This window comes from Equus caballus, chromosome 24, assembly GCF_041296265.1.
Source record: "Equus caballus isolate H_3958 breed thoroughbred chromosome 24, TB-T2T, whole genome shotgun sequence".
Classification (NCBI taxonomy): Eukaryota; Metazoa; Chordata; class Mammalia; order Perissodactyla; family Equidae; genus Equus; species Equus caballus.
Window position 1 is genome coordinate 17,038,822 of NC_091707.1, and position 288,358 is coordinate 17,327,179.

General features: G+C 42.2%; 2 protein-coding genes across 3 annotated transcripts; one reads left to right on the forward strand and one right to left on the reverse strand.

The window, feature by feature from the left end:
* Positions 1–34,850: 34,850 nt before the first annotated feature.
* Positions 34,851–215,264, forward strand: PELI2 (pellino E3 ubiquitin protein ligase family member 2). The gene is made up of 6 exons (XM_023627785.2): positions 34,851–35,250; positions 88,070–88,199; positions 193,440–193,541; positions 202,558–202,755; positions 204,292–204,480; positions 210,502–215,264. Exons 1-6 carry the CDS (start codon positions 35,174–35,176, stop codon positions 211,066–211,068), a joined length of 1,263 nt encoding a protein of 420 aa, XP_023483553.1. The 5' UTR covers positions 34,851–35,173; the 3' UTR covers positions 211,069–215,264.
* Positions 49,804–50,768, reverse strand: LOC100050599 (microtubule-associated protein RP/EB family member 3). Of its 2 annotated transcripts, XM_070249450.1 has the most exons (2): positions 50,288–50,768; positions 49,804–50,242 (listed from the first exon to the last, which is right to left on the reverse strand). In XM_070249450.1, the coding sequence occupies exons 1-2, from the start codon at positions 50,709–50,711 to the stop codon at positions 49,866–49,868; spliced, it is 801 nt and encodes a 266-aa protein (XP_070105551.1). In that variant the 5' UTR covers positions 50,712–50,768; the 3' UTR covers positions 49,804–49,865. The 2 variants fall into 2 exon arrangements, with proteins under 2 accessions (XP_070105551.1, XP_003364127.1); XM_003364079.5 differs by having other exon boundaries at positions 49,804–50,767.
* Positions 215,265–288,358: the final 73,094 nt, after the last annotated feature.

Sequence of the window (288,358 nt, forward strand, 5' to 3'; positions counted from 1 at the left end):
GTAAGTTAAGTCTGGAAGACTTCCTGAAGGAAGTGGCATTGAAGAGGGGCCTCCACCAGAGGAGAGGAGTGGGAGGACCTCCAGCCAATCAGAACAGTCATGGTTGGGGGGAGAGACGCGTCTGGAGCCAGAAGCGAGGGAGGCTGTGGGAGAGAGTCAGATCTCTGAGGGAAAGAGCACAGGTGGGAAAAGGACAACTTGAAGCAGAAGCTTGGAGACTGCCTGTGTTTAAGGAAGAGAGGGGGAAGAGAGGCCAGGGAGACTAGGGGACAGCAGAGAGTTCAGTGGCAGGGACGAAGAAATTTCCAAAAGAAGGGATGGCTAATAATAGTTACGAGGAGAATAACAACCAACATTGTGGACTATTTAGTACATGCCAAGCATTATATTAAAGCTCCACACACAGCTGAGAAGTGACAGAGTTAGGACTTGCACCCAGGGCTGACTTTTAGCTCTGCAGACGCTAAACAGAAGGAAGACCTAGACCACGCCATCTACCGTGGTGGTCAGGAGCCCACTGCCGACATCCCAAGGGAGAGATTTCTGTAGTGTGGTCAGTTCAGATTGCAATACAAGGAAGTAAAGGTATCCAGTTTGATATCTCTTCCAAAAAGTTTGGCAGGGAAACTTAAGAAATGGGACAGTAACTTAAGAAAACAAGAAGAAATTTTTTTTGGTGAGGAAGATTGGCCCTGAGCTAACATCTGCTGCCAATCTTCCTCCTTTTGCTTGCGGAAGATTGTGGCTGAGCTAACGTCTGTGCCAATCTTCCTCTACTTTATGTGGGACGCCGCCCCAGCACGGCTTCATGAGCGGTGTGCAGGCCCACACTGGGATCCGAACCTGTGAACCCTGGGCTGCCAAAGTGGAGCGCGTGAACTTAACCACTCTGCCACCCACAGCTGCAGGAAGAAGTCTTTTTAAAAAGGAGCTTCTTAGACATTAGGTTGAATTTGAGCTTGAAAACGTGAGAGGAGATTCCCAAGGAGACAGGAGGAAGTGGGACCAAGGACACACATAAAAAGGCGATCGTGGGAACAATGAGGGACACTGTTTCCTGCCTCTGATAAGAGAAAGGAGGACGGGATGAGCATTAAGCTAGTCTGCTGCAGAGGGTAGAGGAGCTGAGGGTTTGCCTAGAATGGCCTCCATCTTCCCACTAAACATGGCTAAGAGAGGGGCTGGACTCTGAAAATAGAAAATAGGGTGGTCACTGTAGCTCGTGTGCTCAGAAAAGCCGGTCTGTAAACAGTCATGAATGTCCGCTTGGAATGCCTACAAAGTATATTTAGGACAGAGAATGCAGGGCAGGGAAATGACACTGCCATGGGGTAAGATGGAGGTTGTTTTTGAAAGCGAGGAATCCCAAAGACCAAAAAAGCAGACCCACATTCCAGATGGATGTCCAGACTTCTTCTTACTGATTTTTTGGCTAAGAAAACAGTAACCAAACAGTTTGGGCATCTATCTACCAGAGACCTCTGATAATTAAAAGCCACCTTGGCAGAAAGCAATGTTCTGAATGCCTGTGCTATAACAAAGGTTCTTTGTAGCATAAACGCTGTGGAACAAGGCGTGAAGTAGGGGTTTCTGGATCACCTGGAGAGCCAGCGTAGGGCCCGGGCAGGAAACTCCGCTCTCATGTCCAGACACAGCACTTGCCTTTCCTGGGTGACCAGACAGCACAGTCCAGGGAGAGGAGCGTGGCGCCGAGCTCTGAGAGCCGGGTGCATGCCCGGGCCCCCATGTCCTCCACAGGGCGCTGGGCGAGGTTCTCTCGCTCTCTGAACCTCCCCTTAACATGGACGCAGCGCCTACAGCACAGAGCCATCAGAGGGTGTGGGAACCATCAGAGGGTGTGGGAACACATCTCGCCTCCTCTCCTTCCGCACCTGCCTGGACACCAAAAATCTCAGATTCCAAGTTGAGGAAAAGAGTGCATTTGTTGCATCCAAGAGAGTTCCAAAGAGTCCTCTCGCAGAGATTTAAGCGGGTCTTTTTAAAGACGTGACAGAAATTGCTTTTGTTAAGCAGAGCAAGAAATGATCAGAGACAAGTCCAGCATAAATCTGGGGAAACCACTAAGGTGCAGGCCCCTGCCTGGAATTCCCCTGGGGTCTCCTCGGTGAGCTGGTCTCCACTGCCGCCCCCATAGCAGGCTCTCCTGAGCGTCTGCGGGGAGGTTTGACAGAGGGGGAGCCTGTGGAAGAGAGGAAAGGGAGGACCCGTGAAACTGAGATCATGGAAGGTGCGGCGTCTCTTCCTTTCAGGAGTGAGGAATCAGGTATGTGACACTTCCTCAGAACCATTTCATCTGCTCGTCAGGAATTTGTTGCTAGAAAGACAGGCCTGGTCCTAGGGTAGTAGAGCCCTCTACTCTTCAGAGTATGAGAAGTTAGGCACAAAACTAATGATAGCAGCACAGCTCTTGTGAGGTTTCCCAGTCACAAAGTTCTCGACACTGACATCTCTTCGCTTGGCAAACACGTTGAGGAAGGCCTCTTTGTGAGAAGTGCACACCACTTCATCAGGAAAACGGAGCCATCGGGGAGGACTGCCACAGGGCTCCAGCTGCTATCTACCAACCGCTTGGATCTTACAGCTACCGCTTACATCTACCAACTCGCTGCTTTCTCTCCTGTCGCTGCCGAGAGCTGGCCTTGCCCCTGCCTGTGACCAATGACTCCATCCGGGCACTGTGTCGTCCCTCCGTCCTACTCGAGGAAGCTTGCTCCAGCATCTCTCTCCTCTGCTGCAGCTGCAAGTGTCCCCTCTCCACAGGATCCTTCCGTCAATATACAAACATACTGTTATGTTTGTCATCTTAAAAATAATCCTCTCTGACTCCACCTCCTCTTCTAGTTTTAGGCCATTTTCCTCCTTCTTCTTACAGAAAAGCCTCTGAAAGAGTCATCTGTTCTTTCAACCTCCAGTTGCTTCTCTCTCCCTCTCCCCTGAACCCACTTAAGGCAGGTTGGAGACCTCCACTGACATTACTCAAGGTCACCAATGAGTTACAGTATTGCTGAATCTTATACAACTTTTCAGATTTCATCTTAATTGACCTACACACAGCATTGGACCAAGTCAATGCTCCTTTCCTCCATGAAACACTTTCTTCTCTTGGCTTCCAGGTTCTCCTGGTATTCTTCCAGCCTCACCGGCCAGGGCCATCTTCATCTCTCCAAGCTCTCAGTGTGGGACTTCCCCAGAGCTCATCCCTCAGGTGTTTCACTTTTCTAATCACATTTTCTCTCTTGGTAAATGTTTCCAGTCTTATGGCTTTAAGTACCATCTGTGTGCTGATGACTCCCAAAATTATATCTTTAGAGCAAAGTTTCCCTAAACCTCATAAAATCATCTGCCCACTTGACATCTCCAATTGGTTGTTTAATTGGCACCTCAAACTTAATATGCCCAAAACTGAGAGCCCAGCATTCTCCCTGAAACCAGCTTCTCCTGTCGTCAGTTTAAGGCTACTCCATTCTTCTGATTGTTTCAGCCAAAAGATCTTAACAGCATCCTCTACTCTTTCCTCTTTCTCACACCCTATATCTGATTTTGCAGCAAATGCTTTTGGCTCCACCTTCAAAATACATACAGCGTTCACATCTTCATATCACTTTTCTGCTACTGTCCTGTGCCAACTCTCCATCACCTCTCACTACTGCAATGGTCTCCCTGCTTCTACTCCTGCCCCCCTGCAGTTTCTTCTTAGTCCAGAAGCCAGAGATATCCTGTTAGAACAGAAAGTCCAATCATAACACTCCCTGCTCAACATCTTCCAAGGGCTTCCTATCTCCTCCAGAATAAAGGCCAAGTCTACACAATGATACCCTGTTATCTCTTGGTCCCCTTTCCTACTGACCTTCTCAATCACCCCAGTGAAGCCATGCTGGCCTCCTTGCTGTTCCTCAAGCACACTGAGGCATGGTTCTGCCCCAGGGCCTTGCATTTGCTTTTCTTTCTGCCTGGTTTGCCCCTCTCCCAGGTATCCTATGGCCAGATCCCTCACTTCTTTAGTCACTCAAATATCACCATCTCAGGAAAACCTATCCTACTTTTCTGCTTCATATTTTTTCTCTCCATAATACTTATTGCTACGTAACTATATATTTTACTTGACTTGTTTCTTGTCTTCTCCACTAGAATGTGTGTCCCATAGGATCAGAGATTTTTCTCGATTTTGTTCACAACTTTATTCCAGCACCCCAAACAGTGCCTGGCACATAGTATTTGTGGAAAGATTCAATGAATAGATTGTATTAATTGAATATATTTGAATAGCCAGAGATCATCATCAAATTTTTAAAAATGTATTAGGAGGGAAAGGTGGCAGAAATCCAGTGATCTGGAGTATTTAAATCCGTGCCAGACCTGGGTAAGCTGTCGCCTAGTCATAACCTTACCCCTGGTAATCAAGAATGAGATAGTCAGCCTTAAAAGGATCTTCACAAATATGATGTCCACTCAAACAAGGGAAACAAAAGAAAAAATAAACAAGTGGGACTTTGTGAGACTAAAGAGCTTCTGGAAGGCAAAGGAAACCAAGATCAAAATGAAAAAACAACCCACCAACTGGAGAAAATATTTGCAAATCATATATCCAATAGGGATTAATCTCCACAATATATAAAGAAGGAACTCAACAGAACTTCAAAAGAAAGAAACAACCCGATCAAAAAGTGGGCAGAGGATATGAACACTCAATTTTCCAAAGAAGATATAGAGATGGCCAACAGGAACATGAAAAGATGTTCAACATTACTAATCACCAGGGAAATGCAAATCAAAACTACACTTAGATAGCACCTTACATCCATTAGAATGGCTATAATCACCAAGGAAAAAATAATAAATGTTGGAGAGGTTGTGGAGAAAAGGGAATCCTCATCCACTGCTGGTGGGAATGCAAACTGGTGCAGTCACTGTGGAAAACAATATGGAGATTTCTCAAAAAATTAAAAATAGAATTATCATATGACCCAGCTATCCCACTACTGGGTATTTATCCAAAGAACTTGAAATCAACAATACAAAGAGGTTTATGCACCCCTATGTTCATTGCAGCATTGTTCACTATAGCCAAGAAGTGGAAGCAACCCAAGTGCCCATCAACCGATGATTGGATAAAGAAGATGTGGTATAGATACAATGGAATACTACTCAGCCACTAAAAAGACGTAATCACAGCCACATGGATGGACCTTGAGGGCATCATGTTAAGTGAAATAAGCTAGACAGAGAAAGACAAACACCATACAATTTCACACACATCATGTGGAAGATAAACAAACTTACAGACAAAGAGAACAATTTAGTGATTACGGGGGGAGGGGCAGGGGAGGGTGGGCACAAGGGTTGGAGGGGCACATTTATCTGGTGTTTGACAAATAATAATGTACAACTGAAATTTCACAGTGTTATAAACTATTTAGACCACAAATAAAAAATTTTTTTAAAAAAAGAATGAGATGGTCAGGGATTGCTTTTTCTTGGTTGCATGCTCATGTCAGGCCTCCAGCCAGAGAGCTTCCTGTTGCCAATGAAGAGCCAACTTTGTGGCTCTAACATTAAGAATAAAACTAAGGGGGCCAGCCCCATGGCCAAGTGGTTAAGTTTGCGCAGTCTGCTTCAGTGGCCTGGGGTTCACTGGTTCGGATCCTAGGTGTGGACCTAGCAGCGCTCATCAAGCCATGCTGTGGCAGCGTCCCACATAGAAGAACTGGAATGACCTACAACTAGGATACACAACTATATCAAAATACATATATAACGAAACTATGATGTCACACACACCCAGCAGGGAGGCATCGCTTCTTAGTGCCTTTTGATATCAGCGAGCTGGGGTAACATCTCTGGGCCGTGAGGGAAGGCACCGCGTTACCGTCTTGGTTTCAGTTATGGATCTGGACGGGAAAATTTGTTCTGCTGAGTTTGTGATCCAGCCACATTGCCAGGGCTCAGAAACGTGAACTGAATTAGATTCAATGTTTCTTTTTTTGAGTGAAACGTGGCCTCTTTTTTTGAGGAAGGAAGCTATACTTTAAGCACTCAGGTAGAAGAGATTTATGGATAATAAGTATGACGTAGCAGCTGAACTGACAAAGAAATTCACAAAGTTTTTTCCTCAAAATATTAATTAAATGACCAACTGTGTGACATTAGATAAGTCCCTTGGCCTTTTGGAACTACAGTATCTGTACCTGTAATACTGTAGGGCGGCCATGTGCTCTCTAAGGTCAGTTTCTGTTCTTTTACTCTTTGACGTGACCTCATTGAACCCTTTTCCTGTAAAATAAGATCATAGTCTTTGCCCTATGTAGCGCATATTTTGTTTATGAGGAGCAAATAAGATAATGATTCTGAAGCTCTTGGTAAACTAAAACACTTCGCCAGTGCAAAACATTTATTATTGCTATTCTCTCTCAGGTTGATAAGATATGTTTATAATACTATTGTCCCCAAAATATTCTTAGGAAAATAGAAGACTCTAGTGAAGAGAAATTGGACTATGCTAATAATGAAGTACTTGGGTAATTGTCCTTTGAATTTTTTTTGAAGCAACACTTCTCTAAAAAGCTGTATCAGTTACGATCGTTTTGGTTGTATGTGACAGATAACAAAACTAAAATCAGCCCATGTAAAAACTGGAATAAAGACTAGAGAGTCCAAGGGAAATCCGTTTCCAGTTTGGCTTGATCAGGCTCACACGATGTCACCATAAACTGATTAATCTCCTTTCGTCACGTCAGTTTCCTCCACACCAGGTCTCATCTTGAGCCTGACGTGGTCATAAAGTGTCTTCCAGCAGCTCCCAGGGCTACACCCTCCCAAGTCTGAATACAGCAAGAAATAGCAAAGCCTTCATATGTTCAGTATTAGCAGACATCCATCAGTTCACATACAGACTTCCTGAACCAATCTGTGGCCAGAAGAAATACAACACGTTGATTGGTTTAGGCCCAGGTATAAGCTCTAGCCTAAAGCCAGGGGTGGAGCCCTGTCTAGCTGTCCCGGACTAAGAGTGAGTAAGAAACGGATCCCCCAAGCGAAATTGGTGCATTGACTCAAGCTGAGAGTTACTGCTGAGCAGGCGGGCCACATGTGTACATTTCAGAAGAAAACATATAGGCATCAGCTCTTGTCATTGCTGCCGTACACGCTCTCCGGTTTCCAAGAAAGCAGTACCTCCTCCTACTGTGCCAACGAGCATGCCATTGGGAGACCATATTGGCTCTTGTTAATAGAAAGCTCTGAGTTTGCAGAGATAAGCCGGATCTCCCTCAAGAGCCTGTGTAGTCAGCTCTGTTTATCTTGTCCCTGCTTTCAGGTGAAGCTGCCTGGAACAGCTCAGCCATGCCAGGCACAGCCGTGAAAAGTGCTGCCTCGCTCTCCAGCTCCGGCGTGGATGCTCTGGGCTCGCACAGTTCAACGGGAGAACTCAGTCTACTCTCCAAGAGCCAATCAAACACAACTTTGTGGGTTTGGTGGTTAGCAGCCAGCAGGAAGACTGATCTCTGAATTAATCGTTCATGACAGGATGACTCTGGAGTTCTTGGCAGAAAGCTGCATTTCCAATACTAATGTTCCTTATGGCAAGAAAAGGCTCTTTGCTGAGTGGCCCATAGTCACTGGCAGTATTTGCATGAAGGACCAGCTCTATTATCTCATTCAACACCGAGACATCCCAAGATGAAGGAGATGGTGGATATTCAGCATGAATATGGTAATGTAGCTGTGCCACTATGAACCCTGTAAACAGTTTAACTGTGGAGGCTGCACCATCAACGTGACAGGTTTTCACATGAGATTACACTCTCCTGTGAATGTGAATTTCCCTCTGTGGCATATGAAAACGGAATCTTATAATGGAATCCCTGCCACAAGGAGATTTGGTTAAGCTGTCAAACTGTTAAATAAATGGTCTCTTACAATTTGTTTATACCTCTACTGAGCACAACATTTCAATAAAGACAGAAAATTTTAACTGCCTGCAGGAAGCTGGGAAAGAGAGCACTGAGGCCATGTTGGTGGCTGACCTTTATCGCATTTCAGGGACTTTATTTTTCTGAGCATTGAGGAAAAAACAGTAAGAAAGTTGCTTCTAACGATTCTGGGGGAACCCCACATCTGTTAAAATAACTGAGTGAGCTCTTGTTGACCAGATCAGGGTCTTTCTCACAATCATTTCTACTGGGAGATAGGAATCAGAGTCTTCAGTGTCAAAGCAATCTCATCTTTTCCCTCCCTTCATTGTGACACCTTTTGATTTCATACGACACTAACCGATCCCTTCTGTGAAGGCAAGGATAAAGAGCAGGAAGGAATAAATAACCCTAAGCTGTGAGTTCACAATTCTTTCCTTGCAAACTGTTTGGCTGCCTAAAAATTTTGCTTTTTTTGGTTTGTGTGATCAGTAAATTTTATCCAAGGATATTTGTCTCCAGAACCAGTACAGGAAAGTTTGGCTAGCCATGAAGTCTCAAAGGCAACTACTCTGGCTAATTCCGATGTTTCTAGCAGCCAGAACCTGCTGCTCTCCATAAGAGACTCACGTCCGGCACGCCTGTACTGCTGTGTACAAAACATATGGGAAGGGATTGGCTGAAGCATGCCAGTGGAGCCCTTTATTTCTTTATAATGGGGTTGGTAAACACATCCAAAGCAAGCTTTTCCTCAAAAAGTTCTAGAGAGACAATTACTTGCCATTTGTCAAAGGCAGGCAGGCAAGTGTCATGGTTAAATGTTCAGATGCTGGGATCAGATGAACCTACCTAAGCTGTGTGGCTTTATGCAAGTTCCTAAATCTCTCTGACCTCCAGTGCTATCATCTCTAACATGAGGAGAACACTAGTATCCAACGCAGCGCTGCCTTAAGAATGAAATAAGGCAACAGGCGTAAAGTTCTCAGCATAGTTTCAGACCCATATTAAGTGCTCTCTAAATGTTAACTATTGTTACTATTACCTGACTTATCTTAAATAATTGCTGTTCTCCTATGAATTGAAAAGTATAAAGAAAGAAAAAAGCTAGAATAATGTTGAAAGATTCTTATCTTCACGTTTTCAGAGATGAAGATAACCAATCTATTGTTCTTAAAAATATAAAATATTAGAAACCCATGGTTTTAATCCCAAGAGGCAGTTAAGGTGATGAGGAATTTTAATTTCTGAAGAGACATAAGGCTTATTCTAGGACTACCCTAATGGAACATATCATTAGTCATTTCCCTTGACTTTGAATATGCTTAAAAGTGTGGACAGTGCTGTGAAGACAAAATCTAAGTGTAAAATCTTCCCAGTCATCACACACACACACACACACACACACACACACACACACACACTGTCTGAAGGAGAATTGAATTTTCTCTCTGACCAGAATCTCTGTGCTACTTCTGGATTTGCTGAAATGTCTTCTTAATGGCAGTGCATTTAAAAAAGAGATTTAAAAATACAAAAGTTTCGTCTTCATGGACTTGACAGAGCCAGTCATATCCTGGGGACCAAAGGGCCAGGCCAGGAGCCTCTGTGGCTGAGAGGCAAGGTGAGGGCCCAGCTGCTGCTGCTCCGCCTGTCCGTCCGTGCCAGCAGCCAGTGAGGGAGGCAAGGAGGCGCAGGGCGGCAGCTGCTGTGGGTCACACATCCATCTTGCCTGCAGGAGGGCTGGCCAGATATCCTCCCTCTCAAATGGGGTAAAGCAAATTATGAATACACACATGCCCACTGGAAAATTATCATGTGGGCACTGAAAAAAACCAAAAAATAAAATATTCTCCTTGCCTTTATTTTAAGAGGAAAACATCCTTTGCATTTCCTTTCTGTAAGAAAAAGACACAAGAAATATTAAGTAGAGAAAATAGGTGGTGAGATGAAAAAGTATTTTTATTTACTTGGCCAATGACCTTTGAGAAACTGGAATTTCCTTTGGAGAAATTAGAATGGAAAAATAAGTAAAAACTAAAGCCTCCTCTGGCTTCCTTTGTTACCCTCCACATGCAGAGCAGCTGATGGGGTGGCCACTGCGGGAAGATTTATAGGCGGCGACTGTCGAGTTGGGGTCTCAGGTGGTGCCTTGCAGGTCAGCGAGATTCTGGCCTGCAAATGAAGGAGAAGGCCATTTAGCAGTGATGTGCGCTGCTAATTCATGGCAAATTTGGCTGGTGCCTGCATGTGAGGAAGCTTGAGCTGCCTGTGGCCCCATCTGCTGTGAAAATAATGATGACCAAGTTTTAAGCAAAGGCTTTTTTTCCACAGGGAACTCCTATTCAGTTTTTCGCAGCAAAATGAACTATGAAAATTTTTATTCTCATCATGGCAGTTATTTTTTTTCGGTTTAATGTACAAGGGTTGTTCCTCCATGGTATTTCTGTCATGGGGCTGGTTAAAGAGGCCCCAACATTTGAGGAGGAGTTCTCTGGTTTCTTTGTAAAGCTGATTCCCCCTCCAGCCCTGGACCCTGTGGAAAATATTTTAGAAAACAGGATCTAAATTAGCTCTGCCGGGTAAAGTAGCTTCCCTTTATTCATCTACCTCTGTTCATCTTTGACTGCTATTCAGGAGCCAGGCCTCCAAACGCTGATTTATTGGGCACTGATTTTTCTTGGAGAAAATATCAGGAGAACCTCCCTGTTCTTAGACTGGTTTCTGAACAGGGAAACTCGTTGCTCCTTGTTTCCATGTGTGGTGGCTTGTTGATTTTTCAGTCAGACAGCAGTTGCTCACATTTTCCTATTTAATCATATTTACCTGAGATTAAAAACCAGAAAAAAGTAAATAAACAGAAAACAAATACACACACACACACAAAAACAAAGACAGCATGTGGCTTTTCTCAGATCCCGTGTAAGGATTCCAGTAGGTAAGCAAAAGTACAGACCAGCTTCATTTTTTCTCTTTTTTCCTAAAAGATTGAGCAAAGAACTATCCACTCCTCCCCCTTTTTTTTAGATTGTTTTTGTGTCTCCTAATCTCTCCCTGGCTTTTCTTGGAGCTTTCATGCATAACCCTCATTAGCTGGATGCTTCTAATAACTCCCAGGAACTCATTTTCAGCAACACTTTTTTTTAAGAAACCCAGTAAGAATGCAAGAGTCATGTACCACTCGCAGCAGATGATCATTTCTCTGTTAATGAAGTCGTTATGATCTTATTGCTATGAGAAAGATGCTGCCTCTTTATCCATCCACGCTGCAGCCCAGAATAATGAAAACTCGGCAAGAACCTTTGCTGATGGGTGCACCTTTGAGTTTACAAAGATTAACGATTTTAAAATTGACTCTACAGACCACTAGTAATGAAATTGACCATATCCAATTTTGAAAGCCCTAAGACCTGAGAGAAACTGCAAATTGGCAGTGAAAAGGTAGCGTGTTCCTGGTGATGTGAAGCCCAGGCTGATACTGGTCCAGCGAAGTGTTGCAGAATGCGGAAGTGAGGTTAATTTTGTAGCACTAGGTTAAAGATCAACCCAGACATGAAATGTGTAGGCTGCTTTAGGAGACATTCATTTGCAATTCCTGAAGAAGTTGAAGTAGTAACAGGACAGTGACTATATGATTATATTCGTTACAGTTATTAGTTATATCCTACTGTCATGAAATATGAATGAAAAGAAGAAGGAAGTCATTTAGGTTATTATCTTGCTTCTATTGAAGTAATAATCATGGTAGGAACAAAACTAGCTAACAATTATTGAATATTTGCTATGTTCCAGACATAAGGCTTAGCATTTACTACACAGTATCTCACTTAATTTTCACCAGAACCCTCGCAAATACACCCTGTAATTATTGCCCCGGTTTACATGGAAGAAACTAAAACTTAGCAAGGCTAAATAACTTGCTTGGCTTAATCAGCTGTCAAGTAGTGGATATGAGAGTTGAACCTCCATCTATTTGATTCCAAAGGAAAAGCACTTCGTCACTATCTCACCTGCCTCTGCGTAGAACATTGCTGCTCTACTTTATAGAATCCTGTGACAGTGAGGGGATGGCCAAGATGGCGGCTAGGGCCAAGGCTTTAGTCAGTCACTGAAGATCTTCCAAATAACCTCTCCAGCTTCTTGGGAGAAACTTTCTCTTAGTTTAACAACCAACTTAAATTCTTCATACTGTCCTTTCAAACTCTTAGCTGTCCTGTCCTTCCTCCTGTGCAATTAGAAGCACAATCAATGCGATCGTCTTCCTTCTTTAAAGAAAGTAGAAGCAAAGATAATTGTTACGGTCTCTACATCTCTTTAGTTAACATCTCCAAGCTCCCATCTAACTCTCAATGAAACCCTTCACATGGCACCATGCGGGCACCTTGCTGGTTGAGGTATGTCACTTGCGGTACTCAAAAACCTGGACTCGTCAACAAAGTGACTTTAAATGCTAAGGTGCAAATCACTGAGAAGTAATATGTGTAAGTCCTTTCTTACTGTTCTCATGCAGATCGGTTTCCCACTCAATTATTGCAACACGGAATTTGTAATTCAAGGAGGAAGGATTTGTTCAAGTGTTTTCTCAGGTTCAGGTTTTCCCATTCGTCATGGGCTAAAGGGAAAACGCTGTTTTAAAGACTTACTTTTATGATATCTAAAACTTTTTATGTTCTTCTGTTTCCTTTCTCTGCTAGTCCCACTCCCCATCCCATCTAGCATTTCTCAATGGCTTTATTCTCAGCAATACCGCTTTCAAATAGAAGGCACGCTTTACAGTACAGAAAGCTGAAGAGTGATGTGTGTTCTGGATTGATTTTAAATTTCTTTTCAAGAAAAACTAAGAAAGCTTGGCTCAAAAGAAGGGCAATCAGAAACAGAACATTCTTCCTATTTCTCTCTCAGCGCTCAGTGGTTGGTTTTGGGTCCTTATTATTTTCTTTGAATCTTAGTGCACACTCAGACTACAGCCTCAGCTGCACTACCCCTCCTTGCACTTAGCGGTCAGTCCCAGCCAGTCTCTAGGTGAATTCTATTTCTGTGATATAATATTAGAAAAACAAAAGGAGTTGGTCATCTCTAGCACCAGAAAAGTGTGCCGTGTCACTCTGTTGTAACTCTCTCTCTTCTGTCTCTCTCCCACTCCATTAAGTTTCAGAGCAGCTGGAATGCCCAAGACCAAGTTTTTACTACAAGTGAAGCTCCCTCATGTCCAGAGAAAATAAGATGGCACAGACAAATGACTTCTTCTGTCTTCATATGACGCCTTTATCACTTTAAAGAACCAAATGAAACTGCGGGCTTACATTTCTATCTCATGGAAGATGGCATAATTCTTTTGTAGTCACTTCACAGTTCATCTAAATTTGACGACGTGAGACATAAGAATCCAGAGTTAGATTTTCTGGCTTATTTCTATAGCAACTGGAGTATAGCGCTATATACAGGGGAGCCACTCCATAAAAATGTGCCAACTTCAATACCTCTCAGCCCCGCAGAGATGCTGGACACTGGAGCAGCTCCAAAGAGAGGGAGAAGAGAATGAGGAGCACAAGAAGGAAACAGTGGTGGGCGTGGCTGATAGCTCCCTAGAGCCTCTGTAAGTCAATGAGGGTGTGAGCTGATGGGCTTCTGATTGCTGTGGAAAATGTAAGAGGGACCCCAGCGAGTTCACCAGAAGGAAAACATTCCTGAAACACAATGAAATATATAACTGGAAGCATGATTGTTATGGAAACTCAGAGGATGGGCAACTGTAACCAAAATGTAATAGTATCATTTAATTAAAAAATACGCTTAAGCTCAGATGACAAATATGGAATTAAAAGCACTGCAACACGTTCATTAAAAAATTCGCGAAGGGCTAGGATGTGATATTGGTTGAGCCTGGACAAAGGGGCATGGAAAGGGAAGTGGAAAAACTGCAAAAAATCGATGTTTTTATATTCGATGCTACTTCAGGCAGCCTTGCCTCCTCCCCCCTTCTCTCTGAGTCAGCCAGCGTGAAAGCTGGGACTTAGGGCCTCCAGCTCTGCAGAGAAAGTGGCGGAGTGAGAGAAGTAGAAGGAACCAGGGAAAAGTTCTCACCAGTCAGATATGCATTTGGAACCACAGGCTCCTCTTTAAAACTCAAACCAACAGCAGTTGTTCTTGGGGAATCTGGCAGAACGGAAGGGCACGAAGAACTGTTTGAGCCCCAGCACTGTGACGGGGCAAGTTACAGAACTTCAGGCTCCTCAGCCATCAAGGCAAGATCCGGCATCTGTTTGTGCCGTCCTTGGGAAGATTCATGGAAATAACGTGTGGGAGAGTACTCCGTGCTCGGCAGGCCCCAAGGATTGCGGTGGTTGGGGTTACTAGGTATAGTCATTTCCTGGGGCTGCCATAAAAAATGATCACAAACTAGGTGGCTTTGAACAAGAGAAATTTATTCTCTCACAGTTCTGGAGGCCGGAAGTCCAAACTCAAGATGTCAGCGGGCCACATTCCTTCCTAAGGCTCGAGGGCCTCTTCCGGTTTCTGGCGGCTTCCGGCATTCTTTGGCTTGTGGATGCATTGCTGTAACCTCTGCCTCTGTCTCCACACATCATTCTCCTCCGTGTCCCTGTCTTCCCCACTTCTTATAAGGACCCTTATCATTTGATCTAGGGCCCACTCAATCCAGGGTGATCTCATCTCAAGATCCTTCACTTAATTGCATCTGCAAAGACCCTTTTTCCAAATAAGGTCACGTGCAGAGGTACTGGGGGTTAGGACTTGGACACATCTTTTTGGGGGACACAATTCAACCCATTGCACCGGATTTCCAAGTCGCAAGACAAGTTGGTCATTCATAGCTTACTGTGAATTAGTCTAACCAGATAACAAATTTATGTAAAGAATAATGAGAGTGTTGCTCCGCTGAGAACTGAAGGAGAGCCGTCTTGGAGCTTGGGACATTGTGGAGGAGGGAAGATGAGAGTAGAGTTCCACTGATGGTACACGAAGGCTCCTGATAGACACAGGGACACTCTGTCCTGGCATTGGGATGGGGAGAGGGGCAGCAAAGGGAATGGTAAGGTAAAGACAAACATCACCTTCCTCACCGTCATTCCCAGGGCCCTGGTGGTTGCTGCTGTGTGTGGCACAGAAAATCACTTTAGTGCTGCTGTGGCACACTTGTGCCACTTGGATCTTAGGTCTGGCCCGTTACATGAATGTGAAGTGAGATATACTGGTCCCCCTAAAGAACAAGTGTACATTTGAATTGGGTAGCCAACCCCTGTGGCAGATGGGAACATAGGTGCATGTAATTACCATACTATCAGGGGAATTCCTCACCACCACAAACAGAAAGCAAGGGTGCGTGTGGACTCCTGAGCCCGTGGGGAGATGCTCTCTGTAGCCCACCCTTTCCCACGGCCTATTCCTGCTGGATGCTGCAGTGAACACATAGAACCTCTTAAACCTGTCATGCCCCGTCCCGTGAGGGGCCCGACCTCGGCCAAGTCCGTCATCAGAGCCTATGGGGATCTCTAGGGGTATTTTTACTGGTTTTGACAGCTCTGCCTATTCCTAGCACTCCTGGAATGACTTTGAAATCCAAGGGCATCTTAGAAAAGGGGATCTAGATTCTAAAGCTCTTCCTTGTCCTAATATCTGTGAAATGCATTCATTTATTCTAAATAATAGCTAATAAGCAGCGAACATTCAGTTTTGCCTGAAGCACTGTTTTAGGTGCTTATGATGCATTATTTCTTGAATTCTCACAAGAATCTTGCAAGGTAGGTATATTATTGTCTCCACTTTCAAAGTTAGGAAACTAATGACCAGAGAATTTAAGTAACTTGACCACATGACAGGTCTAGTTGTGTCACTGCTCAGCACCCTGGCCGCCTGTGTCCTCCACTGTCAGCATACAGTCTCTCTCAAACACTGCTGGGACCGAACGGAGCTGCCCGCAGAAGCGGGTGGAAGCTGACAACACGGAAATGTTTCAGGTCAGCTCTTACGAGAACTTCTAGTTTGAAATCAGGATAGCCTGAAAAAAAGACAGATGGCTGTTCTCAGGAATGTTTCCTTTAAGAAATGGGATTCCGTGTCCTTATTTAACACAGAGCAAACCCTATCTTTGAGTGTCTTTTGTCTCTTCCTAGCTCCAAGCATTCCAACTTTTAAAATGTAAGACTGGCCTCTCCACAGAGGTGCCAAGATGAGAGCAGCCCAGGCAGCTAAAAGGAATTCAAATGGTTATGGAAATCCAGGTGACAGAGCCTTTGTCACCACTTAACAAGTTGCTGCGAATACTCTGAATCTGAGACCACTAGCTATTTCAAATGCTCAGTGATAATCGAATACAGCTGTTTTAACATTTCCAAATGATTTCTGTTTCAGAGCTGGGAAACACCAGGGAGACTTTTGTTGCTCCAGTTACAAAGAAGAATTTCTTGGGAACTCTAGTTCTAGAAAAATAAAATCGTACACGTGTTGGCGGAGGAAAACCATGCAAACCTTTTTGACATGTAATCCATAAACACCAGTTCCAGGCCCTGCCCATCCACTCATAAAAGAAAAATGTAATTTAAAATGTCTATTTTTCAAGTTACTCCCATGAACTATTATGAAAAGGGCCATATTTTCTGTTCATCAAAAAATAATTTTTTCACGTTAACTCCAGAAAAGTTTAAAATAATGGAAGTTTCTCCTTGAAAGAAAGCACTCCTGTTACTACTGCTACATAGCAAACTTTCTCAAAATATAGCAGCTTAAAATGACAAGTTTTTCCTATGCCTATGGATTCTGTGGGTCAGCAATTTGGACAGGGCACAAAAGGGACGCATTGATTCTGCCCCACGATGCCTGAGCTCTCAGCCAGCAATGCCTAAAAGCTGAGGAGGATTCAAAGGCTGGGGGCTGCTTCCCTCCCATCCCTGGCGCCTGGGCTGGGGTGATGTGAAGAGAGGCTGCTGACCAGAGCGCCTTCGTGTGGCCTCTCCACGTGGTTTGGCTGCCTCACAGCACGGTAGTCTCTGCGCTCCAAATGCAAGTGTTATAGCAAACAAGGCAGACACTGAATCACGAGTTGTGACCCATTGTGTCACTCCGCACACTCTATTCAAAGCAGTCAAAAGCCTACCCAGAGCCATGGGGAGGGGCCACCGCCTCTTGATGGAAGAAGAAGAGCCTGTGAGACAGGAGTTACTGTTGCAGTTGTCTTTGGAAAAATACAATCTGCTCTAAGATTAACAAACGCTGAAGCGGTTCAAAATGCACGGTATCTAAGACATGAGTGACAACTGGAGGGAAAAACTTCTTGGAACAAATTCCTTGAAGGGATATATATTTTATCAGGGTGCAGTTAACAACAACGGTGCAACTGAGAGTAACTCAATCTTAAAGTGCTCACTATGCGCCCCAGTGTTCCACGTGCCTGCACAAAGTCAGTTCGCCCTGTGGAAACTGGGTTACAGAGGGGTTAAGGAACTAGCCCAAAGTTACCCAGCTAGAAATCAATAAAACCAGGCTTTGAGCCCTGGCAATTCAACTCCACCTGCTGTGTGTTTTAACCACTCGGGGTAGTGGTTTCTCCTATCCAATGGTAGAAATAGGTAACGTATAGTGAAAAGCAAACTATAAATTGACATTTATTTCTAGGCCATCCTAGGGAACGCGGACTGATCTTTATTGATTGCCCACCACACGCCAGGTATTATGCTCCATGTGTTACTTCTCTTAATTCTCACAATATTATTACTGCCGTCTTACAGAAGACAGAAGGGAAGCTCAGAGGGGTTAAGCCACTTGCCCAAAGTCACAGAGCTGGCATTCAAAACCAGATTTATCAATTTATTTATTCAACTCATCTGCTCTTTCCATCTTCCCTAGCTCCAGTCTGTCTACTCTCAAGGGTTTTTGTGCCAGGGTCCTTTCAGAATAATTCACTGTGGAGTCTTTTGCTCCTCTATAGCATGGCGTTTGGGGATGTAGCTGAATGACTCCAAACAGCTAAAATCCCTTGGTTTGATTATGGCCTTTGGAGACTAATATTGCAACATTTGTGTTTGTCTTTGTAAATTCCAGCTGGACATGAACGATGACTTCTATCCTAGGTAATAAGCCTGAATTCTGGAAGGATTTCTTTCTCTCTCTCTGAGAATATGAATTATTGAATATCTGACATTTTCAAGAATTTATCCTTTGCCCTATCAGACCATTAAGTGAGCAGTAACTCTGAAAAGGTCTGTGTTTTGCTTGGTCTTCAGCTATAATTTGATAGGCACTCAACCGTAACATCATGATTATGAAGCACTTAGGGAGGACTGTGTATCTGCAAGATGCTTTCTAAACATTTTCTCATCTTGTACACCTCCCTCTAAGTCTCCAATTCCAACTGTGCTGGGGTCCTTAACTGATTGGAAGAGACTTCCTTGAGCTGCCATGCAAGAAAGAGGCAATTTGAGTTTGGATCCAAGGATATTTGTGTACTCTTCCTTATTCCATTAATGTGACTGGCAGCTTTAGCTCTTGTGCCAGAATTGCTCTCTTTTGACTTACTTCCTGTGCTGACAACTGATGTTTTAACTCTCCCGTGATCTGTAGATTCTGAGGGTGCTACTGTTTGTTCTTTTCTTCAACAACAAAAATGGTACCAAATATATCATTGCTTAAATACTGACACTATGCTTTCTAGGGCTAAGACTTGGTGGCCTTTCCTAAGCTTTATCTTCAAAGTAAGTTGAGGGTTTTCACTTATTAATGCTCTTATCAAGTTATAATGACATTAATTTGGAATCATATCTGTTCTTCATGGAATAGAATTTAAAATAATGACAGGAGATCAAGGGGAAGTCGCAAAGGTTATAAACAGTTACAGAATCCACCAAAATTCAGGCATCAATACCAACAGAAATCTAGTGAGAGAATGATATCCCTTATCAGGGTATAAAAGTCATTTGGATGTGTTTATCTTAGGTCATTTTCTAGTCATCTTAGTGTCCCTTTAGTGCCCAGCACATAGTACATTTTTTTTAATGCTTTTTGGTGAGGAAGATTGGCCCTGAGCTGACATCTGTTGCCAATCTTCCTCTTTTGTTTTTCCCTCCCTAAAGCCCTGGTACATAGTTGTATATCCTAGCTGTGAGTCCTTCAAGTTCTTCTATGTGGGATGCCACTACAGCATGTAGCCATGTGTAGGTCCATGCCCAGGATCTGAACCAGTGAACCCTGGCCCCCAAAGCGGAGTGCATGAACCCAACCACTATGCCACCAGGCCGGCCCCCTGTAGTACATTTTAAATAAATGTCTGTTGACTTGTTCAGAATTATCTCAGAAACTTGCTCACAAGCCTTTGTTTAAACTTGGAATCCCTTGTCAGAGAAACTCAAGCAAGAAAGGGCTGCAATTTTTATATGTGGCTCAAACTTTCTCCCGCCCAGTGCCCTCCATTAGAAATCATCCTTAGCATCCTACAGACTGAAGTGTGTTATATAGTAACTGTGATTTCCTCATAGTCCCACTGGAACCTTATTTATAGCTCACCTAATCTCCTTGAGGGCTCCGGAACTGTTCACAGTACTTAGCACATAGAGTGGACACGAGGTAATTTGCTGAATGATTGCAATGGCTGAATCATCTATCTTATTAGGAAAAGCTTTTCTGTTAAGTCCCATCTGGGTCACAGAAGTTACTCATCAAGTCCCATTCTGCATGAAACTGCTGTTCTCTGCAAATACTTGAGACACTCGTGCTTTGGTGTTTACCTTCAATTTTCTTCAGAGAGCCTTGGAAGGGGTGAAGGTCATCTCCTTCCTTCTTTTGAGTTGTACTAAATGTGTTCTTCATCTAGATTAAAAATAAGCACACAAGAAATGAAATTATCTTAATCTCGTTGCAAGAGAAAGAAACACACTCAAGCTAGTTGAAGTAAAGAGGAATTTATTTTAAAGGCTAAAGAAATCCGATGAATCCAATGATACAGCTGGGGATTTATGGGAACTCAAATTTCTACAGGTAAATAATTTCTGTTAGTCTCTCTCAGAATATTATCTTTACCTCTTTGCACAGCAACTCCATCTTCCCTGTGTAAATCAGCTTCATCTACAGGCCTTTTAGAGTCTGCTTCCCTCTAACGTCAGTGCATTTAACTTTTTATTTATCTACTTTTTTGAAGAAGAAGAAGATTAGCCCTGCGCTAACATCTGCTACCAATCCTCTTCTTTTTGCTGAGGAAAACTGGCCTTGAGCTAACATCTGTGCCCACCTTCCTCTACTTCATATGTGGGATGCCTGCTACAGCATGGCTTGATAAGGGGTGCATAGGTCCACACCCTGAATCCAAACCAGCAAACCCCTGGCCACTGAAGCAGAGCGTGTGAACTTAACTGCTATACCACTGGGTCAGTTCTTTACCTACGTTTTTAATTTGGCCATAAAGCCAATTCTATTACTAATTCTATATGACCTTATGGGTCTGAAGCCTAAAACGTCAATTGAGTCAGTCTCTATGTTTTCCAATTTCCAGAATTTCTGGGAGAGAGAATTTGAATGGCCTAGCTTGAGCCACATGCCCACTCTTTTTTTTAAAAAAAGATTTTATTTTTCCTTTTTCTCCCAATGTCCCCTGGTACACAGCTGCGTACTTTTAGTTGTGGGTCCTTCTAGTTGTGGCAGGGGGGTGCTGCCTCAGCATGGCTTGATGAGGGGTGCCATGTCCACACCTAGGATTCAAACTGGCGAAAACCTGGGCTGCCAAATCGGAGTGTGTGAACCTAACCATTCAGCCATGGGGCTGACCCCCCACATGCCCACTCTTGATCCAATTATCATGAGGATGAGTCATACCCCTTCAGGGCTGTTAGGAGGAAAAGCTCTCCAAAATTGGAGTATGAGGAAGAGAAAATGATGGATATATCTGAAGAAGTAGCTTCAAAAATTACCATGGAAATCTGTCTTTGGAAGAAGGAGATACTCTGATTAGGTTTATTGTTGTGAGAACATTTGAAATAAAAACGATGAAAATTCATTCTTACCCTTTGTACCTAATACTACTTCACTTTTTACTGCTAAAATACATCTTCACCTCTGATTGCTATTTCTTTCCCACAAATTATCTTTAGATGATAACTCTGCGAATTCTGACCTTGTAGGTCCTATGTTAGAAGCCAAATAACAAGGATAAATCCTTCAAACATTTATTGTTGCTTTTGGCACTTTCAGTTGTAATGATCATTTGGCCTAAATTAAAGTGAGGTTGGAGATAGTGGAAATCAAACTCCAGGGAAAAGATTGAAAAAGCTGGAGATACTTTTGAAGCTTAAGAAGAGGAAGAAGATTGTAAGTAGTCTTGAACCTTTCTTTGATAATTTACTCATTTGAAAATCTGCTTTCTTCAAAAATGATACATGAACTTATTGAAGAATTAACTTTGTAAAATACGGGTAATCTTACATCTTAAAGAATAAAATAAAGACTGACCTGAAATGACTGTAAATTTGAACATTAAAAAAATTTTTTTAAATGGTGCTATTTTAATTTCATTCAACTATATAAAATTTATAATGTTAATGTTAATTCTTTGTTACCAAGAGTTTGCTGCAATTCAGCCCCAAATATCCCATCTACATTAGACACGTTTCTGGTACCTGCCAGCCCATAGTAGCTTTTAGTAAGACAATCTCTACTTGAAAGAGAGAGAGAAAGAGCCATTGGCGGCCATGTTTCTGCCATCTGACTCTTCCTCTTCACCACAGCCGACTGATCAGGAGAGACCACCCAGGCTAAGGCTGACCTGCAACCTGTGAGCTGATGTTCAAAAAGCGTGTTGAGCCAACCATACGTCTTCTCTCAGGAATGTGAACTAAAAAACGCCAAAAGAAGGAATTCAGGAAGTATTATTAGGAGCAGAAGCTGAATCGTTATAACATAAAGAGATGATTTCCAATGTGCTCTGCAAAAGTTAAAGATGGAAGAAAACACGAGTCAGCAGAGGACACCTGCCCGGAGAGAGAAAGAGAAAAGCAGCAGACATTAGAAATCAGACGCTTTCGGAGAGACGGACGGCCCCCCGGCCCCTACAGCTGCCCCAGCTCCATTTTCAGTCCACGCGGAGACTTACAGACAAACCTCCTTTTTCTTAAAGAATCATGAGTGGCTCTCCGTTTCCTGTAAGCAAAAAGGCCTAATTTCAACACCATCTTATCCTGGGTTCATGTAAAAAGGCCAAGGGCTGCCAACTTGCATTAGATGATGAAACTTGATAATTTGATACTCATGATACTGACGTTGATCCTTTCCATAATGAAATTTGAGAAAATTTGGGGTTAGCAGCCATGCAAAGGATTTGCATGTTGGCCTGCTTTCCCAGAGCAGAGTGGACCTCTCCCTCACCCATGCTGAGGCAGGCAAACTTAGCAGCTAGCTAAGGACTCAGCTACGGAAGACACACCCACCAACAGAGGGATGACAAACTTGTGCTGCTCAAAGGTGACTGGACCATTCCATCCAGGTCTATCAAGAGCAGATCAAAGGATGATTGGGACGCCTTTCCAGTCCCTCTACAAGCAAGGTGGTTCCTCGGCAAAGCCAGGAACTCCTGTCCTAGGTGTCAGGAAGGCACCTGAAAAGTCAGAGGGCGCTGAAGTTGAAGTAAGCTTCTAGTCACCCTGAGCATAGTGGCCACTCTGGTAGCTGGGGTGGAGCTAATTAGGGGGAAGCTGGATGTGCCAGTCCCTCTGTAACAATGAGGGAACCGAATGGCTCACCCACTCGGAGTGAAGTGTGTGTGTGTGTGTGTGTGTGCGCGCGCGCGTAGTGCTGAGGCAGCAGAGCAGCAAGCAGGGAATGAGCCTCTAGTCTCCGGCCTCCACTACGAGAGAAACAGCTCTCTTGAGTGCGCAGAAAAACTGTTGGGTCCTCAAATGGCCCCACGAGCTTCAAGTTCTTACTGGAAGGTCGACCAGGACAGGTGATGATTCCCCCACACAGTATATTGCGAATAGGTGTCTTTGGCCCTGTGCTTCTTGTCATTCTGGGACAGGGGGTACATCCACTTAGCTAAATGGGCCTACATGTTAGAAGCGTATGTATGACAAAAACTGCTGACAATAACAGACATATAAAAGGACACTCAGCCAACATTGCTAATGGGTATAAATTAAAATTTTAAAAATATAAAAAGTAATTAAGGGGTACCATAGCATATTGTATTGATTCTGGAACCAGATATTTTGAGTCTAAAGCCCAGTTCTACTGCTTACTACCTGGATAAGCTTGGCTAAGACTCTTAAATTCTCTGTACCTCAATTTCTTTATCTATATTAGGGGGACTATGATCATAGTACCCACCTCATTTGGTTATTGTGAAGATTGCATGTGTTAATTTGTACACAGCCTGGACAACAGTGCCTGCCACATAATAAACATTGAATCAGTATGATTATTATCTACCACACTTTGAGAATAAGGCATAGAGAGAGAGAGACTTAGTGAAGGCCGTCTGATGATCAGCCACAAAGCTCCTGTTTCACACTAGTTCTTTTTTAACACTCTAAACTAAAACCAAACCGCACTTCTCATGCCACTGTGAAGGCAGTATAATGTTACCCATACTTGATCTTCAACTACATGTGGAGAAAACTAAAGAACAAAAAGTGAAATTTTAGACTAAAGGTGATGTCCCTCTCTAATTTGCCCTCTTTTGGTCACTGAGCTATTCTGACGTTGCTATCATTCTCTATGCAGTGACATGCAGGAGTAGAATCCCTTAGCAGCCCTCCTGGAGGTGGATACCCTTCAGATGCTCTGGAACCACACCATTAACACAAGCCCCAGCTGAGCACAGGATCTGGCACAGGGTAGACACTCACTGCCCATTCACTTATTTCAAGCGACTGAATGTCAATTTCTCTCCTGTCATGTTGACCTCATCACCTCCTTTCTCAGAATCTTCAACCGGACTTCTCTCTTTTGAGTTTAAACTATTCATGTTTTATTTCAAACCTTCCAGTGGTCTCACCTGGGGTGAACTTCTTTCACTCCTTTTATCTCGTTGGCCCCTTGTACCGTTCCTTGCCGGCGTCAGTTCACGCGTCCTTTTTGCTGTGCTCTTCTTACTCGTGTTTATCCCACACATGGTACTAAATATAACTCCTTCTATACTTGACCGTTTTGTTTGCACTCAAATCTTCCTGTTTTCTCTCCAGTGCAATTATAGTTGTAGTAGACAATTTGGGGGTGTTTTCCCAGCCCACAGCCTGTCTTCTCCAAAACTTGCTCCCATGGCAGCTATGTTTCAACTTCATGATCCTGACCCTTAACCCTAGCTGATGGGACCGAGGGTGGTTTTTAGTTTTTGATTTAAGCTACTAGGTTTTGGGGTGTTTTGTTTTGTGGTATTAGATAGCTAGTACAATCATTATCCTCAAAAGTTGCTTAATAAAATCTCTAATTGTGAATGAAAAAAATTTTCTTAGAGCTATAGACATTTCAACCTAACATCCATATGATTTTATTTTTAAAAAGATGTTAGAGTGCAAGAAACTTCTCCATTGAATATGATGTATAGTACCAAACATACGGCGAGCCTGTGACAAATGCTAGAAAGATTGTGAATTTTAAAATGCCTACAGCAGGGGGGAGAGGGTGAGAAACTTGACTTAAATGTTTTTATTTGCTTTCGGCATCTGTTGGTCTGGACACAGAAGAGGACATAGTTAGTAAAATACTTAAAATTTAATAAAATATTCATAATTTCATAGAAGAAATAAATTTGGTTCTAGTTAAGATTCTTCACTTCCCTATTGAGTATTTGTGGGCTGTTTTTGGTCAACTTCAGATCTTTCTGGTTTACTGACTTTAGCCAATCACAACGTAAGGACTGAGCACAAGAGAGGAAAGACCCCATGTGTAACTGACCAGTGACCACGCAAGGAGAACAGTTAAGAGGAACTCAAACTCACCAGGCAGGTGGATATTTACTGAATTAACAGTTTTGATTTTGTGGGTCTTAAAGTGTTTAATTCCCCCATTATTGTGATTAAGCTGCAACCTTGGTTTAAGTTCTTGTAAAAGGAATGAAAATGTCATTTTGTCTTATTATTTAGCTTAGGGGAGTAGTTATAACTTCTACCTGTTATCTATGCTTGTTCCTACTTTGTTGACGGTGGGAGTCAGCTCCGTCTGTGCCAAGCTGTGGGTATCAGTGTGCCCTTGGATTTTTCAAGTGAACTGGCATGCGTCATGGAGATTAAGTCGCTCTGCTTCGTGTTGATTTTGCTGCTAAACACACCCAGTGGCTTCACATGTGCAGTTGTAATGGCTGAATTTAAAATATTATGAAAAGGTAAGAGTAAAATGAGCACGCCCAGTGTAATGTGAGGTCAAATGGACATCCGAAAGCAAGTTGGAGATGCTCGAAACATTGGATCAGAAGTTTAGATCTGGCTTCCTGACATCAGCTGAGGTTTTAGCACTCCCTCCTAACCGTGCTATTGTGGAGCACCTTACAGTTTGGAAAGCATTCTCATTTGGGTTCATTTCTTATTTAGATTCCAAGACCTTGGTTGCTACAACTGGAACATTTCACAACTACCAGGAAGGCTACAGATCGTGCAGACTCTGCCAGCCAGAGTCCCACACCCTCCCTCTCTGTCCCTCACTCCAGGATCAGGATTTTACCTCCAAAGTGAGCCCCTGGGACTCCTGGCTTCCTGTTGTCCTACTTGGATCTTGCTACCAGCTGTAACTGTAACTGTGCCCTAACACAATTGGTCTTAAATATTTATCAAATTGACTTCTTAGTACAGAGTTGCACAAAACAAGTACAAGAAGCTTCCAACACATAGTTACTGATTCATTATTATTTAATATTTCCACATCCTCCCTCCCACAATATTTTCCCTGTAGTTTTGTTCAAAAAATGACAACACTGGGGCTGGCCCCGTGGCCTAGTGGTTAAGTTCGCGCGCTCCGCTGCAGGCGGCCCGGTGTTTCCTTAGTTCGAATCCTGGGCGCGGACATGGCACTGCTCGTCAGACCACGCTGAGGCAGCGTCCCACATGCCACAACTAGAAGAACCCACAACGAAGAATACACAACTATGTACCGGGGGGCTTTGGGGAGAAAAAGGAAAAAATAAAATCTTAAAAAAAAAAAAAAAAAAAAAAAAAAATGACAACACTATACTATGTGTTTTAATACTTTGCAGTACACAAATTACTGTCATCTGCGTTATTGCATTTGATTTTCTCAAAAACCTTGTGAGATATATAGGCAGGAAATTATTATTCCTATTTCACAGATGAGATAACTGAGGCAGGCATAAAGAGATTAAGTGACGTAGAACTGAGGTCTCTGTCTCCTAAGCTAGCCCTTTCCCCACTCTTCTTGGATACCTTTCTCCCACCTCACTGAACCCTCTTTCCCTGAGGCCTTGTCTCAGTGGTGAAGGAGAGTCAGGAGGCTCTCTTCCAGGACCATCTCCTTGTCACAAGTTTCCTTCGTTGCTTGCAGACACTCTGGCCTTGGGCTAAGAACATCAAAATGAATTCTTTTATTCAAAAATCATTTATCATGTAGCTTCTAAAATGTGTATCTTGATTTCAGCAAAGCATTTTATAGTCTCATGATATCTAGGTGAAATTGTTAGATGATTTTCTTTTTTATTGTTTTAACAAACATACTCAACTCTCTAGTGACTTCCAGTATTAAAGAGAAGCAATCAAACGTTCACCTCATCACCTTGATGTCCTGTATGATCTGGCTCCTACCTACCTCTCCAACTTTATTTTACATGCCTTTCCTGCTCATTCAGTAAGCACCAGCAACATGGAATTCTTTCTCTTCCTAATATGTGCCAAGCTCATCCCTATCTTAGGGCATTTGCACTTGCTGTTCCTTCTGGATGGAATATCGTCGATCTCTCAGATCTCACACAGATGACTCTGTCTTATCACGCAGTCATCTTTCCTGGTCTCCTTGCTAAGTGAAAAAAAACTAGGTATAGAATAGTATACATAGTGTGCTGCCATTTCTCTGTATTTTCTTAAAGATGACTTACACAAACATACACATACACAGAGAATAGCAATGAAAGATATACAAGAAATTGATAACACTGGTTTCCATTAGGGAAGAGAACTGTGAGGTGAAAGAGGGATTCAGACAATTTTCAGTCTTTTGTATGATTTGGATTACTTATCATCTGTATGGTAACCTACAGAAATAATTAAAGCCTCTTTAAAAGAATGAGAAAAAAAGAACTCATTGGATTGTCTAAACTTAACAAAGTGGAAATATAGAAGAAATAAATATTTAATATTTCACTTAAATTCAAAAATTCAATTGTACAGGTCCTAGTAAGGTGGATCCTGCTTAAAAGCAGTTCACCTGACAGAAGTCTAAGATTTTATTGACCTTGAGCTCAATATTACCCAACCACGTGGCTGTTAAAAAGCAAATACATCCACAAGCAGCAGCAGAATACACGTTCTCCTCAAGCACACACATAACATTCTTCAGGATAGATCAATGTCAGGTCACAAAACAAGTCTTCACAAATATAAGAAGGTTGAAATCACACCAAGTATCTTTTCTGACCACAACTGAATGAAACTAAAAATCAATCGTGAGAAAAATGGGAAGATTCACAAATACGTGGAAATTAAACAACACTCTTGAACAATCAATAGGTCAAAGAAGAAGTCAAAAGGGGAATTAGAATATATCTTGAGACAAATGAAAATGAAAATAAAATATACCAAAACTTATGGGATGCAGCAAAAGCAGTACTAAGAGGGAACTTTATAGTGATAAATGCCTACATTGAAAAAGATGTAGGGGGCTGACTCTGTGGCCTAGTGGTTAAGGTTGGTGCGCTTTGCTTTGGTGGCCTGGGTTCAGTTCCCAGGTGTGGACCTACACCACTGGTCCATGGCCATGCTGTAGCAGCGACCCACATACAAAATAGAGGAAGACTGGCACAGATGTTAGCTCAGGGCAAATCTTCCTCAGCAAAAAAAAAAAAAAAAAAAAGAAGAAGAAGAAGAAGAAGAAGAAAGAAAAAAAGAAGTATACTCTCAAATAAATAACCTAACTGTACATCTCTAGGAAATAGAAAAAGAAGAACAAATTAAGCCCAAAGCTAGCAGAAGGAAAGAAATAAAGATGAGAGCATAAATAAACAAAATGGAAAACAGAAAAAGACTAGAAAAAGTCAACAAAACTGAGTGTTGGTGTTTTGAAAAGAGGAACAAAATTGACAAGACTTCAGCTAGACTAACTAAGAAAAAAGAGAAAAACTCAAATAAAGAAATCAGAAATGAAAGCAGTACTATGAATAATTGCATGCCAACAAATTGGATGACTTAAAAGACATAGATAATTTCCTAGAAACACATAACCTAGCAAGAGTGAATCATGAAGAAATAGAAAATCTGAACAGATCTGTAACTAGTAAGGAAACAGAATCAGTAATCCAAAACCTCCCAAAAATAAAATTCCAGGACCAAATAGCTTCACTATGAATTTTACTAAACACTTAAAGAGGAATATCAATCCTTCTCAAACTCTTCCAAAAAGCTGAAGAGAGGATACATTTCCAAACTCAATTTATGAGGCCAGTATTATCCTGATACCTAAGCCAGAAAAGACATTACAAGAAAAGAAAACCACAGGCCAATATCCCTGATGAATATAGATGAAAAAATCCTCAACAAAATACTAGCAAAGCAAATCCAACAGCACATTAAAAGAAGCATACCCCATGACCAAGTGGGATTTATCCCTGGGATGCAAGGATGGTTCAATATATGAAAACCAAGCAACATAACACACCTTACTAACAGAATGAAGGATCAACATCTCACGATGATCTCAATAGACACAGAAAGACCACTTGACAAAATCCAACATCCTTTCTTGACAAAAAACACTCAACAAACTAGGAATAAAAGGAAATTATCTCAACATAATAAAAGCCATATATGAAAAGCCCACAGCTGACAGCATGCTCAATGGTGAAAAGCTGAAAGCTTTTCCTCTAAGATCAGGAGTAAGGCACAGGTGCCCACTCTTACCACTTGTATTCCACATAGAACAGGAAGTTCTTGTCAGAGCAATTAGGTAAGAAAAAGAAATAAAAGGCATCCAAATTGGAAAAGAAGAAGTAAAATGATCTCTGTTCACAGACGACATGATCTTACACGTAGAAAACCCTAAAGATTACACAAAAAATCTGTTAGAACTAATAAACAAATTCAGTAAAGTTGCAGGATTACAAAAATCAGTTGCATTTCTATAGGCTAACATTGAACTATCCAAAAAGGAGATTAAGAAAATAATACCATTTACAATAGTCCCCAAAAGAATAAAATATTTAGGAATAAACTTAACTGAGGAGGTGAAAGACACATACACTGAAAACTACAAAACATTGCTGAAAGAAATCAAAGACCCAAACAAACGGATAGCCAGCCTGTTTGCACGGATTGGAAGACTTAACATTGTTAAAACGTCCGCACTCTCCGAAGCAATTTAGAGATTCAATGCAACCTCTACCAAAATCCCAATGACATTTTTTACAGAAATAGAAAAACAACCTTAAAATTCATAGGGAACCACGAAGGACCCCAAATAGCCCAAACAATCTTGAGAAAGAAGAACAAAACTGGAGGTCTCACACTTCCTGATTTTGACCTATACTACAAATCTATAATAATGAAAACAGTATGGTACTGGCATAGAGATAGACATACAAACCAACGGAACAGAACAGAGAGCCCAGAAACAAACCCACACGTAAACTGTCAACTGATCTTTGACAAGAACACCAAGAATACACAATGCGGAAAGGATAGCCTCTTCAATAAATGATGCTGAGAAAACTGAATATCTTCACGCAAAAAAATGAAATTGGACCTTTATCTTACACTATACACAAAGATCAACTCAAAATGGATTAAAGACTTAAACATAAGACCTGAAACTGTTAGTCCTAGAAGAAAACAAAACAGAATAGCTTTAGAACATTGGTCCTGGAATGATTTCTTGGATATGACACCAAAAGCACAAGCAACAAAAGCAAAAATAGACATATGGAACTACATCAAACTAAAAAGCTCTGCACAGCAAAGGAAACAATCAACAGAGCGAAAAGGTGACCTACAGAATGGGAAAATATTTGCAAACCATATATCTGATAAGGAGTAAATATCCAAAACTTCTAAGGAACTCATGCCACTCGACAGCAAAAACCCTCAAATAACCCAATTAAAAATTAGGCAGAGGAATGGAATAGACATTTCCCAAAGAAGACATGTCCATACAACATGTACATGAAAAGATATTCAGCATCACTAATCATCAGGGAAATGCAGATCAAAAACACAATGAGGTACCATCTTACACCTGTGAGGATGTTCATGATCAAAAACCCAGAAAATAGCAAATGTTGGCAAGGATGTAGGGAAACTGGCACTCGTGTGCCCTATTGGTAGGAAGGTAAAATGGTGCTGCCATATGGGAAACAGAAGGTAGTTTCCTCAAAAAATTAAAAATAGAATTACCACATAATTCAAAAATCCCACTTCTGGTGATTTATTCAAAAGAATTGAAATCAGGATCTCGAAGAGATATTTGTACTCCTGTGTTCATTGCAGCATTGTTCACAAAAGCCAAGAGGTGAAAATAACCTAAGTGTCCATTGATGGAAGAATGGATAAAAAACTGTGGTATATACATATGATAGAACGTTATTCAGCCATAAAGAAAAAGAGATTCTGTCATATGCTGCAACATGGATGAATCCTGAAGACAAGTTACTAAAAACTTAGCCAGTCACGGGAGGACAAATACTGCAAGATTCCACTTATATGAGGTATCTAAAGTAGTCAAACTCTTGAAAGGAGAAAGTACAATGATGGTTGCTAGGGGCTGAGGGGAGGCAGAAATGGGGAGTTGCTGTTTACTGGGTATAAAATGTTAGTCATGTAAGATGAGAAAGTTCTAGAGATCGGCTGTACAACATTGTTCTTAAGCTAACAATATTGGACTGGCCTCTCAAAAGTTTGCTGAGGGTAGATCTCATGTTATGTGTTTTTTACTACAATAAAAAAAAAGTGAGCGTACTGCACAAGAGCAAAGAAATGCAAATAAAAAAGAATCACCTATCACATTAGTAAAGATTTAAAAATGCTGGTGAGAGTTCCCTGAGGCAGGCTCTCTCACTTCCTGCTGGTTATGGTATAAATGGGCAGGCACATCGTTTTGAAAAACTCTTTGGAAATATGCATCAAAGGGTCTTAAAAATGTTTATGCCCTTTGATGTAATAATTTTACTTGTAGGAATCTGTTCTCTTGCAGTAATAACAAACGTAAATATGTTTATTATTTATAAGACCCCAAATTAGAATCTTCCTAATGTTCCATAAGAAAGGAATGGTTAGTAGATGTCAATACTTATGATGAAACAACAAAAATGTTGATGAAGTTTCAGTGACAAGATTATGCTCACGATATAATATTAAGTGAAAAAAAGGCAGGATAACAAACTGGGTAAAGGGTGACTATATATTGTATTATCATCACTATGTCAAAAAAATTAAAAATGAAAAAGATGAAGGAAATACACAAAACTGTTATGTAGAGTTGTTTCCGGGTAATGAGACTATGGAGGATTTAAAGTAAGATTTTAAAAAAATTCCTTTTTTCACGTTTTCCAACTTCTGATAAAGAGCTCATGTTATCCTCCCAATCAGGAAAAGGTAAAAGGTATAATTTAAAAATGAAATGTGATCTAAGGTTTCATGAAAAATAATGATCAGTTTGTCCAAACATATATTTCTGAAAGTGTTTTCTTACTCTTTAGTCTTTGCAAACACAAACAGGCAACGTAGAACGTAGAGTGACCAAAAATTAGAGTATTCATTCTAGAAATACTAGAAGGTATTTGACTGATTTTATTTAAGGATGGTTAAGATAAACATTTCACTAAATCTTTTAATTCTAACTTAAAAGAGGTAGACATAACAGCAGGAGAAATCAAGAGAAAGCCTCACATTATTTATTTGCGTAGTAAACATATGGCTTCTGTTTGTCCAAGAAATAGCATCAAGTCCCTTTGGGATGCTGTGGGTGGGTCGTCCTCTTCAGGAGAGTAGATTAGGGGAGATGTAGATGGAATGGCAAGCAGAGAGGGGAGGAGAGGGTGTGCCCTGGCAGCCGGGTCAGCCAAACACACCCTGGCTTTCAGCGGGTTGGCAGATGGCACAGCCAGATCGTCCCACCAGCCTAGAGCTGCTAACTAAAACAATTACATTCATGAAGAGAGAAATTCCTGCTAAAATCAGATTCCTAATATTAGCTGGGAATAGTGGGGGTAATGTTCTAATTGGCTTAAGCTGGGAGCAGAAAACTCTAATAAGGGATGGGGGCAGAGAAAGGTGCAGGCTGGCTTCTGTAGGGATATAAGCCACCCACTCTGAGAAAATCAAGTTTATGCCCCACCACTGTGTTCCCTCCCAGCTCTGCCATTTGATCCCACTTGAGAAGTATTCTTTTACCTTTACTCACGTTTCCTTGAAATCAGAGAAAGTAAATTTGGGGATCTTGGGCCTAATCTAGAAAATAGACATGGTTTGTGGGCCCACTCTGTGTTAAAAACAAACAAAACAACAAACTCGAATGAGTTACTGACAGTTAAAAATTGGGAGGTTTGGCATAAAAACTAGGATTTGCGCTTTTTAAAAAAAGTTAAATTTAGCAACAATGAGCTGGTATCATCACATGGCAACAATTCGCTGCAGATGAGTGGCAGAGGCCCCTTTTAGGTAGCACAGACTCACCAAGTTGTCACAGTCCTCACTCAGCCCACTTGCTCATTTGGATTTCCATTCCTGGCCCCTGTATGCATTCCTGAGGCATTCAGGACTCTCAGAATGATTCACAAAAGTGGTCTGCTAGCCCTGAGCTACGTAGGATAAAAAGCCTCCCTTGATACAAAGACTCATTCAAAGCAACACTTCCTGTAAGTAACTCTGATAAAGACAGACCTGATTAAACACTATAAACATGTTTAAAGACATGCTGAGAGAGTAGAAAGAGAGAGATGCCCCTCTGGAAGTCAGGGGCACCATGGGCAGACAGTTAGAAGGGAGAGCCTTCAAAGATTGGGACATCCTAGGGGTAACTCTCAGCCTAGTGTTTGGAACTTAGTAGGAGGTTAATAAATATTTGTTTCCATCTTCCTAAGAGCAGATGCAGAGCACAGCAAGGAGGAAATGGAGCCACAACAGTGTAAAGCAATACACAAAAGCACAGCATGCCAAGAGAGAAGGAGGGAGGAGGTAATTGTAGCCTAGAGAGCAGTAGCAGCAACAGAACAAGCCCGGAGAAGTTAGAAGGACAGAGCCAGGGACTCTAATAACAGGCGACTGTGTGACTGCGCCATGCTTCTGATAGATCTTTGCTAGTCACACATCTAGACAGTAAGTAGGAGCATAGAGTAGCGGGATGAAGACAACCTTAGTCAAGCAGAAATTCAGACAGAAATTCACACCAAGACACTAGTGATGAGAAAGCATTTAACCATTTAGTGAAGGACTGTTGGTTAAAGCTATAACAGAATATATATATACAAAATACAGAGAATATGAAAATATGCAGAACAGCCATATTCAGTTGAAGCACAGAATTTCTATATTTAGCTTAGATAAGTTAACTGTTTAAAATTTTTCTGTGTGTTTGGCTTACCAATGGCGTAGCTTTAGCTACGTTGAAGTAATTGATTTTTAAAGCCTCAATTAAAAAAAAAATCAGTTACTAACTTAACTAAAATTTCCTGAAGCATCACGTTGACAGTAACCACCTGTCAGAGCATGTTAGACAAACGGTGTTGAACCGCGGAGTGGACGGTTACAGAAGCAATTATTCTCTTCCTAGCCCTTTCTTTAGGGTCATAGCCAACCAGTCACTGTTCCTACGTAGGGTAGCTTTTGCAGTATTTATTTCTTTAAATATTTAACAGCCTTGAGAGGCAGCGACTGGCAACAATACACAGAGTTTCTAGCATGTTACGAGTGCTTAATAAATGGTAAAACAATAAAATCCTGCGTGATGAAAAACAGCAGGCAGTAAATTACGTACTTTAAAGCCGTAGTAGTAACTATTTAGAAAAACAAACATAGTGCATTGAACACATTCTGGTAATAAAGGAATATTTACATTCACTATAAAGTTCATCCAGGTAATTTCCTCTCAAATTCCTCAGGGGATTGAGAGAGGGTATGGGACAAGTGGATACAGTGTGGACTTAAAAAGAAGCAGCTTCTCTTTCAAACCATGTAGAGCTCTGCTGACGACAACCGGGTAGCTGCGTCCTGTGCAATGGCGGGGCGCTGCAAGCGCCTTCCACACGCCTTCGAACCCAGCACGAATCAGCAAAGCCCTCCGCAATTCCAGACGCCTTCAAGCTTTGCAGGACTCGGTTTTGGAAGAGGAGGCACCCAGGTGCGTGTGGGCGACACCTCCAGATGTTTGCCGCGACACAGCGATACCGGGAAAGCAAGTGCTCTCAGACCCCGAGAGGAAGTTCTTTATTTACATCTACCAAACCGGGGAAGACTAGGAGGCTAGGCTTGGGACCTTGACGCGGCGCTTCCGGGACCCTGTGCAGCCTTCGGCGGCGGGAGCTCTCACCGGCCAGCGCCCAGGGCCCCGCGCCGTGAGTTTGGGGAAGGAAGCGAGAAAAAAAAAAATAGAGCTGCTCCTTTAAGAACTTCCTTTCCCTTTTACTCTCTGTTTACATAACAGCGGCGGGTCCGCCGCGGGGCCCGAGGGGGGCGAGCGCGCGGGCGGCCCCACGCGCCGGGGCGGCGGCGGGGGCGGGGGCGGGGCGGCTCCCACCTGCCCGCCCGCCCCCAGCGGCTCCGCCGGCCCGCCCGCCCCTCCCCCGCGCTGTCCGCCCCGCCCTCGCGCGCTCGCTCGCTCCCCCCTCCCGCGGGGCTCCGGCGGCGGCGCTCGGCGCGGGCAGGTCCCCCTGCTGCCCGGTCGCATTTGTTGCCGAGTCCGGCTCGGGGCGGCCGCGGCACGCGGAGCTCCGGGGAGCCCGGCGGGGCAGCCGCGCAGCCACGACGGAGCAGCCGCGGGACTGGCCGCCCCGCGCCCCCTTCGCCGCCGTGCCGTTCCCCGGCGCGCTCACCCCCTTCTCGGGATGGGATTGTAGCGGCGGCGCGGACTCGGCGGGGATCGCGGCGGAGGCGGCGGCGGCCGAGCGGGGCTCCATGTTTTCCCCCGGCCAGGAGGAGCACTGCGCCCCCAATAAGGAGCCTGTGAAATACGGAGAGCTGGTGGTCCTGGGGTGAGTCCGCGGGTCGGTTCCCGAGCGCGGGAGCTCGGCCGGGTGGGGGGGCGGCGAGCGCCCGCATCCCTGCGCGGGGCCAGTGGGGTGGCTCGGGCGCTCCTTGGGGACCGCCGGGGCGCTCGCGGCGCAGGGCTGCTCGCAGGGCCGGGGCGGCGGGCGCGGAGGCGGGATGCCCGCCGTCGGCGCGGGGCTGCGGCGGGCGCCCGGCTGCGCTCTCCGCGCGGGGGAAGTGGCGGCGCGGACTGGGCGACCCCGCGCCTCGCGGGCGCAGCGCGCTCGGGGACCGAGTCCTCGGCCGTAGCGCGGGGAGAGCGCGCGACTTCCCCGCGCGCCCCGGGCCGAGGCGCCGCCGTCGCACGCAGGCGCCCTGGTCGGAGGAGACCCCACGCGGCGAGCGGGGGCCCGCGGGACCCTCGCGCCTGGGCCCGGCCGCGGCGACGGTGGCGACTGCACGGCGGGCGGCGCTCGGCGCACGGTTTCGGGGCGGCCGCAGCCCGGGGCGGTGACCTGTCTGTGACCCGGCGGCCCGGCCGGCCCGGCTTTCCCCGGGAGCGGCCCGGAGGGGCAGGACGCCGGCGGGCTCCGGGGCGCGGGCCGCGGCCTCGTCGACGTCCTGCGGGCGGCGGGAGCTCTCCCGCCGCGGCTCCCCCTCCGCCTGTGAAACCGCATTTTGAAGATAGCAATTATGCACAATCGTTAAACGGCGGCGATTAGAGACTTCAGCGACTTCCTGAGTTTGCTGGTGGCATTTCTATTGTTTGCCCGCGATGAGCCCGGGAGGCTCCGCGCGTGAGCGCCGGGGAGCGGGCAGGGAGGGCGCGGCGCGCGGGGCCGGGACGCGGCGGCCTGGGGCTGGGCTGCGGGGAGGGCACGGCTTTTTCCTCCGGACGTGTCGCTCCTGGGAACCGCGCTTTTGTCCTCCTCTGTTGACAGACCTGTGTTCAGAACCTCGTCGGTGGTGCTGAGGGGCAGGCTTAGCACACTTACGAGGAGTCTCGGGTGTGGACGAACTCAGAGAACTCTGGAAAATGTGTTTGATAACTGAACACCTTGCAGTCAGTGCCGACTTGGAAATAATTTTGAAGAGAAGAGTTTTTAAAAGAAGCTTCTAGACGTAGCAGAGCCCGGTCTAGCCCTCCTCGCTCGGTGGCTGTAGTATTACGTGGAGTGTTGTTGTAAGTCTCTCTGTTGAAGCAGTTTGCAGATAGGCGTTCTTCTCACTTGTGTCTTAATTACAGATTACTTCGAAGACAGATGTCAGGGTTCACTGGAAGGAGGGAGGAAGGACAGGAAAAAAGCCAGAGTTAGCTCATCTTATGTAACCTAGCCCAACCTAATTTTGTGGAGTTTGGTTTTGTTTGTGTGGCTGGCTTCGGAGTATGTTTAACATTGTGAACCTGACACGAAAGATTAACTTGTGCCAGAACTTTATTTCGTGATTTCCTTTTGAGGAAATCATTGTTGAGACGTCTGGGAGAAGCAGTGTGTGAGTGGGCCTGGAGAGGCTTTGTGTTCGGCGCTGGCAGTGCAGGGCATTCCAAAGCCCCGAGGAGGATTTCTCCCCTGGGCTGTCCTGGGATCACAGGCTTCCTCTCAAGCAGGCTGTGTGAGTGCATTGCCAATTGCACGTGCTCTGTGCGTTGCTAATCTTTTCCAGGAGACAGAGGGCACGTAGCTGGCGCTTAAATTAGTACTTTGGGCCAGACGTGTTGCAGCTCTTTGTGCACCTACTGTGTGCCGGCCCTGTTTAGGCATTGAGGATCCAGCTGTGAACAGGGGGCGTTCGTGTTAGTGTGGAGCGGCAGGCACAAAGAGAAGGAAACATGTAAACAAGTGAATAATGAATGACAAGTTCAGGTGTTGCCAGGTTCTCGGCAGAAGTGGGTTAACGTAGGGAACGCCTGCTCCAGGCAGGTGTTGCTTTCTCAGCCAGGTGGTCAGGGACCGTCTCTCTGAGGAGGGGAATGTGCGTTGAGACCAGACTGCTGAGAAGATGCTGGCCTGGTTTTTGAATGCTTGAGAAGAATTGTCGTCTTTCCTTTTCTTGGAGAGTAGGTTTCTGACTCTCTAGTAATTTTAACACATTGGAGAAGGCGGAAAGAGTGAGAAGGTAGGTAGACTTTAAAGAGACCCTTATTAATTCATATCCCACCCTGAGGACTAGAGTCAGTGCCTTTTCTCTTAAAGCAACGAGAGTCAGAAAGTAATGTCAACTTTGCATGTCTGATCATTTAGGACATAAATATTGGTACCTAGAGAATTTCTAGTAGATTTTCTTGTTAATAAAATTCATCTTATGACCTAAAAATGCTTAATATCGATATTGATAGAAACTTTTGCTTAAAAAATACGATTTGTGTGTGTGTGAGGAAGATTGGCCCTGAGCTAACATCTGTGCCACTCTTCCTCTATTGTGTATGTGATTTGCCACCATAGTGTGGCTTGGTGAGCGGTGTGTATGTCCACGCCCTAGATCTGAACCTGCGAACCCCAGCTGCCGAAGTGCAGCCTGCACACTTAACCACTATGTCACTGGACTGGCCCCACAATACTTTTTTTTTTTTTAACTTTTATGCGATTGTCCTGTTTGTTCTCTTCTAAATTTTATAGTAAAATGCTACTGAGAAATCCTGTAGGGTAGACTGAGGAGCTATATAGGTATATGTGTGTGTGTGTATGTATATATGTCTGTATGTGTATATCTATGTGGAGCGGTATATGTATACATCCACGTACAAATGCTGTGTCTTTTCACGTGTTACACGACATTAAGGGAATTGCCAGGTAGTTAGGATTTTAATGGGTCATCACTTTCTTGACAGATCAGTGGAACTGAATGATTTCATGATTCCAAGCAGTGAATGTGCCACGACACAACTCTTTGCTGTGCCCATCGCATAATTGAAGACAGCAAAAATGACTAGTCTAACTGTTAGGTCTTTTTGCTATTTATTGTGAGCCTGGCTAAAATGTTAGAGTTGGGGAAGTGTGTGAGGATTTGAGAGGCAGTTCAGTGGTGGCAGGGACAGCCTGAAGGTAGAGTCAGGAGACTGCATTGAATTCCTGCTATCTTGCAGACTGGCTTTGTGATTTTGACTTAGTCCCTCACCCTGTCTGTTTCTTTAGCGATAATAAAATACGATTGGATTAGGTGGTTGTCAAGGGCCTTCCTGGTCTGTACCCTGTCGTAGTGTTCATTGGCTGAAATGTAGAAAATGTATAGTTAACATGTTCTAGGTAGCCCCACGTGGGTTGGTTTTGTATATTCTTGAGGTGATGGTGCTAGAATTTGAATGGGAACTGTGTTTTAAAAGCAGAAAAGACCCATGCTGTGATTGCTTTTTATGCAGTAGTTATGTGCAAAACTGGGCTGTTTAAAAAAAGTTGTAATTGTATACATATATTTGACTCATTGGTGTTAGGTTGTACATGAGGGCATTCAAATTTGGTAAAACTTTCTGTTCCAAGTTTAAGAAAGACAGTTTTGAAATTAAGCTAAGGAGGCTGAAATAGCCAGTGTTAGGAAGAGAGAATCTGATGGTAGAATTTTAGAACTGGAAGGAACCTAAGACGCCGCGGTACGTGGTCAGCTCTTGTATTTGATTGATGAAGAAGCTGAGGCTCCAGGGAGGAGGGAGAGCTATTCAGGCTCATAGTTGAGCCGGATCCCTCCCCTGCCCATCACTGTTTGCACAGGTCAGGGCGGAGCCCAGCAAGCTGTTGCTCCTTAGAGCTTCAGTGTTTTTGTCACTTGCGTAAGGGGAGCTGAGTCCTCTTCTGGATTCAATATGAAGCTTGCAGGTCTCTTGCTGACCAATGGCCCGTCATGGTTTTTGGAAAAATATTGCTTACTCTTAGTTCCCCTCATCTCACAGTGGAATGGAGTACACGTTTTGCAAGGCGCATTTGATGCTTCACAAAATGTACTTTTATTGGCTCTCTCAGCCAAGGGTTTTTAGCCTAGGGTCCACAGATGGAACCCAGGGAGGCCTTGAGCTTGGATAGGAAAAACAAACACATCTTTATTTTCGCTGTACTCAAACTGAAATTTAGCATTTCACTCAGTTTTGAGTATGGGTAACAAATAGACCTGCTGCTTTATTTATTTGATACATTAATACAGGAGCACATGTCTTATTGTATCACAATTTGTAAGTATCTTGATAACTAAATATAATTGATTTCACCTGTAATTGTTTGTGTTTTATGCATTAAAAACCTTTTCTGAGAAGGGCTCAGTAGACTTTATCAGACCACCAGAGGGATCCTTGGCACAGAAAAGGGTTAAGAACCTCTACAAACGAAGGTATATAGGTATGGCTGAAACATGAAGTATTTTAGTGGAAACTGACCAAGGTCTACAAAAGGCTAAAGGTCAGGGCTAGCTGCCTTCCTCCTTGGGTGGTGCAGCATTGTCTCAGTAAGACAAGGGGGACTGTTGCCTGAAGAGTTTATGGTCTTTATTTTTTAAACGAGCAACTCCCAGTTTCTGTGTGCTGTTTCTGTCTTAACCTTGGCACCTTGCCCTTGCCCTCCCCTTGGTAGGAATAAGAAACTTCAAAGACACCCTAATACTTTCCTTTTCTAAGCCCCCTCTCTAATTTGGGCCCAAAGACATCAAACACTAGTATCCTTTATAGACTAAAAGGTCTTTGAACTTTTTTTTTAATAAAATCTTTCCTGTCACTCAGTGTGTGGGGTGATCTGTTTGTGTGGACAGAGTGTCTGATTCTGTGGGCTGCTAAGGGTCGTGAGGTTTATGGCTTTGGGTTGCTATATTTTCCTTTACTAACTTTAGCCTTGCTTGGAGTTTGTGGCTGGCTGGGTGCTTTACTCGTCTGGCTCTCTCAAATTTGTTTCTCTCTTTAACATACCAAGACTGAGACCTTCATTCGGACTTTTCACTTTTGGTTGTATTTCATCATGTGATCAATATTTGGGGATGCTTTATATAAACAAAAACAAAACCAGGTTGATTCAGGTCCCAGCAACTTTACCAAGCATACTTTATCCACAAGATAAACCATGTGCACACAAAAGACCAAAAAACCAAAAACATACCTGTTGCTGTGTGTGAGGGAGACCAATATCGTCACCCTGGGGCAGCAGTTTTCTGTCTGCTGTGCGGAGATCAGCAGTGGCCCCTGAAGTAAGTTTGTGGGGCTGTGGTTTGACTTTTGAATAGAGACAACAGCATTTTCTCCTATTGGTATGGGAGAAAAATAACTGAAAAGGAATTTTTCACATCTTTTGATTTAATTAAAGGTTTCTCCTGGGGTGTACAGAATCTATTTTATAAAAAGAAAAGTCAGGATAAAAATGATTCAGTTACTAGTTTTTACTGAGCTTATTGTCATATTCATCTTCTGGAAAATAAAATAATGAGAGCAGAAAATGCTTCATATTTCTTAGTTTTGTCTCAATCAGCTATTCTCAACCACTGTCTCAACCATATCACGTGTGATGATCAGGTTTGAGGTACGTTGCCAGTAACTGATGACAAGTAATAAAGTGTGGCTCTTTCAAATGATTCTGAGATGGCCCTTTAATAATGTCATTTTTTACCCACTTGCATTCTGATACATTTTCTTGAGTGGGAGAGAAAGGGGTGGAGTTACATCAGGCAAGATAGGAATTGATTCATTCAGCAATATTTTTTGGGAGTCTGCTCTTCCAGGCCCGAGGGATACAGCTCGATGAGGCAGATATGTTCCCTGCCCTTGTGAGTTGCTCCCCTGTTCTTGCCCCATCTCCTCAGCGAACAGCCATTCCTGATATACAGTTAGTTTGTTTATTCTACAAATATTTAAGCACCTACTACATGTTGGATGCTGCACGCGCACTAAGGGATGCAGTGGCGAACAAGACATGTGTGGTCTCTGCCACTTCAGAGCCTACAGTCGGTTGGGGAGATAGGAAGCAATTTACAGAGATAAGCTATGATGGGGACACCTTAGCAGGGTCACCTAACCCTGTGTCGGGATGAGAATAGGATGGCCAGGTGGCAGCGAGAGGGAAAGAATGCTCCAGCAAGAGGATACACAGTATTCTGAGACCCAGAGGTGAGTGTGCATGCTCCTTTGAGGAATGGAAAGAAGCCTGATATGGCTAGAAAAGAGTGGTTAAATGAAGTAATGTTAGAAATGAGGATGGAGGGCAGGTGATGAAGGGCTTATAATTATTGGAAGGATTTTAGATTTTATCCTAAGGGCATGGGAGACTAGCAGAGTTTTCAGTCCTGAAATAAGTGTGGAGAAAGCACTTCTGCGAAGAGGGATGCAGCAGGGGGTAGAGGGAGAAGCTGAGGCTGGAGCCCATGAGACAGGAGGCGAGAAGCAACGGCATACGAGCCAGTGAGCAGCTAGCTGTCTTGGTCCCAGATTCTGGTTCTTGTCCCTCATGGGACCTAGTTGCATACTCTGCCCAGAGTTCTATGTGACTGGCTGTTCATTCCTTGATTTAAAAATATGGACTGAGGACTAGCACTGCTCTGGGCACTGTGCTACATGCATAGCAAATGAGACAGACAGGCACCCTGCCCACCTGGAGCTGACCTTCAGTGAGAGAGATGAGCAGTGTCAAATGAGCCAGCACACAGGAGATAGCACTCTCTGAAATTAAATTTTCTATGAGGAAAATAAAGCAGGAAAGGGGGAAGAGAGTGATTGGGTGGGCAAGGGTGCGGGCCTAGCAGGGTAAAGTGCTAGGGAGAAGCTAGTGGGAGCCCTTGTAGACAGAATATTCAGGAAGAGCTTTTCAGAGAAAATAATCCTGTGTCCTTTGAGAGCCCCCACCTTTTTCAATTTTTATTGACTTTTTTCTGTTTAACCACCCTGAGTGGGTTCTGCTGTTACAGCCAAAGTATTCTGAGTATTCTGTTAGTTAAGGAGGCAAAGTATATACGCAATTTACCAAAGGGAAAATAGAAGTGTAAACAAATGTAGGGACATATATTTAACATCCCTTGGCACAAACATGGTTCAGTCTGCTGTGCTGCCTGCCACGTGCCCAGAGTGGTAATTGCGTTCCACTAGAGTTCGTTGAAACTGTCTGGTCTTCCTTCCAAGTTTGCCCCTTAGGGCAAGGACCCTGGCTTCCACCTCCCTTGGAGTGCCAGGCACACCTTTTCAGGTACATAGCAGGTGCTCACTGAGTGTCTTGAAGGAATGGCTTTCTGTGTCTCACAGAGGTGTCTCAGGGGCTCAGTAATGTTTTTTGATTTGGGAGGCACATGCAGATTGTGTAGCAAGCTGCAGTTTTGTCAACGATCCTCCCAACCTGAAGGGCCCAAGGTAAAGGCTCCCTGCCATTCTAAACATGTACTTTACTGATGTCACATACTCCAGTTTCGAGTTTTGTTTGTTTTTCTTTTTGACAGTCACCTAACAGGCATTTTGTCACCTGCAGAAAGTTTTGCCTTGAAGGGAAGCAGGCCATCTGTTCTGATTCCACCAGCTGCTCTGAGCTGCATTGCAGTGCGCCACAGTGGCGTTGAAAGGCTGTGGTCATTAGTGCCTGTTAATGATGGCTGGAAATACTATGCCATAGAAGCCTCTTGGATGACAAACCTAATAAATATGCATCAGGGGTGTTTTCAATAGTGGGTTTAAGACTACTGCAAGTCGTTCTCAACTGAGGTTTTATTTCCAGCCATCCAGATAATGCTTCTCACTCTCAAACACTTTGCTCTGTTTATTCCCTGCTTTTCTGCTCATGCAGAATCTGTTTTTAGGATAAGAATCATTATTTCAAGCTTTGTCCTTCCATTCTAATTAGTGCTGGTTTAACAGAATCCAACCACAGCAGGCAGTGGCATGTTTGGCTTCTAGGCTGTTGGTATAAAAGGGCTGTTTACCACATTACCAGGCGCCTCCGAGGCCCCTCCTCCTCTCTGTCCGTCCGTCCCTGGCCTTCTCGCGCTTGCTGCTACACAGTTATGGAACGCTCCGATTCTAATCTGAACTAGTGGTGGGTGAGCAGTTAGGGTTTTCTGGAGCACTTGATTGATTGGTTACCTTGAGGAAAGGCCCTTTCTGTACAAGGATTGTAGATACAAAGGAGTATGCTTCATGCCAGATCCCAGAAAATTCTGCAGACCGGGTCCTCGCTGTAGTACATGGGATTGCATTACAGTTCGGGTGCTTTGTTGTTACACGCTCTTGGATGGCATTCAGAATGGGATCTGCGTTTTCGCTCTCTGGCCATGGGTAAGGCCTGCAGGAGAGTTACAGTTCAGATAACTGTACTGTGTCAGCAGTTGATGCTTCTCAACATAGCTTTTCACATACTTGAACAATTTTCCCTTCATAAGCAGTCAGTTGTTTGGCCTCGTGAGCCGTCCAGTGAAAGAACTGTGTCTAAAGGCCATGTTGTTGGTGTGGACATTACCCAACTTTCTCAGTTGGTCTTGCAGCCAGTTGGAGATCAGTTAAGAGAACTCAGGGTTTTGACTTCATCCCATCTCCTTCTCCTGTTGTCTTTAAATGTGGCTGACAACAATCCCCTGCATGTGCGCGCTGGACCTCCCATCAGAAGGTGAATCCGCTCCTCTGGAGTCTGGGCTAGTCTTGTGATTTGCTTTGACCAGTCCGTGGCCACTTTATGGAAGCGAACTTTGTGGCTTTTGGGTGTTGCCTTAAGGGGTGTGGTAGTTTCCATTTTCCCTCTGTATTAGTTTGCTGGGGCAGCCATAACAAAAATACCACAGGCTGCGTGGTTTAAACAACGCAAATTTATTCTCTCACAGTTCTGGAGGCTAGAAGTTCAAGATTGGGTGTCGGCGGTTTTGGTTTCTCCCGAAGTTCTCTGCTTGGCTTGCAGATGGCTGTCTTTTACTGTGTCGTCACGTGGCATTTTCTCTGTGTGTGCCCATCCCTGGTGGCCTTCCTTTTCTTATAAGGACCCCAGTCATATTGGATTAGGGCTCACTCAAATGACCTAATTTAACCTTAATTACCTCTTTAAAGACCCTCTTCAAAAATAGTCACATTTGGAGGTGTTCTGGGGGTTAGGACTTTATGATAGAAGTCCAGACCCTCTTAGAAGGCAGCTGCCGTATGAAGAAGTCTGACTACCTTGCTGCAGAGCGTGGCTCTGGTGGATGCAGGATTGCCACAGGAGAGGAGGTCCGGCCAGCGCCAGCCCCTCCTGCCACACGACTGAGGCCGGCGACCAGTGAGTGAAGCCAGCCGTCCTGGATCCGCAGGCCCATCATGTGGCCCGGGCCCCACCACACGGACGGAGCAGGGATGAGCCCCTTGCACCAGGCCCTGCCCCATTAGAGGATTGTGAGTGCCGGCTGTGGTTCTAAGCCAGTGTGTTTGGGGTGTTTGTACACAGCAGTAGAGAGCCCAGATGCCACAGTGCTACATTTGCATGTGGCTCAGTTATCGCATCTGACAGACATATGAAATAATTCACCAAGTTTTTGTTGAGTTGTTTTTTGTTTCCTCCAGGTTATTGTTTTAATAAGCACAATTTTAGCCTTTTAGATGTTACTCTAAACATTAAGTACTGGATGATCTGAACATCTTAGCTAACAAGAGCATTTGTGGAGTAACTTTATCATGTCTGAGTCATCTACAAGTCTCTGCATTCGTTAATCTCTGTAACCAGTGTCATCTCCTGAAATTCTTTGAGAGCATAGCAGTTGAAGAATGCTCTAGCTTAGCTGAGAACCGTGCTTCTGTAGACTCAAACATAAGCTGCTTTAACCCAGGATGGCTAAAGCGTGACCCAGATTTTCAGGCTTTTAAAGGCCACCTGACAGGCAGTAATAGAACTATCAGATTCGAGTAGGGGAGGTAATCTATACTAGCTTCCTGCAGGTCCAGGGCCGTGAATGGGCCAGAAGGATGTTTTAACACTGCACTCGGGTGGTGAAATGACAGGCTGGGAAGCTCGTTTATGTCGGTTGTACCTGTCTGTGACTGTCAGCAGTAAGAAGGGGGTACAGTTCCTGAAACACTTCACGGGTCTCATTCATACCATGGAGACCAGTTACGTGCTGGGTAGGAAGCAAGCACAGGCAGAACGTGCCTCCGGCCTGGAGAATATGGGGGCCAGTGTGCCCTCCACAGAGAGAGAGAAGGCGTGACAGCAGCCGAGCTGCCAGCTCCCTGCCCTGTACTCAGGTGGGGAGAAGGACCTACAGGCGTAGCATCCATCAGTTACTGCCTCCAGATTGACTGCATTGCTATGAAAAGAGAGAGAGAAGATTCCTTTAGTAGCTGAAGTGAATGTAACTTCTTAAGCTTCCTCAAATTCTGTTTGGGGAATTTTAGTATTTGCCGTTTTTAATCAGAGGGACTGAAACATTAAAATTAAAACTCTGCTTTGGGGCTATTCCTGTGGCCGAGTGGTTAGGTTCACGCGCTCTGCTTCGGCGGCCCAGGGTTTTCCCAGTTCGGATCCTGGGCGCAGACATGGCACTGCTCATCAGGCCATGCTGAGGCGGCGTCCCACATGCCACAACTAGGACCCACAACTAAAAAGGTATACAACTATGTACTGGGGGGATTTGGGGAGAAAAAGCAGGAAAAAATAAAAAAGATTGGCAGCAGTTGTTAGCTCAGGTGCCAGTCTTTAAGCAAAACGAAAAACTCTGCATTCAAAATTTATAAACTAAGTGTAAAATAAATTTAAATAGGGGCTGGCCCCGTGGCATAGTGGCTAAGTTTGTGCACTCTACTTTGGCGGCCCAGGGTTTGCTGGTTCAGATCCTGGGCGTGGACCTCGCACTGCTTGTCAAGCCATGCTGTGGTGATGTCCCACATAAAAGAGAGGAGGCCTGGCACAGATGTTAGCTCAGCAACAATCTTCCTCAAGCAAAAAGAGGAAGATTGGCAACAGATGTTAGCTCAGGGCCACTCTTCCTAAAAAACAAAAACCAACCTAGAAATGTAAATAAACTTCCAAATGAAGTATTTTTTAAGTTTGTAGGTTTTTATAATTCTGTAGTTTTTAAAACTTAAAACTACAAAAAGACTTTGGGGTACCAAATGTAGAGATAGATATATTTTATTTCATGTTTATTCTGGATGGATATGTTTAATTAAAAATGGGGTCCACTGTACATACTAGAAATTAAGTACTATCTATACACACTCAGTAAGCATTAATACACTCATTAAGTGTGAGATGCTGCTATTGTTACTGTCTTGATGAGGATGATTTCACATTGGGGAAGCACATAAGGCAGTGCCCTCAAGGGGTGTATCCTCTCAGGGTAAGACAGAGAACTTAGCAACAGACCACACCTGGCGCAGAGGAGGGTGGATGGAGGGAGCCGTCGTTGTAGGTGCACTGTGTGCCAGAGTCTGTTGGGTGTTTTACTTCATCAGTCCCAGGAGTTAGATTTTATTATTTGGGAAATGAGGCTCCATCCAGTTCAGGTCACTCACCTTGTCGGTGGCAGAGTGATTTAGAGGTAGGTCTGGATTGCTCTGAAGCTGGATTCTTTCCACCAGGTGAAGGTCAGAGGGATGTGTGCTGCTGGGAGGTGGGGAAAGCTATCCTGGAGGAGGTGGCCTGTGAGCAGTTTTTAGGGGTGACCTGGATTTTTATAGAGCAGTAGTGGTAAAGGGATGGGGTTTGGGGCATCTTGAGGGATTTGGCTGGAGGCTGAAGTGCTTGGAGAAGGAGGTGAAGTTGGAGTCTTCTCAGCTGGTCCAGCACGTCTCATGCTGGGGCTACAGTGGGTAACCCCAGAGCAGGCCCTGCCTTCACGGAGCTCAGAGCCTGTCAGGAAAGACGGACTTTCAACAGATTAAGCCTGGCAGGGTGCTGCCAGAAGTCCAGCGCTTTATGGGATGTACTGCAGGGGACAACGCCTGCTTTTGTGCAGAGGGAAGGGTTCCGCTCAAGCTGAGATGCAGAGGGTGGGTGGGCATTGGCTGAGGGTTGTGGGGAGAGAGCAGTGCGTGTGGAGGCGCGGTGACAGGTTGAGGAGCCGAGAGACACCCTGAGTGTGGAGATGGCGGCGCTGGAGGGCCGGTGTGGTGAGAGGCCCCGAGGGAGGGCGGCCTGGGCCCTTGCAAGAGTTAGGCCCCTGGGGTGGGGCCCCGGGAGGGCGTTTTGAGGAGTTACTCCGCGTGGAGGCGGCGAGCAGTTCCCGCTGTTAGAGTGGGTGAGGTAACGGAGGCCCAGGACCCGTCTTATTTGAACTCTCCAAGCATTTTCTCTTTTGTGCTTCGTTTCCCCCACCTTTGTCTCTTCCGCTGTCGAGGGACAGCGGCTCAGGCGGGCCCAGCCCTCTCCTGGGAGACGGCGGTGGTGGGCTGGAGCCATCACTCGTTCACTCAGTAGTGTGTTCTGGAAATTTGTGCTGGAACTAACGGATGCTTTTGAGCAGTCGGGGATCAGAGAACCTTGACGCCCTGCGCCCGCTGTCCTCCAGAGCCGTGCTGGCCCTGAGCGCCAGAGGCCCCGCGGCCCCGGCCCCGGCCCTGCCGCGCCCCCGAGGCGGCCGAGTGCGCGCACCCTCCGGGAATCGCTGTCGGGGGTGCTGGGTGCTCTTCCTCCAGGGCCTTGTTGCAGCCTAGGGTCTTGGCTGTCGCCGGCTGAGCTGTGTCAGCAGCAGAAGTGTGGGGACAGGTGGGACTGGCATTGCCTGTACGAGAGCCGCCCTGCTGGTGTCTGGGTCCTTGGGCATTGGCGTTGGCGTTCTCGCGGCGTCTGCAGTGGGCGCGGGCCCTCATCGCTGCCTGTTTGCGCGCCCTGCTCGCTCGCTGCTCCCGTCAGCCTCTACCTGGTCTTCAGGGCGCCTGGTTCACTTTTCTTTTCTTTTTTTAAAGATTTTATTTTTCCTTTTTCTCTCCAAAGCCCCCCTGCACATAGTTGTGTATTTTTGGTTGTGGGTCCTTCTAGTTGTGGCATGTGGGATGCCACCTCAGCGTGGCCTGATGAGCGGTGCCACGTCCGCGCCCAAGATCCGAACCGGCAAAACCCTGGGTCGCCTAAGCGGAGCGGGCGAACTTAACCACTCGGCCACGGGGCCGGCCCCTGGCTGGCTCCTTTTCAGTTGTGGTGGAGCTCCTGGTCAGAAGCCTACAGTTTAAAATCACCATTAAAGAGGGATCATCAGGATCTGAGCTTTTTTTTTTTCCCCTGCAAGGATGAGGAAATTCCAGCTAGGCTGTTGCTACTTAGCAGCTGGGTTCTTTCTCTCTTTCGAGGAGGTGCATAGAAAGCCAGTGCAGGGGTGGTGATTGATGGTGGATGTCTCGGTATCTCGTATTAAGTGCTTACTCTTAGGTCCTGTGCAAAGTGCCGCTCATGCATGACCTCTTAAGTTCTGAGCAAGGGGGCTGGGTCCCAGCACTCATCGTTTCATAAATGAGGCATGCGAGCCATGCTTGGTGGTTGAGAAACTTGTCCAGCATCGCTGGAGCACCTGTTATGTGACAGAGTTCTGAACTGAACCCAGGCCTTTCTGACACCAGCACCCTTGTTTGTAAATCTTGCCTCTACTCTGTGTGTGCAGTTTTGCACCTTATTTATTTATTTTTCAGTCAAACCCTTTCCATGCTGGAGATTCTCATTAAACATAGTGACGCAAAACTTCACTCACTTAGTGAAATTACCAGTAAGGTTAATTTTTTTTTTAAAAGATTTTATTTTTTCCTTTTTCTCCCCAAAGCCCCCCGGTACATAGTTGTGTATTCTTCGTTGTGGGTTCTTCTAGTTGTGGCATGTGGGACGCTGCCTCAGCGTGGCTTGAGGAGCAGTGCCATGTCTGCGCCCAGGATTCGAACTAACGAAACACTGGGCCGCCTGCAGCGGAGCGCGGGAACCCAACCACTCAGCCACGGGGCCAGCCCCAAGGTCAATTTTTTTTTTTTTTTTTGAGGATACTGGAGTGTCCAGGCGGAGTCTGTGTGGTATGAACCAAGCTGCAGAGGGAGTGGCTGGGGGTCTCGGGGCAGTGCTGGCTTCGGTGCTGGGGGTAAGGGGCCGAGGGTGGGTGAGCCTGGTGCCAGGAGGTCATTTTCATCCCTCACATGCTCCCCTCCCTCTCCCTGACCACCGGGGCCTAAGGCACCCCCTCCTCAGTCCCCTTCTCCCTCTCCTGACATCAGCTTTCCCCTCAACTACTGGGAAGTCAAAAGACAAAATAAATAAGAATCTGTGAGTCCTGCCACGGCCCCAGGCAACAGGGAGGGGAAGCCAAGCCAGGCACACTGCCCTGGAGCCGTGCTGTCAGCCCTCGGAAAAGAACAGGTAAAGTGCAAGGAAAATCCAGTAAGTAAAAATATACCAATGACTTTGTCAAATATACAGCTGCTGGCTGTCAGGGGAGCAGGCGGCTGGCTGGGGTGGGTGGCAGCAGCACCCTGGGAAGTGTTGGCCGACACAGCATAGAGACAACGGAAATAAATAGGGGTGGGGAGTGGGCAGGGGTCCTGCCCACTGGGCCAGTGCCACAGGAGGACGGGGCCTCTGCCTGCTCACCTGCCCTATCCCTCCAAGCCCTGCTCGCCAGGCTCCCCAGTGCTGCGGCACTGACACAAAGCACCCGGCCGACAGGCTGTAAGGAAAGGATTATAATGTGGGGGTGGGAGCGGGGTGGGGACGCACGGAAGCCGTGCAGTCAGCCAGGGCTGGAGCCGCCCTCAGTACTCGTCCTGGTCTTCTTGTTGGTGTTCCTCAATCTCATCGTCCTCAGGGGGTGCAAATCCTTCCTCAGTGGCATAGAGAATGCCAATGATGCCCGAGATGACAGGGCTGTTCTCACTTTCGTGTTCCTGGCAGATGAGCTCAATGTCTCGAAGTTTGCTGAAGTAGAAGTCACGTTCCTTCTCTAGTCCATCCACTGTCAGCTTCAAATCCAATAGCTGCTGGTTGAGTTCAAGAATTTGGGCATCAGTCTCATGGCCGCCATTTCGGGCTGATGGAGGATTCTTCCGGAGGATGCAGGGTGGGGCCACATTGCTCAGTCGGCCAGAGGTCTGCATATTTTTGGGGCCTGTGGGGGACGTCCTCTGTGGAACTGCTGTGCCAATGAGTTTCTTGGATTTGTTGAAGATCTGATCACCTGGGTTAGGAGGTGGCGCTATGTCCTGGCCCTGCCGCGCCAGCAGAGGGTTGTAATCCTTTCCATCATAGTTTGCGTCAAAGAATTTCTTAAACCACTGAATAAACTCAAAATTATCTTGGAATTTTCCTTTCACTAATTTCTCTACAGGAATTATTTTGTCAACACCCATCTTCTTGAAAGCTGCTTGCAGCACCTTGAAGTTGTGGATATATTCGTGCTCTAGCTTGGCCTGGAACTTTACCTTCCTCAAGTGCACACAGCCAGGGAAGAGCATGTCCATGAACTGGCAGTAGGCTGCCCCTGAACAGAGCTGTTCTATCTTGGTATAGTTGAGGTGCAGGGAGTCATTGACCCAAGCAAGCATATCATGGCGACTCAGATTCTCACTGGTCACAGATGTGGAGTACACATTGACGGCCATACCCCAGAGTGCGCGAGGCGGCTCCGGCGGCGGCGGGGGAGGGGGGACAGGCGGCAGGGGCGCTGCGGCTGCGGCTGCGGCTGCGGCTGCGGCTGCGGCTGGCGGCTCCGGGGCGGAGGGTCCTCCCAAGGTCACTTTTTTTTAATGTTTGCAATTTACGTAAACTTTTTTTGTGAAATTGCCTACATATATGCTTAGCCCACTTATGTATTGTGTTGCTAGTGTATTTTCAAGAAAATCAAATATGTGGTCTCTACGGAATGAAAACATGAATCTGCCTTCTGTCTCCATCTTCTTATTTCCCTGAATATGCTACAGTTAAATTAACGCTTCGGGGAAGACCTCTTTTGTAATCCAGAATAATCCAAAGCTCATTTCTCTAGTTTTGAAGCCGATTCATTGAGTTAGTCTTCCTTCCTGGAGAAGAGCTCTCCAGTCCCGTTGGTGGCAGCATGCACCCCTGAAATCCTTTTTCTGTTCTGTTGTTGGTGGGGATTTGTTTATAGCTTGGGAAAGGGGCTTCAGCTGCTTTTCTTCTCACGGGAAGGTCTGTCTTTGCCTGGATGCTAATGTCGCTGCACGTTGACTTTTCCTTTCCTGTCTCTTGTTCTTCCTGTGGGTATCGATTAAGGGAAAGACCTTCACAGTGTCTCTCCAGCTCCTCACTAACAGCACTTAGAGCAGCGTGTGCTGTAGCTGCACTCGGCTAGCTGATGCGAAGAGCAGAGGCAGCAGCAGTCCAGGAAAGGGGCCTTAGTTGCTTACTCTAAATGTTAACTTAGACCAGACGCCACCGTCAAGGCTTTGATGAAGCTGTTGACTTAGACCTTCTGGACGCTGGCGGAGCTTTGTGCTGTACAGCTTCAACACTCCCTTGAGGGGAGTTAGGCCTTCTCGGTTATATGCGTGGTGAGGGGCACACAACCCAGAGTTTCTGAAAAAACGCTCTTAACAAACAGGCACCCTCAGATGTCAGATGGTCAAAGGCCAAAGGACACAGACAGCATCTTGATAAGCAGTATTAGATGTTATGTGGGGGAGAGCAGAGGCTTGGCAGGGAAGTAATTCAATCCACAGGTTCTGATAATGTAATAAACTACACAAGGGTGAACTCTGAGTGTTCATGCATGCTAGAATGTCCTTCAATTGAATTATTGTCCTATAGTGGTTGTCTGCCCATATGCTACTGTTTCAAATATTAAAAAATAACACAACTCACTTTTTCCTTAGATGGGAGAGAAAAGACACAGATCATCCGCACCTTAATAATTTGCGTGCCTTCCTCTCCCCTCCGTGCCTGTCAGAGCTCATGTTTTGGATTTATTAGTTGGGAAATCCTGTCCTAGATAATTAAGCATACAGAGTCTGTGTTGTATGGGAAATAAAACTGCTCCTCCATTGTGCGCGTCCAGTTTAGTTGTGGTGGCAAGCCTGCAGGCTTCTTTAGCTCCAAGGGCCCCCGCCGGGAGAGAACCACCTAGTTCTTCAGGAGCAGCTGTGTGGAGTGCTTCCCCTGTGTAGGCAGTGATGGTGTCCCATTAGAGGGGCTCTCCCCTCACTGGGTTTCCCGGCTCCTGTCCAGTTTACTGACTGCAGGAAGAGCTTGGGATCCCTCGCATGGTGTGAGAGGCTCGCAAGGGGACCGAAGCCCCTGCCACGTACCAGGTGCTCTATTTCAGCAGGCGTCAGAGGACATGATGTCATCCCCATTGGAAAAATGGGGAAGTGGAGATGCCAGTGGATTGAGTGACTCCTGTGAGCCTGCAGTTAGTAAAGGATTTTGAAGTTCAGGAGTTTGAACCAGGTGTCAGATTCTAAAGTTTATGTATATTCTACTTCTCAAAGCCTATAAATCTTATAACATCCTCAGTAATAACTTTTGGTAACGATCTGAAGGGTGTTACTATTAGTGTTTGTCATTAGGTTCTGAAGTTGTGATTATAACAATAGAAATGCTGGTGATTTCCCCGCCAGACTAGCTGGGATGGGGTAGACAATGGTGTAGGCGACAGCCCTGTGGGGGGCCGGCCCCTCCTCCCCGTGTGATGGCTTTGCCTGCCTACACTTCCCTTTATGTTCCTTTCCTTCAGGCCCACGGAAAGGGTCGGGGATGCCTGCCCCTGTTTTTCTTGTTACTTCCTTCGGATCGAATTCAGACAATAGAGCTCCACGCCCTCAGGAGGAGGGCTCTCCCTGGCCCTTTAAGCTGGTTGAAATGACTCTTTCTCTGATCTAATTGGGTTTTTTATCCACTTGAGTACTCACAATATTAGTTACCATAAATCACAAACTCTTCGATTTGGCTTGTGTAATTATTTCACCCCAGTTTCTCCTAGAGTTAAACCATTTCAAGTTATGTGTCATAGATTCTTGTAACTTTTAGATGCTAGCACTAATCATTAACACTAATTATTTAGCTTTCCTCTACTGATAAATTTGTAAATGGAGATTTTTTTAAAGCAGACCATTTATATTCAGGTAATATGGAGTTAATTTAAAAGCTATATGCTAAAAAGATGATGTATAAAGAATATTAATGAAAATTTTGGAAGAAGGAAGAAACATCACTCATGATGCTAATATTATTTTCATGTTTTGTGCATTCACTTTGTTATTGTCCATATACAAAAGTATTTTGTATACTTCATTTCATACATAGCATATGTGCTGCTTTTTAAAGTAGTAGCTAGCTAACTTTCACTTTAAGAGAATTTGATTAATGCTAGAAAAACGTTTAAAGTAAGCCAAATGTATTTTTTCTTGATCAGGGCAGATATGTTAATAGGTTATCTAATACAAATTCTGCTTTTTCTTTTTTTTCTTTTGAGGGGCATTTGCAGCATCAGGAATTGCCATGTGGTTTCTAAGGTCTCTCTCTGTTCTAACAGGATATATGAGAGGAGGAGAAATATAGAAATATTATATCCACTGTTTGAGATCTTGAGGAGATCTCTGAAAGATTAGTATGTGTGCTAAGGGCATGGCTTCTGGAAATAAGTTTTTTAGGTACTTAGAGAAAAGGATGCTGAATTCTACACCTGAAACAGTCAAGCCCCAGATAACTCACTTCCTTGGCCTTGGGGCCTACGTTCCTGGCCCCTGGTACATGTCCGTAGAACTTGCTTGTCCTCTATTTTTCATCTGTGCTTCTGCAGATGCACTTCCCTCTGCCTGCTACTTCCTGCTTACCTCCTAGGACGGAGCTCAGGTGTCCTGTTCAGCGTGGTGCCTGTCCTGACTCCTCCTTTTCTCTCCAGCCAAGAGCAATTATTTCTAGCGAGCTCTCTGTGCTTTGTAAATATCTACTCCTTAAGGAGCCCTCTTGGCCAGGGCCTGGGTCTCACTCGCTTACACTCTGTCCCAGCACCTTGAGTAGTACCTGGCACTTGGTGGATGGTCAAGGATGTGGATGGAAAAATGCTGCCCTGGAAATATGAGCATTCTAGTGTGTATGGCCCTTGCCCACTTTTCTTTCCTCCCTACTCTAGTTTTTTTTAAAGATTGGCACCTGAGCTAACATCTGTTGCCAATCTTCTTCTTTTGTCTTTTCTTTCTCCCCGAAGCCCCCCAGTACATAGTTGTCTATTCTAGTTGTGGGTCCTTCTAGTTGTAGCATGTGGGACCCCGTCTCAGCATGGCCTGATGAGTGGTGCCAGGTCAGTGCCCAGGTTCCGAACCAGCAAAACCCTGGGCCCCCGAAATGGAGTGTGCACTTGGCCATGGGGCTGGCCCCCCTACTCTGGTTTTTAAGAATAGATTATTTACTTTTAAATAGGTGTTTAGTTTATTTATATATTTTTAATTAGCTTCCTAAAAATATTCTCCTGTCTGCCTATTCCAAGGTGAGTTGCAAAGTTCTTCAGCATAAACATGATGGACCCTCGTTGAGAGTGGACTCTTTGGCCCTGATATGGGATGGTTTTGAATTTAAAATTTTGCTTTTCAACTAGGAAAGAGAAGGGGTTCCAGTGAGTGAGCGCAGGGCTGTGTCCGAGGCTGCTGGTAATCCTAGCTGTAAATGATCTTAGCAGGTCGTGTTAAAACTCTCCCTAGAAAAGTCAACAAATGCAAACATTTTGACAGAGATAAATCTTTATTTTTACTCAGAATTACTTGCTCTGGCTTCTTATCTTTCCACTCTGAAGTCACAGATAAGTTTTCTTTCCATGATTTTTCCCCAGTGTTTATCACAGCTGGCTTTTGTGTTCATATGCCGGCTGGGTGTGCGAGCATTTTCACTCTGGGTCGTCTTCTCTCCAGAATCCTTCCGTTGATTTCTAGAGAGCTTTGTACTTATAATGTGTGTATCATGTTTGCTGTTCAGCCAATTTCCATGTGTTCTTTTTCATGTCCCTACAAACATACTTGCTGTGGGTTGACTTTTTTCCTCCATCATACCATCTTGAGTACAGCTTGTTATATATTTGAAGCAAGACAACAGGGGTACTCTGGAAGCCAATTTGAGTTTACTTTTTATTCCTTTTCTTTCTTTTGAAAATCATTATCATGAGGAACCAGAGGTCTTGTGGTTAAACTCTGTTCCTTTTGCTGGAGGGTGTTGTGTATAGCAGGGGGATAGCATCTTTCTTCTCTGGTTTTCTTTTCTTCTGCTTCACCCCCTGAATTCTCAAACTGAGAATTCAGTTTGTAGAATTCTCCAATGAATATTTGTCTCCTTTCTCCATTACCAGTCCAGTTTTTATAGGGATTATAATAGATAATGTCTAAAATGCAGGTTATTCGTGTGATTTATAATAAATAAAAAGGGAAATGTGCTACTAAAAAAATTATGTTCACATTGGAGAGCAGTGTGGTGGTATAAATGATACTGAATTAAGATTCTTGGTTTTTGTGGCGTCTCTGCAACCCCAAACTGTATTCTAAGTGTCAGACATACACAAATCTGGTTCTGTGAGCACATGTGCCGCCTCACGACTTGCCAACAAGTAGAAAGGAAATGGTCTGCTTCTCAGCGTGTGCACAGGTCTTTGGGAGTAAGCTATAGTTGTATGATTTATGAATTGTAGTTTTGTAAAGTGGCTTAATGAATTTGTTCACTTAGTTTTGATTGGATTATAATAAGAGACTGTCTTATGGTGAGTATTTGGCTGATTATTTTTGCCTTGTAGATTCTTTTTCTGGTGTGTTATGGGCACCTGCTCTCAATAAAAAATAATCCAGAAATTGCAGATATTTTCTCAATTTGAGAAATAATGTTTGGGGATGTAAGCCCAGAAATTTTAGTGGAACCTTGGTGGTTGATAAGTCAATTTATTGCTGAAAATCTGTCTAAAGTGAGATTTCTCCAAGAGCTGACATTTTGGATTTGCTGTTGTAAATGTATTAGCTACACATGGTGACCATTATTAAATTGAAAACAGCCTTTATTTGCTGATAGAATATCTTTCAAAAGCTGGAACTGTTGTCTCTTCTGGACCAGAAGTAACTGGGTAAAACCCCCCCAAAAAACTAACAATAGGCTGCATTTTCTGCTCACTGAGAAATTTAGCCAAGTAGTTACCAACCTCAGCTTTATACAGTGAAGATCTTGGTTAAACACAGTGCTTTGGGAGTGACATACTTATGGACCATCAAAGTTTTAGATTAACCGATGATTAAGCAGAAATCTCTGTGGAGAGTTTTTTTTGTGTAAATTACAGTTGATGATTCTGTTTTTCCAAATACAATGTGTGGAATCTGCTGAGTCTTTCTTTGATGGGTTAGGCTTGCCTTCTTGATGCTTCTCAACATTAATAATCATTGAATAACACTATGGACTTAAAAGGGAGAAAACTGGGACCCAAGGGAATCCTTGGAAATCCTTTTCAAATGTTTTGTTCCTGTAAATAAAATTTTAAAAGTAAAAGTCATGTTAAAGGTAACTTGGCTCTCTGCAAGGGCGACTGTAGGGAAAGTCTTGCTGTTTCGAAGGCTCTGTTGGTCCCTCAGGTTCTGCGTTGGGGGGTTCTTAGTGTCTCCCCAGGGGTGTGGTGGAGTGTTGAGGTCCACAGTGTCTTTGGCCATGCCCAGAGGCTCTGGATTTAGATAGTGTGGCGTAAATAAACATATTTGTTTCTGTGGAGTGTGTAATTTAGAAGCATCGCTGCTAACTACCAGGTTATATTTTTAACCTTTTAAACTGTTGGTTTCTCTTAATGCATTGGGCTGTTGAAAATGAGATCAAATCAGAGATTCAGCTGAGGAGAACTGGGACCAGAAAGCAAAGCTAGAGATGTCGTATTTGATAGATCATTCTGCAGGGTTGTTCAGTAAGAGGAATGCCTTTTGTTTAACTAAGAATAAAAATAATGATTGACTCCTTTAGCCCCCTGATCTTGGTAATTGTTACATCCTCTGATGTAATTTATTGAGTGCCAAGTGTTTTTAGTTGATGTGTAAAGCATGGAATTTATATGGGACGCCTGCCAGTGGTCCCACTCTGAGGTTGAATGTGTGTCTTTCTTCTTCTCTTCTCTTCTCCGCCTCTCCCTCCTTCTCCTCCTCCTCCTCCTCTTCGTGTAGTCTGTGCTCTGAGATCATTCCTTTCCAGGGAGGCCTTGGCGGTTTGCCTTTGGCATCTTCCTCTAGGAGTCTCATGTGTACCTGCCAGTGTGGAATTAGTCTGTGTTCCAGCTCCCCTTGAAAGTCGCTTCACGCTTCCTTGCCTTCTGGATAGATGTGATGGTGTCATGCCGCCTGCTGTCTGGTCCTACATCAGCTGGGAAGTGTGACTGGGTGTTAGCATCACAAGGTGATTTTCACCCACCCAGACCCAGTAGAAACTCGTTTTCATTTACTAACTGCACTAGGGGCGAGGGCATCAAGTTTACAGGGAAGTGTCTTAAGGTGGGGTCTGTAACCTCTTCCAAAAGTGGTTTATGGCTTCTCATTCACATAAGAATCCCACAGTAACTTCTCTTTCCTTGGGAGAGACTGTCCGATTTGCCCAATGAGATGATTTTCTCATGTGAAATTTGAGAAATTTCTTTTCAGCCATTGGAGTGGGTAATAAGAGAAAGAAGAGCTTTTTGGGCCACGTAACAAGTAATTGCTTGAATATCTGGATTAAAGTGGAGGAAAAAATGAAAACCTGAGCTGCTAGAGCTTAGTGGGCCGTTGGGTCCCTATCCTTGGGCAGGACAGTGGACTCTTTCCACGTTCCCTCCAGGGAACCTGACCCCGGTTCCTGGTCACTCCAGAGTGTCTCAGGGTTGAGTCTTCCGCCAGGCACGTGTGTAGAAAAGGTGGCTTTGTGCGTGCTTCCTCTTTGAGGAATGACTACTCGTATTCGTGTGTGAGCTCTAACTTTATCATCACTTGTTTAAAAAGCAAGATTGTGTGATCCAGTTTGAGGCTAATGGTTTGGATTTAAGATTTTAAGCTGTTCTGAGTGTAAGTTGCTAGTGTTCTGTATTTAGGGAGGTAAACGTGGGTTCATCTTTGCAGACAGTTGGGAAACCTGTAAGAGTGATGTTTGGATCATTCTCACAGAAGTGTTGCTTGATTCCAAACGTTTCAGTCTGAAGTGGGGACAGCCAGCTGCTCTGCTCCCGGCTGCCGTTAGTGGCCTCCAGCACTGCTTCACCTGTACATTTTCCAAGAGGCTCCAGGGGATGGGTTTCCCGCAGGCAGCCTTGTGGCTGCCGCCTTTGCTGCAGACGTCTGCTGGCGCAGGCTGCCCTCTGGCTCTCCAGTGTCAGGGTGCTGAGTGGCCAGGCCCGGGCCCCCCGCCCTCACTGTGCCAGCTCCCTACGGCAGTCTGCACCTCTTATGTGCTCTCGGAGCGTTACAATGCTCAGGAAATTGCCTTCTCCAAGACCTGGCTATTTTTCTTTAGAGCAGTCATTTTTCATGAGGAGGTAAAAGTACCTTCGGGAGTGTTCTTTGAAGATCATACATGTAGTTAGCAAAAAGTGTCGAGTCCCAAAAGAAAGTGTGTTTTTACGTAGATTTTGACACAAAGCACTTACATTTGGAGTTTTAGTCCTACTGTGGAATTTGCAAAGGCGTTTTGCAGGATTTGAGCATTTCCTGTCTTTGGAATCCCCTACGACTTTTTAATCAAATCAGAGGGCAAGTGGTTCTGTGATTCTTTCTGTCTTTCAAAGACTGAAAAATATTCATGAATTGTTTTCTATAATATCTGTACAGGAAAAGACTATGAAATGGCAGCTGCTTAACAGGAATATATAGTAGGGTATTTGCCAAATTTGAATTTGTAAAGCTCTGAAACTTTGTAAAATGATTTGTCACATTTAAGAAGAAAGGCAGGTCTTATTGTTAGAGAGACGTGAATAATGATGGCATACTAAAATTTTAAAGATTTGATCCACCAAGTTAATAATAGCATTTATTTTATTTCTGACTGTAATTGATTTGTGGCATAACTACAAGTTACACAGTGAGCAAATTGTTCTCAGTATACTGTCAGTCTAGTGAAGTCTGGTAAGTCTGTTGTTCGTTCATTCAGCTGGTTTGAAGTCTCCATAGCATAATTACGGATATACTTAGTTCATGTTGAAACAATTATTTCTCCTGTGTTGTTGATGTATGTGTTTTCTCAGGTGCCTTTTCCCAGCCTGGCTTTCACTTCTCCTGCTGACTAAGTTGATGAACATGTCGGGGAGGCGGTGGGAAAGAATGGGGGTTACAAGCGATTCAAGCTGGTCCGGCCAGCAGGGAGCTGGAGGCATTTTCAGAATGTTGGCGACACAGTCACAGGGACAGCTGGGTGGAGGGGAGCCCACTGGATAAGCCACAGCATCCTTAATTATCTAACTGCATGCCTGGCTTCTGGGACACCCTAAACGGCAGGGCATTTCATACCCAGTCATTTTCCTTGGTTGGTGCTGGGGAGGAGGGCGGGAGGGCGGCAGGGAAGGGAGACAGATGGGCCAGGGAGGGTGGGGTGGTAGGAGAGAGACGTGGGGCTGCTGGACAGAGTGGGACTGAAAAATAGTGGCTTTTCTTTGTATCTGGTACCTTCAAGATTTGTCTTAGACTAATGATTAAACTATATTGAAAATTGATGTGTGTTTTGTATTCACTTGCTTATTTTCTAAGCAGAGTATCCTGTGGCTTTTTTGTGTAGTGCTATTAAAGTTTATTTCTTATTGAACCTGACTCCTTTTCCCCTATCTGTTCATTATTTTGCCATTGTTTCCCTTTCCTTTTTTTCTCTCCTTTGGGTACGTTTCTGTTTTGGTTTATTTTTTAAATCTTAGGTTTACTTTGCCTCAGGTGCCTGAGGGCCTTTTTCTCTGTGTGCTCCCTGTTGTGTTTCAGCTTGCCTTTGCTACTGTCATTCCGTGTTGCAATTTTTTGTTTTTGTAATTAATTTTCTAAAAATTTAATTCTGGCAACCAGTGAGATTCCACTAGCACAGATGAAGAACAGAAACACCAGGGCCAGGGAAAGTCCTGACATCATCCTGTCGCACACCCCTCCCCTTTAGCCAGCTTTCTAGTTGGTAAAATCAGGCCCCTTTCTTTGGAAAGGGTGGTGCAAACCAACGTTGTCATTAAATGGGAGAGCTGGGATTTCAGTGTTTGAGGCTTGTTGCTAGGGCATTTCATTGCTGCTTAAATTGGCTTTCATTAGAAATGAATGGTTAGTTGCCTGAAAATGGGCCTGTCCTCCTCTCCCCTTCTCTGCTTCCTCCCTTGTTAACATCTTAGCATGCATCTGAATGAAATGAAGATGCAGCCTGCGTGTTTATGGCTGAGTTGTGCATCCTGCCTCAGACGTGGGTATTCAGAACAGGGTATCTCCGTTGAGTGTATTTTTATCTGAAAAATTTGTAATTGTACAGAACTGATGCATCTGTCCCATTAATGTCTTTAGGGCTTATAAAGAATAGTTGATAACAACTCTCTACCCTCAGAACACAAACAGACAAACTCCTTCCTCCAATTTCAGATAACCATTTAAAATGATTTAAGAGAGTACCAGTGGTTGCTTGGTCAAATGAATCCCATTTGAATATATTCTCGTTAGGTGCAAATTAATCTAATTTTCGAAAGTAGTAAAAGCAGCAGTAAGTACAATAATAGTGTATCCTATTTTGACCGTTAGAGTGAGGTCTAAAAGAAAAGTACATTAAGTTTAAGCAAATCTTGAAGATGACTCCTTCTTTGAAAAGGAGTTACTTTTGAAAGTTTCTAAGTAAAGACTGTTACGTTAAAGGGTTATGTGCACAGGCAGCACAGCCCTCAGCAAGATTACTAATCCTCTTCAAGAGGGTGGTGGTCAACCTCTCCTTTTGGAATGACAACAGGAAAAGAGACTTTTCAAGGCTTGAAATTACTTTTAGTTTTTAACTTGATAGCCAAGGACTCAGTAGTGTTTCCAGTTTGGAATTTTGGTGCAGCTACAAGACAGGGAAAATTTATGATGCAAGAAAATCCGACAGGGTACAGTGGACGAGTGAAAGGTGGACCTGTGATCAGGAGATGACAGTTCCATTTCTTCCCAAATATGAAAATGAAATCCTTTTCTGTTCTGTCATTTCCCTGAACTCTGTTCCTAGAAGAAAGGATTACAATAGGAAATCTCAAGGTTACTCGAAATCTACAGATACAGCAGTGGCAAATTGAGGTACTTCCCAATTTCTTTTTGCAAGTAATTGCCTTTTGTTAAGGAAGCTTTAACATGTACATTGTCGAAGATGTGGAAAATACAGAAGTGTATGAAGGGGGAAGTAAGGCACTCATGGTCCCACCACGCAGAGGGAAGAGCTGTCACCCGTGCAGTGTCCCCTGACCGTCCCTGTGTCCCCTCCTGCTCCTCTGCTGGGTGTACCCACACAGCAGTTGGAGGGCCAGTGTGAGTCGCATCGTGGCACGTGCCTGCCTGTGCTGTTCAGTGGCTTCCAAGGTCTGGCGCTCTAGTGTCTGCTTATGTGTTCTCCTCTCCTCGACCCCTTAGCTCTGTGTCAGCATCCTGTGTCCTTCATAGACCATATCCTAGTTTGCATTTATTTTTTTTTAAAGATTGACACCTGAGCTAACAGCTATTGCCAATCTTATTTTTTCCTCCTTCTTCTCCCCAAAGCTCCCCAGTACATAGTTGTATATTCTAGTTGTAGGTCCCTCTGGTTGTGCTATGTGGGATGCTGCCTCAGCATGGCCTGATGAGTGGCGCCATGTCTGTGCCCAGGATCTGAACTGGCGAAACCTTGGGCTGCCCAAGCAGAGCGTGCAAACTTAACACTCAGCCATGGGGCCAGCCCCTGCATTTATTTTATGTTTACTTGGGTTTTGTCTGTCTCTCACCCTACAATGTGAGCTCTGCGAAGCGTGAGGCCCAGGTCATCTTAGTATCCCCAGAGCTGGCAAGTGCTTGGAATATTGCAGGGCTTAGGAGAAGTTTACCAAGCAGTGAATGAACGGATGAGTGTTTCAGGCCTTTCTCTTTGCACGCTCATCTACACATAATGATATATACATGTATCCTTTACAGAATTCTTAGTTTGATTTCCTTTTTCCAGATGAGTATAGTTCCATTTAATTTTAAATGAAGAGGATGAGGTTATAATGGCACAGTTTTTAAAAAACTCTGAAGATTGATACTTATAATATTTATTTTTAGTAAAAATAGGAGTACACAGGCTTCTTATTTTAAATTAGAAAGATCCAGACTACTGCACTATATTTAAAACTTTTTAAAAATATAGGGCCAGATTTAGATCTCTTTTTTTGAACTGCAGCTCCTTTTTTTTTTTGGTTTTTATTTTGGATTATTTTAATCTTACATAAAAATTGTACAGCTAGTACAGAGAGTTCATGCATCCCCTTCACCCTGCTTCCTCTAATGTGATCAGCTTTCATAACCACAGAACAGTGATCAAAACCAGGAAATCAACACTGGTACACTGCTGGTACCTAACCACAGACCTGTGCATTCTACCAGACTTTCCCTAATGTCTTCTTTCTGTTCTAGGATCCAGTCCAGGATCTCACGTTGTATGAGTCATCGTGTCTCCTTAGACCTCCAGTCTCTGACTGTTCCTCAGTCTTTCACGATGGTGACTCTTTTGATGAGTACTGGTCAGTTAATTCGTAGGTTGTCTCTCAGTTTGGATTGGTCTAATATGTTCTCTACGCAGTTTTGTCGAGCAGTCCATAGATGTAACATGCTCTTCTCAGTGGAGCATGTCAGGAGAACATGAAGATGAAATGTCTGTCTTGATCACTTGGCTAAGGTGATGTCTGCCTAATTTCTCCTCTGTAAAGTTACTATTTTTTCCTTTGTAATTGATAAATATCTTGGGGAAGACACTTTGAGACTAATTTTTATGTTTCTCCTTAAACTTTACCCCATCGATTTTAGCATCCAGCGGTGGCTCTTGCCTGCAGCAGTTATTACTGTGATGTTTGCATAGTGGTGACTTTTGTATTTCCTTCATTTCTTTGACATTTATTCAGTGAAATTCTTCTGTAAGGAAGAGCTCTCCCTTCTCCATTTATGTATTTATTGTTCATATAAAAATGAAGTTATGGATATTTTATTTTAAGGGTCATAATCCAAAAGTATTGCTGTTTATTCTTTTGCTCATATTGTTCTGGCTTTGGCCATTAGGAGCTCCTTCAGGTTGGTTCCTGTGTCCTTGCGACATGGCCTATCCCTTGTCCATCACTTCTTGTTTTCTAACACCACAAGGTGTTTCAGGCTCATCTGTGTTTTTTCTGCCCCAACCCTGGAATCAAACACTTTTTCACAGAGACTTGGTTCCTTTTCTTGCATATTGATATTTATAAACCAATATCTGGGTGTTAAGTGAGCTATTGCTGCTGGGGTATCATTGCTTCTAGCCCGCTCAGTGGACACAGCTAGGAAAAACATGTATATGTACTAACGTACGCTTGCATATGTGTCTCTGTTTCTATATCTATCTGTATAAATATATATATTAAAAACCATCAGCTTGTACTGATACCTCTGGTTCCAGTCCAACAGTGCATGGTTCATTCTAGCCGACCCTCTTTCCTTATTTATAACTTCTTTCTTAGACAATGAGAAACCTAGTTCTCATCTATGGTATATTTAGTTATTTGTTCAATCTTGTATCATTGGGGGTTCAACTAGAGAAACAGAACGACCAGGAGATATATATTAGGAGGTTTACTGAAAGGAATTGTCTCATGTGATTGTGGGGACTGGCTAGGCAAGTCTGACATCCGGAGGACAGGTCGTCAGGAAGGGCAGGCTGGCACTCTTGGGTGGGGCGGGTGGGAGAGTGAAGCTGCCACCCATAGGCAGAATTTCTTCTCCCTCAGGGAAGCCTCAGTTCTGCTCTTAATGCCTTTCAACTGATTGGATCAGGCCCACCCAAATTATCTAGGATCATCTTCCTTCCTTAAAGTCACCTGATTATGGACTTCAGACACATCTACAACATACCTTCACAGTAACACCTAGATTATGCTTGATTAAATAACTGGGGACTGTAGTCTAGCCAAATTGACACATGAAACTGACCATCACACCTGTATGTGCCTGAAGCTGTTACAGAATTGCTAACCCATACCACTGTGAGAAACAGATGTGGTATCCCACTTTGGTTTTTGAACGCTCTGTTTTCTATGTAAAATTTATACACATAAGGGTGACTGTAGAAGAGCACTTGTCAGAATCTCCAGTTCTCCCTGTTATTTATAATCTTGTTCATTGTCCTCTTCGCTGGCCCCTGTTCAGTCTTTCCCTGTATCCCCAGGACTTGGTACCGAGCCTGGTACAGTTGTTGAATGAACAGAATGAATAAGGCCGTCCATCCTGATATTTCTTTATTACCAGCTTCCCTTTTGTCAGGGTTTCCATTGAGAGAAAAGAATGAAGTGGAGGACCCAGCTTGGAAGCAGGTAGAAAGAGACCAGAAGATGGGCTCTGGGTTAAATCCTGGATTCCAAGGAAATATTTTATAGATGTTCTCTTTACTTTGGGTTAATATTGAAATAGTTCCCCAGAAGACAGAAATCTCTTCCTTTCACAGCATGCCGGCCTTGCCTTCCTTTTCCCCCCACTCCTACTACAAGTTCTGCTAGGCAGTTTTTCTGTCTTTGAGAAGAGGCTAGCTTCCCATAGTTTAAAACTTGAAAACAGGTTAGTTGAGGGCATTACAGACAGTAGCAGTTCTCGTTTTTGTTGTTTTTGGAGTAGTAGAACAATGCAAACTGTCACTTATGTAACCCTATCTTACAAGTGTTTCTCCTATGCCGTGCATTTGGACTCCAGAGGGGGAAGATGTGGACTGCTAGTAAAGCATGTGTGTTCTAGTGCACTGCTTCTCTAACTTCAGTGATACGTGGTTCTGTTTGAAAGGAAAAAAAATCGTGTGGCATTTTAGTATTGACTTATATCACTTTTGTAATAACGAATGTTACTTAGATATGTACAACCACTTAACTAGGAATAAACGCCTTATGCTTATATCTCTTTTACCACTATAAACCAAAGCCAGTTTTCAATGAAATATAGTACTACAAAGTCACTGAAATCCAGATTAACTCGATTAATTTAATGTGTAGATGATACTGTTTTGCTAAAAGAAAAGCACCATTTCCTATACAAAATATTGCATTGCTTCATAGGGGCCAAGGTTTTTGAGTTTGGCTTGCTTCTCCTGCCGTGGGCTGACTCAGTCTTCCCACCAGCAGTTCCCTTTTGGAATTCCACTGCTGAAGTGTTTGTTCTTGTAGCATGCAATGTGATTTCATTTGGCCTTCTGTTGACCCGAATACATCATCTGCATAGTAGGTCTGCCTCTGTTGGTTTCTTGTTAGTGCCGGACAATTAAAGTGGTAATAGTTTGCCTCATTCTCATTCTAAGTGCAGAGCAAACTGGGATGCTGAAAAAGAAGACAGCAAATACGCTTCTTGATGTATTACGGACCCCCAAGAATGTCTGTGACTCCCCGTTGGAGAAACACTGGTTCGGTAAGGAGAGAGATGTGCAAACATACAGTTACCATATGATGACTCAGTGCTGTACTGGAGGCATGTGCAAGGTGCACTGGGATGGTAGGAGAGGGTGTTAGCATTTAGGGTGAAATTTGAAGGAGGAGGAGTTAGAGAACCAAGAGCATGCAGAGGTCATGGGGGCCTGGAGGCTTGGCTGGTTTTGTACTGTTGGAATATACTACAGAGGAGAACTTTTGAAGTTGGTGGTAGCATTCTAACACAGTCCTTATTGTGGAATTCCAGTGTTTACGTGGTGAGAGAGAAATTTTGCTTGTGTTGTAACGCTGTGAGATTAAAGTCTTCGTTTTTCTGTTGATGAGTAGTCTGTTCTTCTTTTACAGCTTTATTGAGATATAATTGATATACCGTTCCATTTACCTGTTTCAGTGTCAAGTTCAATGGTTCGGTAAATTTGTATATTCATTTATAAATTCATCACCACAATCCAGTTGTAGAACGCTTTCATCACCCCACAGTGTCCCCTCATGCCATTTTGTAGTGAATTCCTGCTCCCACCCCCAGCTCTGGGTAACTACTGGTCTGCTTTCTGTCCCTATAATTTTGCCTTTTCTAGAAATTTCATATAAATAGGATCATACAGTGTGTAATCTTTTGTGTCTGGCTTATTTCATTTAACAATGTTTTTGAGCTTTATCCATGTTGTAGCATGTATCATTACTTCATTCTTTTTTATGATCAAATGATGTTTCATTGTGTGGATGTACCATGTTTTGTTTATCCACTCACCAGTTGATGGACACTTGGATTGTTTCCGTTTTTTGTTATGAATAATGCCGTTGTGGACACTTGCTTGGGTGTCTTTGTGTGGACATATGTTTTAGTTTTTCTTTGGTAGATACTTAGTAGTGAAATTACAGGGTCTTATGATAAGTGTACGTTTAACTTTTTAAGAAACTGCCAAACTGTTTTCCAAAGATGCTGTACCATCCTGCTGAGTATATTGTCTCATTGGCAAGGGCATAACATTGTCACTTCCAGTTACGGTGTGCGGCAGCACAGTGTGTGGGGCAGAGGGAAGGAGAAGATGTGAGAGTCGCTGTGGTGCGATGGGTTGCTTCTATGTCTCCCACTGAGGTTCTGAATTCCTACACCAGCACCAAATTGTGTGGGATGGCATTCTGAGGGTATTGCTTTCTTTCTGTTTAATGTTAATATTATTTTCTCTTATGAACTCTGGTTTTATGTGAACTATTTGTCGGACACTGAAATCTGGAAAAATACCCCCCATAGTGATCTCCCGCTGGGCTAAAGCAATACCCCCATAACTGTTGGCCTTGTGATGGAACTCTCTGGCCCAGCTTTTAGAAAGGGAGGGAGAAGCCAGAAATGTGTAGGCGGATGAGTGGATCTATCTCAGTGCGTGATTTGGGTGTGTGTTGAAGGGAATACTAGAGTATTGTTATGTCATTACCCGGGGAATATTTTGACCACAGCATTATCAGTGTGACAGGTTGTCTTGGAATGGGATTTCGTGCAAGACTGAATGTTCGGTGTGTAAACAGCCTGGGGACAGGCAGGTTGAGGGTGAGTGTTTTCATAGCATTAGATGGGAAGTACGGATTGCTTCATACCTTTAGGTCACAGTATGAAGTTCAGCACCAAGGTCAGGCTCCCTCTTCCCCGTGCAGTCGGCTTCCTTCCCCTCGATTCCCTCTGTGTCGTGACTGGCATCACAAGCTACTGCACCCGAAGCTGGGAGTCAGCCTAGATCCTTCCCTCACCTCCTGCGTCGGATGGGTCACCAGGTTTATAAAACTTTTCTTCCTTACTTCTCATTTGGCTCCTCTTTCCTATCCCCGCCATGTCTGTGGCCTTCTAATTCCTTTTCATCTTTTCTCCTTCCAGTCCATCCTTCGCTCAGCTATGGAGAGATGTTAGCAATGAAGAGCAATTTATGTGACCCTGTTAGGATTTATGTAAAAATGTGTGTGTGTGACTCTAGGATAAAGCGTGAACTTTCTGGGTGTAAAGGCCTTCACAGTGCAGGCACCCCCCGCCCTGTCTAGCTCCAGACCCCACGGACAGCCTGCAGCCTCTTGGAACTACTCCTGGCTGCTTAGATGTCCTGCCTCTGGAGCTTCCAGCCTTTGCACATCCTGCTCTCTTTGCTGGGAGAGCCTGTCCTTCCCGCCCTCGTCCACTCTGAACACCTAAGTTCATCCTTCCAAGACTTAGTGTAGGTGCCCAGGCTACCTGAAGCCTTCCCAGACACCTGTCCCTCCCCGCCCCTCTCTTCCTGTGCCTCACAGCGCTTCTGTGAATGTCTTTGTTTGACTTTGTCCAGGAGGACCGTGACGGTGTGTCTGCTGTGCTGCCCCCCCGCTGGACCGTTTACTCCTTTTCTTACGTGTTTGTGGCCCTGGCATCCAGCACAGTGCGTGGCACCAAGTGTGCACTCAGTAAGGATTCGCAGATGAGAGAGCCAAGGAGTCAGGGCGGAGGGTGGGTGGGAGTGGCAGACACCGTGGGCAGTGAGAGCCGTCTGTGAGCATCGCAGAAGGTGTGTGGCGTCGCTGCGCATCCTTCGAGAGGTTTAGACCCAGCCCCGCCCGCTGATTGTAAGAGTTTCGTTAAGAGAGACCATCTCCGTGTATTACTCATTTCAGTAATCAGAAGTCCTCATGCTCAGAAAATGTTGACAGATATTTTACCCAAATCCTTACTAGAGTTTGTCTTTTTTTTTCATACTTAGTATATATGGATCTTTCTGTGAAGGTTAATAAAACATTTAAACCAGCGTTGTAATAAAATTGAAACAAGAATTGTGAAGTTAGATGCCAAAATGTACGAACCTCTTAGGTAAGCTTTAAACCACATAGCCGTGATTGTTGGAAAGTGAGGGCTTTGTGTACAGTGTGCTTCTTCCTGCTTTGCTTTCTTTCGTGCTTAGTTCTGCTGTATTCTGGTTGGGTATTCTGCACGGTGCAGCTCTTCCTTTTGTCCTTTCTTGTTTCTGCAACTTACCAAGTGTAGTCACATGGGGACTTATGCTCTATAAAATGATCCTGCCTGAAGGAGCATGGAGTCGTGAGCACAATGCTGTGAGGGGAGAGAGTAAGAAAATATCCCATCACCAACTGTTCTTCCATTAGGCTTCAATAGTTCCTGTTTCCTTAGAGATCGGAGCCCACTCTCTACTTTTTTTTTTTTAAAGAAACTTAAAAATATTAATTTATTGAAAACTAACAACTATAAACCCATTACATGTTAACATAAATGTCATATTTTTATCTTAAAATATCAGTGTTTTCCCCCACAAAAAAAGAAATTAGTGAAGGGGGTCTGGCAGTTTTGCCAGCCTCAACAGGTCTGGTTCTCTGGCTGCTGTGTCAGTCTGCTGCCACGTCCCACCGTGGGGCCACCCAGGGGCAAGCATGGAAAAGCACGCACGTCTCAGGATTGCTGTTAAGTCCTGTGGCCTCATGGGTCCCCTGAACAGGCCTTGGGGACCCCAAGGGTTCCTGGACCACACTCTGAGAACTGCTGGTTTACCATCAGGAGAGATTTCTCTGCACTGGTGAATGACGGTTCTCATTCTCATTTTTTGTTTTAGTAAAGCCTCCTTGTTTCTTTTATTTTAAAAATTTAATTAATTATTATTATTTTTTTTTGGCAAGGAACTAGATTTTCCCTGCAGGCCGTAGTTTACCAACCCTTCATCTATCCAATAAGTCTTTCTTTTCCTTTTTCTTTTCTTTTTTGTTTTTGGTGAGGAAGCCTGGCCCTGAGCTAAGAGCTGTTGCCAGACTTCCTCTGTCTTGTACGTGGGACGCCTGCGACAGCACGGCTGGATGAGTGGTGCTGTGTCCACACCCGGGATCCCAAGCAGCGCACTCCAGGCTGCCAAAGGGGAGCATGTGGGAGCATGTGAACTTAACCACGGCGCCACCAGGCTGCCACTGCGCCCCCCTCCACCCCCCGTAAGTCTTTCTTTTATTGTGTCCAATCACTGTTCAGTTTGAGCTTTTTTTAACCTTTTTTCTTTTTTAAACTACATCACAATGTGAAGAATCTTTTTGTTGTTCTGCTAGGTTAATTTTTACCTGACCTTCAGGAGTGTATTGCCTCAGTTCATCTCCAGATTATATCACTTTTCATACCTTTGTAGCATCTGTGAATAAAATCTTAAGACCTCTCTCTATTTTTTTTTTTAAGATCTCTAAAATATTGTGTACTTTATATTTTTGTTCTTGGTTTAAGAGCTCAAGTATCTTTCAGGGGATAATGCAAGTATTTTGTTTTACTTTTATTATTTTTAAAGGACATTTTAAAGTACATTTAATGTCTTTCCTCTTGTGTACAGAATGTACATTTTTCCTGGCTTCTTTCTTTTTTGGTGGTGGTGGGAGACTTCCCAGGTCCTGCTTGCCTGTCGCCCTCTGTGCTGGCTGTAGCTACATTGTGGACAAGATTGATGGCTTGTTTAGAAATCCGTGGGATACACATCACCAATATTGTTAAGAGGAAACTTTAGTAACTTAGACCTCTATAATTATACTTGCTACCTTCCTTCTCAAGGCAGGTGTAAGGATAAATAAGGTGAAGTGCTTTGATCTCTTCAAATGGAAAGCAGTTGGAGGAGGAAATAGTACAGGGATTATATCCCTGGCAGAAAGCGCTGTGTGACTGTCGAGGGTGTCTGGTGGTTGACGTTAGGATCCAGTGTTAGCTGCCAGCAGGCCAACTTGAAGGAAGCCATTTCCCTACCTATAGCCAAAGTAAAGAAGTTCCTTTAAGCAGAGGTGAAGAATGAAGATAGATTTTAATGAATGCCATGTATGTTGATTAATCCAATATAATCTCATAACTCATTCCATTATCTATTACTCCTATGTTGAGGTTTGTTTTAACCGTTTTTAAACACATTCAGTAGTCACTTTTAATTTTTTCAGGTTCGCCTATATCTGACACAATACTGAGTGGAGTATTTGTTTATTAATGAATTTTGGGGGTACATACTTTAAGTAAGAATGTTTAAATATCTGTTTACATTCTGAGGTGTTTATATTACGGTCATGTGCCACATAATGATGTTTCGGTCAGTGACAAACCACATACACGACGGTGGTCCCATAAGGTTAGTACTGTATAGCCCAGGTGTGTAGCAGGCTGTACCGTCTGGGTTTGTGTAAGTGCACTCTATATAAACGTTTGCACGATGGTGAAATCGCCTGACGATGCATTTCTCAGAATGAATCCCTGTCCTTAAGCCACACATGACTGTACTTGGAAAATATCTTACAACCTTTTATTTCTGTGATTCTAAATATTTGAAAGGCTGTCAGGTAGAAAAGGAGGCAGACTCATTTGTGTAGCTTGAAAAGACTTGATACGAACACTGGGTAAGCACGATAAAGAAGCCAAATTTAATCTAACATAAGGAAGACTTTTAACAGAGACATGGGTCCCACCATGAGCTGGCCTCCCATGTGGCCATGTTTTGGTAGTGAACGGCAGGTTGGCCCTCTGCCTCGGGCATGGCAGAGTGGACTCTTGGCAGCACTGGAGACGCTGGAACGGATGATGCCCAAGGTTCTTTCAACTCTAGATCCTGAGGAATCTGATAGACCTTTACAGAGAAGAAGACTGAAGTCGAAGGACATTAAATATTAAATGATTATGCCTTTTGGATGTTAAGAACTTAAGGAAATGAGAGGTTCAAGAACCTTTGTCATGGTTACAGCTGGAGCTTAGAAAGAAAAGGCGAAAAATGAGATTGAGGATAAATTGGGTGCTGCCGACCCGTTTCCGGCAGTGTTGTCTGCCACACCCATCCACAGAACCCTGTGAGGCTCTCTGGGAGCAGTTGTAGGGTTTACTGACACACAGCTTTTACATATAGAATCCTTTCTGTTTCTCCCTGCCCCCTTCCCCCATTTACCTGGTGAATTTTTACTTCTGATCCAATGCATTGCTGTCCAGTTGTCTCCTCTGTGAACTTTCTTTGACCCTGGTCTGTCTTGACTTCATACTGAACTGACCCCTGGTGCTCCATCCTTGGTGCTCCTTAGTACCTTACACGGACCTGTTTTAGAACCACACTCTGTATTGTAAGTGTTGTGCCTTTCTTGGGCGACTGCACCTGCTAAACATGTTGCGTGAACTTAATGATACCTCACCGATTGAGCGTACCCATTCAGCCTGGACTTAATGAGGGTGTTTGGGTTTTCACCCCAGCTCTGCCACCCCTTAACTCTATGATGGAGGACAGGTTACTTAACCAGTGCCTCGGTTTCTCATCTATTGGATGAAAATATTAACAGACCTCCCCACACATAGGTTTGTTAAGATTAAAAGAGTTAATGCATGTAAAGTGCTTAGGACAGTGTCAATAAGCATTTATTAAATCATAGTCATTATCTGGACCAAAGCTGAGAACCAAGTGATTAAGAAACGAATTACTAATGGAGTTTATTTAAGAAAACAAAGCAAGTTTTTGGCTAAAACAAAAGGAGATTACGTTCCTCTTAAGGATACTCTGAAATACACGTAAAGAATATATCTGAAATTTAATACAGTCCTGTGCTGCTTAACGACAGGGATACAGTCTGAGAACTGCGTCGTTAGGGGGTCTCGTCGTTGTGAGAACATCACAGAGCGCGCTCGCACAGACCTAGAGGGTGTAGCCTGCTGCACACCTGGGCTCTGTGGCATCAGTCTTACAGGACCACCGTCACACATGTGGTTTGTTGCTGACAGAAGCGTCATTACGTGGTGCGTGACTAGGCGTTTGTCTTCTCGTGAACAGCCCAGTGTTGAGCAGTCCACGGTTGCTGTAGTCCACAGGGTCATTCAGGAGCCCAGGTTTTTTACGTTGTGACTCTCAGGCAGTTGCTCTCACAAAGTCCAGGCCGTCCTGTATCCCATCTGTGTTCAGCCCTCAGGGAAGACAGGGTCAGGGAAAGTGGTTGCAACTTGAAGGAGAAAAGCGAGAAGTTGTGTACATCATTTGTGGCCCTATTCATTGTCCCAGATACTCACATGACACACCTAGCTGCAAGGGAAACTGAGGGGGCCTCCCTCAGACGGACTGGTCAGGGCCCCAGCTCTGCCACTGAATGGCTATGAGGTGTTGAGGAAGTTGCTTAATCTCTGTGTGCCAATTTTCTTGTCTTTAAAATGGGTAATACGAGTACCTACCTCGCAGAGTTATGGTGAGGGTTACTTTAAGTTAATACATGAAAGCATTCAGGACAGTGCCTGGCACAAAGGAAGCATTATATACATGTCAATGATTGTGATGTGTATTTCACTGAAAGGGAGAAGGGGGAACGAGTATTGGGGGACAATGAACACTCTCTTCTGTGGGAGAAAAACCAGAGATGGGGGCTCCCTGGCCTGCCTCATTACTTGGAGTTTCTGGGTGGCCACAGCTTTCTTATAATGCCTGTAGGTTCCAGGAACTTCTAGGCTCCTGTCTTACACGGGTCTTGTTTAGGCCTCCCTTGGGTCAGGATGAGAAAGGGTTGTGAGCTGTGTTTATGGTTTTGATCTCAGTTTTTCGCTTCGCTGTCCCTTGTCATTAATATACCAAGGAAGTAAATTAAAGGAAACATTCTATTTATAACTACATTAGTTTATAATTATAGCATTCATTCTTCCTCATAGTGGATCTCTTGGTCAGAGGATGGCTGCAAAGTGAAGTGTCATGTGTTGAAATCCCTTTCCAGTTGATGTCAATTAGAAAGACTGTGTATTAATGGGAAAGGCGGTATGCAGTCCAGTTACTTCTAACTCTTGCTTTTTCTTCAAGAGGTTACCCTGTATGTTTGTAGTGGCAGTTGGCCGCATGGTATGTACACAGACCTACCTTGGCAGTTACCAAACTTTGCTGCTTAGAGCACTGTCCCAGGAAACGGTTATGCATGTGCCGTGACAGTACGATATTAGGTCAAATAGATTTGGAAGATACTGCATGCTGTATGTTCCGCTTGGAGATTTATAGGTCATATTAGCATGTTAAGAGCTGTTTGTTTTGAGTAGTGCTGCTGTAACTATTCTGGAAAACAGAGTTCTGTATATAGTGGTTTTGGCGGCATGCAGAATTCTGATCTACTCAAAGTTTAATACGTATCAGGCTGCTAATTGTACGTGTTGCCTACAATTCCTGCTCTTACTTGTCATCAGTCAAGGTGTGAATATAGATGGTACCCTGTTCATCTGGAGAGAGAGTATCAGGAAGATGGGCACATGTGAGAGGACCGAAAGCTTGACATGGCCTCCTTAGTGTGCTGGGAATTCTCTTCCTTTAGGAATTAATCCAGTAACAGATTTTTCAGATTTAAGATTTTCAAAAGTGCATGTCTTTAAGCCCTAGAAACCATTTTTAGTAATGAAAAAGGGTTATGAGAACCAGAAAATATAAAATGTACATATAGTATCATCTCTAATGTGTTCAAAATATTTAAATTCACAGGAAAAATTGAAATAAATAGACCAAGACTAAGTGATTATTGCTAGACAGTATAACGTACTGACATTTTTCTACACTAATATAACTTACAAGTTAAAAGTTTGACTAAGATGCTACATAAAATAAGTGTATGTGTGTCAAGAGTATCTGTAGTAGAAGTGGAAAACTGAAGGATTTTTAACGTTTGAAAAGCACCAGAATGATAGGCGCGCAGTGTTCTGTAGAGTAGCAGCTTCTCCCCACTATGGCAAAGCGGAGCGAATCCACACGTAGGCGGCGTCTATGAGCGCAGCCGCGTCGGTCCAGCGCGTCGTGGCCTGTCGAGTGTCAGTCAGTCCTCTTGCCATCCTCAGGCCTGACATTATTTCTGGGTCTTGTTTCAGATGTAAATTGATCAATGCTATACCATTAAAGGTTAAAATAATGAAGCCACCTTATTTAATAAAATATATGCCTTTAAAAATATTTAATTCTGATTTAAAAAAACATACTCAACATAGGCATTTAGAAGTATAGAAAAATATAAGTAAGTATTAAATCATGTTGTACTGTCTAGCAATAATCACTTAGTATTTTGGTGTATTTATTTCAATTTTTCCTATGAATGTTAAATATTTTTGAACACGTTAGAGATGACAACATATATACATTTTGTATTTTATGGTTTTCATAATCTTTTTTTGTTACTATTAAGAATTTGTGGTAAATATATTTTCATCATGTGGAATTACATGATCTCCTTAATCTGTTACTATTGAACATTAAGGTTACTTGCAGTTTTTTGCCATTAAAAATAATGACATTGGGGCCGGCCCCAAGGCCAAGTGGTTAAGTTTGAGCACTCTGCTTCCGCGGCCCAGGGTTTCGCCAGTTCGGATCCTGGGTGCGGACATGGCACAGCTCATCAGGCCATGCTGAGGTGGCGTCCCACATAGCACAACGAGAGACACTCTCAGCTAGAGTATACAACTATGTACTGGGGGGATTTGGGGAGAAAAGGCAGGGGAAAAAAAAAGATTGGCAACAGTTGTTAGCTCAGGTGCAATCTTAAAAAAATAAGTTAAAAAAATGACATAATTAACATCTTTGTGTATACAGTTTGACTTGCATTTCAAAATTATGTGCTGAGGATAGATCCCTCAAATTAGAATTACTAGCTCAAAAAACATGAGTACGTTTAGAAGTGCGTTGATAGATATTGCTAAATTATCTTACAGAGAGATTGTACCAGTTAACCTTCTCACCAGAGATGTATTAGGGTGCTGTGTCATTTCAACAGCTTGGTAATTTTATTGGCAAATAATGAAATCTTGCCTTAATTTGCATTTTTTTTTTCTACCAATGAGATTGAACATTTAAAAAGTTCATTAGCCATTGTTATTTTTTCTCTGAATTTTCTGTTCATATTCTTTGCCAGTTTTTCTGTTATATATCTATGGGGATATCTGTGTTTTTTCCTTTACTTGTAAAAACATTTACCTATTAAAGATATTAAGCTTTTCTCATGTTATTCCCAATGCTTTTTCTAGTTTTGTTGGATATGTGATTTTATAATTTTTGATAGCAGAAGTTTCAGATGTTTACATATTTATGTGTACCGATCTTTGTCTTCATAATTTTTTCCATTGCATTTATCTTTTGGACATTATTACTGATTCAGGGACCTATGATAAATAATCAACTTTGTTTTCTTTTTTTGTTTTATGATTATTGTTCACATTTGTCTTTTGAGTATTTTAGGATTTCTTTTGTGGTGGATTGTAAGATGTGGCTCTAAACCATTTTTTTTCTTTCAAAGTGTAGGTGCTTCGTTTCTGTACACAGTTGATTGAAAGGTCCAGTTTCTTTCCTATTGACTGGTAGTCCTTTCTTCATCTTGTTACTTTCTTATATAGTCAAAGGTCTGTTGCAGGAGTATCTCTTCTGTTCCGTTGGTTCTGGTTTTTGTTCTCAAGTAATACATTGTTTTAATTATTATAGCAATAACACTAGTTTTGTATTTTCTTTTCCTACAGTTAAAGCCCCTTGTTTCTAATTTACTTTTTTGGGTTAGACTAGGACTTTTAGAACAGTGTCCAGTGGAAATGGTAATAAGAAATTGCCTGCTAAACACCTCAGAAAAGGAGCTGACTGCAGAACAGACTTTGGCTGTAATAAAATTCACATCCTTGTTTGTTCCAGATTTTTAATAACAAATGCTTTTACTATCTTACCTTTAAAAATTATAGGAAGGAAATATTCTTTTATTCTTGGCTGTTAAAACCATCAATCTGGAATGGATAAAGAATTTTATCAAATGCCTTTTTAGTATCTGTATTATTGTGAATTTAGAAGTTGTTTATAAAGTGAATTATTGTAAGTGCATCACACTTTGCCCGAACTTACATTGCAAATTCCAGAATGTGTCCCTAGAGAAAATGCTTCGGTCTCAAGCAAAATGTATTTTTTGAGGCCAGAATGTTTCCTTTCCCTGAAAAGGAATTAGGATATTTTCTTAATTACCAGATAGAAAAACATCTTCAGGCATAGAGATGGAATTTGAGAATGTCTTCTAGACTCTAGCATTGTTCTGAGAAACTCTTTTAGAAATAAAATGTCCATAAACTGTCAAATTCTAGAAATCCTGAGGACAGAATTGAACTAGGATTCAGGATCCTACTATCCGTTGACTGGGTAACCTCAAAGATGCCTCTGGCTTTGACTTGCTTGAACATATGTGGCAGTAGCATCCAGTTGGACCTTCGTGACCATGGACGGCTTCTGTAGCTCTGCCATCCAGTGTGGTAGCCACTGGCCACATGTGGCTGCTGGACACTTCACACGTGGCTGGTGTAAAGAACTGAATTTTTAATTTTATTTAATTTTAATTAAAATTTAAATAGCTGCATGTGGCTCGTGGTTACCATATTGGACAATGCAGATCTAAACAATGAATCAGTATATATCTAAGGTCATTTGTAGCTCTCAAACTGTGCCTCTCTGAATATGGCTAGAAATTTCTTACGAATCTCCTTATATTTCAAGAATTTGTAAATTGAGAGAGTTTGAGGGAAAACTTCTAACGTCCTGATTCTTGAATTCTTGATAAGATACTCCCCGTATTCAGATTATGTACGTGGCTGTTGACTGACTCCTGGTATCCATTAAAAACAATGTATTATTTGTGGTAGTTGATAATATATTTTCATGGTGAATATGAAGATTGTTTCTTTGTTTTTTCCTTTTGCAGGTGGTGGGTTAATGCCCCAAACCAAAATTAACTTCGAAATAATATGCACTAATAGTAATAATAATAGCACTGAAGAGTTGGTTGTTAGAAAAATCATTCACTACAGAGAGGCCTTTTGTGTAATTGACCTGATTCACCTACTACTTTGCTGTTATGAAATGAGATTTTAGAGAGTGCTTCCACATTTTTATTCCTAATATTTTCTATCCTTGTGTTTCAGCCATTAGTTATATTATGTAGGTATTCTAGCAACAGAAAAGTCTTCTTTAGAAAAGTTATATGAAAGGGATGAATCCATGTAGCATCAAAATGCATGATGGAAAGCTATGAATGGCTTTATGCTTTGTAGCTCATTGAAAAGTGTTTATATTTGGTATGAAATCACTCTTCCCCACCAAATTCTGTCATGGGTAATTGAATGAAGCTAATATACTCTATAAAAAATTGTCTTGAGAACTTAATTATTGCATACAATATCAATTATATATCTCTTTAGTAAGTAATTTGTCAGGGCATTGCCCAGTAATGTTCAAAAATTGGATTTGCTTGCTCTGGCATGTCCTTATTTCTAGGAATTTCTAAAAATTTACTATGCGTACTCTAAAAGTTTAAAGTAAACAAACAGTAGTGAAGTAAAGCATACATTAGTGTGCTTCTTTTTAGGAATAGGAAGAGGCATGCCACGAAATTTTAAAAAAGGAAAAGAGATTGAAAGTAATTGTTTTAGTAGTTAGAAATAATTATGATAAGTTATGATGCGGAAGAGATTCCAATGCTAGTTTTGATTTCTGGCTTACTCACACTTTGGACCAGTAATCAGATTTCTTTGTACCATCAAATTCTTTATTTGAAACGCCCATGCCTTAGCCCATGTGAGAGGATGAGCCCAATGCTGGTGTAAGATGCTTCCTTTTCAGGCAGCCTTTGAAATGCTCACTTTTTAGATGCCTCTTACTATAGTAGAAGTTGTGTATAAACAGATTTAAAAGAATCAGTGCTTTGCTAAATAATTAGTAATTTTGTCCTAATTCTTTTATGTCAATTAGATTTTTAGAGATTAAGACTTTTGTATACACACATTATGTAGCTTATTTGAAGGACCACAGATTTTAATTGATATAATGATTTATTGAAAAGAAAATAATAAGATGTATATTTCCATTTTTCATATCCCTCTTTGGTTAAGAAGTATGCATCTTTTTAAAAAAATCTCGTTTTCTTATAGCCAGTTTAAGGGGCACATTTGGAATTCTCTAATTTTAGACTTCTTCCTTCAGAGTGAAAGCATATTCTTTATATGTAAACTTCTGATGGGTGTATATTTGATATTTTATGTGTCTTTAGCGTAAAGTCTATAGATGCTGAGGAAGCTACTTCAGTTAATTTGCTTTTGAAATTTAGGGTATTGATTTTTGCCATATAATGCTGTGTAACAAATGCTGAGTCCCGAGACTCAGTGACTTCAAACAACCACCATTTATTCTCATGGGTTTGTGGGTTGGTTGAGGTGGCTTTGCTTCACGCTGCATTGATGTGGTTTGGATCTCCTTCAAGTGTCTCTCATCCTCCTTGGCAGGCTGACTGGGACATATTCTTCCTGTGGCCATGGCAGAGGTGCCAGAAGTTAATCCCAGCTGCTGGGCGCATTTCAATCCCCTTCTTGCAGTTAACATCCCATTGGCCAAAGCAAGTCACATGGCCCAACCCAAGGTCGAGGGCAGGGAAGTTAACTGCAGCTATAGTCATGGCAGGAGGACGTGTCTTCAAGGCAGCATGCAGAACGAGGACCACTATTTCAGTCTACTGCATACAATTTATGCACCTGCCATCTTAATTTAGGTGATAAGAGGTTAAAATGAGCAAATGTTAAAGTGATGAAAAAGGAATATGTAGGATTTAATGTGTTTTTTCAAAATTATTAATTGGTGAAATATGTAAGTGTAGAGTATAAGGGCGTACTAATTCAAGAATAAAATACAATGATAAATCTACCTGCTTGTTCTTCATTGTACAAATCTTGTACTGTATCAAATGCATTTCTTGCTACACTGATTTTTTTTCTGTTTGTGTGATAGTTTCTCTTCTTTTAGGAATAAAAAATTACTCCAGGGTAATATTTCAAAAATAATTTTTACTCGTAGAGCAAAAAACAGATTTTTTGACATAAAGCGCTAGTGTAATATTAATATGTATTTAATCAGAGATATTTTGCACTGTTGGAGCCAACAGCAGAATAGAAGAAGTCATCGTAAATGTTTTGAGAATAACGTTAGTAGCTTCCTTCTTCCCGACACTTGGCATACCTTCAAGTATTCAGTGAAAGATGCTCTGCTGTTTGCCCCCTAGCAAAGCTCAAAAATCAAATACTCGGTACAGTAAAAACTTTTTCTTGTGTGATTCGGTGACATTACCAATTTGAAAGGAAAAAGGGAAGAGAAAGCAAATGGCTAAATATTAGATAATAAGATATTCTTTTCCTAAAGTTTTTAGGTAGACTGGATTTGCTTTGTGCTTTTTCCCGCTATGGCTGCTTGGAGGAAGAAGCCGGTTGGGAAGTGTGACCCTCCAGAGTCAGTAGGAGTTGAGTGAGTGCGGGCAAGAACAGAGGGATAGCCCAGAGTCAGCGTGGGCGAGGCTGACGTCAGGGCCTCTCCTGAGAGGGAGAGCTTTGCCCTCACCTCCCAACACCAATCTGCACCAGAATCCACCCTGGAGATTGTCTTGCCTTCCTACTTAATGGGGAAGGAAGGTGAGGTTCTGGAAAGTTTGGGGGCTTGTGCAAAGTCAGGCATGGGGTTGCACGCAGAGCCGGGATAGGTCTCCTCTTGCCTGCCTTTTTCTGCAGGGGGCTGGACGGAGTGCAAGAAGGGCTGGAAACCTACTGCGTGTGGGGTGGTGCTGTGTTCCTCATATACAAACTTTCTCACATTTCGCCTTGGGGAATATTTTGGTGTGGGGAAGCTAGAAAATCTCAAGGTAAGAGGAGGCAGCCTGAAAGTATAATGGCCACGTCTCAGCTGCCGTAAAGACTTTGGAGTTTGGAACTGCAGCAGCACGTGAAAGCCAGTCGTTAAGTGACAGCCACAGCCTTCACCCTTCTTAAACAGGGTGCTGTATTTAGTGGGATGAAATACCTTCTGTGTCCATATTGAATTGAAATGTTTGAAAGAGGTTTGGGAATCTCTTTATAAAACTGAATTTGTAATTTTGTGTTGCTGTCTTCGTAGCTGAGGAAGCAGGCCCATCTTAGGTAAGTTCACAGCCAGGAAAAGAGTTGGAGCTAGAAGTCCTGCCTCTTGAGCCCTACTTTATTGTTAGTGCCGTCAAGTCGATTCTGACTACTAGCGACCCTATGGACAGCAGAGTGGACCCTGCCTGGTCTTTCTTTGCCATCCTCTGAGCTTCTGGTGCTCTATCAGACAATGCTCTGCTGCTGTTCATAGGGCACATTTTTCAGAAGTGGGCGGCAGCTCCTTCTTCCTGGTCTGTCTGGGTCTGGAAGCTCCGCTGAAACCTGTCCACCATGGGTGACCCTGCTGGTATTTGAAATACTGGTGGCATAGCTGTCAGCATCACAGCAACACACAGCTGCCACAGTACGGCAACTGAGCGATGGGTGGTATGGTTCCCTAACCTGGGCCATGGCGATCAGAGCGCCAAACCTTAACTGCTCGACCACCTGGGCTGGCTTGATCCCTACACCACTGTATTATTCTCACACTAATGTGGTGACGGTTTTATTGAGCCCCTCCTCAGTTTCAAGGTACTATGTAGAGGTGAGGGGGGTATGCAAAGAAATAGGGAACTTCTCAGAGCATCCAATCCAAATGGTGTAAGATAAATGGAAGAGTGGCTTGTGTTGTCACACAGGTCTGGTATAGAAGACTGTTATTAAGGTTCCATGACTCAAGTCACACGTGTAGGGCATGCCAAGATGTTGCCTTGTCCTAATTCAAAACTTACTCTTCTGATTTATTTTTTCCATTGTGTTTTCTAACTCACTTTCATTAGAATTTATCAGTGTGTTGTAGTTTTCTTACCTTGTCTGTCTTCTCCACCTGAGTCTGTCGAGACAAGATGTCTTTTTCCAGCCTTAGCCCTTAGCACCCAGCCCTGGGGCCTGACTCACCCTGTGTACTTCACTTGATGCGTTCTTGAATGGATACATATATTTTCATATTCTGTAGATCCGAAGTAGCTATTTGGAGCAGAGACCATTTCCAACCAGAAATGGGAAATTGAGAATTTTATTTTAAGGCCAAGCCCAGGAAGATTTTCTGAATGAATTGATGTTTGAAAAGCTGCAGCAGGTTGTCTCCAAAGGGGATAGACTGGATGGTGTTGCCATAATTAGTGCTCTGGCCAGAAATCAAAGTCTCCTGTCTATTTTATGAGACCTACAAGATGCAGCCCAGAGAAATAAACATTGTTGTGTCCCTGGGCTTTATATATAAAGATCATTCGGGCAGGGCAAGTCCAGGTCCATATGGTAGGCTAAATAATGAGGAGTTGGGACTGCAGTGGGAGAGAGCCATTGTCAGGCACTTGTTGGTGATGTGTGTGTTCTTGCACACATTGCAATAGTGCGTTCACTGTCATGGTGAGTTAGTGTGTGTTGTGTTGAGACACGTGCCGTGGTGCAGGGGTGTATCTGACGCTGTGCCCTGCCTTCATGTCTCTTGTCTCTGGTGTCACTGTCCTGGGCATCTGCACTGTAAAGTCTCCTTTGGTTGCAGTAGTTGCTTGTGATTTATCTGTACATGTTACAGAGATGTCGCTTTCAAGGGAGGGCAGAACTTTCAGTTTCTGGTGAGAAGCCAGGCTGCCTCTGGAATGTGATCATTTGATGCTGATGCCACCACTGCTTCTATAGCCCACATTCTCGCTTCCATCCATGTAGATGCTGCTCTGGGAGTTCAGGCTAGTTAAGATCAAATGTGATGCCTCCAGAATGGGACTGGGAGCCCCTGGCACCCCCTCCCTTGCTGTTGTTTCCTATAGAAAATTCTTTTTGACAAGTGCATTTTTAGGTGGCAGACATCTTCTCAAGAAGGTATCTGTGTTGTATGCCAAGAAATGCCTTGAATTTAAAGATTGTCAGGGTGGTCCACTGGAAAGAGTATGCCATTTGGAGTCAGACAAAACCAGGAGTGAATTTGGGTCCTGCCTGCCCTTTCCTAGCCATGCAAGTGTGTGTTTCAGCCATGCCAGGCTTTATCTGTCCACTGGAGTAATAACACGTCCCTCATAGGCTTTCTTGGCCCATAGTAAGTGCACAGCAGATGTTACTAAAAAAATATTAATATGTGAACTCTGAATTTTAAACCAAGAAAAACCCTTTTATTGTCTTGTGAGCTTTCTTACATAGGTTTTGTATTGTCCATTGCAGCTTCCAAATACCTTTACTATTAAGACCAACTATTTGTTTTGCATATATGAAAAATAAAATTTTCATCACATATTTACTAAATAAGTGGATGTTTTTAAGTCTTCCAAATTTTTTTTTTAATGTGAAGCTTGAAAGGCAACTTGTGGGTTTGAATCAAAATACCCCTGTTCAGCAGCTGGAACAGGTGTGTCAGCAGCTTTTGGAAATCTTATTTCTACTGAGTCACTAGCTGAAAAGCTTGCCAGACCAGGGAACAGGCTGACCTTTTATTGTGGAATGAGAGCTTTTTGCCCTTGTAAGCAGAATCTCATCTTTATGCCTGGTCTCTACTCCACTGTCCCAAAGACGGTCCTTCTGTCCGGTCACGTAGTTGGCCCAGAGGGTTTCAGTGCCTAAGTGTGTGCCCCGTGCCCTGCATCAGGTGCTCCAGATGGACTTCACATTCCCCAGCGAGAGGAAGGGTTAGATGGCAGGGGAAGGGGGATATTCGGCAACACTGTTAAAGAGGAGGTGACAGTGCTTAACTTGAATTAGATCAGGGGACGAAGGAGAGGCCGTGAGGCAGGGAGAGGGAGACTGTGCTGAAGGATTGGGGCTTGTTCCAGGCATCTCTTACTATGTAAGCAACTACCCCAAAACTTCATGGCTTAAAACAGCAACCATCTTATTTATTGCATGATTCTGTGGGCCAGGAATTTGGGCAGTGCTCAGCCAGACACTGTGCTTCTGTTCCACTTGATATCAACTGCGGTTACTTGTCAGCTGAATGATGGGCTGATCTGGAGGGTCCAAGACAGCTTCACCCACACAGCTGGTGCCTTAGTGGGTGGTTGGAAGGCTGGGCTCAGCTGGGACTGCCAACTGGACCACCTCTCTGTGGCCTCCCCTCATGGTGGGTCCCAGGTTTCTTACATGGCAGCTCAAGGCTCCCAGGAGACCCAGGTGGAAGCTGCAAGTCTTTTTACACCTGGCTTTGGAAGTCTCAGAATGTCACTTCTTCTACGTCGAAGCAGGTCACTAAGGCTAGCCCAGGTTTAGGGAGAGGAGAATTAGATTCACTTCTCGGTAGGAGAAGTAATGGGAATTTGTGGCCATCTTTAATCTACCACACTGTGGTCCTTGATAGGAGAGCCATTGGGAAGACTTTAAGGAGGAAAGGTTGGTTGGGGTGGTGGGTGCATGACATGTGACCAAATGTACTTTTAGATTCGGAGGCAAAGATCAAATGATAGTGGAGTGGTGAGTTGGCAGGTGTTGGAGGTGGGACAGTGGGTATGGAGTACTCTTTCAAGATTCTTGGCTGTGAGAAGATGGGAATGGAAGTGGAGGCTCAGAGTGAGGCTCAGGGTTGGAGGGGTTTGCTTGTTTTTGCTTTGCTTGTTTGTTTTGAAGATGGGTGAGGTCACCAATGACCCACTCTTTTCCAAATCATGGTTGTGCATTCTTGTTCTGCTAATGGCTTCTTAACACTGTTGAAATTCTCTCTTCTCTTGTCTTTGGTGATATAACCTTCTGCTGGCTTAGTTGCAACTAAGAAGGGTTATTTCATTGAATGATTATATTTCCCAGGGTCTGTCCTTCTTTCCTTTGTTATTCTGCATCTTTTTCTTGAGCAGTCTCATTTACTCGCATGATTGTAAGCGTTATACCTGTATGGTGAAGGCACTCAAGTCCATAACTTTCCTCACCTCCTCCATGTCTCCCCCTGTAATTCCTGTTCCTCTTTCTAATAGTGCCATCACCTTGGCCTAGGCCAGAAGCCTATGTGACATTCCCTTTCTCTGTCCCTCACTCTGTGCAGCCAGACAGGTCACCAAGTACTATTGCTTTTTTTCCTTTAAAATCAAGGTTCTCAACTGTGGCTACAAGCAAGCATCACCTGCACCTGTGGAACTTTTAAAACATGCACACCTGGAGCGCTGTCCCAGAACTGCTGAACCAGACTCTCTTGAGACTTAGGCATGCATATTTTTATAAAGCTTCCTTGGTAATTTTAATGTTCACCTGGCATTGAAAACAACTCTCTAAATCTTTTGTCTTAACCCTCCAACTCATTTCTGCCATTGCTGCTTTGGTTTAGGCTGTTATAGTTTTCTGTAGCTATCGTAACAAATTGCTGCAAACGTGGTTGGTGGATTAAAACAGCAGAATTTATTCTCGCACAGTTCTGGAGCCCTCCGCTCTGGAATCACGGTGTCAGCTGGGCTCCGGCGGCCCCAGGGGAGGAAGCTTCCTTGTCCGTTCCTGCTTCTGGTGGCTCCAGGCATTCCTCGGCTGTGATTGTCTGCTTCCTGTCTCGGCCTCCATCTTCACATGGTTGTCTCCTCTCTCTCCCTGTGTGTCTTTTATTATGAAGACACTTGTCATTGGGTTTAGGGCCCCCCAGGGATGCAGGATGATCTCATCTCCAGATCCCTAACTACATTTGCAAAGACCCTTTTTCCAAATAAGGTCACATTCAGAGGTTCTGAGACATGGACATATCTTTTGGGAGGCCACCATCCAACCTGCTACATTCCGCCTGTGGTTAGGGTAGTTCTCCCTTCTGATCATCCTGACTCTACCCTGTGGGTCCATCCTGCGCTGTGCTGCCCCTGCGATTACTTGATAGCCAGTCGCGTTAGTCCTTTGCTTAAATCTTACCAGCTCCTGATTCTCCTTAGAGGAAAAAGCCTCACCCCTTCCCGTGGAGTTCCAGGCTGTTGTTCTCTGGCCCCTCCTGCCTTTTACCCTTCCTGCCCACTGCTTCTCCTGAACTTTATGCTCTCACATACTGAACTGCCACGTTCCTCCTGGCCTTTGTGCATACTGTTGCCCTATATTCCCCATTTAGTATTGTTCAGATTTCAAGACAGTTCAAGCAGTGCCTCCTCCGTGAAGCCTTCTCTAATGCCTCTTTGCGTATGCTTTGTGGGACTAGTGCGTCTTGTTGCGTAGTGTTTTATCACACTTGTCTTTGTGCTTTTCCCTACTTTTAAGAGAGCGCCGAAGACAGGGACGCTGATCATCATCAGTGTAGCTCTAGTGCTTGGCATTATAAATGTTGAATGAATGACCATGTAGCTTAACCGCATTAGAACCGTGTCTCATCATGGCACTGGTTTTTCCACTGTTCCCTTAATTATTTCTGGTAGAATTTCCAATGATCATCATCTCGATTTACTAAGTAAGTAGGCAGTCTGTAAGTCTACTGGCATATTATTTGCTTAACATGCAATATCTGTGCATCTTTGCTCAGGCAATTTAAATTAAAATGTTTCTTCATATGTTAAGGCTCACATTCCTGGTTTTTGTGTTTTTCCCTTTATGTTAGGTATGACTTTGGGGTTAAGCAGCAGAAACTAACCTGACTTAGCTGAAACTAAAACAGATTTCATGAACAGGGGTCAGAGTACCTCTGGGCCAACAGAAGCCCTTAAGGATCCTCTTCCCATGGCTTCTTGTTGCTTGTCTCTGTTCACCTGCTTCATTCCTCACTCCTCTGCTGCTCTGTCACATAACAGACTGTGACATCCCCATAGCCCCTGCGCTTACATTTTACAGCTCCAGCCATCCGCAGAGACTGGCTGGTTGTCTCTCAGTCCCAGTTTCCTGTTTTCCGGGATGAGAATGTCATTGGCCATCTTGGCCAGATGTCCACCTCTGGCCATTCAGCTCCAGGGTGGTGGTGGGGACGCTGGCCTGGCCATTTCATTTGAATATGGTTCTGGGGCTCACTGAAGGGAGTTAGGGGATGGATTCCTGAGAAGGGAGGGTTGTTGTGGGCAGATCCCTAAAAAGCCTCTGCCACACTCTTACGAGGGTAGAGCCTGTTGACCAGCAGTGTACGGTTGAGAGAAAGGTGCAGCAGAGAGCAGGGAAACGTGGGGGAGGAAGCCTTGCTGGATCTTGTACCAGTTGCCTCCAGGCCACAGTGGTAAAAATGTTCCTCTGAATTGTTTAAAGTCCTGGCTTTAATTGAGGCACATATGTTTCTCTTAATGCAGAATGTTCATCTTGATTTAAGTGATATGGAAATATATTAAAACAAAGTGAGTTTGTAGTGATTGTTTACTCATGGATACCTTCATTATAGTACGATCACAAATACGTTTAAGAAAATAATGTATGTTCTTCTGATCTTGCCTCAGAAAAAGGAGAGGAATAGACTTGAAAGAAATTATCTCTGTATTCTAGAGACATTTTTATGTAGCTGAGGTTAAAAACACAGCAGGAATAACTTCTGGAGATAATTCAAATCCACTGTCATGTTGTATCTACCGAATTGTAAAACAAGCTCAGAAAGCCCTTTTATTCTGACTTTTGATGTCCTCGCTGGGCTCAGGTCCCCTTGCCATTCTGGCTACCGTGCTCTTCTGGGCGTGACTGGACAAGTGGCAAAGGCAAGATTTTAGGAGAGAGGCGGGCCCCCTGGTGTGCTGCCCCTGACTCCGAGTGACTTAAGTGATTCCTTCCCCTTCCTGGGTTCTCTTCTTGGAAAGAACTTCTGCCATGGGGGAGGAGGAGCATAGTCACGTCAGTGTGGCAATGTGAGACAGCGGGCAGAGCATCCAGAGTTAGAACGTGCAGTTGAAAACAGAAGCGCTACCTGTGATCCTGTGTTTCTTTTAAACACTCATATTAGCTTAAGGCATTCATGTAGGAAATCCACTTAAGGACGTTCTGTGTTTCTAGGTGAGTTTTTAAGTTATTTGACAGTTTGTGGACTAAAACTCATCTTTTTCAGTTTTGGGCCTTTTCATGAGAAATCTTCTTGTACAGTCATATTTTATGTTTAATTTTTGCAAGTTATTTTTTGCTAACCTGACAGTGTAGGGTTCAAATAGAAATGGGAATGAATGTAGAGAATTCAGAACTTTCAAGAATGCAAGTAACTTAATTTGGTCTTCTTACAAATAAAGATTTTACACTAACGTGATTTGAGAATGAGAGATGAGGTTTGATGAGCATACTGTTTTCTAACTAGTTCATTTAAAAATATTTCTCAAGTGTTTCTCTGGGGTCCATTAGAATGACGCCGGGTGAATTGAGCCAGCACTAAGACAGCCCCTGCCGAATTCTCATTTGCTTATTTATACTCTGTCTCTTTCTAAAAGATTGGAGTGGTCTGACTTTATGGAATAGGCAGCCTGTAATTACATTCTAGATCGCCCTTAAATTACGTTTCTGGGAGTGATTGGAATGTCATTACAGCAGAAGTCTGCTCTGCAGCCTGTTCCTTTTGTGGGGTGTCTATTTAGTGGGCAATTCTTTATGACCATTCCTGTCTCTTCTCTTATTCATCTCACTTTTACTCTTAAAACTTTTAAAATCTGCAAATAAATGAACTCTTTCATCTCCATGTATAGGTACAACGGTGCTTTACCTAATGGAGACAGAGGCCGGAGGAAAAGCAGATTCGCTCTCTATAAGCGGCCGAAGGCTAATGGAGTCAAACCCAGCACGGTCCACGTGATTTCCACACCGCAGGCCTCCAAGGTAGGCGGCTCCTGCGAGTTGGGAGGGGCTTGGCAGGTGCTGACTCGTGGCTGTTCGTTGTTATTCCTTGTCCTTTCAGTCTTATTTCTCTGTAGGACAGTTTCTCAGCCATTTGTGGTCAGATAATTCTTTGCTGTGAAGAGCTGTCCTATGCATCGTAATATGTTTAGAGCATTCCAGGCTTTGACCCGCTACATAGGAGTAGCACCCCCCTCAACTGCCAACTGAAAATGTCTCCAGACGTTTCACGTTTCCAAATGTCCCCTGGGGGTGAGGTGGGCAAACCGTCTCCTCCCCCTACCTGTGACGGATGTAGTGGAACCAGCATATGTCAATTTAGAATAGTTGTGGTTGAAAGAGAAATGATTTTCTTTATCCTAAGGATAGTTTTTATATTAAATCTTGCTGTAAACTTCATTAGGGTTTGTTATTTTCCTTCTATTAATTGAGTAGTAGGTGTTTTCACATAATCTACATGTACACGGAATTGAATTTGTGTCATTATTAGAAAGATTGGAAGTGAACAGAGCTAAGTGCTGTAAGAAGTCTACTATTCATATTTCCTCTCGTTTGAAGTGCATACAATGTTAATTTTTATGATTACTTCTTTCGTTTTCTGATATGTGAGGGGAAGACCTGAGTTTCCATTCTGGTTGATATATTCTACCTATTAGATTTATGACAGTTTTTCTTTTAATTAAATAAGTTCTTTAATGTGTAACATAGTTTCCTTTTCTATAAAATAATTGTATTTACCTGAAGTATTTCATGTGGGGCGCTGTCTGTGCATGTTTATTTATCATAATGGGTTCGGACCATCTGGAATAAATAAGAGACTTGATTCCCATTTTTACTGAAAAGCTGTGGTTCAAAGGGAAATGAATAGGTTCATTAAAGCCATATGGTATTTATATGTAGTCTTAGAAACAGATCACCTTTGTTAATGTTTTTATTAAAAAAGCTCCTGTGTTGTTTCTGAAGTAGTGCCATGAAAAACGTTTGCTAGAATGTACCAGTTAAGATTGTCTTGTTTTGGTGAGAGAATGGTTAGATCAGAAAATATCAAACACTAAGGAAACAGGAAAGATTAACATCTAGCGGCCAAGTTTTTGGCTAGAGAAAGGGAAATAAAGTGAAAGTTTTAGGAAGGGAAGGACACTTTGTGGGGAAAACAGAGGAAGTCCGCCTCACAAAGATTCTGAGAGGAGGAGGAAGTGGAATAGCGGCAGAATCTTGGAAGGTCAAGGAAGTGTGAGAAGCATTTCATAGCCCAAAAGTAGCTGGTGGAGAAGGAGACCAAGGCAAATGTTTTTCAGCTTCTGATGAGTGACAGAAATATTCTGATGTTATAGACGTGGTCTTTGTAATTTTGTCTCTGTGCTGGCATTTATGTTTCCTGCCTCTGGCTCTGCACCTTTTTACATTTACCTTTTTTTATCTTAGATTTTATGTTAATACAATGGCTTCAGCTATTTAAAAATTTTTTATAGAAATCTGTGACTACTCAGGCTTTACGTTATGATAGAATATGAAATATAACTAGAATATGAAATATATCTTCCAGTAGCTACTATTGGAAGATCAGTGACTCTTCCTTATTTATCACCCACCTCCGTCGGCTCCGCTTTTAGCTTTTTATGTTTTACCTTTATACCTAGATTTTACCTGAAGTTATTTAGATTGTAAATCTTTTGGTAGTTGTCTGTCTAAATCTGTTTAAAAATATCACCCGCTGTACTAGTAGTAGGGAAGATTGGGCTTTGGTCTTACAACCTGGGAAAAATACAGCCTCAGGGCCTCAGTTTCCTCATTGATAAAATGAATGAGTTGGCTGTGGGCAGGAGCCATGTGGAATGAGGTAAGATACTTTGGTTATAAGCAACAGAAATGATTCTGTCTTTAAAAGAAACCAAAATGGGGCTCAGCCTGGTGGTGTAGTGGCTGGGTTCCCATGCTCTGCTTCAGCGGCCTGGGGTTCATGGGTTCAGATCCTGGGCACACACCTACACACCCCTCATCAAGCCATGCTCTGGCAGCGTCACATATACACAGTAGAGGAGGGTTCACACAGATGTTGGCTCAGTGACGATCTGCCTCAAGCAAAAAGAGGAAGCTTGGCAACAGATGTTAGCTCAGGGCCAATCTTCTCCACTAAAAAAAAAAAAAAAAGCAAAAATGGAGAAACTGTTAAAGGTTTGGGTAGGAACAGCTCTCGGAATTAGGAGAAGTTGAGTAACCAGGTTTTGTGAGAGAGGAGAACTGGAGTATCAAAAGGCGTTAACATGGAAATTTTTTTAAGGGTGTTGTAAAGTGACTTGGCTCCAACTACCTTCTATAGGATTTTAAATTTTCAGGAAAGAGAATCGGACAGACCTAGCCTGGGTCAGTCAACCATGACCGAGAGAGATGAGTAGACCAGGCATATTTATTATGAGCTGATCAACTACCCCGTTGCCTTTCCCTTAGGCATCTTCCTCATCTTGGTACCTGTACACTGACGGCCTTGTACGTAGTATTCCGCCTACCTGAACCCAGCACCTTAGTCACAAATGCCTCACTCCTTCTTTTCTCTCTCAAACTCCCATCCCTGGTCTGCCTTGCCCTGCCATTCCTGCTTCAGCTGCTCTGTTGGCCCCTTAGACAGTCTCATATGTTTAACCTTTTCTTCAAATTTTCCTCCTACTGCATCACCTTGACTGAATCCTGGTTTTTTACTGATACGCTGTTTTTCCCATTTCTTCCAGTTCATAGAACAAGAAATTGTTTCGTTCCGTTTCCTTTTCAGTCTCTTCTTTTTAACCCTACATTAATTTAAGCTGCCTCTTCCCCTGCGTCTCTTGACCTCGCTCACCTACAGTTCTCCCTTCTGCGTATTTCAGTGACTCAGTATATAGCCCAGTCTCTCTCTCTCCCAACCCGTTAAACCATACGTTGGTGTCCATGGTTCTCAGTGCTGTAACACTTTCAATTTTGGAGACTCACTTCTGTTCCACTTTTCCCACTGATAATAGCCCACTGTCACTTCAAAGTGACCCTACTCTCCAGTTCTTTCTACTTGTGTATGCATGTACATACTTATCTCATCTAGACATCGAGCCCATTAGCCTGTCCCTATTTGCTGTGGTTTTTAGCCCACGTGGCTTTTCCAGTTGTGTGTTGACTTCACCCCAGATTCTCTTTTTCTGGTACCTTTTGACACCCTTCTTTGTGATCCCTGGCTTTGGGCCCTTTCCAGGCCCTGCTGGATTGTTTTTCTTGTCTTCCTTCTTGCTCACCCCATTTCCCATCAGAATACCAGAGTATGTGGTGGTTCTTGGCAAAAGTTGTTTGACCTGACTCAGCCGTGGTTTGTCTGCTCTGAAATTTCTGATTCTGCAGTATTGGTAATGAAAGGGTTATCTTTGATTGGAGTCGTAAAAACGAGACCTAGCTGGGTGGGTGTGGTTACCATTGTTAGAATTTGAGTGCTTGGCCTTTCGACTGTGTTATTTCTTCCCTCTGCCCCACAGTCTGGGGGCAGACCAAGGAGTACCCCTTTGCTGATGGTAGTGGCAGCTGGGAAATGGGACCCCTGGGTCTGCCATGCATGCCAGTGTCCAAGCTAAGTCAGATGAGGATTGCAAGTATGTGCTGCTGTTGTGTAATCTTTATTTGGGTACATATTTGCTCTTGGAATAGTAATACTCAAAGGTATTTCTCCTGTTATATAATGTTTAAACAAAATCTAAAGTCCTCTTGTACTTTTGGCAGTTCTGGTACCTAGACATAGGGCAGTTAGCAATTTATTCACCCATTCGTTTATTCAACAAGTATTTATCCAGCGCTTTTTTATGGCCAGGCATCATGCTAGGTATTAGATATACTGCAGCAAACAAAAGATGTCTGCATGGAGCTAATCATCTAGTGACTGGTTAAGTAATCGATAAGTAATCATGTGAGTACATATGTAACTGCGCATTGTGAAAAGCACAGTGAAGGAAAAGAATAAGGTGCTGTGGGAAAAGGGGCTGCAGAGTTTAGATTGGGTAGACAGAGAAGGATCTCTGGGGCAGTGGCTCGTGAGCTGCGAGCTGAAAGGTAAAGAGGAATTAGCCAGGAGAGCAGAGTTCGGGAGCTCCTGTGGTCCTGGTTGGAGAATTTGGATTTTTTTCTAAGGACAAACACTGAAGGGTGTTAAGCAGAGGGAGTGGCATAATATGACTGAGAATTTAAGTTGATTTATGTTTGTTCATTTACTTTTTAACTATGTAGCGCAACTATTTTACTATTACTTAACCAGTGAATAGTATGGTGGTGGTGATGGTGCCTGATAGGTGGATATTTTGCTGGTCACATGGTTTAACTTTAGCAACATTTCTGTGGAAAACTCATCATGATTTTTCCTTCTTAGATTGTGCTTCATTGAAATCTCCTTTTTTGGGTATTTTTACTTTTAAACAGTAACTGAAGATTACTTTGTCCCAGTTGGCATATTTCAGAATGGAAAATATCAGTGGTCTTAGAGTGACACTTTAGAGAAAAATTGGGACTATTTCATCTGATTGTTAGAACCAGGACTTGCTGTTGGTTCTACCGGTTGATGAGATATTGAAACTCTTCCTTATTGGTCAATTAATAATGTAATTGTAACTGTGAGAAGTGGTAAAACTAATATAGATTTCAGTGTAAACTCATTAGTTCAAGCTAATTTTGTAGGCTGTAGTGGGGTCTACTTTTAAAGCACTGAGTGTCTGCCTGTTTGTCCAGCGTGGTTCTTGGTAGCGATGGGTTGCATATCTCCACTGCACATTCATTATGAAGCTGCAGCCTCTGTGCTTTCAGAGAATCATCTGTTTATCATTATCCTCAGACTGTGTAATTGCTGCAGCTTTTAAACAGTTGAGTTTTGAATAGTTTTTACTTTGGTTTCTTTCATGTTGTTGTACTATAATTCTTGGGTTAGTAGTATCTGGTGTTTTGATATTTATTACTTCAAGAATTAATTTTATTGTTATAAATGAAGAGGCAACAAAGTTTGGATAAGTTTTGTCCTTTTAGATATCATAAACTTGAATATTCTGAATCTGTCAGAGAATTAAAAAAATGAAATATTAGTAATAAACTACAGCCCAGAATATACAAACCTAAAACAACATGTATTTCTAGAATGAAACACAACTTGATTATTTTAATAAAAAACGTGAACATGAACAACCTAAGTTTGCACCTCAAGGAACTAGAAAATGAAGAACAAACTTAAGCCCAAAATTAGTAGAAGGAAGAAAACAACAAAGATCAGAGCAGAAATAAACGCAATAGAGACAAAAAGACAAGAAAAAAAATCAATGAAACAGCTGGTTTTTTGAAAAGATAAATAAAATAAACAGATTTTTGCTGCATGCACTGGGAAAAAAAGAGAGAGAACTCAAAATTAGAAATGAAAGAGGAGGGGCCAGCCCAGTGGCACAGCGGTTAAGTGCACACGTCTGCTTCGGTGGCCTGGGGTTTGCCACTTCGTATCCCAGGTGCGGACATGGCATCTCTTGGTAAGCCATGTTGTGGTAGGCATCCCACATATAAAGTAGAGGAAGATGGGCACAGATGTTAGCTCAGGGCCAGTCTTTGTCAGCAAAAAGAGGAGGATTGGCAGCAGATGTTAGCTCAGGGCTGATCTTCCTCAAAAAAAAAAAAAAAAAAAAAAGAAATGAAAGAGGAGACGGTACAACAGATACCACAGAAATCCAGTGCATCATAAGAAACTACTATGAACAATTATATGCCAGCAAATTGGTCAGCCTATAAGAAATGGATAAATTCCTAGAAACATACAAGCTACCAAGACTGAATCATGAAGAAATAGAAAATCTGAACAGACCACTTACTAGTAAAGAGAGTAAATTAATCATCAAAAACCTCCTAACAAACAAAAGTGCAGGACCAGGTGACTTCACTGGTGAATTCTACCAAACACTTAAAGAAGAATTAATACTAATCCTTCTCAAATTCCAAAAAAGTGAAGAGGCAGGAGCACTTCCAGCTTATTTTATGAGCCCAGCATTACCCTGATACCAAAACCAGTGAAGGACACTACAAGAAAAGAAAATTACATGAGATTCTCCCTGATGAACATAGATGCAAAAATGCTCAACAAAATGTTAACAAACCAAATTCAACAGTACATTAAAAGGATCATACACCATGACCAAGTGGGATTAATTCCTGGCATACAGGATGGTTCACCATCTGCAAATCAATCAATTTGTACCACATTAACAATAAAAATCATAAGAGTGTCTCAATAGATGGAGAAAAAGCATTTGGCACAATTCAGCATCCATTTATGATAAAAACTCTCAACAAATTGGGACAGAGGGAATGTACCTCAACATAATAAAGGCCATATATGAAGAGCCCACAGCTAACATCATAATCAACAGTGAATCAGCTGTGAAAAACTGAAAGCTTTCCTCTAAGCTCAGGAACAAGACTCTGGCCACTTTTCTTTACTGTAGGAGTGGAAGTCCTAGTCAGAGCAGTTAGGCAAGAAAAGGAAATAAAAGGCATTCAGATTGGAAAGAAAGAAGTAAAACTGTCTCTGTTTGCATATGGCGTGATATTGTATATAGAAAACCATAAAGAGTCCATCAAAAAATTGTTAGAACTAATAAATGAATTCAGTAAAGTTGCAGGATACAAAGTCGGTAACAAACTATCAGAAAGAGAAATTAAGAAATCAATCCCATTTACAATTACATCCAAAAGAATAAAATACCTAGGAATAAATTTAACCAAGGAGGTGAAAGACCTATACACTGAAAACTGTAAGACATTGTTGAGAGAAGTTGAAGAAGACACAAATAAATTAAAAGATATTCTGTGCTCATGGATTGGAAGAATTAATACTGTTAAAATGTCTGTACTACCCAAACAATCTACAAATTCGATGCAATCCCTATCAAAATTCCATAGCATTTTTCGTGCAAATATAACAAACAATCCTAAAATTCGTGTGGAACTACACAAGACACCCCCCTCCCTGCAATATCCAAAGCAATCTTAAGAAAAAACAACAAAGCTAGAGGCATCATGCTTCTTGATTTCAAACTATATTACAAAGCTATAGTAATCGAAACGGTATAGTATTCACATAAAAACAGACACATGGATTAATGGAACAGATCAGAGAACCCAGAAATAAACCCATACACATATGGTCAATTATAAAGAAGCCAAGAATACTCAATGGGGGAAAAATAGTCTCTTCAATAAATGGTGTTAGAAAAACTGGACAGCTACCTGCAAATGAATGAAACTGAACCCCTATCTTATGCCATACACAGAAACCAACTCAAAATGCATTAAAGATTTGAATGTAAGACTTGAAACTGCAAAATTCCTAGGATAAAACATAGGGCATAAGTTCCTTCACATCGGTCATGGCAATAATTTCTTGGATTTCACACCAAAAGCAAAGTCATAAAAAGCAAAAATAAATAAGTGGGACTACATGAAACTAAAAGCCTTCTGCACAGCAAAGAAAACTATCAACAAAATGAAAAGGCAACGTACAGAATGGGAGAAATAGTTGCACATCATATATCTGATAAGGGGTTTCATATCCGAAATATATAAAGAACTCATACAACTCAATAGCAAAAAACAATCTGATTAAAAAATGGGCAAAGCATCTGAAATAGATGTTTTTCCAAAGGAGATATCCAAATGGCTAACAGGTACATAAGGTGTTCAGCATCACTAATCATCAGGAAAATGCAAATCAAAACCACAATGAGAGACCACCTCACGCCTGTTAGAATGGGTGTTATCATAAAGACCAGAGATAAGTGTGGATGAGGATGTGGAGAAAAGGGAACCTTGTGCACTGTTGGTAGGAATGTAAGTTGGTGCAGCCGCTATGGGAACAATATGCAGGTTCTTCAGAAATTAAAAATAGAACTAACATATGATCCAGCAATCCCATTTCGGGATATATATCCAAAGGAAATGAAAACATGGTCTGGAAGAGATATCTGCACCCACATGTTCATTGCCCCATTGTTCACAATGGGAACAACCTAAATGTCAGTCAGTGGTTGAATGAATAAAGATGTGGTGTTTATGTACATACAATAGAACATTGTTCAGCCATGAGAAAGAAGGACATCCTACCATTTAAGACAACGTGGATGGACCTTGAGGGCATTATGCTAAGTGAAATAAGTCAGATAGAAAAAGATAAATATTGTATATCACTTATGTGTAGAATCTAAAAAGCTGAACTCATAGAAACACAGACTGGAATGGATAGTTACCAAGGGCCAAGTGATGGGGGAAATGGGGAGACGTTGGTCAAAGTGTATAATCCTCCAGTTATAATTTGAATAAGTTCTGGGGATCTAATGTACAGCATGGTGATTATAGTTAATAATATTGTTTTATATAATTGAAAGTTGCTAAGAGAGTAGATTTTAAATGTTCTCACTACAATGAAGAAATGATAATTGTGATGTGATGAAAGTGTCAGCTAAGACTATGGTGGTAATCACTTTGCAATTCTAAGTGTATCAAATCATCATATTGTACTCCTTAAATTTACACGGTGTGATATGTCAAATGTATCTCAGTAAAGCTGGAAAAAGTATAAACATAAATCACTTTTCAAAAAAACTGAAATAATTACTTCCAGAAACATTTATCAAAGAGTATTACTAAAGCAAAAGGAAAGATATTTATGAAATACTAACACAATATATTGTATAGTTTAAAATAATTTTCTGACTTAAAGTGTTTATTAAGACTTCGAAAAATAGTTTTTATATTGTGTATCATGGCAGTTTAGAGTTATGGTCCTGATTGTTGCAAAACATATCTATTGAGATGAGAAGACAGCCTTTTGGAAAACTTAGAAATCAGGGGAGGAAAATTTCAGTCATTATTGACAAAGCTCCAGCCATGTCACATAGCAGTGGTTTAAGAATTTGCTTAAAATGCAATATTCAAGTCTTTGAAGATAGGTGATGGGTTTTGTTGATTTTGTGGAGCTGGAAGGAACAACATCTGAAATATATTAAACTTTATTGTCACACAGAAGAAAAATGGTTTCAGTGAAAAATATTGACATGAAAACCTTATGTATTTTGTGCAGATGGTGCAAGTATAGTGCTAGGGAAAAAAAGTCTCAGCTGAAATTCTAGAAAAACTTTTGGATATTTTCATTTGATGCTGTCTTTTTGTATTTAGTTATCTCTGGATGATGTCATAAAAGAGAAAAACCAAGTAAAGCACTTAATATTTTTTCCTGATATTTTTATACTTATATCAAATAAATACCGGAGAGTTAAATAACATATCTGAGAACTTGGAATTGAAGTAATGAAGGATGGGCAGTGTGTGGTATTATTGATGCAAACTCCATTTGGAAATCATATAAAAACTTGGATATTCACTTTAATACAAATTGTGAGGTAGCATTTGGACAATTAAATTTTTTAGTGATTTGACGTTATTACATGCTATTCTAACTATTCTTTTTTGGTTTTAGGAGAAAGAAAATTTTCAATTATTAAAATGGATAGATTTATTTGACAAATAATAGGTGATAGAACATATAAAACCAAATGCAGGAAACTGTGCTAGAGAAGCAGAGAATATTAGAGAAACAAACAAATTTGAAATAAAGCAAAATATTGCAAGAGAAAAACTGTTAAATTATTCAGCAACGTTATGTGAAAATACACTTATTTGATGACAAATCTGAAGAATCGATTAACTTTTAATAACACCCTTTTAATTTATTGACTCTTGGAATTAGGCCAGTTGATGTTTTCAAAGCACCATAGATTGAAGGTGAGCAAAATTTTACAAAATTAAGCTAGACAATTGAATATGACAGTCCCATAAGTGATTTTCATGGCATAGGTGGTAATGGAAATAGTGAATATAAAAATCTCAATGTTATTAGGGTTGGAAGAAAACTGAATTTAATTGATGTTAGTTCAGCAGAAGATAAAGATTTACCGTGAACAATATTATGTTACAGGAAAATCTCTGTATATCAAGACTGAATTCACCAGTTCTTTTCCATTCAGTGGGGGAAGTAAGTGAAAGAGTTTGGTTTGTTATATTAAATCATAGCTCAGACATTGCTTAGCTTGTGACAGATACATCAAATAAAGGATCACATCAGTAATTTCTAACAGTTAACACATGACTTTGAGATTACTAGTATGATTTGATGAATGATTGATGCTCTAACTTGCATCACTTGGATACAGTTTTATACTATCTGTAGTTCATATTATTTAGAGAATAAATGGAAATGTTTTAAAATTTTTGATTTATATACTTAATTCTTACCAGAATTAAGTATATAAATTGTTAAATATTATCACTCTTAATATGAATAATTTTTATAAATATATATGTGATTAGTTGATTATCTCATTTTATGTTTTATATAGTGTGAGTTTTAGCATCAAGAATTGATTATTTACTACATTTCTGTAAGTTTTATAAATCAATACTTTTATGATCTTCTAAAGTTTTTGATAGTTTTGCCATTGGAAATAGTGTAAGTTTAGTAATTTGTGAGCTGTTCTTTTCCTGTCTTATTTTTCGGTTTAGCTTTGACTTCTGTTCACAAGGTTAGCAACAGTAGGCTTTCCTGTTTAAGTACGTTTTCTTTTAAATCACCTAAATGAAACGTTGAGATTTTTGTGGCCACGGTTAAGCTCAGCAGCTTGACTTGTACTGGTTACAGATCTGAAACAGCCTAATTCCTTATACCATTTCTCTGTTCAGATGTGTGTGAGAGTCTGTAAGGTAGGTTTTAAGATATTTTATAGTATTTTTAAAATTAGCATTTGAAGTGTGATTCACAGTGCCTACTCTGAATTATTCCAGAAAGTTGAAGAATTGATTCAGAGTATCACGTCTTTCTTAGTTTCTGCAATTAACATAGTTTGACACTATTTTTTTTTTTTTAAGATTTTTTTTTTTTTAATCTTTTCCTTTTTCTCCCCAAAGCCCCCCTGGTACATAGTTGTATATTCTTGGTTGTGGGTCCTTCTAGTTGTGGTATGTGGGACGCCGCCTCAGCGTGGTTTGATGAGCAGTGTCATGTCCGCGCCCAGGATTCGAACCAACGAAACACTGGGCCGCCTGCAGCAGAGCGCGCGAACTTAACCACTCAGCCACGGGGCCAGCCCCTGACACTAACTATTTTTAGTTTCTCTTACTCTTTTTCTAGCATATATACTTTCATTGTTTCAAGCACTAACAGCAAATGGGTTTTTTCTGTACGGAATAATCACAAGGTCACTGCCACCATCTTTTCTATTCACTGATAGTTAATCTAAATCTCTGCCTTGTGGTGTGGGCAGAATTATTCATTGTTTTCTAGCAAAAGAGACATTTATGTCTTCTTTTCTGTATTTACGATGTGATTGGCAGAATAATGGACCCCCGGAGATGCCCACACCTTAATCTCTGGGACCTATGAGTATGTTACCTCACCTAGAAGAAGGGACTTGCAGATTGTATTAAGGTCATGGAACTTAAACTAGGGAGATTCCCTTGGACTGTTGGGGTGGGCCCAATGTAATCACGAGGGTCTATAAAAGCAGAAGAGGGAGGTAGAAGACTCAGAGATGTGAGGGAAGAGGGGGCAGGAGAGTTTGAAGCCTGAGCAGGACTCAACCTGCAGTCCTGTCTCTGAAGATGGAAGAAGGGGACTATGAGCCAAGGAATGTGAGCAGCCTGTGGAAGCTGAGCACAAGTCTGGCAGACAGCTACAAGGAAATAGGAACCTCCGTCCTATTGTCGCATGGAACTCTATTCTGCCAGCAGCCTGAATGTCCCTGGAGACAGATTCTTCTCTAGAGCCTCATAAAGGAACACAGCTCTGCAGTCCATTGATTTCGACCTTGTGAGACTTGGGCAGAGAACCAGCCAAGCCTAAGGATCAACAGATACATGAGAACCTAAATTTCTGTTGTTTGTAGCTGCTAAGTTTTATGGTAGCTTTTTACAGCAGCAAGAAAACTTATATATACTATTTTATGGGAAATTAAATACAAAGTGCCTTGTATTACTGAGCACTCTCGACCTTGTGTTAGGGGAAACCGAAGGATGGGAAGCCATCAAAGAACTGGGAGGCAAGGAAAGAGGTTTTTGTTTCTTTTCTTCTTTTAATTCTTTTGGATCTAGAGTGTTGGAGCAGGAAAACTTGACTCTAGCACTCAGTAACTTAATTATCAGTGTAATTATCTGCATTGTCAGCATATAATAATTATACTATTGACTTTGTGTATTAGTTGGAAAAATCATAATTAATTTGTGTTGTCCTTAAACCACAATTTTATTAAAGAGTTGCTTTTAACATGTCAGTGTGGGAGAATAATGACTCTGACTCTTAGATCTGTCCTGTGTTTTCGTGGAGGAAGAGAATCTTTTGCTGCAACTTATCTTTTTCAAAACATGAAACATGAAAGTTGGAAGGAACTTTGTTCAGATGGACTCCTCATTTTCACGTGAGGGAGTTGAAGAAGTTCGGAGAAGCCAGTGAGTAGTCTCAGGGCACAAAGCCAGGTGTGGCACCCAGGACCCGGGAAGATCGGTCCGTTGCTGCGGGGAGCAGGTGGAAAGTGCTCTAAGGGACAGGAACCAGGCTAGATTCTGCTCCTGATTCGCCCACCTCCCAGGAGTGTGACCTGGAAAAGTCCATCTCTTTCCAAACTCGGGTTGCTGTAATGATAAAATAAACGAATATGATATTTATTAGTAAAAATGGAAATTGCTTTGTCAACCTAAAGATTATTAGCACTGTTAGGATAAGCTCTCCAGTCTGAAATCAGGTACTGTGGAGAGAACCTTTTCTACAAGAGGAAGAGTGATGGAGGCTTGAAATTAAACAGCTGGTTTGTGTGCACTGGTAGTTATGACAGCAAGTAGAGAAAGGTACATCAGGGTAACTTCTGTGCGGCTGAGAAGAAGTCATAGCCATCAGGGAGAGTCATAGGCTTACCATTGACTGACTTGAATTGCTCTGGCCTGTTTTCTTACACCTTTGCCTTTCACATTAAAGTGCGTGATTGACCTTATCTTTCGTGAGAAAGTACTTCAGCCTCTGTGAAGTCCCGTGCTGCTGAGTGAGCCACAAGGATACCTACTTAGAAGCTCTTTATTGATCACGCTCATGTCACAGGTGAGGCACGAGTGAGTGGCCTCAGGAACCTTTGGTGTTGTCTTACTAAAGTTAGAGTTAATGGAGCTGAGGGGGGCCTGGGCGCAGGAGCTCTCAGGTGGATAGCTCAGCATCCTGCTTCTGCCGCCAGGGGAGCCCTGCAGGACCATCCCTCTCTTCTCTGCGGTCCGGCCCGACATTCAAGCGCAAGTTCCTCAGGTGGCCCTGTTTTCGCTCGCCTCCACACCTTAGGTGTTCTCATTTCTTAGCATGTGTTCCAGCCTCGTATACTACCCTGTCCTCCCTCCATCCTCTGAAACACAGCCCGCATGTCATTTCCCCTGGAAACTCCGCCCGAGACTCCTCACTTCCAGCCTCAGCGAGAAGTCCTTTTGTGAACTCCTGAAGTTCAGAGCATGTCTACATGTCTCCCCAGCGGTGCTGATGCTGCATTAGTTGTTGGCCTGCTGTCTTGTCATGCTGGGCTGCAAGCTCCTCAAAAGCAGGGGCTGCCTTTCATGTCTGCATTCCCCCTGCCCAGCACGGTTTGTCAAATGAGTAACCGGATGGAGTGACCTGCCTTGTTCATGTGCTGGGACAGCGGTGGTCCTAATGGGTCAATAACTACTGTGTTGGTAATCTGCAAACCCACAGGCACGTCTTATGTACATGTCTGCTTTTTTTTCTTTGTGATCTCAGGAGTCACTTATTTGTTATTGAGAGTTTTAAGAAAAAATAATTGTCTTCTAAATTATGAAAATGACAATTGAATGAAAGTATGGGCTTTGGAGTTTAGACTTCCTGAGTTCTTAATTTCCCCCATTTACTAGCTATAGACTCTTGGGCAAAATACTTTTCTCTGGCTCACTTCCCACTTTATGAAACAGCGATTTGTGTCAGTCAGTATGGGCCAGGTTATCCTGCAGTAACAAACAACTCCCCAATCTCAGTGGGTTTACAATAGCACAGCATATTCATTAGTCACATTTCATGTCCATCGTGGATTGGCATGGAGGTTGTGTTCATCATGGAAATTCAGGGACGCAGATGGATGGTGCATCTTGACCTGTATTTCAGAGATCATGGAGGGAGATAAGAGGGAGAGTACAACTCTTAAACCTTCTACTTGGAAGTGACGTGTTTGCATTTCAGTGGCTAAAGCAAGTCTCGTGGCTGAGTTCAAAGGTTGGGGATGCATAATCCCTTTGTAGGGAGGACCATCAAATATTTGTGAATAGAAGTACCATCTGCCTCCAGGTAGTGACTTATGAAGGGAAACGCTTGGAACATGTCGTATGCCTACTGCGTGCTAGTGATTGGTTAATGTTAGCTAATATTGTTAGTGATTAGTTTCTCTGGAAATTATTAATTATCTAAGAAGTTATAAAGAGGCTCAGGATATGATGAAACCTAGCATCCATACTTAATTATTGGCAGTTGGATTACATAAAAGACTTTTCTTTAAAATGCACTGAGAGATTAAAAATGAAAACTGCAGCTTGATTCAAATATACGTTTCCTCTGTAAACTTTACAATTTAAATGTATCATTTCCTTTAGATCATAGCAGTGACAGTTTAATAATGAATAGTTTCTGAATTATTGAACCCGCTGACTTTGAAAATCAGTGTATTTCCTCAGTGGAAAAGTACTTCCCAATTAGAACATTTTGATAATGCATTCTTGTGAAAATGCATCTGGCCTGAATCAGTTTTAGTTCCTTGCGCATTCCTCAGACTGCCAAGGTTAGTTTCATTCTTTGCTTTTTGAACAAAGGAGTAGTTTTATATTTACAACGTAGAGTTAAACCTTTGTTTTACATGAATAGTTAGATGAAAAACTTTAAAAAAGTTTTGTTTAGTAGTGCCTGCTTGAAATTGTTAATATGAATATTGGTGATTTTTCCCCTTGGCATTTAAAAAAATCATTTTTCTTATTTTACTCTGCAACCTAGTATCATAAATCCAAGAACACCATTTTTTAAACTTGTAAATACCATAACATCTGTTTTATGAGCTTAGTTGAACTTATGTTGTTAAGTTTGGTTCCTTTAAAATGCGAAAGAATGGGAATTCTGGTAAACAGATTTTACTTAACATTTTTTATTTTAAGACGACTTTCTTTAATGTACACAAATCGTAAGTGTAGAGTTTGATGGATTTTCCTGAAGTGAACACACCCATTTAAACACAGATCGAGAAATGGCATTGCCAGTAGCCCAAAGGCCCCCTTGCTCACCCTCCCAGTTACTGGCCCCCGCCGGCAGTAACCAGGTAACCACCATACATGAATTGTCTCTGTTTTTGTTCTTTATGTAAATTGGATCTCTAGTATGCACACTTTCATTTTTGATTTCTTTCATTTAGCACTATATTTGTGAGTGAAATACTCCACGTTGGATATAATAATAGTTCATTGCTTTGTAGTGTTCTGTTGTGTGAATATTCGTTCTATCATCTGATATGCTTTAAAGTTTTAATCACAGCGAAACCTCAGTTAGGGTTTTGTAAATTATCAAAGGTACTTTTAAAAGTTAGCCGTTTTTCTTTAGGATCTGAAATCAAAGTAAGTGGAAGTCGGTAATAGCTGCCAACATTCACATTTATAGCTTGCAGCAACTTAAAACCCAGCGACTTGTGCAACAAGTAAAAGGTGTATCCTCACTTAGAAAACTGGTTAGCCTGCTAAACAGTAATGATTTTACAGAATTGAGTCTTTGGGGGAAGAACTCTAATTTTATACTAAACTTTGAATTTTATGGTGTATTTTCTTGTCCTGAAAACCTTATACCTGTGTTACAGCTGTTACAACCTGCATACCAAATTTCCCTCAGTTTTCACGTATGTGAAACAGGGCTGCGGCCTGACAAAGAGGCAGGAAGAACTCAAACTCGAGGTCGGATGGACGAGCCTGACTGGATCGTGGCTGCTGTCTGTCGGCCCTGTGATAGGACAAGCCACAGAGCCCCTCTGGGTCCCGGCCGGCTCAAGAGTGCTGTGAGGGTCAGACAGTGGACAGGACACATGCCTCCCGGCCCGTGAGGCGCTCAGGAAGTCGTCACCGCTCCCTCGGTACCCAGCAGGGAAGTTAGAAAGATGGGGTGGAATCATATGGTCTTTTGAAAGCCGCTCTCTGCTCCTCCAGTGTGGCAGTTTTTGCTCAGCATAAACTGAACCACCTACGTAAACATAATCAGGGAATTGAAAAGACTTTAGAATGATTCCCTTTTCAAGTGCCATGGAGGTTCATTCTCATTGGCTGTGTAGTTGGAGTTGAGTATTTAAAAATGTAAGCACATCCTTCATATTTAATTCCTTAATTACACACCAAAAAAATAGCATCCTCAAAACTTTATTCTGGAAGTTGAGTGACTGTCCCCAGATGCCCCCTCCCTGTGAGATCTCTGTGTTCTGGTGTCACACCCTCTCCCTTGCATTAGGCTTGTCCCAGCGAGTCTCTGTTCCCTGCAGACTGTCAGCCCCTCGAGGGTAGACCCTGTGTCTGCTGGCAGGGCCCCTGAGGAGAGCACTCAGTGACTGATGGTGTGAACAACAGTCGGCTGGCATTTTCAGAATTGGTTGCTTCTCAGTTAATTTACATGATTTCATGAAAGCCCAAAGGAGTTTAATGACTTTTGCCCTGAGACAGATGAAAGCTTTTCTCAGAATATACGTATTTTTAGCATTGTCGATAGTCAAATTGTTGAAATGTTTTCTTCTTATTTGTGAAAATTAATGTTTAGCTGATACCTGAATGGAATCCTCAAGTGGGAAAATAAAGTGTGGCAGGCTGGTAGCAGTGAGGCACGTGAGGTGGGGGTGGGTGGAGGCGGGGTAGTGGGCTTCCAGCAACGGAGGCCTTAGCTCTGCTGTTGGAGTGTTGACTGGGGTGGGCGTGCCGGGAAGGAGAAGGCCGCAGAAGTTCAGTGGTAACATTAGGCTCAGGTTGTCTGCAGCCCCTGGAAGAAGGGCCCTTATTTGAGGGGTGTTGCTAGTACCCATGAGGAGCTGCTTTTGGTCCTTGTCCCCCTTCTGTGCCTGTGGGGTTAGGTGAGACAACATGAATTCCTCTAGTGCCGTCACCACCCCACTAGAATCTTCAAAATTTGGCAACCCAAACTAATTTTGAGGACTTTTCTACTTGAGGTATGATACAAAATCAATTTTGTAAAAAAGTTTTGACTCTGGTTGCTACCTTTGTTTTGTTTTCTTTGGAATATAACACTTTTATTTAATGGGAAGGTATTTTTGTTTGTCTTTGAAAAATTGAATAAAGCTTTTAGTGCCAATTTACTGAATTTCTTTCACTTGGTCTTTTATTACACGAGTGTGTTTCTATGTTGTATGTTTCTTGTTCTTCATTATTCCCTGCACTGAGTCACTGAACAGTGATGAGGGAAGGGAAGGTTGTTAAGATGTGTAGCAAGATTATCTTAGATCAGGGATTCTCAGCCTTGGCACTGCTGACAGTTTGGCCAGGTCATTCTTTGTTGGAGGCAGTGCTGTACGCTGTAGGATGTTTAGCAGCATCCATTAGTACCCCCGTCCCCAGTTATGACAACCAAAACTCTCTTCACACAAAGTTGAATGTCCTCTGGGGGTGGGGCAGGATGACCCTAGTCGAGGACCACTGATTTAGACTCGTCAGCTCCAGGCAGTGTGGAATCCGGTTCAGAGTGCAGGATCCCAAGCACTCCCAGCTCTTCGGCCAAGTGACAATCACTCTGTCCCTCAGTTTTCTTATCTCTCAAATGATGGAAAATAGTATTATTCAACTCATAGGTTGGAAGAAGTGAGTTAATGCATGTAAAGTTTTTAACTTTTAGAATGGTGCCTGGCACGTTGTAAATTCTCAGTGAATGTTACCCATGATGATTATTACTGCTTGCAAGAATATTGGGTATCATATTCCATGCCTACTGCATCTTACATGCTTACATATTACACTTACATATTATTACTGCTTGTAAGAATATTCAGTATCATATTACATCTCTCCTTCCTTCTGTTGCTGCTTCTTTTTTCACCATGTCACAGAATGGAGACCGAAGGGGAAATCATCATTGAGAGAGTTTTTCAGCAAATTAATCTTCATTTGTTGTTTATTTTTTCTAGTTTTACTGAGAAATAACTGACCTATCACTGTATAAACTTAAGGCGTACAACATGATAGTTTGATTTACATATATTGTGAAATGGTCACCATGGTAGGTTCAGCTAACATCCATCTTCTCATATAGATACAATAAAAAGAAAAGAAAGAAGATAAAAGAAAAAAAATTTTTTCCTTGTGATAACAACTTTTAGGGTGAACTCTCTTAATAGCTTTCCTATATATCCTACAGCAGCGTTGGCTATGGTCGTCACGCTGTGTGTTACACCCCTCGTACTTATTTATCTTGTAACTGGAAGTTTGTACCTTTTGACCACCTTCCTCCAGTTCCCTGACCCTCCTCCTCTGGTGACCACAAGTTTGATCTATCTTTCTATGAGGTTGTTTTTTGTTTTTTATTTTTTAGATTCCACATGTAAGTGAGATCATACAGTATTTATGTTTCTCTGTCTGACTTCACTTAACATAATGCCTTCAAGGTCTATCCATGTTGTTGCAAATGGAAGAATTTCCTTGTTTTTATGGCCGAATGATATTCCACTGTGTGTATATACCACATCTTCTTTATCCATTCATTTATCAGTGAACGTTTAGGTTGTTTCCATGTCTTCGCTGTTGTAAATGATGCTGCTCTGAACATGGGAGTGCAGATATCTTTTCAAGTTAGTGTTTTCATTTCCTTTGGCTGTATTCCCAGAAGTAGAATTGCTGGATCATATGGTAGTTCTATTTTTAATTTTTTGAGGAACCTCTGTTCTGTCACAGTGGCTATACCAATTTACATCCCCACCAGCAGTGCACAAGGGTTCCCTTTCTCCACATCCTCACCAGCATTTGTTATCTCTTGTAATTTTGATGATAGCCATTCTAACAGATTTGAAAGGATATCTCATTGTGGTTTTAATTTGCATTTCCCTAAGGACTAGTGATGTTAATTTTCATGTTTAAAAGCCGCATTGCTGCCTGCTCTGGCAGGCAGCATGAATTGATCTCAGACTCTTCTGACAAGTTCCCTTTCCTCTAGTGATTGGGAGCTGCTTAGCAGAAACCATTGCTTGAAGTCAGGCTTTGTGGAGATAGAGGGGGCATGCTTTACAAGTGGACTTTGGATATGGGGTTAATCTGTCTTTGCCCTGCATTAGGAAGGGCTGCTCTCAGCTCTGGTCGCAGTCTCGGAGCCTCTCTCTTTGCTGGGTTGGAGGCACATTTAAGACCTTCTGTCCCCAGCCCAGGACAGAGAATGGCGAGAGACTTCTGGATGGGAGTATGGCCTGGAAGGAATGCTGATTTTCTCTACTACCCTAGTCAGTTGAAGCTCCCTTTTTCTTAAATTTCTCCCATTATCTACTCTGACAGGGACAGATACATTTGCCAAAGCCTTGATTGTGGCAGGGGTTGCTAATTTCATAGAATAAAACAGCAGCGTTGGCAAGGGTGTCAGGTGTGGCTTGGGTTTAAGTAGGGGGAGAAGGAGAAGCAGTAGCAGAGATTTTGTGGAGGAGAAACAATTTCTCTAAAATCTGAGACTGGAAAGGGCGGAGGTGAAGCAGTTGCAGACAGGCATGTAGTCGTACATAGCAGAAGAGGCTGGAAATAATTTACGTCAGCAAAGTGTCTCTTCTGCTGATGTGTGCAGCTGGATTGCACTCAGTTTATAGGTTAAAAAAAATCCATATGAGTTAATCCCAATTATGTTAATGACACGTATTCTTTTAACATTTTATTGAGTTTCTGCCTCTTAAAACACTTTTGATACAGAATAGGAATTTTCAGTCTAGAAAAATATTTTAAGTTAATTTGAGATTTTAGAATGTAAGTCAGCTTCCTTTTTTATCAAGTAAAGGAGTGTATAATTTGCCCCCAGTTAGGACACCATTTTTCTATACTATTACATTAGGAAGATTCTAGTTCCATCTGGTCACTTTTTCCAGTACAAAACTGAGGCCTGGGGTCACAGGCTATTTTTAGGATTGCTTGGTTGCCTTGAGCCTAAGGCTCTTAATTCTGTAGTTTTGTTGTTGTTGAATTCTTAATTTGGTTTGAGGATTTGATGAAAGTCTTTTACCACCTTGTCCTTTTTTATTAAAATAGTCATTGTTGGTAGGAAGTGACATCAGCATTATGGCGGAGTGAGCTCTTCCCCGAACTCCCCCTTCTAAAGTAGAACCAGATCAGAGTGTGCCCCTCCTCCTGCCCGGCACTCCAGCCCTCTGATCGCCCAGAGCCCCAGGCAGAGAGAGAGGCAACATCTGGGAAAGGTGTGCAGGTCTCTGTGATTGCTCAGAGTGCCCCTCAGAGAGAGAGGCAGTGTCTGGGAAAGGCGTGCAAGTCTCTGTGATTGTTCAGAGCGCCCCTCAGAGAGAGAGGCGGTGTCTGGGAACGGCACGCAGGTCTCCATGATCACCCAGAGTGCACTGCGGAGAGGGAGGAAGGGGCTGGGAAAGATGTGCAGGTATGAGAAGGCACCGCTTACCCTGCCCGGCGCTCCAGCTCCTTGCTCACCCAGAGTGCAGTGAGGAGAGGGAGGTCGGGGTGGGAAAGGTGTGCAGGTGTAAGAAGGCATCCTTCCCCCACCCAGCACTCCCACCCTGCGATTGCCCAGAACTCTACACAGAGAGAAAAGCAGAGACTTGGGGAAGCTCAGGTGGAAGAAAGCACCCCTCTCCCTGCCTGGCACCCCAGATCAAACATTGGTTAGAGCGTCACACAGAAAAGAAGTCAGTGGCTAGAATGGGGGAGCTCTGGGTCATGCAGGGCCCAGAATACACAGTGCCTTATCCCTACCCAGTGAAGGCAGGTGGACACTGCAACCAGATAATAACTATGTGGAGGCAAAAATACATGCCATAAAGCAGTATGAAAAAGTATATTAAATCTCCAGACTAGAAGGAGAGTAACAAGTACCCAGAAACCAACCCTGAAGAGACAGAAATTCATAACCTGCATGACAAAGAATTAAAAATAGCTATCATAAAAAAACTCAAGTTACAGGAAAACACAGAGAGACAAATCAACAAATTCAGGAGCTTATTCACAGAAGAGATTGAAACTGTAAAGAAGAACCAGTCAGAATTGTGGGAGATGAAGAACACAATGGGTGACATAAACAAAAATCTGGACTCAGTGAACAGCAGAGCTGACAATATGGAGGACTGAATTAGCAGTTTAGAAGATAGTAATGTAGCAATACTTCAGATGGAGGAGAAGAGAGAACTAAGACTAAAAAGAAATGAAGAAACTCTCAGAGGAGTATCTGACTCAGTTAGGAAGTGCAACATAAGGATTATAGGTGTTCAAGAGGGGGAAGAGAAGGAGAATGGAGCAGAAAGCTTGTTCAAAGAAATAATAGTGGAGAACTTCCCAAACCTGGAGAAAGAGCCAGAAATACAAGTGAACGAAGCCAGTAGTTCCCTTGCAGCAAGGCATATAGTGGTAAAGCTGGCAAAAGTCAATGACAAAGAAAAAATACTAAGGGCAGCAAGGCAGAAGAAAATAACCTACAAAGGAACCCCTATCAGGCTTTCAGCAGATTTCTCAGCAGAAACCTTACAGGCTAGGAGAGAGTGGAATGATATATTCAAAATCCTGAAAGACAGAAACTTTCAGCCAAGAATACTCTATCCAGCAAAATTATCCTTCAGATATAGCGGAGAAATAAAAACTTTCACAGATAAACAAAAGCTGGAGGTTCATTGCCACAAGACCCCACCCTACAAGAAATCCTCAAGAATGCCCTCATACCTGAAAAAAAAAAAAAATAGGAAGAGGGCTACAAAGCCCTGAGCAAGGAGATGAATAGGTAGGCAGTAATCAGAAAATGGCAGCTCTTTGTCAGATCAGGTTGGTAAACACTTCACTTTAACATTAAAGATAAAGAGAAGGAAAACCCCAAAGTAACAAAAGTCTCATCATTTTAACCACAAACTCACAACACAAGATGGAATAAGATATGACATAAATAGAAGAGGAAGAGGAAAAGGATGGAATCAGCATCGTCTAAGGAAATAAGAGTCTATCAGAAAATGGACTATCTCATCTATGAGATTTTTTATACAAACCTAATGGTAACCACTAGACAAACAATTGGAACAGAGACATATATGATAAACAAAGGAGAAAATGAAGAAAAATCACCATAAAAAACTACCTAACCACATTGGTAGTCTGAAGTACATGGGATGAGAAACAAAGGAAATGCAGAAGAACCGGGAAACGAGCGATAAGATGGCAGTATTAAGCCCTCATATATCAATAATCACTTTAAATGTAAATGGACTGAGTTCTCCAATCAAAAGATGCAGAGTGGCAGGATGGATTAAAAAACAAGACCCAACAATATGCTGCCTCCAGGAAACACATCTCAGCTCCAAAGACAATCACAGGCTCAGAGTAAAGGGGTGGAAGACAATACTCCAAGCTAATAATGAACAAAAGAAAGCAGGTGTTGCCATACTTATATCAGACAAAGTAGACTTCAAGATCAAATAGGTAATGAGAAACAAAGATGGACAGTATATAATGTTAAAAGGGACACTCTACCAACAAGACGTAACACTTATAAACATATATGCACATAACACAGGAGCACCAAAGTAGATTAAGTAACTATTAACAAACCTAAAAGGAGATATTAACAATAACATGATAATAGTAGGGGACCTCAATACCCCACTTAGGTCAATGGGTAGATCATCCAGACAAAGTCAACAAGGAAATAGTGGAATTAAATGAAAAACTAGACTAGATGGATATGTAGAACATGCCATTAAAAAACAGCAGAAAATACATTCTTCTCAAGCGCACATGGAACATTCTCAAGGATAGACCATCTATTGGGAAACAAGGTAAACCTCAATAAATTTATGAAAATTGAAATCATATCTACTATCTTCTCTGACCATAATGCTATGAAACTAGAAATCAACTACAAGAAAAAAGCTGGGAAAGGAATGAAAATGTGGAGACTAAACAACATGCTACTGAACAACCAATGGATCATTGAAGAAATAAAGGGAGAAATCAAAAAATGTCTGGAGACAAATGAGAATGAGAACACACCATACCAACTCATATGGGAGGCAGCAAAAGCGGTGCTAACAAGGAAATTTATAGCAATACAGGCCTATGTTAACAAACAAGAAAAAGCTCAAATAAGCAATCTTAAACTACATCCAAGAGAATTAGAAAAAAAGAACAAACAGAACCCAAACTCAGCAGAAGGAGGGAAGTAATAAAAATTAGAGCAGAATTAAATGAAATTGAAACAAAAAAGACTGTAGAAAGGATCAATGAAACAAGGAGCTGGTTCTTTGCCAGGATAAACAAAATTGACAAACCCTTAGCCAGACTCAGTAAGAAAAAAAGAAGGATCAAATAAATAAACTTAGAAATGAGAGAGGAGAAATTATAACAGATACCACAGAAATATAAAAGCTTGTAGGAGAATACTATGAAAAACTATATAATATGCCAACAAACTGGACAATGTTGAAGAAATGGATAAATTCTTAGACTCTTACAACCTCCCAAAACTGAATCAAGAAGAAACAGAGAACCTGAATAGACCAATCACAAGTAAAGAGATTGAAACAGTAATAAGAAACCTCCCCAAAAAATAAAAGTCCAGGACCAGAGGGCTTCTCTGGACAATTCTACCAAACATTCAAAGAAGATTTATTACCTATCCTTCTCAAACTATTCCAAAAAGTTGAGTAAGATGGAAAAATTCGTAACACATTCCACAAAGCCAACATCACCATGATACCAAAGCCAGACAAGGACAAAACAAAGGCGTTATAGGCAATATCACTGATGAACATAGATGCAAAAATCCTCAACAGAATACTGGCAGATCAAATAACAGCAATATATTAAAAAGATCGTACACCATGATCAAGTGGGATTCATACCAGGGACACGGGGATAGTTCAACATCTACAAATCTATCAACATGATACACCACATTAACAAAATGAGGAACAAAAGTTATATCATAATCTCAATAGATGCAGAGAAAGCATTTGACAAGATCCAACATCCATTCATGGGAAAAACTCTCAATAAAATGGTTATAGAAGGAAAGTACCTAAACATAATAAAGGCCACATATGACAAACCCACAGCCAACGTCATACTCAAAGGGGAAAAACTGAATACCATCCCTCTGAGAACAGGAACAAGACAAGTGTACCCACTATCACCACTCTTATTCAACATAGTACTAGAGGTTTTAGCCAGAGAAATTAGGCAAGAGAAAGGAATAAAAGGAACCCAAATAGGCAATGAAGAAGTGACTCTCTTGCTGTTTGCAGATTAGATGATTTTATATATAGAAAACTCTAAAGAATCCATTGGAAAATTATTAGAAATAATCAACAACTACAGCAAAGTTGTAGGATACAAAAATCAACTTAAAAATCAGTGTATACTCCAGTAACAAACTAACAGAATGAGAACTCAAGAATACAATCCCATTTACAATCACAACAAAAAGAATAAAACATCTAGGAATAAATTTAACCAAGGAAGTAAAAGACCTATACAAGGAAAACTATAAGAGATTACTGAAAGAAATCGATAATGACATAAAGAAATGGAAAGATATTCCATGCATGTGGATTGGAAGAATAAACTTAGTTAAAATGTTCGTACTACCTAAACTATCTAGAGATTGAATGCAATCCCAATCAGAATCCCAATAACATTCTTCACAGAAATAGAACAGAGAATCTTAAAATTCATATGGGGCAACAAAACACCCTGAATAGCCAAAGCAATCCTGAGAAAAAAGAACAAAGCTGTTGGCATCGTGGTCCTGGACTTCAAAATATATTGCAAAGCCATAGTAATCAAAACAGCATGGTAATGGTACAAAAACAGGTGCACAGGGCAATGGAACAGAATTGAAAGCCCAGAAATAAAACCACACATCTACAGACAGCTGATCTTCAACAAAGGAGCCAAAAACATAGAATGGAGAAATGAAAGCCTCTTCAATAAATGGTACTGGGGAAACTGGACAGCCACATGCAAAAGAATGAAAGTAGACCACTATCTTTTTCCACACACAAAAATAGACTCAAAATGGACCAAAGACTTGAAGGTAAGACCCGAAACCATAAAACTTCCGAAAGAAAAAATAGGCAGTATATTCTTTGGCATCAGCCTTAGAAGGATCTTTTTGAATACATTGTCTACTCAGGCAAGGAAAACAAAAGAAAAGGTAAACAAGTGGGACTTCATCAGACTAAAGAGCTTCTGGAAGGCAAAAGAAACCAGTATCAAAAAGGAAAAACAACTCACCAACTGGGAGAAAATATTTGCAAATCATATATCTGACAAGGGGTTAATCTCCAGAATATATGAAGAACTCATAGAACTGAACTACAAAAAACAACCCAATAAAAAAATAGGCAGAGGATATGAATGGACATTTTTCCAGAGGTGGAATATAGATGACAAATAGGCACATGAAAAGGTGCTCAACATCTCTGATCATCAGGGAAGTGCAAATAAAACGACAGTTAGATATCACCTTACGTCCATTAGAACGGCTATAATAACGAAGACAAAAGATAACAAATGTTGGAGAGGTTGTGGAGAAAAGGGGACCCTCATTCACTGCTGGTGAGAATGTAAACTGGCGCAGCCACTATGGAAAATAGTATGGAGATTTCTCAAAAAATTAAAAATAGAAATACCATAATATCCTGCCATCCCACTATTGGGTATTTATCCAAAGAACTTGAAATCAACAATACAAAGAGATTTATGCACCCCTATGTCCATTGCAGTATTATTCACAATAGCCAAAAATGTGGAAGCAACCAAAGTGCCCATCAACTGATGAATGGATAAAGAAGATGTGGTATATATATACAGTGGAATACTACTCAGCCATAAAAAAAGGCAAAATCGTCCCATTTGCAACCACATGCATGGACCTTGAGGGTATTATGTTGAGCGAAATAAGCCAGACAGAGAAGGACAAACACTGCATGATTTCACTTACTTGTGGAACATGAACAAACTTACGGACAAAGAGAACAGTTTAGCGGTTACCAGGGGCATGGGGGGTGGGCACAAGGGGTGAAAGGGCACGCTTATATGGTGTCTGACAAGTAATAATGTACAACTGAAATTTCACAATGTTACAAACTATTATAACCACAATAAAAAAATAAATTGAAAAAATAAAAAAAAATAACAGTTTCTGAACTTTGTGGAGTCTTTTGTGGTAAAAAAAAACATTTACAATAACACAACTGAGTGTAAGATATTTTTATTGTGTGGAATGTGGAGCACCGACTGTGAGCGTTTTCCGGTGTCTCTGCCTCTCTCCCTGCCAGGACAGTACCTCTGCTCTGGTCCTAAGCAGATGCTTCCCGCCTTCCGACTCTCTGCTGAACTTTCTGTCTTTGCTTGTAGTACCATCACCACCTACTCCTAGTCTACATGAGAACCTTGGTATCATGCTTAACTTCTGCTTTCCCCTGATATCTGGGCACCACCCCGCATCGTGACCCCCAGATCCTGCAGAATCTGCGTCTACCCGACCCCTTACTCCCCTCCTCCCCATCTCCATTGGCGGTCCCTTCTGTCAGCATTTGTGGTAGTTCTTGAATGGAGGATGGATGAAGCCCAAATAGTTTTCCCTTCACTCCAGGCCATAGTCGCTTCATGCCTGTTGGATGCCACATAAGTGCTCAGATGCCTTTAAGGTAGCATGCAGCTGTCTCCTGCATCCTGCTGTTCTGCTCACTGCATCACTTCACCCACTTGGCACCTGGACTCCTTCTCCGTCATACACAAGATAAGGCCCCAGGCCCAGAGAACAGAACAGAATGAAGTCTTTCCCAGAGCGACCCCATACCTTTCCAGCAACCTTTTCTCCACCAGAGCTGCTTTCTCTCATTTAGAGCTCAGTCAGTGGGAATTGTATGGGATGAACACATTTAAGATCTTGTCTTTTACGTATGTGAAAATAAGGACGGAGAGTTGGTCCTGGGATTAGAATCCAAGGGCCAGCTGTGTGACATTCAGAAGTCTCTGCACTCACTGTATGCAGGGATGGCCCTGAAGAATGCGGGAGAGTTCATTTCTGCTGATGAGAATTAAATCTAAAGCTATAAACTGGATGCTCGTTAATGTAATGTTTTTCCTTGACACCTACAGCTATTTCTACAGCTTTCGGTAAAAATGTTCTCAGGCATCCATGCAGATGGAAAGATGCATGCAAGCCAGAAATAAATAGTCTAGAAAATGAACATTAGTTCCTTTTTGAGATTCCTGGTAACCTTGTAACTGTCCCTGTAAAAGGGACCTCCCCATTAAAAAAAAAAAAACACACCATATTTCTAAAAATCTTGGGGCTCACTCTTCGTGCTATTGACTTATAATGTTGTGTCTTTATGTTTGCTTCTTACCATTGCACATCGCCTCGTTTTCTAGTGAGGATCCTGGGGGTGGAGACACTGTACGGAGCTGTCCTTCCCTTCCTGCGTGGGGCACTCATGGGAGGTGCCGCCCCCTTGTGTCTTCGGTGCACCATGGCGCCATCCGTTTTCGCCTCACAGCTGCTTTGAGGTGGAAGCAGGTTTCAACAGCATCTGTTCATTAAGGCAGTTCTGAAGCTAGTTGGGCATTTTAGTGGCCATAAAACAGAATTATTGTGTGAAAGACCTTTTAGCAATTTAGCTAAAGGCTTAGAGGCAGTGGAGCTATTTTCACTTATGAGAATTGGCACTAATGTAACATGCGGGACACCTTTCCTCTAAATGCCACCACCTTCTGTATTAAAATACTGCAGACCACTCAGCAGAAGAAACTTCCCCATTTGGTTGTTCAACTGTAACTCAGACCCAAAGCCTAGCATAGATTCAGTGCAGTCTCTGTCAAAATTCCAATGGCATTTTTCACAGAAATAGAAAAAGCAATCCTAGAATTTGTATGGAACCACAGAAGACTTTAGATAGCCAAAGCAGTCATGAGAAAGAAGAACAAAGCTGGATGCATCATGCTTTCTGATTTCAAACTATATTACAAAGCTATGGTAATCAAAACAGTATAGTATTGGCATAAAAGCAGACACAGAAAACAGTGGAACAGAATAGAGAGCCCAGAAATAAACCCATACGTATATGGTCAGTTAATTTATAACAAGGGAGCCAAGAATATGCAGTGGAGAAAGGGTAGTCTCTTCAATAAATGGTATTGGGAAAACTGGACAGCCACACGCCAAAGCGTGAAACAGGGCCACGTAGTTCTTGTGCTTCATCTAGGCTGCAGTTGAATCCCTCTGGTGTATTTTTCAGTTCAGTTATTGCATTCTCACTGTGGTCATTCATTCTTCTCCCGAGTTCAGTGAGCATCTTTATGACCAGTACTTTGAATTCTTTATCACGTAGGTTGCTTGTCTATTTCATTGAAGTCTTTTTCTGAGATTTTTGTCTCGTTCTTTCATTTGGAACATATTCCTTTGTTTCCTCGTTTTGTTTGACTCTCTTTGTTTTTTCTATGTGTTAGGCAAAGCAGCCACCTCTCCCAGTCTTGAAGAAATGGCCTTGTGTATGAGATGAACCTTATCGTTCAACTTTGCCCTCGCTCTTGGTTCTCTCTTGAACCTCTGTGGTTGTCTGAGCAGCCTTATTTGTTCTTGATGAACCTTCCCGTTGTTGGGAGTGTGCCAAGACCTGTCAGGGCTCCAAGGGGAAGATCTCACTGGGCACCTAGTTTCAGGTTGACCAGAAGCCAGACCCTCAGGCAGCAGCTTTTACAAGTATGCAAATATGTACAGTCCTGTGGGGCTGCAGTCGTAAACCCTGCTGGAGATCTGGACGTGTCCCCTGGGCGACAGTTGCAACAATCAGGGTTCCAGACGAGTGTATAATAAGCTCCGTTCTGGGAGGTATCCTGGAGCTGTAGCGAGGCCAAGGGAGTGCGCAAGGGTTGTGTCTCCCTGTGTATGTTCTCTGAGTGCCTCTGCGGCCTCTAAATGCATGGCAGACCTGAAGCCTGTCCCTCAGGCTGAAGCTCCAGGCTAAGTAAATAGGCGTTTTTCACAGGCAGACTGGGGGTGTGTTTGCTGCTGTCTGTGCAGTCTCCTGGGGGTGGCAGCCTGCCAAGAACTGTGTTTCTGATTATTACAGTCCGTAGAACCCAAGAACAGAAGCGCTCTTGGCCACCAGGGCCAGGCTGGATCATAGGGCATTCCCTGTGTGGATTGTGCGGGGCAGCTGGAGAGTGTTGGGGCCAGGGCAAGGGAGGGGGAGAATGCCATAACCACATAACCTGCATGCTTGTCTGCTGCAGCCAGGGAGCAGAGGGCGCTGCGGCTGCCTGCCTCCAGCTTCAGCAAGGCCGCGGGATAGTGCTCCTGGACCGCGGTCCTCAGCTGGCCTTAGCGGGGGGGGGGGGGGGGGGGGGGGGGGCGGGCGGGCGGGTGGGTGATGGTGCCACACCCGCACTCCTGAGCTAGCAGGGCAGAGGGAGAGTGCACAGAAATGGAGTGCACCAGCGCCCAGCTATCTGCACCTCTTGCAGGTGGTTTAAGATTCGCAAATGACTATCCTTCACCTACAGGCTAGGCACTTTTCAAACTGCTGCTTTTGCGCTGGGTCCCAGGGTTTGTGAGACCGCCCTTGAGCCCTTTAAGGGGAGATTCTCAGTTCCCTCCAGCCCTTTGTGTCCTTTGGATATAAACCTGGTTGGTTTTCTAAGCTGGATGTTTTGGGGGCTCATCTCTGCAGTGCAGGGCCTAAGGGTTGGGGTGCCTGATGTGGGGCACAAACCTTTTGTTCCTCAGAGAGAAGCTTGGACGTGGGGTACCCTTCCCTATGGTGTGTCACCGTGGCCCAGGTGGAGTTTTTGGTGAGACTGTCTCTCTGCCTCTCCTACCTTCCTCGATGTGGTCCTTTTATCCTTTATTTCAGAGGAGTAGTTCAGCTAGTTTTCAGGGTTTCTTCTGAGGGAATTGTTCAGTATCTAGCTGTAGATTTGGTATGTCCATGGGAGGAGGTGAGTTCAGGTGAGTCCAGGTTCACCATCTTGGACTGCCCCTCAGATGGTCCCCTATCTTATACTGTACACAAAAATCAACTCAAAATGGATTTAAGATTTGAAACCCTAACACTCCTAGAAGAAATGATAGGCAGAAAGCCCCTTGACATTGGTCTTGGCAATGGTTTTTTGGGTTTGACACCAAAACCAAAGGCAACAAAAGCAAAACACAAGTGGGACTACATCAAACTAAAAATCTTTTGCACAGCAGAGAAACCATCAACAAAATGAAAAGGCAACCTACAGAATGGGAGAAAATATTCGCAAACCATATATCTGATAAGGGGCTAATGTCCAAAATATATAAAGATCTCATACAATTCAGTAGCAGAAAACCAAACAATCTGATTAAAAAATGAACAGAAGGTCTGGGCATTTTTCCAAAGAAGACATACAAATGGCCAACAGATACATGAAAAGGTGCTCAGTATCACTAATCATCAGGGTAGTGCAAATCAAAGCCACAGGGAGATACCACCTCACACCTGTTAGAATACATATTATCATAAAGACAAGAGGTAACAAGTGTTGGCAAGGATGTGGAGAAAAGGGAACCCTCGTGCACTGTTTGTGGGAATGTAAACTGGTATAGCCATTATGGAAAATAGTAAGGAGGATCCTCAAAAAATTAAAAATAGAACTACATTATGATCCAGCAATCCCACTTCTGGTATATAGCCAAAGAGTCTCTAAGAGGTATCTGCCATCCCACATTCACTGCAGCATCATTCACAGTAGGCAGGGTAGGGGAGCAACCTAAGTGTCCATCAGTGGACGAATGGTTAAAGATGTGGTGTGTTTATACAGTGGAATATTATTCACCCATAAGAAAGACGGGAATCCTGCTGTTTGCAACAACATGGATGGACCTTGAGGGCATTATGCCGAGTGAAATAAGTCAGAGAAAGACAAATGCTGTAAGATCTCACTTATATGTGGAATCTAAAAAAGCCAAACTCATAGAAACAGAGATTAGAATGGTGGTTACCAGGGCTGGAGAGTCGGGGGGAATGGGGAGATGTTTGTCAAAGCCTGCAAAGTTCCAGTTAGAACATGAAGTAGTTCTGGGAATCTCGTATATAGCATGGTGGTTATAGAAAGTTGCTAAGAGAGTAGATCTTAAATAGTCTCACCACAAAAAAGAAAGTGGTTATTATGTCACATGATGGTGACATAAGAGGTGACATGGTGACATGGAAGTGTTGGCTAATTATATGATGGTAATCATTTTGCAATATGTAAGTATTGAATCAAGATGTTGTACACCTTAAATTTAGACAATGTTATATGTCAATCATATGTCAATAAAGCTGGAGAAAAATGTGAATCAGATGTCAAAAAGCCTAATCTGTCCAGCTGACAGTTTTGGACACCATTCTTAGAGGCTGAGGACCGACACAAGCTGCGGTTTGCACATGCAGTCGTCAGACAGAATGCCAGTGACGCTCCTGCCGGCAGAGCACCATTTCCACAAGTATGTTCCCAGTTGGCAGAATATATCTTTTATTTGACTCCAAAATATCAATTTATGATTACTGGGGGCTAGGCGTGGGGGGGCAACTTTTGATAGAATTAGGCATTTACTTATTTGAATAGAAGAGTAGAATAGAACACAAGAATCCTTAAAATGTTAACTGTGGTTTAAGTACAGTTTCCAGGATTGTAGAGGTTATATTCTATAAATAGAATTAATACCAAGTGAATTTAAAAGCTAGAGAGAAGAAAGAGATTCCTTAGGAGTAATTTCTCTCCTTAAAATAACTGTCTCCTTCCAAAGCATTTTGTTTCTTTTGGTGCAAATTGTAAATCCTGAAACTAATGTGTTTGGCATTCATTTCTGAAGAAAGTGCTTCTGAGTCTATGTTTACTGAGAAATTTGAACCATAGAAAAATTTTAGTCCTTGATATCTTGCTGTCTGGTGATGAGACCATAATTATGTCACTGTCACTGGGCTGGTAATCTTTGCCTTGGAAAATGTATAATCTTCTGCTTCAAACGAACTGTGGATTCATTGCAGATGTGGCTGTCAGGAAAACATCTTCACTTTCCCGCACTCCTGTCTCTCACTGAAGCAGGCTGCCCGCTGCACTGTGATTGTCCACCTTTGCCTGTTTGACAAGGGACCAGTGGAACTACTTTTAAATTATTATTTTCAATCTTCAAAAATGTTTTTCATTTTTGTTTTTAACATTGTCAGTTAATTTTTTCTAATCTGATGGGCTAAAATTGGAATTCCTGTTAATTTCTTGGCATTTATTAAATATCTAATGTTTAAATTCATTGTCTATTTCTAATTGTATTGTTTGATCTTTTTAATTTGTAAGACCTCTGTTACATATATTGCATATATTTTCTCTCCTTTAACTTTGTTCAAGGTGTCTAGTCACGCATTTGAGGTTTTTTAACCTTGAGGTAATCATATCTGGAATTTTTTCACCTATGGTTTGTAAGTTTCCTGTTTGGTTTAAGAAATACTCATATATCTCGAGATTTATATATCTCCTCCTATCTTTTTGAATTCTTTTATGACTTTATGCTTTACGTTTAGATTTTTCTTCCATTTGAACTTTTTTGTTGTTTTTAAATATTGATTGAGCATCTCCCACATGCCAGGCACTGAGCCCTGCATTGGGGTAAGTAAAACAGATATGCTTCCTGCCCTAATGGAGATTACAGTGGCAGAGGCAGGCAATAAATAAGTAACCAAACACTAAATATATAATTTTCATCTGTGCTCAGTGCTGTCAAAGAAACAGTGATGGAGAATACTGTGCCGACCAGGGACACAAACTTAAGTTATGCTGAGTTACAGAGGGATACATAGCATTTAGCCTTGCAAAGAGAGAGGGGGAAAGTGCAGCATATTCGTCACCCTGAGGCAGACTTGAGGGCAGGTTAGCGAGAATTAGAGCCGGGGATAAGATGGGGTCCAGAAGTAACAGACCTTTCTAGTCTTGGAAAGGGGCCTTGGTTTTACTCTCAGTGCAGTAGGAAGCTGTTGGTAGGGTTAGGGAGAGATTTATGAATGAAGAGAGTTTTCTGGCTTTGATGTGGAGGGTAAGAATGGGAGCAGGGAGAAGCTTCTGCAGTACCAGGAGGCTACAGCAGTAGGTTAGACCAGAGATGAGGTAGCTTAGATGAATCTGATGGTTAACTTTACGTATCAGCTTGGCTGGGCTATGGGGCCTGGATATGTGGTCAGATATTATTCTGGATGTTTCTTTGAGAGTGTAATTGGATGAGATTGACATTTAAATTAGCAGACTCTGAGTGACAGATTGCCCTCCATAATGCTGATGGGCCTCGTCTAATCAATTGAAGGCCTGAATAGAACAAAAGTCTGACCTCCCTTAGCGACAGAGAATTCTCCAGCAGGCAGTCTTTAGACTCGAACTGCAGCTTTGCCTCTTCCCTGGTCTCCAGGCTGCTGGTCCACCCTGCAGATTTTGGACTTGCCAGTCTCCATTATCATGTGAGCCAGTTCCTCAAAAACAAAAAACAAAACCAAACAAAAAACCCAACTCTTTCTGTATATTTATGTTTACACATCCCATTGGTTCTGTTTGTTTGGAGAACCCTGACTAATACAACAGAGGTGGTGGCAGTGGAAATACAGGGAAGTGAACATATTTTCAAGGTAGAAACAACAGGACTTACTAAGAGGAATAAATTGTAATTGAATGGATGGCACTTCAGTGAAGTGAAGGCAGCAAAGAAGGGCCAGTGTAGGGAGAAGTTCAGAGTTTGCTTTGGGACCTGTTTAGTTCAAGGTGCCAATGCGGTATGAGTGGAAGGGTTGAGGACACAAGTTGGAGATAGAATTTTGGAATTCGTCAGTATAGAGAGGGAGAGAAGATTTAGGGCTGAGCACTGAAGAACCCAACCTTTAGAAAAAGACTGCCAAAAAGAGTGACCAGAAAACTAGGAGGAGAACCTAGAGAGCTTGGCATCCTGGAATACCAGAGAGGAGCATCTCGAGAGCAGGAGGAAGTAGCTGACAACGTCAGATGCTGCTGAGTGGTCCAAGCAGGTGGAGATTAAAAAGAAGCAACTATTAGATTTGACAACTTGCAGATTGGTGGTTACACTGGCTGAAGCAAAGTTGACAGAGTATAGGAGCAAAGTGGAGAAGGGAGTGGACTGAGTGAACGGGAGATGGAGAAGTGAAGAGCCCCGCTGTGGCAGCTCTTGCAAAGATTCGCAGTGACAGGGAACAGCAAAACTGAAGGAGGGTTAGTTCGAGGTGTCTTTTTTACCTTTTACTGATGGGTAATAGGAGGGCGTGTTCGTATGCTGAGGGAGGTGATCCAGTAAAGTGGAAGGTTGATGATGAGGAGAGAGAGTGTAAGGATCAGGTCCTTGGGAAAAGGAAACAGAGATGTGTCTCAGAGCACATATAACTGCCTGCATCATTGGCAGTCACAAGATAGGCAGCGAGGGAACAGGGCCCAGCTGCAGGTAGCTATGCATATTTGCGGCTGAGGATGAGGAGTTCCCATCTGTTGGATTTTTGCTCTCACTACCGCACAAGGGAATGGAGTAGGAGGAGGAAGTTTGAAGAAAGAGATTGGGGGCAGAGTGGGGAAGAAGATTGACTCGAGACACAGAAGGATTAGGATACTGTTGAGAGCCACTTGAGGGGTGAGACTGATTTAAAGGGACACTAGTCTGTCTGTGTTTCCAGTATAAATATTTTGCTGCTTGGCTGCAGCTGTGGACAAAGAAGGCAATTTGGTTAGAGTCTGACAAGCAGGATGGAGAGGGAAGGGTTTTTACAGGAGTGGTTCAAGTGATGGATAGAATTTCAGTTTGATGAAGAGGATACTGATGGATAATTAGAGACATCTAGGAACTGTGGTGAAGGGATTTGGGCATGTAATCTGTAGGGATGAGAGGTTATCTGTGTGGTGTGAGGTGAGGGGTCCCACTGTGTTATCTTCAGGGGAAGCAGTTGTGCCCCAACCCTTTATCAAACAGTCCCTCCTTTCTTCGCTGACTTGACTCGCCACTGTTCCCATATGTTAAATTTCCAGAGAATCCTTGGAGCTCTGGCTCTCTGTTCTGTTCCCCAGATCTCTTTGCTTCTTGCTCTGCGGGCACACACTGTTTTACTCTGGGGCAGAGCAGCATCCTTCGGGCACATGGTGGTTTCTCCAGACCTACCACTTAGAATGGATTTGCTTGGTAAGACATAATGTGTTCATCCTCGATGCCTTTAACTATTGCCAAATTGTCCTCCAGGATGTTCACAGCGTTTCACATCACTACCAGCAATATCTGGATTTCTGTTTCTCCACATTCTTACAAATACTGAATGTTGTCAGATTTGATAGTTGATTTAGGGAGAGGGTTTTGTTGACCTCACTCTATCATGCTGGAAGTCAAAAGTTTCAAGGTTTTAAATTTTATAGATAAAATAGATATAAATAAATCTGTCTCTCTGCCTCCCTTTTTTGTGGCTTGTTCTTTTATGTCTCTTATTTAAATAATCTTTCTTTAATCTAATGTCATAGACATTGTTTCTGATATTGCCTTTTAGTAAATTTTAAAGTTTTGCTTTTCATAATTAGAACTTTAAGCCATGTGGAATTTATTTTGTGTAGGAAATAAGCGAAGTAAAGATCCAGTTTTGTTTTTCTATGTCTGTAACCAATTTTCTCTGCACTTTCCCGATTAACTTTCTCAGTAATATACTAAATTCCTACATCAACACGTGGACCCACATTGATAGCTCTTTGTTCTCGTCCATTGGTCTATTTATCCTTGTACCAACACCACACTATTTTAATTACTACACCTTTATGATAAATCCTAATGTTTGGTAAGGTAAGGCCCGCTCACCTTGTTCATCAGTAGTGTCTGGACTATTCTTAGTCCTTTTCTCTTCCATATGAATTCTAGGATCAAATTGCTAGGTCCCATCAAAAGACATGTTAGAGTTTTGATGGGAATTGCATGTAATTTATAGATTAATTTGGGGTAAAAGTTGTACAGTATTGAATCTTCCCATCCATTAACATGATTTTTGTTTATTTGGGTCACTTTTTATGATTTTTAATAAAGTTTATCTCCATAGAGATGTTTTGTCTCTCTTAAAAATTTAGTCCTAGGTAACTTATGGTTATGATTCTGTCAGAAGATTTATGTTTTTTTTTTTTTAAAGATTTTATTTTTTCCTTTTTCTCCCCAAAGCCCCCCACTATATAGTTGTATATTTTTAGCTGTAGGTCCTTCTAGTTGTGGCATGTGGGACGCTGCCTCAGCATGGCCTGATGAGTGGTACCATGTCCACACCCAGGATGCGAACCGGTGAAACCATGGGCTTGCCAAAGTGGAGCATGTGAACTTAACCACTCGGCCATGGGGCTGGCCCCAAGATTTATCTATTTTTAAAGTTATGTTTTACAGTTCTTTGTTGTTCATAAAATGAAGTGCTATTGATTTTTATGTATCCATGCAGATAGTTCTTGGTTTTGGTTTTCTACCGAGTCCGTTGGTCAGGGTTAGTAATTTTGTATATTGTTTGAATATCTTCCCTTTGCTCTGGATTTACTGACAAAGTTATACATAGTACACACATATTTCTTTTAATCATTTATATTTATAATTGTATCCCCTTTTCTGTTCCCAGTATTGTATTTTTTTGGTTTTTTTCTTTCTTTTTGATTAGATGCTATCTTTTATTTTACTCCATTTTCAGAGAGCCAGATTTTGATTTCACTTATTTTTTCTGTTACTTAGTTCTTAATTTTCATTAATTTTAGCTCATATCTTTCTCTTCTCTTCTTTTACAGTAATTCTATAAACAAAAACAATTTTATTGCCATCATCTATGAGCCAAAAATTTTGCTGCTTAAGGCCTTTCTCATGAGGCTAATCACGTGATGTTTCTGAGTCATCTTTGGTGACTGTCCTGAATGTCTCCACGTTTCCATGTTTGGAAATTGAGTATCTTTGTTCTGTTTGGGCTCTAATAGAAGTCATTTCCTCTGTTCCATTTTTGTGTTTATACCAGAGACGGTTCAGTCTGGGCCATTTCTCATCTTCATTTGTTGCTGCTGAGGCGGAATCCAGTTAAAGAGCTTCGAGCTGTGAGCAGGAAAGGGTCCAGCTCATCACAGGTGGTAGATTCCTGAACTGAATTAAAAACCACTCTTTATTATCAGGAATATTAAAATGAAAGGTTTTACTTAAAATAAAACACTAATTAAATCCACTCAGTGCTTCATGGCTCTTCCTGTTGACTTCTCAGAGTGTGGTTAGCAACGAATCAAGACTTAGAACTGGGCAAGTATGAGTGAAAACCCCCTTAAAAACAATTACAATGAATGGCCAGTTTGACACATTTATTCTGATTAAACCCAAGCCCTACTGCTTGCATAGACAGATGAAAGCTGTTTTGGTAAATTAACATGTGAACCTACATGACAAACCAGTCTCTCAGCTGTTTCTCCAGTGTTTGTCTGTAATCTCACTCAGCTTACTGGGACCCAGGGATTCGCTCCTGCTCTGCTGCAGGGTCCGTTTGTGGTCGTCCCGTATACACAGCTGGCGCTCGAGAAGGCTTTGCAGACTTGATGTTGATTGAGTGTACCTGGGCGTACCTTCAGTATAGAAATCTGCCTTCCCTGTGTGGCCACACCTGGTGTGTTCACCTGGTAGATGACAGTCTGCATCAGAGCTTAGGTTTCCTGGCAGTCAGCAGTTTAAGTGACAAACGAAGAGTTCGTGTGAAACAGGGAGTGATGATTCAAAGCCAGAATTCAAGGCCTCAATATAAATGTTTATATTCTTTGTAATCTAGTTCATAATTGATTTTCCCAATAGTTGTTGTTATTGTTACTTGAGGACAATGACCATGCCACATAATAATAATGAGAGCTCAAATATTAGTGCTTACTGTCTGCCAGATATTATGCTAAGAGCTTTTCATATATTTCCTTATTCTCTCTCTCAACGAGGTAGGACTTTCATCATCTCCATTTCTCAAATTAGGCATCTGAGGTACAGAGTGACTAAGTAACCTCCCCAAGGTCACACAGCTGGTGAGGAGTAGTGTGGAGGCTCCAGCCTTTCCTCACAACCACACGGTACTGTTACCACGTAGGGTATAACCCGGAACCAGAAGTGATGACTAAGAAGGAAAGAAATCTTTAAAAGGTGGTGAAATAATCAATAAGACCACCATTCAACCAAAAACACATTTCCTGTGTGTTGAAATATAGGACTGTATATTTTTGGAATGCTGGTGATTGTAAGTGAACAGCCTACGGTTAAGGCAAAGATGATTCTTAAAAAGAGTAACTGAGTCCCTGACTCAGTTCTCTTCTCGTTAAAGGTGCTGTTTGACTAGTTTTTAATTTCATAGTGGGCTTTAGCAGAAGAACTTTTGGCATTTTTGTTAATCATCTTCTATTTGCATTTCAAACATTCTAATTGTCTGGCTCACAGATTTGGTCTGGTCCAGAGGCCTTTAGTGATTGTTATTAAATGAAACCGTCTAAGGATTTCACCAAGTATGTTTGGATTTCACAGGCCGCCTTTTTTCATCAAAAAGGTACACATAGTCATCTTTAATATTAAACTATGTCTGATCTAGGCATAGAACACTAAATAAAATAATGTTAAGCTCCAGTCTTTAAATGTGAACCCGAGGCGGAGCCCTGGCCTGTGAGTCTGGAGGGCTGGGGCTCGCTCCCTCCTCGGGACTTCAAAGGCCCCATTCGCTCTGTCTGAGCCCCAGTGGCGACGCTGTGAATCGAAACTCTCGGTAGTCCTGTTTCCATGCAGTTCTTCACACTGCGTTATTCTATCAAAGGATGATTCTAGATTTGCTGGTGGTTTTTCCATGAGAGTGTTACTTAGGAGAAAGGTGGAAAGTACAGAGAAAGATACGCCGCAACCTGTGACAGGTGTTTTCATTTTTCTTAAGTAGGCTTGCAAGGTGCCTTCTACTTAATGTAAGAGCGTCTTTCCTCCTGGAGTCTTGGACAAGAATGTACCCAGTTATTTGAAAAGGGTAGCTGTGGCACTCTGTTTTTAAGTTCATGTTCCTGTGTACAGCAAATTTTGCATGCATTCAACCAACATTTATTTTAAGGGCCTATCATACAGATGTTGTTTTTTAAGGGAAAGAATACTTCTCCCTGTATAATTTGGTTGCATTGTGTTGTCAGACTGCCCCTGAAACCTCAGTTCCCATTGGCGCTCATCTGTTTAAACGGCAGAGTACTGTGAAGTGGAGGGCTTTGTGAGCTGCTCACTGGCTCTTGGCTGTTTCAGTGCATGGCTCAGTTGCATTTGTCATTGACCAAGATGCAGTTAGGAACATTTAGCCAGGAATTTGGCTAGCTAATTATTTACAATAATCCCATGAACCTGTGGTCAGTCAATACATACTCTTTTACTACGAAAGCTGAATTCTTACTGCTGAGTCATTTTGAAGTTCAAACAGGTTTCTTAACCTTACAATACTAGTAATATTCACTATGATTGTCAAAACATGTTGAACGTTTACTACGGTCCTGAGTATTGTTCTAAGCGCTTGACGTGTGTTAACTCATTCTCTCAACTCAGTGAGAATAGATGAACACAACCCATTTTACAAATGAAGAAACTGAGGCACAGAGACATGTGAGGTAACCTGCCAATGTCACACGGCTAGTTGACAATGCCAGCTCTCCAAAGCCCACACTCTTACCCAACTTAAAATTATCCAACTGGGACCATGCAAGGTATTTTTATAAAGAAATAGTCTCTCATTGTCACTGAATGACAATGGGGATGATTGTAAAAATGGAAAGGAAAAGTAGAGTATCATCCTTTAGCAAAAAATTAGGAAATTTTTCCCGAAATGTAAAAATAGTCTTTTAGTTGGTAATTGGGTTCTTTTTCTTTTTGCTTAGTTTTCGTTTCTCTAGAATGGCCTTATACCTCCTGTCTGTCGTAGAAGTGTAAATCTCCCCTTCGCGTCCTCCGACTCACCAGGTACCTGTCAGTTCTGTTTTTGTTAGTGGAGACTGTCCTCCTGGAACCTCCACGTGTTCGCTTCGCTCAGAACTGGTCGCGCTCCAGTCTGCTCACCGCCCCCGGTCTCCTCGCTCTGTCTCTGCCTCTCTCCTTGGAGGCTTTGCTAAATGTCTGATGATCCATGATGTCTGTTCTCCTGTGACGCTGGTTGGAGCCTGGCCGTGGGGAAGGGGTGGGCCCCTGCAGTGTGGGCTTAACCGCAGGGTGATTACTCGAGTAGGGACACGGCGTGTCTTCTGGGGGATGTGTACCCTGACGCAATGCAGTGAGAAGTACACAATATATCATCTGAGACATACTCTTGACAACATCTTCAGCCTGAATCTGAACATTAAAAAACAGCCAGACAAATCCAGATCATGGGACATTTTACAAGTCATCTGGCCTGCGAGTCTTCAAAAATCTATGTCATGGAAGAGCAAAAAATTAAAAAAACAAAAAGGTGGGGAAGCTGTTCTTTGTTAAAGGAGTTTAAAGAGATGGGACAACCAAATGCAGTGTGTGAGCATTTCTTGGATCCTGGGTTTTTTTAAAATGCTGTTAAAGTCCAATTTTTAAATGCTTTTGGAAGTTTGACTATGGAATAAGGTAGAAAATTATTGTATGAAGGTTAACTTCTTGGGTGTGGTAATGGTATTATGAATGTGTAGGAAATTGCTAAAATATCTAGGAATGAAGTAACATACTGTCTGCAACTTACTCTGAAATAGTTCACCTGGAAAAAAGTATGTTTGCACACACATATCTCTATCTTTCCACACAAAACCTACACGCACACTGTATATATAGAGAGAGGAGAGCAAGCAAATGTGGCAAAAATATTAACAATTATGAATCAAGATGAAGAATATAATTATGACTCTAAACTTTCTGTGGGTTTGAATATTTCAAAATGAACAGTTGGGGTGGAGAATTGGCCTAGCCTTTTGTTAAGTTGAGTCATATGGCTTTTCCCCTAAAAGTCCATTCTGAGATTAAAACTTTCTCTAATTTTGGGGTGAAACACATTTATGAAGGAAATCAAAGCATACCTTGCTTTTAAAAATGTAGAAGAGTTTGAGATTAGAAGACCAGATTTCATTGATTCTACAAAATATTTCTTCACATTTTAAAAGCTCTGAAATTAAGAGTATGATTTTACAAAATTTGACATCTTGGTATTATAGTTTAATTAGCAGCATTTCTTTTTGTTTATTTGTATTTTAGTGGTACATTGAGTTGTGATGTGTCTTACAATACACAGTGTTAGTAAGATTTGGAAGACATTGTTTAATGGAAGACCCAATTTCTGTACATGACAAAACTTGAGGACGGGAACTGTGTATGTTTTGCTCATCTTTTAATGCTGAATCCTGATGGCAATACCTGGTGCACAGGAGATGCTCAGCAAAGTGTTGAATGAATAAGTAAGTGAATGGTGTATGAAGTCAGCTTCAAATGTGCTATTTAATTTTTTAAACTTTTTACTTTAATGAGTGACATTTGTTGGTTAATGATTTGATGATTATACTGTATCAGACTTAGTCCAGTTTTTGTTGCGACGTTATCACTAAGCTAAAAGTATGGTTTAAATTTCATTTCTTACATCCATTTGTTATTGAGGGAGTCCTGTTGTTAAATTGAAACCTTTGGTATCAGTTTTTGATGTGTGTTTCAGTACTTGTGTTGTGGCTTTCTAGAGTTGTGGATCATTCCAGTGAGTAAATAATCTGGTTTTCTGCATAATGAGATGGGGCTAAAGGAGACCCTGGCTTCAGGCTGAAGATCGAGGGAAGGATGAGAATGCTTTTTCTAATTGAGAGAAAACAGGGCTGCTGGGTGGGTTTCAGGTCTCTGATCTTTAATGTTTTGATATGTGTGTGTGTATAAAATAGACATATATTTATACGGTGTATGTATATATGTATGATGTATAACGTGTGTGAGTCATGTATGTATATATGAGAATGCCCTCTGTGTGTAGAGACTTTTTTCTGGGAATTATTTGATTTATTATAAGAACATTAATGTTTGTTTCTCAGAGTTGTACGATGAAGGACAAAGAAATGATTTAAAATGCAGTGAAACAGTTAAAACATGATGGTTAGGAGCCCACTTACTTTCTTTATAGTTTATTTAACAAGATCTGTTGGGCACCTGCGAAGGGAACCTGTACTTCATCCTAGGCGACCTTGCAGTCTGGTGTAAGATCATATGAGTAATTATGGGTGTTGTTTCTGAAAGAGATTATGGTCTATATAAAAGGAGCTCCCACCCTCCTCTGAAGAGTAGAGAGAATCAGCTTCTGTAGAAAGTGACTTTTCAGCTGAGTCTTCTGAAGAAAGATTAGGAGTTAACTATGTTAAATGGGGATCTGGATAGAAGGGTAGAGGAAGAAGAAAGAGCTCGTGTGAAGACTTTGTGGCCAGGGAGGATGAGGGCGATTCCAGCCTCTGGGAGGGGTTAGATAGAGAGGTTGGAGCTGTAAGCAGAACTGAGCTCTCGAAAGAACTTGTCAGCCCTGACTATCGGGCAGGCATTAGAGGACTTCCGAGGGGACCAATGGAATCAGACTTCCATTTTAACACAGTCACACTGGTGATTGCTTAGGTGTCGTACAAATGATCGGAGATTCAAAGATTGGTGAGTAGCTGGAGGGCAGTTAGGAGCTGTTGCAGCAAGCCAGGCAAGAGGATGTGATGTTCTAGCTTGAGTGACTGTGGAAATAGAAGTGGACAGATTGGAGCGATATGCACAGAGTAGATTAATTGGATGCTTGGATCAGCCCTCAGATAGGCTGGATGTGGTGCATGAGAGAAAGCGAGAAGGTTAGGTTGACTCCTGAGCTTCTGACTTGGGGACATGGATGGATGGTGTGAATCCTGGAGAAAGGTCAGGGTCTTTCTGTTTTGGGGGAGAAGAGGATAGGAGAAGATGATTTCAGTTTGGATATGCTGAATTTGAGTCATCTGTGAGACTTACAGGAACTGACATTCAGAAGGCTGTAAGATACATGGGTCTGGAGCTCAGAAGTGAGGTTTGGGCAAGATTGGGGAGTTGGTGCAAAGATAGTATTTAGAGAAAGAGAATATGCACCCCTCAGGAGAGCTTTTAGACTGATAAGAAGAGAAGACTGGGTGTATTTTGAAGGGCCTGGTAGAGAAGGGGAGGTATCCAGAGGTTGGGAGACAGCAGTTTGGGGCTGGGGTGCTTCAAGACCAGGAGACGGCAGCAGGCTCTGAGGCTACAAAGAGAGTACTGAAAAAGCCCCACAGGTGTACTTGTGTGAGGGTCATGGGGGACCCTAATGGATACTTTATCACTGGAACATGGAGAGCTGGGAATGGTGGTTGTACAGACTAGACCAAATGGACTGTGAAGTGGTGGGGAGGTGACAACAGAGAGCAAGCCTGGGAAATTCATGCCGTTTGCCTGTGAACAGGTGAAAGTGTGATATTGGTGAGGGAATGGAGTCAAGGAAGGGATTATTCGTATTTTTTTAATGTGCAGGTGTTTTGAACATGCTAAAAGTCATGAGCCTCTGGAGAAGAGGAGATTGAAAACCCAGCGGGGGAATAATTGGGCAAGATCCTAGAGAAGGCAGGAGGAGCAGCCTGAGCAAGCATAAAATCCTCTCCCACTGTAACAGGAGGAAGGAGGTATACTTGGAGGCGTGGATAAAGGTAACGACTCAATGGAAAATTAAAATGAATGTTTAAAAGTAAAACCATTCAGTGGTTTTGAAAGTAAATAAAATTTTCTGTCTTCAAATAGTATTCCTGTGGAGCTGAGGATGTGGCACATGCTCTTGTGGAGCATTGCACCATTTGGAGGAGGTGCTGCGAGGACCCCTGATGACTGTTGAAGGGCACCTGTGTCTGGGAACACTCCCAGGGCTGGGTGCTGAGTCTTGGGGTTAGGAAGCAGTTGAGAGAGGGAGGGGAGCAGTTAATTAAATGCTGTTGAAATAAAAGGCTATTGTAAGCCTCGTTGGTGTTTAAGGGGGTAATTAGAGAATTGGATTTTTTTTCCTGTGGACTAATCAGTAACCATTATTTTGATGCATGAAAAGACTACAGATAACAATAGCAGGTAGCTTGTGAGCAAATGGTTCCCCACTAGGAAGCGTACCAGCTGTTCAGGAGTTTGCTGTCTTTTGCAAAGGTTGAGTAGTGAAGTGACACACCTCATTTACTAGGGTATTTGCAGTAGGAAGGTGACCTAATTAGAATGAAACGGTAACTTCAGGAACTTTTGGTCTTCTGATTACAGTCAGTGCCTCAAATTACTTCCCTTTACTTGATGAAACGGAATAGTTGTGACTTGTTACCAGAATTTGGAAAAATCTCTTCTGTTTGTCCTCATCTTAAAACGTTCTTGTTCACCAAGTGGATTGTACTTTGTAAACCTTTGAAGAGCTTCCTTCCAGTTTAGCATCCCTGTGCTGCACATCGCAGATGCTCCAGTTAGTTGTCATGTCAGAGCTCTGCCCTGTGCTAGGCTGGATGTGGTGTCTCTAGTCCAGTATTCCATTAAAGACCACTTTGTGTTTCTAATGGCTCTGCATTCCTAGAATACACAGAGTGGTTTGCTTTCAGATGTTTTAAAATGACAAAAATCCTGGAATTTATCACCAGTCCGTGCAGTGTTCCATGCTCCTTGAACATTTTCTTTGTTCCCTGCTGTTTAGTGTTTTATCAGTCTAATACCAATTTCCCCCTCAGTGTTTGGCTCTCATACATTGGCTGTTAATCTTTGATGTGGAACTCTGTCAAGTGTTTTCTGAAATTCCAAGATCAGTGCCACTCCTTTTATTAAGCTTGTTGGTACTGTCCTCAGAGGGGTTTGCTGCATGTTTTGCAAGAGTGGCTTGCTGTGCCTGAGAGCTTGTTGGCTGTGCCTAATCAAAATGTGCTCCACGAGTTTTCAAATAAGGGCCCTTAGTTTTCAGGGATTACGTGGCTCTGGAATTGTGAGTCTTCAGTGAAATCCTGGGAAGATGGTGGAAATTAATAACAAAGAATACCACCCAGGAGCAGAGGGAACATAGGGTTTTGAGATTCCTGAACTGCATCGTCTCTTCATTGCCCTTAGACAAATGCTCAGATTGCTAGATTCTAATGCATAATGTTCTTTGTACATTGCCAACGAGGCCAGAGAGCAAAAACCTACTGTACAGTCTCTGTGTAAATCCTAATAGCGTTGTCATTGTCATCATGTTAAAGTCAGAGCAGCTTCCACTGTTGGCCCCTGACTGTGTCCCACTCACTGATAGGCATTATGCCATTTACTTGCCTCAGTAGATATTTTTTTAGTACCTACTGTATTCCAGGTACTATGATAAGTACTGGGGCTATTATGTCCACTACCCTCCAGGAACTGACAGTTTAATAGGAGATCCTGCAAGAAGATCAGACGCCCCACTAGGACATGACATTGCTGTGAGGCCTTGGGAACAAGACCTGATTTTATAGCAGGTTCCTTTTCCTTCAGCAGATTGTATTTTCACAGGAACACAGTGTTACCCAGTATGGATAAAGCAGGATTGCGCTTCAGTGTCACCTAGACTCAGTGGGGACAGGGGTGTTGTAACTGCTAGCAGCAGGGCTGATAAGGGCTCGAGTGCCGTCACTGCAGGGCTTCCGCGCCAGCCAGTGCTGGAGGGGGGCGGCTTGAAGACAACAGAGGCCCTTCTTGTCTGGCCAGAGGGTAGAGGGCGCATGCATGGTCAGGTCCACTAGTGTGGAGCAGTGGCCCCAACCAGGAGTGAACCCTCGTGCCTTCAGCCGTCCTGGGCAGATGGTGATCATGCCTTGTCTCTGGGTGGAGTCTGAACCCTTATCCAGATGACAGGCGCATTGGAGATGGTTAGGAATTCAGGACTGGGACTCACCAGGCAAACATAAAACTTTCATCTTTTTTGGACATAGAGACAATAAAAGCAAGACACTTCTTGGATGTCAGGCATGGCATTGGTGCCTACATTCAAAGTGCTGTGTTGTCAAGTTGCATCAACTAGCTTTATGGAGAGAGCTTTAACAGTTTAGGAGTCAGTCTGGTGAGCAATGAAAGTCATTCCTGAGTGCCTCCCCGGAGCGGGAGCTGTACAGGCGCCAGTGGGGAAGAGATGCTCAGGAGCCATAAGTAGAGCTCCCTTACCGCAGCAGCTCACGGTGCTGCGGAAGTGTGAGCTCTGCAACCTGAGCCCAGTTCAGGGAGGTGGAGAGGGCTTGCCAGAGGAGGTGACATCCAAGACTTGAAAAGTAAATGAGGGGGGGGCTGGAGAGGAGGGAGGAAGTGCCTGTTGAGAGGGGCACAGCAGAATCAGCTCCAGGAATCAGGGCTGTTGCTGTTTGACTGGAGGGCTTGGGTGAGGGAGGCTGTTGGGATTCTAGCGCATTTGCCTTTTCCCTCCGTGTTGACGTTTGCACTTATGGTGCAAAAACAGTGGGTGAAACTGCTGGCACCATAGCATGAATCAAGGCAGCGGCTCCGAACTGTGGTTATTTTTCCTTCATCGTCACATAGCACCTGCAGGTCAAAAAAGGCAGTTTCACTTCTTGAAGCAGTAAGCATGATTTTGATTAAATCTTGACCCTTGAGTACACAAGTCTTTTTCTGACGTGTGATGAAATGGGAAGAACATATAAAGGACATTTGTCACACACCACAGCACAGTCACCTCTGGGAAGAGCACCCTGGACATCTTTGCTTTGCAAGCTGAACTGGCCACTTTAACGAAAAAGCATTTTTACTTGAAAGAATGGCATATAAGCATGGTTATTCAGACTTGGGTATTTGGCACCCATTTTCTAAAGGAAAACTCGCAAGAGCTTTTGTTGCCTATGTTAAAATTCAAGCTTTCAAGCAAAAATTAAGATTTTGGAAAACTTGTATCTGTCATCAAGTCTTGCTAGTTCCCGATACTTAAGACTTTGCTGATGAGCTTAGTCGTGATGTTAATAAATGTGATTTTTTTCGATGTATATATAATGAAATATGTCAATATTTGGAAGACCCGTTACTCAGTAAACCGGTATTTCTCAATGACCGATGCATGATGTTGCATGTAACTCATGGTACATGTGTTACTCACACTTGGTTAAAAAGCTATTCAAAGTATAAGTTAGACTAATGGATTTGAAGGTAACAGAGTAAGAAAAGCTCATTGGTGTGATTTCAGATTCCACATTGCAGCTAACCTTTAAGACATGACCTGTTGTCGATTTTGGGTGTCGTATCACAGAAGAGTGTGATAATAGTATTGTGGTTATATAGGGTGCAAGTCCCTGTTCTTAAAAGCATTCTAAAGTAGGTAGGGGTGAAATGGCACATTCCAAAAGTTTGGCAAAAGAAAAAAAAAAGTATATGTAAAAAGAGAGGGCAGGTGTGGTAAAATGTTCACAATTGGTAAATCTATGTGAAGGGTATTCGTATATAGATATTCGTTGTACTGTTTTTTAAAACATTGCTTTAAACATTGTACTGGTTTTTTTTAACTTTTTTATGTAGTTTTGAAATTTTTTCAAAATAAAATGTTGAGGAAGAATCTAATAGCCAGATGAAAACAAATCAAAGGTTTGGAAAATAAAAATACCTCCGAGAATGTAGAACAGAAAAGTGAAAGTGATGGAAATTAAGGAAAACAAAGAAGTTAGAGGATCAGTCTAGGAAGTCTAAGGTTCAGTTAGTATGAATCTTAGAGAAAGCAAACTGGAAGCAAAGGCGTTATCGAAGGAATAATGGAATACAATGGGGTACAGTGTCCTGAAACTGATGAAATGAGTCTCCAGATTGAACTGTCACACCACGTGCCCAACACAGCAAGGGAAGGAAAGAGCCGCATCGTGGCACATCGTTGTGGATGTCAGAATACCGGAGAGAAAGAAAGAATCCTACCAGCTTCCAGAGAGAAAAATCATCACATATGCGAGCCCAGGACTTAGAAAGATAGTGCTCTTCGCATCGGGAACACAGTGAAGCAGTGTCTTCAAAACTGTGAATGAAAATGATTCTCAACCTAAAGTTCTGTTTCCTGTAAAACTATCAGTTAGATATGGGATATCTTCAGATATGAGAGGATGTAAAAATTTAACTGGTCTGCGCCCTTTCTTGTTAAGTTATGAGAGGATGTGCTTTGTCTAAAGGAAGGAGCAAATGAAGAGGAATGCATGGGATCCAGGTGACATCCAATGGACAAGAACGGAAAAGCAGTGACACAGGGGATCCCAGGATGGCATCTGTAGAGCAGACCCAGAGAACATTCTATGCAGATTGGAGCAGGAGGCTGAAGGTTTATGAGAGGGAATATCCCAGAAAAAAACTGGGACCAATGGATTATGCATATGATTGCCTTGTGAGAGATTTATACTTCTGTGGGAGAGTCTGGGGATTAATTAATGATAGAGACAAACAAAATCAACAAATCAAAAGATAAAGCTCCAGGGAAAACAAGTTGAACAAGAAAAGAAATTTAACTGTAGTTCACTACAGGGCTCAGCTTGGAACAATGTTAACATAGTCAGAATAACGCCAACAGTGAATATTTAACCAAAAATGGTAGTGGAACTGTATTGGAAGAATGAAAAGTATGTGTGTGTTGATGAGGGGAGGGGTGCGGAGGAGGAAGAAGAGGGAAAGAGATCCATCAGTAGATAAACTCTGAAAGTGGAAAGTGTGCTGTTTAGAATTACAGGAGAAGTTGAGAAGAAACAGCCACAGGGGTTGAAAGTGATTTTCTCTGGGATGGGGAAATCAGTTTCGAAGAAGGGGCAGGGCAGGGGCTTCTGTGTCTCATTTTAAGCCTTGTAGAATGATTGAATTTTTTAGACTATATACATGTATTTCTTAAGTTAAAGTAAAAAAAAAAAAAAAAGCTAGAGACCAATAGGAAGGGCTTGATGAATTGCAAAAACAAATGCTGTAGAATTACCAAGTGAAAGAGTTGAAACAGGAGTTTGTGATTAGATTGGTTCAAATTTAAGATTTCCAGACATAAAGGGGTGATGAAGCTCAGGGAATGGCCTTGCAAGTAGGTGAATAGAGTGAAAGTCTTTGCAATTAATGAGGTCAAAGAATTGAAAGGCTGAGGTATCAGCTGGCCACCGAATGTGTTGATGTTGCCCCAATATTGGCAGGATTTGGAGTGCAGGCAGGCAGTGCCTGGGGTTAAAGTCTTTAATCTGGAGCCCCGTGGTCAGTAAGTAGCGGGGCTAGGACTCAGCTATTTCTGTCTTACTTATGGCAGAACATCTTCAGAGTTTTCCCTCCAGGTAAGTGAAAAATGAACTGTTTTCTCTCTAGATAATTAGTAATAATTTGAATAATCTATTGATGCTTTTGTTGGTAAGTATTGCTCAGTTCCTTGGTCTTAAGTAACTACCAGGAGTGTTTGGGCGCAGCTCACACTTCCTGAGCATATTGTGTATGCAAGACTTTTGAGCCGTTCAGAAACTTTTCTAGCCTACCTATGATTCTTCATTCTGCAACCCAAACCAACTGGGAAGCCACAATAAGGGAAGACAAAAATCTCAGGTTTTTGGGCATGTGCTCCATCACCTCTGCTGAGTACTTTGCTCCTTCGTGCAAATGGAGAACGCAGCTCCCAACCCTGAAGCAAGTCCATTTGGTTACTGTGAGTGCCACCAATTGCCTAGTTGCTGGCTGGCTGGCTGGCTCTGGGCGCTGGGAAGGTCATCATGGGGTCATGAGGTGATTGGGTTTTTTTGGTTGGTAGGTAGACCTCTGAGTTGAGATGTTACAGCATTGTTGTGTCCTGTTACCTGTGAAGCCTACCCTCAAGTTGTCACCTCTTCTCTGTGCCATCCACAGGCCGGGTTAGTGTGCATCTCTTATAGAGCATCTTGTGTTTTGTATTGTACATATTTTCTGATAAGTTTTCCAACCTTCTTAGAGTACAGAACATATTCTATTGATGTCTAGATCTTCAGCTCTAATCGTAGTTCTTGGCATCTAGTGAGAAGTAAATTTATTTTGGGTGGATAGATGGTGAATATAAGTAAGATAGGCATTTGACTTACATCAAAGTTGTAGAGAAATTCTGTTATAAAAGTATTAAAGAAATGTGTTATTTTTGTATTTGTTATTTCCAGCTGGTAAGATTGCCAAATGGCTGAATGCCAAGTTGGAGGTGGGATGCGGATACTGTTAAAAAGGCTCTTTAGGGGTTGGCCTGGTGGCCTAGTGGTTGTTCGTACCCTCTACTTCGGTGGCCCAGGTCTCACAGGTTTGGATCCTGGGCTCGGATGTACATACTGCTTATCAAGCCATGCTGTGGTGGCATCCCACATACAAAATAGAGAAAGATTGGCATAGATGTTAGCTCAGGGACAATCTTCGTCACCAAAAAGCAAAACAAAAAAAAGGGCTCTTTAATTTATTTTTTACTGTAGATCTAGCTGAGTCACTTCCTTTTTTTGAGAGGAACAATCCATACTACCAAACCTCAGAATCCGTACAAATGCATGCGTGCTGGTGTTTCCCAGGAGTAGCAGTTTCATTCTGTGGAACATTGAAATCAAAGACCCAAGGTCGAATAGCTGACCAGGCACTGTTTGTCTTGGGCATCCCCTCCTCTCTTCCCTGGCAGACTGGGTCCCTGGTCCCTGGCCTGCTGGGAGAGGCTCTGTGCCTGAGACCCTGACCCTATACAGGTTTAGCTGAGCTCCCACAGGGGAGTTGGACAACATGATGGATGAAGAAGGGGTGGCACATGACAGGCTTTCTGAGGACAACTGGAGCTCCTTGAAGCTGCCTTGTTGATCTGCTTTTGGAAGAAGATTCTGACTTTGAAGTGTTGTCATAGGCCCACAGGTGGCAGCTCCACTGCCCAGCTCATGCAGTAAACATCTGCAGCTGTTGTGGAGAGCAATGAGACACCATAACTCTTAGTCTTACCTGCAGGTGTTCTGGAGCCTGGAACAGGACAGGAACGCACGTTCCAGTGGCCAGTCTGGACACGTTCCCTGGGGCTGAGCACATGCCTGCCCTGCAGGAGAGCATGGCTAAGAAATCAAGTAGAGGCCAATGGCCAGTGGTGCTGGGGGTGAAAGACAGGGTTTGGGAGACAGAGGCAGGAGGTTCTTGGTCTGTGCATGCTGTGTGCACCCTTTCTGGGAGCCCGGCTCGGAAGTGGATGGCAGGGCCTCTCCCCAGACCTGCAGTTTGCCAGTCACTGCTCTTCACTCTTATTGACTCTAGTCCATCTTCAGAATTATCCCTGAAACTAGAAGGTGACTATGTGGGCAGACTGCCTGGAGTATCAGATTGTGAAGAACATGAACTGTGGCCTTGGCAGACATCGTTTTCACTTCCTCAGGAATAGAGAAACGGCTTAGGTAGTGATATCTTTTCTCCTCCAACATGCATGGATGAAGTTACAGTTTCCATCATTATGAATTTCTTTTATTTGTGTTTTGCATCTTACCTTTTGGGCCCAGGCAAAGGTTTGTACAGTAGAGGCCGAAGGAGATCCAGAAAGGGATTAGCTTCCTACAGGTTCAGCCAGCAGCACACGTCACGGGCAGCGGGAGCAGGGTCAGGTTAGCGCGGGGCTGTGGGCAAGCCCACAGGGCAGTTTAGGGCTGTTCCCAGAAGGATAGGCAAAGGCCAGCTTACAGAGAGTAATTGGAAAAAGAGCTGGGATTGAAGCACAGGTCAACTATTGTCCCTAAGAGGTTTGGCAGTTTGATGATGAAGGGAAGAACTGTGGTGGTGGTTTTAGAGTGGAGGGGGCAAGCTGCGTTTGGAGGTGAAGTTAATAAGCCCGCGGTAGACTGGGGATTGAGGTAGCAACGGCAGGGTTCGGGGTGAGCATTACTGATAATGGGTAGGAAGATGCCAGAAAAAAGCTTAGGTTTATTGATTTAGTTATATCAGTTTTCCAAATGACAAATACATGCCTCATGCATGGGTAATTTTTAGGGACTCCTTTACAGGGCTTGTCCTAATGTCATTATGATGTAATTCAGTAAAACTCATAGATCCCAAGTTGGGACCCACAGGGAAGTATGTTCTTAAATTGGTTGGGATACAGAGCTAGAAAACTTGTCTTGCTTTCTCACCTTAGCTCAGGGACTAGGGAAGCCAGCAGAGATGGGAGTCTCCGCTGTGGGGCATGGAGCTCACGGTTCGGGGAAGGGGTGCAGGGTGCTTAGAAGGCATTGAGCCCTGTGCTGTGACTTTGACAGGTGCCAGGATGACTTTGGGATAGGAAATTATGCTCCTTTTTCTCTGAGTCGTTTCTGGATGTTGATGGCATTCACCAGTTGGATTGATTGGGTTTGGGGAATAACATGCCCATAGTCATTTCTTTTTAGAATATCCTTATTTTTAGTCTCTCTTCCTCTTCCCAGTCCTCCTCCTCAGTGTATCCAGTGGGATGAATTTTATCAAGTGGCTTCTCAGTTTGTTCTCTTAGTAGGAAGAGGGTTCAGACCCATGTGTCCTAGAGGGACCTGAACTTGGAGTCAGCTGCGGTTATGCATCGGGCAGCTTTGGAGGGGGATGGAGTTCAGAAGACAGATATCCAGCTTTTTCTAGTAGAATACTTTGTATTTTGCATCCTTAAGATATTCAGACGTTGAGGGACACAAAAACAGCATTTTGAAGTACTGTGTTTGATTAATGGGAGAAAAGTTCACTTGAAAGGGAAGTCTTGTTGAGAACGTGCTGAATGCCACACTGAGGGTGTCCTTTCAGGCTTGTGCTCCCACCTGTGGTGTGCCAGGCAGCTGGGCGGAATGCCAGGATGGGGAGGTTAAGCCAGGTCTCACCCTCAGGCTTCGCAGCCTGGGGAGAAGTGCCAAGGAGATGAACAGTGCAGGGCAGCGCTACCAGTGACTGCATGGAGTTAGTTCTCTACTTGAACATCTTTTTTCCTGATTTTTTTAAAATTTAGAGATGCTGGGAATTTTAGTAACTATTTCACTTAAACCTATATTTTGACCATTTTGGAGTTAATAGTGACACACACAGTTGGTCAGTGGTTTGAGAAGAGGAGGTGTCAGTAATTAACATCTGCTTTTTGCTTAGCTTCAAGATGCCAGCACATCTCATTGCTGAACTGCCCGATTGTGATTGTGTGTAATGGTCTCACTTGGTAATATAGATGATATCAAAATAGATCTTTATCAGTTGCATTTATTTTAAGGCTCAACAGTTGAATTTGTTCTCTTTCTTCTCCTCAAAGGTATATTTACTCACTAGGAAAGAGTTCTGTAGTAGTATCCTTTAATGTGTCTTGCAAGCTAAACCCTGTTCCTGGAGCACAAGGGGTTCCGGGAGAGGGCATTTGAGGACATAGGCCCTCTTGCACTGTTGCTGGAGCAAAACAGCCCACAGAGCTGCGGAGGGATCGCTGCTGACTGCATTGTTAGTGGGTATACTTGGGTGTTCTTCTCACACGATTTTGGGCTTCCTCAAGTAGGCGGGTAGAAGGAAACAGTACTTGTTTTCTAGATTTAAGACTTATTTATAGCTTTTTAAAAAATCATTAGTTTATGAACCAAGACTAAAAGAATTGATCAGAAATAAAATAACTTACATCTGTCCTTGAAAATTCTGTGGGTGTTAAACTGTAATAATATTTTAATTTAAGTCCACATTTGGTACCAGAACACGTGAGTTAGGGAGCGTTTTATTTTCAAAATTAACTGGGTCTTAAGAATCAAAGTCTTGAAATGTAGCCCAGTTTTGTAAATAAAATTCTTAATTGGACTCACGGTTGTTTAATTACACCTGTCAGGTCTTGTCACTGTCACCGGTGGTGTGGAGTTTAGGTACCCCATGTTTGTGAGCTTCCATCAATGGCTTAAAACATGCACAGTGTGACTGCAGGGTAGTGGCCCTGCAGTGATTTATAGAAGTCGTGCAGTTTTATTTCATAGTCACATTTCACATCGTTACGATGCTGTGGAGTGTATGTCACGTTTCACATTGTTATGATGCTGTGGAATGTATGTCACATTTCACATCGTTACGATGCTGTGGAGTGTATGTCACATTTCACATCGTTACGATGCTGTGGAGTGTATGTCACGTTTCACATCGTTACGATGCTGTGGAGTGTATGTCACGTTTCACATTGTTATGATGCTGTGAGTGCATGTCACGTTTCACGTTGTTATGATGCTGTGGAGTGTATGTCACATGTGTGCTAATGTTATAATTTTGTTTTTATATGGGAAATGTCATTGCTACTCAGGAACTTGTTTAATCTGGCTTGTATCTTGCAAAGATGTCATCTCTAAGCTTTCAAGCTAGCACTTTAGTTTTGCTTTGCTGTTTAATCAGCATCGTGGAAAAATAAAAACAAAAGCTTATACAGTCGCTGATGCTTCTGCTTTTTGTGTACTCATGAAATCATATTTTGTTTGGTTCGGATTACATGTACCAGTGTGGGTTCTTGACTGGGGTGGGGGAGGCTGTTGAGGGTCTTGGAGTCACTCTCGTTGCACCTGTTTGGTTTTGGTGTTATTTGTTAAGGTTCCTTTCTGTTTTGTTTTATTTTCTGCCTTATCAGCCAGTTCTGGAGTTACCCTGTGCTCAGTCTTGTTCTCTAGATTCATTTCCAAGTTTATTATAACAGGATATTAAACTACTTGTTCAGCAGAGTGTGAGTTGGATGTTCAAGCAGGACTGTTATTTTGTAATATACACATATTCATACTCAACATTCTGCAAAAACATAGTAGCTCCTCGAGGCAGATATTTCACGTAATTTGTGTCATTTTTTTTCAAATGGATAATTCTCTTAGTTGCATGTCTGAGTTTTCATACAGTTGATGGTAGTTTTTCAGTGAACACTGCTAGGCAGTTATAAATAACCAGTTGTAGTTGCATTCCTTTTAATTTAATTCAAATGGAAGAAAGGAACAAAACTCTGCAGGCAGGGGCCGTGCTTAGAGCTCCATTGCTATCGGGATTCATATCATCAGGGCTCAATTTTCTGGCTCCTGAAAAAGCTAATTCAGTTTCTTTAGGCATTTTCTTACCCAGAGGACAGTTGGCTCTTTGCCACGAGCTGTTGACAGTTCTTCTTCTCAGGCTGATTATCATGCAGTTACAATATCGCTATGAATAGTTTTGCTTGCCTATATAATAATTTAAGAATTTAATCATTTCCAAACATGTCCTAAGTTATTCAGTCGTTTGTCAGCATCTCAATTGAGTTCTAGAAGTGTTTTTTAAGCATTTGCTGTTGGCGTAATAGTGTGTTAAATACATTAAGAAGAGTGTTTCCAGATAGGTTGTTGTTTCTAATAATAGAATTCTCCACGTTCTTTTGCTGCTTTATAGTTTCACACGAGTCTCCCTTGATGGTCGTGATAGTCCTCTGAGGCAGGAATATTAACAGAGGAGGAAGCGGAGGGCTTGAGAGGGTGAAGGGTTTGCCCAGATGCACACAGCTTGTAAGTGTGGCAAGCGGGTCTCAGCCTGGCCAGCCCTTCCACCCCAGGGACCTCGCAGAAGGCTGAGTGCTGGGTGTGATGGTCCGGGGAGGCTCCCCGGGCTGCCTCGCCGGGGTCCACCGGCTGCCACTTTCTCAGTGACGTTCGAGGCAGGGGTTGTTCTTTCCCCTCCCTCGTGGCCTCAGGAAGCCTTTCACATGTGCCATTTGTGACATTGGTATTAAACAAAACCTTTGATACCCTTTTATTCTGCTCCACACTGAAAGGTAGCCACATATTTCATTACCAGAAAAACAAGAAACAAAAACACATGTAATAGAAAAAGGCTAATTATTTATTTTATCATTGTCTAACCTGGAGATTTTAATGTTGCCTCAGGCATCTCTTTGTTCTTTCTTGTTGGGTCCATGGTGCGGTTTTTCCTCGGTAGGTGTGCCGCTCCCTGTGCCTGCCCTTGACCAGTCGTTCCCATCGCCGTTGCGCATCTCCTTGAGCAAACACTGCGTGCTCAGCTCATGCGCAGCCGGCTAATAAAGACCACTGCTTATTAAGGGCCGTTGGTCAGGCAAGCACTTTGCTGAGCACGTTTTGCATGGTATCTCGTATAAGTCCTCCCAGCCGCCGTATCAGTTGGTATTCTAGCCATCCCTGTTTCCTAGACGAAAAAAGTGAGTGTAGAGAAGAAACCTGCTGCATAGCACACAGCTAAGAAGGGACAGAGCTGGGATTTGAGCCCTGTTTTGTCTGACTCCACCCCCAGTGGTCTAATAAATGAACGGACTGGATGTGCCCCTGCCTGTGGCGGTTTCCGGGGCCCTGCGCTCTCATTGTTTTCTGGGAAATCTCCTTTCATAGAGTGTAATTTTTTTTTTTTAATAGCTGGCTGCTTTTGTACTTAGATTTTTTTTTCCTGTTCTGATGTTAATCAGGCAAAATTAGTCTAATGTTTAAAATGCAAGCCAAGAATTTCATTTTCTTCTTATTTATACCTTCCTGGCTGTAGAGCAGAGAAGTTATTCCAGGTGGATCTTGTGATGATAAAAATGATTGGTGTTGAAACCAACTTTGTTACTTCTTTAATTGTTGCTAATTTGGACATATTTGAGTACTGTGTAGAAACCTTCTGTTGTATAAAAGTTAATGTTTTGTGCAAAATTTTAAGGCTAATTTATTGCTGCGTACTCTTCGACCTCTCAGAAGCTTTCCTTTGCTTTTTCCAAGAGATGGAAATTTTCATTCTGCTTTGTCTTCGTGGGCAATATGTTTAGAAAATCAGATCCAAGACAGCGTGTGTATATATGGGGAGGGTGGGTGAGGGGCAGAGGATTTGATTTGCCAAGAAGATTACAGACTAAGCTACAAAAAGCTGTTGATCTGAAACTGGTGTGTCTGTAGCATGCACTATGGTTCTTAATTTTGACCAAATTTTCTGTCTACAGACAGAAAATTTGGTCAAAATTAAATGTGATGAGAGTTTAGTTTTCAAAGGTGATAGTATGGTGTGGTGATCATGTGACGTGTGCACGGTTTAAAGCAGCGGGGGCTGTTCTTGTGCTGCTTTTGTCTGGACTTTTACCTTCTTTTCTAATTGTAAACAGAGAAGGTATCTTCAAATACAAGCTGTTTTGGGTATCCTTGTCTCTTAATTCTTCGTAGATTTCTTTTTCATTAATGTTGACTTGCCTAAAAGTAAAAACTTTCCATCTCTTAGCATTCTAGTTGTTTTTACCCTTCAGGTCTCTATTTTGCCATCCTTTCCTCTCCAGTAACTACAGGATGTTTTGTTTTACCCCTTAGCACTCAGCTCTTACGGTCATATCTCACCTTCTGCAGAGCCTCTCCGTCAAGCTGGAACAGACTGGAACAGTCAGGGTCAGCAAGAAAGTCGACTCAAGGTTCTCTGAGCTGCCAAGTGCTCATAAGAGACCCCTTGGCCCCACTCCAGGACTCATTTGCTGTTTATAGACAATTCTTAACTGACTGATTATTCCATTTTCATTTCTGCAGCCAATTTAAAGAAAATTAGATGAGGGAAATCACACTTAGGTTGGTAAACTAAAAAGTGACATGACATACATTCGTTTTATTCAGTTAGATTCATTTGTTTATTTCTACATGCTTACACCTTGCCCCATTTCACCATGGATTGGAGGCAGCTGACATCCTTACAGAAAGAGTCCCTTGTTGTGTCTTTAATGAATACAGTCTCCTTAAAGAAGCTCAAGTTGAAAAAACACCACAGAACAGATAACGTAAGTGTTCTGCTAACAGTTTTTATTGCTCTGTTAATGCCTGCCGTGGGAATTCTGTCACAGGCAGTCCAGGTGAACAGCAGCTGACAGCAGACACTGAGAACTTTCCTCTTTCCTCAAACATGTCTCTTATCTGCAGGCTGCAGCCATGTAGCTGTAGCTTGTTCCTTGCTCCTCTCTTCATATGGCACTGGCCAAGAGCACACCACAGACATGTCCCAGCTGCCAACTCCCTGTGACAGAGTATGGTCACCAGCGCCAGGGGACCGCAGCAGCCCATGCCATGGGAATAATGGTTTAACTCTCTGCGCTTTAAAAGCAGATTAATTTCATTTGTGCAAAGGCACACGGGCAGAGGAGTAGTTCACTGTTTAACACAGATGACAATCTGGCTGGAGGCTAGTATTTGGGGGAAAAATAAAACAAAATGATAGTTTGGAAGCAACATAGTTATAAGACACAGCGTGTATCTGTAGTTTTCTTCTGAAAAAAGTCTAAATTTTCACCCTGGAAAAAACACCCAGAAACCGAAGCAGTACCCTTCCTGTGTTTTGGCATTTATATAACAGTTTATATAAGAGGACAATTCTGTATAAAGTGATTCCAGTACTGCATGCTAATTTTGCCACCCGTGCAATGAACCAATCAGTGTTTTAGCTCTTTTGGTTTGAAATGTTTAAGAGTATGACAGGGCAAAGGAAAAAGGAGGGAGGGAAGGAGAAATGTGCCAAGTGATTGAAGAGGACAAGGTAGGAGCATGGCTTGAAAATCCAGGTCTCTACGTAAACAATTGGTAGAGAGAGAGCCACCACCAAGAGGAAGAGGAGCTAAAGGATGTGTGCATGAAAATGGTGAATAGGAAGGATGAAATGTCACCAAATGGTGCCAACCTTGGGGATAAAACCCAGGATCCTAAAAGGGTTTCTGGAACATATGTACAGATTCATAGTTCAAGTTATACAGATAGTACATTTGTGCAGAGTTTTCAGAAACACGTGATTGTGTCCTGATAGCAGCACTGTGAAGGAGATGAGGCATACATAATGTAGTTTATGAATCAGATGGGTAGTTAGGCCCTACGTGAGGCTGTGGCATGGACAGCAGAAACAGACCCCACACAAAGCCCACTCTCACAATGGCCATGCTTTCTAGGAAGCTGAAGTTGCATTTCATAGACTACACCTAAGACTTCTAATATCCGATCCTAAAAAGAACAAACCCCATGCAGAACACTTAATTGAAGTAACTGAGAGGGAGAGGGAGGGTCTACCCAGGGAGAATCTGGGCCCAGGGCCCGGCGCTCAGTCTCTGAGGTGTTGAAAGGAGCAGCTCAGGTGACCAGGTTAAGGTGAACTGGCTGGAGAAGATCACGCGGAGAATGTGCAGGAGCAGCGGCTTCTCCTCTTCAGCCTACCCTGAACCTGTGGTGTTGGCAACAGATGCTAAGGGTTTGCCTGCTAACTGTTGAAGCAAAAACCTGGGGATAGCACACATCTTTTCAATGCCCCAGTATCCACCTACCCACAGTGCTCAGGAATAATCATTTCATTTTATAAAACAAATTACAGGGGCCGGCCCCGTGGCCGAGTGGTTAAGTTCGCGTACTCTGCTTCAGCGGCTCAGGGTTTTGCTGGTTCGGATCCTGGGCACGGACATAGCGCTGCTCGTCAGGCCATGCTGAGACCGCATCCCACATGCCACAGCTAGAAGGATCCACAATTGAAATATGCAACTATGTACTGGGGGGATTTGGGGAGAAAAAGTAGGAAAAAAAAAAAAGAAGGTTGGCAACAGTTGTTAGCTCAGGTGCCAATCTTTTAAAAACAAAAAAAACAAATTACAGAAGACTTCGGTTTGCTAGATCCCAAATTGGGACAAAGCATCTTCTCTGAAATGCCTCTGACTGCCAAGATAACAAGACCTTTAATGACTGGAGGGTCAAGACTGAAACACACACCCAGGGGTGCCAGGGATACTGTTTTTAAGAATTCTTCCTCGTTTTTCATTTGTGTAGATGAGCAAAGGAAAATTGAAGGAAGCTTCCGCCATCCAAAACCGTCTGTGGATGAATGATTCTATATAGATGAGTTTTATAAATAGGTGATGGTGTCAGTATTCAAGTTTTTTTAACCTTCTTTTAAGTGGCTCTGTCCTCCCTTGAGACCAATCATTCTTGTTTCCTTTTTTACAAAAGAGGGGTAACCATGTTCAGCCAATAGAATTGTGATGAGCTTAACATGCATGTCTTGGTAACTGCGGCCTCCAAGGGAGGAACTCAGCAGAGGTTGGCTCCCTGCATCATCCCTCCACAGACACAACACAGAGCAAGCAGCTGCCGTCTGCGCTCACACTGACTGTGTGCTGTGTGTATGTCCTCTAGGCAAAGTGGCCCTAGGCTGCAATCCTTTTTTGGTTTTGGACTGCTTTTGAGTTTTTCTGCCTCCTTAACTTTTTAAAAAAGTTTACTGAGCTCCCATCGTATTATGCTAGAAGCTTTTATCTGTGTCGTCTGATTTAATCTTCATAACAAGATGTCCTTTTCACTGGCCTGCGTATGTGTAGCTTAATTAAATAGACTTTGCCACTGTGATAGATTTTTTTCAAATTCCAGCAGTTATTTTGTCGGATATGGATCAGAAGCAGCAAATACTGTTTTCTCCTAATTTGTCTAAGGTAGATTTCTGTCACATCACTATTAAGAGTATTTGAGGTGCTAGGTAAAGCCAGCATCAAAGGGCATTTTAAAAGGTAAGAGTAGTAACATGTAATACTTAGCTGGAGCTCTCCGTGTGACTATGTGCCAGGCACATTTATTCATTTATTTCAGTTAAAACAGCTCTATTTATGGAGTGATGTCATCAACGTGGCAGAGTGAGCAGTTTTCTTTGTCTGTCCCACTTCGAACTACAACTAATTGGACATTCATCGGTCAAAAAAGGATATCCACACAGCACTTCAGAACACCTGAGAGACCTGCACTGCTATACATCGGAAGGTGGACAGACTTCCCCCCAGGAGGAGATGGAGATAGGTGAAAACCCTCCGACCTGGAGACAGCCTAGTACCTGCAAGTGACTTTCTACTGGCTGACACGCCCATAGCATCACCACGGCACCAAGGGCGGGCATGCACATGCATCAGCAGCGTGACTGTGGAAACAGGTGACTACAGCCCTAATCCCCCTGCAATTGCTCCTTAGCCCAGTGGGAAAATCCACGGTCCCACAGCAGCCACAGGGAAAGCCTCTACTTGGCCTTAGCCGAGAGGCCCTTCCCAGCAATCAGACCACTGGGAGGCCCTGAGGCAAAAAGGGGCTCTGCTGGCTGAGCAACCCGTTGGCTGGATCTAACAAAGCCCTGCTGCGACCCCACGGGGGCATGGAAGACCCAGAGGGACCATGTGAATGGGCGGTGACAATTTGGAGCCCAAACTTGACTGCTCACTGGTCCAGGGGGAAAATCCACAGTCCCACAGCAGCTGCAGGGAAAGCCTCTGTGCAGCATTAGTGGAGAGGCCCTGCCCGGCAGTCACAAGGCTGGAAGGCCCTAGGGCAGAAGTAGCACAGCTGTGTGAGCTAACCACAGACTGCAGTAGATACCCATAGCTCTGCTGCGGCCCATAGTAGACAAGTGAGATCTTCTGGGACCTGATGGCAGCAGAGCTGCGAGTCTAGGTGAACCTGCTCCCAGCCACTGTGAAAACCTATAACACAATTGCAGACCCTGAGGAGGGAGCGTGTCTAGGCGGTCTGTGACAGTAGGCACCAGCAACCTGAGGCCCCCTTGCGATTGTCCCCACAGCTGACGAGAGACCCCACAGGGCCACTGCAATCACGAGGATGGCCTCAGGCTCAGTCAGGAACAGCTGCCAGGGATCCTGGTCAGTGCAGATTACACAGCTGCTTCCCCTTCCCACCAGTAGAAGCAAGGGGAATCAGTAACCAAATTCTATTTCTATGAGGTGGCACAAATCCACGCCATCAAGCAGTATGAAAAAATATATTAAATCTTCAGAACAGAAGGAAAATGACAAGTGCCCAGAAGACAATCCTGAAGACACTGAAATCTGTAACCTAAATGACAGTGAATTCAAAATAGCCATCGTTAAAAACTCAGCGAGTTAAAAGAGAGTACAGATAGCCAACTCAATGAGTTAAGGAACTATGTCACAAAAGAGCTTGATACTATAAAGAAGAACCAATCAGAAATGTTGGAGATGAAGAACACAATGGAGGAGATTAAGAAAAATCTGGACTCTCTGAACAGTAGGGTCAATAATATAGAAGACAGAATTAGCAATTTGGAGGATAGGAATATAGAAATGCTGCAGATAGAGGAGGAGAGAGAACTAAGACTAAAAAGAAATGAAGAAACTCTCTGAGAATTATCCGACTCAATTAGGAGATGCAACTCCTATTGAGATATAATCCTATCAAGGATTATAGGTATCCCAGGGGAAGAAGAGAAGGAGAAGGGGGCAGAAAACCTGTTCAAAGAAATAATGGCTGAGAACTTTCCAAACCTGGGGAGAGAGATGGAACTTCATGTGACAGAAGCCAATAGATCTCCAAACTTTATCAATGTAAAAAGACCAACCCCAAGGCGTATAGTAGTGAAGCTTGCGAAAGTCAACGACAAAGGGAAAATATTAAGGGCAGCAAGGCGGAAGAAAATAACCTACAAAGGATCCCCCGTAAGGCTGTCAGCTGATTTCTCAGCAGATAGTTAACAAGCTAGAAGAGAGTGGAATGATATATTTAAAACTCTGTAGGACAAAAACTTGCAGCCAAGAATACTCTACCCAGCAAAAATATCCTTCAAATACGATGGAGAAATAAAAACTTTCCCAGATAAAGAAAAGTTAAGGGAGTTCATTGCCACAAGACCTCCTCTTCAAGAAATGCTCAGGAAGAACCTCATACCTGAAAAATCAAAAAAAGGAACGGTGTTACAAAATCCAGAACAAAGGAGATAAGCAGAAGGACAATAACAGAAAGTAGTAGCTCTCCATCAGAACAGGTTAGCAAAAGTTAAATAAGACATTAAAGATAAATGGAACGGAAACACCAAGAATAAATATAACCTAGTCATTTTAACCACTAACTCACAACACAAAAAAGAAGAGGAAAAAAAATCTGACAATAACAACCTAGAAGGGGAAGAGAAAAGGGATGGAACATTTTAATTTAAGGAAATAAGAGGCTATCAGGAAAAGGACTATCTCATCTATGAGATGTGTTATACAAACCACCTGGTAACCACTAAACAAATAACAAGAATAAAGACACAAATTACAAATAAGAAGAAAGCCAATACAGAAATTTACCTACTTGAATTAGGAATCCAAAAATCATGGGACGAGAAACAAAGGAAATGCAAAAGAACAGGAAAACAAGTGATAAAATGGCAGCAGTAGGCCCCCATGTTTCAATAATCACTCTAAATGTAAATGGATTGAACTCTCCAATCAAAAGACACAGAGTGGCAGGATGGATTAAAGAACAAGACCCAACAATATGCTGCCTCTAGGAAACACACCTCAGCCCCAAAGACAAACACAGACTCAGAGTGAAGGGATGGAAGATGATACTCCAAGTTAATAATGAACAAAAGAAAGCAGGTGTTGCCATACTTATATCAAAGTAGACTTCAAAGCAAAACAGATAAAGAAAGACAAAGAGCGGCAGTATGTAATGATAAAAGGGACACTCCACCAAGTTGACATAACACTTATATACGCACCCAACATAGGAGCACCAAAATTTGTAAAGAAACTATTAACAAAACTAAAAGGAGACATCAACAATACAATAATAGTAGGGGACCTCAACCCCCCTTTAACACCAATGGATAGATCATCCAGACAGAAAATCAACAAGGAAATTATAGAATTAAATGAAAAATTAGACCAGATGGACTTAATATATATATATAGAACACTTCATCCAGAAACAGCAGGTTACACATTCTTCTGCAAGTGCACATGGAGCATTCTCAAGGATAGACCATATCTTGGGAAACGAAGCAAGCATCAGTAAGTTCAAGAGGGTTGAAATAATATCGAGCATCTTTTCGGATCATAATGCTATGAAACTAGAAATCAACTACAAGAATAAAGCTGGGAAAGAGGCAAAAATGTGGAGACTAAACAACATGCTACTGAACAAACAATGGATTATTGAAGAAATTAAAGAAGAAATCAAATATTATCTGGAGACAAATGAAAATGAAAACACACCATACCAACTTATTTGGGACGTAGCAAAGGCAGTCCTAAAAGGGAAATTCATTGCAATACAGGCTCAGCTCAATAAGCAAGAAAAATCTTACATGAACAACCTCAAATGACACCTAACAATTAGAAAAAGAACAAACAAAGCCCGAAGTCAGTAGAAGGAGGGAAATAATAAAAATTAGAGCAGAAATAAACGATATTGAAACAAAAAAGACAGTAGAAAGGATCAATGAAACAAAGAGTTGTTTCTTTGAAAAAATTAACAAAATCGATAACCCCTTAACCAGACTCACTAAGAAAAAAAGAGAGAAGTTTCAAATAAATAAAATTAGAAATGAGAGAGGAGAAATCACAACAGATACCAAAGAAATACAAAGGATCATAAGAGAATACTACAAAAACTATATGCCAACAAATTGAAAAACCTGGAAGAAATGGATAAATTCCTAGACTCATACAACCTCCCCAAACTGAATCAGGAAGAAATAGAGAATCTGAATAGACCAATCACAGGTAAAGAAATAGAAACAGTAATCAAAAACCTCCCCAAAAATAAAAATCCAGGACCAGACGGCTTCTCTGGAGAATTCTACCAAACATTCAAAGAAGATTTAATACTGTCCTTCTCAAACTATTCCAGAAAATTCAGGAAGATGGAGCACTGCCTAGCACATTCTATGAAGCCAGCATAACCCTGATCCCCAAACCTGACAAGGACAACACAAAGAAGGAAAACTACAGGCCAATATCACTGATGAACATAGATGCAAAAATCCTCAACAAAATTTTGGCAAACCAAATACAGCAATACATCAAAAAGATTATACACCATGATCAAGTGGGATTGATACCAGGGACACAGGAATGGTTCAACATCCGAAAGTCAATCAGTGTGATACACTACATTAACAAAATGAGAAACAAAAACCACATGATCATCTCAATAGATGCAGAGAAAGCATTTGACAAGATCCAACATCCATTTATGATAAAAACCCTCAATAAAATATATTTTTAGAAGTATGGAAGGAAAGTACCTCAACATAATAAAGGCCATATATGGCAAACCCACAGCCAACATCATACTCAACAGACAAAAACTGAAACCCATCCCTCTGAGAACAGGAAGAAGACAAGGGTGCCCACTTTCACCACTCTTATTCAACATAGTACTGGAGATGTTGGCCAGAATAATTCTGCAGGAAAAAGAAATAAAAGGAATCCAAATAGGCAACGAAGAAGTAAAACTCTTGCTGTTTGCGGACAACATGATCTTATATATAGAAAACCCCAAAGAATCCATAGGAGAACTATTAGAAACAATCAACAGCTACAGCAAAGTGGCAGGGTATAAAATCAACATACATAAATCAATAGCATTGCTATACGCTAACAATGAACTAACAGAAAATGATCTCAAGAACTCAATCCCATTCACGATCGCAACAAAACGAATAAAACACCTTGGGATACATTTAACCAAGGAAGTGAAAGATCTGTACAACGAAAACTACAAGATTTTCTTGAAAGAAATCGATGACAACATAAAGAGATGGAAAGGCATTCCATGCACATGGATTGGAAGAATAAACATAGTTAAAATATCCATACTACCTAAAGCAATCTACAGATTCAATGCTATCCCAATCAGAATTCTAATGACATTCTTTACAGAAATTGAACAAAGAATCCTAAAATTCAAATGGGGCAACAAAAGACCCTGAATTGCTCAAGCAATCCTGAGAAAGAAGAACAAAGCTGGAGGCATCACAATCCCTGACTTCAAAACATACTACAAAGCTACAGTAATCAAATTAGCATGGTACTGGTACAAAAACAGGTGCACAGATCACTGAAACAGAATTGAAAGCCTAGAAATAAAACCACACATCTGTGGACAGCTTATCTTCGACAAAGGAGCTGAGGGCCTACAATGGAGAAAAGAAAGTCTCTTCAACAAATGGTGCTTGGAAAACTGGACAGCCACATGTAAAAGAATGAAAATTGACCATTCTTTTTCACCATTCACTAATGTAAACTCAAAATGGATCAAAGACCTAAAGATTAGGCCTGAAACAATAAGTCTTCTAGAAGAGAATATAGGCGGTACACTCTTTGACATCAGTTTCAAAAGAATCTTTTCGGACACTGTAACCCGTCAGACGAGGGAAACAATAGAAAGAATAAACAAATGGGACTTCATCAGACTAAAGAGCTTCTTCAAGGCAAGGGGAAACAGGATTGAAACAAAAAAACAGCCCATTAATTGGGAAAAAATATTTACAAGTTATTTATCCGACAAAGGGTTAATCTCCATTATATAGAAAGAACTCACACAGCTCAACAACAAAAAAATCAAACAACCCAATCACAAAATGGGCAGGGGACATGAACAGACATTTCTCCAAAGAAGATATACGGATGGCCAATAGACACATGAAAAGATGCTCATCATCACTAATCATCGGGGAAATGCAACTCAAAACTACACTAAGATAGCACCTTACACCCGTTAGAATGGCAAAAATATCCAAAACCAAGAGTGACAAATGTTGGAGAAGTTGTGGAGAGAAAGGAGCCCTCATACACTGTTGGTGGGAATGCAAACTGGTGCAGCCACTATGGAAAACAGTATGGAGATTTCTCAAAAAGTTAAAAATAGAAATACCTTATGACCCAGCCATCCCACTACTGGGTATCTATCCTAAGAACCTGAAATCAGCAATTCCAAAAGTCCTATGCACCCCTATGTTCATCGCAGCATTATTCACAATAGCCAGGTCATGGAACCAATCTAAGTGCCCAGCAACTGATGATTGGATAAAGAAGATATGGTGTGTATATATATGTACAATGGAATGCTACTCAGCCATAAAAAAGGACAAAGTCGTCCCATTCACAACAACATGGATAGACCTTGAGGGTATTATGTTCAGTGAAATAAGCCAAACAGAGAAAGACGAACTTTGTATGACTCTACTCATAGGTGGTAGTTAACATATAGACAAAGAGAACTGATCGGTGGTTATCAGGGGAAAGGAGGGTGGGGGGAGGGCACTAAGGGTGAAGTGGTGTACCTACAACATGACTAATAATAATGTACAACTGTAACTTCACAAGGTTGTTAACTATCATAATCTTAATAAAAAAAATGATAATCTCCACCTCAAAGTTTGGTAGTTAATATTCCTTTTCTCTCACTTGCTGAAAGAAAGCTAATGTCGTGAATGACATGTTACCTGCTCCAGAAGTAGTAATATCAAGACTTAAGAAAAAATATTGTTATGGTAAATATAGTTGTCAGAGTGTATCCCTCAAGTATTTGTGGACTTTTGCAGAAATCTTTAAAAGTGCATATTCTTCTTAAGGGAGACTGAGAAACTTAATGTGATTTATCAATTTATTACGTGGTCGTCTCTCCTCAGTGGAGCTGTGGTAAGTGGCAAGACTTACTAAACTGCTTTTAGATTTTTTATACAATCATGTGTTCTAAGGGGCCTTTTCCCAAAATAAACTGTCCTGTCTTTGCTGAAAGAGAACATGAATATTTACTTTTGTTTCCCAGCAGTTGATAATTTCCTGCATCCATTGAATGGAATATTAGTGGGTCCTTTACAGTTTATTCTGAGCTTCTCTCTCCTCCCTTGAATAGAATACTCTGTGTATCATCAGTATGTCAGTTGATGATGATCCTGGCCTTTGTGATGGCTCTGGATCGAGATTCCTGGGATGGTTGCTGTGTTGTGGTTAGGATTCTTTTGATGCCAGGAGACACTCACTGGAGCTGGTCAGGTGAGGTTGGCAGGGCACAAGCAGTTGTTGTAAAGATATCCCTGAGGTCTTAGGAGGGAGAATTCAGGTGCAGCTGGGCCTCTCTAGTTCTTGCTGCTTCTCTTTTGACTCTTCTCAGGTCTCCTTTCTCTCTCTGTCTCTGCTTTTGTAGGTTCTCCACTCAGCCTGGATATGGCCCACCTAGGCTTCTGAAATCCCAGTTGACCTTGCCAACTTTCATCATCTTAAGTTTTTCATCTTTCATCTTAGCTTTTCATCAGCTAAGGGTGGGATGTCTTTATTTAGTTTTATTTTGAGGAAGATGAGCCCTGAGCTAACATCTGCTGCCAGTCCTCCCCTTTCTGCTGAGGAACACTGGCCCTGAGCTAACATCCATGCCCATCTTCCTCTGCTTTATATGTGGGGATGCCTACCACAGCATGGCTTGCCAAGTGGTGCCATGTCCATACCTGGGATCCGAACCGGCGAACCCCGGGCCGCCAAAGCAGAACGTGCACACTTAACCACTGCGCCACCGGGCCAGCCCCAAGGGTGCCATGACTTTTTAGAGCCAGGCTGGAGCCACTGGCGAGCCTGTAGACAAACTGTCCTCGACTCAGGCTGCCAGCCCTGCTGTGGTCACCTGTGTGCAGAGCCTGGCCCGCTGGGGTCACACAGTACAAGCCTTGCGGCTCTGGCAGTAGTGATGTGAGCAGTCCTTGTTCATGCTGCGTCGTATTCACGGCACATGTAAGTCCTGCAGTTTTATTAAAGGATAGACGACGAATGTTTTTGTTTCCTTATGGCATTTCTAATACGTAAGCATCTCCCCTGAAGAAGAGAGCTGTCTGCCCAGTTTTCTTGTTGGCTCATCCTTACCTGGTTGTAAACCATGGGGAGGACAGTGAAGGGAGAGGCGGTTCTGCGTACTTTCAGGCGCAAAGGCGTGCTCTGTGTCTGGGTGGTAGGGTTAGGTCTTCATTGTGCTTTTCTTTTACAAAATTTCATTAGCTTTATGATTACAAGGAGTCAAATTCAGTGGTTTAACTCTTAGTCCTTGGATTTTGCTTTTGCTTCTGTTTTGGTGCTAGTTAGATTTCACCCCCCCCCACCCCCCCCCCCCCATACCCCTTTCTCTGTGTCTTTCTAGATATTTAGTGGAATATTGGGAAGAGGTTACGTTAGGAGCTATATAGCTAGATAACCTTTTAAACTTGATTTACGTTTGAAAGGTTTGAAGCTCTGGTTGAACATTTGTTCCCGTGTGGATTGCATCAAACAGAGTCTAATAAACCTGCTTTTGTTCATCTCTCTGGTTCATCACCTCAACTTTGAGACTAATAGTAGTATTAGTAGTATTTGGACCATGACAAGCCGTTCTAGAGAAGGAAAGCTATGAGGCAATCCCAGGGTCCTGAATTTCTAGGAGCATCAGGTATCTTTTTTATGAGGTCATTGAAACCAGTGGAATGAGAATGATGCTGTCCTTGGATGATTTTGCTGATGTGTGTTAGATAAATGCACATTAGCACTAAAGTATGAAGCTAAGGAAAGAGCATTGGATAATGGAGAGTCAGAGAAACAGAATATAGATGCTAGTTTATTACTGTAAGCCTTGGTGAACATCTCCATTTTGTTAGTGAAATTTCCCAGTGTTTAATTATGACTTCAGTCCCACATTCAATTAACTGAAGACTCTCTAACTTGGAACCCATACCAGTAGGACCATTTTCCCCTTTTCCTCTATTGCTTTTTCAGTGAAAATGAGAAATGAGTTTACAGTAGAGCATTACAGGTTCAAGTGGCAGTATCTGCTGCACAGTTCATGTGTCACTTTAACAGATTCTGTGTTTGTTGTGATTTTTTTTAGTCAACTCTTTTGTGAAGTTGATTGAATTAAATTTTTAGAGCTTATAAATTTGACAACTATGCTAGTGTGCTTCAAAGTAAGCATACTTGATGTTGACTTCAAACACATGCGTAGGCATTTATGTACAAGGACTTACATGGCATTGTTTGAGCTACAGCTCTTCATACAGAGATAAGCTGTAGTCTAGTGAATACCAAGGAGAGACTTTTATTCTCACCTTTTAATTACACTTAATGTATTAACTTTTATAGCAGCTCTAATAGTAAGAGGCTTTTGATGAATGAATGAGATTTCAGCATATCCAGAGTCTTAGCTTTGAGTATTGAGTGTGTGAGATGCATGTTTGTACATAGCTTCCATCTCAATTCTGTTTTTGAATAAATGCCTTAGCTAAAGTTTTTATAGTTCTGATTCTATGTTGTTTTTGCTGGCTTTTGCTTTTATTTCAATTTTTTTTTTTAAAGATTGGCACCTGGGCTAAGAACTGTTGCCAGTCTTTTTTTTTTTTCCTGCTTTATTTCCCAAACCCCCCTAGTACATAGTTGTATATCTTAGTTGCATGTCCTTCTAGTTGTGGGATATGGGACGCCGCCTCAACGTGGCCTGACGAGTGGTGCCATGTCTGTGCCCAGGATCCGAACCCTGGGCCACTGCAGCGGAGCGCACGAACTTAACCACTCGGCCACGGAGCCGACCCCTGGCTTTTCTTTTGTGTGTATTTTTGTTAGTTCCCACTGTGAGTTCACATTTCTTAGAATTTGGGGATCTCTCTGATACCGTAGTTGACGGTAGGTTCTCCGAGGTGACTCGAGGCGCTCCTGACCCCCAACGCCACTGGAAACTCAACTCTCAACTAAAGGGTTCTTGAACCTGAAGTTATTTCTGGCCACAAACTTATATGAGAGCCGGCTTGGGGTTCTGAATTCTTGGAGATGCAGGGATCTCCCCCTTTCACTCAGCCCCAAGGTTTGAGACAGGCAGTTGTCTATATAGTCCTGAGGTGTCGTTCGATTCTAACTCTCTCCGACGCCGAGGGGGCAGTCCTTTGGAATGTCCTATGAGGAGCTCCACTATGGCAGGCCCTAGATGGGTTGTTTTGTTTTGTCTTTCTCTTGCCTCTAGCGCCACTGTGAGACTGTGAAGCACAATTGGAAGTCCACCTGGTCCAGCGGATGCCCCCGAGGCAGAAACCACTTTTAGCCCCTTGTTCACCTCTTGCAAGTCCTGCCTTCACTTAATCTTTGATGTCTAACATTCCTTACTAACCAGCCGGGTCATATCTAGTTATCTATTTTTAATGTTTTAGCCAACATTTTTCGTTCTTAATGTGAGGATCAGTCAGAGTACCTACTTGGACAGACTCCCGGGAACAAAGTCCTCGGTGGTTTCTTAAGATTGCTTTGGGCCTCTCTCCGCTCAGCCTGTCTACTTGCCACCCCAGGGCTGGTGTCCCTTTTACGGAAGTCACGTCAGAGAGGCATCCAGACCCCACGTTAATATTCAGTGCTCACACTTGTTCAGATCCCCTTCTAGTCAGACAGCTCTGATTTTTAGATCCTGGTTTCTTACACAGAACTAAATTCTAATTCCCTTTAATTTCTCCCAGATTTAATATTCTGCTCCTTGAAGCAACACAAGGTAAATCTCCCTTTTCTAGCTGTCATGGTGTGCGATATCCATCCCCACAACATCAGGATTGCTGATGGTTTCCCTCTGTTTGGTATCGAGTTTGTCAGCTCCGCAGACATTGCGTATTCATAGCTGCATCAGATACTCTAAATACGGCCGACCGTGTCCGTGTCTGGACTGCCTGGACCTCTGTTACCTGGCTCATTACGATTCACAGAGCTGATGAGCAGTACTTCCTCCCCGCCCCGCCTGTCCACACCTTGATCTTTGTCATGTGAACTGTTTTAAGACAGATCTTGTTCATCCTGAAATTATGGATAATATGCTTCTTAAAAAGGTAAAGGATGTGCTGGTATCTGGTTCCTTTTGGGATGGGCATATTAAACCCCTGTTATGCTTCCGTTTATCTTTGCTTAAGAATAATTTACTTGAATAGAAAATAATCTAAAATCTCAAAAGCTCCTAAGCTCTTGGTTTAAAAACCTAGCACGTGACTTGATGCATTGCCACCCGTCAGCAGAAGTTGATAGTTTTTCAGCTATAATTAATAATAACGAACTATTGAATTAATATGTCTCTTGCAGCTATAGTGACTCAAAAGATATTTTACAGAGGAGTTTCATTTGCTGTCTGTAATTTAAGGGAAGAGATTAAAGTTCTTGTAATCTCATTTCATCGAACATTTGATGTCAATTGCCGTTTTTTATTGACTGCATTAATTAGATGTTCTGCTGATTTTAGCCTTCTGGTACATAATCCATCAAACAAATCTATTCGTTATCATTTACATTCTTGTCAGAAATATTTGTAGAAGGCTGTTCCAACAGTGGTAGTAACAGGTAAAGGTGTCCAGTGTTCTGAATCTCTCTCTACAGTGATTTTGCTCTTCTCAACATAAAACCTTGGTCGCTCTATGCTCTTAAGTAATTTTTCCTGTTACGATTTCCTGACTTTTGCCTGGGGCTCTCTAGATTTGTGTAGACTCATTGTGATTACATTTATGACAGGATTTGTTCTAAATTTCAGACAATGAATTCGACATCTAATTAATCAGTGACTAAGATGATTCATGAAACTCATTGTATGGGGACATAAAGTCTGTGTTTAAAAGCCACGTGAGTGGCCGTTTCAGGACCTCTGAGCATACTTGACAAAGATGTTAACTGGGAGGATTTGTGGGTTAGTTATTTTAAGGTTCACATGAAAGGATTTGTTTAGCGAACTAGAAAAAAAATCTTTTCCGAGAGATAAAATAGGTTAGAAGAGTAACAAGTTAGGAAGGAGCTGAAGACTTCCTCCAAGTGATTGACAACTCAAGCAGTAAGTTAGGCGTGCTTTATTGTTAATGGCGAAAATTGTTCTTTCATTGATTTTGATTGGAAGCGTGAATTAACTCTCAATCTTACCACATATTTTTTGGAGAGGATTTTTTATGCTAGTATTTTTCAGTGACCTAGGGAGACTATTTTAAAGTATAAATTCATCTTAATAAAAGAATTAAAATAATTGAAAATTAGTTATTAAGCCATAAATGATATTTATTGTCTGCTGTGATCTGTCTAGTTTCAAAACAGCAAAAGAGTTGCCTTTATCAGTTTTAGGTAGTCTAGAAGGATAAAGAATATTTACGTGTTCTTTCTTTGAAATTGAGAATAGGGAAATAATCCTTAGGAAGAGAATATTTTAGACTCTCTGCTTTTGAAACTCTTGATGGGCTCTCCAGGAGAAAGCCGGGCTGTCTGACTACGTGTAAGTCGCTTGAGTTTGGTGGTCCCGCCTGTCAGACGAGCATGACAATGAGTGGGGGAGGAGACGGCAATGCTGTCATGCTCTCTGGTTCAGCAGACTCCAGACTTTCACTTTTGAACCTGCCTTTATTAGTACTAATAAGAACATATTTGTGGAGTACGTTCCTATTTTTCTTCTCATTTGATTTCCACAAGACCTGTGAGAGGCAAGCAGAGTATTTTGTGTATCATATATGTGTGTGTATGTACACACACGCACACGACTGTATTGTATCTCCATTTAACAAATGAAGAAACCAAGACTCAGCCGAGTGAAAGGACTTGAGTAAGTTTACACAGTAAGTAGAGGATCCAGACTAGAGCCCAGATCTTCTAATTCTGAGTTCAGCGCTCCATAGATGTCCCCCGCCCCCGCTGTGTACCTGTGGAGAGAAACCATCCCTCCTCAGCACCTGTGATTTGGGAAGGCCTCTGGAAAAGCCGTTAGAGCACAGAGCTCAGGTTGAGTCATAGCTAGACCACTGAGTGATAGGATGACCTTTAGCACATTCCCTAAGTCCACATTTCTTATCTATAATCACCTCTTGGTCCTCTTTCTTAATAGAAATGACAAGAAGGGTGGATCATGTAGAATAGACAGCAAGGGAAATAATTCATCCATGGCAGAAAGAGGTGGGATTTGGAGATGAGGACCTGGGTTTAAACTCTGCTCCCACTGCTGGTGAACCAGCAATGACAACAAGTCTCTTGACCCCTTTGAAGTTCCAATTCCTCATTCGTTAAGACATTTGGGCCAGATTGTGAAGGCCTTATAAGCTATATTAAGGATTTGAGAAGTTATTTCAAGGGCAATGGGATGCCACGGAAGTAGTTTAAGCAGAAATGTGACATGATCAGATTTATATTTTACGAAAGTCATTCTAGGTGCAATGTGGAGGGCAAGACTTGAGGTTGGGAGACCTGTTAGAGTAATCCAGTGGTAAGATTATGGGGCCTGGCAGTGCAGGTGGAGAGAAGTGGGTGGACTCCAGAGGTGTGTAGGAGGTAGAGTTGACCAGCTCAGTCAATGACCAGATGTGGGGAGATAAGGAGAGGGAAGAGACAAGGGTGATGCTGAGAGTGTAAGCAAACTTGGTAGCAGTGTTGGAAAGAACAGTTTCATTGGCATTATGGGGATGAATGCCATGTTTTAGAGAACTGAGGAGTGAGACGGGTAAAGCAGTGGAGACGGTGCAGGAAAGCTACTCTTTCAAGATATTTGGCTGTGTTAGACAGTACAGAATGACAGGTCAGGGGAGATATGAGGATCAAGAGATTTTTAAGACACGTGAGTCCTAAGCACATTTGCCCAAGAAGGCGGTAAAGAAGAAGGGGAGAAGCCCAGAAGAGGAGATGAGTGGACAAAGAGAGTTTGATAGTCAGGAAAGGGAGGGTCTAGAGCTGAGGTGGAATGGCTGGACTGGGGTGGATCTGCATCTCTGAGGCACTATAGTTGTGAGTAGGACCAAGTTCTAAAGTCCGGCTACTTGGATTTGATCCCTCCCCCTAATTAGACGTAGTTTCCTTCTCTGTAAAATGAGTCACTAAGAATAATAAGACATTCTTCTTATTATTATTTCTTCTTTATATTCTACTGTGTCACCTACAGTTTTGACTCAATACATATTTCTTAAAAACAACAGGAAAGCAGAAACCAATGAGGAGTTTTTCAGAGTCACTACTAAATTAAATGAATACTTTGACCTCTGCCTGTTGTCATGGTGCACTTGGGCGGTGCCCACAGCCCATTGCCAGGGTGTGTTTGGGCGGTGCCCACCGCCTGTTGCCAGGGTGCACTTGGGCGGTGCCCATGGCCTGTTGTCAGGGTGCGCTTGGGTGGTGCCCATGGCCTGTTGTCAGGATGCACTTGGGCAGGGGCCACAGCCCTTTATTAGGGTGCACTTGGGCAGTGCCCACAGCCCTTTGTCAGGGTGCGCTTGGGCAGGGACCATGGCCCGTTGTCAGGATGCACTTGGGCAGGGACCACGGCCCTTTGTTAGGGTGCACTTGGGCAGGGACCACGGCCCTTTGTTAGGGTGTGCTTGGGCAGGGACCACAGCCAGTTGTCAGCGTGTGCTTGGGAAGGGACCACAGCCCATTGTCAGGATGCACTTGGGCAGGGACCACGGCCCGTTGTCAGGATGCACTTGGGCAGGGACCACGGCCCGTTGTCAGGATGCACTTGGGCAGGGACCACGGCCCGTTGTCAGGATGCACTTGGCCAGGGACCACGGCCCGTTGTCAGGATGCACTTGGGCAGGGACCACGGCCCGTTGTCAGGGTGCACTTGGGCAGGGACCACGGCCCTTTGTCAGGGTGCACTTGGGCAGGGACCCTGGCCCGTTGTCAGGATGCACTTGGGCAGTGCCCATGGCCCGTTGTCAGGGTCCACTTTGGCGGTGCCCACGGCCCATTGTCAGGGTGCACTTGGGTAGGGACCCTAGCCTGGCAGGCAGGCCCATGTTGTCTTTTGGGAGTCTTTGCCAAGAGCAGGAAGATGGTACATCATTGAAAATAGGGGATCAAGTGAACCCTGATTTGCTGAATAGTGAGATCTTCAACTGTCTTCTCACACTTGGCTCCTGGAAGCTGGACCAATAGCATCAGCCAGAAGATTTGAGGATTCTTCTCTGTGGAAACTGATCAGATCTAGAGAAAAAGACCTTACAAATGCCAAAATTTTGTAATTCTGTCCCCTTTAGTGGAACAAGTGAAATTCTTGATTACTCAGAGTTAGGCCTGCAAGAAAGAATGAACTAAAAACTAAAATTTGTTAACCAAATGTTAAAGCAGCTTTCAGTGATGAGGAAGATAAAAGTGAAAGAAATCTCCCAGTAGGTAGAACAATGAGGAAAAAAAAAATGGGGAGTCAATCCAAGAATTCAATACCCAGCTAATGTGAGTTCCAGAAAAAGTAGACAGGGAGAAAGTTACAAAGAAGGAGCTCAGGAAGGTGTGTGCGCCTCCAGGTTAAAGGGCCAGCAAGTACGGGCAGGCCTTGTCCTTTCCTTCCGCCTGGATTTATGAGCACCTGCTCTGTGATGGCTGCTGTGAAATGCACTAGACGTACAGGGGTGGGGAGGCAGACAAGCAGCTTTGCCATCATGGAATTTATGTTCTGTTGGAATTACATTAAAAATAAAAAAAAACTCACACCAAGGCGCTTCATTATGAAATTTCAGAACACCAAGGATAAAGGGAAGATAGTAAAAATTTCCAAAGATGAGAAAATCAGGTTATATTTAAAAGATCAGAACTCACATAGCATTGAACGTCTCAATAATAAAGCGATATGCTATTGATGAGGGGAAACGAGTTCTAGCCTATGGTGCTATATCCAAACTAAACCATCAAGTGTGAGAGTAGCGCTAAGACATTTTTAGATATACAGGGACTAAAAAATTTACCTGCCGAGGATGTGGTCCACAAAAATGAGGGAGGAAAGTTAAGAGGCAGACATGTCATCCAGAAAACAAGAGCTCCAACACGGGAAGAAAGCAAAGGGTGTTCCCAGGCTGGTGAGAGGGCATGTGGCTGTGCAGCGCTCCTAGTGGTCAGCCAACCGAGAGAGAGGCATGACAGAGGCCTCTGCAGGGAATGGCTCTGTGTAAGCGCTGTGGAAGTCAGGAGGAACCACGGACAGGTTATCTGAGGGTTTCTGTAGAGGGGAGTTTTATTGTCACGCCAGGAGGTTTGCCAATGAATTAGTGATAGGAAAGTAGAAAACTAAGGGGACATAAACAAAGATATAATTAATTCCAGGAAAGACAGAGTTATTAAGAAAGGCAGTATACTCGTGGTATACTACAGACTCAGTTGTGAGCGTTACATACATAGTCATAACCATGAAAACAGTGAATAGCAGTTTAATAAAAATTATTTTATATTAGCAACACGGGGCAGGAGAGTCTGCCTGAGAAAGCTAAAGGCTTGCCTTGCAAAATAGGAAGTCAAAACTAACATGTAACTGAAAAATCAAGAAAGAATAACTTGGTAGGTCATGTAACACTGAACCAACCTGCCAAGGAAGTCTGTGTAATTTCCACTCTTGTGACTTAAGGCACAGGATGGAAAGCCGTCATTCAGGAGTGTGGTCTTCAACCCCGTGGCTACTGAGTTCTCTAAGTGGACCCGATGCCGTCTCGGAGGGAGTGGGATGGCTTATTGCAGTGAGGTCCCTGAAGGAGCTATCCAGCACTTCCTAGCTAACACACCCTTCTGAGGACTACCCTTGGATTACAGGGACTGCTTGAGCGCGTTCATTTTACCCATAGGCCCTGGTCTCTGCAAGTATGCTTTCTCCTGTTTGATGGGGAACATAGTGTGCGAAGAATACAGGCTCTTCAGCTGGACTGCCTGGTCCTAAATCGTGGCTCTTTGTGGCCTTGAGCAGGTGAAGTCACACCTCACTTTCCCATCTATAAAACAAGGATAATAATGTTACCTCCTTCCTATGGTGATTGTGAAGAGTAAACCGGTTAATAAATGTGAGATCTTTCAACTAGTACATGGCACATAGTAAGCACGCAGTGTACATTATTTCGTTATTTTCTATTTTGTTAATCTTTTCATTTTTTGCTATTACTATTGTGTTGTTTTCATTATCCAGTTCACAAAGATGGATCAGTAATTCAGAAGAGATTCACTGAAGTATAAGGAGTGACAAAAATAGGAATAAAATACTACAGCTCAAAATAACATTATAAACATAAAGTGAAAAGATACCCAGTGTAATTATGTGAATCTTAATGTCCAGGGACAAGTAAATCTGTCAGGTTGACAATTTCACTCAAGTAACAGAGAAAGAAAAATTGTAGATAGAAAGTACCACAGTGACTCTGAAAATTGGGTTTTACTTGGAGGTGATTCGTTTGTCCATGTCTCCAGCACGCTCTCTGTTGTGAAACTTTGTCACACGGTGATATGAAACCCTTAATACTTTCGAGTCATTTTTAGGCAATGTACATTGGCCTTTCTAGTAAACCAGTTGAGTCTTCCCAGATCAAGTACAAAACAATGTTTTCCAGGGTGAAGTGGATGAATTTTGTGGCTAAGGGCCCAGAATAGAACAAAACCTTAGAGGCATCAACTCAGAATTACACTTGTGGTAGTAAGAGCAGATGGGCTGAGAAGTTTGCGTCGTCACCCTTGAAGCTGGTGGCAAACATCCTCAAAGGGAAGGAGGAACAAGGTTTTGGCAAAGTCCTGTCATCAAACGCTACAGTAATACGTCAGGTAATCTCAGCGGTGTCCCCTGCAAGAGGGCACTCATGGGTGTGAATGAATGTCTTACTTTATAGGTTGTTGAAATCACTGATATGCAGAGTATGACTCAGCCCTTCGCACATGTCTGATAACACATATCAGCGAGAAGTGTAGAGTGACTTTTTGTTGAAAACCTTTGCTTTAGAAAGAGAGGGTTTTTTAGTTGCTCATTTTGTGACCTCTGATGTTGATTGGAAGGTCCCTTGACATTCCTAATGATAGAGCGGGAAGTTGTCACTCTGCAAATGCTTATCCGCGCTCCACTGTTTCTACCAAGAGAGTGATGAAAGAAAGCTCCATCACTGAATGTGTATTTTCCAGTGGGCTGTATGAGGAATATTCCGCAAGTAAATATCTCAGCTTTTCTACGTTGAATTTTGCTGGCTGTCGAGGAGATCCTTTTGAACCAAGATATGAAATAAAGTATTTGTTCATGGTCCTATTGTGAGTAAAAACCATTTCTCTGATATCACTTGGCTTAGTCAGGTGGTATATCGTGTAAGTATTTTTATCTTTTCTAATTTAATCTATCTCTTCCTGGTCAATGGCAGATATAAGATACTGAGAATTTTTAAAAAACTGGATGATGATGCTAACAAGTTAGTCACCAAGAATTTGACTCTTTCCAAGTATGTGCTGATTTTTATCAAAAGAGCAGTGATGTGTCTGGCATATGTAAAAATCTGAGGCAAGTGCACACAAAATGAATGCAGAATCCATTCACCGCTTCTTCCCAAGTTCAAACAGTCCATCTCCCAGCTTCTGAGGATGACTTAGGTTGTAATAGATGCCAGGAGAAAGCTTTAATGAGAAGTTTCTCCATAATACCTGGATGCATCATTAATGCAAATATCTGTACTACCTGCTGGAACACGACATTGCAGCCATGCCCAGCTGTCTGTAGAACACAGTCAGTTATGGTTTCCTAATTTATTTAGACTGAAATATATTAATCGGCTTAGATTTGGATCCAGGCTGTTGCTCACGTTAAATACATCACTGAACCCAGTTGTAAGAATGTGCTGATGTGGAATACTTACTATTAATTTTAAAATATTGTGTTTTATTGATACTCAAAAATTATGATGAGCATATAAAAATTTTTTATTACAATTAGTTGTCTGCATGTGTACCATATGCCCATTGAGTGAACTCATAGCTGGGAAAATTTGAGATATACTGCCTTAGAGGTTGGAGAGTTATTATTGTGGTCTGGTGTTCGATCTGTATTATTTGATCTATACAGGCAAATTTTCTTCCTTGGGGAACTGTTTCTTCATCTATAAAAATGGGAATAGCTAGACAGTTTCACTTATGGGTGCTTACTAAACTTACAGACTTTTTGAACTGATTAGCTCCTTTGAATGTCATAGATTCTGTAAATCTTAAAGTAACAGGAAACTTTAGGAGTGTCCAGTCCGTCCGTCCTCAATAGGCACGAATCTCTGCAGCACACCTGGCACGTTCTTTCTGGGAACTTTCCTTCTGGGGCAAGCAGAGGACGTGAAGCTTGCCATGACTTGGGAAGCATGGCAGGTCCAGTGCTGGGCAGCTCAGTTCCATTTTCAACATCTGTAACTCTTAGAAGGTTTATATATTTGTACCTGAATCCAATTCCTCTTTCTTGTAACTTTTGTATATTAGTTTTGGTTCTGTCTGTCAAAGCCAATCAGAAAAAAATCAAATTTTTCTTTTAAATTAATAGTCCTTGAATTATTTAAAGTTGGCTATTAATCCTCCACAAGACATCACTTCTAGGGCAGATGGCTCCAGTTTTTTCAGCCCTTCTTCCTGTCTGTTTCCCATCTCCTCCTCCGTTCTAGCCCTCTGTGTCTCTGCATTCAAGTGCTCTTCAGCACAATTGTGGTCTACCTGCATTGATTAGGATGATTTTTTTGTTATGTAATAAGTAGTGTTTACTGAGGCAGGAACTGTGTGCCAGGAAGTGTGGGCTTGGCACAGTCTTGTGTTATTTAGCCCAGATAACTTTGCAAGTAGGCTTGCTTATTGACAGCACACTGATAAGGAAACTAAGACTCAGATGTTGAGTAAATTGCCCAAGGTAACTTACCCAGGAAGGAACAGAGCTGTGTCTCCCCTTCCCCATTTTTATTTCATTGCAGCATGAACTCATATTGAACAACCTTTCTCACACTACCTCAGCCATGTTTCCTTTTTTAAATTAAAGAAGTATTATATGCTTTCTGAAAACCTTTAAACTGTCCAGAAGTATACGAAGAAAACCTTTCCCCACCCCAGTAACTTTCCTGGTGTGTGAAATGTGGTTGCCTTTTACGTTGCTGCTCCATCACTTAGCTTCTGTACCTAAATGAAATGGAGATGTGAATATGTACCTGTTTTATTGTAAGGACTAAATGAGTAAACATATTTAAAGGACATATGGAATAGTGTCTGGAACATTGTAAGTGCTCAAATGTTAGTTGCTCTTAACATATATGAAAATAAACATATATACAATCAACTAATATTTGACAAGGGGGCCGAGAAGAGAAGAGTTAACAGAGAAAGAACAGTGTTTTCAATAAGTTCTGTTGGGAATACTGGACACCCATGTGCAAAGAATAATTGGACCCCATCATACACCACTCATAAAAATTAACTCGAAGTGGATTAAAGACTTAAATATGAGACCTGAAACCATCAAACTCCTAAAAGAAAACATAGTAGAAGAGCTCCTTGACACTGGTCTTGGCAACAGTTTTTTGGATATGATGCCAAAAGCACAGCAACAAAAGCAAACAGATGAGACTATGTCAAACTGCTTCATGGCAAAAGAAACAGTCAACAAAGTGAAGAGGCAACCTGCAGAATGGTGGGAAGCATTTGCAAACCATATATGAGATGAGGGGTTAATCTCCAAAATATGTGAGGAACTCATACAACCAAACAGCACAAAACCTAATAATCCAATTAAAAATAGGCAAAGAATCTGAGTGGACATTTTTCTGGAGAAGACATACAAATAGCCAACAGATACATGAAAAGATGCGTAGCATCACTAATCATCAGGGAAATGCAAGTCAAAACCACAGTGAGATACCACCTCACACCTATTAGAATGGCTATTCTTATAAAGGCAAGAGATAACTAGTATTGGTGAGGATGTGAAGAAAAGGGAACCCATATGCACTGTTGATGGGAGTGTAAATTGGCATAGCCACTATGGAAAACAGTATGCAGGTTCCACAAAAGATTAAAAATAGAACAGTGATATGATCCAGCAATCCAACTTCTAGGTATATATCCAAAGAAAATGAAATTGCAGTCTTAAGAGATATCTGCACCCCTGTGTTCAGTGCAGCGTATTCACAACAGCCAAGACATGGAAACAACCTAAATGTCCATAGACAGATAAATGGATAAAGAATATATGGTATATATCTGCAAGGGAGTATTATTGAGCCATAAAAAAGGGAAATTCTGCAATAGGAAACAACATGGATGGACCTTGAGGGTGTTATGCAAAGTGAAATAAGGCAGAGAAAGACAAATACTGTATAATATCACTTACATGTGCAATCTAAAAAAAAGCCAAGCTCATAGAAACAGAATGGTGTTTTCTGGGGCGGGGGGGGGGGGGGGCGGAGCGGGGTGGGAATGGGGGGGGTGGGAATAGGGAGATATTGGTCAAAGGGTACAAACTTCCAGTTAGAAGATGAATAAGTTCTTGGGATCTAATATATACCTGGTGACTATAGTTAACAATAGTATATTATACACTTGAAAGTTGCTAAGAGAGTAGATCTTAAATGTTCTTGGTATAAAAAATAGGGTAGTTTTGTCAAGTGATGGATATATTAACTAACCTTGTAGTGGTAATTATTTCACAATATATATATGTATCAAATCAACATGTTGTACACTTTGAAATTACACAATGTTATATGTCAATTATATCTCAGTAAGACTGAGGGAAAAAATAGAAAGGTCTTCCCCACATCAGGCTAATAGAAGTTTTTCTTTCTTTTTTTTCACAAAACAAACAGAACTCCACAGATAAGTTTAACAGCAGTTTAGAGACAGATGAGAGAGAATCAATATGCTGAAAAATAGGTCAGAAGAAAATGTCCAGAATAAAAAGAAATCATAGAATAATAAACTGCTTAATCCAAAATAAAGCTTTAAAGTTACTTAAAACAGGAATGTATTACAGGTAGGACGAATAGAAAACAAAGAGTAAGAAGGTAAATAAAACACAATTATTATGTGTAAGTAATTATAATGAATTAAAAGCAATGGTCTAGATGTTCCAAATTAAAAAAAAAAAAGAAAGAATACGCACACACACACACACACGTGGAATTCTTTAAAAACAAAACAACAAGAATGGAGACAGTCTGTATATAATACCCTCAGTCTGCTTTTGTCACCCAAAATTTATCATAGACATTCTTCCATATCATTCTAATTGTCTACTGTAGTTTCTTTTTCTTTTTATAGCTGAAGTATACCGTATTCAGTTAATTTATTTAAGTATTCCTTGCCGATAGATATTTAGGTTGTCTTCATGCTGTAGGAAACAGGCTGTACACGGACATATCTTTATTTATGAGACTTGATTGTCTGAACCTACACACAGAAGTTGACATTTATCTCTTAAAAATATTTTATCTTGGTAGAGTTGTCTGTGTTTATAATGTATTGTCGTTGGATTGATTTTGACCCTGTCATCCAGTGGGTTTACTGTCCTTGGTTTTACTTCATTTTTTTATTGTGATCAACCTACTCTTCTTGATATCTTGAAAATCATGGATTAAAAAAGGTTGAATTCAGCAGAGTTTAGGAGAGAATTCTGTAGTTGCCACCAGAGGGCTCCTGTTAGGTTGAAACTGATCTTTTAGGCATAATCGTTCACCCAGGTATGAAGTATTTTCTAATTGTGTTTCTCCATTGTATATATGGAGATTCATGACAGACCTTGTCAGATGCCTTTATGGAATCTTGTTAAGAAAGTGAGTAGTCTTTGCTACCCAGTCTGGAAGGATAATACTTTTCTCTATATTTGGGGAAACTTAAAATATAAACAACAGATGTCTGTAGTTTTGGAAATGTCTGAAAAACGTCTAAAAGTGCCCTCAGTTTTATTGCGCGTGCATGTGCGCACGCGCACACACCCACACACACATACACACAGTATGAGTGCTATTTTGGTTCTCTTAGGCTAACTGACACATAACTGGCATCGGTGTTGATGCTCCATCTGGCAATTTTTTAGCAAAAGCAAATTTAATAGAATCAGTTAAAATATATTTTCAGAATATTGGGTTGATTTAACAGTTAAAAGTGGTTGCATGAATGTGAAATAGAGTACAAAAATAATTTTCAGTGTCTACTAGGCTGTTAGTATGCAGTGAACATGTCGTATGAGCCAACTAAATATATGGCTTCACTGACTATAGTAAACAATGAGAACATTGTTTTGTGCACATTTTTATTCATTCTTCAACTTTTTAAGATTTTAGAGACTAGAACCACATAGTATCATCTAATTTGAAGCTTTCAAGAACTCTGAAGTGACAGAATACAGATCATCGTTCCCATTTTCAGTCCAAGGAGTTGAGACACAGAGAAATAAAATAACTGCCCAGAAAAAGGGGTGATTGATTCTGATTGTCAGGAGAGTACTGGCACCTTCACACAAGAGGTGGCCTCTCACCAGGGCATACCGTCTTGTTAAGGGGTGGCTGTGGAGAGCGGCATCTGGGCCAAGCGGTGGCTGAGGCGGAGAGGCGTGGAAGAGCCAGGAGGCTTTGAAAGGTGCAGGAAGGCAGGTGGCTGGCACGTGTTGGGAGACTGGGCCGAAAGGGGCCATGTGAGGCCCCATCCCAGAGGGTCTCGAGTGCCAGGCTCAGGACTTTGGGCTTGCATCTGTGACAGCGGGAGGCCAGTTAGAGGATGAGAGGAGCGAGAATGACTCTCACTGGGCCAGGAACAGAGTGGAGACCTGAGGGGGTTGTTGCTGCTCATTATTATTCCAAAGCTTAGTTGTTTGAAACTCACAGAAGTTTCAGTGCCCGCGGGAGGGACGGTCGTGCACTGGTTGTCTGTGCTCACCACACCGCTGTGTAAGAGGCTTTCCCTCTGAGCGAATACCTCGTAAGTGTGGTTAATTGCCAATTCAAAAGTAAAATGCATAGTCTTCTCTCCCGATTGTTGCCTTGACATCTGTGTTTATGCTTGTGTCGGGCCTGTCCCAGGAGGGTCTGATGCTTTCATCATTCATTCCTGGAGAAGTTCTGTGACTGGGCCATGGCGGATGGAGTATTTGATGCTCAGAAATGTTTATGGGTTTTGAAAGATTCATATGGGTATCTTTTACCTTCCAGAAATTCACATAGGAGAATTCTAAGCTTCAGGAATTAACATCTACTGAATTCCAAACAGTACTGAGCATTTACTCCATTCTGGGCACCTGTGGAGGTGGGAGGAAAGGAAAGTAAGCCCAAGTCCCCCAGGCAGTTAATTCTCTTTGTTTGGCGTCATTTACTTACTTTTATACATTTTTTATTTATTTATTTATTTTTTATTTTATTTTTTTATACATTTGTCTGTCAGCCCTCATCACAGCGCTCAGTGGTTATTATTCACAAGTCTGATCTCCATCACTGTGAATGCCTTCCGCTTCCCCAAGACAACTTTTCCCTCATTCTATCTGAATCATCCTACCTCAGCATCCCTCTCAAAGACCACTTCCTCCCAGAATCGTCATCCCGCTCTTCCAAGACACAGTCTGTGTAATTCAACAAATCCTTCTGGAGCAGTCTCCTAGGTACAAGGACCTGTGTGAGTAACTTGGGGACAAGAACTGTGCCTAACTTAGTCTTTATAACCTCGGTCCTGAGCATGTGCTAGGCACACAGTAGGGGCTCCAGGTATGTCGTGTAAGGAAGTAAGGGTCTTATGTTCCCTGGAGGAGGCAATATGTACACACAGGCCAGAGACTTACTATCATTCGGAGCAGCATGTGCGGCCTGTGTGTTCAGTTCTGTGGCAGTGCAGAGAGGGTGGAGTCTGGAAGCACCAGCTGGGAGTGTGTCCTGTCCTGCCCTGTCCCGTTAGAATGTGTGCGTTGGCTCATTCACCCAAGGGTCGTGGCGTGCCTGCCAGGGTCAACAGTTGTTCTCGGCCCTGTAGATATGGGAATCTTGATGTCATTTAAATGCTTTTGAGGCAGGGAAAGCATTTCTGGGAGATTTGTTTGGCTTCTGTGAACAGACTAGATTCGAGAGGTGTTTCGCACAGGGAGTCAGGTAAGTGTTGTCTGGTATTCTCCAAGGGACAAAGTCTCCTTCACCTGCAGGTTTTGGAAAATCCTGTTTTCCTTCCTGAAGATGCTCTAAGCAGGGGTGTGTCCTCTCCCACCTGTAATACCGTGTGCTCTGCCCCACATTTGGCTTCTGGCTTGTTTCCAGTAACCACCAGCGTTGGCTGGACTTGTGGAGTGCTGACCTGAGGTACTGGTAGGTCCCAGTACATTTCCATTTGCTGATGGTTGTCAGACTTTACCCAGGTAAGCCAATACCAGGAGTTATTGGTGATTTCTTACATTAGGTTCTTTAGAAGCAAAGCCTGTGTAAGTGGTTTATTGAGAAATTGCTGTCAGAAGAAAAGAGTAAGGAAGTGAAGGGAGCAGAAGACAAGCAAGGAAGAAGCTGAGAAAAACGTGCTTTTAGCTGAAGTCTAGGTTCGGCCTGATCTCCTGGGGGCTCTGAAGCATGGGACCCTGCAGTTGCTCCACTTTGAGCCTGAGTCTTGTCCTCTTTTCGCTAGTTACGGAATGCAGGCTGCTCTTGGGGAAGAACATCATCTCCCAGCGTTTCTGAACTAGATGCTCCGAGGGACCTTTCCCAGAAAAGGATTCAGTGCGAAGCATCGGTAGCCAGCGCTCGGCTGCCCACAGTCCTCACAGTGGGGGGTCAGGTGCAGCGACCTGTGACGGTCGCCGACACAGGTGCTCTTCGTAAACAGGAGTTGACGTCTGTACTTCTTTAACCTTAGTGTACCTCTTTTCATTCACAAATGGAAGTACCCTCCTAGGAAGATAGTGGCATAAAATTTGTGTAGCGCTTTGATTAAAAATTGTTTATTTTCTAATTTTGCTTTATCCCAGGAAAAACTATGTAATTACGGTAAGTAGGTAGTTATTGTTGCTTTGCAGTTGAGAACATTGTAACATATGGAAGTTAAGTGACAGGGTCAAGGAGCAGTAGTTTCCACTGGGCACTCTGTTTAACGCTTTCAGCAGTTTTGTGAGGTGGGTAATGTCAGCCCAGAAGTTGTGGTGCAGGGAGGTCGAGTGACATGTCTGTGCTCTCAGAGCTGGTATGTAGTGGCCTTGCAGTTATGACCACCTGTTTGACTCCACGTCCTGCTTTAGTTCCACCTTCCCCTGCTGTCTTTGCAGTTGTTAGGCAAAGCCCAAGTTTTTGACAACTACAACTCTTGGAAAGAGACCTCTAAGCATAAATGATAGGGACCATTAGATGTAAAATTTTTAGTGTGTTACTTGTTTAAAGCTATCATAGCATATCAGATCAAGTTGTTCAAGCTCTGGAGGTTGCTACCTCAGGAGTAGCCTCATATGTGATATTTTGGTTGAATTTATATTCATCTTGTATTCCTGTCTAGATTGACATGATAGCTTGAGACCCCAACCATTGAGCACCATAATTCTCTTAGTTTTTTCATGGTGAGGCATAAATGAATTGTGAGGTAGAACTTTGAGAACTTTTAATTAACTTTATTTGAGAATCACACCAGGGTAGTAATGTCTCAGGCATCTAGCATGCTTGAGAAGATAGGGTACTCTAGTTCAATAATTTATTCATTTGGCAGACACTGACTGAGTGCTCTCTCTGCACCCCCCCCCCCCCCCATCTTACGGCCTAAGGGCAGTTTCCAGGCCCAAGCATAAGGATGAGGAACCAAACAGCTCTGTGATCTCACTGAGTTGAAGAGCTAGAGATTACAGTTGAGACAGCTAGAATTTGTGAAGGAGAGTACCAGAGATAAGAGGGCTTAAGAGGGAGAAAGAGCTCTAATAACTGCGGGGGCTGCCTCTCAAGCCCTTGGCTAAGGACTGCTTTGCTCACATGTGGGGTAAAACTCCAGGGTAGGAAAAGAACTGCTGGAAAGCTACTATTTCTGTAGCTCACAAAGGGCTGGGAGTTAGTTCATGTTCCCACCTGCAGAGTGGAAAGACCTCGTAATACAAGGGAAATAGGGTAAAGTCTGCAGAAGAGTATCACCTGAGTAATGAGGCTAAAGTGTCCCCAAATCAAAGTCTGCTCCAGACTTGTTCTGACAAAGCTTAAAAGCAAGCCTTGAGAGAGAAAACCGATCTGAAATAACTTGACTGCCTGCCAGAACAAGTCCAAAACCCTCCACAAAATCCAGCCCCCCAAACCACAACATTAACAGTGTCCAGCATCCAGTAAAAAATTACCAAAAATGCAAAAAGCAGTAAAATATGACCTATACTGAGGGGGAGAAAAATCAATCACATAGAAAGAAACCAAGAAATTGCAGATGGAATTAATAGACAAGAGGGTTAAAACAACTGCTACAAATATATCCCTTTGATCAAGAGTGTAGAGGAAAACATAAACATGTTGAGGAGAGAAATTAAAGTACAAAAAAGACCCAGATGAAACTTCCAAAGGTGAAAAGTGAAATGTCCGAAGTGAAAAAATACACTGGTTGAGGTAACAGCAGATTAGAAACTAAAGAAGAAAAGATGAGTGAACTTGAAGACAGGCAATAGACAGTATCCAGTTTAAGGCAGAGAGAGGAAAACAACGGAAAAAAATGAAGAGAGCCACCACAAATTGTGGAAAAATATCAAGTGGTCTCAAATATGTTTAATTGGTATCTTAGAAAAATGGGAGTAGGGAGAAAAGAGAAGAAATGGCCATATTTCTTCCAAATTTGATGAAAATGATAAATCTAAGACTCTCAATGAACCCCAAAGAGAAGAAACAGAAGGAATATCACAGTAAGACACATCACAAATTGCTGAAAAGCAATAATAAAAAGAAAATCTTGATCCATCCACAGAAAAGAGGCAATATGTACAGAGGAACAAAGATACAAATGAAAAAAACAGAATTGCTGCAAGCCAGACAGTGGATGAACATCTTTAACGAACTGAAAGGGAGGGACAGAAGGAGGGGGGAAAAAGGGAGACTATCAACCTGGAATTCTCTGCCTAGCATAAGTGTCTTTCAAAAATGAAAGGAAAATAAAGACCTCTTTCAAACAAAGCTGAAAACAGATATCCCAGCAAACCAGCACAACAAGAAATGTTGAAGTTTTTCAGGCAGAAGAGAAAAGATGCTAGATGGAAGTTCAGATTTATGCAAAGTACTCCAGACGTGGTAGAAATGAGAGCAAATATAAAAGGCATTTCTTTCTTATTCTTGATCTCTAAAAGAAAATTAACTGGTTAATGCAAAATTAATAATATGTGGGGTTTGTAACATATATGGAGACAAAATGTCTGACAGTAACATCAAGCGCCAGAGGGAGGAAATTGTAAAATTTTTGCATTGTTTATCCTGGGAATGCAAGGTTGGGTCATCATTGAAAAATCAGTCAATGTAATTCATCATACCTACTGACTAGAAGGAAAACCATATGATCATCTCAATAGATACACAAAAAGCATTTGGTAAATTAAACACTCATTCATGATGAAATCTCAGGAAACTGGGAGTAGAAGAAACTTCCCAACTTGATAAGGGGTGTCTGTGAAAAACTTACAGGTAACCATACTTAGTGGTGAAAGATTCCTCTTCTCCCTTAGACTGAGAACAAGGAGGGAATGTTTGCTTTCACTCGTTCTATTTAACATTATGATGGAGGTCCTGGCAGTATAGGATAGCAAGGAAAAGAAATAAAATGCATGTGATTTGGCGGGAGGTGGAGGGCGTGCAGTGGAAGAAGTAAAACTTTTTGTTCTCAGACAATATAATTATCCAATGGAATACCACTAATAAAGAAGGAACAACTTGCCTATACACACAACAACACAGATAAATCCCAGAAGATTTTGGTAATTTAAAGAAGCCAAATACAAAAGACTACACATTGTTTTCATTTATATGATGTTTTAGAAAGGACATAACTATAGTGACAGAAAGCAGATGAGTGGTTGCTGGGAAAGAGGAGAGGGAGATTGGCTGCACAAAGTCATGAGGGGATCATTTAGGTTGATTGATGAGATGGTTACATGCCTATATTCATTTGTTGAGTTGTGCACTTAAAATTGTTGGACTTTATTAAATGTAAATTATACTTGAATAGATCTGATTTTTTTTTTAAGATTTTTTTAGTTTTTCTCCCCAAAGCCCCCCGGTACATAATTGTGCATTTTTAGTTGTGAGTCCTTCTAGTTGTGGCATGTGGGACGCCTCCTCAGCATGGCCTGACGAGTGGCGCCGTGTCCATGCCCAGGATTCGAACTGGTGAAACCCCAGGCCACGGAAGCAGAGTGCGAACTTAACCACTTGGCCATGGGGCCGGCCCCTAGATCTGATTTTTAAAGTATGCAAAACAGATTTTCACAAGCTAAGTTTGAGGGTTTGATGATAATCCTTGTGTGAGTCAGCAGTATGATGGGTGCCTCAAGAAGCCAACACAGTCTTACACTGAAGTGACACAAGCAGAATGGTTTGCTTGTTCTTATCTGCCCATATGTAGATTGCAGGGTTCTGTTACGGAGACTTCAGAATGAATGTAGACGGACAGATCTGTGTTCAGACTAGGATACCCTAGAGAGTAAAGGAATTTGAAGCCAACTGTTTTGACAAAAATTGGAAGAAATGAGAGATGTTTCACTAAGAGAAGGAAATACTGGAGGTGAGGTGCAAACCAGCTGTCTTTAGATATTTGACGGTCTCTTGTACAAGCATTGGAATTTTATTTTTCCATGAATGTTCTGGCTACAGGGAAAACTTTCAAGGTTATTCAAGTTTGGCAGTTTTTTGGACTGGGTAGTATTGGCAAGGATGGTTATTCTGTCAAGGAGATTCTCGAAACTTCTGAATAATATACCTCAATTTCAACTTATGTTAATACTTTAAAGTGTGTACTGTGATTGCACAAATGACTTCAATTCATTGGCCTCCTGATTTCTCCTGCTTAATCACTCTGCCCCAGCTGACAGTTTTGATGACTTGTGACTCATTCTTACACATTTCGCTTCCCTGATACCATACTTGCCTGGCTCTCTGCTCACTTCTCTTACGGTTCTTCCTTTCAATGATGTAAAGAGGAAATGATAGGCGACTGAACTACATTGTTTTCCAGGTGATTCCCAAAACTGTGATCTCATACATTATAAATGATTGTGAAAGTTTATGTGAATACCCTCCCTGAAACTTGGAAATTCTTTTGTAAAAAGGCAATGAAGTATAATGAAGAGAGTATGAAATGCCGTGTAGACTCGCCCATTCACTAGGGACATCACTTACCCTCTCCAAGTCACTTTCCTTATTTTACAAAATGGGGATAATTCTATCCACAGCATGGTTGTTGTGTGCACCAAACGGTTAAGTAAAATAGTATATTTGAAAATGCTCTACCTTGAAAAAGCTCTATATATGCAGAAATCATTGCTAATTTGGTTATTAAGGTGCAGATGTATATCTTATTTTATAGATGTTTTGAGTTTCTTATTTTTAGAGTTATATCCAAGAAGACGATTTTATATAGGTAGATTACTAATCTAATGAATTTTAACACATAAATATGTGACTGAAACATGTTGGCTTTCCGGGTACCATAAATGAGCCTCGTCTCCTCTGGTCACGTACTTTTATTCTTGAGAGATTGGTTTGATAGGTGGCATCTTTAGGGTTTACCATTCAGCACAGGCTTCATCCACTAGATAGCAATGTATGTATTTTATTTGTCGAATTTATTTATATTTTCTTCCCCCAAAATATTAGAGGCAGGGCTGGTTTGTTTGAAGCAGCAATCCTCAGGCCGAGTCCTGACCACATGCGTCCTTCCCTTTGTCCTCCTTTAGCTAGGGAGCGAGAGTGATCACACACCATTGACCCTGGTCGTTTTTAGCTGCAGTTCTCAGTTTTGTTCCACAGCATCACCCCAGGAGTAAGCACTATGTTATCTCCTGCATGGACAGAGCATTTAATCAATAGTAACCATCTGACTGACTTAGTAACCAAAGCGGATCTAAACGCCAGTGTACTCAGTATCAAACCATTTTACTTTCTCATTGATTTTTTATTATCTGTAAATGGATTATCTACAGATTGTTCACATCAGACTATTTTCTCTGAGATGTTCCTTACCCCTCTTCTTGTCTTTCAGCCCTTAATTTTCAGAGTGCGTAAACTAAATTAATAATAGCTGAGGTTGGGTATGGAATGATAAAGATAATTCTTCCCCATACATAGAATGTATTCTTACAGTGGGAAATGGTTTTTAAAATCTGTGCCACTGCTTTCCTCTTTTACCACATTTGTGAAAACAAACTATATCTTTTATTACAAGCACTCGTGACTGTTCAGATAAATGTTCCATAATGTTTTTAAACACAAAAAGTAAAATCGTAAACGTGCCAGAGAAGAATGGAAAATTCTTAGCTTTATTAGGGAGGGAGGAAAGCCTTGCTAACTATGAGGTAAAATCTGAAAACCATAAAAAAAATACTAATGTTTCACTGTATAAACTTCTAAAAAAGTCTCCAGGACAAAAAAAGCCCTGGCTTAAATAAAGTTAAAATCCAGATGAGTGGGGGAATATGCAACTCATATCACAGATAATGGGTAATCTCTTTAATATATAAAGAGTACCTACACATCATTAAGAAAAAGACCAATAACCCAAAAGAGTAATGGGTAAAGGATATAAATAGTTCATAGAAAGAAAAAGAGACATCTTTTAAGCATTTTAAAACATATTCAGCTTCAGCTATGATAGTAGAAATGCTAATTAAAAGCACAGTGACATCATTTTTCACATATCAGGTGGGACAGACCATAACACTTAATAACTCCATGTTGGTAAGGATAGGGGAAACTCGCTCTCATATACATATATCTGTTGAGAATTTAAATTGATATAACTTCTGTGAAAAGTAGTTTGACAATAACTTTCAGTGTTAAAAGTACACATACCATTTGATTCAGCAATTTTATTTCTAGAAATTTATCCTATAGATATTTCCCCTTGCATGCATAATGAACACATGGATATTCATTGCAACGTTGCTTATAAAATAGAAACAAAAATTTAATTTTTATATTCAGTAAATTTAAAAAGAGATTTATTAGATAAATCAGGCTACATGCAAACATCGAAAAGAACAAGACAGCACTTATAGCCAGGTGATACAGACTGTTACACGAGTTCTCCTGTGAAGTGAGGGAGACAGGGTACAGAACTCTGTACAGGGTGCCATCATTTCTTACATATGTGCAGTGCTGGTACAGACAAAGTTTCTCCCTGAAACGATACATGCAAAACTGTTAATAGTGGCCCTCTCTGTTAAGAGGACCTGAACTGGAAGGGCACACTGCTCACTGGGAACATCTGGTACTTTGTACACATAATACCTAATTCAAAATATACTTTGCCTTACAGATCAGTCAGGAACCTGGAGGACCATACTAAATTAAGTATTAAATTATCTGATAGAGATTATGAATGTTTTAGTAATAAAAATAGCTGAATAGTAATTATTATGTGTTGGGCACTGTACTCTGGGTCCTTTACAAATATCATCAAGTTTTTCTAAAAACTTTTGAAGGTAGTTACAGTTAAGAAATAGATCAGAATATGGCCAAGGACACACAGATAATAAGGGCCCTCTTAAGAAGTGCAGTTGAATGAGGCTTGAGTAACATTCAAATATATATCCAAGCTTCTAAAAAAGCAGTGACGAACGGCTCGTCTGGTGGCAGGCACACGGGTTGGGTCCATGTGCGTTTCCTTGTACTTCCAGGGAAAGACAGCCATTGTCTTATTCAAAATGTTGTGTATTAGGATTGGAACTTGCGTGGTTCCAGCAGACTCAACATCTTAAAAATACCAACTACCAAGATAAATCTTGTCTTTTGAGAGTAAATATTTTTGTGTTTCTTTATAACTATGATGTGGCCTTATTAAACTGATTTTATTCCATAAAGAAAATGAGATTCTTCAGCAGATGGACAAATTTTAAATCAAGGCCAAATCTTAATAATAGAAATCCAAGTAAAATGAGGGAAAAAGTTGAAAACAGCCTCCCATATTTTTTGCATCTTTTAAGTGGGGGCTTTTGCTTTTATCACTATAAATAATCAATAAGGTTTTGTATTTTGTTTTTTTGAGCAAGGGTAAAATTTCAGTCTTCTTCAGTACTCAAGGGATCACTTTGATGGCTGATAAACTGGCCTGCATATTAAAATAATTATATGGTAGGTCTTTGGTTATCTTAGTATAAAATTGATTTATGTCAGATTCACTTTTTAGCATCTGGAAGTTTGCCTGGTTGTGACAACAAATCAGGGCTTGCATTTTACTATGGACTCGCTATAACATATAGTGTATAGTGGATACCTATGTATTTTTTATCCAGTGCTCTTTACAAACAAGATATACCTTGTTTTACCTAGCAAATGTGTTATTGAAAAAGAAGTATGCAAATAGAATTATTGAACAATGAATTTTACTTTTTCAACTTAGTCATTTTTCAAGATGCTCCATTTTTATTTACACTTCATATTTATTAGGGTTCATTCTTTCAGGTGGCTTTGTTTTCTGTGACAAGTAGCTCATATGTGTACAAATACTGGACTGTTTAGGTAAATAAACATTGATGTTGCAGCAGACAGATTCACACGCATCCTTGAAGCACTGTCCCTTGACTAATTAAACATCTCCCCACACAGTAAGAACTCCTGTTCTTATGTGAGACCGCAGGTGGGTTTCTCTTTCTCTCTTTCTTAGTCTTAAGGTGTACAACAAAGAGAGATCTCATCGTTGTTTTAATTTTCACTGGAGTATTTGGCATTTCACAAATATATTGTCGTCTTCATTTCTTCCCATGCCACATCCTGCTCTTGTCTAGAACCATAAAATGTTCACAAGTAAGTGTACTGCTGTTTTGAAGAAGCACTTGTTGGAGGTCCATTTCTCCACCCCTTCCCAGCCGAGTGTGGCCCCCACCCTTCTCCAGGTGACCACGGGGTGGTCCTTGCTGCAGGGTCAGGCCCTGGGCTAGCCGGTGCTTCTGACGTCTGCTGTGCGGGCCTGAGAGTGCCCGTCCTTTCAGCACCGTCCCCCTTCCTCCTCGTCTCCTGCCTTGTGGGAGCTGCCACGCAGAGTCAGTGTGGGGGGTGGCTCCAGGGTCTGCATTAAAGTGTGCGCTTTTAGAGTCACCATTAGAGGTAGATGGGCCATCATTTATGGTGTCTAGTGTACAGAATGTGACTGACAGTGTGAACATGTTTATACGTATAGACGTGTCTCCCACTCACAGCATTTCTGTGTGGGAAAACTGAACTTCACCTATATTTTCCAAAAGAAATGAGACAAATAGAGTAACTAAAAGAGGAGATTGCACTTTAAGTAAGCTTAATAAGCTTTAAAAGCACAATGAAATAATCTATACAAACTTGCATCTGAACCCTCACTTGTTCAGCCGTTTGGGCTACACTGGGTGCGTGTAGAAGTAGCTGAAGTATCTTTGCCCGTAGACAGCAATGACCTTCCTGGACACAGGACCAGCACTCATGAGATGACAACACTGAGGCACAGCGTGCTTATGTAACTTGCCCAGAGTCCCATAGGCATTCGTTGGTGGAATGGGAATTAGGCCTGATCTCTACTATTAACCACGAATATACTGCCTGAATTGAAGGCTAATTTAGAAAGACTGGAGCTCCTGCCCTCAAGGGGCTTTTCATCCGTTGCAAGTGGTAGAATTGCTGGGGACAGAGCTCCACAAGGCACGTGCACTTGCTCTTGCCCACTTCTCCAGCTACAGCCCTTGGTGTGTCACAGTTTTCCAAACCATGTCTGAGTCAGGTCGTCTCTTATGACTGGCACCACCAACCAAATCCAGCTTCAGTGTAATTAGGAGTCACTCCAAATTAGAAACAGGTTCTGCTCAGACCTCCTGACCCTCTCTGGCAGCTGTGCTTGCTGGATTGATTGGCTGCGTCTGCCTCAGCCCTGGCCAGCACTATGCTTACAGTAGGTTCTCTGCCGAGGTTTATCGAAGAATAGCTCAGTGAGCTGATCCCAGACGGGCGTGGCAGTGGCCCGATGCCAAGTTCAAAGCCATCGCCTCATCGCCTCTCACAAATAGGCTTATCATTTTGATTTATTTATTGTGTGAAACACTGTTGATTTTGATGAAATCCAAGTTAGCATTTTGTGACTTTCTAATCGCAGCCATGGTTCAGGAGCTTGCCTGAAATACGGCTCCTTGAAAAGATAGGATATTTTAAAGAGTATGTTCATGCAAAATAAATTATGGATTCCTCTAGCCACCTCCTGTCTTTAGAAATAATGCTCATACATATTTTACACATAAATTGACAAGGATGGCAGAGACCTCATCTTCCCTGTAGCAATTTGAACCAGACTGATTGAGGATTTATTGCCTAATTATACTTGTCAGCCTGACATAAAAGTCATTAGTTCTGGAAAAACATGTTTGTCATACTGGGATTATCTCTAATTAATACAGTCAATATCTACCCTATATTTAAAGCTAAACAGAACAGTAATTCCAAAGCGTATGTTATAGACTACGAGGAACTGATGCTAAACCCCTTTGGGTCGTGAGGCAGCGCTCTGAGTACCAGTCTGCATCTGAAGAGGGACACTGCCGTGCTCTACATTATTCCTTGCTTTGAATACAGTGAAAACAGTGCTGCTGATGTTGACTCTCTCTGGGTGAATTGTAAAGGGAATAACTGAAGACTCAGAGAACTTATGTGGTTTGGTTACAGTTGGTGTGACTGAGCTAGGATTCAGACCTGGAGTCCAGCGTGTGGTTTTCTCAGCATCAGAATTCACCAGCCAAGTTGATCTCTGCAGTGTCCGTGCATGGTCTTTTTCTCCTTTCCTAGAGTACATGTAAATTTGGAGCTCAGCAGGACAGACCAGGTAGTCACATTGAGACAACCATCTGCCATGCATGTGTCCTTTTGCCCGATGCTCAGGCGTGAGCTGGATTATCAGTGGATATCGCAGTGAGGAGATGCAATGCCAGTGGCCTCCTGGGGCGGCTATCACATGCCCGTATGTGCTGATACCCTCTAGTACCACTCCCCAACCCCACACACTGCCCCAGCGTCACAGTGTACACTGTGCTCCAGATGATACAATCACTCAGCAGTTATTTCCAAGCTGCTGCACAGCTCACAGCAGACTCATTCATTTGCTCGTAAATGTGCATGTTTCTACCATGAGCATAAACATCAGAAGTTGTTTTTGAACAGAAAAGGTTTGATTCATTGGCCTCATTCAGTCCTACCCCAAAACAGATTCCATTATTTTTTTACATGCCAATTAAAATGTTTCCATAGCAGTGCAGCCTGTCATGGAAGGCTTGTATTTAGTAACCAGAATGGCTGTGAGAGGTCAGTGTATTTATTTTTTCATTTTATCAGATCCTTTCTGCAATAATTTTCATAGCTATATATTTAAATTGTGTGATGGGCTGAAATATTAACTTACAAATTAGAATTAACAGTTAAAGTGGCTGAAAATAAACTTGCCTAAAACATGCAGAATTGATTACTATAGCCTTTGTAATACCTTGTATTACCTCCAGGTTTGTTCTTTTTCCTCAGAGTTGCTTTGGTTATTCAGGCTCTTTTGTTGTTCCATATAGATTTTAGGACTTTCTGTTCTGTTTCCATGAAGAATGTCATCAGGATGCTGATTGGGATTGCATTGAATCTGTAGATTGCTCTAGGTAATATGGACATTTTAGCTATGTTTATTCTTGTAATCCCTGAGCACAGAATATCTTTCCATTTTTTTATGTTTTTAAAAATTTCTTTCAATAATGTTGTATAGTTTTCAGTGTATAGGTCTTTTACCTCCTTGGTTAAATTTATTGCTAGATATTTTAATCTTTTTCTTGCTATTGTAATTATTATTGTATTCTTGACTTCTCTTTCTGCTAGCTCATTATTATTATATAGAAATACAACTGATTTTCGTATGTTGATTTTGTACCCTGCAACTTTGCTGTAGTTAATGATTATTTCTAATAACTTTCTGATAGAGTCTTTAGGGTTTTCTATATATAGACTCATGTCATCCACAAATAGTGAGAGTTTCACTTCTTCACTGCCTATTTGGATCCCTTCTATTTCTTTTTCTTGCCTAATTCCTCTGGCCAGAACTTGCAGTACTATGTTGTGTGGCGAGAGTGGGCATCCTTTTCTTGTTCCTGTTCTCAGAGGAATGGCTTTCAGTTTTTCACCATTAAATATGACGTTGGCTGTGGGTTTGTCATATATGGCCTTTATTATATTGAGGTACTTTCCTTCTATACACGTTTTATTGAGAGTTTTTATCATAAATAGATGTTAGCTCTTGTCAGATGCTTTCTCTGTGTCTATTGAAATGATCATGTGATTCTCATTCCTCATTTTGTTAATGTGATGTATCACATTGATTAATTTGCGGATGTTGAACCATCACTGCATCCCTGGAATTGTACTATCTTTTTAATGTATTGTTCTAGTCAATTTGCTAATATTTTGTTGAAGATTTTTGCATCTGTGTTCATCAGTTATTGGCCTGTAATTTTCTTTTTTTGTGATAGTTTTACTTCACAAGTAACCAGACAATTTGTCCTTGTCTGGTTTTGGTATCAAGGTAATGTTGGCCTCATAGAGTGAGTTAGGAAGTGTCCCATCTTCTTCAATATTTCAGAATAGTTTAAGAAGGATAGGTATTAAATCTTCTTGAAATGTTTGGTAGATTTCACCAGAGAAGCCATCTCGTCCTCTTTTGTTTTTTGGGAGGTTTTGAGTTATTGTTTCAATGTCTACCCCAGCAAGGGAAACAAAAGAAGAAATAAACAAATGGAACTACATCAGACTGAAAGCTTCTACGAGGCAAAGTAACCATGAACAAAATGAAAGACAACCCACCAACTGGGAGAAGATATTTGCAAGTCATATATCTAACAAGGGTTAGTTTCCAAAATATGTAAAGAACTCATACAACTCAACAACAAAAGACAAACAACCCAATCAAAAAATGGGCAGAGATGATTTGAAGAGACATTTTTCCAAGGAAGATATACGGATGACCAATAGGCACATGAAGACATGTTTGACAAACACTAATTATTCGGGAAATGCAAATCAAAACTACAATGAGATATCACCTGACACCCGTGAGAATGGCTATAATTAACAAGACAAGAAATAACAGATGTTGGAGACGTTGTAGAGGAGAGGGAACTGTTATGCACTGCTGGTGGGAATGTAAACTGGTGCAGCCTCTGTGGAAAACAGTATGGAGATTTCTCAAAAAATTAAAACTAGAGATACCATATGATCCAACTATTCCACTACTGGGTATTTATCCAAAGAACATGAAATCAACAATTCAAAGAGATTTATGCATCCCTGTATTCATCACAGCATTATTCGCAATAACCAAGACATGGAAGCAACCCAAGTGCCCATCAATGGATGAGTGGATAAAGAGGATGTGGTATATTTATATTTTTATATATATAAATTGTATGTGTATATATATATACACGCACACAATGGAATGCTACTCAGCCACTAAAAATAGACAAAATCATGCTGTTTTCAACAGCATGGATGGACCCTGATGGTATTATGCTAAGTGAAATAAGCCAGACAGAGAAAGACAAACACCTTATGATTTCACTCATATGTGGAAGATAAAGAAACACGTGGATAAGGAGAACAGATTAGTGGTTACCAAGAGGAAGCAGTAGGGGGGCGGCAAAAGAGGTAAAGTGTGCATATGTATGGTAACAGATAAAGTATAGACTACTGGTAGTGAACACCATACAGTCTGTATAGAAGTTGATATATACTAATGTACACCTGAAATTTACATGATGTTATAAGCCAATATGATGTCAATTAAAAAAATAAATAACAAAATTTTTTAAATTAGTGCCAAGTTGTGGACATCATTTAGAAAGCTGTTGAGAACACAAGTTCACATTATGTTTCTTGGTAGAATCCAAAAGACAAAGAGGTCACTGGCTCTCTGTGTAGAGTATCGGGGACATTTGTAGTGGAAAAATTAGGTTTGGATTTGAAGAAAAAGAACTTCGTTTCATTTGAAACTCAGATTCTTGTACACATACACACAAATATTGCATTCTCTTAAATGAGGCTGACACTGGTTTAGTAAGGCAGGCCCCACTGGTATACTTAATGCATGTGGTTTCCCAAAGTTTAGCTTTATAGCTTCTAACATAACTAATTATTTTCTTCTCCTGTCTTCCTAGTATTCCTTCTATTCCTACTCTAAATGTATAAGGACCTAAGTTTGTCCCTGTCATATGCTTGGTGGCTTTTGTCTCCTCTGAAAATGCTTTACAGATTCCTTTCAAATATTAATCTATAAATACTAATATAAAATTTTCTTCACGTCTCAGTCATCCAACAACAGGAGATTATCACAGTAAAAATATACATTTGCTCTAACCACAGATAGCCTCTGGACACGCACTCAGGCGCACATGAAACTTGCATTAGAAACCCAGCCCCTGCTCCGTGTGAAGGCACTGCACTGCCTCCACCGGTCCTGTGCCCTGGGCGCAGGTGAGTGAACACGCACGGCACCGTGATGTCTCATGTGACACATCACGTAGAACAGTAGTGGCACGAGAGGGCTCAAAGATGACATGAAGCTTTTAAGTTTAAGTGATTGGAACTCAAGAGGAGAAAAATGTTTGGGCCAAACAATATAATGGTGCTTTAGACTATAGGTAACAAAATATCCAACCAAAAGCAGCCTAAAACTCCCGTTTTTCTCACAGAAGTCTGGAGACAGATAGTTTCAGATTTGGTTCAACACAAAGATGTCAGGGCTTGGTCCGCTTCTCGGAGTTTTCTGACCCTGCTCTCATGTTGCAAGATGGCCACCTCAGCTCCAAACATCACATTAACATTTTATTGACGGAGAAAGGAAAGAGTCTCTCTTGACGGCTCTCATCCCGGGAGCTCCACACCAGATTTCTCCTGAGCGCCCCTGGTCAGGATTGTGTCAGACTTCCGTGCGCAGCGCCGGGAGACTGGGAGATCCAGGACCGGCATTTTCAGGCTGCTTCACGGAAGGCCAGCTCAGCTAGCAGGGAGAAGGGCATCGGGTGGGTAACCAACGACCTCTGTCACCGTGGTGAATTCCATTCTCTGTCCCTACACAGTTGATAAAGGCCCACTTAGCAGCCTTATAGAGCTTGAATTAAATGGGCTAAATCATGACTATAGTAAATTAATATTTTCTAGAAACCAGTTAGTTTCTCAGTGAGCTTTTTCCCTTTTACTTTTGAATTGAGAGCTAACCCCACTGCTTCTTAACAAATAAAAGATTTGATTATTTCCCTTATACTTTTAAAATTTGAGTGAAAGCTCTTTGGCTGCTATGAAGATATGTATCCATCCCCTTATGCATGTTTCCAGATTGCTTTTCTGGTATCATTAGCTATTATGTATCTTTAGGAGCACCTTTATGTGTGCGCCGTGCGCATTTATAAGAGGAAGACGATTCTATAGACGTTAAGAACCACGTTCATTTGAGAGTCAGGAGGCTCTGAGAACTCCCTGATGTTTAGTTTAAATTGAACCTGGACAGACACCCCTGAATAGCATAGGGTGGCTGAGCTGAGCCGAGCCCGTGACACAAGTCGAGTAAAACTAACAAAATACAGATCCTCTGCTGAGAAGAAACTGTCTTGGCTCAGGAAGGGCCTGGTTTGGGCCTCTGGAATTGCAGAGTAGTGCTTAGCTTCTTAAGCTGAATAAAGTCGGAATCCTTTATTCTCAGGATCTGTTGTTGTAATGGTCTAATCTGTAATTGTCTCATTGTGATATTTTTAGCCCGATAAAATTCACACGTAATAAATTTGAGCTGAGAGTGTCACTATTAATACCTCTGCTGGTGAACGGTAGAGGCGAGGAGGGGAAGAGCCGAGGAGAGCAGCTCTCAGCCTCATCATGTATCTTGACCGGACAGTCACTGAGTGCCTTCCACACCCTCGGTGCAGAGGGTGGAAGGGTAAGGCCAGGCATGCCTTTCAGGCTGGCACAGTGTTGTGGGAGGGAGTCCAAAGCCTGCCTTCCTGACCGGATGAGAAATCAGTAGTGTCTACCAGGAACTGGTTGGCTGCTTCTCCTTCCAATTGTAAAGGCTTTGTTTCCACAGTTGGGGAGTTACTGTAGTGAAATCACAGTACATTACAGTGACTGTTTGAACTAAATTACCGTGAGTGCCAAGAGAAGGCCTTTCCTACTTTCTTTTCCCATATTTCAGAGAGAGATTTCAGAACAACTCGGTGCCTTGGGGAAATTTTTATTTCCGAAATACCTGAAATGGTTGACTCAAGTTAGTGAATCTGTAATTTACTAGAAGCTGTATTCCTGAAAAGTCATATTTTAAATGTTAAAAAGTAATGTTGAAAAACCGATACTTCTAACCAAAAAAAAATAGAGCTTAATGCCTTGTATACTTGCCAGAAAGATAGCAAAAACTGATTTTAAGCTTAAGCTCTCTTTTTACTTCCCCCAGCCACCTAAACCTGGCCCCACTCTAGACGTTGATGTGCAGACAAGAGCATGTAATTCCTGTAAGCAAGGGAGGTAGGCACCTCTCCCCTTATTTCTAGGATCCCAACAGTGGCCTGGGCTGTCCTGGTTTTGACTGCCACCTTTTAATGCTCCAAATCACAGGCCTGGCTTAAATTTCAGGCTTCTGGGGCCAGCTTCTCCCTGTGGGCGCAGCCTGCTGGGCCCAGGCGCCAGCACTCAGGGCTCTTGACAGGCAGCCCTCCTCTCCTGGCTTAGCATTAAGAGAGAGAGAGACCACCGCCAGAACCGGAAGCTACTTAAAGTAGCTGGAACCGGAAGCGACTTAGAGTAGCTGTCACAGGAATGCTGACTGTCCTTCCTCAGTGAGCCTGCTGCAGAGGAGTGCATTGCCTGCTGGCGCAGAGCGCTCACCGCCTTCTGGGACTCATTTCTCCCCAAAGAACTCTTTCCCCACTTCCTCCTCTTCAAATCCAGAGGTATCCAAGACATGGCCCTCAGCTAGGACTTCCTTAATCAGAAAGTCTCAGAAAAAGTGTTTTCTTCACCCAAAAAGCATTCACCTTTCCCAACCCTGGCCATCCACGTTTAGGCACATAAAAAACTGGCGGAGGTTTGAAATTGTAAATTTACTTTTGTCTCGACATCCATGGTGTCCTGGATCAGGCATTCAAGGCCTTTCTTCCCTGTTGAGGGTGGGCAGGCAGGGGTCGGCCTGCGTCTGTGCTCCCCTTTCCTGCAGGCAGTTCCCAGCTTGGCACCACTTTCCCCATCACCAATGGCCTTTTTCATGTGTTGCGTAGACTTTTAACAGTTTGAGTCAGAAGAACAGTTTTAAATTAAACACCTTAGAAGAATTGGGTTGAGTAATGGCTGAGGACCCATAAAATGACTATTTCCGGTGCCTCCCAGAGTGGCAGGGAAGTGTCTGAGGCCTCCAGGGCTGTGTGGGGTCATGGGGTAAACACAGCAAGTCTTCCTGGGGCATCGACTTCCCAGCAAATTTGGAAATGTTCAAAGGTTAAAACTAGCCACTGTGTTATGGAATAGAATACAAAATTTATAATAATTTCAAGGTAAGAGGTTTTAAGCATGAGATAGCTCACTTTAGAGCCACTTTCCCTTCTGTCTCCAGGGGTTCAGGTAACTCTCCTATTTAAGACAACTTTGCCGGAAATTTGAGGAATACTGTATTTAAGAAGGTGTCATTGTACAAAAATGTATGACTTTTTCAAAGGTGTTCTATTATGACAGTTGTTAGCTCCTAATTTTGCAGATAATTGCCAAACTACAGACATTCTTATTTTATGTAATATGCATATGCCAGGAAAGTTTTGTTTGAGTGGATGTATTTGTAAATCGAATGCTTTTTAAATGCAATAGACACTTTCTAAGGAATCCTAAAATAAATTATTTTATAAATAATCACTCCCTGATTCTTAGTTTTGTAAGTTTGAGTTTAATAACATTATTTTTCTTAAAGTGGGTTTTTTCACTTACATGTGAAGATAAACATCCATTTATCTTAAATTGAAAATAGTTCTTTATTAATTTGTCTTTCAAAAAATGCCACATTCAATACCATTGAATTTATCTGACTCAGACCAATGAACATTTAAGATTATATTTGTTAATGGAGCTGAGTAATCTAAGAAGTGTTTTTTAGATTCCTAATCATATTAAATATCTAAATTATTATTTCTAATGCTTGTGTTGTCTCAATGAAGCACGTCCAGCAAAGCATCAGTCCGATCATGAAGTTCCTCAGGGCAGATTATTAAATAACCATGAGATTAACCAGGCGAACTTCAAAGTTGATTTGGAATGTTGTACTATTTATTGCTCTAAGCAATTGTATTAGTCAAATATAAATGTTCAGAGTACATTTTCATTAGCATGCTGTATACGTCCAGCTACTTCCAAAGGCTTTCTTGGTCTTCATACAGTGCCATTATTCAATAAATAGATAGGCTTGTTATTAGTTTTATTTATTATTCTTAATATAAAAGAGTGGAAATTAAGATGTTACATTAAAGTAGAATGGATAAAATGTAATTGAAATAATGTAGAGTAATTTAGGTAAACTTCTTTGTTAATTTGAAAATTTAAAACTATGTGACCACAACTTAAGATGTGTTCCAATACAGAGTCGTGGAGAAAATAAGAACAATATCGTATTACTGGTTTCTAGATTCTTTGGGAAAGATTATTAGCTTTAGTCTAGTCTAAAAATAGAAAACAAAACTAACTTAGCTACTTTATTTATTAATTCAGTAAATATCTGGGTTAAGCAACTCGTTATACAAGATATAAATGACATGTAAACAGAGTTTAGGTATCATCATCCTTGGTTAGGACAGTACATATTATATAGAAATCCTTTTAGAGCATCAGTGGTTTTTTTCAATGATTCTTCTACTATGATTATCATCTCTATCACTTAGAAAAAATATGATAGCAAAATGTTGAGGTACTGTTGTAGTGTGAAATAAATTTTAAAATTTTAAATAAATCAGTCTAAAAATTCTATCACTGAGTTAAGGTGACATGGAGAAAGTGTATTATTTTCTAGGAGTCTGATTAAATCAAGTCGTGCAGACTAGGAAATTAACTTTGATTTGACTTAAATAAAATATTGTTCATATGAAGGTAGGATATTTGGTTAAACCAGCATTGTGACTGTTGGCTCTGCTGTAATGCAGAGTGCAGCACAGGGACAGGCTCTGATCATTAGGAAAATACTGGCTTGCATTGGGTTTTGCTTGTAGCGTGATGTCTCTTAACTGCAAACAGAATTGTGGTTAAGTTGTTGAAATGAAGTTTTAATCAATTTTTATGTATTTTTATTTTATTATTAGGCTATCAGCTGCAAAGGTCAGCACAGTATATCGTACACCCTGTCAAGGAATCAAACTGTGGTGGTCGAGTACACACATGACAAAGACACGGATATGTTTCAGGTAATGTCTTTCTTCTTCAATAGAAATTTTAGCACATATTTCCTGCAATTCTGTATTTTGACGTGTAATCAGAACTTCTAGCACAGTAGTGCTTGTTGATGTCCAAGGGGAAAGAGGTGGAGTCATATAAAAATTATTTCTACTTTGTTTTTGAAAGACTAAGAAAAAACTTAATTCTAAAATTGCAAAAAGAAATTATAAAGCCTGCATTCTCAGATCCCAGTGCAATAAAAACAGACTTCAGTAACAAGAATAAAAATTCTTAAAGCCAGCCACTTTTAAAAACCAACATGTTTAAAATTTTCCTAAATAACACTTGAGTCAAAGAGGACATTAAAACTAAAATTATAGGCTTTTAAAAAAATAACTATGGGAACATTATATAGCAAAACTCATGAGATGTGACCAATGTCGTACTCAGAAGAAAATGTAAAGCCTTAAGTGCTTTCATTATTTAAAGGAAGAAAAGGAGGAAGGAAGTAAGGGAAATAAGCATTTAGCTCAAAAAATTCTTTTAACAAATGACAGTAATTAAGAAAGTACAGACAGATTCAGAAATAGTTTTAGTGGTGTACCATAGAAAGTCCAGAAATATGTCAAAAGAAAGCAGAAGGAAGGAAGTAATAAAGGGGGAAATATCAACTAATTTATAAAGAAGAGAATAATATAGCCAAGATTTGGTATTTAAAAACAATGTAAAATTAAGGCTAATAAAGGAAAAAAGCAAATGAATTGGGAGTGATGAGTCTTTGCATTTCTTTGTGGAGAGTTAAAGTATTAAATAAACGATGCTGAAACAAATGTCAAAAAGGTATCATAGAAACTGACATCAAATAGAGGATAGAAATGGCTCTTAAAAGTAAGAAATTAGGGTGAACTTTGCTTATAAAAAGAGAAATATGAATTGAAATCCCCCAGAGATACCTTTTTCACTTAGCACATGGGCAGAAATCCAAAAGGTTTTGTCAGAGATGTGGGGGAAGCAGACACTGCCCTACATCCCATGAATTGGTATGACCTCTGTGGGGCAGTGATTTGGAAATAAGTATGAAAAATACGAAATGCTTACCTTCTTTGACTCAGCTCTTCTCCCTTCAGAGATTTACCACAGAGATACCTACATACATGTAAAATGATGTTTGTACCAAGTTATTGCTTGAAGCATTGCTTAATGGCAAAAGATTGCAAACAACCTAAATGTCCTTTGGTGGGGGGACCAGTTCAGTAAATTCGAGTACAGCCGTACAGTGAAGGTGGCCAAGACTGTGAAATAACAGGAAAAAGCTCTATGTACAGACACGGAGAGAGCTCCAAACATATTTAATGAATTAAATATTAATATTATTAAATATATTGAGCCATTGATAGTATTATATTCAATTAAGATTACTTAATGTTAATTTTTAATAAATTAATGTTATTAAATATTTTAAACAAACAGTATATTATTATTAAATTAGTATTACTAAATGATTTAAGTCATGCTTATATGCATTAAAAATCTGCAAAAGGATAAATAAGACATGAATAAAGCAGGTGCCTTCGTGAGGAAGGGACTGAGCAGGTGGTGTACAGGGAGGTGTTTCACGCTTCATGATTTTTGAATCATGTGAGTGTTAACTACTTTTAGAAAACTAAACAACTCTAGATAAGAGTCATAGTCATACACATAGACATAGTTAAGTGCCAGTTTGAACTCAAAAGTAAGATTCATCACATTTAGACAAAATATTAACAGTGATTGTGCTCTCCATGACATTTCATTAGTCTTCTAAATGTCTTTTCTTCTCATTCTGCCAAAGAAAATCTCTTTTAAATAAATGTGAGCATATACTTTGTTGTCATTTTTTTTTTTCGCTTCAGGAAGATTTGCCCTGAACTAACATCTGTGCCCGTTTTCCTCTGTTTTATATGTGAGTCACCACGCCTGGGATCCAAACCTGCTAACGCAGGCTACCAAAGCAGAGCATGCCTAACTTAACCAATAGGCCATGGGGCCAGCCCCTCGTTGTCAATATTTTTATGGGACTTCATGATAATTTCTTTTTTTAATACTTTCCAAAATTATATACCTTCAATTTATAAGATTTTTTACTACTGTTTTACATTGAAAGAGAGAATTCTCCATATTAAAAAAGTGAATCAAGAATATCTTACAGTTGTCAGCGGTGCATTTTTTGCCACATAAAACCAATGAGTTACTGTGATGACCCATGTAATTTCACGTGGTGTTCTTTAGTCACAGATTGTGACATAGTGTACTCTTCACTACCGTACGGTCACATTCTACTCAGATTGTTCACTTTCTTCCTTCTCATCTCTGCAAATGTTGACTGAGTTCAAGATTTAGCTGGATTTTTTCAGCTACCTGTTATTTTATGTGTGTCTGTGATGGGAACACAACATGAGATCCACTCTCTTGACAGGTTAAGTGCACGATACAGAATTATAACTGTAGGCACAGTGTTGTACAGCAGATCTCTAGGCTTTGTTCATCTTGCATAACTGAAACTTGATACTGGTTGAACGATTCCTCATGCCCTCAGCCCTGCAGCCAGCGTTCTGCTCTGTTTCTGTGAGTTTGACTATTTTAGATGCCTCGGATAACTGGGACCATGCAGTATTTGTCCATGACTGGCTTATCTCACTTAGCATAATGTCCTCTAGGTTCATCCACCTTCTCGCATGTTGCAGGATTTCCTTCCTTTTTAGAGCTTAATAATGTTCCACTGTATGTAGAGGCCACATTTTCTTTTTCCATTCATCCCTTGATGGCCATTTAGGTAGTCTGCATGTCTTGGCTACTGTGAATAATGCTGTGATGAACATGGGGGGACAGGCAGATAGCTCTTCAAAATCCTGATTTCAGTTCTTTTGTTTAAATACCCAGAAATAGGATTGCTGGATCATGTGGTAGGTTTATTATTAATTTTTTGAGGAACCTTTATACTGTTAGGCACTTCTAAGGGGTTTATGCATACTTCCCATTTCATCACATAGAATATTAAAAGACTCAAGATTTAGTAAAATAAATGACTTTTTGTTGATTCATCAACAGCATACTTAAGTGAAATTGGCGTTTTTTTAGCTACAGGTGCAAGGCAGTGAAGAACACAGCGGCCATTGGTACGCTTGGTGCCCCTGCCTGGACTCCTGCTGAAGCATGTCATTGCTTTAGCACCATTGGAGCGAATGCCACAGAGTGGAGAAGGCACATGGCAGCTTCCTGTTATTGTGGAAGTGACTTTGGCTTCATGGACCTGGGCCCTGGAAAAGGCCTCAGGGACCCTCAGAAGTTCATAGACCACACTCTGAGAAATCCTGATTTATACTATATTAACCTCTTAATTTCATAGTTCAGAAATCTGGGTCTTTGAAAGGCAAAGTAGCTTTAAACTAAGGTCAGAGAAGGCATTTGTGGCAGATCTAAGATTTAGGTCTCCTAAATTCCCCATGCTCTGCATGCTGCCAACTCAGCCTCTAAATAAAATGTGATAGTGCAGCAAGAATTTATAGATTTATTAAGAAAACATAACACGTTTATCATTTTTACTAAAATAATCCGATTCCATTTGCAGACTAACTGGACACATTGGAGGATTAATTTCAGATCACTCTAACAGAGTAGTATTAAGCAACTGTTAGAGGCCCTGAGAAATCAAGCTTGTTGTAATTTTTTCCTCATTTTAACAAGTTTCGATGTCAAAAACCTACCACTGCGTAGAAAGTGCTGCCATGTTCCTATTTCTCAAGCATAGACCTTGGTTTTGAGGGCTATTCATTTTAGCCGTTACTCACTACAATTATTTCTAGGTTAATTGAGCATGTAAAAGCAGAACATCAGAAAGAACCAAAAAAAGGGCCTCATGCTGCGTGCTCCCGCAGGCTCAGAACTTGGGAATTTTATCATCTGAGGAAAAAAAATCAAAACTAGATCTGAATTTAAGGTATGGATTAAGTGTGAGAAAGTCTGAGTTAATGTTTTCAGAATAAGATTTTTGTAAGTATCTTCTAGAATGGGGTAAAGAAAGGAAAGAGACAGGAGTGTAGCTCTTGCGAAAGTAAAATAGAAAGATAAAATAGTTTAGGAAAGGAACCAAAGGAAGTGATGAAATGTGTTACAAGGTCCCTAAAGTGAAGCGTGATGTCAAATGCATTCCGATCATGGGGGTAGGAAGCTGGCCAGGTCCCGAAACCAGTGCTCAGGGGTCTTTTTTCCTCTGATTTCTCAGTTTCACAGTCTTCAAGCTTGGGCGCTGCAGTGCTTTCTGTTTTGGGGTTTTGTTTGGTTTTTAATAAAGTTGGTTCATAGTCATTTTAGATGGTAACATTTAATTAACATCTATTTAGTTAAGAGAAAAATGTTAAGGAATATCTACATTTTTTCCCACTAGTTATTCCTTAAAACAGTGTACATGTTTGTGTGTCTCACGGGGTTCAAGCTCACTGTCCTAATCCTCTATTCATCAGTTTCATTTCTTGAGCACCTACCTTGTGTCAGATGCTCAACTAGTTACTGAGGATGGACAGCCTGGCTCCCGTCTCATGGAGCCTGCATTCCAGAGGAGGCAGACAGGCCTCGAAGGAGCCGGCATTCCAGGCAGAGGAAGCAGTGAGTGCAAGGTCCCAGGCTGGAGCAGAAGCAGGAAGAGGGGAGTGAAGTGAGATGAGCCTGGAGAGGAGGCAGAGGCTGAGAGAGGCAGGGCCTGTAAGCCAAGTAAAGATTTGGGTTTTTCGCACGTGTTTGGGAAGCTGTTGGAGGATGTTAAGCAGGGCAGAGGTGTAATCTGATTTCTATTTCTGTTACTACCTGGAGAAGAATCCAGGTAGTAACTGTGAAATCAGAGACACCAGTTTGGAGACTACAGTGATAATGCAATCCCAGTAAGAGCTGATGGACTGGAACCAAGGCGGGGAAAGTGGGGGTCTGAAGATGGATTTGGAGGTAGAGTTGAAGGACTTATGTGAGGTTCGAGGTGAGTGTGGAAAGAAGTAAAGAATCAAAGATAATTCTTGATCATTGATTTTTTGCTTGAGCAAATTAGATGCCAGTCTGGGAGTTGAAGGGGGATCCAGGTTCTGTGTGGATTGTGTTACATTAGAGATGCTTATTAGACATCAAGTGGAGATTGGGTGTACCAGTCTGAAGCTTGGGGAGAGATCAGGGCTTTTGGCTAATAAATGGGACTTGATGAGATTACCTAGGGAGAGAACGGAAAGAGAAGGAAAAGGGAGTATTTACCAACTCACCTGGAAGGGTTCCGTCATTTTATACCGGATACAGAGGCACCAGGACGTGCTGGCTGACTGTAAGCCTGGAAACCTCCACCAGTGTGGCTCCAGTAGAGCATGGGAGAGCAGCTCAGCTGGAGTGGGTGGAGGGGGGAGGCTCGGGATGCATAAGGAGATGGTGGCAGTAACTAGTGACAGGCTTTTCAAGAAGAATTCCCTAAAGTGAGTCAGAGAAGCAGGCCTGTAGCTTGAGGACTGCTTGCAGGCAATGGAAAATGTTTTTCAAGATGAGGGACTAGTCTAGAACAGTGCTGCTCTCAGTGCTCAGCTGAGCAGTGGAGTGTCTGTTCACAGTACAGAACGAGAAGAGTGGGAATTAAGAGGAGGCGGTTGGAAAGCTTTTATGGCAGTTTGGCACTCCTGCGACATCCAAGCAGATGATCGTTTGTTTATTTGGGGTTTTTTTTGGTTTTTGGGGGTTTTTTTGGTCAGGAAGATGGCCCTGAGCTAACATCTGTTGCCAGTCTTCCTCTTTTTGCTTGAGGAAGATTGTCCCTGAGCTATCATCTGTACCAGTCTTCCCCTGTTTTGTATGTGGGATTCCACCACAGCATCGCTTGATGAGTGGTGTGTAGGTGCACGCCTGGGACCCGAACTGGCGAACCCCGGGCCACCAAAGCGGACTGCTCAAACTTAACCACTATGCCACCAGGCTGGGCCCAGACGATTGCTTTTATAATACTCATTTTTATTGTATTTTTTAAAAGGTGACAAGCTGAAATTTAAAAAACAAGCAAACAAAAAACTGGTCCTTTACCACAGTCGCAGAGTTTGAGAAGCTCAAGAATGTGTTTGGGAGCTGGTGGCATGACCTGGTCTTAAAAGAGAAATCAATGATTCAGGGAGAGAGGAGCAGTGGTGGGAGCAGAATCCTTGGGAAGGAGTGAAGACTGGAGAGACTGGGCCGGGGTAGGAGCAGCGGTCAGACATCCTTGGATGGGGGAAGCCAAAGAGTGAGTTACAGATGCAGGCACGCGGGTAGGATCGGCCCAGGAAAGATAAGGGAGGCCCTTCCAGGTGCTTCAGTACCATCTTACCTGTACTGACTTCTACTGACAGCCAGACAAACCCCAACTTTTCTCATATATACAAAATTTAAAGTGCCAGATGATGCTGTGTCTATGGGTGACAGTAGTAGGGAGTAAAATTCTCCCTGTGGCTTCTTTATGAATATCAGATGAAATTCAGAAACATCTTGGCATATCTGTATGACTGCCCTTAAAATCATGTAGAATTGATCTAATAGTTGAAAGAAAGAACAGGCTCCAAGTTTTCCACTTTGGGTAAGTTTTCAGTAGGAAAGTGGCTAGAATTTTTCCTGGCAAAAGCAACATGAGGTTTGTGTCCTAAAGTATGAAATTATATTGGCCCTCAACAGGTTAGATTTAAATGGAAGTGAATTGATAAACAAATCTTCTATGACCAGTCAGATAAGTATTATGGCTTGAAATAATTGATCCAGGCAGTATGTTCCAGTTGGAATAAAATGTCATGCTTTACAGTCAATTTCAGTTAATTCATCAAGACGTTAATTTAATATATTGGGGTGAACTCAGAATGCGGCCCTTCTAGAAGAGAGTAATCTCTCCAGACAGGGAGCAGTTAGGTGACATTCTGCCAGAGCATGGTTTTAGCTTTGAGCTTAGAACGGAGCTTGAAGTCTCTGCCTCTTCGATGGCGGTTGACAGAAATTAGGATGGAGACTGTGTCATTGTGAGCACACAGGGTTTTGTGTGGGTGACCAGGAAATTTTAGAACTTTTACATTTCACTTGTTGGCTTCATGGGAATACAGCTTCAGGACGGGTTTGTTCCTGACTGTGGAGTAGCCTTTATTTTCTCCTTCAAACCTTGCTATATTTGTGAAATATTTTTCAGTGAGTATTTGTTACTTTTCTAATCTTTTTTTTTAAAGCCTTTTAAAGTGAAATAAGTCAGAGAGAAAGACAAATATTGTATGATATCACTTCTATGTGGAATCTGAAAAAAAGTCAAAGTCATAGAAAGAGAAGAGAAAGGTGGTTGGGTTGTTGGGGCTGGGGGAAATGGGGAGATGTTGGTCTGAGGGTACAAACTTCCAGCTGTAAGATGACTAAGTTCCGGGGATGTACACCATGGTGATTGTAGTTAATAATACTATATTATATACTTGAAAGTAGCTAAGAGAGTCAGTCTTAAAAAAAAAGATTAAAAAAAAAATTAGAGCAGTCTAAATCAGTAGAGCTTCTGAATTATGCGCCAGCTTTTAAATAAATCTAGCAGAGGGAAGATTCTGCAACTTTAGAAAGATGAATTGTATGATATGATTTTATAATACCTCTAATTTAGATTTTGTGTTGCATTTTTAAGGTTACGTGTTTTCTAAACCTGAAATGCATTCATTCAGGCAATATGCAACTATTCAAGTTGATGAGCTTCAGTGAACCCAGCAGTTGAGTTTGTTCCAGGCGCATTTCATTAGTACAAGAAATTAAGGGTGTAAAAAACAAGAGAAAATAGATGTCTGCTGTCTGTTGGTTTCATGGAGAGTCTATGCATGAGAATGTGAGATTTACAAAAGAAATTTAATAATATTGTTCCAGGAAGCAAGCAGAGCTAAATGATACAAGATGGACAGATATATATTTTTTCTCACTTTTATTCACTTGGATAAAAAAAATGTATTACATTGCTTGTGTTTTAGATAAAATTTTGAGATCAGGTTAAAGGTACTGGGAAATTGACTCTTGGGGGCCTTATATCTACACATCTGGGGCCTCTGTGTGTTCCTCCCATTGGCAGCTTCAGAATCAAAGTCACTATTATTAGGAGAGAACATTAATACCGAATTTAGTGAGAAATGATTAGTTCGCATGTAAATGATTTTAGTGTAAGAAGTCTCTTTGGCATATATAATGTTTATCATTGTTTTCTAGTTAGAGATTCATAAAACATCACTACATAAACGTTTTACTGTTCTGTCTTGAGGAGCTCCTTATTTGTAAACAAATACTTCACTCCTCCCAGTTCACAGGACAGAACAGTCCTTGTCTTATTTGCATTTATTGAATATGAAAAGCTTTGTTAGAACTCTAAGATCTTCCTAATGAAATATATTCTTTCTGGCAGCATTTAAACTTACCAAAAAAAGTAAGCCAATATAATAGGCTTGGCAACTTTTTAAAGTTTTCCAAGAGAGTTTTTTAAAATCCACAGTTGAACCTTTCGTTGACTGCGTCGCACCCTTTGCCGCGGCCCCGCAGCCCTCTGCTGTGCGCTGGGGGACGCCCCGTCGGCCGGGGCTCCTCTCCTCTGCGCTCTGAACCCCTGGTGGAGTCGCTACTCGGGGAGACTGTCCCTGGAGCTGGCAGGAGTGGGGGCGAGAGCTCCTTTGTCTGTTGGCTTCCTTTAAAATCTTGCTTTTTTCCACCTGGAACTACCAAAAAAAAGAAAAAGATTTGCTGTGAAAGTAATCTTTGTACGTGGTCCAAGAGATGAAGTCTGTTTGGGGGGTAAGATCTGTTTTCCTCGAGTGTAGAAAACTGAGCTTTTCTCTGAGCATTTAAAATCTGATGGTTGGTTACTGTGATATCTCCCTGAGTTAGAAAAGGGGCAGAACTGAACATTTTTTCGTTAAATTCTGACCTTCAGAGCAGAGATAATAAACGTTGAAGAAATCCTGAGTGAACAGAATATGGTGGCATGGTGTTTTTCAAGTGACTCATGAGTGTATTTGGCTTATTTAGGTGGGCAGATCAACAGAAAGCCCTATTGACTTCGTGGTGACGGACACGATCTCGGGCAGTCAGAACAACGACGAGGCGCAGGTCACGCAGAGCACCATCTCCAGGTTTGCCTGCAGGATTGTCTGTGACAGGAGCGAGCCCTACACAGCGCGCATATTTGCAGCCGGATTCGACTCCTCCAAAAACATATTTCTTGGAGTAAGTACTATTAATAAGAACATTGTTTCAAGAAAAACATCCATTGTTCTCATATGTCATGTTTAATTGTGGCCAAAAAATTTGCTTCACACAATGCCTCTAGTTAGATTTTGAGATTTGACTTTTCAGATGGCCAGTTGGAAAAGCTGTTATCAAAAATCTAAAAAGTCGTTATTTGTTATATTTGCTACATTGATTATAATATGTACAGTAATTACTTTTTTGAAGTATTTATATTCACATTGTACATAATGTATTTATGGTAAATTTAAGGGGCTTTATTTCAGAGGAAAAAATGAATGGTCAAATCTAGATAAATTAGGGTTCAAAGGAAGATGTTACTTATTCATTCGTTCATTCAAGACATTTTTATTGGGTGTTCGCTGTATTTGGTGTTGGGTGTTACAGATGGCATATCACAGAGAACAGAACAGAGTAAAAGGCTCTGCCTTTGTAGGGTTTCCAGGTAAATGAAACCCAAAAGTTTTAGTGAATATTCGGTTTTAATATAGTTGCTTTTTGAGTCATGATATTTTTGCAGGAAAAAAACACTCAAAGTGTCCTAAAAAATAATAAAAATGTATTCTCTCATGGTATAAGAAGCACCAAGGAGGGCCAGCTGCAGCCATGGTTGATTCAGGGGTTCTGTGACATCCAGGGAACCAGGTTCCCTCTGTCTTGCCCTCTGCCTCTGCATGTCAGCATCCCCGGCGAGGTCTTCCCGTGGGTCAGAGACGGCTCCTGCATGGCCCCGTGTCCCCGTGGCGCGCAGCTGCTGGCTAAAGGAGGCAGCCAGGCCCCATTCTGCCTTGCTCTCTGCAGTCCAGAACGCCGCCCAGAAGACTCAACCCTGTCTCCTTGGCCAGCGCTCAGTCATGTGCCCCCACTAACCAGTCACTGGCCGAGGGTCTGAGTGTAAACCAGGATTTACCCCTGAGTCACATGAAAACATCTGGCTCTGTCCCCAAGAAAGAAGAGAGAAATCACTGTGGCGCAGGGGTGCAAGAATGTCTGTCCTGCGGCGAGCTTCCGCTTTTGAGGACAGAAACACTGATTTGTATGAAAAAAGAGGGGCCACAGCTTGTTGGCTGAACGTTTTTGGAAATTTTGTGTGTTTAATAAAAATTCTTGTTTTTTTCCTGTTTGTATGCTTCCCTGTAATGAGTTCATATAAAGCATTTTTAGATAGTCGGATGACAGCACTGCACAAACAGAACTGAAGAATACATGCCAGATTCCTGGAGTTGTGGGGGGAGGGTTGAAAAGACTCCCTGAGGGAGAGGCCCCCGGGCATTTAAGCTCCCGAGATAGATATCGTGTATCCAGTGATCAGTCATTCATCCATTTTAGCATTTCTTTCACAGTGTTGGACTAATTGCATATTTTATCCTTCTGATTATTAGCTTGAAACAGAAAATGAAAATTCATCACTTTCCTCTCCTCTGCCCCTCGTCAATACTTTGAAGAGATCCTAGAATCCGTTCATTTTGAACGTAATCTGAGCATGCTTTTTCCGTTCTGTGGTATCCTCTCCAGGAAAAAGCAGCAAAATGGAAAAACCCCGACGGCCACATGGATGGGCTCACTACCAACGGTGTGCTGGTGATGCATCCGCGAGGGGGCTTCACCGAGGAGTCCCAGCCCGGGGTCTGGCGCGAGATCTCCGTTTGCGGAGACGTGTACACCTTGCGAGAAACCAGGTCGGCCCAGCAAAGGGGAAAGCTGGTGAGTGGGCTTCACTCTGGAAAATGTACCAAACTACAAAACCCTAACTCCAGGACTGTCCTTCTCCTGCCCTGAAATTCAGAACCTTCCACAGGTACGGCGCTATGTACCCTGACCCAGAAGAGTGGGAATTCCACCCGCCCCTGAAAGTAAGCGGGACGTGGCCTCGTGTCCTTTAATGGTCAGACTCTTCCTAGAGTGGAAGAAAATGGTCTTTTGCTCCTTTACTACCTTAAGAGCATACATAATTTATTATATACTTCTCTACAAAATTCTGCTTAAGTTCACTTTAAGAAGAATAAACTTATTTTCAGTATAAAACTTTACTAATTTGGAAAAATCCTGAGTGATCCAAGACTAATTAGTGAAAATCATGAATTGCAGAATTATTTACTAGACTTCCTGGAACTAAAAGATAATTAAGTTAGCTTTGTTTCCCCTGAGTTCGTAGTAAGAAATTAATACATAATTCCCTATATAATTCACCAAAATTATATTTGCAGCTTTTTATTTGAAATAATTCACATAGTGCATTGATTTGGCATGTTAATATTTTCCTATAAATATTACTACTTATCTCAAAAGCCCCAAAGCAGCTGGTTTTTTAACCCTCTCTTCTGTGGAGAATAATTTTAATACCTTAAATGGGAAGCTTTGGGTTTCTGATCCTGCCATAGCTGTGTGGCCCAGTGCCAAAAGGTTCTTAGTAAACTTTCCTCTCCAGTACTTTTAATTAATTGTTGTTAGACAGAAGCTAGAACAAGAGAGGACAAATGTTTCCTTCGAAACCCCGCAGAAAAAATATAGGGAAGAGAGGCTGTGATCTAGCATCTTGCAGAGAGAAAGATGATAGGCAGAGGTTTCTAAGATGGAGGAAGATGGGAGACTGTTTTACTAACCTGGTTAGCTGTTCTTTATTGGATGTTTGTTTTTAGGGACTTATTTTTATTTCTATTTTACACCATTATCCAGCTGTAGGTACGGCTTCTGCGTTTTACGATAAAGCCCAGTTTTGGAGCATCATGGCTGAGTAAAAATGAGAAGCATCTTCTAAGAAAGGCCAAGCAATTTCTATAAACTTTGTTTAAACACTTTTCAAGAGATTTTAAATAGGGAAGAAAATGTGAAAGCAGTTTTTCCAAATAACTTTTCATTTTTGATCATTGGATAATTCTATACAAAACTGACCAGGTTGGCCGAACTGGTTATTAATCATTATAACAGCAACAGTAAGAAACCAGTAAATGGTCGGTGGCTGCAGGCCGTGCATTGACATTTCAGAGATGTCAGCTCATTTAATCTGCACAGCAGCCTGTCAGGGATGTGGAATGGTCCCCTCTTTATGGATGAGGAAGGGGAGGCGTAGAGAAGGCAAATATTGCCCAGTGTCGCAGAGTTAGAAGGTGGCAGCAGATGGGATTGGAACTCAGGTCCCCGGATTGAGAGTCTGGACTCCTGTCTGCCACTCAGTACCCTCTTGTGGGAGTCACACCTGGCTCTCACCCGGGATGGTTCACACCAGGGCCTTTGCCTCCCTGGATAATGATAAAGCATAGGCTGGAAGCCACCAAGGGCTCGTTTGTGCAGGAGGGCAACCCATGGGATGATTTTCTCCCCCCTCTGGTGACTGTGTAGTGACAAGCTCAGGCAGCTGTGTATGCCAGAGAAAATTGCAGTGCTCCTGAAAAGAAGCAATTCCAAAAATAGCTTGTATCAATGGGTTGTATTAAATCTAGACTAATTTGAAGTTATCCCTGTCAGCGCCCCTTAGATCGCCAACAAGCTGTGCTGTACTGTTTGATATTGTATGACTGACCTGCCCAATAATGACGGTCCCCAGGTTTCTATCAGTCTGATCTTGGGCTTGTGGGAGATGATGCTGTGGAGAACAAGGGACTGACCCTCCCTGCATGCCCTCTTGTTAACCTGAAGAATAGTCTGTCTCTGTCCAAGATGAAAACCTACTGATTGTCTGCGTTTCTGTTTCCATGTATGACTCTCTGGTCCTGTGCATGTTGCTAGTAGCATTTGATAGAAATTGTGTGTATCTGGAGATTAGATTTGGGGAACAGTCTCTGGCAGAAGACTTCATTTGCAGTTTAATATAAAAATATGGAGAAGAAAGTGATCTTCCAGAAGTCCAGAATCTTTGTTTCTTATGACAGGGGTAGATGCCACTGTTCTCAGTGTGAGGTCTTGTATTAATACCATACTCAGCATTTAACGTGGATCAATATACTAATGTGTTTTTAACAACAAATCACTGTGGTTTCTCGTCATTACAGCAAATGAGGAAACACTTTGTACTTGATCAACACAATTAAGTAAATGTGGGAGAAACATCTTTTCATCAGCTTAACCCCCTGAGTAAATAAATAGGTGAATGGACTTTGTGTCCTACTCATTGACCTAGTTGATGACAACATATAGTAACACTTATGATATTGCTCTAGTAGACTCTTGAGTATTTTATCAAATTATATTTGAGGTATTTTATTAAACTATCGTGGCTTTGTGTAAAATTAAGTACGTTCAGTTAAGTTGATTTGCTTACTTAATTTTAGGTCAAATTATAAAAGTAGCCCTAGTGTTACTGCGTGCGGGCTCTGGCAAGCGCTTTACGGTACTTTGCTCTCGGGCGACACTGGAGCAGCCCTGTGAGTCAGTGTTGACAGTGTTCCCGCTCACAGATCAGGATGGTGAAGTCACCTGTGTATAAGTGGTGGTTGGGGGTTTTAATTCTCTGCACTGAGCTCAGCTGTGTGACATGTAGGGGCCATTCTGTTTCAGCTGTCTCCTACTTACACAACACTGTCCATTCCTGGTACCTTCTCCTTGCCTTTTTCTTTTCGGTAGAGTTTAAAAAATATAATCCAAAGCCTTGCCTCTGCACAACTGTATCTTCACGGGGCTGCCTCCCACACACTGTACTCTGGAGAAACACTACACAGATAAAGGGAGCACACAAGAATAGCAGGTGAGAAGGGAACCGGGCTGCTGTTTGAGCAGCACTGGATATTAATGGTTCTAAAGTCAGGCCAGAGGCCCAAGGCCTGGTTCCACTACTTAGTAGCTCTGTGTTTTGAATCAATGACTTGCCCTCTCCGTGCCTGGCTTCACATCTGTTATATTGGAATAATGCTAGTGCATGTTTTGTAGGATTGTTGTGGGAACTAAGTAAGGATTGGAGCCGTGCTGTCCACAGTAACTGACCATAGTTGGTTAGTTCTTATGACTAAGCCGGGGCTGGGGGCTGGGAGCTGGGGCTCCAGCAGTGAACAGATGCCCAGCGTTCTGCCCTCAAACTGTCATCTGGAGAAGGTCAGAGACGGAGGCAGCAAACCATTAGGATATTGTGTGATGAGCACAGTCATAGAGAAAGTACCAGAAGGTACAGGAGTCCCTTGGAGGAACACCTATCTTAGACATGGGGGTCAAGAACATGTAAAAAATAAAAGACCATAGACTCAGAATTTGTGATGAGATCTTGTTGTTTACCAAGAACTTCCGTGCAAGAAGAAAGAAGGGGTGTTGACAGCGAGGCCACTACCAAACCCCAGTTTCTTGCCACGTCAGAATTATTGTCTTAGACACGGTCACGTGCTGTGCGCGAGCTCCTCTGAGCTTGCCCTGCGGTCAACGGGCAGGGAGCCTCCAGATGCCAGGGAGAGGGGAGGAGACGGGGGCGCGAGCGGCGGGGAGCCTTGGCCGCCGGGTTCTGCCTGTTCAGTATTAAGGTTTATCATTTAGTTGGGTCTTGAACTTTTTCCAGCTACTAATATTTGGTACTTTCTTGTGAGAGAGGGGCTGCCTTTTTCATCAGAGGAGAACTTCAGGGCAAAGTGACATCCAGTGAGACCTAGGTGGCGAGTGGAAGTTGGCCAGGCCGAGGGGCGGCCTTGGGGCAGGCTGGGCTGTGATGGAGAATTCGGGTGAGGGGGCTCTTACGCATGCCCGTGGGCGTCCGCCTGAGTGCACCTCAGACTCGGCCGCGAGCCCCTCGGTGCAGGGCAGCCTCGGTCACCCTAGAAAAGGCAGGAGCTGCACCGCGGGACTCAACGGGTGCCCGGCGAATGACACTTGAGCTTGTGAAGGAGTTTGGGCTTCGTCCTGAGGGCGGTGAACAGCCAGCAGTGCCTTTGGGTCAGAGAATGACAAAACTTCTATTCTTCCTGTACGTCTCTCCCCTTTATGTGGTTCTTTTCCTCTGCCCAGCCTTGGTGGGATGCCCTGGCTTTGTCCTTGAAGGAGCCTGGCAGGGCAGTATCATTCGCTTCACCCAGGTGCTGATAAATCCAGTGGCCTTCCGCAAGCCACCTGTCTCCCGCGCTGCAGTCCCACATGGCCCTCATGCATCCCCACTGCAGGCTGACCCTCAGACTAGTCACACCCAAACCAAACTTACCATGTTTTCCCCAAAGTCTGCGTCTCTCCTAGATTCCCCGTCTGGGGACAGCTCCATTGTGTCTGGACAGTAAGGCAGGTGTGTAAAGGTCTTCCTTCCCAAAGCTGGCGCTAAGGGCTGTTGCGTCTCATTCCTCAACGGTTAATACCCATGCCTCCTCTGTGGCGCTGACATTCCCTTTGTGCAGGTGCTCCTGCCCTCTTTGCCTGGAGAGGGAACTCCCACTGTCTCCCCACCTGTAGTCTTGTACCCGTCCAGTCCATTCTCCTCTCTTCTGGAAGTGACCTTTGGAAAGGCAGATCTGGTCTTTCATAGTTGCCTGGAAGTCCCCATTGACTCCCTTGGGGCACACGAGGCCAGCTGCCCTCTCCCATCTGGGTGTGGCATCCGCCCCAGCACGCCCTGCGCTCCATCCAGCTGTGTTCACATCTCCTTGTCACACACCTTGTTCCCTCAGTGCACATGCCGTTTGGCCTTTTCATGGCTCTTTGTGCTGTGCCTTATCTCCCATTCACTGACTCCTGACAGCATCTTTTTCAAATCTCTGTTTAAGAAAAACCCTTTTGAAAACCGTTTCTGACCTTCTCTTATCACCAGAGTAACAGTAACAAACGCTTCCATAGTTCTTACTGCCTGCCAGCCGTTGTTCTAAGAACTTTCTTTGTATTAACTTATTTAACCCTCACGATCTGCTTGTCTGCGTTTTATGGATGGGGACCCTGAGGCACAGGGAGCTTAGGTAACTGCGCAAGGTCACAGAGCTAGTACGTGACAGAGCCAAGATTCAAACCCAGCAGTCAGCTCCAGAGTCCGTGCTCCTGGCTGCGGGGGTGACGTGGCCTCGCACAGCACTTGATGACTGTCGCTGGCTGCTGCTTCTAGCGTGTCTGCCTCCCACTCTGAAGAACGAGGCTCCTCGGGTGGGGAGGAGGTTTCATTGGTCTTTGTGCCCCTGGGGCTCAAAGCACATGCTGCACATGGAGGCAGCGGTCAGATCCCTACTGACCATGTCCAGCTGCTTCTCATCAGCTGTTGATGGGTCTGTCAGTACTTGGTCATAGCACAGCCATCCTTAATCTGAAGGCTCAGAGTGAGCGCTATGCCTAGACCTTAGGAATGCAGGGTAAAAGGTAGATTGCCTGACAGTCAGGGTCCCCAGGAGTTGTTTGGACCACTGTAGTAATTACTGCAGGGCCCTACAGGGTCTGCTGGACGGGCTCTGGTCAGAAAGAGTATGAACCTTCACTGGATGGACTGGTACGCCTCTCCTGTCCCGTGTGAGATCAAAGAGTAATTGTGTTATTGACTTAGGAGGAAACAAACGTGCAAGGAGATTGTGTTCGTTAGAATAACCACTCCATCAATTGACCCTGTAAACCTCAGTATGTTGTTCATTAGGGCTTGTGCACATGGCCTGTGTGTATGTGTTATATCCCATGTTCAAATGAGGAAACCGAGGCTCAGGGAGGATGTTCCCCCAAGTCCTGTTTTTAGTAAATAAACCGCCACCCTGTGTTTTCTGCAAAGATGATTTTTGTTTGTTCTGAGAGGAAAGAATGTTAGAGTGATTTGATGAATTTTGCTGTTAAAAGGGATGTCTGTCAAACTTGTCGTAGGTGGAAAGTGAAACCAATGTCCTGCAGGACGGCTCCCTCATCGACCTGTGTGGGGCCACTCTTCTCTGGAGAACGGCAGATGGCCTCTTTCACGCTCCAACTCAGAAACACATAGAAGCGCTGCGGCAGGAGATCAACGCCGCGCGGCCGCAGTGCCCCGTGGGGCTCAACACCCTGGCCTTCCCCAGCATCAACAGGAAGGACGTGGTGGAGGAGAAGCAGCCCTGGGCATACCTCAGCTGCGGCCACGTGCACGGGTACCACAACTGGGGCCACCGGAGCGACACGGAGGCCAACGAGAGGGAGTGTCCCATGTGCAGGACTGTGGGCCCCTACGTCCCTCTCTGGCTCGGCTGCGAGGCTGGGTTTTATGTAGACGCAGGACCACCAACTCACGCTTTCACCCCTTGTGGACACGTGTGCTCAGAGAAGTCTGCAAAATACTGGTCTCAGATTCCGCTGCCTCATGGAACTCACGCCTTTCACGCTGCCTGCCCTTTCTGTGCCACGCAGCTGGTTGGGGAACAGAACTGCATCAAATTAATTTTCCAAGGTCCAGTTGACTGATGCCCTTGACAGCCATTTCTGACTTTATTAACAAGTTACTGTGAAAATTTTGCCACTAACTCTAGATTTTACCTTTTTATAATGCTGTTTATTAAGGGGAAGGGAACCTGAGGCTGGGAAAAAAGAGGGGACACATGATGAAACATGCCAGGAATTTGACAGATGCCAGTGGTGTGTTGCATGCACAAAACAGCAGCATTGTCATTGCAGTCTGCTTGATTAAACCATACTGTCTTTATAATAATCGGATTTAAGATGCCATGCTCTTATTTTAACCTTGGGTTTTAAACAAGTGTTTTCCTTTGTAGACTTGGACAGGACTTGAAATCATATTTTACAAACGTAGATGAAATTTATTCAACACTTGTTGGCTCTTAATGCGCAGCTTCCGTGCTGCGTGGTGTGGTGGTGTGGGTGTCGGCAGGAAGACGTGCAGTGTCTGGAGGTGCTTGAGCCAGGCTGGAATCTGACCAGTTCCGAGGGCGGCTCCACAACGTGTTGTTGGTGGATGGAGACCTTAGGTACAGGTGGTGGTTTTGAAATCTGGGCTTATTTTTGATTTTTTCTTTTTGGGGAGATAATATTCTTGTGTTGTCATGTTTTCTTTTTTTTAGCTTCGGTGCTTTATACACATATTCATTAAATACCTTGGCATTTCAAACAGAGAATTTTCCATAGCTTTTTAGTCTGCCTTTGTTATTTCTGTGTGCTATGGTCTGTCCCTGATGCTCACCTTGCATAGCCAGAACTGTGTGGTTGATTAAAAGATAGCAGCTTTTAAAAATTCACTGAGGGTGATTGTTGCAGCAGCAAACATGGCCTAGGTACATAATATCAAGTTTATTTGCTTACTGAATTGTTTAAGATTTGAGTGATTAAAAATAAGATTTTACTTTTTAAAACCACTTGTTGGGGTTCCTTAAGTTTTTTTTTTCTTCCTTAAGAAAGCCAAAATTCTGTGAGCCTAAAAGTAACATATCACAATGTTACAGTCGTTTTTGTTACTCCCTTTCCACCATCTGTCACCTTCCCTCGCAGCTTACGGAGCCCTGTTAAGTTTCGAAAATGTTTGCAAATCAAACTAAATTTTAATGTGATCCTTAGATGTACACAATGCCAAGTGGTACATCTGCAGAGATAATTTGAAATTCCTGATTTCGAGAGAGTAAATGAGTGTTTACTGAGGAATAATTAAATCAGAATTTCATATGAGCTTCACCATCCTTCTCTGTTAGTCTCATTTCATGTTGAATAATGGTTCTTGGATGCTCGTTCTCTGCTTGGTACCAGCAGTGTCACTGCTCCCAGAGCGTCAAGATCCTTTAGGACGGGAGGCTGCCAGAGCTGGCTGAGAGGACGTAGATCCCTGCCACGTGCAGCACATGTTTATTTAAACTAACATTCTCTTAAACTGACCATTGCAGGTTTGTGCTACGTTTTTTTAACCTTTGTAAAGATATATAATTTATATGATTTTAATATACTGTATCCATACTTGAATTGGTGTATCCATGTTTTGCCTACTGGCAAATATTTTGCCTTTTTGCAGTTGTTCCAACCCATTTTGAATGTCCTTTTTCTTAAAGTGGTAAGATGTATTACTCTTGATTACTGCTGCTTAATTTGACTTAATAGATAAAAAGTTCAGCCTCGTAGTTTTAAAATAGCTTTACTTTTCAATGGAGAGTGTTGTTTAGGATGAGGCGTTTTCGTTTTGGTAATTTTTAAGTGATGTGAAAATCCACCAGCAGTCCTCTTATCAGTAGCTTACTCTACTCTGTATAGCTTATTCTGCCTGCAGACAGAAAGTGAAAGAGAAAAGTGGAATTGCCTAGAGTGACATATTGAACGCCTTGTGATTTAGCCAGCGTCTCCAGTGACCAGCCTTCACTGATAGAGGGAGTCTTTTCAGTTGGGATTCTTTGGGCCCCACAGAATGAGAAAGGAGGTGCATGGTCCCTTTTCTTGCTATATGGCTATTTAAGGTGGTTTGAGGAGCCTTGATACCCTAAAAGCACCTTGTAAATAGTCTTGCATCCAGAAAGGCTGGATTTTACCCATCAAAAAAATTTTATGTTCTGCTATAATTTTCCACTTCAACAACTATCCATAAATCTAGTAATTCCGCATGCAACATATGCCCCAAAATAAAGCTATCTTCCAACCTGGAAAAATTTCTGATTTTTAGTAAGCTCAGATAGCTTGGTGGAAGTTGGAATTTGGGTAATAAATTCCAAGCTCTTGGAAGGGGTAAGAGTGAACCGCCCTCTGTCAGAGCCACATCTTGTCCTTTGACTCCCAGGCGAGGGCCCTCCCACACTGCCTCGGGAGCCGCAGAGAGGTGGCCAGTTTGCAAAAAGGAAACCGTGCTTACCTTGGCCACCTGTAGTAAGATCCCCTTATAATTTTGGCTAATGAGATTTTTTTTTTTTAAGAGTTGAGAGTAATTTAGTTTGTGAGAACCAAGAACTCTAGCTCACCAAAATAGAGTAATAAGTTCAGAAAAGGTCACTTCTAAAGGTCGCCTTCTGTGTTTATGTCTTGCTTGCCATCCAGTTACGGGGGCGGCCCGCTCCCCCTGGTGTGTGCACATGAGAATGCCCACCACGCCCTGATCTAGGCCTCACCAAAGGCCTTTTGTGAACAGGTTTCCAGCAGTAAGGCCCCAGTGATGTATTCCCATAGATATTACTTTTTCAGTTGTTTATGTCAGTTTACTACAGAAAAAAAATGATTCAGAGTAGATGGGATACAAGTCTGAATATTTTCCTAGTCTGGAATTATTTTGTTATTAATGATAGTGCTGCCGGGTCATGCGTGCTCCAACTCTTAACATTTCCCTTACTTGGTTCCGCCTTTTGCAAAAAGGGCTGCAGTTCACACTCCAGACTAAGTATTAGGCTTTCTGGTTTTTTTTTTTCCCCCAACTGTGGCCCAAAACAATTAAAGTCTTTTAATATAAATAGAGAGCATATTTATCATTCCTCGATAGTTAATTATAGAGTTTGGTACCTTTGTGCCTCAGGGAAGCCACATAATATAGCTGGTTATAGAATTTCAGGGTTAGGGTTTAAAGAAAGGAGAAAGCCATTGGAAAAGTGATGGGCTCCATTAAGGAGACTAATGAATCCGGATGCAGAAATATGCCAGAAACTGGCATACACGTGATTGTAGTAGAATTTATTTCCAGTATCAATAGGGAAATTATTTTAAGTTATTACATATTCTGTATTAGGAAAGTTGAGGAGAACTCTCTGCATAAAGCTTCATTGCTTTATTTTTGCTTACATAAACTCAAACTCCTGTTATTTGGGAGCTCAGTATTGTTATTTGGGCACTTTTGAGAGTTTAAAAGGAGCACGGTTTCTCCTTAATTTAAGTGTAACATAGGTTACAGAACTGTTACCTGCCGTTCTATGATTTTGATCAACTTCTTTTGTGTTTTAAAGCCATTCTGTTCTTTGGATTCACGTGAAAGGATGTATGATCACACCATTGTTAAAGCCGGCTAAAAACTAGTTATCCTCACGCAGTCCTGCCTGATAACAGTGGAATTTCTGGTGGACAAACCCCAGAACCTTGATTTTCAGGCAGATCCAGCTCCATTCCCGTGGCTGTTGATCTTCTCTCCCCATCGTTTCTCAGCCTTCCTGGGCTGCGAGAGGGAAGTTCCTCATTCAGTGCTGGGCACGGAGCACGGCCCCGTCACCGTTTGTGACCCGGGCAAAAGCCAGTGAGACAGTCCAGGATCTGTTCAAAGAATGTAAGCATTATTGAAGCAGTCAAACAAGAGAAAGGTTCAGTGTTTCTTTTTACTAAAACTGACTGACTTCCTCTCAAGTTGGTTTTCACCCTCGTGAAGGATCCCTAGAGGAAGATGGGGACAGACACTACTTTTCCAGTTCTGCTTCACTGTTTCTAAACAAACAAAAGTAAACTGAAAAGGGAAGTTGTTTTCTTTCTAACCGAGATGACAGATTGCTTCTCTGTGTTAAATAGTCTAGCAGTAAAGCGGGTGGTCCTATTTACCATGTATGGTGTTATGAGCAGTTAAATTTTATGGATATATTTGTAAGACTGTTCTTTTTATATTTCATGTCAAATTGAAAAGTTTATTTCTTCACTATTGTACCTGTGGAAATACAAGCCATTTTACAGGAAGAATCTTCAAAAACTATTAAACAGATCTCAGTATATTTGTGAGTCTTTGTCTTCAGACTGTGGTTGTGCTGTGTTCATCGGGACATTCAGTAGGGTGTCGATAGAAAAGTAGACTTGATTTTTGCATTTCTCCAACTTCCTAGTTCATCCCAAACAGTTGACTCTATTACTGTTTTATATTCTGCACAGTACAAATTTAAGTCTGGATTCTGAAAATCTCCTTAATTGTTTTGTTAAAGAAATTCCATTGGTGTTTATGTTACTACTTCTTGTAACATTACATCACTGTCAAATGTAACTGGAGAATTTAACCTGGCTTGTAGAGTTAATAGATGTTCTTCGTGATCATCATAGACATATTGCTACTTTTGTGACAATCTTCATTCACTTTTAACAACGTAAGTATTGTGTGTAAGCCTTCAAGCCTTAAACGAATCATAAGAAAATAGATGTATTTATGACAGCTCTTTTTCTCATGATGCTGATATTCAAGGATTCTTAATATTGTTGAGGGAAATCAAGTTTTTATTTCCAAAAAATGGAAATTCACATTTATATAGGCTTTTATTTCAGGAGTTAAGTGTTCCATACTTTATTGAATCTAAGATGCCATGAATTATAAGACATGTTATTATAGAAAAACATAACCAGTTACAATTATAAGAAAAATCCCATTCTACAAAGATGCAAAGACTGTTTAATAGGGAAAGAATAGTGTTTTCAACACATGGAACTGGAAACAGCTAGATACCCACATGCAAAACAATGAAGTGCAAAAATTAGCAAAAAATGGATCGGAGAGCTAAAACTATATGACTCTTAGAAAAAACACATAGTAAATGTTTGTGATCTTGAATTAGTCAATGATTTCTTAAATATAACACCAAAAAACAATAAAAGAAAAAGATAAATTCGACTCATCAAAATTAAAATGTTTTGTGCTTCAAAGGACACTGTCGAGAAAGTAAAAACCCACAAAATGGGAGAAAACATTTGGAGATCATGTATCTGATGAGGGATTTGTATCCAGAATATATGAAGAACTCTTATAGCTCATCAATAGACAACCCAGTTAAGAAATGGTCAAAAGATTTGAATACGTATTTTTCCGAAGAAAAAGTACAAATAAGCACAGAGAAAGATGCTCAACATCATTAACCATTAGAGGAATGCAAATTAAAGCCATAAGATATTACTTTATACCCACTAGGATGTCTAAAGTCAAAAACAAAGACAATCACAAGTGTTGACAATGTGTTGAAAAATTGGAAACCTTATACACTGTTGGTGGGATTGTAAATGGGGCAGCTGCTTTGGAACAAACAGTTTGACAGTTCCTCAAAAGGTAAAATAGACAGTTACCATGTGACCCAGCATTTCCACTCCTACGTATGTACCCAAAAGAATTGAAAGCATTTTCACACAAAAACTCATCCATGAATGTTCATAGCAGCATCACTCACAGTAGCCAAAAAAGTAGAAACAACCCAAAAGTCCATCAGCTGATGAATGTGTAAACAAAATGTGGTATATCCATACGATAGAATATTATTCAGCTATAAAAATGAAGTACTGATACATACTACGACAAGGATGAACTTTGAAAGCATGCTAAGTGAAAGACGCCAGACACAGTAGGTCACATGTATGTCAGAGGCAAATTCACAGAGACAGAAAGTAGATTAGTGGTTGCTAGACGTCGAGCAGAGAGAGGATATAAGGAGTGATTACTACATGATTACTTTCGTGATTGCACGAAAATGTTCTAAAGGCATATGGTCATGATGGTTGCACGAAAAGTCACTGAATTGTACACTTTAAAAGGGTGACTTATGGTATGTGAATTATGTCTCAAAACTTATTTTAAAAAAGATACATACTAAATTCAGAGATATTAGATTGTGAAAAAATTTGCATCTTAGAATTGAAATGGAGTGCCATAGTCTTTCAGATGAAAATATCCAGGATCCTCTAACTTTTGCCTACCTTGAGATGTTTTCCAGTCTTAGAACATTTTTGGCTTATTCCTTTCCATCATACTTCCAGTAGCCATTAGAGGAAGAAAACATACACATAAGACTGCTAAAAAGATTAGAAGACAACCTCATATTCAATTGACTGCCTTTTTTGCGTTATTAGGATGAAAAAGTAGAAATACAACGCTATTTCTGAAAGAATAGAATTGATACTGTGGAAGAATAGAATGCTATTCTGAGGCCTCAAAATCCACTCTTTAAAAAGGACTTTTGTAAATGAAAACTTTTATAATCAAAATAAAAACCAATAGAGGACCATTGTAAAAAATTTAAAACCTGGCAAGTATAAAGAATAAAAGTTATACCCATCACCGAGAGATAAACACTGTTAATACTTGGAAGTATATATTCCTAAACTTAAAGGAATTTTTAATTGTGACTTCAATTTTATTCTGGTCTTAGTTATTTAATTACAAAGACTGTTTTATATAAGTTTTGAAATGTGGCTTTGGGAACAGAGGGAAAAATTATGACTTGTGTGTCTTTAGTGGGTTTCTCAGTAAGCAGCTGCAGAGGAAGTTCTTTCTTCCAGGGCACAAAATGTGTCTGAGGCTGGCAGAATGACACCGTGGTGGTTATGGCTGCCAAAGCTAAGAAAACTGCTCTCAAACTGTTGAATTCCCCTGAACGCTCACTACCAGTAATGAGACGTGCATTGGAGTGTCCAATGGACGTTCCTTCTTTTGTCTTCTAAACAGGTTCGAGTTGAAGAATGTTAAGGTTATTCTTATTAGTTAAAAGAGGTATAATGGACTCTTCCTGGCCTAATTCCAGCTTCGAACTTGAGCTTACATCAGAGTGCCCTGAGGTGTTTGCTTAAAATGCAGATTCCTCAGCTACATCTGCAGAGGCTGACGATAATGCACTGGTTTTCTAGATCTCTCCAGGAATTTACACTGTGGACAATCTAGATGACCCTGCAGGTGATCCATATTCCATGCTTTGAGAAATTCTTCAACTCAACAATTCTATCGATTGTATGCCTCTGCAGTGCAAGTTAAGGGTTAAAGATGAGAGTTATACATAACTCTAGGAGCTTACTGAGTTCTTAAAATTGTTTAACATGATGGAAACTTGCCATGCATCAGCAAACTGGGTGTCATCACAGCACGTTTCACAGGCTTTGGGTTCCTACCATCTAGTGATGTATTTCTAATAAAACTTGGAAAGGGAAATGTTTTTAATTCCAGACGTTGATTTCTGAATACAGTCTGGAAATATACTGCTATTCAGATTCATTGGGTTAAATGGATGGGCAAGTATTTCCTCATCTATGAAATAGAAGTGAAAATGGTGCTTCTACTCCTTAGAGATGTGAAGGTAACATATATATCCTTGATGGTGCATAATAAGCACTTATTAAATGATAGGAGTTTATATTGTTCCCCTGCAGGACATTTCCCAGTATGTCATCTTCAGACCTTAAGTCCCAGAAACTATTCTGAAAAAAAAGCCATGTAACCTTAAACCTTTGGAAATAATCTAGTACATCCCAAATTTATTTGATGACAGACTCCCTTTTTTCCCATATAATGTATTTTAAATTCTTGGGGAGTGCTATAATTGATAGGCTTTAAACATTATGGACCTATTGCACACATTCTCAAAATTACTTTTATTTTAAATAAAACAAATGAGCTTGAGCCCAGTGTTGACCATTGCTATTCATATAGTTCTAAACCCTAATCTTTAAAGGAATATACTATTGTTGCTTATGCACAGCTCTGTACCACAGCCTCTATGACTTAAAACATTTTAATATGTTTTATGCTGATGATCATGTAATGATATTATTTTATGAAAAGAAATACACAGCAAATATACTTGTGACTATATTTGAGAATAAAATTGAATTACGCACCACCCTTTCAGTTGGTAGATGTTTCTCAATTTTAAATGCAGTTAATTTATTTTTGATAGTCACAAAGTTCTATTCCGTTTATTAGAATTAAGTTATTTGCTTGGAACAGTGCACCTCTCGGCTTGGGTGGATACCAAGCTGGACTATCACCTCCTGTGGCTGATGGAAAGCAAGGATGCTTGACTTGTTCTCCTGTTGGTTTCTTATATAGAGTGAGAGTAAGAGCTCATTTAAAATACTACAATCTATGCAATGAAATTCAACAAACTAGCCAAATTTCAAGTCCCTGCAGCCTACCAACATTTTCGTTGGACGAGAACTCCTTATTTACCTGGACCAATTGATTGTACTTAGAGCTTTTAATGTATTTGATTGTCTGCTTAAATTCCTAAATCTATAGAAATCTGCTTTAGAAAATGAAGGTTTCATGATGAATTGTGCCCGAATCAACATGGCTTAAATTAGAAAGCACAAAGCCAATGTGGACAGTGGGAAGAGCATTGAGTTAGGTGTCAATTTCTGGTAATTGTGTGACCTCTAATTAATTGTGTGATCTCAGGCAAGTTGCTTAATCTCTCTGCCTATTTTTTCCATGGGAGATGATGAAATTGAAGTAAATCAATCACATGTCAGGTCACAAAACAAGTCTCAAAAAATTTAAGAGATTGAAATTATGCTAAGTGTCTTTTCCTACCACAACGGAAGGAAACTAGAAAATAATAGCAGAAAGGAAACGAAACTTCACAAAAATGTGGAAATTAAACAGCACACTCTTGAATAACCATTGAGTCAAAGGGTAAATTAGAAAATACCTTGAGACAAATGAAAACAAAACAATAACATATCAAAACTTACATTCTAAGAGGGAAATTCATAGCCATAAGTGCATACATTAAAAAAGAAGAAAGATCTCAAACAACCTAATCACATACCTCAAGGAGCTAGACAAAGAAGAACAAACCAAGCCCAAAGTTAGGAGAAGGAAGGAAATAACAAAGAGCAGAAATAAACAAAATAGAAAATTTAAAAAAGAAAAAAAGACTGGGAATTGGGTTTTGTAAACGATAAACAAAATTGACAAACCCTTAGCTAGACTGAGAAAAAAAGAAACTCTAAATAATCAGAGATGAGAGAAGAGACATTACAACTGATGACAGAAATAAAAAGGATCATAAGATACTGCTATGAACAATTATCCACCAACAAACTGGGTAACCTAGAAGAAAGGGACAAATTCCTAGAAACATAGGATCTACTGAAACTAGGTAATAAAGAAATAGAGAACCTAAACAGACTCATCACTACTATGAGAATGAATCAGTAATCAAAAACTTCCCAACAAAGAAAAGCCCATCAACAGATAGCTTCACTGATGAATTCTACCAAACGTTTAAAAAAGAATTAATGCCAGTCCTTCTCACACTTTTCCCAAAAATTGATAAGGAGAGAATCTTTCCAAGTTCATTTTATGAGGTCAGCATTATTATACCAAAGCCAAACAAAGACACCACAAGAAAAGAAAACTGTAGGCCAATATCTCTGATGAATATAGTTGCAAAAATCCTCAACAAAATACTAGCAAACTGAATGCAACAGCACATTAAAAGGATCATATGTCACGACCAAGTGGGATTTATCCCTGGCATGCAAGGATGGTTCAATATATGAAAATCAATTAAGTGATATATCAAATCATAAGAATAAAGGATAAAAATCACATGATCATCTCAATAGATGCAGAAAAAACATTTGATCAAATTCAACATCCATTCACAATAAAAACTCTCAACAAACTAGGAATGGAAGGGGAATACCTCAACATAATAAGGGCCGTATGTGAAAAGCACACAGTTAACATACCCAATGGTGGAAAACTGAAAGCTTTTCCTCTAAAATCAGGAACAAGGCAAGGATGCCCACTCTCACCACTTCTATTTAACATAGTACTGGAAGTCTTAGCCAGAGCAATTAGACAAGCAAAAGAAATAAGTCATCCAAATTGGAAAGGAAGAAGTAAAATTATCCCTTTTTGCAGATGGCATGACCTTACACATAGAAAACCCCAAGACATCATTTAAAAAATTATTATAACTAATAAATTAATTCAGTAAAGTTGCAGAATACAAAATCAACATACAAAAATCAGTTGTGTTTCTATGCACTAACAATGAACCATCTGAAAAGGAAATTAGGAAAATAATCCCATTTAAAATAGTGCTAAAAAGAATAAAATACTTAGGAATAAACTTAACTAAGGAGGCGAAAGATTTATATACTGGAAACCAAAAACATTGATGAAATAATAAGACACAAACAAGTGGAAAGACATCTCACATTAATGGATTGGAAGACAATGTTAAAATTTCTTACTACCAAAAAAAGCAATCTGCAGATTTAATGCAATCCCTATCAAAATATCTGAAGATATTTTTTACAGAAATAAAAAAGGCATGCCTACAATTCATACAGAACCATAAAAGACCACAAATGGCCAAATCAATTCTAAGTAAGAAAAAACTGGAGGCATCACACTTCCTGATTTCAAGATATATTCTGAAGATACAAGTAACCAAAACAATACACTATTGGCATAAAAAGACATATAAAACAATGGAACAGAATAAAGAACCCAGACATAAATCCACACATACATGGTCTCTTATTTTCAACAAAGGTGCCAAGAATACACAATAGGAGAACTAGAAGGACTTACAACTAGAATATACAACTATGTACAGGGGCTTTGGGGAGGAAAAAGAGAGAGAGAGGAAGATTTGCAATGGATGGTAGCTCAGGACAAATCTTTCCCAGCAAAAAAAGTATATATATATATATATATATATATATATATATATATATATATACACACACACACACACACACACACAATAGGGAAATGATAGTGTCTTCAACTACTTGGTGTTGGGAAAATTGTATATCCACAAGTAATAGAATGAGGTTGGACCTGTATCTTATACACCATACACAAAAATCAACTCAAAATGGATTAAAGACTTAAACAGGAAACCTGAAACTGTAAAACTAGAATAAAACATAGGGGGAAAGCTTCATGACGTTGGTCTTGGTAATGATTTCATGGGTATGACACTAAAAGCACAGGCAACAAAAGCAAAAATAAACAAGTGGGACTATGTCAAACTAAAAAGTTTCTGCACGGCAAGGGAAATAATCAACAGAGTGAAAAGGCAACCTATAGAATGAGAGAAAATATTTGCAAACCATATATCTGATAAGGAGTTAAGCTCCAAAATATATAAAGAACTCATACAACTCAATAATAATAAAAATAATAACCCAATTAAAAAATGGGCTGAGAGAGTGACATCAGCATCATGGCAGGGCGAGTTGTTCGTTGTCTTTGTCTCTCCTCTCTAATTTACAACCAGTAGGACATCCATTGATCAACGAAAGATTTCCTACACAGCACACCAGAACACCAAAGAGATCCATGCATCTATACATCCAAAGGTAGGTGGACCAGATAGACCTCCAGGAGGCGGTGGAAAGCAGAGCAGCCCTCTCCCCTTCCCCCAGCAGCAGTGATCCAAAGTGCAGATCCTCACACTGGTGCATGAGCCACTCAACAGAGGCTGCAGGGGCAGACACGGCACTGGTGAGTTAGCCCCTTCAGCCTCCCAGCAATGGTGCTAGGCACACATGTCCTGAGGATGCAGGACACAAAGTGGAGCCAGTGACCCAGCATCCTCTGCCTCCCCCAGCAGCAGCAGTGGCACCGATCTTTCCAGCAGTGAGAATAGTATCCAAAATGCAGATTTTCCTGGCTGAGGAGGGAAGCCCTGACCTGGGGTTTCAGGGTGTGCTGGTGCACATCAGTAACCAGGGGCTGCACAAGCAGCAATGACACTCATTCATGACTTAGCCCCCTCCCCCACCTCACCCACCCAGCAGTGGCAGGTGGATCCTGTTACCTGAGGCTTTGGGAATCACAGAAAAACCCATGATTCAGCCCCTAGTTGTGGCATCCTCAACACTGGCTCAACTAGCAGTGGAGTGGCGTAAAGACCATGGGCCCCGGGCAGCAACAGCAACACCCAGGAATCCAGCACCCCCAGCAGCAGTGCTTCCAGCACCACCAGACAACCTAGAAACAGCAGAACAGGTAGTGCACAGGGTAGCAACGCTTGAGCCTCTGGATAGCCTGTGGAGGAACATGAGAACCAGGTGACCTCAGAAGCAGCATATGTGTTCCTAGCCTGGAGACCCCAGTGGTGACACCTGAGACTGCAGCAACAACATGAGCAGCAAGGCACCAGCAACGTCAGAGGCACAAGCAGCACATGGAGGGCGCTGGAAATGCCTCTAGCAGAGGCAGTGTATGGGGGAAAACGCAGGCTCTCAAATACAACCAGAAGCAGCTCAGAACCAAAGTAACCAGAGCCTTATGCAAGTAAGAAAGGTAGTTACTACCACAGATACACAGGCAGAAGATCAACTCATCAAACATGAAGAACTACAGTGACATGGCAGAACAGAAAGAAAAGGACAGCTCTCCAGAAACTTAAGTCACAGAAGATTACAATTTAACTGACAGAGAATTCAAAATACTTGTCATAAAGAAACTCGGTGTGCTACAAGAATACTCAGAAAGACAGTTCAATGAGCTCAGGAATAAAGTTAATGAACAGAAGGAGTACTACACCAAAGAGAATGAAACTCTAAAAAAAAAAACCCATAAATTCTGGACATGAAGAACACTGTTAATGAGATGAAAAATAAAGTAGAAAGCGTTGAAAATAGAGCTGACCATATGGAAGAGAGAATTTGTCAGCTTGAAGAGAGGAATCCACAAATGATTCAAGTGGAAGAGGAGAGAACTGAGTTTTTTTAAAAAATGAAAAAGTTCTATGAGATATATCTGATGCAATTAGAAAAAGCAACAAAATGATAATGGGTATCCCAGAAGGAGAAGAGAGGGAGAAAGGAGCAGAGAACTTATTCAAAGAAATAATAGCTGAGAACTTCCAAAACCTGGGAAGGAACTGGATATACAAGTATGTGAAGCTAATAGAACTCCTAATTGTCTCAATGCAAAAAGACTTTCTACAAAGCATATATTAAAACCATCAGAAGTTAATGACAAAGAAAGAATATTGAGGGGAGCCAGAGAGAGGACAATAACTTACAAAGGAACCCCCATCAGGCTATCAGCAGATTTCTCAGCAGAATCTCTACAGGCTAGGAGAGAGTGGACAGGTATATTCAAAATATTGAAAGACAAAAATTATCAGCCAAGAATACTCTATCCAACAAAGTTATCCTTCAGATATGAAGGAGAAATAAAAGCTTTCCTAGACCAAAAAAAACTGACAGAGTTCATCATCACTAGACCTGCCTTATAAGAAATGTTGAAAGGAACGCTCCTACCTGAAACAAAAAGGATTGGCGTACAAAGCTGTGAGAAAGTGAAAAATACACAGACAGAATAAGAAAATTGCAACTCTGTATCAGAATAGGTTAGTAAACACTTTGTAATGCAAAAGCTAAAAGGAAAGAAAGCATCAAAAATAACTATGGGCATTTCAATTTGATCACAAACTCACACCACAAAAAAGGATAATTTGTGATAACAAAAACAGAAGGGGAAGAGGCTAATGCAGATAAGACGTTCTCAGCAGAAAAAGGACTATCTCCTCTATGAGATCTTTTATACACACCTCATGGTAACCACAAAACAATAAATCAGAGCAGTCACAAATCATGAATAGAGAGGAAACTGAGAAAAGCATCACAGAAAACAACCAAACTGAAATGGCAGACAGAAATACAAGGAAAAAGAAACAATGAAAATATAGAACAACCAGAAAACACAAGATAAAAACTCAGTATTGAGCCCTTATTTATCAACATTCACTCTAATTGTAAAAGGGATTGAATTCACCAATCAAAAGACATGGTGTGGGGCAAGGTGGCAGCACAGGCAGCCTCTGACCTCATCTCCTCCCACGAACACAACCAGGTTAGAACTATCCTTGGAAAAATTACCTCAGAGAGAGAACTGAAAACTGGATAAAAAGAACCCCCACAACAAGAGTCAGTCCTGACTGAGGCGAAAGAGGCAGAAATTCCTTCTGGAGAGAAAAAAAAAGCCATGTTTCCAAGCCAGGGAGCTTCACAGCCAGCTGGGCGGGAGCTGTCCTAAGGTACACAGCCCTCCCTGGAGAAGTGGGGACCTGACTGGGGACGTGTTACTGCTATAAGCATCCTTCAGACTCAGCACAACTGAGATGAATCTCATACTATCTGGCTTCTCTGGCTATTAACTGCAATGGGAATACCCCCCAGAAGTGCTATTGACATAAGCAGAATAAAGGCAGCTCTTAAAGAGCCAACACACAAATTCACCCATCTCAGAGAGCAATCTAAACTCACCAGAAAGAAAGGTATGCAGTCCTTTGGTGAAAAGAGATTCACCTGGTAGGTTCTAGGTTCATCTTGGTGAGAGGTGGCACATCTCCAGAAACTGAGACATTGGTGGCAGCCATTGTTGTGACCTAGTACAGGCATGCTGACACAGACACTGGCAGATACCATTGAAGTTCTTCCCCTGGCCTGTTAGCACAGGGGTCTGTCACACCCACTAGAGCACTATTTAATCCAGCTCAGCCAGGGCAGGCAGCCCATGTAAGGGACTGGCCCTACCCAACAGCAAGCCCTCAGGTTGCTTGTCAGCCTGCATAGACTGGGTGCCTTGATCCTCTACAAGTAGATGAGTGTGTCCACCTCTGTGGGGCAGGACTGTGTGAGGACCAGGTAAACTGTGGGGGGTGTTGGTGGACAGGTAGGGACCTCTGCAATGGGGCTACTGGGTACGCTCCAGGGTTTGAGAAGTGTGCATGGACCCCAACTGTGTTGATGGTGTGTATGGGCCTGTGGGGGGTGGGGTTTATCAGTGGCAGAAGAACTGTGCTTCACAAACGGATTGGCCCCACCTTCCAAAATCTGAAACAATGGGGTGCTCCCATGCCTGGGGCCAGTCCCCCTCAGCTGCAATCCTAAGAGAGCTGACAACAGCCTTGCAGGTCTAAGGCCTACAGCAACTGTAAGCCCCCGAGCCTAGCAACCAGCTACACTGGGTACCAACCAAATTAAGAGGAAAACTGCAACAGGAGTGCACTGTTAGACCTTGTAGCCAATGGTGCTAGGGCTCCCCAAACCCAACTTACAAACAGGCAGCCAGGGAGGGAAAGCCTAGACTCCCTGAGTACCTGCAGTAAGAGCAACCCTCCCACAGCAGAAGGACACAAGTAGCCCACACAGGGTTCACTCCTGGATCATTTGGACTGGTGGCAAGAGGGAAGCACACTGCTGGGCCTCAAAAGGCACCTCTTACATAAGGCCACTTCTCCAAGATCAGGAGACACAGCTGACTCACCTAATACATAGATATAAGCACAGAGAAAGAGGCATAATAAGGAGGCAAAGGAATACATTCCAAGCGAGGAGACAGGACAAAACTCCAGGCAAAAAACTAAATGAACCAGAAATAAGCAATCTACCTGAGAAAGAGTTGAAACAAAATCTCATGAGGATGGTCACTGATATTGGGAGAAGATTGGATGAACACAGTGAGGACGTCAACAAAGAATTGGAAAATATAAAAAAGAACCAATAAGAAGTGAAGAATACAATACTGGAAATGAAAATTTCACTAGAGGGACTCAATAGCAGAGTAGAAGATACAGAATAACAGATCAATGAACTGAATGAAAGACTAGAGGAAATCACCCAAGCTGAACAGATAAAAGAAAAAAGAACTAGACAGAATGAGAACAGTCTAAGGGAACTTTGGGAGAATATCAAGCACACTAACATGCATATTATAGGTGTCCCAGAAGGATAAGAGAGACAAAGGGGCACAGAATCTATTTGAAGAAATAAAAGCTGAAAACTTTCCTAAGGAAGGAAACAAGACATCCAAGTACAGGAAGCACAGAGAGCACCAAACAAGATAAACACAAAGAGGCCATTACCAAGACACATTATAATTAAAATGTCCAAATTTAAAGATAAAGAGAGAATCCTAAAAGCTGTAAGAAAAAGGCAACACAAAAGGAAAGTGACACACAAAGGAAAGCCCATAAGGCTATCAGCAGACTTCTCACCTGACACCTTACAGTCTAGAAGAGGGTGGTATGACTTATTTAAAGTGCTGAAAGAAAAAACCTACAGCCAAGAATACTCTATCCAACAAAGTTATCATTCAGATTGGAAGCAGAGATAAAGAGTTTCCCAGACAAGCAAAAATTAAAGAAGTTTATCCCCAAGAAACCAGTTCTACAAGAAATGCTAAAGGGACTTATTTAAGTGGGAAAGAGAAGACCAAAAATAGGGATAAGAAAATTATATATTAAAAGAAGGCAATAAAATCACTGGTAATGGCAAAAATACAGTAAAAGTGGCAGTTCAACCACTTATGAAGATAATATGAAGGTTAAAAGACAAAAGTACTAAAATTACCTATTTCAATGATAAGAGGCTAATGGATAGACACACACAAAATGAGAGTTCAAAAACATAAAATTTGGGAGGAGGGTGGTAAAAGAGTAGAGCTTTTAGAAAGAGGTCAAGCTAAAGAGACTATTCAACTCACTATGTAGAATATTACATATGAACGTCATGGTAATCACAAACCAGAAACCTATAATAAATTAAAAAATAAGTAAGAGGAAAGAAATCAAACATATTACTAAAGAAAGCCATCAAACCACAAGGGAAGAGAGCAAAAGAAGAAGAAAGGAACAGAGAAGAACTACTAAAACACTCAGAAACAAAGTAACAAAATGTCAATAAATACATATTTATCAATACCTGCTTTAAATGCCAATGGACTAAATGCTTCAATTATAAGGCATAGGGTGACTGATTAGATTTAAAAAACAAGACCCATATATATGTTGCATACAAGAGACACTCTTCAGACCTAAAGACACTTACAAACTGAAAGTGAAAGGATGGAAAACTATACTCCATGCAAATGGCAAAGAAAAGAAAGCTGGAGTAGCAATACTTGTATGAGACAAAATAGACTTTAAAACAAAAATGAGACAAAGAAGGACACTACATAATGATAATGAGAACAATCCAACAAGAGGATATAACACTTGTAAACATCTATGCACCTAATATAGGAGCACCTAAATATATAAAGCAATTATTAACAGACATAAAAGGAAAAATAATAACACAATAATAGTAGGGGACTTTAACACTCCACTTACACCAATGGATAGATCATCCAAGTAGAAGATCAATGAGGTCACATTGACCTTAAATGACCCATTAGACCAGATGAACCTAGTAGATATATACAGAACATTCTGTCCAAAACCCACAGAATACACATTCTTTTCAAACGTACATGGAACATTCTCTAGGATTGATCACATATTAGGCCACAATATAAGTCACAATAAATTTAAGAAGATTGAAATAATACCAAGCATCTTTTCTGACCACAAAGGTATGAAATGAGAAATAAACTACAGGAGGAAAATCAGAAAAGCCACAAAAATGTGGAGATTAAACAAAATGCTACTGAACAACGATTGGGTCAATGAAGAAATCAAAGGAGAAATCAAAAAATTCCTGGAGACAAATAGAAATGAAAATACAACATGACAAAATCTCTGGGATACAGCAAAAGCAGTTCTAAGAGGGAAGTTTATAGCAGTTCAGACTAGAAACAAGAAAAATCCCAAATAAACAATCTAACAGTGCATCTAAAGGAACTGGAAAAATACGAACAAACAAAGCCCAAAATCAGTAGAAGGAAGGAAACAATAAAAAATCAGGGCAGGGGCCAACCCAGTGGTGCAGTGGTTAAGTTTGCATGTTCTGCTTCTCAGTGGCCCAGGGTTCACTGGTTCGGATCCCTGGTGCGGAGATGGCACTGCTTGGCAAAAGCCATGCTGTGGTAGGCATCCCACGTACAAAGTAGAGGAAGATGGGCATGGATGTTAGCACAGGGCCAGTATTCCTTAGCAAAAAGAGGAAGATTGGCAGTAGTTAGCTCAGGGCTAATCTTCCTCGGAAAAAAAATGATAAAAAAAATCAGGGCAGAAATAACTGAAATAGAGACTAAAAAAAAAAAAGAAAAAGAAAAACATCAATGAAATCAAGAGCTGATTCTTTGAAAAGATAAACAAAGTTGACAAACCTTTAGCTAGACTCACCAAGAAAAAAAGAGAGAAGTCTCAAATAAATAAAATCAGAAATGAAAGAGGAGAAATTACAACAGGCACCTCAAAAATACAAAAGATTATAACAGAATACTATGAAAAGCTATATGCCATTAAATTGGATAATCTAGAAGAAATGGATAAATTCTTAGAATCATACAACCTTCCAAAATTGAATCAAGAAGAAGTAGAGAATTCGAATAAACCAATCACCAGTAACGAGATCAAAACAGTAATTAAAAACCTCCCAAAAAATAAAATACCAGGACCAGATGGCTTCCTTGGTGAATTCTACCAAACATTCAAAGAAGACTTAATACCTAGCCTTCTCAAACTCTTCCAAAAAATTGAAGAGGAGGGGAAGCTTCCTAACTAAGTCTATGAAGCCAAAATTATCCTGATATCAAAACCAGACAGGGCAACACAAAAAAGAGAAATTACAGGCCAATATCGCTGATGAACATCAATGCACAAATCCTCAACAGAATACTAGCAAATCAAATACGAAAATACGTTAAAAAGATTATACAGCATGATTAAGTGGGATTTATTCCAGGGATGCAGGGATGGTTCAACATCTGCAAATCCATCAACGTGATACACCACATTAACAAAATGAAGAGTAAAAATCACATGATCAATCCAATTAAAAAATGGGCAAAAGATCCTAACAGACATTTCTCCAAAGAAGATATACAGATGGCAAACAGGCATATGAAAAGATGTTCAACATCATTAGCTATCAGGGAAATGAAAATCAAAACTACAATGAGATATCACCTCACTCTGGTCAGAATGGCTATAATTGACAGGACAGGAAACAAATGTTGGAGAGGATGTGGAGAGAAGGGAACCCTGGCACACTGCTGGTGGGAGTGCAAACTGGTGCAGCCACTATGGAAAACAGTATGGAGTAGCCTCAGAAAAGTAAGAATAGATCTACCATATGATCCAGCTATTCTACTGCTGGGTATTTATCCAAAGAACTTGAAAATACAAATGCATAAAGATACATGCACCCCTATGTTCATTGCAGCATTATTCACAATAGCCAAGACTTGGAAGCAACCTAGGTGCCCATTAAGGGACGAATGGATAAAGAAGATGTGGTATATATACACAGTGGAATACTACTCAGCCATAAGAAATGATGAAATCCGGCCATTTGTGACAACATGGATGGACCTTGAGAGTATTATGCTAAGTGAAATAAGTCAGAGGGTGAAAGTCAAATACCATATGACCTCACTCATAAGTAGAAGATAAAAACAACAACAAACAAACACATAGAGACAGAGATTGGATTGGTGGTTACCATAGGGGAAGTGGGGGGGGTGGGGGGTGGGGAGGGCAAATTCTGTGAGTAGGCTCACGTGTATGGTGATGGACTATAATAAGTTTTTGGGTGGTGAACATGATGTAATGTACACAGAATTCAAAATATATTACAATGTACATCTGAAAGCTATATAATGTTGTAACCCAATGTTACTGCAATGAAAAAATAAATATAAAAAAGGAAAAAAATCACATGATCATCTCAATAGATGCAGAGAGAGCATTTGACAAGATACAGTATCCATTTATGATAAAAATTCTAAATAAAACGGGTATAGAAGGAAAACACCTCAATATAATAAAGGCTGCATATGACAAACCCGCAGCTAATATCATTCTCAATCTCTCTAAGAACAGAAACCAGACGAGGATGCCTTCTTTTTTTTTTTTTTTTTAAAGATTTTATTATTTCCTTTTTCTCCCCAAAGCCCCCTGGTACATAGTTGTATATTCTTCGTTGTGGGTTCTTCTAGTTGTGGCATGTGGGACGCTGCCTCAGCGTGGTCTGATGAGCAGTGCCATGTCCGCGCCCAGGATTTGAACCAACGAAACACTGGGCTGCCTGCAGCGGAGTGCGCGAACTTAACCACTCGGCCACGGGGCCAGCCCGAGGATGCCTTCTTTCACCATTCTTATTTAACATAATATTGGAAGTCCTAGCTAGAGCAATAAGGCAAGAAAAAGAAGTAAAAGGATCCAAATTGGAAAAGAAGAAGTGAAACTGACACTATTTGCAGACAACATGATTTTATATATAGAAACCCCTAATGAAGCCACTAAAAAACTTTTAGAAATAATAAATGAATACAATCAAGTTTCAGGATGCAAAATCAACATACAAAAATCAGTTGTGATTCTATACACTAACAATGACATAGCAGAAAGAGAAATTAAGAATGCAATCCCATTTACAATTGCAACAAAAAGAATAAAATACCTAGGAATAAACTTAACCAAAGAGGTGAAAGATCTGTATATTGAAAACCATAAAACATTGTTGAAAGAAATTGAAGAAGACGTAAAGAAATGGAAAGATATTCTGTGCTCTTGGGTTGGAAGAATTAACATTGTTAAAAAGTCCATACTGCCTAAAGCAATCTATAGATTCAATGCAACCCCTATCAAAGTTCCAACAACATTTTTCATAGTAATAGAACAAAGAATCTTAAAATTTATATAGAACAACAAAAGGCCTCGAATAGCCAAAAGAATCCTGAGGAAAAATAACAAAGCTGGAGCTATCACACTCCCTGATTTCAAAATATACTACAAAGCTATAGTAACCAAAACAGCATGGTACTGGCACAAAAACACACACAGAGATCAATGGAACAGAATCAAGAGCTCAGAAATAAACCCACACATATATGGACAGCTAATTTTCGACAAGGGACCCAAGAACATACAATGGAGAATGGAGAGTCTCTTCAATAAATGGTGCTGGGAAAACTGGACAGCCAGGTGCAAAGAATGAAAGTAGACCATTATCTTACACCACGTACAAAAATCAACTCAAAATGGATTAAAGACTTGAACGTAAGACCTGAAACCATGAAACTTCTAGAAGAAAATATAGACAGTACGCTCTTTGACATCAGTCTTGGCAGCATTTTTTCAAAAGCCATGTCTGACCAGGCAAGGGAAACAATAGAAAAAATAAACAAATGGGACTACATCAAGCTAAAGAGCTTCTGCACAGCAAAGGAAACCATCAACAAAATGAAAAGACAACCTAACAATTGGGAGAAGATATTTGCAAACCATGTATCAGATAAGGGGTTAATATCCAAAATATACAAAGAACTCAGACATCTCGACAACAAAAAAACCAACAACCCAATTAAAGAGTGGGCAAGAGATCTGAACAGACATTTCTCCAAGGAAAATATATGGATGGCCAATAGGCATATGAAAAGACGTTCAGGGGCTGGCCCCATGGCTGAGTGATTAAGTTCGCATGCTCTGCTTTGGCAGCCCAGGGTTTCACCACTTCAGATCCTGGCCTCATCAGGCCATGCTGGGGCAGTGTCCTGCATAGCACAACCAGAGGCACTCACAATTATGTGCTGGGGGTCTTTCGGGAGAAGAATTAAGAAAAAGAAAGATGTTCAACATCATTAACTATTAGGGAAATGCAAATCAAAACTACAATGAGATATCACCTCAGTCTGGTCAGAATGGCTCTAATTAAGAAGAGAGGAAACAACAAGTGTTGAGAGGATGTGGAGAGAAGGGAACCCTCATACACTGCTAGTGGAAGTGCAAACTGGTGCAGCCATTATGGAAAACAGTCTGGAATTTCCTCAGAAAATTAAGAATAGATCTACCATATGATCTCGCTTTTCCACTGCTGGGAATTTATCCAAAGAACTTGAAAACACAAATCCATAAAGATACATGCACCCCTACATTCATCACAGCATTATTCACAATAGTCAAGACTTGGAAGCAACCTAGGTGCCCATCAAGGGATGAATGGATAAAGATGTGGTGTATATACACAATGGAATATTACCCAGCCATAAAAAAGGATGAGATCTTGCCATCTGTGACAACATGGATGGACCTTGAGGGTATTATGCTCAGGGAAATAAGTCAGAGCGATAAAGTCAAATGCCACAGGCTCTTGCTCATAAATAGAAGATAAAAACAATGACAAACAAACACATAGCAACAGAGATTGGATTGGTGGTTACCAGAAGGGAAGGGGGGAGGGAGGAGGGCAAAAGTGGTGATTAGGCATATGTGTGTGGTGATGGATTTTAATTAGTCTTTGGATGGTGAACATGATGTAGTCTACACAGAATTTGAAATATATTACAATGTACACATGAAAAAACAAAACAAAACAAATTTTAAAAGTCACAACTAATAGGTTGTAGAAAGTTACAATTTTTAACTAAAATAAATATGCCACTTTGGGAAGGGATAACTAAAAAAAAAAAACCCTGCAGTGTGGCTGAATGGATTTAAAAAAATACCCAACAATATGCAACCTCCAGGAGACCCATCTCATCTCTAAAGACAAATATAGGTTCAAAGTGACGGGGTAGAAGATGATACTCCAGGAAAATGGCAAGCACAAGAAAGTGGGTATAGTCATACTTATATCAGAAAAAATAGACTTCAAGCCAAAAAAGATATCAAGAGACAAAGATGGATGTTATATAATGATAAAAGGGACATTCTACCATGAAAACATTATACTTATTAATATATATGCACCTAACACAGGAGCACCAAAGTATATAAAGCAACTATTAACAGACCTAAAGGGAGAAATTGACAGCAACACAATAATAGTAAGAGACTTTAACACCCCACTTACAGCAAGGGATAGATCATCCAGACAGAAAGTCCACAAGGAAACAGTGGCCTTAAGTGAAACACTAGACCAGATGGGCTTAATAGAATATAGAGAACATTCAATTCTGCAACAGGCGCATGAAAAGATGTTCAACATCACTAATTATTAGAGAAATGCAAGTCAAAAATATAATGAGATATCATTTCACACCCCTCAGAATGGCTATTATTAAAAAGACAAGAAATAACAAGTGTTGGAGAGGATGTGGTGAAAAGGAAATCCTCATACACTGTTGGTGGGAATGCAAACTGGTGCACCCACACTGGAAAACATTATGGAAATTTCTCAAAAAATTAAAACTAAAAATACCATATGATCCAGCTATTCCACTTCTGGATATTTATCCAAAGGACATGAGAACACTAATTTGAAAAGATATATGCACCCCGATGTTCACTGCAGCATTATTCACAATAGCCAAGACTTGGAAGTAACCCAAGTGCCCATCAACAGATGAAAGGATAAAGAAGTTGTGGTATATATATACAATGGAATACCATTCAGCCATTAAAAAAAGACAAAATTATGCCATTTGTGACAATGTGGATGGACCTTGAGGGTATGATGCTAAGCAAAATCAGTCAGACAGAGAAAGACAAATACTGTATGATTTCACTGATATGTGGAAGATAAACAAACAAAGATAGGAGAAACACATAAGGAAAATAGATTGGTGGTTATCAGAGGGGAAGTGGGTAGGGAGAGGGCAAAAGGAGTGAAGGGGTATATATATAGTGACGGATGGAAACTAGACTTTTGGTGGTGAATACAAGGCAGTCCATACAGAAGCCGAGATATAATGATTCACACCTGAAATTTACACAGTGTTATAAACCAATGTGTCCCCAGTAAAATTATTTTTAAAAAGGAAAAAAATGGGCTGAGAACTTGAATAGAAATTTCTGCAAGATGATATACAAATGGCCAACAGGTATGTGAAAAAATGTTCTTCATCACTAATCATCAGGGAAATGCAAATCAAAACCATAATGAAATATCATCTCACACCTGTCAGGATGGCTATTATCAAAAGAACAAAGACAAGTGTTGAGAAGGATGTGGAGAACTTTAAACTCTTGCATACTGTTGATGGGAATGCAAAATGATGTAGCCTCTGTGGAAAACCATATGAAAGTTCCTCAAAAAATTCAAAATAGAACTTCTATATGATCCAGCAATTCCACTTCTGGATCTATAGCCAAAAGGATTGAAATCAGGATCTCGAAGAGATATTAGAACCCCCATGTTCATTGTAGCACTAGTCACAAGAGCTAAGATGTGGCAACAACCCAAATGTCCATTGATGGATGAATGGATAAGGAAAATATGGTATACACATGCAATGGTATATTATGCAAACTTCAAACAGAAGGCGATTCTGCAATATATGACAACATGGATGAACTTTGAGGACATTATGCTAAGTGAAATAAGTCCAACACAGATCACAAGCACTACATGATTCCACTTATATGAAGTATGTAAAATAGTCAATTCATAACATCAAGGACTGGAATGGTAGTTACTAGGAGCCTGGGAGGGAGGGAGAGTTGGAGAATTATTAATCAACAGGCATGACATTTCACTTAAGTAAGATGAATAGCTCTAGAGAACTGCACAGCAGCGTATCTGCAGTTAATGAAAATGTATTCTGCACTTAAATTTGTTAAGAGGAGAGATCTCATGTCAATTGTTTTTATCACAATAAAATTTTTTTAAAAAGAAATTGGACTAAATGGTTTTCGAATTGTGGATGTATGTGTACAACACTTTTCAAAAAGTCAAATAAAATGCATATTCCCAGTATGTAAGTAGATGGAAGCAATATTTTAGTGATATAAATTTTGTAAGTTTAAGTGGGTAAAATTACTCAAATGAGAAAAAATATAAAATCAAGGATTAGGGGAAATAACTTTATATCAGCCTTATCATCAATTGTTTTGTGTTTGGTTGGAGAAAAACAGCTGATACTTAGCTCACCTTCTATCTTGATGCTCTTTAATCCAAACCAGAAGCTTGAAAGAGAAATAATAGAAAATGTCTTCAAAGTTAAATCACTAACAATATCTAACAATGACATCCATTCTTAAATTTTCGTGTTTGACAAAAATCACGTAACTGAGTATGTGCAAAAACATCTACAGTCTCCTATCTTGCACAGCAGCTACGTGTAGGCAGCACTGAGTGGACAGACCTGAGCTGCATTCTTGTTACAGGCCTGAATTTAAAAGACAAAAAGAAACAAACTGTGTTTATGGAGAACTAACGTTGATGGCGTTCCGTTTACATCATACTCACAGTATCAGCTCTATTCTCCAACAGCCTGTGGTGGCCTAACTTGTGGCATACTGCATATGCAATTTGCAATCTACTCATGTGCACTTCTGATCATCCAAACAGGATCAGATTCTGCCCATCAAACTGTTCCTTGTCCTCCTAAACTGGCGAATGAAGACAGCAGAGGAAAACTTTAAACTTCAAAAAGACTGTTTTTAGCATGGTAAAAATATCATTTACATTAAATATATTAATTAAAAAGGAATTAAATATGTGACTATGTATATATTACTATATCTGTACATGTATGGGTGATATGTTTTACAATATTCTCCATTCTTTACAATAACGTTGTAATCAATACTTCTAAGGGAGTTTAACTTGTTTGGTAGTTAAACTGTCACCTATTTAAATACTCTGGAATACTTACCCTTTGCTAGTGAGTGTTCCTTATTCTCAGTAACCCTTTCTGTAGAAACTCTCTGATCCAACCTCTACTTCCCTTCTGACAGGATTAACCACTATTCTCCATTCCTTCTACGAAACAGACAAATGGATGCCCACAGAGGGCTCATGCTCACAGCCAGCGATCTGCTACCCTCTACTGACTTTGTCTTTCAAACACCACAAGACTGTCAAGAACTGTCCTCTGTCCAAAGACCACATTCTCAGACTCTCACTCAACATCCAGAATCTGCAAATGTCCCAGGGCAAAAGAAGCTGCAGGTCAACAGCTTACTTCTCTGTGATTGTACCCTCTTCGAAATATAGACTGTCTAATTGTGATGCATGGGCATCAGCAGCGCTCTTACACCTTTTAACAGAATTTAAAATTCATGTGGCCTTGCTGGTTATTCTCGGTGGGTGCATTAGTCTGCTACATGACACCCTACACAGGGGCAGAAGTCTGAAGCCCGTATGTGACACCACAGGGCAGGGACTGTGTGCAACCGTGCAGTTTTTGTTTATCCAGTTTCTATTTCAGGAATCTAAAATCTTCTTCTCTGATCAGAAAGTCAATGCTCCTCAAGATTTGACAAACGCTTACCAAAATTAACCTTTTCTCTCCTTTTACTTTTGAGTGATATTTCCATACAAAAAGATTAAGTCATAGCATTTAATGGTTCTACTTTAAACGTGCCACTCAGCAATGATTTTGTTGAGTCGACTTCATGTTAATGGGGCTTGTAGACTCATTGGGAGTCGACCAGAATTTATTTGGATGGGGAGATACATCCTCTCCCCCTGTCTTCTGAAGGAGCCCTAGTGCCTGGAGACAGAGATGGTCCAGGCTTTGTGGTGCTGGCGGGGAGAGATGCTCAATTTTGCTCTGAGGTGCTTTAGTCGGTAACTCTGGGCACTTGTGCATGAAGAGCCAGTGGACCCCACAGTGGGGGAATATCAAGATCCCAAAATCTGACTCAGCTGAAGGTATTCACATCCTGGGTGAACTTTGCCAGCAGCTGGCCTTCCTCTGAGGCCACGGCAACAGCAGGCTAGGCAAAGCCTAGGTGAACGTGGAGAATAGCTTTCACCAAATCGAAGCCCAAGTACAACTGGGGACGTGTAAGGCGTCTGACGGCCCTGCTCCTTGGCTAAACTCAGTTTGATCTAGGACCTTGAGGAAACCAAAGTGCGTGTCGATTTCCATGGAGGATAAATGCTCATGGAAACAGTACCACCTCCCTCCATATCCACATCCCTCTCCCCCGCTTCCCTCTGTCTCCACTGTTAGCTCTCAATCATCTGAAGGGAAGATCCCCTGAGCTAAAAGGGTCTTTTAAGAGAGAAGATCATTGTATTCTCTCCACAGATTACCCCTCTATTTGAAAAGCAAAGCTCTTGTCACCGGCTCGGCGGAGCATCTAGATGTTATAAACCATGCCACTGTTTCCAGTGTGTGTCCTTGTGCCTCTGCCTGATGAGTCAGGATTTTCTTTTGAAAAATACTTGACATTCTTCAGAAGAGATACATACACATTTAATGTTGCCACTATTCTAATCACAAAGCAAAGACTCGCTCCTTGTCTTAGCTGCCCTCAGCCCCACAGAGCTGTTTGGGTACATCCCCGTCCCTGCCCCCCACCCCGTGCTAGTGCTCATTTCAAAAGCAAGAGCCAAAGCAGATGCAAGGGAGACGCACTTGTGCTCATAAAGTCAAGGAGCTAAAATAGCAACAGCTGTGGCACTTGCAGGATTTCAGCAGGTAATCGAGTAGCTAAGTGGCAGAAGCGGGCTTCAACAATTCTCCCGGGACTGCGACAGAGAACAGCGAGAGCTTGAGCTTCCGGGAGCATCTTCCCTAGCTAGCAAAAGAAAGACACCCCCTGGACTTCACCCAGTTAAGCACAGCGGATTTTCCTGCTTGTGATTCCAATCCCTGAGCAGTAGAAATGCCCTTTCTTGGGTCATAACATTTGGCTTTCTTAGACTATATATCCTAGATTATATCCCACTGTTCACCTATGTATTTGGGGTGAAATTCATCACTGGCTTAAGAACATCTTTCAATAGACTTATGGAAAGATGGGCATTTTCAGGGAGGAGCACTGTGCCAATTTGGACTGAGGCTATGGGTAACGTTTCTTCTGCCTAAAGGGCAGTAATTCTTAGATGCTCACATAAAGGGGAATTTCCTTGCTCACCTTTGAAGATTAGAATGGCACCTATGGGTCAGGGAGGTATATGAGGCCTAGAAAGGAAAAGGGATACTATGCCTTGTTCTCTTTTGTTATTAGACATAGTTAGGAAAGACATTCACACTCAGGGGACAGAGCCAGGTTCTCAGCGTCAGCCTCGTGGCTAAGAGTACAGCCTCGAGCCGGTCTGCCTGCTTCAAATCCCAGCTCTACCGCTTAGAGGTTCTGTGACTTTGGACAAGTATCTTAACTGTTCGGGGACCCAGTTTCTGCATCTAATAATACTGGTAATACCCACCGCAAATGATCTTATGAGAAGTAAGTGATTCCCTACATGGAAAGTGCTTAGAACAATGCCTAGCACATAGTAAGCCTAGTAAAGGCTCTCTCTTTATATAAATCATGTTTGTCTTCAATATTAAGCACCTTTCCAAGTAGCACTATAGATTAAAATTATCCCTTTGATATTTTGAAAATGCTTCTGTGTTAGCTAGAACTCTTTTGGTTGCAAGTTCAATTTAAACTAGCTGAAGGGGACAAAAAATGAATTTATGGACTCTTGTACCTAGGAAGCTAGTTCAGTGGTACATTTGGCTTTAGTTGGATCCAAAGTCTCTGTCTTTCTCTCTCCATCTCTTGGCTGTGCTCACATGCTGTCTTCCACACACTGGGAATGTGGCCACCTCCAACCCTTTATTTATTCCCTCCTCATCCAGCATGTCCAGCAGAAACTCTCTCCCCTGATGCTCAAGCACAGGAGTCCCAGGAAGAACTGTGATTGGCTCAGCCTAGAACTAATCATTACGGATGGAGGGATGGTGTTATCCAGCCAGGATCAAGAGTCTTCCTTGTAAAACTTGGGGTGAGGAGTAGGGAAGGCTGAGTTGGGCAAGGAGGGTAAAGCAGCAGCTCCAACCCAACCTCACCACACCAAACAGAACCATGCCAAACAGAACCACGCCCATGGAATCAATTCCCCACGGCAAAGAGTTGCCCTGATGTCAGAGGAAAGCGGCCCTCGGGGGCTGATGTGCAGTCTGAAGGAATAGATGCCCATCTGAAGCTACCTGGGAAATGGGCTGGGTTAATTAGCAGAAGCCTACATTGCACATTTCATAAGGCAAAGATCCATTATAAACATATAAACTTCAAATTACATATCCAATTTTCTTTAATCAATAACTAATAATGTATTGACTATCTTTCAATCTACAACACTCTAAAAATTAGTTGTAACTGTGGATAGAGACAGGATCTTCATTCTTTTTTATAGAGATGGCAAATATATTAAATATGCTTCATATTTCATGCCCACCTAGAAGAGTTGGGTGTGAATTCCTAAAGCATTGTGTTGAGGGAGGGTCTGAGGTTGCATCCTTGCTCAAACAATACCTGCCATGAGTATGGTCTGGGGAGTCGTGGGACAGGTGCCAGGTGAGAACTGCATGTCGTGTCAGTTTAAGAACCCTACCCACAAACTGAGGACATTAGATATGGAGAGACTTTCAAGTAGAGCCGTGTGTCAGCACTGAGCTTCCAAACAATGCTAGAATTAATTCAAATGGCCAATTAAGGCGAAACATGGCAGGTTACGCACTTAAGCAAGCAGCTTTACGACACCACAGATGAGTGTTGAGAGACCGACTCATCTCCGTTAAGAAGGAAGGAAATGCTTATTTACCTCTTTAAAAGCCCTCTGGAGCAGCCTCTCACAAACCTTACCTCGAGATACTTTACTAGAAAACAACAAATTAAGAAAGCGAACACTAAAAAGTTTAAGTTAACTTCTTGTCCTTCTTTGAGTTTAACACTTCAAATGAGATGGTCTACGTGGTGTTTCACCACTTGCTATGCACAGTAAGTGCTTATTATGGTAGCTATTTTCATGATTATTTTCACAATTTGTCTTCCTTATAAAGCATATATTTTATTACTAAGTAAAAAGTGAGAGAATTGTGTAGCCAATGCTTATTTTAAAGATTTTCGTGGAAGATATCAAGAGAAGATCTCCGTGTATTAATCATGTTTTAAAATTTTTCTACATTTTATGGTGTTCTGATATCTTGGGGACCTTGTGGACCTGGGAAGGACTGCCCTCCCAGAGTTAGTTGATTCTTAGAGATGGCAAACAACTTGCCTGTGAGTACCCCTTTCGTATGTGAACCAACCAATCCCAAGCCTACGTCCTCAATTGCCCCTTTATCACACTCTCACACACCAAGCCAATGTCCCCTGCCTTAGATCACCCCAGGGCCAGGTGCCAACCCTTAGAGACCACCCTGACTGCCCAGAGCCTGCCAGCGTCATTCGGACCATCCAATCCTAAGCTTGCTCAAACCTGCCTATGCTGCCCCTCCTACTCTTTCTGCAGAAACTACAGTAGAGGCTTGGGGCCATGCTTTCCCTGTCCCTCCTGCCTCCTGACTGGCCCATGTGCTTCCCCCTGTGGCCCTGCATGGTGTAGCATGTCCCTTCCCCTTGGGAATTACAAGTAATAAACTCTTCTCTCAAAGGCAGGTGTCTCCGTGTCTGTCATTTTACCATACCTGATTAAAACAAATCCTAGATACATTTAAGACTCTGCCATAACCACAAACAATAGGGTTGAAGAATAATATGCAAAGAAAAAAATACTCTCAAAATTGGAGTGGAAGTAAAAATATGGGAAGAGGAAAACCTTTGAAAATGACGTGTTGCTATAATTCTTTATTCATTTTTTTTCTCTAGTCGTGTTTGGAAAAGAAGTTACCTAAATCCAAGCATCTACATATTGGAACTATGGAATTCCCGTAGGAATAAATACCCATTCGCTGTAGGGTACTTGCCAGTGTTTTAACAAATTGTGGACAGTATTAATATTAGGAGGAATAATGTCCAATATAATCTTTCACAATTCTTCAGTTACTTTAATCTCATCAAAACATGTTCAAACTTGCACCAGTCCTTTTTTGGCATTTTCTTCTTTTATTTTCAAGAACATTTAGAGTGATTTCTCTTGTTTTACAGCCAAATTTTCAAACACCAAGCCCTCGGGTTAGATGTAACATACTTGTGTATGAAATTAAGCATCAAGAGAAGAGTCAAATTCTAATGGCTTTTTGGAGTCAAGAATGAAGAGGGCAGACATGGCGACGGAAGGGCAGACCTGTGAGTTGTTGCCGTGCATGCACACGAGGGAGCAGCATCGTCAGTGACCGTCACAGGGACAAGACGGAAAGTACAGCTATGCACGTGTATTCTGCACAGAGATTCTGTGCACTGAAAGGAGGGGAAAATGATGTATAGGCCGAGAAAGACCTGGAAAAAAATTATCCGTTTTTGGAAAAATCATTTGTGCTGAAGCAATGAACACTTCCTAGCGAGCTGTTTGAGGAGGCAGATGTTTAGATAATATATTGCTCCTTTGCATTTCTATAACACCTTCCATCTAAGAGCTGCAGAGTGTAACACAAACAGTAACTAATAAATTAATTCTTGTGGCACCTCTGTATGATCGATAGACGTAATAGCCATTTTTATAGTGTAGGAAAGGCAGCACCCTGCTCAAAGGTGCTGAAGTCATTTACCCAAGGTCATGAAGGGGGAAAATGGCAAACTCTTTCAAAATGGAGTGCCAATTCTCCCCATGCTTGCACAGTGTGCTTTTTCTCACTTGGCAGGTCAGCAACTTCAAGAGCATGTGTCCTTCTGTGGGACACTTTGTGACAGTGAAGGGGGTGCAATGTCTACCCTGGTTTCCAGAGATTCGCTTCAGGAGATATCTCTTTAATTTAACCGGGAGATGCTTTGAAAATAATAAGTCTTGGATCAAAGCCTTGACTCCTTTCCTCCTGGTTTACGCGGGGATTAATTTGTTTGCTAATGCTGGTGTCTTTCCCGGATGACAGTGGCCTTTAGCTCTAGAGTTACGTGTTCATGTTGCTTAATCCGATTATGCAAAGGACCTAAAATATTACAAGAATATCAAACAACACCAATACGTCTGTGTAGGCATTAATGTAATTACTTGTATTGCTATTTTAATTTCTGGAAAGCCCATAAAATTGTTGTTGAAAATAGAGTGTAACATCTCAACAAAAGACAGTGCCATGTCCTTACCAATATACCTGGCTTGTCAGTAGAATCTTTTTCACTTGGGCAGACGTCACTGTATATCTTCCCTCCATTATCACGAGCTTGACTTAGTACCCACCTGTTCTGTAGTGGTGTTGTCTTTTTTCCTCTTTTTCTCTAATAACCCACATAGTTTCTCCAGCAGAATAATCAGGCAGAGGGAAGACAAAGCAAGGAAATCAAATATAAAACCCTGGTGCTCATAACCCTTCTAGAGAGAGAATGGCCGCCTCCGTTACACAAACTTATGATGATTTCTACCTTGTACAGGTTTTCAAACTTCTCAGAGAGTAACTAGCTTATCTCTAAGTCACTCATGTTCTTAATTTCCATTTGTTTTCTCTGTTCCATAAAGAAAATAGAAGCAAGAAATAGAAACTTTTAAGAAATGAAACAAGGCATGCTTCTCTTGTCGCTGGGTAACATTCGGACTCCTTCCTCCTGCAGGGCCTGTCCCATTCCAGCTTTAGCACTCATGTCAGATAAGACTATTCCTCATAACAAATCACATTTGGACAGTGCTTCACATTGCTCAGGAAGCCCCCAGCCTGTTAGCTCCTCGATCCTTGCCACACCCCAAACGCAGGCACCAACTGGGGTGTGGCGAGGTCACCTGGCCCTGAGGTGGCAGAACCAGGATGCCCCGCCTCCTGGTTTCCACCTTGTGTGGAACACTGGAAACCACGTGGACGTGCAGGCAGGCATGCTGGATGCAAATCCCAGTTCTGGGAAGTGGTTATCCCAAAGAAATTCTGTCCCACGTTGCCCTGGTCATCTCGAAAAGGAGTGGGTACTTATCCACAGGGGAGACTGTGCATGTTGGGAGGAGGGAGCCAGTGAGCGGCCATAGTTTAGGAGAAAAAAACACCCTAAGTAATTCTGATACAGCCTTCTGGGAGGCCAGTTGAAATCTTCCTCATAGACTATGTAGCTTTGTTAAAGTATACTTTGTTCAAGGATTAGGGCGTGGACAAGCTTTGATGTACAGTCCTTACCTGACCAATATATGGGCAAATCACCAAGGGTCAAAGAAGAGGAGATGAAGAATGACAAGTCAGCAGAAACAGCACGTTGGGCAACCAGTAGCCTGACGCGCTGCTCCATAGGCCGTGCGATTTTGCACTTCTGGTCTCCACAGATTCCTCAGAACTCTTTTGTGTGTCAAGGTTGATAAACTTAAAGGGAGAATTAAAGATCCTGTGATAGAAGAGGAAGTACCCCAGAGCGCTCGGGTTGTGAGTGAGACCACGTCTTAGCACTCGGATCTGTGGTTTGGCTTTTGGGGCCCAGGTCCTGGTCGTTCAGAGGCTCATTTGTCTCACTCGAAGAACAAGCCCCGGCTTGGCTGAAGGAACGTCCCTCTGCTCACACCCTCATTATTAAGGTGTTTAGGAAAAAAAAAACAGCCTCTTCTTTGGGAGTTCGTATTGCAATCTTTGAAGAAGACACAACAAAAACCAGAGCACGTTAAATAAGTCCTTCTGATCTTCCAGGGAACTTGTGTTTTGTGACAGAAAAGGAAACTATTTCTTAATTATCTGAGTCCTGCTTGACTGACTATTGGCAACGCTGAATAGTTTTATAACAGAAGAAGATTTGTAGCTACAAATTCAGTTAGAATTCTCACTTGAAACCATCAACAAAATGAAAAGGCAACCTATGGGATGGGAGAAAATATTTGCAAATCATATGTCTGATAAGGGGGTTAATATCCAAAATATATAAAGAACTCATACAACTCAATAGCAAAAAAAAATTAACAATCCAGTTAAAAGGGGGACAGAGGAACTGAATAGACATGTTTGCAAAGAAGACATCCAAATGGCCAACAGGCACATGAAAAGATGTTCGACATCACTAATCATTAGGGAAAAGCAAATCAGAACCACAGTGAGCTATCATCTCACCTTTAGAACATCCATCCTCAAAAAGACAAGGAATAACAAGTGTTGGCGAGGATGTGGAGAAAAGGGAACCATTGTGCACTGTTGGTGGGAATGTAAACTGGTGGAGCCACTATGAAAAAGAGTATGGAAGTGCCTCAAAAAATTAAGGATGAAACTACCATATGATCCAGCAATCTCATTTCTGGATATTTATCCAATTGAAAATGAAAACAGGATTTCTAAGAGAGATCTGACTCTCATTTTGATCGCAGTATTCTTCACAAAAGCCAAGATATGGAAACCACTTGTGTCCATCGGCGGGGGGCATAGAGAAAGAAGATGCAGTGTGTGTGTGTGTGTGTGTGTATATGTATACACAAAGGACTATTATTCAGCCATGAGAAAGAAGGAAATTCTGCCACTTGTGGCAGCATGGATAGACCCAGAGAACATTATGCTAAATGAAATAAGCCAGACAAAGAAAGGCAAATACTGCATGGTATCACTTGTGTGTGGAATCTAAGAAAAAGTCAAACTCATAGAAATAGAGAGTAGAAAAGTGGTTGCCAGGGGCTGGGGGGTGAGGGAAATAGGGAGAGGCTGGTAGAAGGGTACAAGCCGTCAACTATAAGATGAATAAGATCTGAGGATCTAATGTTAAACATGGTGACTATAGTTGATAATGCTCTATTGTATAATTGGAATTTGCTAAGAGGATAGAACTTAAATATTCTCACCAGCAAAAGATAAATATGTGAGGTGATGGATGTGTTAATTAACTAGATGGGGAATCCTTTCACAATGTATATATATTAAATTGCCATGAGGTATACTTTAAATATATGACAATTATGCCTCAATAAAGCTGAAGTAAAATTAAATTAAAAAAAAAAGATTCTCATTTGGTTAAAAAACAATTGAATTCTCATTTTGACTTTGTCTTCAGTATTATTTGACAATACGGGAGAATGGAAACTTTTCTTTTTGTATTATTATTAGTGTTGGAAACTACAGAAGTTAACACAGGGTAACTTAAGTAGAAGAAGAGGTTACTAGAAGGATGTTATTGCAGAAGTATCAGGAAGGCTGGAGAAACCAGGAAAATGGGTGGGAACTAGAGGAGACAAGACACGACAGAGCTGTCCCCATTTGGTTTTGGGTGCAGCCCTGGCAGCGCTGCCCTGTCACTCAACTCCATGGAAGGGCGTCTCTGGCTGAACCTGCATCTCTGGGTCCCTCCCCCAAAATTTGGAGTCCTGGGTACGAACATTCAACTGGATGTGTTCGAGTTAAGTCTACTCCTGGCTGCCGGAGAGCAGGTGAGGGAACACCTGCCACCCTTCCGCTTCCATCTTAGATTCCTCCACACTAGAAAGGCTGTTCAGATGCCAAACACCACAGGCGTCTGCCGTGACTTAGCATATTCCTGTCTGCTGAGGAGATTCCCACCACACTGTGCAACACGTTATATATATATTCATAGTTTATATATATAGTTAAAATGTTCATACATCACTCATATATATCATATATATATCACTCTTTTTTTTTAAAAAAGCCTGATCATCACCTTTTTTAATCGAGTTAAAATATATATATGACATGATGTTTACCATTTTAGCTGTATTTAAGTGTGCAATTCTGTGGCATTAGTCCGTTCACAGGTCGTGTAACTATCACCACTATCTGTATTAAACTCAGCGGTCAGAGGGGACTGGAGGTAACTCTGGAAACCAAGATGGAAAGTGGTCCATTACAAGCAAAGATGCTTGGCTGCTTCGTTGTAGCAGCTGACAAATGCCATTCATACAATAGCACAGCTTTTGTTACCATTGTGGCTTGTTAGCACATAGCTGTTGGTTTGTGTTGAAAAGTAGACTGTCTGAATCCCTTGGTTCAAGTGTGGCCAGTTAACTTAGCACTGAGGTCTCTACTCAGCCCCCACTAGTTGTTTCATAAATAACTCCCCGTGCAAAGTTAGGAAGTTGAATGCATTCCTCTCATGAATCAGCTCCTAATAAATGAATAAAAACTGGAATTGTCTTGGGAATTAAGAAATTACTTTATTTGCCAATATGTTACCTGTAACTGCATTCTAGACACATTCACCACACTTAACATCTTCTAAGAAAAGAATCCTTCTCTGGCCCCCACTCTTGTCACAATTCTAACCTCACTGTCATTGACTGCATAGAAGTCCCATCCCCCAGTGTTCCTAGGCAAGGGGGAAGTTGCCTCCACTGCAAATAATACAACAAGGGAGTGGCACTGTTGACAACAGCCATGCAATTGATTCTATTGTCGCTAACATTTTGGAATTTTAAAAACGAAGTAATTTAGATCCCTGCCATTGATAACATCCTCAAGATTATGATGGTTGTTGTTCACATTTCCTGACCACATTAGGCAAGTTATCTGCTCAGTAGATGGATTTTATAATCCATCACTTTTCATACAAGTATTTTATTTTATTTTATTTTATTTTTGAGGAAGATTAGTCCTGAGCTAACATCTGCTGCCAATCCTCCTCTTTTTGCTGAGGAAGCCTGGCCGTGAGCTAACATCCATGCCCATCTTCCTCTACTTTATATGTGGGATGCCTGCCACAGCATGGCTTGAAAAGTAGTGTGTAGGTTTGCACCCAGGATCCAAACTGGTGAACCCCGGGCCACCAAAGTGGAACATGTGAACTTAACCGCTGCACCACTGGGCTGGCCTCTCATACAAGTATTTTAAACAGAGGAATCGAGACTGATGTGAGAGTGAGAAACACTGTCTTAAAGAACCCTGATTTGATGAAGTTTGAATAATGTGAGGGAGAAAGTGAAGAATTACACAAAAAGATGAAAAAGTTTCCATCAATTGTGCCTGGCTTCACGAGAGGGGGGAAATGAGAGTTGACGGTCAGTTATACGAGGTCAGCAGCCCTGGAAGGGTGTGAGTTCCAGGCGTTTGATAAATCCTGATCCTGGTCCTGCACAGGTACTGCCAAGGGAGAGCGTGTCTGCAGGTTGCAAGTTTGGTTCCAGTTGCTTCCGCATTGTTCCAGGTTGGTAACTGGCCTGTAATGCTGAGTTGAGGGTGGGTTCTAATCTAAGGATGACACAGAATCCTTCCCTTGGGGGAAGCACCTGCTTCCTGCCATTCATAAGCAATGATTCCACTTTCTCCTGCGAGCTTATCGTTTCGTGACAGCGTCATCTCCCTGCATTCTCTTCCCATTTCCTACTCTGCTGAGAATCAAGTCTAGAGTGGAAATGGCAATTTTAGGGAGCTTGGAAATGAAATCTTTTGTGCCTTTTTCCTCTCTGTTTTTCCTTCACATGGTGAATAGCTGGCACACAAGATTACAGAGGGCTTAAGTCACAGATGAACTCGATTTCCAGTGCTGGGATCTCCCCAAATTGCTTGTCTTCTCCTTTCTAGGCTCTTGCCAAGGAAGGTAAAGAATTACAACTTGATGAGTTACCATGGCAACCCCTATACATTGTCTTTTAAAGGTTCTAGCCCCATAGAGCCTAATTTGATTATAGAGGTTTTAATTAATGACTTCTATGTTTTGTATAACACATTTTTTAAATTAATGAATTACAAACAGAAAAAAGTAGTTAAATTAGTTTTGATTAAAAGATCATTCACTATCTTTTATACTTAGATATGCTGCTTCAATTTATGTTGCTCAAACAACTGAGTATTATTTCAACCCAAATCTTTACTGCTGAAAGACTGGTACCCACTTCTCTAACGGGGTGCAGTACTGAGAACCTGTGATGGGAAACTCATAATTAGGGAAATCTAGTAGAGTTGGCTTTGCCACCTGTGCTTGCTGGTTGTCTCCGGATGCTATCAATGATTGGTAAATAATGAGCTATACTACAGAAGAAGATCATTTACATTTTAATATCCCTTTTGAGGGAAACATTAGGGACAATGCATAAACTTCTTCTATTCTGTTTGCACATTTGCTTGTTAAATGAGATATTATGTGAAAGACACTTAGAACAGTGCCTGGCACTTGATAAGCATTCAGTGAGTTCTCATCCTCATCATTTGCATTGTTCTGGTGATTCTGGTATAAAAGGCTTGAGTATCTTGGCCTCCTCACCATACTGTGCTCGTGTGTTGTCACCACATTTTTACATCTTACTCTTGATTTTCTCTCTTGTGAGCTGATGATTCCCGTGTTCCACATGCCCTTTCACCTTTAAGTTTGGACAATTTTAAAAAGATTTTTGTTTCAAAGAAATTTAGGAAGAGGACGAATTTCACAACATCTTAGGCTGCAATGTTACTCGGTGGTTAAGGCGAATAGAGCTTGGGTTGTGCAAGTCCCCGCTGGGAGAAGCTTCACTAAACTGAAGAAGCAGTAAAGAAGTTGCATCGTGTCTTTAGCTTCTGGAGTTTTTTTCTAGTGCCTTCCAGAGCTGCTGCATCTGTGTGTGCCGCTGCCTCCATCCCAAAATGATTTGGAGTGATAATGCACATAACTGGAGATGGGGATGCCACAGTGGAAGGAGCTGTTTGCTGAAAGGTCAGGCAGCTCTGAGAGGGGCCTTAGAGTCTAGAGGAATAAAGGTTGAAACAACCAACGACAACTCATGGAGCTGTCCTTTGTGGCACAAATGGGAAGAACCACCTCAGGACCAATGTCCATGATCTGTGTTTTGCTGGGGTAGAGTTCCCCATTCCTCTCTGCTCTCTGGCTTCTAGCACCTCCTCCATCTCTGACACCCCCCAGGCAGCCTATCCCCTTCCCCCAGAAAGCTCTACCCCTCCACAAAAGAGGAGCAGGATGTTCAACCCCTTCCTCTGACTTGCAACTTGAATAATGCCTGGCATTTCAACCAGTCTTTGCTGGTGTTTTCCTCTTCTTGGGTGTTTTAAGTCTGGAGGAAGATAGCGATGGTCCCAAGATGTTGAAGAATTGGGGACCTCCAATCCCAGACCAGTCCCCTACCTAAGGGAGCTGTAGCTAGGGTAAACAGGTAAGCATTGATTTCTTTTCTTAGAGTCTGCAGCCTAATTTCATCTCAGAGAGAATGTTTCTTCCATTGCCATGCCTTTGGTCTTCCTCTTGATATGACAGGCCCACCACTGGACCCTTTTCTGCCCCTGAGCTCTGCTGCCTCTTAGAGAAACCACTTAGCTGTCGGTGGTCGTTCTCCTCTTTGTTCCTGGGGGGTGGAGCTCACTCTACTGTACCACTTGAGAGTAAACTGTTGTATCCCTAGGGGTGGCCGTGGTGGAGGCAGGGACTGGAGGGATGCAAGAAGGTGACTGCCAATTCATCCCATCTCAAGGGCTGGAAGGAAAAGTAGCCCTTTTGGCTTCTGGTGCTGGGGGGGGAGGGAGGTTTGTGGACAATGGGGCGCTCTGTGGGTAAAGAATTATGCCCATCTCACAACAGGTGCAACATGCATCTTTCCTCCTGAAGTCTGACTACCTTCTTGGCATCTCATTGCTCCTTAGTACCTCCAGAAAAGGCCATCGGAAAAACAAGGAGGGTAATAGGATTTTCACTGACTTTTAAAAACAATGTACTGTTTATCAAAGACTTTTCATGTGGAATAATGGTTTAATCATGGAAGTAAACATAATGCCTTTTTAAATTTTCCTGTTCTTATGTTCATCTTTGCCTTTGACTTGTCAGTTAACAGAATGATTTTCACCACCATTAGGGAACATAGCCCTTAGAGAAAGTGACAAAATGTCACTTGCTCATAAGTGAGGACTGAATGTGTGAGAAACGCCCATTTTTTAATCAAATATATTCAATCTGTGGTATGATATATGTCTGAGCAGTTACCAGAGGGTGTTTATTTATCGTGTCTCTGATTTTGACCCTCAGAAAGGTACCGAATAGAAACTTACCCCCACGTCCCCTATTCTAGGTTCTTGCAAGCAAAGCTGAGTATGTTGGTGGCTGTGTCGTGTCCTATATGGAGCTAGTGCTGCATGTAAATTATGTTGATGGATAAAGCAAGACAACTGCAAAGGGAGCTCAAAATGCTGCCCCAGCTCTGCCTCTCTGTTCAGCCCCATCCACTCTTGTTGATGGATTGCTTCTACAGGTTCCAGCCCAGCCAGGTCCACAGATCCTTACCCCCAACCTCAGCCACATCTCTGTTGGGGAAGGCAATCCTATGCCAGCTTCATCCCAAGCCTAAGTGTGATGGAGAATTTGCCAGATGAGAATCTGTGACTCAGCCTGCCAGACATTCCTTTCCAAGATCTACTCCATGTGGGAACCAACTGGGGGCAGAGACTAGGCATCAGCTCTCTAGCTCTATATCAATTTAGAGCAAAGCAAAAGGGCTGGTAGCCCAACTGAGAGACAGTATGGTGACTGGAGCCATTTTTTCCCTTAATTAGCATAACAGCTGCAAGCAATCTCTCCCATCCCCATAGTCTTACCAACAACACTGCTGGGTTCTACGTGTGTTTGTTGGCTATGTGCTGTGTGTTTAACATAATTGATAACATATATGATTTTGTCCTTAGGCACAGAGCGTGGTTTATTCTGCATATTCATTAAAAAAGAATTTTAAAGCTTTGTATATGTCAGATGTTCTGCAGATGCAGAATCATCTTCTGGTATTGAACTATATCCAAGAATTTTTATTTGTCTTTATCATGTCATGATAAGAAAGATTCATGGAAAGCTTTGGGCTTGGTGGCTTAGAATTTTTTTGGTTTCTCCTGATTTGTTTACTTTTAGAAGGCAAGCCATAAATATTAGCGGTAATGATGTGCTGAGTGGAACTACGTTCCTACATCCACCTCAGAAAAATTACACTAATCCAGAGGCCAGAAAGCCATTGCCTTTCTAAGTATCCAAACCTTGGTTGGAGTTTCAAAGGAAAGTTTTTAAGGGTAGCTTGTGATTTAAACAGCATGTTCCCTCGGAAGTTTGATTCTAACCTTTCAAAAATACAAAAGAATATGTGTGTAACATCATCAGTTATAGCATACGTAATATATAGAATGCAGATAACTGGATAAGACAGTTCACCAAATTGTACCTGGCATGTAATAGGCATTGAATAAATGTATGCTGAATGAATAAACTAAAGAAAATATGCCGTGCCTAACGGGGTCATATGTGATTTCTATGGCCAAGCTGTGCAGGGGTCTGTGAAGATAACACGAGATGTGGCCTGAGCAAGCTGATCACCAAAATGGACATCGCTCCACAATACAGTGAAAGTATGCTTTATGTGCCTGAGAAATTCTTATAAATCATCTGAAATTAGCCACGTAAGTATTTCTTGTGTGAGTTTTCTTTTCTTCTGTAAACTCTAAGTAGGCCAGGAGTCAAGTCACTCAGGGCATCCCCCTGACTCTCGGGTATAGTCAGAGAGGTTGGCTGGCTGTTGTTGAGTTTGATCCAAAGAGCCTCTTCAGCATCCTCCTCCAGCCTAAATGTCAGGGAGGCAGAAATGGGCATACTTTGTCTGGGGACCAGAAAGCCGCTCATCCTGCAGCAGCTTGGAGGCCACTGCAGAAGGCACCAGGGAGGTGACAGAGGGGTTTGAGATTGCAGATGGCAGTCCCAAAACATTTAAAGATGAAGGGAGGGGGTAGGACCCTGGTGGACTGGAAGCCCCGAAAGAAATCTCCCCTGCAAGGAACCGCATAAGGCAATTAAGGGACTATTAATAATAGCCAATGTCCATGAAACTCTTGCCAAACGCCAAACACTGGATGACCTCATGATCCTTATAGGTAGATACTGCTAAGATCTTCATTCTACCTTCATTTTACACAGAATGATAAAGTAACTTGCCCAGGATCTACCATTAGTGAGGTTTCAATCCCAGATGATTGGACCCCGAAACTGAGCTATTATTACTTGGGTAGAGTGCATTTGCATGAATGAGATGATAAGAAAGTAGCTCCTAAGATCTCACCATGACTGTGGGGCCACAGATCTCTTCATCACCCCAGGTGTTTCTGAGCCACGCCCTAGCACAGGGGCTACCTGCAACTGACTGCACCATCTGGAGAAAACCCCAGACCCTCAGAAATCCAGAGCAGCCACTGCATGATACCCACTCTCCCTGCAGGAACCATTGCATCTCCAGACTGTGTCCCTCTCTGCCCCCTTGTTTTGTCTGCATCATGCCTTTGCACACATCATAGTACCCCTTCCTTCCAGGACTGCCTTCTTCCTTGCTCTTCACTTCCCCTCCTTTAAGACGCATGAAGTTTTCCTTGGCCAATTCAATGGCGTGGATGACTCCTGGTTTTTCAACGCTGTTCACATCTGTCCACTCAGTCAACAGATATTTACTGGTATGTTTTCAGCATCAAATTAAAGAACATCCATCTTAAGCTGGATTTAGCAACAATGAAATGGTTGGTTCACATTCTGGAAGTCCACTGGGAGGCCAACATTGGGTTGCTTAGTCCAGAAACTTTAGCCCTGTTTTTCTATGAATCTCTTGTCTCTGCCCTCCTCTGTATGTTGGCTTCATCTTTATTCTTGCAGAAAGATAGAATAGAGAGAGTCAATTCCGGAAGCAGGAGACAGAACTTCTCCAGAAGCCCCTAGAAAGCTTCGCATAGGTCAGATTTGAGCGGCATGGCTAATCTTGAACTAATCACTAGCAAGAAAGATGGACTTACACTTGGTCACAGAAGTTGTGAATGGGTGGCATATAATGTTGCATCTCCTCTGCCACATTCATGCTCCCCTCTCCACTGTCCCATCAGACTTTACCTACAGATCACAAGTTCAAAGATAAAATTATTAAGAGTTTCAAGGTGATGATGGCAGAGCATTTAACCAAGCACTGAGCCCTGCTGAGTGTGAGGCCCTGGGTGACTGCACAGGTCACACGTCCATGAAGCTGGTCCTGGGTGGGTAGTTACCAAAACAAGGTCAGGGTCCTGTTAGGAAGGAGGGGGTGGAGATTGAATTCCCAGCCAACATTGTCCACCGCTGGCATTATCTTCATTTTGTAGGTAAGGAATTGGGTGCTCCAAGATGTCACCTGTCTACTTAAAAAACTGATGTTCAAACCCAGACCAGCCTGCAAAACCAGTGTACTTCCACTATGTCACTCCTTGGCTTGTATTCATAACTTGTAACTGGGCATTGCTTTCTGATATTTGTGTTCCAGTGGATTTTCACTGACTAGAAATCTATGCTCCTGGATCCTCCATGGAAAGTAATTGGAATTCTGCATAAATACAGACACTTCTTAATGATTTCTAGGGAGAACCATTTAGTGTGGATTTATTTATTCAATTTGTTATCACTGCTCCTATTGCTAGGAGGCGTGCATAAAAGGAAGATAGATTCAAATATTACATTAAGGGAAGCCAGTAAAAACTCCAGTAAAGGGGAGCCAGATACCAACTGTTTGGATGGCTTAGTCTCATTTTTGCAACATGCTCCCTTTTTAAATGCCTGGGGCCTTAAATCTGGAGATTCTGCTTCCCCTCCTCTGTGCTCACGAGTCCGCAGGGCACTGCTGCAGGGATGTGTTTCCGAGAATGACACTCAGGTATTGGGAAGTAAATGATGAACGAGCAGACATTATTTGGGCAATGCGGTTTTCAGACAGGGGCTGCAGGAGAATATATTTTCAGGTGCTTCAGTTGGTATTTAACTTGGAGACTGTATATACAGTAAATCAGGAAGGCCGATAATACAGTGCATCAGGCATGTTTTATGTATGGTTCTGACAGCGCGCAACGGCTGCCTCGATGCAGGAGTGTGGATTTATGGTCCCGCTCTTGCAGATGGTGGCAGCTAATATGTAGTGCGGCTCTTGGTCTATATCCGGGAGTATTTATTTTTTGGTTCATCCTGAGGTAAAGGAAAAGTGTAAGGCAAACCGTGGACTTTTTGATACAAGAAAGGCAAGCTGTGCCATGTTTGCATAACTTTACAGGATAAGAAATTGCTTAGATACAACACGCATGTTCACAGGTCTTTCCAAGCGTCAGTTTCTTGGTGGCAATATTACACAGCGAGGTGGGTGTTTTGACTTCCTTGTGTCCAGGGGGCAGGGCGGGTTTACACAACGGGAACAGGAGCGGCAGGAACTGGCACACAGCACTTTTCGGGGTGCACAAAAATGTTTTAATTTTAATTTCTTTTAAAATATGAAGAAAAATTGAGTATAATAGTAATGAATACATAATGATAGATCCAGCAGAGATTATACTTGTCTTACACCAATGAGGTTGTCAAATATTTTTAATTTTTTTTGATGCAGGAAGGAGCTCACAAAGACCAAAATGCCTGAGGCCTGTGGAAGTCACAGTCTGTCCCTACGGAGCGGGTGACACTAGGCTTAAGATCCTATTGCTTCTGTCTCTCCAGGCAGACCCAGAGATAGCCGTGGCATTGGGCTCTTGGTGAGGCGAGCTGTCTCTGCTCTAGAGCTGTCTCCAAAGAACCTCAGGGAGGGACTGGCTTCTATGAACCGGGCCCCTTGGTCCATCCAGGAAGCGCTCCCATGACCTTACTCTGTTTGCACCGCCTGACCCGTGGTCGGACTCGAGACAGCTTTCAGGTGCCTTTTTTGGGCATCTCTCCAGCTTAGGAGTTTCCTAGGGCTGTCATAACAAGCGCCACCAGCCAGGGGCCTGCACGACTGGAGTCTGCTCTCTCCAGGTTCCGGAGGCGACAGGTCTCCGTCATGGTGTCGGCAGGGTTGGCTTCTTCTCAGGGCTGTGAGGAGGAATCTGTTCCTGGCCTCTCTCCTAGCTTCCAGGGGTTTGCTGGCAATCTCTGGTGGTCCTTGACTTGTAGAAGCATCACCCTGATCTCTGCCTTCATCTTTACGGGGCATTCTGTCTGTGAGCATGTCTGTGTCCATATTTCCCCTTTTTATCAGGATACCAGCCATTGAATTAGGGGCCACTCAGTATGACCTCACCTTAACTAGTTACATCTGCAACAACCCTGTCTCCAAATAAGGTCACGTTCTGAGGTCCCGGGAGTTAGGGCTTCAACAGATGGATTTTGAAGAGACAGTTCAGTCTAAAACAGCAGTTCACACTGGCCCTGCGATCTTACGATGGGCCTTGAGTGAGAGCCCCTAATGCCTGAAGTTCCAGAAGGCAGCTCAGCGTGAGTCATTGCGCAGCTCTCATTTTACCTTCTCCCAACTTCTATCATAAGGTTGGCGTGCACACTCTCACTTCCACGAGTGTAATCAGGGATTCTTGTGCCCAATGCCAGCTGGGGATGAAGGGAGAAAGAGATGAGGGTCTCCATCATGTTCCCTAGCGCCCCCAAAGCCTGCTTTTCAGCAAGAAGAAGGTAAAGAGTGGGCCATGGGGATAAGGTGAGGCAGGAGGTCACCAGACATGAGAACAGATGGGGAGGTGGCAGACAGGTGGGACCAGAGCCAGCAGGGTTTATCTGATTGTCTCTCTCCTCAACTACACGTAAGTCTTTCATTAGCAGGGTAGAAGAGCCGTTGCAGGCCCGGGGCAGGAGCACAGATGCTGAGTCTGAAATGCCGGTGGGGGGCGGGGGGAAAGGGTAGGGCTGGTACTGAGCCTTGGATGTGTGGGAAGCACTAACCAGTTCAACACAGCAGCTGTGGGCATTGGCCAGCTTCCTTAATCAGCAGTGCAAGCCTCCGAGACTCAAGCCATCTTTTTACAAATATCACAATGGGCAGGAGTGAGTGCAGTGAGAAAATAGAGGGGAGTTACGCAGTCCTGGATTTCAATTCCAAATTGCGTGTCCCCTTGGCTTTCGGCAAATCACTTTATCTTTCTGGCCCCAAGTTCCAATGTCTTTATTGTGGGAATAACAATAATAAAAATAAGAATAATAATTTCTATTGCATAAGATTGACGTGAAGGCTAGATGTAGTTACGTGAAGTGCCTAACAAGAGTCCTGGCATGTGCTAGGTGATGAAGAAATGGTCATTAGCACCGATGATGAGAGAGTTGTGTACTAACCAAATGGCAGCAGCGTTCAGTCAGGCTATGTGCGTGAAGTTGAAACAAGGCTTAAACTTCAGGCGATGTTCTTTAGTTTTGGGCTTAAAATGCACACAGAGTCTCGAATATTGTCTATGGGTTAAAAGTCTTGTAAAACAAGCGCCTACAAATAAAGGGGCCAGGATCACACTGGATGGTTTGCCCTTTGCCATTATTGACTGGGCAGCTGCCCAGTTAGTGTCCTGGCACTTTGACCTGCTCTGCTCTCCTTAAGTTGAGGGGAAAAGTAAAGATAATAATAAACACTTGTATAGTGTTTCCCGTGTGCTGAGGCCTGTCCTTTATATAATCCCTAGAACAACCCTATGGAGCGAGCGCTACTCTTACAGCCCCACTTTTACAGATGAGAACGGTTCAGATACAAGAACAAGGGGCAAAGTCTGCTTCCAGAGTACTTGCTCATGGTCACTACACTCTACCGCCTCATCTGCTGTGTTCATTGCACACCGTGACTCTACCGAAGTGGGTGCATGTGCCTGTGTGTTGGGGTATCAGGGGGCACCAGCCCTGGCCCTCCAGCCGCTGTGCAGGGGGAAGGGCTGAGTTGTTTCATTTCAGCTGTTCTCTCTGCTTTTGCAGAATTGGTTGTCCTCTGAAGGATATTAATACATGAAATGAATAAAGAGGGATTTCAAAACAAAATTGAGACCAAGGCAGCCTTTGTCTTATGCGCATCTTATAAATAAGCCCTCACAGTCAGAAGCTCTGAGGTAGCAGACCTCTCTCCCTGGACTACGAAGTGCTCAGCACGCGAGAAATGACAGCGGTGCCACTCATTTCACACACTGTGTCGTGGCCATCTGCTCAAATATCGCCCTTCCTTTTCCTACGTTACAATGGCACATTAACTCTATGGACTATTATGTAGCCATTAAAAATGGTAACTTCTAAACTTTTAAAGTGAAAACGTGTAACAATGTGGAAGAATGTTTACGGTATGATATTGAGTGAAACAATTGCGCACTAGATGGACATGTGTGTAAAATATGTGTGCATGAGGACGAGGGCATGTAGGACTTGGAAAAGGAAAATTGTTTCCAAAGTTGCAGACCTCTTTTTTAAAATTTTGTACTTACTTTTAAAAAATGGAAATAAAGCAAGGTGTTTACCTGTGCCATCAATTACAAACATATAGACAGATATAGAGAGACTTTGGAGCTGAGAAGACCTCTGAGATTGATAAAAGTAGCTATTAAAATGACAGAGATTATACTGGATCTTGGAAAACTTATTATAAGACAAATAATATGCTTTCCTTATCCTGTTTGAAATTCCTAAGTGGTTGGAGAACTTAGGAGGGAGGCGATGAGGATAAAGAGATGAGCTTTTCCTTTAAAATGTTGTCTCACACTAGATACAGAGAATAAATGGGCAGCCTCAAATCCTTTGAGGAAGGAAGCAGGACATAAATAACAAGTAAAACATGGACAAAATGAAGAGTTACTTAAGCAATCTCCCTAGATACATTTTTCAGTGAACCCGAAATCTCTTAGGTCTTTTTCAGTTCTTCATTTTCTTCAGTAACTTAGAGTCTTATTTGCCCTTGTTGCTTTGTTCTACCTTTAGTTTACTAACTGAATCATTTGTCGTCAGCTTTGGGCACTTGAGATTTGCTGGAGTGAAATGAATTTTTTTATAATTTGACTCTGCTTATTAACACATCTTTTTAAATATAGACATTGCACAAAAAAGATATATTTTTTTTTGAAAAAGGTCAATGCCATTGTGTATCTGTACTTCATTTGCTCTGTTGGTCTGAGTCAACTAAGATTTCAATACACCTTAAGTATTGATGCATCAAAGGACTTAAAGAAATTAATCAGCTGCATTCCAGAACGGAGACTTCATTCTATAGGAAGTGTGGGTAATTAACAAAAACTCATTTTCCTCATTTCAGAATGTTAGAACGTAGAAAGGAAAAGGAAAATGAAATGACTTGGAGTAAGTCCAGTTCAAGACCAATTTCCATTCAATGTAAACCTTTAGGTTAGATTAGAACCAGACAAATTAATTGTCTTCCGATCCTTGGAGGTCAAATCCAGACATATTCTTGATTACTCCTGTTGCCAAAGTCCCTGGAACAAGTGCTGTGTTTCCTGCTTCTCCTTAAAGGCCTTGATCCTGTGGAGATCCCTTGAGAAATCAATTCAAATGATGTGTGATACTGGAATGAAAAAGCAATGAACTTGGAGCAAATTAACTTGCTGGGAAGGCCCCAAATGAACCCATTGTTCCTGAATAAAAAGAATCTAGACTGTTACGGCCAAGGAGTAGGTCCCAGTGGAGAAGAAGAATCATCAGAGTTTGGAAATGTGTTGAAGTTTCCATCAGTATGGCCATGGCAGAGGCTAGGCTTGTTGCTAGCTGACACGTGCTGCTGCTCTGTCCTCAAGGTCTGGCCTTGGGGAGAGGGTGGCTATCCATCTTGGCATCACCTGGAGGCCAGTTACAAATGCAGATGGTACCATGAGTGGATCTCTGTCTGTTTGCTCACTTGCATTCCCCTAGTGTCTTTTGTTAAAGTGTCCAGCACACATAATTGCTGGATGGATTAATTTCTTGAGCCCAATCCAAAATCATTGAATTAAAATCTCTGGAGGCAGGTCCCAAGAGTCTACATTTTAACAGGACCCCCAGGTCGTTCTTAGGCACAGCCACGTGTGAGAACCCTTGGATGCTGACCAATACTCTATTAGGCTTGAATGGTTCCCCTGAATACTCCACAAAATCTAGAAGCTAAAGGTGAAGGAACAGCCATACCTGCATTTCTCCTACTGCAACAACGACTGTTCCCTGACATTGTACAAAATGTTTACAGCCATTATCTCCAGTGGTTACGTGAGGCAGTTATTCTTATTCTCACTTTACAAGTAGAGAAACTTGGACATACGCAAGGTCACATAATTAACAAAATAGGCATCAAAACCTACTCCAGTAGCCAAAGGTTAGGAAATGCTTTTGGCTCCTTGGGCAAAGGCGTTGCATAAATCCCCAGCATTATTATTCCTAACACTTTGCACAGTATTAGATCACTTTCCTATAATCACTCCATTCTCTTTTATGAGACTTGAGGTTTAATTGGAGTTTCCAATAAGAGATTTTATGTGTTTAATGGATTTTGGTGTAATAATCAGAGTCTGGAATGGTAGTCAGAAGGCCGGCTGACTTCTAATGAAGCTGCTCTTGGGGGAGTACATTTTTAAAAAGACATTACACGTCTATACTATGGAAGCAGACGTGCAAATATTTAGGGAAAGGATATGTAAGGTAACTGGTTACTTCTAAAACCTGGGGAACTGACAAGTGTGTGTATCCAACACTACTGCTAGATTAGTGGATCTGGTGACAGAAATTTAAATGGCGGATTGGCCAGCACAACCTGTATGAAGGACCCCATCGGGGAAACATGGGATGCCCAGAGAGTTTGCCCCATTAGCCGCTTCTGGGGGCCCAGGGTTCTGGGCTCACCATCCTCTCCCTGTGCTCCCTCCTGACTCCTCATGCTTGCTCTCTCTCCCACTCTCCTCCCTGCAGAATGGAACACAGATTTTCCAGCTTCCCTTGCTGCGCCCCTTCCTTGCTGTCTCCAAAACATGCGCTTGCTCACATCTTTTTAATTACTTAAGGAATTTTTCAACTGGGCGCCACAAGGAAAATGGGATTAACAAAAAGAACAGGAAATGAAGAAATTAAATATTATGTAAAATCTTATATTTATAGCTGTATCAGACCAATTTCCCCAGGAAATTTTATGGCATACTGCTAGCTAGTCATTCTCTTACTTTCAGCACTCTTGGGAATATTTTAAATGCCAGACAAGCACTCTGACCACAGAGACTTACTAAGTTTAATATACTTAGAATGCTATATAGCACATATCGCAAACCTTAGTTGTGTGCCTACACATGGAAACGAACAATTCGTGAATGACCTCACCACAACCAGGGACCCTCTGCTCTCCCGAGGTGGGAATGTGAAATGAAGATTCTCTTTGCTTCTCCATCCAGGCCACACAGCTTGTGGTCCTGGAACTTCACTGCTTCTCCCTGCCGTTCGCTAAGATGTAAATAACCCTAACCAGCCTTTTTATACCACTTTTTGTAGACTTGGTGATCAGTGGTTCTCACACTTGAATGTGCATGAGAGACACCTAAAATACTCATTAAAAATTTAGATTGTTAGTCCCCAACACTACAAATTTACTCAGCAGCCTGATGGGCCTGAATCAGAACCTGCATTTGTAATGAGCTCTGAGGTGACACTGAGGACAGCTCTTTGAGCAACTCAACTCCAGATCCAGCCTGGAGAAGGACAGTGCCCTGGCCTGTCTGGGTTGGACACTGGGACCACAGCTGCTGCCCTGAAAACCACGACTGAGTCTCTAGGTTACTCCCTGGGGCCCCATTCATTCCATAGCTACTCGGGTTCTCTTGTTGGAGCTTTGGGCTTGTGGATGAAGAATTCTTCCATGCGTGTCATCTCCGAAGCTTCCCGCTATGGGCTGCAGAACACCCTGTGTTAATAAAGAGCATTAGTTAAGCTCCTTCACCTATCCTGGAGGGCCTCAATTGTTTCAGTGTGTTGTTTCATTTGCCAGTGACATTGGCTTGTAATTTCAGGCTATGGGACCCGGTTTCTTCTTAACCTGTTGTTCTAGTCATCTTCAAACTTGGATGGGCACCCAAATCATCTTCAGGGCTTGTTAAACATAGGATGGCAAACTCCCCCCAGGCCCACACAGGTAAAATTACTGGTGTCTGTGCCAGGGGCTCTGTGACTCTGTATTTGACAAGCTCCACAGGGGATTCAGGTGCCACTGAACATTGAGAACTGTTACATAAGCCAGTTATCCTCAGACGTCAGGGATGTGGGGATCTCCTAGGGGCCTCACTTAACCAAACCGCTGGACCCTACCGCCCAAGTATCTGGCTCGGTAGATCTGGGTGGGGCCTGAAAACTGGGATTTGTATCAAGTTCCAGGTGATTTTGATGCCTATGGTCCAGGGCCCACACTTAGAAAACTAACTAAGCAAACATCTGGTCCCAAGTCACACCTAGAGCCACTGTGGCACCATCATAGCAAATAGCCGGTTGCCTTGAAACAGCTTGTTATCGAGACAAAAACTGCCACTGAAACCCATGAAATTCCTGCTTCCAGCCTGGGGGGGACCTGTGTTCTCAAATCACAGAGAACAGCGGCGGTTGGGAGATGCCACGTCTCCAGCTTCTTTGTGGTCTCTCTCTGTAGCTCATCTGGAGAGTGGCCCCGTCCGCTTAAAATTACCTTGGTCGTAGCAATAATAGACCCAAGTGGAGTGCTGTCCCTCACCCTCTGCTAATTATATTATGTTGTCCAGCTCAGGTTAGCCCTTCAGGCTGTCCTTGCTTGCTCATAGGCACTTCTTCAAGGACTGTGCTCCTTCTCATATTCCATTCCTCTCCCGTTAACAGACCTGCAAAGGCGTTATTTGATAATGCTGAACTTACAGACTGTTTCATGGAAGGTGGAGAAGAGATTACATTGCACACCGTACAGCAAAACTTCATCAACATCTCCACCTTAGTTGTCTACTTCTCTCCTCTGTCCTCCCTGCTCCCCACCAGTTTTATTTTTTTTTGGTGAGGAAGATTGACCCAGAGCTAGTATCTGTGCCAGTCTTCCTCTATTTTGTATGTGGCATGCCACCACAGTCTGGCTTGATGCGCGGTGCATAGGTCCACACCCCGGATCTGAACCCGCAAAAGCCAGACCGCCAAAGCAGAGCATGCAAACTTAACCACTACGCCACCAGGCCAGCCCCAACCCCAGCAGTTTTTCCTTAGTCTCTTCCTTCCTCTTATTGTGTAGAATAATTTAAGTGTCGTCTCCCCAACAATTTGCATCCTCCCACCTGAATCAATCCAACAGCCCAGTCTCCTCTCAGCAGTTAAGGGGTCCTCTTTGGGACCCTTCCTCTTGAGAAACCAGGAGAGAATTGTAAAAATCTAACCCTCCCCTCCCCCTGCTGCCCCCACCACAACTCCAGGACAGATTCCCTTTAGGAGAGGATGTCAGCCTTCAGGGAGAATGTGCTCATCCTCTGTGAGCTCCTTCCGTCTCCATGCAAAGCTAGCCCAGGCACAGGCGGGAGATGGAAAGTTGCCTTCTTCTCTTTCTGAGCTCCACCAGGTTGACCACAGATGGACTTTGTTGTCGTCACCACTGCCACTGTGGTGCAACATGGCCACCTGGAGCCTTTTGAGGAGGTGGGGGAGGGGATGAACTTGGAGATGCAGTATGGACGCCTGGAGCTTTCCTGCGTGGGAGGGGGCAGGGCATGTACTTCAGAGTCCACCCTCAGCTGCATCACCCTTTGGTTTGGACTACCCTCAAGGAGACAACGACTTTCTCCTCTGCCACTCCCACTGTGGTTCTTGGGCGTGACAGCCTCCCTCTGGTGGATGCGTTAACCTGGCAGCCAGCCACAAAGGTTTAGAGCTTCTTTTGAGTGTCCCGCTGCAGCACAGAGTTCCACGACACAGCATGGAATGCTCGGCAAAGGCAAATGAGGGCAGAGAAGACAATCAAAGAGAATTACGACATTTTGGTTAGAACAGTGGGAAAAGGCCATTATTAAGAGAGTGCCTACAAAGCTCAAATTGCCAAGGACTATAGTGCCGCCTGCCAGCTGGGGGCCTTTTGTGTTACTCTTGCATTGGCCCCATTCTAGAAGTTACTCTCTGGGCCCCAAACATGGCTAGGATCTCTAAGACCACTGGAGAGTGAACATGGGATGCTGTTCAGGGAGGCTGTCTCCTTGAACTGGACTCCAGAAGAGGTCATTCTGAGTCTCTCTCATGTCCTTATGGAAACTCTCTCTGTCCTTGAGGAACTGAGATGATCTGAGATGCAGAAGGATCTAAAACTATTCAAAGGTGTTGAACATGTTGAAAGAAAAGAAAGAAATCATGTTAAACCTAAAATCGAAAATATGTCCCTTTGATGTTTCGTATATGCTTAAAATTCTTCAAGCTACCATAAAATGATCATGAACCGCACTATTCATGTGACTGTGTAAAGGCCGCTGTCCTTGCTTTGTGCCCTAATTGTTGAAGGCGTCCCCTGCAGTCCATGTCCTCAGTAGACCCATCTAACTGCGGCCTACAGCCATTTCTCCTCTGTTTGCTCTGCCCTGTGTTTATACACGGAAATGGTCCTTAAATTTGCTAATGAAGGTGGAGCCCAGTTTCAGTGAGCTCACCATTGCTGGCTGGTTATTGATCAATGTGTATCAAGCAGGCATTGATTCCAGGATCATACGGGAAGCAGAAATTCAGACATATGTTTGGAATTAGTCTTTAAATTCTAATACCACTGACTAAAGACTTTACCGCTATGTCCATTTCTCTGCTGGGTGGCTGAAATACATTTCTGTGGGCAGTAAAGTTAACTTTCTTTCTCATCGCCTAGAGGTGTTAACCAGCTGGCCCCCCGTTTAACAGCTTCTGAGAAGTGTGGTGCTCTGACAGCTCGCTGGGTGGATGGATGGAGCTGTCAGCATGTCCTCAATCCAGAGATGAGGGGGACGTTGCCTTGCCTATCAACTCTATAAATCAAATAAAAATTAGTAACAAGCGATGCCCAGGGATCCTGTCTCACTTTAGTATTCTTCGTAGATCATAATCTTTGGAATGTGCTCCAGGGAAAAAAAGACTTCAACGTCGCTTTGCTTTAAAGAATTAGCTTAGATTTACTCTACGAAAGAACTGCTCATGAGCAAGACATCTGGAAAAAGTCTGTGCTGTCTGCACAAACCTGTCCTCTGTGGCCTGGGATAATAACTTTAAGGGGTGTTGGAGGTCTGATCTGAAGGCAGTGAGGGAGACATGAGGGGAAATATCAACACCAAAAGGGGCTTGGGCAGGGAGAGCAGGGCAGAGAGGAGAGGTCAAAATGGGACAACTCAGGGTGCCCTGGAGGGAGGGATGCCTTTCCTCACCCAGCAGAGATGACTACCTCCACGGCTCCCAGCGTAGTTCCTGACAGATCTACCCACTTGTTTCTGTGTTGGTTGCCCCGTACACCCTGAACCTCTGACGACAGGAACGGAGACTCATCAGCGTTGTGTCCCAGGTGCCCAACCCTGTGCCCCACAGCAGGGACGCAGGATAAGATCAGTGAGTAAGTGAATGGGTTCAGGTACTGTGGCAAAACAGTTAGGATAACTTTGGATGAGGAAGGAAGTAGATAGTATGGCAAAAACATGTAGAAAAAATTACTCAGATGATGAATATGTGAAAAGGAGTTATGGAGAGTAAACTCCACCAATAAACACAGGTTCTTATACTTTATTCTCAGCTGAGAAAACGAAATCCGTACATTGGAAACAGATGATGCTGTGAGTGGCACAGATCAAGTTCTTCACTGAGGAAGAAATCATCAATCAGGCTCCACATTTTTCTAGGTCGCCACATTTACCACTTTGCCCTGCTCCAAGTTGGCATACACAGAATTGGTGTTCTTTCCCATTGCCCTGATGGCCATTGTCCCTCCTGTGGGACTTGGGATAGTTTTAAGCCAATCGTGACACAGTTTCCAGCTCTGCCCAGCCTTACTGTGCGCATTTTACTTCAGCTTCAGGGGCTCAGCCTCTCCATGTGTAAAATGTGAATGACAAGACCTATGCCTTGGCTGCTAAGCATGACTTGGGTAAACCCTAAGATGTCAGGGAAGGCTGGAAGGCATTTGCATGGTACAGGGGTTAAAACAGCCAAAAGGCAGCTAAATGCAATCAAATATTTTGTCATTTGCTTTGCCTTAAAATTTTCACTACTCTTCCTGAAAATGTAAAGGTGTCCTTTTGTAGGGTGACAGCTGTTATTGGTTCCAGGAAGCTGCTGTCTGCAACTGAGAAACAAATGACAGCTTCTCTGAATGGGTCCATGTATTGCCTGAAGCAGATTTGTGATTAAGTTTTTGCTGGCTTTTTTTTTTTTGACCACTGAAAAAGATTTGGCTGGAGTGGGTACAATTCCCTCTTGACCAAATCCTTTCCGTGTTTTGAAAACTTTCCAAGTGACAAAATGAGCTCTTTCACCCAGTTTGAGTCAGATGCTCAAAACACAAGACAAAAGTAGCTGCCTGGGAAGCTGCCACCGGGCCGTGCTGTGCCCCCAGGATGGCTAACCCTCAGAGGGCCTTTCAGCGCAGGGAGCCACCTCCTCTGGCCTTTGCTGGAGGTGGTCCTTCTTGCTTTTCATTTGGGATGTCCTTCTTGTGATCCATGCAAAGTCACTGTGATTATGGAAAGGAGAGCTGGGTGTGATCCAAATGACAAGGTGCTCTTTCCAAACCATCTGCCCTGAGGTGCTTTCCCCACTGAAGGGATCAATTTTTGGACTTAAGCTACTATTTCTCATAGTAGCTTATGCATTCAGTTCTCTCTCCTGGGCAATTAGTAAATCTGATTAGTCAGTACGTCAACTGTAATAACAACAGAAATAACTTGGTTGATATTAAAAGCAAACATTCAGTGAACCTATGCCAGACACTTTATATGCGTATATCAACACCATTCCGTTTAAACCTCCTCACAAGCTCACGAAATAGATGCTAATAATAGTCTCCACTTTACAGATGGGGAAAATGAGGCTCAGGGAGGCTATGTGACTTGCCCAAAATCTCATAGCTTGAAAATGGCAGGCAAGAATTTAAAATCAGGGCTATGCGCCCAGAATATATGTCCTCAGCCAGTGTGCCATGCTGAGTAAAGTGATATTGACCACGGAGTCCTTTGGGCTTGTCAGTACTGCAATTCTGGATCTCAGTATCTCCCAATGTAACCCTTTATGTTTTGATTTAAAATAGATCATTTACAAGTCAGGCCATCCAAGGTTGAAGGCAAGAACTGGTTTCACCTGGATGGAGGTGGATGGGTAAGCACGTGAAGGGGGCCCTTCTTCCCACATGGGAAACAAATGAGCTGTGGAGCAGGCACTGGTGATTGGTGTGCACACCGGAGTTATCCAGTGTGCACACTGTGTGTACCCAGTGTGTATACTGCATGACATTATCAGCGCTCAGAGTGGGGAGGAGTCTGAGGGTCCCTGAGAAGGTGGGTGCCATTCAGGGTCCCAGGAATAAAGGTCATACCATCAGGTTCATCTAAATTGTCTTATCTAAATTTAAGTTTAAAAGTAAAAATATAAAACGTATGTAGCTGGTTATAGAAATAATAGTGTTATAAAATAAATTCACCAGTCACCAAATGTTTCGATGTGGGAGCCTGACAACCGTCTTTCATTTCATCTTCTCTGTCTCTGTCAGTCCAAGCTGGCAGTGTTTCTGATGGTGTAAAATTCTGAAAAAGCTTTCACTCTAGGAAATTTTCTTGTATTATTTTTAAAGATAATTATTCCCGGGGCCAGCCTGGTGGTGTAGTGGTTAAGTTCGCGTGCTCCACCTTGGCGGCCCGGGGTTCACCAGTTCAGATCCTGGGCAGGATCCTCTCTTTGCTCTCTGGCTTCTCACCCAAGTGAGAAGTACAGGTTTCATGAAAGTAGAAAGGTCATGTCAACAGATGGTTTCCATTTGGGGAGCACAGGTAGAGAACACCTCCACCATTGCCACGAGTGTTGGAGGTGTGGGAAGTTCTTTGGTATATTTCCCTCTAGATAAAGCTGCCAACTCTTTCTTCCTCTGTTCTGGAGATCTGGAGTTCCCTCAGGATCCACTCTGCCTTTTGCCATGGTCTCTTTCCAAGAAGACCTCCTGTTCTGTTTACTATTACTTCCTGCAGGTGTCTGCTTCAGCTAGGCGGGGAGAAGGCAGAGGGCAGACGCCAAGAAGTAGGAAGAACATCCCCTGCCTCAGTTGCCCCCACTTGGAGCCTGCTCCAAAGAAAGCAGCTCCCTTCTCTGCCAAAAGGACAGCTTTCCTCCCTGCGGAGCCTTCTTCCATACATATTCCAGATTTCTTTTCTGCTCCTCCAGTTTATCCATCGATACAATATCCATTTACTTTCTCTTTGGGAAAGTCATAAAAAATCTCCGATCTGCTTATGACACTCTTACTGTTTTCACTACTACCATAGTTGGGTTTTTTTTTCCCCGTTAAATTTTGCTGCCATTTCAATCAAATCTCGAGAGAAGGAAATCGTATATACTCAATTTACCATCTTGAATTGGGGGATATCACCTGAACTCTTGATGATCTCAGGGCTTTACCATCTTAGGAATGGAAAACATGGTTAAAATTCTGACTTAGAACCCTTGGAAATATTTACTCGGTTGAGATTTGACTATAACTACTTGGCAGGAGGTGACCTTTCAGCCGGCTGCAATGTGGATAAGTAAGCATTTTCTTTTTCTCTTTTCTTTCCTGCATTAGACAAATATTTCCCTTACCCTGGGAATGTCTGAAGGTTAAACTCTCTCTGCCTTGGGGAAACAAGGATCGCTTTTTGTTTGTTTACTGGGTGGGTTGGTTGCTAATAATTTGGACCCTACGGTAAAGAACAAGAACACATTTGCCAGGTGATGGTGTGTTGAGGGTAAAGACAGGGTAAAACTGGGGACTGAGAAAAACCAGGGGCGGGTTGGGGCCAGGGGAGAATGAGATGGTGTTGAGACAGGGCCTTGGACCTCTAGGGATTGACTTGGAAAATTTGTCCAAGAAGCGAGAGATCCTGCTGTTAGGGAAGGTCTGTGTAGTAGGGGCATTTAATGCTCAGCAGATTCCCCAATTTCAATAACATAACAACCATATAAATATAAACAATCATATGAATATTGAGTGCTTTCTATGTTCCAGGCCCTGTGCTAAGTACTTAATCCATATTGTCTCATATAATACTTACAACAACCGAAGGAGGTAAGTGTCGTGAGCTGGATATGGTCTATTGCCATTTAGCATCATTCACATCCCTTTCTATGTACCTTATTATATTGCTGGTTTTGGAAATCTAAAAACTACATTTCCCAGATTTCTTTGAAGCCAGGGTTCTGTATGCAAGAAAGTTTGCCCTGTGAGAGGCAATGGCCCAAGATTTGGAAGTAGAAGTGAAATGGTGACTATTTGGTTGCTATTGTTGGTGCTAGCAAGCAAGGTTGGATGCATATGAGTGCTTGCCACAGAGAATTCCACATTTAACTGCCTGATCACCAGCTTTGTAGGGGCGAGAAGCAGTGGTGGCCGCAGCAACAGCAGCTGCGTGGGCTCTGGAACTCAGCAATGGTGGCATGCCCTTAAAGTCTGTGGTCCATTGGTGGCCCCTCAGACTTCCACTACTCCAGTTCATTCCACAATTTTGTAAGCATTATTTCCCTGTATTAGACCCATTTCTGCTTAGAATACCGGGAATGTTTTTTCTGCTTTAAACTCATGTACACTATTATCACTTCCACTTTATAGATAAAGGAAATGAGTCTCAAAGAGGTTAAATATCACATCAAAGCTTACCCAACATTAAGTGGTGAAGCTGGATTTGAACCTAGGTGTATCAGACCTAAGCTGTATGCACTTGACCACTACACTTCATTGTCTCTTATTCTCCATCTGACATTGGCTCATACTAATGTAGACTATCGGTCCTTAATATTCAAGCGTAGTCCTAAGACTAGTCCACCAATGTAAACTTTCAGCAACAGAATATAAACTTTCAGGATGAGTGGGTCAGGACTATGGCCATGGGTTCCTCTGAGGTCAAACGTTTGCCTTGATCTCATTAACTAAGTTGTTCTGAATGAGGTAACTCAACTCCCTCACACCCCTCTGCCAGCTCGGAGTTTTCCACAGAACTTAGACAGTCAATTCGGTTAACTCTGTATGATACATGCAGACGGGTAAGTGCAAGCCTTCAGTCTTTGTGAAATTAAAATAATGAGAATACTACTGATCCTGAAAACGGGAAACTTTTGCAATTTTCGTATTCCCATAACCCACCCCCACTGATACTTTATTAAAATGAGAGTAAAAGCAGAATATCCCAGAGGCAAGCCAATGATGCAGAAGATGTGTTTTAAGAATTTTTATTTTCCCAGTTCAGGAACACTTTGTTGCTATAAAGATATGTGTCATTTTAAGAGAAAGAACTTGTGAATGGTGGCTATTATACACTTGTTTGAGTCAAATATCAATAGTAACTGGTTGTTCACCATAATTAAAAGGAATTTTGGTCTCATCCAATCAGCTCAGCTTCTTCCTGTGGTTTCTCCAGTCTTATAGAGAGGAGAGAGTGCTGTAAGGATGTGCTCATTGACATCTCATTTTAGATGGAAATGCTTTGTTCCCACAGTACTGCGCTCATGATTCTGTGTGCATTTGAGCTGCTGAGCTCAGAAAAGCCTGGGGATTACCTAGCTGGTGCTCTTAAGCTGTACATCCATCACTCTGTGCACACACTAAAATCACAGATGCTCCACTTCAGATTACAAGGAGCAGGGAAGGCCATCGTAATTGGGACAAGCATCAAAGTTTGATGTCAGAAAATCACTAGTAGATATACAGAGAGGACCTGAAGAATTCTGGTTGTTATTTCCAAGCACTTAAACTATCAATTAGTCTGGACGAACAGAGGGCACCCAAGATCTAATTGAAAGCAGGTGGGATTGGGGGCTTATGTGGTATCATATTGGGAAACTGTGTTGATTCATGCAGTGGACGAGAGAGAGTGAGAGAGTGCGATTCATAGAGCTGAGTGGGCTAGAATAATACTCTTCAACCAGGTACTTCATAAAAAAATCAATTTCACAGGCCTACCCTACCTATATATAAGCATCCTACAATTGGGAGAAAATTCTCTTTAATCAGAAAATCATTCAAGGTATTAAATGCTCACATTACTGCCAGGTGTTTGTATGCGAAGGAGACCATATAGTCATTATAAACTTTCATTTGTCAGGGGTCTGGTATGTACAGTGAACTTACTCACATAAGATCTAAGGAAGATATTGAATCAATTTTTACTTTAAAAGTGTAATTTTTAATCTGAGTTTGGGGGTCTCAGCGTAGTGGTGTTATAGAGGTTCATCATGAATTTAAGAAAAGCAGTATTCACTTTTCCATGGGAATAAGTCAGCTTTTCCGTAAAAGGAGTTAATGGAAGCCTCTGACTCAAGTACATTCCAAGGATACATTTTTATCTTGTGTTTCTGAACTATCATGTTTTTGGCAGCCTTTTCTTTTTCACTTATGTCAAACATAGCTAAGAACTTGATAGGCAACAAAAAGGACCTTGGCAACGTGTTCATGAAGTCCAGTTACTCTAGGTCATACACTTTACCTACAAAAGAGTCTCTCAGGTGCTCAGCAGGGTCTCTTTACTCTTACTTTGCCCACAAATCAATGAGCTTGATTGTCTGGTTGTAGAACAGATTGGAAGCAGCAGTTAGAAGGGATGGCCAGGTAGCTACCACAGATGCGAGTTGGAACACAGGAGTAGAAATAAATGCTATCACATGTAGACATAAGAATTCAAAAAGCACAGAGGGCTGAGGTCATTTCATGTATTGGAGAACAGCCAGCACCTCAAATTCCTGAAATAAACTCCAAGGGCATATATTACATCCTAGTATAATCGTGTTCATAATGACGGCCCCCAGGATACTAAGGAAGTCTTTGGAATTCTCTTTTTAAGGTGCAGGGAAGACTGAAACACATTTTAGAAAGTTCACCATTGAGAAAAACAAAAACCAAAATTGGCAATTGAAGAGAGAAAATCTTGATTTATTTGAGACTCTTTGTGTATCCAAATGAAGTATGTAAGATTTTACTTGGGAGAGAGAAAAATAAAATGGTTTATTATCTATTCATGGCTATAAAGTGTGTGTATATATGAGCATGTGTTAATAAATTTTGTCAACATATGTGTATATATGTATAAGCATGTAAGGGTGTTGTACTGTTTAAAGTGAGTACATATGGGGGTGTATATATGGTCATGCCAAATCTTTCTGTGACTAGAACATTTTTGAAAAGTGTATGAAGGCTTAGATCTTAGTCTGGTTAGACTTTCAGTTTTGCCGTTGCTTAGTAATTCAGGCTAGGTCTGTTTATCATGGCTTCACCTTGCCCAATAGGAAACTGTGTTTTCCTCGTATGCCTAAGGTTCTTCAAATTTTCTAGACACAAGCTTTGGAAAATAAAGTGTATAGTTTTTGAAGTTTATTTTAACAATGGATTTTCCAGACTTACGAATCTGGAGCTGAGATGTAGGGCAAGAGTCATAGTAATAATGCCTAATATTTACCAACTTGGCCGTTTGCAAAGCACTTGCACTCATATGTTCCATTTGGTTGATATAGTCTAAGGCTTTTCAAATTTATAACAGTTAACCCTCCTTTCTTAGAAGAAACTGGGTCATTCCCTGTGCGGTAGAATCTCACAGTATAGATTTTGAGGATTGAGTCCACATGATGTCATTTAACATATTCCTCTACTCTCCATAATTTTGTAAACTACTATTTACATCTAAAAGCTTAATTAAATTCAGATGCACTTTTTTAAGGGTATCTCATAGGTGTGGCTATAAACTTCCCATTGAATAACATCAGAAGGCTCAGAATGTCTGCCTGGCTTTTTAATGCTTTTAAGATTGATCAGTCAAATCAGGTGTTGTCAACTTGATCCATCCCTTATAAAATTCCCCATCAAAATTTTACCTATGGCTTTGAGCAGTCATTGATCATTGCCTAGAATTGCCCATTGTTTCAATGGGTGTTCCAAAATCGTCATTTTCTAATTCTACTATTCCTTATGCATTTATTAGCTGGAACTCTACAAAGAAAAACTCTCCCTTGTCAGCTATCTGGAAGCCCCACAGTACATTTAATACAGGAAAGGCAGGATAGCTATAAAGCCTGTGCTTTGACCACGGTCCTGTCCTGGAAAGATGCTGCTTTCCTGCAGGTGTGATCTCATACATCCGACCTGGCGTCAGAAGGCTGTAGGCAGTGGGGGTTCTCATCCATAGGTCCCAAGAGAGTCTATCCAGATTGAAGCAGGATCCTTGTTGAAAGATGGAGTGAGAAGATAGGGCGCAGCTCTAGGAAGAGAAGGTTGGGAACGTTTAGGCAGGTTTTCAGGAGCAACCCAGAGGCTAGCTCAGGCACAGAACTGGAGTATGAAAGGGAAATAGACCCAGGAATATGGACCAGGCACACTGGATGTGGTTGAAAGAGGGAGGAAGAAGAAGATTGATGGGCATGAGAGGGTTTGGGGTCTTAACCCAAGCAAAAAGGAAATTGCCAAAGTGTGGCTGGGCTCCTTGAAGGGGACAGGGAATGACAAGTAACTGTGGGACTGAGCCGTGCGGTGAGTGTTCCGAAAGGTGTCAGAAGGGCTTGCGTTTGGATGGTTCAAGGATTGTGCTGTCCCACTTGGGGCCCAAGATAACTATATCTCAGCTGGTTTGGCACTAGCCACTGTGTATAGACCCTAATTGGAAACTCTACTCCCTTCTATGACAGAACAAGGAGGACCTGATTTCCAAAAGGATATAGGCAGAGGAAATGGGGCCAATACTGACTTTATACGGCCAACACATTCACCACTAGTTCAACAGTGCTGCCTGCTCACTGAGTCCTCCATCACATTTTTCCCCGTGTCTGACTCTACTCCCATTGCAATCACATAAATTCTCAAAAAAGTGGAGTGGGAGCATTTTAGGTTCTAGAGCCCGGCTCTCTGGGCCAGAATGACTAAGGCTGTAGATGCAGAGAATTGCCAGGGCCCCTGCCCGCCCTCAGCCCCTCACCTTGTCTCCTGTTGGGAATTTTCAGAGAACTGTACCCACTATTATATTTAGTATTGAGGAATTGACTGCTATAAACCAAACGACTCGGACCGATTAAATTATTATTTTTTTTTCCTGCTGCATTACTTACACACAAGAGCACCGAGAATTATTTTTAGACTTAAAAAATAGCAGTTAGCTGGTGCTTGCCACCCAATTTGTAACAGATTTCCAGAGATTAACACTTGCAAGGTTTTTGGCCACATTTAATCACAAAAGTAATTCTGTATTCCATCAATACGCTCAACTCACGGGATGAAAATAGCAATGCAATCTGGGATAAAAATAGCGATGCAATCTGGCTGGGGGAGTCTTGGCCACGGAGCTTTGCTCCCCAGTTGCTGTTTTATTGTGGTTATAGAATTGCTGTCCTTTTTCAGGGGACGTGTTTGCAAGGCGAGGCAGACAAGGGTGGCACAGTATCTGATGTGCCGTTAGCTCAGTGAAGCTCTCTGCATGCTAGAAACAAGGTCTTTCCACAGAGCAAATGAAGACAGTAATTGTGTCTGATTATCTGGCCAGATTTTACAACTGAGAAACTACGTAGTACATGCTTTTTTAAAAAAAATTACTTTTGATAAGAAGTATTTCAGTAAGTGAAAACTCCTCCGTGACAGCCATCCAGGGCCTGGCTTATCTTTCCTGGTGGAGTGGGCTCTAACCAGCCCCCAGAGAGGGAAAGAATCTCCAGTAGGAAGTGTATACAGCAGCACAAGCCAACTGCCCCCGATTTGTTCTTGTTTTCTTGTATAACTCCAGAACACCAGGATGAAGCTGTGGTGTCCCACAGGAAAAATGTCACTACAGTCCATATACATCGGTCATCCTGTGAAGGTTTGATTCTGGACTCTAGAAATTTCAGTGTTCTTGGGTCTCATATTTCTGCCGTGGATTTTCAAAGCATGAGGAAAGTGCCCACAGCTGCCTCCAGAGAGAGGTGTGGGGATTCATCCCTCTGATTTTGAGAACTTTAACCCTGTGTGCTGTTTTTTGCAGCATCTTAAATGATGTCTTACTCATTGTTCACCTTGTGCTATTCTGAGGGTGAAGGCCTTGATGGCAGAACTCCTGAGCCTGTAAGATCCAGTCCTCCTGTCCTTGACGACCACCGTCCCAGGAAGACATACACATCCCTGATGCTTACAACTAGGACTGATAAGGCTCAGGGATTCAAGTGGCTTGGCTAAAATCAATCTGCCAACAGATGGAACATGACCAGGTCCCACCATGACGGTTTCATCACCCTACTGAAGCTACAACCCATGTGGTCCAGCCTCAGAGCCAAGGCACAATTAAAGAAGCTCTACCCAAGAAGGAATTTTATTGTTACTTGAATCTCTTCAAGGAAATCACAGAGGACCTAAGTGGCCCCCTTTGCTCATTTTCCTGATTCTGCAGTACACCAGGCTCTCAGGAGCTTTTCAGTTACCCAAGACCTCACTGATGAAATAAGATCAGAAACACCTCCTTTCCCTGAACCCATGAAACTCCCACTGTCTCTCCTCTTCCCCTCTTTTCCATCTCTTTATTGTGTGTAGTTACTACACCTCTTTCTAGAAATCTTCATAATCCTCCTTCTGCCTCTCTGGGCTTTTCCTACTATTTCTGATCCAGCATCAAAAATGCCAGAAGAACTTGTCTGGCAAAGACGAACTCTCGTCAGGGGCAAGAGTGGAGAGAGTGAAGCTGGAACAGCAATGGCAAGCTTCTTTCAGGCAGACTGCGAGGTGGGACATCAAGGACCATTTTCCTGGTAATAAAGCCTTGCTCCTGCCTCCTAGCCTTTCCCCCTTGCTCCCTGTCTCCGTTCGTGCCTCTTAACCCTGCCTGTTGTCAAGGCAGCCCTCACTGCTCACTTTTACCAGCTCCCACAGGGATAGAAATATTGAGGGCTCCCTCTGGCCCCTACTTCTGAGGAATGGCCCTGGCTTTCAGTTCCACAGCTGGTAATTCCACTCACCTCACAGCCAACCACCCATCAGGGACGGCAGTCATTTACGGTAGCACATCTGTCTGAGGCAGAGATGTCAAAAATGTCAATGGTGGTGACAGTTTACCTAGGCAACCGTTGACAGAATACTTATTCTACTCAGGCCCTAAATGTGCCCCTCACTGCTGTCTCTGTTACCACAGCTCGTTTACCCACACATTTTTATTTCAGAGCTATATCAGGGAGACTAAATGTATAAGGATAAATATGACAACTTCTGGGTGAGGGTGCCCGATTTCTGTCTTCTCTGGAACATTATCTGTGCTGTGTACCTGACACTTGGCCCTTTGTGTGTGGGTTTAAAGGTCTCCTCCCAGAATGCAGGTCTCTTAAATCGGTGAGACTGCCTCACACTCCTTGTAGGTGGCATATGATAAGACAGAGCTTGGAGGACTCAGCCTTGAATCCTCTGGATTCATTCTTGCCTTTCCCCCATCTCCAGCTCCACCACCGCAATTATCCATTGATTCTTGACCTTTTAGCCTTGCCTCCTGTTCCTGGCCCTAAGCACACCCCTTGGATCTGAAGGCAGAGCTGGCCTCCCCTTCTCTCCTTTGTCAAGTTCCTCAAGTGTGATTTGCCCTGGTTCTCGTGCTCTCTCTGCTTCCAGGTATTCTGGTCACCACCTTGCTCAATACGCCCCCAGTCCAGGCCTCTGTCCTCCAGTACCCTCACTGGCCCTAATATAGTTCCTCTCATGGGCAGGAATAAGGGACAACTCTAGAAAGTGGAGCCCAGAAATAATCTTTCCTCAACTCCAAAGGATTTCCCTTTGTACTTGTGTGAGGGAGCCCTCCGGCTGTTGTGCTGCTCCTCTTGATGACTGGGTTGAACAATTGTGAGGACTTTGGAGACAAAGTGCTCTCAAGCCAAGCCCTTGGGTTATCAGGGTGGCCTGCCACCTGCCCAGGACCGACTGGGGGGATCTGCACAGACGTGTCATGTAAAGATGTCCAAAAGGATGGTTAGCCACACAAGAATATCTTCTCTTCCCATTTTATATGCCTTGCTAGGTATGAAATATCATACATAGTAAATCAACCTGAGAATATTAAATGAAAGAGAAAATTGGCTTTTAAAAACCTCAGCATAAAAAAAAGCCCAACAGTATACATTGTTCCCTCCAAAAGAACCAGTCTGCATGATTCTTATCTCCAGTGATTTTTATTGAAGATATTTCTGATTTGGTATTTTAATGGGCTTTCTGAAATCAGATGTGACGCTCGTTATTCTTGCATGGTTGTTTTATTCTTGCATTTCTCAAACAAACAAGGGAGCCAGGGGACCTGGAGATGCTAATCATTACATAGCCCCAGCACTGTGACAGCAAGGCTTCCAACACCAGTGTGGAAACGGTAGCAAAAGTACAGCACCGAGGCCTGATTGAGGGTCCTCTGGGTCATCAGATAAATACAAAAATGAAGCTTGTCTATATTTAGATCAATTCTGCCGTGCCAGATTGTGTCTTTGGCCAATGTGTCTAACAGTGTTCCAGGGCAGATATGGGTTAGCAGAGACAGCACGGATGTGAGAAACAACAGAACCAGATGTCCAGAGGATTGTCTTTCCTTGTTTTTCTCCTTAACTCAATAATTTCCATTTATTAGTTGTGAGAATACCCTCAGCGTGGGGGTGAGTATCGGCTCCCCACCACTGTCTTTCACAAATTTCATCAGTTGCTGCCTTTACCCCCGTGGTCAAGTGTGCACCGTCCCCTCCTGATCTGGCCGGCGTCAGTGGGAGAGGTTTGTGATCAGCATACGAGTTAGATTGGGATTCTCATCTAGAGAGGCACCTGGTGCCTGAAAGAGCTCTTGGTGAGTTGGTGCGGACCATCCATGACAGCAAGGCCTGTGTCCTGAACAAGGCACTTGGAGAACCATTTCAGCTAAAGAGGAAATCAGGAAGTTCTCGGTGGTCTGGTGAGAAGTCTCTTCCTGGTTCTTGGTACAGTCACTCCAACTACCTCTCTTTCCTCTTTCTTCTACTTTCCTGTCTGTCTGCTCCCCACAGTTTCCCATTGTCCTTATTTGTTCCACTTCACTTAATATTCGTGTGCTTATCTACACCTCTGAAGCATGGCTCATTCGTGCATCTAAACTCGTGATTATCTTTTTTGTGTGTGTGTGAGGAAGATTGGCCCTGAGCTAACATCTGCAATAGTCTTCCACTACTTTGCATGTGGGATGCCTCCACCGCATAGTTGACGAGTGGAGCAGTTACACACGGGAGATCTGAACCCATGAACCTGTGCCGGCAAAGCAGAGTGCACGGAACTTTAACCACTCAGCCATGGGGCTGGCCCCAACTCGTGCGTATCTTATCCAACCACAACGGAGTATGGGGAACAGAAGAAAGGGGAAAGAAAGAGGACTGCTCCTAAATTGGGAGGCTGTGGTGCAAACAGCCAAAGAGACTGAGACTCAGATCCCTGTTGTGCCTTTTACTAGTTGAGTGATTCTGAGAAACCTACCGAATGCCTCTGAGCCTTGGTGTCCCGTTCCCAAAACGAGCATAAGAACATCTACATTTCAGGGTTGTTGTAGGGCTTAGAAACAGTGTATGGGTTCCCAGCTCACAGTAGGTGTTGAGGAGATAGTTGCCATTAATATTTTATGTAGACAGAGTTCTATTACATATACAATTTGACGTCCTGCTTTTCTCATTTAACACTACAAGATGGGCATCTTCCCATGTTCTTCAAAATTCTTTGTAAAATTATTTTAAAATGCTACAGAGTAGTCCATCAAAAGGATGTACTGTAATTATGTAACTGTTTATTTTTGGACCCTTAAGTTGGTTCTTTCTTATTATTATTATAAAGGGTGCTACAGTGAACATCTTTAACCATAAAGCTTTATCTGCATTTAGTACACTTTCCATGGGCTTTGTTCCTAGAAGTGGAATTACTCTGTCAAAGGGTATGGACACTTTTAAGTGCCTTGATATATAGTGCCAAATTGCTTTCCAGAACTCCTACCAGCGTGTGTGTGGCCTATCTCTCTATACCCTTGGCAGCCAGAGCAGACACCATGGGTTGTTTACCCAAGAGCAATCATTTTCCTTTTTCTCTGTTGATAGAGCCTTAGTTTGTTCAGATGTCCCTGCTTCCTCTGGGAATAAACCTGTATTAGTCTAGAGCAATCTTGGTAATCTCATTTCTCTTATCAGAGATTGGTTTAGAGGTGGGCATATGACCCAGTCCTGACTAATGAGATGAGATGTGAGGTTTACTGGGTATATTTTTTTCATTCTTAAAAAGAGACAAGAAAAAGTGTCTCCCTTCTTTCACTGGGCTTTGTTATGTGTTCATGTAGAGTCTTAAGCCGTTCCAGCCTAGGGACGAAACCCTGAGGAATGGGAGCTTGACAATGCTGTTGAAATCCTGAACTAGTCAACCCGGGGGCCACCCTTCCTTGGGACTTCTTTTCACCTGAAATAGTATATTATACATGCTATTTAGGAAGTTCGATGTGGTTGTTCCATTACCACAGCCTAAAAGTACTCTAACTGGAACACCAGCATTATGATTATTAAAAACCTTTCCCAAATTAATTCATACACACACAGGAAGCATCTTAATTTTGTTTAAATTTGCTGTTATTTAATTACTGATGAGATCATGTTTATTATTCATATGTTTATTAATAATTTGCATTGTCTGAGCAGCATGTGGCATCAAGGGAACAGTTATGGTCATGTTGGTACTGAGCCTACAGATGTCCGAGGAGGCCTGTTGCTCATTTCCAGACAAATACGCCTTCAACTTGCGGACTGTCTTCAACCCAATGAGATGGGCTTCTATCCAAAATATGGTAACGATGGAAGTCAGTCTTTCAGGGCTGTTTGTTTACAGAAAACTAGACCTCGGGGAGGACTGTCTCTCAACAAGCAGACAGGAAGTCTGGTGGGTAAAGAAAAATAAGACTCATGAAAGTGAAGGAAAGGTTGACAGAGAACAAACTCTCACTAAGGAGCTGCTGTACAGGAGCACGTGTAGCATCTCTCTGCTTGGTCCTCACTTCCCAGTTTGAAGCCACTACGGTTGCCCTCCTCCCCCGTCCCCTGCTCCACATGGCTCACCCGTGTTTCTGCTCTAGTGTAAGAACATTTTCATTAGATTTTCCATATAGAGAAATGTTTTCAATTACTCTGGTTTTGAAATAAACTTTGAAAATAAGCATTGGAGCAAGAGTCTCTGATTCATCTCCCAGAAAATGTAACATACGAAAATGATTCACACTCTCTTTTTATTAGAACATTAGAGAGTTGCAGAGTACTGAGTCATCAGCATTAAGGCAATGTCTAATGACTAGACAATTAGAAATTTAAATAGTCTGGGTTTAATGGAAGGTTTTCAACATTATGAATAGTTGGTGAATTCAGGCCCGACTAAGAAATGTCCCAAATGAAGTCTTGCCAAAGATTACATGTATAATACATGGATAAGGTTGTTTTATAAAAGACTTAGTGGCTTTCTGCTCAAGGCTGTAGTAGCGCCCATCAAAGTCTCGTTCTAAACCATCATAAATGAACAGATCAATAGTTAATGGTACTGCTAGCCGAGTTTAAAGCCGAATAACTCAGATCCCAAGACAACTCGATCTCGCTCGTTTGTGATTCGGAGGCACTTTGGCAGACAAGTTGATTTTTGTTTAGCCGATTCCTACGTCCCATGGTCCTAACTAAGCCTGAACCTCCTCTCCTGAAGCCCACGAAGACCAGGTGCAGAGCGGGGCTCGCTAACCCACAGCCCCGAGCTTGTTCGCAGGGACTTTGATCACCTGGGCGCCTGCGTTTGATCACCTGGGCGCCTGCGTTAGCGGCATCTCGGAGGATGAGGTCTCATCAACTGAGGTAAGAGCCTCAAAATCCCAACCAAAGCACAAAGCGGACTCCACGCCAAAGCTGGGAGGGAGGCGCATGAGAGCGCGTACGGGAGAGGAAAGCCGTGTATTTTTAAAGAAACAGGGTAGTTTGAGGGCTGTGGTGTGATGTGCGTGTGCCATGTGACCTGCGTACGTGTTCGTGGGGCATTTTCGCCACTTCACATTGCCTGTTGGTTGTGTCCACTACTTGGTGAATTTAAAAATAATATTGCTCTACCTTCAATGTGAATTCTGTTGGAAGGAAGAGAATAGGAAAAAAATAGATCATTTGTGTTTCTCTTTATGTGCAAATTTATAAAATAAACAGAATCCAAAAATAGTACTTTCTGTGCTCATCCAGAGAGATCTTCCACTCAGCTCTGAATTATAAAAGCCACCGGTTTAAACTAGACGATGAATTAGGCTCCTGTGGGAAGGAAATAGGGAAGGAGGCAAGACTAACTCTGATGCAGGGCTCAGATTCCGCTGGGTTTGTTGATGTTTGTCAGGGGAGGGTAAGTTCTTACTTCTGGGGTGAATGGTGCCACTCTGGAGGGCAGACCCCACACTTGAAGTCATGAGCTTTTCTTTTTCTTCCCCGATAAAGCTCTGGGTAGACAATATGCCTGCTGCTGCCCATTCAGCTACAGAATCAGTGAATTCTTTCAGATAGACAGTGTTGCCTGGGCCCTGACCAATGCCAGCTGTCAGGTAGGGCAGAGCCGTGGCGGCGTTGGCTCATAAGGCCAGAGGTTTCAAAGGCCCCTCTCTCCCCTCCAGCCTCAAACCATCGGAATTTGCATTTGGCTGCCATCTGCACAGCCAGTATAGCACCTGTAGCAGGCCCGGATTCCTGGGACCCACTGCAGACCCACTCACTCAGAGTCTCAGAGTTCCTGGGCAAGCAGGGCCCAGGAACGCACATTTTTGACAAGAACCTTGGTAATTCCTATGCTCACCTACATTTTTATGCTCAAAGTTTAAGAACTACTAACTCAAGAGTTTCTTTCATTTTCCATTTCTAGGTGGGACTATGTTTATGTTTTTTTTTTTTTAATTCTTATAAGAAGAAGAGTATTTTGACCAGGTTCTAGAAGCACTGATTATTTTGGTGACATGTGGGCTCTAGTTGGCCATCTGACTGTGACTTAGTTTGGGTCTTGGCTAATCCAAATTGGACTCCCCTGAGAGAGCCACACCAGTCACTTCCACAGTGACGGTTGGTAGCGGGCTACGTGTACCATGTCCTTTTTATCTGTTCTCAAAAGACATTTCACTGGGCCAAGAGAGGAAATGGTGTCACAAGACAAAATATCCCCATATGCTAATTGAGTCTCATATTTAATATAATGAGGAAAATTTCTTCAGTGGCTTTAATATTATTTCCTTTGTATATTCTGTGTATAGCCCTTAACCTGAAAATAATGAACTTAATATATAGAAAATTCTTGATTATTCACTTTGTGGGTTTTCTACATTTGTTATTCCAAGCTCAGAGTCTCCAGGGCTCAGAACCCTACCCAACTGCCATCTCCCGATTATGATAAGATACACATGCCTGGAAAGGGACATCCGCTACAATAGTAAGGATTCCACAGTTTGCTGTAATTTTGGTTCAAATCCGTGGTTTTCTGTTAAGGGCTGTTGATTGCAATCATTGTTCACAAGTGTTGGATGAAAGATCCAGTTTTTATTCATATTTCTGTTTTGTTCTGATTGTAGCATATGCGCCGGTGAAGTGAGCATGTGTTTTTGTTATTATTCTCCCTCTTTCATGAAGACAACTTATGATGATTAGAAAGTGGTTCTTAATCCAGGGATTATTTCGGCTATATAAAGGGTCTTGCTTTTGTGGAAGACCACTTCTCAAAGCTTACCTAGCACAGAGGAGAGGGCCCTTTACGCTCAGGCAAAGTCTGATTTAAATCTCTCCACATTATCAACTGGGAAGACACACCTTTTGGCCAGCCAGCATCTCCCTTGAGTTCTTTGTTTCTGCTCCAGCTTCATCCCTGGATGACCTGACATTTGTCAAGACTCCAGACTTGGGAGACACTCCAACATTCTGTCTTCTCTTGCCACTTCCCCAAGTGCACTCCCCAAAGCATCCAGCTAGATCCCTGGGCCTCAGAGCAGGGCTCCAGGGCCAAGCCTGCTGACAGCTGACCCTCCCAGCAAGTGCTAGAACCGAGGTTTCCCAGCTCCGACTTAACCCTGTAGACACCAGCAAGACTTAACCCAACTTCTCCTTGACCGCCTCCCTCTGTGTATTATTAGTTCTATGGTGAAGCCTCACTCTTTTGGCATACCCTGAATAGTATATTTATATGCGTTTAAACCCTCATCATATTTAAGCAATTCTTCTCAGCTGAGGTCAAGTATTTTTGAGAATAAGCTGGTCCCTAATAACTAGATCAACCATGTAATCCATCGTTCAAATCTGAGCACTATTGAAAGTGAGAGGAGGCGCTAGCTGGACAGGACGCTGGGGGCCATACAGCTATTTTACCAAGGATGCAAACAATGGTCTCCTGCCAGGGTCCTGGAATCACGTCCTTTGAACTCACCATGGGGAGTGAGGACAGTCAGAGCAGAGTGGACAGGCAGGGAGAACAAGAGGGAAAGGAGGAGGCAAAATGGGAAGAGACAGAGAGGACAGAACTCATTTTGGTCTGACCTCTGATTGATAAAGTCACAGGCTCTGAAATACGCTGACTGGAGTAAGACTGGAGAATGAGCCCAAGGATCACAGGGAAGATCACCTGAGCCGACCCCACAGTTTATCCAGCTGCTAAGCCCTCACATCATCGCGTTCCATTTCTTCGCAGGGTGCATTATGGGTGTGACTAATCTTAACAAGGACTGGGCTGGGGAAACAGGGTAGTACATATGTGGCTGGAATATGTAACTTGATAGTTTTCCACCTCTCCTTTAACCTTGTTGTCCTTCTCCCAAAGAGTTAGTTAGTCAGCATCACTGCCTCCAAGAAGGGATGACTCCACAGAAAGCAAATAACACAAAAGGAGTCAGTTCTTAGCTTTTTAGTTTTTAACATCTTGGCCTCAAGAGAACAGAAAGAACTGGAGTGTGTACCATAGATGTGGGGGAAAAAGTGACGAGCAATAACAAAGAACTTCCCCAATCCTCACTGCTACCCGTCCTCTAGGCTAACGTGCCCCATAACCCCTTCCGTCAACCAAGAAAACAAGAAGCTAGGAGAAAAGAGGAGAGCTTCGATGGTGAGGAGTCCTTGATGAAAAATGTGTGCACCCTGATCCCTTCCTGGGATGAAGCAAGGAGAAGGTTCTACAACAGACATTCCGGACAGATTTGGGAATGGCAGCACAGAGGAAACCTCTGTTTACTTTCCCAGGTTGACTCTAGGAAGGAAGCAAGACCCCAAGGAAGTTTGGCTGTCTGCTCTGTCCTGGCAGAAGAGTTTAGAAAAGCCTCAGAGTAGACCTGTGAATGGAAGGAGTGGGGGTGGGGGGATACGGGGGAAGTGGAATGATTCTTTTGTGCCCAAGGGCGCCATGGAAGTGCCAATGGCTGTGGATGATCCCACCAAATTTTCTGTAGCCCCAGAATGGCATGGAAGCATCAGGATTATCCTCTGTGTCCAAGAGGGTCCTGAGAGTTAGCTGACCCAGAGCCAGACCCGAAGGTATGGTATTTGGTTTAGTATGAGGATGACTTGGCAGTGACCAGCAAGTGTCTGCACGCCATCTAAGCAGTTGTGCTAGTGAAGAGTGATGCCAGCTCAGGTGGGATGTTCCCCACACCCCTAACCTTCATTCATGGGCATTGTGTAAGCCTCAAACTTAGAGGCAATCACAGACCCTGAAATAACGGGAAATTAAGTTTCTGCTGCTTGGAAGAAAGGGGATACATTATAAGAATTAACTTCATTCATAAAAAAATAAATTGACCTTGTCCACAACTGGGTTTGTGAACTAAGATTTGTATGTACTACATACAGAGATGGGTGCACCGGCACCCCACCCATGCCCCTTGTCCACCGAGTCCGGGCAGGCACCTCGTCAGGACAGCAGACACCCCTTGTTTTTCCTAATACTTTTCAACATTGCACCAACTCTGTGAATTAGTTGCTTTGTGTTGACTTTATTGCCACGATTGCCATGGAAAGTTTCTGTCAAGTCTTTCATTGTTTCTGTGCTTTATGCATCATTTCCCTCCAGAAAACAGCCTTCTGCTCTGAAGTCAGTATAACTGCATCACCTCTGTGTTCCTTCCATTTGAGACTTGACCTTAGATGTTGTGGACTTCTAATATCTACATGAGGCTAGAGAAAATGTTCTTATCTACTGAGTCATGACCCAACACATCGGAGCAAATTGCTTTAAATAAGATTGCCAGGAGTGAGGGGTGGGGGACCTACATCTTTCTTGGTTAGCACCTCTGGAATATGCCAAAAAACAAAACAAAAGGAGTAAAAAGAGAAGGCTCTCCTGCCCCTCGATAGACTCTACTGCCTTTTACGCTCTTAGAAGCATGAACTTAGACGTACAATTAAGCTCCTTCAGTGTAAGCTTGGCATGTTAGCATTAATTTAGCTTCATAATTATATAGCAGAGAAGATTTTTAAATTCCAAGTTATCAAGTGTGCTGAGACATGACTCACTTTATTTTTCTATAACTTTACAAACGGTGTACGTGGGTCCCCTGCCCACCTTTCTCCACTGACACTCTAAGTTGGGGGGAGGCTGGGACTTCTGGCAGTGGGAAGGAGGGGCTGCCCTCCCGTACAGCTTGCTGTTCCCTGAGATGTAGCTTGTACCGTCTGGTCTTCAGAAATCGTACCACGTGGCCTCTGGTCATAACCCAGTGTCTTCCGTCCCTCTCTGGCTTCAGATTATCCTGCTCACAGACGCTGTGTACGCCTCATCCCAACTGAAAGCCCCTTCAGATCCAGTGACCCCCAGTCTGTCACCCCTTTGACACCCCCAGGAGCAAGGCAAACTTCCTCCCGTGCATGTGCAGGAGAGTCCGAGGGCCGTGAAAGTTTGAACCATCTTTCCCCCTGTCTTCTTCCTGCACCATGCTGCCTGCGCTGTCTTTGAGTGTCATATTCTTAAAACCTGTTGTCTGTGTCAGGACCTTGGCTCTGGTTAATGAAAATGCCTCTTCTCTCAAAGCTGTGGTCTCTGCTACAAGCTGGAACACATACTTAAAAGTTCGAAGGCAGGAAGTCAACTTTCTTGTTCTTTCCCTTTCTTTCCCTTCTCTGGGGCCAAAGAATGGAACTCCTCCAAAATAATGGGGCTCCTGATCCAAATGAATGCAGCTGACTTAGGAGGCAGGGGAGAGGGGGAAGGCATTGCAACAAGGAGCGGGATGAGGGAATTTTGGTTAGTGTGACAAAATGTTATCCCCACCCCAGTCTCTTGGGCGAGATCCTTCGTTATGCATACTTGAATCATCATCTCTTCTCCCCCTTGTCCCCAATTGCTGAGGTCTTCTTTCTTCACGGGCTTCCCTTCTGTACTCTTCTTCTTTGGGCATTTTCCTTGCTCTGCATTTCTTAGACCTGCCCTTCCTTCAGAGTCCCTCCTTTCCTGATGCTGTACTGGCCAGCAGGTGCCACCTGGTGGAAGAGGAAACAGCCAGTAGTTGCTCTCTTGGGGGCCTTCTCTCCTCTCCTATTTCTCCCTCTTTTTATCCTTCTCTTCTTTCCCTCCTACTCAAGGCGTCATCTGTCACAGAGCTAGCTGCTACCAGAAGTGAGGCTGGCAAATGCAGCAGAGCCTGGGAAGGAGGCTGGCAGAGGCTGTAGGCCGTCATGCCATCTCTGTGACAAACACCACAGAGCCATATTTTCTGTAGAGTCATTGCTTTATTGACTATTATCAATTCTCTTCTTTAAATTTCTTGGGGTGAAATTTGATTTTTAAATGTTTTCTGCACTAGAAGGATAACTTTTAATCATGCTTTGAGGGGAAAGCGATTTCTATAACAACATAACCCTGAAGAGGAAACACGATTACCACAGAGTTCATTTCTATCAAGGCCTTTAGGAATGCTTGCCCTCAACAAAGGAAGGACGCCTACTATGCTTTCAAAGGCTTGGTGTGGTCCTAAGAAGGACCTTCCAAATGGTCTTTTCAAGACAGCTCTTGTCTTCACCATAAGGAAAATCCTTTTGTTATTAAACTCCCTCAACGTTAAGTGTAGAACTGACTAGTATTCATCTTAAGAACAGACTTACTCTGTGGGCTCAGGAATTCCATGTGTGTGTTTAATGCTCTTACTGTTGTGCACTCAAACACTTGTGCTGCCTCACACATTAGGCTGGTGTAATTTGTCACGCAGTACAATTTCAGCTGAAAAGTTGTGTGACTTCGAAGAAATTTACATATACTTGAATTTTGTTTTTATGTATCCAGACTCCGGAAGTGAAGTAGAAATGGTTCCAATAATCAATTCAGTTCTGAGCTGAGCATCTCTCCTGTGTGAGAGGAACTGTGTTAGGCACTGGTGATAAAGATGATAAAAGATAGATAAAGGTGACGAAGGCCACCCCTGTCTGCACATAGTAATCAATGGGTGCAACAAGCATTCAAACAGAGCACCAGCATACAGGGCAGAATGAAATACATGTAGACGGGGGTAGCAGCCACCCTGGGCCAGGGACACGGGGAGGAAGAGGGGCAGATTCTGGGAGGGAGTCAGGAAAGACTGTCTGGAGAAGGAGGCCTTGAGAGGTAAGGAGGATTTGGGTTGGAGGAGAACAGGAGAAAGGCCCTCCAGCATGAGGGAACAGCAGAGAGCAGTCCCTAATTTAGACTTTTAGTACTTTACTTCTAAATGTCCCATTGAATCAACTTCCTGCTTCTAGAAACTTCCCTCTTTAAGTCTTCCTGCTTATCTCCCCAAAACATGTCTTTAAGCGTATTACACTTCTGCTCAAAACCTGCCCGTAGAGCTTCAGGTCCCATTGCTGGTTGCATGAATTCCAAGCTCTTCAAGACCTTTCTTACCCTGACCCCAACTACCTCTGCTGCTCTGTCACTAACTGATCTCCTGAATCAGATGTCACAAGATGAAGAACTATGGACCAAATATGCCTCCACAATATTCTTTAGATGTTTGAATTCATTTTCTACTTTTAAAGCCAAGATGTGTATTCTCCAATAAAAAGAGCCAAGGCTCCTTGGAGAAGTGATCGATTCCAGGGCTGGGACAAGGAATATACAAGACGAGCCTGGAACATCTTATGGTACCAGAAAATAAGGAAATGCTCAAAAAGGGATCGGGCAAGTCGAAAGGACATAGGAGCCAACCCAAAGGAGCTCCCACTGACCAAAGCTGGGACAAGTTGAGCAATAAAATAGTAATGATAGTATCACATTATAACCAAATAAAAAATCCATTAGTCCATAATAAAAGAAATATAATGATTCAATAAATAAGTAAATTGAAGAAAAGGGACAGTTTTACTTACACAAGAATTCTAACTGATAAAAGTAGAATGAATGAGGGAAATACAAAATCACCATTAGTCAAACATCACAGTAGTAATTGTTGTTGGCAAGATCCACTGATGGATATTAAAATTAGTGGACAAAAGTTTGAGAAGAAACAGGACATTTGTGTGGGTTCAAAGTATCTGCCTCAGATATTTATCATTTATAGAGGGAAAAATGGTAACTTTACAGAGGACGAACATGGCAGACACTTTCACCAAGCCATCGAAGTGGACCTCATCAGTAATAAGACACAGTGACATCATGGACCCCTGATATGATGCACTGAGAAGGGCACAGC

Coding starts and splice junctions, on each gene's coding strand:
- PELI2 (XM_023627785.2), top strand. CDS start 35,174: ATGTTTTCCCCCGGCCAGGAGGAGCACTGCGCCCCCAATAAGGAGCCT. Junction 35,251..88,069: donor GGAGAGCTGGTGGTCCTGGG/GTGAGTCCGCGG, acceptor CTCCATGTATAG/GTACAACGGTGCTTTACCTA. Junction 193,542..202,557: donor AAGACACGGATATGTTTCAG/GTAATGTCTTTC, acceptor TGGCTTATTTAG/GTGGGCAGATCAACAGAAAG.
- LOC100050599 (XM_003364079.5), bottom strand. CDS start 50,711: ATGGCCGTCAATGTGTACTCCACATCTGTGACCAGTGAGAATCTGAGT.